The following is a 288,358-nucleotide window of genomic DNA, read 5'->3' as shown; positions in this document are numbered from 1 at the left end:
GGTTCTGCTGTTTTGCAGTCATGATGACTCTGGGTACTTGGCTATGATATCCCACGGTAGCCCTTTACACTCATACAGGTTTATGACTTGAACATGGCAGATTTGGACACTGATAAGCACCTAAATTGGAACGCCGTGGCTGTACACTAACATGCTATACATGACGTCAGAGCCGAGGGTCGCCGCTTCACCGCTCTGTATTTTTTTTGACTGACAGCTGGTCTGAACCTGAGCGCTGCATGTGCAACAAGAAGTTGCCCCCACCCCTGCTGGTAATTGGGCAACCGTTGCACATTTTTTTGTTTCCTAAGTGTGGGAAATGCTGTAAATTACGAGGACTCAGTGTATTTTGGAAGATGATCCAGTACATTGAGGATAATAATAAATACCGCTTTGACGTCATACAAGCCAAACACCTGTGAGTCCAAATGTGTCATTTACATTTCCATATCATAAAACTCATGTCATACAGTGTCAACATTTATGATCACAATGTTTGATGTACAGTTACAAGATGACATGGCTTATACCCTGGGTTATCCTGAACACAAGGAGCTGATGTTTGTTGTACTGTGGACACAGTTTGCAGTGAACCACGCAGCTGAATGCACTTGCCTTGTGAAAGCCTAACACTGTAAGATTGTATTTTGCTAGTGATTTTGGCAATAGAACAAGCTTTCAAATGACGCCCGCCTGACCCAGATTGCGATTTTATAATGTACCGTTTTTGGATTGTGTACCGTGATTGTGTAAAGGCGGGGAAGCTGGGTTGTGTTCCAATCAAAACGACTACAAGTGTGCTTGCTGTAGTTCCTCAACGGCACAGCTAGCAGAGCAACAAAAAAACACCTTATAGGTGAAGACTCTTCTTTGAGTCATAAAAGTGCATTGGAATTACTTAGGAACTGTGCACACTTTGGAGAGGTGCATGTCCACTTGGAGACACCGGTTAGACCTCTCACTCAAACCCTTGTAATTGTTTTGTCTTGTGTTGCTCCTACCCCATATTTTCCGATTCAGGTGAACTGTTGTCCTCACCTTTAGTCTAACCTTTTAATTGCTACCATGGTTATGCATGTACTTTCCATATTTATTTTGTAAGAAACATTTCAATTTAGCCCTATTCATATAGGCAAATTCCCACGAGTGTAAGAGGTTAAGTGAAGGTAAATTATTCGTCAACAGACACTCAAATATGTCCACCGCAAGTATGGTATTGCATTGGTAAAAGCAGTCCCAAGCTGATGTGCGATTAGGAGAAACAGCTGGAATCAGCTCAGACGTGGCGACTCGTGATGAACCAATGTGTGTAAGTTCCATTATTGATTAAGTTCCGTATGAAGCTGATTTGGTGTAAATAAATAATGTCCAGAAGCCCCTTGGCCCTCACCCAGCTCCTTCTCAGCCCTCTGCATGCTCCTGTAACATGACTACGTCCTCAGAAAACCCTCATCAATATTGCACTGTCTCGCGCCTCTGCACTCTGACCGCATACGCTCCATAACAATAGCCTGGACCATGTAAACCTGTTCTTCTCTATGGTTGGAGGCCAGGGGGGCGGCAGGGCAGAACAGACCAGGTCTCTACTGCTGCTAAGCGGACAACATTTGTGTTGATGGAGCGTGGACAATGTGAGGTGTGTCAGGGTGAAACTCATTAGACTGGCTCACTGGCAGACCGACCTGCAGGGGAGCTAATTCTCCTGACTGGCAATGCAGGGACATGCCATATCTACATTAGTGATTCCTATTTCCTTTCCGAATCGCATTCCATCTAAAGATGAAAGCAGCAAGTCTGGACCAAGGTGCTGCCGGTCTTTATTTAAAAAATGTTTTAAAAAACACACAAAATCATTTACAGTCTAGCAGGTGTTGGCAGCTTGTGTAGCAGCTGCGTGTCGGAGCATCTTTTATAGCGCCTGCGGGTGTAATGAGCCTATAAACACAGGCATATGGACCTGTGGAGTTGTACTGTTGACCTCGAGAAGCTGACACCAACACCGATATTATGTTGGATGAATATCCAAACCTATAGAGAATCAAATATTCTTCAGTTATACAGTCACTAGTGAAAATCTACACACCCCTTGCACAGTTATCACATTATGCTGCCTTAAAATGAAATCTAAAAAGGGAATAAATGTGTTTTTTCCTACAAATCTATAAAACCTATTCAACATTTCACTCTGCGGTCAAATATGGTCAAATCAAAGGATTTATTTCCAATAAACTTTGATTTGCTTTTCGACGTTAAATCATTTTTACAAATCCCCCTCCAATGCACATTTCAGATCTAGAATTTGAATGGTTTTCCTACTGATGTACACAACCTACTCCACATTTCCAGTGAAAGTGAAAGAATTAGATAGCATTTTCCAAATGAATATGAAAGAAAAAACCATGGTGCCTTGATTGGATATGTCTTTACACCCCAGAGTTAATAGTTACTGGAATCATTTTGAATAAGATTCTACCAAGTTTGCACAACTAATTCTTCTTTGGAAGTGTCGAGTAGGTTGTGTACTACATCTGTAGGGGGAAAAATCGAATGTAATAAATGTTTTGATGTCATTTTAAGACAGCAAAATGTGGAGACAGTGCAAGGGGTGTGTAGCCCCACTAGGCACTGTAATTGGAATTCACAAGATGTGTTTGTTTGGTTTTCTCTGAATCATTCACAGGAAGTGTAATGAAATTGGTTTGAAAAGAGATGAGCATAGATTATCAATTGGTATGCAACTCCAGGCTAGACCCTAATGACTGTTTATTACTGTAAAACTTTTATTCTACACGTTTTTGAGTTTGTGTAGTGAATTTAGTCTTGTGTTTGCTCATGGACAGAGGGCTTGATAGATGGGCAAACAACAATGGATTGTTTCAGGAAATTGCAGAGCTGCTGTCATCAAAGCTTTTCAACACTGACAGTTTTTTTCTTTCTTTTTTTTCCAATGTAAACTTTAAAAACACATGCATCACTAGGCTTTGTTCTGCGGAGCTGTAAGTGCTAAGGGGTGCTTTTGAAGGATGACCACTGAGACAGAGGGCTGAGGAGGCAGAAGCAGCTCCCTGTACAGCCAGCCTAAGGAGTCCACCAGGAGAAAGGGGATAACTAGTCAGTTGCACCACTGAATGCATTCAGCCAAAATGTGTCTTTCGCATTTAACCCAACCCCTCTTCAGGATTCTTAATATTCTCCACTGGTGTGCAGCAACAGCCCAGCACAGCCAGATTCTGCCAAAGTTACTGTTGCTGCCTGCCGCAGTGTATCCTGGGAAGGTCTCCAGACTTCAGTCTAAGCCTGATGGGATGTTTGAGAGCTCGGCTACGTGTAGGAATTTCACTCCCAACAGTTTAGCCTCATTGATCAGCCCCTACTATCTTTCTCTGCTCAAGTAAATGGTCCGCCCGCGTCTAATTGAGAAGCATTTCACATTTTTTGACATCGCTCTTGGTATAAGGGTGATAATTCATGCCTATTGCAGTGTAAAATTGTGTAGGCCAAATACTTTGAATGCAAATCCTGATATTATGTTCACTTATGCATAGAGCTGTAAGAGTGGTTGGTTGTTCTGTGCCAATTAGTGGAAAGATATTCTACCACTACTGTGCAGAATAGCTGTGCTAAATAGTTGGGTAGTCCTCTCAATCTTACCCTCTATTTTTCTACTGTCTACCAAGGTCTACTTTACTGTGTATTTTGATCTGTTACCTTCAGGCAGTAAGCGGTGTATAATTTATGGTAAAAACGCTGTCCCCTTGCCAATGTCAAAAAAAGGCATGTGGTGTTCAACAAGCGCAGGATCGGCCCAGAGATAATAGGCTCAGACCGGTAGTATAGTATCACCATTCATCCACACACCTGCGCGCACATACACGCGACACACACGTGCAACACACACACACACACACACACACACACACACACACACTCTTGCAAAGCAGCTGCTGGTTTAATTAGAGCACTCCCCTTCTCCTGAGACATCACAGTCCACAGCACCAACGAGGTCTCCTCCATCAAGCAGCTCTACCTGGCTGCCCTAGACGCTGTTTACTCAACAAAACCCACCTGCGCCTCCATGACTTCCCACCACTAATTGACAGCGAGAGGAGACACTCAAGGGTGGCAGGGTGTAAAGTGGGTGGGACTCACGGCTTCTAGATCTGTGAAGGTTTCAAGCAGGTTTGAACGCTGAAGAAATGTGCCCTTGACTGAAGTAGCTGCTTTACTTGAGTTGCTCCAGTGGGAAAGTAATTCTGTGTCCAATGTTAAATCTATTTATGCAGCAATATCGAAAGAGTTGCTCTTATTTGATCAGAGTCCAATTATTTTATTCGTGGCTGGCAAAGGCACATCATCTCTAAAGTAACATCCTCTTCTCGTTGTCTCCTTTCCTTCATCGCCACTAATCTGAAAACACAATGGGTGAAAGTGATATGGCCAAAGCCTATCAGGCATCATGAAAACTATAGCTCTTACACTGCCTTCATTTGTCTCATAACATCTGATTTAACAATGTTTATCTGCAATGTATTGCCCTCAAAAGTTCCAAAAATGTCAGTTGGGTTTTGAAACATTTTTGCATATTTATCACCCCAATGATCTTTCCAAAGTTAAGACTTGGATTAGAAAACATTTTGTGCATCGTTTTGAAAGAATAATAACTTTGAGGACAATGGGTAACACAGACCTTGCTTGTTTTTATTTGTACTTCTTAGAGGTAGACTTAGCGAAATGAAGTTGCCACAAGCAACACTGCCGATATTGAGATGAGCGAGATGCAACACTTCGCTCTCAGTCACACGCAGTATCTGGGCATGTGCCACGGGTTCGATTCACGCTGTTACAGCGTGGTATTCACGGAACCAAAATAGGGGAGGAGTTGAGCCTTGGGCTTCAAATCATATTTTATTTGTCACATACACATGGTTAGCAGGTGTTAATACGAGTGTAATGAAATGCTTGTGCTTCTAGTTCCGACAATGCAGTAATAACCAACGAGTAATCTAACCTAACAATTTCACAACAACTACCTTATACACACAAGTGTAAAGTAATGAAGAATATGTACATAAAACTATATGTATGAGTGATGGTACAGAACGGCATAGGCAAGATGCAGTAGATGGTATTGGGTACAGTATATACACATGAGATGAGTAATATAGGGTATGTAAACATATAAAAGTAGCATTGTTTAAAGTGGCTAGTGATACATGTATTACATCTGTAAAAGTTTGTGCTTTTGGTGACAATCCAAATTTCTTCAGCCTCTTGAGTTTGAAGAGGCGCTGCTGCGCCTTCTTCACCACACTGTCTGTGTGGGTGGACCAATTTTGTTGGTCCATGATGTGTATGCCGAGGAACTTAAAACTAGCTACCCTCTCCACTACTGTCCCGTCGATGTGGATAGGGGGGTGCTCACTCTGCTGTTTCCTGAAGTCTACGATCATCTCCTTTCTTTTGTTGACGTTGAGTGTGAGGTTATTTTCCTGACACCACACTCCGAGGGCCCTCATTTCCTCCCTGTAGGCCGTCTCGTCGTTGTTGGTAATCAAGCCACTGTAGTGTCGTCTGCAAACTTGATGATTGAGTTGGAGGCGTGCATGACCACGCAGTCGTGGGTGAACAGGGAGTACAGGAGAGGGCTCAGAACGCACCCTTGTGGGGCCCCAGTGTTGAGGATCAGCAGGGTAGAGATGTTGTTACCTACCCTCTCCACCTGGGGGCGGCCCGTCAGGAAGTCCAGTACCCAGTTACACAGGGCGGGGTCGAGACCCAGGGTCTCGAGCTTGATGACGAGTTTGAAGGGTACTATGGTGTTAAATGCTGAGCTGTAGTCGATGAACAGCATTCTCACATAGGTATTCCTCTTGTCCCGATGGCTTAGGGCAGTGTGGTTGCGATTGCATCGTCTGTGGACCTATTGGGGCGGTAAGCAAATTGGAGTGGGTCTAGGGTGTGCGTCGTTGTTTTGGTTCACAGGCTGGGTTCCGATCCATTGTCCTGGGTGGTGTGCAAAACAGAGGATCCGCTTCGGGAAAGTCGTATTCCTGATTGTAACGATGGTGAGGTGACATTGCTCTTATATATCCAATAGTTCCTCCCGACTGTATGTAATAAAACCTAAGATAACTTGGGGTACCAATGTAAGAAATAAAACGTAAAAAACACGTTCCTAGGAATGCGAAGTGAGGCGGCCATCTCTGTCGGCGCCGGAAGTCAAACTCTCTTAGTTGTGGCAAAAATGTACCCATTATACTGTTTACTTTCTGCATCTACGTCATGTCACTGAGACTACCTTTAAAGTTGTGGTTGAGAGTGAGAAATTAACACATGAAATCAATTTGAACCATCAGGAGGGGGTACTTGCTAGCAGTTAACGCTGTTGATGTTTAGGCCTGGATTAGCCAATACACTGTACTAATTGGATATGTTAACAGTTCCAGTAATTTATATTTTTTCACTTACAAAATGTGTTTATTCTGCATTTGTGTGATGAGCAGTAGAACAAACATTGTTTTGGCTTATGTCAGTGTGCTTGCTTGTCATTTTATAGGATTTTGTTTCTGCTTTGTTCCAAACTCAATGTTGAGTACCTGCCTTAGTGTCTTGCAAAAGTATATCGACCCCTTGTATTTCTTCACATTTTGTGTTAAAGTGGGATTAAAATGGATTTAAGTGTTTTCTACACAAAATACTATCGTTGCAGAAGTATTCAGCGACTCTATAGGCTCATGTTTTTAAACGGTTACAGAGTTCAATGTCTGTGATGGGAGAGAAATGCGGATTGATCAACAACATTGTAGAGCGGAAAGAATACAAATATTCCAAAACATGCAACAAGGTACTAAAGTAATACTTAAGTTTGGGTAAACACAACACATCACTGAGTAACTGGCTCCTTATTTTTAAGCATGGTGGTGGCTGCATTATGGTATGGGTATACTTGTCATCAGCAAATACTGGAGTTTTCCAGGAGAAAAAGAGATGAGAAGGAGCTAAGCACAGGCAAAATCCTAGAGCAGGGTTTCTTGAACGATGCTTTGGGACCCAAAGTGAGCCCTAAATATGTGAGAGGTGGGTCACGAGTTATGAGTAAACTTTCTGAAGGTGCTGGAGGAAATGTGTACAAAAGTATCTATATCCACAGTAAAACGAGTCCTATATCGACATAACTGGAAAGGCCGCTCAGCAAGGAAGAAGCAACTGCTCCAAAACCTCCATAAAAAAGCCAGACTATGGTTTGCAACTGCACGTGGGGACATAGATCGTACTCTTTGGAGAAATGTCCTTTGGTCTGATGAAGCCAATATAGAACTTTTTGGTCATAATTGCCATCATTATGTTTGGAGGAAAAGGGCGAGGCTTGCGAGCCGAAGAACACCATCCCAACCATGAAGCACAGGGGTAGCAGCATCATGTTGTGGGAGTGATTTGCTGCAGGAGGGACTGGTGCACTTCACAAAATAGATGGCATCATGAGGGAGGAAAATTTTGTGGATATAATGAAGCTACTTCTCAAGACATCAGTCAGGAAGTTAAAGCTTGGTCACAAATGGGTCTTCCAAATGGACAATGACCCCAAGCATACTTCCAAAGTTGTGGCAAAATGGCTTAAGGACAACAAAGTCAAGGTATTGGAGTGGCCATCACATCAATCCCATAGAAAATGTTTGGGCAGACCTGAAAAGGTGTGTGTGAGCAAGGAGGCCTAGAAACCTGACTCAGTTACACCAGTTCTGTCAGGAGGAATGGGCCAAAATTCACCCAACTTATTGTGGGAGGCTTGTGGAAGGTTACTCTAAATGATTGGCCCAAGTTAAACTATTTTTAAATGCAATGCTACCAAATACTAATTTAGTGTATGTAAACTTCTGACCCTCTGGGAATATGATGAAAGAAATAAAATGTTAAATAAATTATTCTCTACTATTATTCTGGAATTTCACATTCTTAAAATAAAGTGGTGATCCTAACTGACCTAAGACAGGGAATTTTTACTAGGATTAAATTTCAGGAATTGTGAAACTGAGTTTAAATGTATTTGGTTAAGGTGTATATAAACTTCCATCTTCAACTGTAAAAACAGTACCAGTTCAAAGTTTGGACACTCATTCAAGGTTTTATTCTTTATTTTTATGATTTTCTACATGTTTGAATAATAGTGAACTAACACATGGAATCATGTATTAACCAAAAGAAAGTGTTAAATAAATCAAAATATATATTTTATATTTGAGATTCTATAAAGTAGCCACCCTTTGCCTTTGACAGCTTGGCATTCTCTCAACCAGCTTCATGAGGAATGTGTTTCCACATATACTGTGCACTTGTTGGCTGCTTTTCCTTCACTCTGCGGTCCAACTCATCCCAAACCATCTCAATTGGCTTGAGGTCAGGTGATTGTGGAGGCCAGGTCATCTGATGCAGCACTCCATCACTCTCCTTGGTCAAATAGCCCTTACACAGCCTGGAGGTGTGTTGGGTCATTGTCCTGTTGAAAAACAAATGATAGTCCCAGTAAGTGTCCTTTGGTAGTGGTTTCTTTGCAGCAATTGGACCATGAAGGCCTGATTTCATGCAGTCTCTTCTGAACAATTGAGGTTGATGTTGATGTGTCTGTTACTTGAACTCTGAAGCATTTATTTGGTCTGCAAGCTGAGTTGCAGTTAACTCTAATAATTTTATCCTCTGCACCGGAGGTAACTCTGGGTCTTCCTTACCTGTGACGGGCCTCCTGAGAGCCAGTTTCATCATAGCGCTTGATGGTTTTTGCGACTGCACTTGAAACTTTCAAAGTTCTTAATGTTCCCGGATTTACTGACCTTCATATCTTAAAGTAATGATGGAATATTGTTTCTCTTTGCTTATTTGAGCTGTTCGTGCCATAATATGGACTTGGTCTTTTACCACAGGGCTATCTGCTGTCACAACATACCCCTACCTTGTCACAACACAACTGATTGGCTCAAACACATTAAGAAAGAAAGAAATTCCACAAATTAACTTTCAACAAGGCACACCTGTTAATTGAAATGCATTTTGAGGTGACTACCTCATGAAGTTGGTCGAGAGAATGGCAAGAGTTTGCAAAGCTGTCGTCAAGGCAAAGGTTTGCTACTTTGAAGAATCTCACATATAACATATATTTTGATTTAACACTTTATTGGTTACTACATGATTCCATATGTGTTATTTCATAGTTTTGATGTCTTCTACTCATCTACAATGTAGAAAATAGTAAGAATAAAGAAAAACCCTAGAATTAGTTGGTGTGTCCAAACTTTTTTAACTAGTTCTGTATACCCATGCATGACAGGTAGGCTATCCCGTTCAACTGGTGGCCCATAGTACATAAACGCTAGTGTTTGCTCAAATATAAATATGCTCGATCTTATGGTATTTAGATGTAGGTATTTGTTTATTTTCATTATCCTACACTGAGACCAGAAACTCCTATTCTAGCAGTTCTATTTGTTTTTCCCTTCACTCCTCCTCATGACTCGGTCCTCCATATAGCACTTAGTTTTTCTGTAGTTTAATAGTTTCTCATTCACTGCCCTTGATTGAAACCAGGTAATTAGGTAATTGACCCAGGAGCATTGAGTGTCTGGCGAATCTGTACGTGAGAGGCTGCATGCTAAACCCTTCCAAACTATTTAAATGCTCCTTGAAGGTGCTACAGGTTTTTATTATTCAAGTCACTCCCAGGATGTAATCTCTGTTTCCATCTAGTTCTATGCTTAATGCCTCTGCTGAAGCATTAGTCTTTGGAGCGCTCTCGCTTTTGCTGTCTGCTCTTGATACATTTCACACAGCCAGACAAAGGTGGAAGAGCTGTGCTCTGTTCGCACCCTGACACTGAAAGAAAAGGCTTTCTGTATTGGAAAAAACAAAGCTTCTGAACATACATGGCGATTGCTTAGACTTCTGCCGTAAAGTCCACTTATGGACTTGGACTCTCTGAAGAAACCTTTCTGAAGTTGGATTAAAATTGTATGGATTTTAAGAAGACTTTACATATTAATATATCCAATATACTCTGTGCTTTCCACCTAAATCCAGAGCCAGTCTATAGCCTACAGTTCCCAAAATGTTAGACTACATGTATTTGTCATCCATATAGGCAGGAAGTGCCTAACAATTATGTAGCATGTATGTAGCTTGTGTCCTCAAGCTATTTACCCAACCCACTAATATAATGGTCTCTGAAGGCTGCATGTTTCTTAACTGCAATAGCAGACAAACGTGCATTTTAGGAAGAGCCATGATGCATTGTGGAGTCCCTCATTTTCAATGTTGCCCTGAGTTTGCACCCTTTATTTGACACAGTGTTCTTAGTCATAAGGCTTGTAGTGGTGATTTAAAATGAAACCTGCTTTAATGGCATTACACATCAAATGGATTAGTCCTAGTGCCACATCAGTCACAATGGACTGTCTCTGAGGAGCCACGGCAAGGCTTGTGTACACACACACACCTCTTATCCTTTCTACTCTGACACCATTGCCAACGTGTGTTGGACTGGAGATGTTAGCAGGCTGTACAGTAGGCCCACAGGGCAGACACTGCATTATCCAACAGCCGTGTCAACATGCTTTACTTCCTCTCACTCTGGCTCCTTTCTGTAGTTTTCACACAGCCTCTTCCAAAACCCTCAGTAGAAATGAAGGCCTGTTTGGGGTTAAATGAAGCGGCTGCACGCTACTATGGCTTGTATGGTTTTTTTTCTTTCTCAATTTTTCCACATTGAAGACAACTTCTTAGGATCTGTTACCTCTTGGGACGTGTTTGATAAAGCTTTGAAGTGAGAGCTTCATCGTTTTCCTGCATGTTGCTTTTGTTGTTTTTGGTAGGTGTGCAAAACAGAATCTGCATGCTTTGAGGCATTTTTGGTATTGAAATAAATTATGAAATGGCAAAAGGTCTCCATTGTGATTCATTATTGGATTAGCCAGCTCTTCAGTTACGGGTTACAGTTTAGCGTCAGATATGCCTTACATCAATCTCACTTCAACTAGCCTACATATTGCTGTCAAACATTGGAAAGAATAGCAGCTCTCAGGTTTTGAAATGACATTCCGTAAGGGAGCACACACCGCACCGATTGTCGATCTGCCAGTTGTTCACCGTTCATTTGGCGCCACGTGTTTTTTAAATGTATATCATTTAGGGATCACCCACCTGTGGGTGTCTTACTGCCGAGATTTTCACGAGGTTGTACATGTAGAATCGGTTTGGACTCTGTTTGAGAATTACGTTTGGCACTCACCAGAGATGCAATTGCAAAGAAAAGAGCGTGCTGCCAATTTATTCCAGCTGGAATTTAAGATCAGTGATGGAAAAACAATGATCTTCCTCCAATGAGCATTTGCATACATTACTTTGGAAACAGTTGACATTAATACAGCAATTACTGTTATAAAAGAAGTGGGGTGCGCAGTGGCTCCGTGTGTGGCAGTCTTTCAGCGGAGCTCTGAATTGCTGGCACTTCTGACACTCAGTAGCTACGCCACTGTGTAATTAGACTGGCTTTATCTAACAAATGTCATTGTTGTCCTTGGAGCTCGGCTCCTTGTGAGTGGCTCTGACTGGATGGACCAGTAGGCATCCGGAAACAGTGGCCTTTCAAAGTTACCAACTTCACAGTTTGTGTGATTTCGTAGATATACTTGTCAAAAAAAGATGAAGTCCTTCCCTTAACTATCTGTTCTCGAGGTCCTAAGTTTTTAGTGTCAAACTCTCCGTGCTCACTGTCACTTATTAATATGCATGAATAGCAGTAACACAGGAAACTTTTACACAAATGTCAAAGCACCGACCAAAGCGCTCCTAGAACAATTTTAATACAGTAGGCTGTGATCTTTAAACTGGAAGTGGCTTCCTAAATCCTTAGGAGCACCATATAATTAATATATGATTGGTGAGTAGTTTTTATCGCTCCTGAGATTGCCACGATGCAGCTGGTCACCTTGTCAAGTCCAGGGGTTTTATTGCAACTGTAATGGATTATGATGAGTACCATCGTGATTAATGTTTTCTCACTCTCCCGCAGCCCTCTGTTGATTTTACCGTCAGGGGGAGGCCGTATTTCCCTTTTGAGCAGCTACAAGAGTACATATGATTGGTAAATTGAGTTCACCGCTGAGATTGAATGCAGTGACCCCCATCGAACGCAAACACTGTAATGGTTTCTTAAGCACATGCCGTATATTTTGGAGCAGGACAGCAGGCGGACCCTCTGAGGTGGCGGTATCGACAGTAGGTCTGTCTGCAGAGAGGGGGAGAGCTGTGGCTATGGAATGGAAAGATTCAGATGCTTTAGAGCAGGGTTTCTCAAACTCTGTCCTCGGGACCCCAAGGGGTGCACATTTTGGTTTTTGCCCTAACACTACACAGCTGATTCAAATCATCAACTAATCATCAAGCTTTGATTTGAATCAGCTGTGTAGTGTTAGGGCAAAAACCAAAACGTGCACCCCTTTGGGTCCCCAGGACTTAGTTTGTGAAACTCTGCTTCAGAGGTTCTGCTGTCACTGTTGAATGCTTCTTTTGATTTTCAGTGGATCAGCGGTTAGTTGGGTTTTCTTGAATTATTCAACTGGGTGAGTGTATGTATTCTATGTATTTTTGTCACACGGATTGATGGTTTTGATTGTACCATCCACAACAATGGGTCCACAATTCAATAGGAACTTTCCAATAACAGGTTGTCTGTAGTGTATGGGCCTGTAATGTGACTGTGTGATTGGCATTTTTACTGCTTTAAATCGGTCTCCTTATGTTAACGCCTTTCTGACAAATGATCACAGCATATATTTGAAGAGGTGTGCAGCCAGTAACAGGGAAGAGAGAGATTGAAGGGCGGTGGACACTACCCATAATCCAGTAACAGGGAAGAGAGAGATGGAGAGGGGGGGGGCACTACCCATAATCCAGTAACAGGGAAGAGAGAGATTGAAGGGCGGGGGACACTACCCATAATCCAGTAACAGGGAAGAGAGAGATGGAGAGGGGGGGGGGCACTACCCATAATCCAGTAACAGGGAAGAGAGAGATTGAAGGGCGGGGGACACTACCCATAATCCAGTAACAGGGAAGAGAGAGATGGAGAGGGGGGGGGCACTACCCTTAATCCAGTAACAGGGAAGAGAGAGATTGAAGGGCGGGGGACACTACCCATAATCCAGTAACAGGGAAGAGAGAGATGGAGAGGGGGGGGCACTACCCATAATCCAGTAACAGGGAAGAGAGAGATTGAAGGGCGGGGGACACTACCCATAATCCAGTAACAGGGAAGAGAGGGATGGAGAGGGGGGGGGGTCACTACTCATAATCCAATAACAGGGAAGAGAGAGATGGAGAGGGGGGGGGCACTACCCATAATCCAGTAACGGCTGTCTGGAGTTTGGAAACACCTCTGCAGCAGGTTCCCTTTAATAGCTCAATATTTCATGGTGGAAAACACCCTGCCGCCACCGACATGATGTACGACAACGTCTCTGTTTTCACCCGCACCCCCCATTCCTCCCTCCATTCCTCCCTCCATTCCCTTCGCCTCTTTCACTACAACCCCATGTCTCACCTCTCTTTTCTCTTGCTCTCTTTTTGCCTTGCAGTTTGACAAAGCATATGCCTACAGCATCCGCCACATGTTCGGGAAAGAAGGCAAGCGCACTGACTACACCCCTTACAGTTGCATGAAGGTTATTTTGTCAAACCCACCCAGCCAAGGCGACCAGCACGGTGAGTCATGGACCTGGAGAGATGCATGGTTATTGCACACGTGATGAGCCCTTTTTTGTTTAATCATTATTAGCATTTTAAGCCTTTAGCTTGATAGCAGTGATACCGGTGAGAATTTGCTCCATGAAAAGGGTTATGTATGGATGCAATTTTCCCTATGAACCCAGCCATAATAAATGCAAGGCAGTGTTTTGATTTCAATGTCTAATCGTTTGACCCATGCAAGAATGAAAAAAATCCTAGCAGAGCTACTATTGTGAATACCTGCCATTCTCTCATGCCTAATTTCTCTATGACCTGGTGGTTGCAGGGTGTCCATTCCGACACAGTGACCCAGAGCTGCTGAAGCAGAAGCTGCAGTCCTATAAGGTCTCCCCCAGCGGCATCAGTCAGGTGGGTAATGCCCAGAACACCCCTGAGGCTGTTCTGTTCTCTCAGATGCTCTGTTAACCCATGGAACGATGCAACATTAACTGACTGCAGTTGTCACTAATATGTTCAGGCAGTCTCATCTACATGATTTACTTTGTATGGATGAATGTAGTTTAACCTGGTGATCTATTGTAATGATCTTTTACTGACAATAAATAGTCCTAGATGGCAAGAAACAAACGCACATTACTGACGTAAAATGAACAGTACAGTGTCACCAACATTTTTACAAAAGTCAAACTGTCTTAGTCTGCCTTAACAGTCTGCCATAACAATACCAGAAATGGAATTTGAAAGGAAGAAAGTTTAATTCTCTAAAAGTTAAGTATAGATTAGAATATGTATTCAGTACAGCGCAAAATGTAGATTGTCATCACACTTTTGACAAGGTTGACAGATTATTATAACACTAAGAAAAGTGAGGAATTAATTGCTTTTTCACAGCTCTTAGTAAAACAATGCAGTTGACATTTTTATATACCAGAAACATGGACGTGTTTAGTTCATACAGGGTTAACCAATTTTCTCAAATCAAATTTTCTTCAGTTGACTTTAGATGCAATTTTCCTCAGAGATCATTAGCCTCGTCAGTAGTATTTGGTAGGTATGTGAGTATTTTTAGCATTGATATTCTGGGTGTAGTTTAAACCTGCAGTGCTCCAGCCTAGAGCCCAGGTTTTATATATGAGCAGCTCAGCTCAGTGAGTTTACAGCTTTGACCGCCTTAGCATCTGTGTCTTTTAAAATGAATCGGGGCATATTTTCAAGTGCTCTTTTTAAGCACTTTCAATGTGTTCTCTCAACACATTAAACTGGGTTCAATGGTGCAGGTAATGAAATGAAGTTGTAAGGTCTTGCTGTAGCGTTCTCTTGGAGTTATGGACCTTCAGGACGTTAATTTAATTCATGGTCCCCTTTTTAATTGGGCCATAAAGTTCACTGTTCAAAGTCTCATATGAAGAACATATACACGCAGCCTAACAGCCCACAGTATAATCTAGAAATATAATCTTCCAATGTCATTTGGAAGTGTCCTGATAGATGTAATTGCCTAACTAAGTTTAGGGAAAATAGACCCTTTTCCAGTACACGACACACTTATGTCCAATATTCCCTCAAAAAATGTTTAGCACTGAGCAGATTTCAGGTCTGCTGAGGGGCAAACTTCCAGAGTGCGTTTACTATGTACACTGAGGCTGTACCTGCTTTAAGTTAGTTTTAAGTGGTCAAAAAGGCCATGTTGGCTATTTTATCATAATGTAGGCCTACCAGAGTGGCCTACCTACAAAAACAATGTAGAAAATGCATCCCATAACATTTGAACATGGAAATAGTTGTTCTATCATTCAGCCTATAGTAGCAGCCAATGTGTGGTGTTCATTGTAGTCCTACATTCCATGAGACTTTTGACAAGAAATATGCAGGGCTTGACATTAACCTGTTTATCCAGTTGTCCTTCAGACAAGGTGACTGAAAATGTTGCGTTTGACGTAAGAAACCACCTTACACAATAAAATGCTTTTTTATTCCCATACCAGCTATAGGCCTAATACATTATCACCGCATATTGGCTTTGCTTGAATTGCCCTGCCAATGCATTGTTGTTCAGGCCATTTAAAAAATATATATATATTTCAGAATTTGAGGTAGGCTATATGATCCCACCGGTAATAGATCAATTTTGTTTTACTTGTGAGCAGCGTTGGGTAGGTTACTTTCTAAATGTAATCCGTTAGTTACTAGTTACCTGTCCAAAATTGTAAATAGTAATGTAACTTTTGGGTTACCCAAACTCGGTAACGTAATCTGATTACATTATGTTACTTTTAGATTACTTTAGACGAAGACATAAATGGATGTTACCAATTGAACGGCATCTATTGCAGGATAAATCAATGTTAAAGTTTATATAGCTGGCCATATATGGATGTAAACATTTTATAGGTTGGTTATTTAGGCTTCTTCTAACCCATCGCTTTCTACTACATAAGATAATATGATTAAATTATATCTTTACATTAAAACACAAAGAATTCTAGTCATTCCAATAAATGTTATACCCCTTGATCTTCAAGAATAGGACTTGGAAATATGGAAGTACAGATTAGCTAAATTGTTTTACCTGACAAGACCCCAAAACTAAGGACTTATTAGCCAGCCCTACTCTGTTTATGATTTTGTTGTCATGGAGGACTGATTGGGCGCAGTCAAAATAAATGCTGCGCTCATGGAATGGCATGCTTTGAGCTCTACTGAAATGTCCTATTTACATGTGAAAAATGAATGCCATATGCTGCATTTGAAACAATAACAGAACGGACGCCCCGCCTCGGTTTTGGTAAAAAGCTAAAGGATGGGCCTGGAGAAATGTCACCACTCTCAGATTAATGAACAGCTATCGATGCAAGGACTGACCATCCATGATATCAACATTGTTTAAACAATGTTATGAGGCTATACAGTGTTTGTTTATGATGATTACAAACATTGGAGAAAAACAAGCTTATATTTTGGGTTCTCGTGGAGTGTGACAGTTGAACTAAAGCTCATGAGGCATTTAAGTTACATTCTTTGTGTGTGTCCAAAAATAGATGTAGCAACTACAGATGGACTTAAAAGGGGCAATCAAATGTGTGAATTTGAGCATGTGTCCATTAGGCCTATGGATATTTATTTTTTTATCAGCATGAATTACATTGAGCAATAAAAGCCCCACTTTTATTCCATAGGCTGGGATCTGCACTGTGCAGCTGTTGTAAGAGCTCATTTTTCACTGGCTGTCAGCTGATTTAAAAAACAATCATTGATAGGCAGCTTAAACTTCTTGAATTCAACCATTATTGGTTTCAAATACACATCTACATTTGTGAACAGCTAACCACAACAACCACAATCCGTAAGGCGCAAATAGCTAAATGAGAGCAGCAGTGTGATTCACATCAATGCGCTATATAGATATCAATAATAAGTGATATCTGTATGGGCGTGGACTACACCACTGCTGTCATCCTTACCTCCAAGTGTTTATTCAAGTTGGATAATATTTGGGTTGCCGACATTAGTCCCACCATTGGAAGACATAGCTTGGACTGTAGCCTACAAAAGCCTATACCTGCTCTTTTCCCACGATCCATCACACATTTGGTGTGTCTTCACAGTGGTCTCTGACTTGTGGTCAGACTCGCTCAGGTGGAACAAACTTAAACTTGTGCCTCACTGAGAAAACAGAAATGTCAAAAACAGAAATCCGCAAACATCCTTTTTGAATTTAAAAGTAATCATCTAGTTTTCAAAAGTATCCGTTTTCGGATTACAATATTTTTTGCTGGTACTGTAACATTGAAATAATTACCATTTTTATTTTACTTGGCTGATAGTGCCTGCATCTGATGGTCAGTCTCAGCGAGGGAGAAAGCGGCAGACTGAGCGTCCGCCTCTCAACATCCCTCCGCTCTCCCTTTCCTCCACTGACACTGACCAAAAAAGGGACACCAGTCTTCCAGCTGTCCTTCATGCACAAATTCATGTTACTCCTATGAACAGAGAAATAAATATTTCTCAACATATAAAAAAGACCCAAGCTGCTAATAACAACGCACGCCCATAGATACACTTTCCTACTCATTCATTACTGCTGCAGTGCTTGTTGTAGCGCTGAGTGGAAATAGGAAGGGGAAAAAAAACATTTTATGTCTTATAAAAGTGTTGAATACAAAGTGTGGACAGTAATGAGTAAGAACTTAAACATGAACTCACTCATAAAAACAGAAGCTCTTAGATGTATTTGTTGACAGTCTCTCTCTAGTCATGGTTTTAAACGTTTTGAAATCTCACCGTATCTACTTCACTGTAGCTTTCTTGTATGCCTGCTACCTTACTGCGGACACGTTAATCTGAGCTGTCTGATTGGCCAGCGGTAGGCCTATAGTGCACTTGATTTGCTCTTTGGGCCTGCTGGGAAGGCCGAGTTTGTACCTTCAGACACATGAAATGGTTGAAAATGTCAATCGTTCGCCTACCCAGCGTGCAGGACAGCTGCACTTACCACCAACAGCCCGAGATGAAAAACATACCTAGTAGGAACACAAGGCTTTATCTTTGGGGTTTTTACAGAGATGTTTGGCGATCAACGAGGAACTCCTTGGAGATTGACCAGTCGATCTCGATTGACCGGTTGGTGACCACTGCAGAATAAATATCACCCGACGGAAGGGAAGCACGAGATTGAACTTCACTCAACTTTATAGTTTTCCCCTTCAGTTAACTCTATCAACTCCCTCTCTACTGTGGGAATTGCCAATATTGTCCATTTTCAATGTAACATACCGAAACAAATATGCAAGAGATTTTCTTGTGGACAGAACTCTACAGACCGGTGCGGCATAAGCGATCAGAGCTGCAGTATCCCTAAATGCAATTATAAACAGGGTGGTTCGAGCCCTGAATGCTGATTGGCTGACAGCCTTGGTATATCAGAGCGTATACCACAGGTATAACCTAACATGTATTTTTACTGCTCTAATTACGTTGGTAACCAGTTTATAATAGCAATAAGGCACCTCAGGGTTTGTGATATATGGCAAAAATACCATGGCTAAGGGCTGTATCCAGGGACTCCGTGTTGCGTTGTGTGTAAAAACAGCCCTTATGGCCATATACCACACCCCCCTGTGCCTCATATGGCCATTCACTTTGAACTGGATTGTGTTTACAGCATATGAATGGTCATAATTAGATGCCTTTGTTTTGAGATCAAAGTGAGAGCTGCATGTAGCCATGTGTGTGCATTTGTTCATATTCTTTGCTAGTTAGGGGGCAGAACGACAGATTTCTACCTTGTCGGCTCGGGGATTCGATCTTGCAACCTTTCGGTTACTAGTCCGACGCTCTAACAATTGATAGTGTGTACAGGTGCTCGACCAGTCGGCGAAAGACAACATCACCCACGACAGAGAGCAGTTGATTTTTAAGGGCAATGAATTCCATTATCTTGGCTTTGATGGATTTCGCCTTTGAGATGTCTCACTGAAATGTTATTACTCTTTCAAATGACTGTTCGACTTGTTGACTGCTTGATCCACACAGCAGACATTGGTGACTAGGTTAGGAATATGCTGTGCAGCACATGTATCGCAGAATTTGACGTGGCATCATTACGTCATGTACCTACGTTATATAGGTATGCACGGTAGCTTTGACATCGGCCAATACCGATGTTGGCATTTTTAGCTAATATCGTCCATCCCTACCTCATTACGACCAGGAATATGACTTTCCCGAAGCGGATCATGTGTTCTGCCTTCCACCCAGGACAATGGATCGGATCCCAGCCGGTGACCCAAAACAACGATGTCGTAAAAGAGGCAAACAAAGCGGTCTTCTGGTCAGGCTCCGGAGACGGTCACATCACGCACCACTCCCTAGCATACTACTCACCAATGTCCAGTCTCTTGACAACAAGGTTGATGAAATCCGAGCAAGGGTAGCATTCCAGAGAGACATCAGAGAGTGTTTTTTGCTTCACGGAAACATGGCTCACTTGAGAGACTCTATCGGAGTCGGTGCAGCCAGCTGGTTTCTTCACGCATCGCACCGACAGGAACAAGCATCTTTCTGGTAAGAAGAGGGGCGTTGGGGTATGCCTTATGATTAACGAGGCGTGGTGTGATCATAACAACATACAGGAACTCAAGTCCTTCTGTTAACCTGACTTAGAATTCCTCACAATCAAATATAGATCCCATTATCTACCAAGGGAATTCTATTCGATTATAATCACAGACGTATATATTTCCCCCCAAGCAGACACATCGATGGCCCTGAACTAACTTTATCTGACTCTATGTAAACTGGAAACCACATATCCTGCGGCTGCATTCATTGTAGCTGGGGATTTTAACAAGGCTAATCTGAAAACAAGACTCCATAAATTCTATCAGCATATCGATTGCGCAACCAGGGCTGGTAAAACCCTGGATCCTTGTTATTCTAACTTTCGCAACGCATATAAGGCCCTCCCCCGCCCTCCTTTAGGAAAAGCTGACCACGACTCCATTTTGTTGCTTCCAGCCTACAGACAAAGACTAAAACAAGAAGCTCCCGCGCTCAGGTCTGTTCAACACTGGTCCGACCAATCAGATTCCACGCTTCAAGACTGCTTCGATCATGTGGATTGGGATATGTTCCGCATTGTGTCCAACAACAACATTGACGAATATGCTGATTCGGTGAGCGAGTTCATTAGAAAGTGCATTGACGATGTTATACCCACAACAACGATTAAAACATTCCCAAACTAGAAACCGTGGATTGATGGCAGCAGTCGCGCAAACCACTGCTTTTAACCAGGGCAAGGTGACCGGAAACATGACCGAATAAAAACAGTGTAGCTATTCCCTCCGCAAGGCAATCAAGCTAAGTGTCGGTATAGAGACAAAGTAGAGTCGCAATTCAACGGAACAGACACGAGGTATGTGGCAGTCAATCACAGATTACAAAAAGAAAACCAGCCCGTCGCGGACCAGGATGTCTTGCTCCCAGACAGACTAAATAACTGTTTTGCTCGCTATGAGGACAATACAGTGCCACTGACACGGCCCCGCTACCAAAACCTGCATACTCTCCTTCACTGCAGCCGACGTGAGTAAAACATTTAAACGTGTTAACCCTCGCAAGGCTGCAGGCCCAGACTGCATCCCCAGCCGCGTCCTCAGAGCATGCGCAGACCAGTTGGCTGGTGTGTTTACGGACATATTCAATCAATCCTTATCCCAGTCTGCTGTTCCCACATGCTTCAAGAGGGCCGCCATTTTTCCTGTTCCCAAGAAAGCTACGGTAACTGAGCTAAACGACTACTGCCCCGTAGCACTCACTTCCGTGAGTGAAGTGCTTTTGAGAGACTAGTCAAGGACCATATCACCACCCTCCCTGACACCCTAGACCCACTCTAATTTGCTTACCGCCCCAATAGGTCCACAGACGACGCAATCGCAGCCACACTGCCCTAACCCATCTGGACAAGAGGAATACCTATGTGAGAATGCTGTTCATCGACTACAGCTCAGCATTTAACACCATAGTACCCTCCAAACCCGTCAACAAGCTCGAGATCCTGGGTCTCGACCCCGCCCTGTGCAACTGGGTACTGGACTTCCTGACTGGCCGCCCCCAGGTGGTGAGGGTAGGTAACAACATCTCCACCCTGCTGATCCTCAACACTTGGGCCCCACAAGGGTGCGTTCTGAGCCCTCTCCTGTACTCCCTGTTCACCCACGACTGCGTGGCCATGCACGCCTCCAACTTAATCATCAAGATTGCAGACGACACTACAGTGGTAGACTTGATTACCAACAACGACGAGACTGCCTACAGGGAGGAAGTGAGGGCCCTCGGAGTGTGGTGTCAGGAAAATAACCTCACACTCAACGTCAACAAAACAAAGGCGATGATTGTGGACTTCAGGAAACAGCAGAGGGAGCACCCCCCTATCCACATCGACGGGACAATAGTGGAGAGGGTAGTACGTTTTAAGTTCCTCGGCGTACACATCACGGACAAACTGAATTGGTCCACCCAAACAGACAGCATTGTGAAGAAGGCGCAGCAGCGCCTCTTCAACCTCAGGAGGCTGAAGAAATTTGGCTTGTCACCAAAGCACTCACAAACTTTTACAGATGCACAATCGAGAGCATCCTGTCGGGCTGTATCACTGCCTGGTACGGCAAGTGCTCAGCCCACAACCGTAAGGCTCTCCAGAGGGTAGTGAGGTCTGCACAACGCATCACCGGGGGCAAACTACCAGCTCTCCAGGTCACCTACACCACCCAATGTCACAGGAAGGCCATTAAGATCATCAAGGACAACAACCACCCGAGCCATTGCCTGTTCACCCCGCTGTCATCCAGAAGGCGGGGTCAGTACAGGTGCATCAAAGCAGGGACCGAGAGATTGAAAAACAGATTCTATCTCAAGCCATCAGACTGTTAAACAGCCACCACTAACATTGAGTGGCTGCTGCCAACATACCGACTCAACTCCAGCCACTTTAATAATGGAAATTGATGTAAAAAAAATGTATCACTCGCCACTTTAAACAATGCCACTTAATATAATGTTTACATACCCTACATGACCCATCTCATATGTATATGTATATACTGTACTCTATATCATCTACTGCATCTTTACGTAATACATGTATCACTAGCCACTTTAAACTATGCCACTTTGTTTACATACTCATCTCATATGTATATACTGTACTCGATACCATCTACTGCATTTTGCCTATGCCGTTCTGTACCATCACTCATTCATATATCTGTATGTACATATTCTTTATCCCTTTACACTTGTGTGTATAAGGTAGTAGTTGTGGAATTGGTAGTTTAGATTACGCGTTGGTTATTACTGCATTGTCGGAACTAGAAGCACAAGCATTTCGCTACACTCGCATTAACATCTGCTAACCATGTGTATGTGACAAATAAAAATGTATTTGATTTGTAAGCTATATTTAGAATTTGATACATTTCCACATTTATTTACTGAAAATGGGACTATGAAAACAAAGTCAATAAATAGAGCTGAAAGGTTTAAAAAATAATTTGAGTGAGTTACTTGCAGTAAAAAATTGTCAGCAGATCGCTTGTCATTGCAAACATTATGCTTGTATTTAACTTAAACATTCCACACAATGTTATTTCCCACAAAAAGAACAGTCTAGACATGAAATGGATGGTTGTATACAGCTCCTAGACATATCTCTAGTGCATATATATGAGATCAATTCAGCTTCTGTGAGTGTTTTAAGGTAGTTTATTAAAATGTTACTGTGTGCTGAAGCATTCACTGGTTAAAGTAGCCTATTCATACCCAGATATGTCTGTATTCAAATCTATAGAAATAGAATCTAAATTATATTTAAATGTACAAATCTGCAGAGTCAAGTCTAAAGACCACACACTAGTGAGAGGCTAATCAATATTTAAAATAATCTGTGTACTAAGCAATCCATTGAGGACTAGGGAAGGACTAGATGATAGCGTGCTAATTGAAGTGGACAGCCAACCCAAGGGGAGCTTATCCCTCTTCAAATTAAATGAGTCATTTCCTCCCTGTCCCCCTCAGCAACCCCTATAGTAGTACTCAGAGTTGAGTGGAGGACACACTGACACTGTGTGGGGTTTGGCCCAGGAGGCCAATGTAGGCTCCTGAGCAGGGAGACCGGTATGTACAGTGGTTCTTCCTTTAAAAGTTGCGTCATATTGCAGCACACCTTGCGGGCTGCCACAGAATTCTATGGCACGTTATTTAATTGTCAGGCATTGTTACCATTAGTGCTAGTTTGACCACGAGGGCATCTTTGAGAAGCATTTTATAGCCTTCAATATTGGCTGTACTAGAGAATGTAAAACCTTTTTTTTTAAGAACATAGTATATGGAATGAATTTGAACAAATTTAGCTTAATTTGATTAATATCATGGTGTTTCTATTCCAAGAAAAACTAAACCCTCAGTTACTGTTAGGATGAAACAGAAAATATGGTGCTGTACAATGTGACGGTCGGGAGTAGATAACAGTACTAAGAGCATAATATTTCCACACCCTAATTGTAGTCTAACCAATATTCAGTGAAAATACAAATCTAAATGATTTATCAAGACCAGTCCCCATGTTTTTCTCAGAGCAGTGTGAAACGGTGCTGAAATAGTTGACCACAGCGGGTAGGCTATTGCTACAAATCGTTTTGCTTCTAACTTCAATATGCTTTTTAAGTAAATAAGACCCACATCACTTTTAACAGCACATTACTCAACACGAGTGAGACTCATGTCGCCTACGGTAGACCTACAGTATATCTAAAAATATTTTTTCCAATGATGTGACTCTGCCAATAATTACATTTAGAGGGTTGGAATATTCTAAATTAATATCAAAGGGGCATTTTTCATTAGATATTCTCACAGACCATATTTGCCCTAAGGGGCTTTTATATAATTCTAAATTAATAATAATAATAATTGTGCGCCGCCCTATGGGACTACCAATCACGGTTGGATGTGATACAGCCTGGATTAGAACCAGGGACTGTAGTGATGCCTCTTGCACTGAGATGCAGTGCCTTAGACCACTGCGCCACTCAGGAGCCATGATCAATATGACAAAGTGCGGCAAAAAAGTATTTAGTCAGCCACCAATTGTGCAAGTTCTCCCACTTAAAAAAGATGAGAGGCCTGTAATTTTCATCATAGGTACACTTCAACTATGACAGACTAAATGAAAAGAAAACAAATCCAGAAAATCACATTGTAGGATTTTTAATTAATTAATTAGCAAATGTATTTGCACCGCCAGCATTCAAAAGTGACCAAAACATCAGCCAGGAAGCATAGGAACTGAGAAGTGGTCTGTGGTCACCACCTGCAGAACCACTCCCTTATTGGGGGTGTCTTGCTAATTGCCACCTGTTGTCTATTCTATTTGCACAACAGCATGTGAAATGTATTGTCAAACAGTGTTGCTTCCTAAGTGGACAGTTTGATTTCACAGAAGTGTGATTGACTTGGAGTTACATTGTGTTGTTTAAGTGTTCCCTTTATTTTTTTTGAGCAGTGTGTGTGTATATATATATATATATATATATGTGTGTGTATATATATATATATGTGTGTGTATATATATATATATGTGTGTGTGTATATATATATATATATATATATATATATATATATATATATATATATATATATATATATATATATAAAAAAAAATGAGTCGTGCTAATAGCCCATCCTAGAAACATTGTTTGCAGAATACACAGCCAAAAAAACACTGTGTAAAACAGGGTTAATAATAATATTACCATTTCCCCCTTCCACTTGTTCCAATTGATAGTTTTTTAAATTAATTAGTATATTAGAGTTTAACCACAATATTTGTTGGATTATTTGTTCTGTCTTTTCTGGTGGATTAAATTGAAATTGCAACCAATCACGGCCAGTTGTGATACAGCCTACCTAACTAAGAAATATATTTGACGATACAATTCTCTCCCTACCCTCCTTGATAAGTCTATTGTCCTGCTAAAAGCCCATAATGGCGCTGTACAACGTGACCGGTCGGGAGTAGGCTACAGTACTACAGTAAGAGCAAAATAATCCTAACATTTCCACATGCTAATTGTAATACTCACGAGTAGTAACAAAAACATAAGTGACAGAGGAATTGTAATTCTTACACTATTGTTCTAAGTTCAATCACCTTCATCCTCATCATACAATTAATTTATATTCAATTTTGAAGTCGTGCACAATTATCAGTTTCTATTTGGTTTATGTCGCCTATTCATTGTCAGACACAGTAGCGCCTTGGGACCCAAAAGCATAATCAGTGCTCGAACTACCCCTTGCACTGATCTGGAGCAATGAAGTAGTGACGCAGGTTACCGTACTAAACCACAAATTACCTCTAAGTCCCGCAGCATAATCGCAACACTTAGTTGAGCAACCACTGTAGGCAGCATTATTAAATGTTAGAGACTGAATCCAAAGTCAGAGAAATCAGTGGGAAGTGATTCATATGCATAACATCAGTCCTCACTCACCCAGTCTACCTGGGGTTTCCCCTCCTTAAAACTGACACTGCATGCCACAGAGGCCAGACACTGACATGTGACAATGCCCCCCTCTAAGAATGTGCGCTAACCTGTCTGTCATTCAGAAGGGCAGCCATTGGCAGTGCTTTCACCTTGGCTCTTGGAGCTGGAAAAGCTAGTCATGGGCACCATATATGGAAAGTCTGTCAATCTGTTGAATTTGTTCCCCCAATATATTGAGAAATATAGGAAATAAAAATATGTGCATGCACCCTGTGAATAATAGAAGAGGCACCATAAAGCTTTAAAGTCCTGCCTTAACTGGTGTAAAGGAACTCGGATGACACCCTTTGTGATTTAATGTGCCAGTCAATCCCCTCTGCGACTAGGGTACTTTATTGTCTGTTAGGAACCCCAGAAACCCATTTGACAAGTGGGAAGTGGAACATTGGCTTTTAATTTCTCCTTAAGGTTCATAGTGAATTTGTGCACCTGACGATATATTCACAACTCAGTGTATAGGATGGGAAGCGGTACTGACGCGCCAAGTCTATGTCCAAGAGGCTTCTAAACAGCTTCTACCTCCAAGCCATAAGACTCCTGAACATCTAATCAAATGGCTTCCCAGACTATTTGCATTGCCCCCTCTTTTATACCGCTGCTACTCTCTGTTGTTATCATCTATGCATAGTCAGCAAACCGCTCACCCACATGACGCCATACACATGGTCTGCGGTTGTGAGGCTGGTTGGACATACTGCCAAATTCTCTAAAATGACGTTGGAGGTGGCTTATGGTATAGAAATTAACATTCAATTTTCTGGTAACTGCTCTGGTGGACATTCCTGCAGTCAGCATGCCAATTGCATGCTCCCTCGTCAGTGGCATTGCGTTGTGACAGAACTGCACATTTTAGAGTGGCCTTTTATTGTCCCCAGCACAAGGTGCACCTGTGTAATGATAATCAGCTTCTTGATATGCCACACCTGTCACGTGGATGGATTATCTTGGCAAAGGATAAATGCTCACTAACAGGGATGTAAACAAATCTGTGGCAAAAAAAATAAGAGATGTTTTTTGTGCGTATGGAACATTTCTGGGATCTTTTATTTCAACTCATGAAACATGGGACCAACATGTTACGTTTATATTTGTGTTCAGTATATTTCCAGTAATACTTTGAGCCTAATTATAAAGCTGCACTATGATGTCGCTCCATAATTAGCACCCACAAAACACAAGGGCCTTAACACAAGCACTTCATCCATCGTGCAAAGTTGTTCCTTAAAATGCATAGAGACAGACGGGTTGTTCAGCAACAGAAATAACGAGTGTGCAACTATGGGGCAAAACATAAGGAATGGCCTAAATTGTTGACAACATGTAAGCTATGTATAGTCTCCAATGTTTATTGAAAACATCAATACATTTGCACAATGAGCACTTGTTTCTCAAATACATTGTTACAGTTGTTGGTTAGCTAACTTTGCCATATTAGCATTGACATGAAACCAGTCGAAACACCTCAAAACAGGACATGGTATCAAGAACAATATGAAACTATCTGCAACAAGCCACTTAAGATTCCCCACATGGCAGTTTCTTGTCATTCTTGCTAATAGTCTGGCCATTCACAATCACAACAACACGCTGACTTCTACCCTGTGGAAGAGCGCACATTTTCGTGATGTTGTCAGCTAACCCATCTATAACTGCTAGTCACCGTGGTTGGTTAACGTCAAATCCGCTCTTACACAACAACATTCCTGTTGTATGCTAATCATATTTCAAGATCTCTCTAACCCCAACACCTCTTTAATCTCTGTATTCCCCATGCTTTCTTTTCTTGTTTTCAGATCCTGGAGTTGGTCAAGGGAATGCACTATCAGCTGGCCTGCCAGAAGTACTTTGAACTGACGCACAGCGTAAGGACGGCTTTCATTTGGGGCCAGATGTAATTGGGGTGGCCTGCCTGCTATTGTGGGGACCGGAGGGAGGGCCCCGCAGGATATGCATGAAGCCTCTGGAGGGAGGGGCCTCCAGCTCTGGAAAACACATCCATCATTAGCTGTCATGTCCGTTTAACTTGTATGGGTTAATTATGGCATTTTAGATGAATTTAGCCCCTAATAAATGACATTTATTTGATCTAATACCGTTTTAGTGGAGAACCTTTTAGATCAGCAGTTTCAGTCACATTCGAGGCTTTTAATATTCAGGCCTTATTTAGGAGGGAGAACAAATGTATGGGAAATAATCAGGGTAGAACTTGTTCTTATTGCTGTTTGTCTTGTAAGGGGTTGCTGTTATGCACGTTGATCATAGCAATTGCTTACATACGTCTGTGTTATTTCCAGCAACCCATAAAAGTTTTTTTGGGGGTCAGTGCTATTGGGAAAAGCAAATGAGTGGAAGCGCGTCTCCGATACGTGTTGACAATTCTCGTGATTTTCCGTGCTGCACTGTTTATTGTATTTAAATTGGAAGCTCTACAGACTGACGGACTGGGGAGAGAGATGGCGGGGGGGTTTTCGGGGAGGGGTTTTCAGTGAGAAAGCAATAATCTAGAGATGTCAGTCAGGATTAGTTCTTTAACACGTGCCCCTGTCCCTCAGCGTTCAACGCAGCTGAAGTGACAGAATCCTGATGAGAATGTAGGCACGTAGCACCAAGATGTAAATGTTGACTATCTGCTATGTGACAGTTTAATTTGACTGAGTTGGGGAAGGAGAGATGGGAGCAGTCTTTGATGTGAATGTTGGAGGTAAACTTTTCAGAATGTTTGCCATCGCTCTGGTGCAAAGTTTATTCTGAGAAGCTAATATCCTCGGATCACATTTCAATCTGATAACCCAGGAAAAGTACATGTAAAGCACTTTATACCGTAATCCCAAAAATATTTTAAAGGACAGATTTATGATAAAAAAAAGATTGATTTAATAAGGTTTTAGATTACCTTTTTTGGGCACATTTATGATAGTTGTGTTCTTTTTTTAAAACTCCATTTCATCATTGCACATTGAAACTTTAGACCTCACAAGACCCATTTGTTGCCAGTTTCAGAGTTAGAGCCAAAATTCACTTTGAAAGTCAGTCTGATGAAAGTCACTTTGCTTCTTGACAAAAACACTTCCCCAGCCAAGCAAAGGACAATGTGTCTGCAGGGACCCAGCTACACCCTTGGGTGGGTGGGTCACATTGTTTCTGGTTACCAGCCTAAATTATCTTTATTGGTTGAGGTAATACTCCCATCAGAGCCTTCTAATGGCTTCAGCTCTACTCAACTTCTTTGCCTTACTTACAAGAACTACAGTTGAAGTCGGAAGTTTACATACACTTAGGTTGGAGTCATTAAAACTCATTTTTCAACCACTCCACAAATATCTTGTTAACAAACTATAGTTTTGGCAAGTCGGTTAGGACATCTACTTTGTGCACGACACAAGTAATTTTCCAACAATTGTTTACAGACAAATTATTTCACTTATAATTCACTGTATCACAATTTCATTGGGTCAGAAGTTTACATACGCTAAGTTGACTGTGCCTTTAAACAGCTTGGAAAATTCCAGAAAATTATGTCATGGCTTTAGAAGCTTCTGATAGGCTGATTGACATAATTTGAGTCACTTGGAGGTGTACCTGTGGATGTATATCAAGGCCTACCTTCAAACTCTGTGCCTCTTTGCTTGACATCATGGGACAATCAAAAGAAATCAGCCAAGACCTCAGAAAAAAATTGTGGACCTCCACAAGTCCGGTTCATCCTTGGGAGCAATTTCCAAACGCCTGAAAGTACCGCGTTCATCTGTACAAACAATAGTATACAAGTATAAACACCATGGGACCACGCAGCTGTCATGCCGCTCAGGAAGTAGACGCGTTCTGTCCCCTAGAGATGAAAGTACTTTCGTGCAAAATGTGCAAATTAATCCCAGAACAACAGCAAAGGACCTTGTGAAGATGCTGGAGGAAACAGGTACAAAAGTAGCTATATCGACAGTAAACGAGACCTATATCGACATAACCTGAAAGGTCGCTCAGCAAGGAAGAAGCCACTGCTCCAAAACCGCCATAAAAAAAAGCCAGACTACGGTTTGCAAATGCACATGGGGACAAAGATAGTACTTTTTGGAGAAATGCCCTCTGGTCTGATAAAACAGAACTGTTTTGCCATAATGACCATCATAACGATGGTCATTATGGCCAAACAGTTCTGTTTTATCAGACCAGAGGACATTTCTCCAAAAAGGGGGATGCTTGCAAGCAGAAGAACACCATCCCAACCGTGAAGCACGGGGGTGGCAGCATCATGTTGTGGGGGTGCTTTGCTGCAGGAGGGACTGGTGCACTTCACAAAATGGATGGCATCATGAGGGAGGAAAATTATGTGGATATATTGAAGCAACATCTCAAGACATCAGTCAGGAAGTTAAAGCTTGGTTGCAAATGGGTCTTCCAAATGGACAATGACCCCAAGCATACTTCCAAAGTTGTGGCAAAATGGCTTAAGGACAACAAAGTCAAGGTATTGGAGTGGCCATCACAAAGCCCTGACCTCAATCCCATAGAAAGTGTTTGGACAGAACTGAAAAAACGTGTGCGAGGAAGGAGGCCTACACACCTGACTTAGTTACACCGGCTCTGTCAGGAAGAATGGGCAGAACATTCACCCAACTTAATGTGGGAAGCTTGTGGAGGCTATCCAAAACGTTTTACCCAAGTTAACCAATTTAAAGGCAATGCTACCGAATACTAATTGAGTGCATGTAAACTTCTGACCCACTGGGAATGTGATGAAAGAAATAAAAGCTGAAATAAATCATTCTCTCTACTATTATTCTGACATTTCAAAATAAAGTGGTGATCCTAACTGACCTAAAACAGGGATTTTACTTATTAAATGTCAGGAAATGTGAAAAACTGAGTTGAAATGTATTTGGCTAAGGTGTATGTTAACTTCCGACCTCAACTGTATATGTCTAGACTGATAGTATCATAGATGTCCTTAATCTAGTCCACTATTGCAATTTATCCGTTTGGTAATTAACCTACGGGTTATGATTAATATTTGTGGAGCTTGTTTCTCCTTGTTGTAATATACTCACATTGTCACAGAGAACAATTTAAATGCCTCTAATGGTGTTTCAGTAAACTCTGTCATTGCTTTCCAAGATCATCATTCATTGGACCCTCTGGAGGAATGAAACGGTGCTCTGGGTCATAGGTGCTGACTAATAGCCTGGAGCTGTACAGTCAGAGGGTCCCAGGGATAATTCCCCTGGAATAAATAAGATGGCAGCTCTGATAAACAGTGTGCTCTAACAGCCTCTGAAAGATAAATGGAACCCCCCACCACTTCCGAAATGAAAAATCCACATTTATGACATTCAGGAGTCATATTTTAGTCCTGTCGTCCAAACTGCATGTTTGTGACATTAATACGCATTGTGAAAGAATAGTTATTTTGTGTGGAGGGTATGGGCAATCCCACCAATATACGACCCCTAATCTTTAAATGATTGTCGTCATGGGGCACAAAGACTACCAACTCGTTTCTCCCTTACCTGCCACTGGGAGAATAAAGTATCTGCCACGTCCTATGGTGATGGGGGTCAAAATTGATAGTCACATTTCGCAATGTTATTGATATTTACCTTCTTTTTTTTTGCTACTGCAGGTACAACCGACTAGCGCTAGTCCGTTGTACCTGCGCCAAAACGCCTGTATTTTTTTAAACCTATAGAATCGCAATACATATTGTATGACCGCCCTAATATCCTACCTGGTTCCAGATCTGTGGGTTTGTACAGATAGATCTGTTGTTCCTCCCTCCTTGGCAGCGTTTATTAAAGGTCAAAATATAATACTTCACTGATTAAATATTTACACAGGAGCAATAAATCAAACAATAGAAAGAGTAATGAAATGGCAAGCTCTGAGATGCTTCACCTCGGATTATGGGAGCAGGAGGGTGCTGCAGCAGCAAAATTATTCAAAGATTGATTTGTTTCTGATCTTGGGTTCGGATTGTTTCATGTTTATGCATTTGTCATTTGTCACATCCAGAAGGCCAAGTGCTATGTGGTAATGCTGAGACAGATCCGGGTGTAATGGATTGCGCAGTTCTGTACTCGTGAAACCTGTGGCTCAGAGATTTTTCCACTCTTTAATAAGTTTAATGCACAGACAGTGAGCAGAGACAGAACAGTTAACGAGATAAATTAGATGGTTTTTTTTCTTCTTAAATGAGTAGGGTACTTGTTTCTTTTGATGTTTGTGTAAGGAGTTTATTCCCATCAAGTACTGCTGAGATATGTAGGCGTACGTGTGGACCCACGCTGGTTCAAATACAGTCGAGCAGTCAGCTTGTATTTGCCTCGCTAGACAAAGGAATTGAACAATGATCTCAAGGTGATGGCAGGAGAGGGACTTAAATTACCCTCATGCTTCGGAGTCTAAACAGTTCGGAAGAGTTCGTACATATATTATGACGACATTTTGTGGCGTTTTTGTTCATCAGTGATTGGTCAGTAGGGAATCAATACTAGTTTAAATTTTTTAATTAAGAAATACTGCACCAAACATCTTAGTTAGATGTAAAATTGGCAGACTTAAGATCTCCTCGCCAAAAACGTCAAAATGAATGGAATTATCTTAGACTATTTAAAATATCTTCGACTATTTTAAGGTGTAAACTGGCTACGGCGTCTGAAAATGGACAAACAGTACTATTGCTGCTCTTTTTCTTGTTTCTCCAGCAAAGGTCTTTTAAGGGAGTATGCGAGCACACTTGTTCGGCAAGGCGCCAGCCGAATTGAAACATGCTGACACCTTATTCAGGGAGACTTGTTTTTAAAGCCGGTGTGTTCCCTCCCAATCACACTGTCTGGCTTGAAATAGGAGGGAGGAATTGCATCAGTTCAGAACACCAGAACAATGCCATTTAGTTAAATAACTGAAGCAGAGTTGTCTTTCTGACACTTCTGTCCAAGGTATTCTTTTTACCGTCTGACACCTAACAAAACTTGTTTCTGTTGTGTCCAGATTGAAGACTCTGGGTTTTCACTCAATCACCCCAACCAGTACTTCATGGAGAGCCAGAAGCTGCTTGGCGGTCCCGGGGCTGGGGTGAAGGTGGAAGTGAAGCGGGAAGACAACCCTGCCATCAAACCCCCCAACCCGTCCCCTCACCAAACACCAGGACCAGGGAACCTCCCTCAGGAGGTGGCAGCAGAAATAACAGAGGACCTGGATTCTTTCTTCCAAGATGCCTGATAACATTTCCTTACTATGTAGATTTGAATAAGCTCCCATCCAGTCAAATGTTTTTTTAGCAAGAATAATGATTTTCTATTCTTCTCAAATGTTCAACGCTGTCCTCTGTTTTACATGTACGTAGTAATAAAGTTGAATAATATGAAGATCTTCTCTTTGGTGCTTATTTGTTGGTTGACAAATGCAACACAATAACAAGCAAAAGATGAATCTTGACCTTAACCTCAATCTTGTGATTTACCAACAGTGGGACTACAATTCTCAAACCTGAACTTTGGAACAGTTGGATGCTCTTTCTAATTCAGTGCTGTGATGTTTCTACAGTTTCTCTCCCTGTTTGAAAGCTGACATTGGTGCAATTCTATTCATTTTGAAATAGTCTGTTCAGAAATGGTGTTACCTCCCTTTTTTCTCTTCTGCGAGGCCCATTGCGAGGCCCATTGCCTGCTCATTGGTTTATGACCAGAAAATTAAAAACACTGTCGGGGGAGTTTCGCTTCTGCACTGTTCAACCAATCCAGTAAATGTTTAGGAGGGATTAAGTTAGTGTTGCCTTGTAACGTCCAAAAGTGGAAGTTGTTACAGGCTCTCTTTCCATTTCCCTTGAAAACCAGAACAAGGGATGGATACAAGTAAACACAAAACACAGGTTGTATTGCACTGCCTTGGAATACGCTTGATGCAAGTTACCCAAAGCCCACCCTGTCTTGTAAGGCCTCTTGGCTAAATTACAGGTGAAAAATGTTAGTTGCCCATAACCAAAGTGGTGTGGAAATTGCTAATATTTCTTTCAAATCTTTATCACATACTTACTCTATTGGTTATTCAATTCACATCAGACCACAAACATATACAATATCAGTGAATTCTGCACAGTGTAACTTGTCAAATTTGATCAATTATGTTAGTTTCATGTTTAGAAATGTGCTCAATGTTGAGAGATTTGAATATACTATATGTAGTTCATGTTGAGCTTACGAGCTTCTATGCCTATTTCATGTAGCACTCCAGACAAACCTAGCATGACTATCTACTCTAAGTAGCCCAGAGATCTAGCATGACTGTCTACTCTCAGTAGCCCAGGGATCTAGCATGACTGTCTACTCTAAGTAGCCCAGAGATCTAGCATGACTGTCTACTCTCAGTAGCCCAGGGATCTAGCATGACTGTCTACTCTAAGTACCCCAGAGATCTATCATGACTATCTACTCTCAGTAGCCCAGGGATCTAGCATGACTGTCTACTCTCAGTAGCCCAGGGATCTAGCATGACTGTCTACTCTAAGTACCCCAGAGATCTATCATGACTATCTACTCTCAGTAGCCCAGAGATCTAGCATGACTGTCTACTCTCAGTAGCCCAGGGATCTAGCATGACTGTCTACTCTAAGTACCCCAGAGATCTAGCATGACTATCTACTCTAAGTAGCACAGAGATCTAGCATGACTATACTCTAAGTAGCCCAGAGATCTAGCATGACTGTCTACTCTCAGTAGCCCAGGGATCTATAGCATGACTGTCTACTCTAAGTAGCCCAGGGATCTAGCATGACTATCTACTCTAAGTAGCCCAGAGATCTAGCATGACTATCTACTCTAAGTAGCCCAGGGATCTAGCATGACTGTCTACTCTAAGTAGCCCAGGGATCTAGCATGACTGTCTACTCTCAGTAGCCCAGGGATCTAGCATGACTGTCTACTCTAAGTAGCCCAGGGATCTAGCATGACTATCTACTCTAAGTAGCCCAGAGATCTAGCATGACTATCTACTCTAAGTAGCCCAGAGATCTAGCATGACTGTCTACTCTCAGTAGCCCAGGGATCTAGCATGACTATCTACTCTAAGTAGCCCAGGGATCTAGCATGACTATCTACTCTAAGTAGCCCAGAGATCTAGCATGACTATCTACTCTAAGTAGCCCAGAGATCTAGCATGACTGTCTACTCTCAGTAGCCCAGGGATCTAGCATGACTATCTACTCTAAGTAGCCCATGGATCTTTACCAGTGTACAATTGCACTGCTTAGGCAAAACCCTGTCTTTATTTAAACCCTTGTGTGAAGTGGCATATACAAGGTTGTGTTCAAGGTCACTGGATGCAATTTTATTTCGGTTTTTCCTGTAGTTTTCCACAGCCTAAGCTGGTATATAATGTCAAGCATTTTCTCCTCCCAAAACATGTCCGCTTTTGGTTTGTAGATGGATATATTGGCTTGTAATTAATGTACAAACTAATCAAGATGGACTGTGTTTAATGCTTGATCAAATTGGATAATGGCTTATGGACCTGCATTATAATATAAATGCAGCACAATATTAATTATAACACTGCCTTGTGATTCTTTTCCTTTCGAATTTACTCCATGTCCACAATACCCTATCCCCCCCCCCCCTCTTAGATGTTTCAGTAATGGTGTTTGTGTTCTCCTCCATCCTTCTCACTGTGCCCTATACAATCTACCCTCTCACTCACTCTGCCCTCGCCTGTACAAGCTCATCACCCCTCTCTCCCAGTGCTCTGTAACAAGCTCTGCGGGCTAAATGTAGAGTCAATTAGAGACCCAGAGGAGAGGGACCTGCATTGTGAATTTAAATGGGTCCCCCTGGTAGGCCAAGGGAAAGTAATGGTGCCTTTTCTGCAGTCATTTTTTTTTCTGCAGTCAAATTCCCTAATGGCCTTATGGGTGGAATGTTATTAAGATTTTTCATAATGAATAAACACTTTTTTTATGCCAAACGTTCTGTGTTTCTATGTCAAACGGTTTTGTTATAGTTCAGTCTTCTGTGATGTGTATATAAAGTGTAATATTGGGATGCAAACTCAAAATAGAATACATTTCCTCTCTATATCTAACATGGTACAGGTGTATTGTTTTTAAGCCAGTATCCATGTGTGTGAGGTGTATACTTTTGTTTCAAAGTAGATTTGTTTAAGACTACCAAGAAACACTGTGACCCTGTTTTAGCCCACTGTAGTAAAAGGTTCAGGGACAAATTGAGCTATTAATACTTGCACCTTTATGTAACTGTATACTACTTTAACTTGTTTTTGTAACAAAGGCTGTCCAAGATTTAATGTAATTCAGTTGAAGTCATGGAAGGTTCGATCACTAATGGTTTATGGTAGCGTGATGGTACTTGAGTGACTTATTTTTGGTAGCGGATGCTGTGGCTCGGGTAAAAAGTGTACAGTTAGGTGCCATGGTTTTCCTGTGGTAGCTGTATGCAGAAAATAATTCCATATGTTCTTCAAATGGTATTGTGCACATATTCTGTCCGTATTCTAAAACATCTATAATTTAAATAACATTTTGCTTTTTTTATTGCTCTTGCAATTACTTGCCTAGTTAAATAAATAAAACATGTAAATTGCTCTTGCAATCTCGAAACTTGCCACTTAAATTTGCGCATAAGCTTAAAATCCCTCTTCACAGGTTACCACCGTTTTAAAAAGTGTTCGTCTACCTGGTTGTTTTATGAAACCACTTTTCAGACAAAGTGGCTTGAAGAGATCTGCAGAGTAGCTCATCAGGCTACATTGCATCGCAGTCTCACACATTTAATGCTAAAGCATTAACGCGTGGCTTGCTAGGTGCCTGCCTGCACCCTGCCACATAGCTAGAATTAAATTAGTTTTTGGAATCCGAGCATGACGCTTGGCAGAGAGGATTTACGCACAAATAATAAGGTGAGTGGATATGAACAGTGCACAGCTGCGCTACTGTCAGCAAGAGACCTTGATGTTTCATATTTGGTGGAGCTTGACTGCTTTTGACAAAGCTGTCCCTTCTCTAGCGGCTTGCATCAGTTCACCGGGGCAGTGTTCACCTCGACAAATGGATTTACAATCATTAGCCATATTATAAACTTCACTGGTTCACGGTGTGATTTGTTCTCTTCCATTAGTCAATACCTGGACTAGAAGCCTAGTGAGGATGGGTGCATTCACTACAAAAGGCTGATAGGAAATGTATAATGTATTCAGTAAAAGCAAGGCCCTGTGTTTCCTGAATGCCGAGGCACCTTTTTATTCAGCGACACAGGGATAATTCCGTTCCATGTGTCTTGTGGAGAGGGAGATAAATGTATTTACTTTGCTGTGTGTCTTGTGGAGAGTGAGATAAATGTATTTACTGTGCTGTGTGTCTTGTGGAGAGTGAGATAAATGTATTTACTGTGCTGTGTGTCTTGTGGGGAGTGAGATAAATGTATTTACTGTGCTGTGTGTCTTGTGGGGAGTGAGATAAATGTATTTACTGTGCTGTGTGTCTTGTGGAGAGTGAGATAAATGTATTTACTGTGCTGTGTGTCTTGTGGAGAGTGAGCTAAATGTATTTACTGTGCTGTGTGTCTTGTGGAGAGTGAGATAAATGTATTTACTGTGCTGTGTGTCTTGTGGAGAGTGAGATAAATGTATTTACTGTGCTGTGTGTTTTGTGGAGAGTGAGATAAATGTATTTACTGTGCTGTGTGTCTTGTGGAGAGTGAGGTAAATGTATTTACTGTGCTGTGTGTCTTGTGGAGAGTGAGATAAATGTATTTACTGTGCTGTGTGTCTTGTGGAGAGTGAGATAAATGTATTTACTGTGCTGTGTGTCTTGTGGAGAGTGAGATAAATGTTATTACTGTGCTGTGTGTCTTGTGGAGAGTGAGCTAAATGTATTTACTGTGCTGTGTGTCTTGTGGAGAGTGAGATAAATGTATTTACTGTGCTGTGTGTCTTGTGGAGAGTGAGATAAATGTATTTACTGTGCTGTGTGTCTTGTGGAGAGTGAGATACATGTATTTACTGTGCTGTGTGTCTTGTGGAGAGTGAGCTAAATGGAATTACTGTGCTGTGTGTCTTGTGGGGAGTGAGATAAATGTATTTACTGTGCTGTGTGTCTTGTGGAGAGTGAGATAAATGTATTTACTGTGCTGTGTGTCTTGTGGAGAGTGAGATAAATGTATTTACTGTGCTGTGTGTCTTGTGGAGAGTGAGATAAATGTATTTACTGTGCTGTGTGTCTTGTGGAGAGTGAGATAAATGTATTTACTGTGCTGTGTGTCTTGTGGAGAGTGAGATAAATGTATTTACTGTGCTGTGTGTCTTGTGGAGAGTGAGATAAATGTATTTACTGTGCTGTGTGTCTTGTGGAGAGTGAGATAAATGTATTTACTGTGCTGTGTGTCTTGTGGAGAGTGAGATAAATGTATTTACTGTGCTGTGTGTCTTGTGGAGAGTGAGCTAAATGTATTTACTGTGCTGTGTGTCTTGTGGAGAGTGAGATAAATGTATTTACTGTGCTGTGTGTCTTGTGGAGAGTGAGCTAAATGGAATTACTGTGCTGTGTGTCTTGTGGGGAGTGAGATAAATGTATTTACTGTGCTGTGTGTCTTGTGGAGAGTGAGATAAATGTATTTACTGTGCTGTGTGTCTTGTGGAGAGTGAGATAAATGTATTTACTGTGCTGCGTGTCTTGTGGAGAGTGAGATAAATGTATTTACTGTGCTGTGTGTCTTGTGGAGAGTGAGATAAATGTATTTACTGTGCTGTGTGTCTTGTGGAGAGTGAGATACATGTATTTACTGTGCTGTGTGTCTTGTGGAGAGTGAGCTAAATGGAATTACTGTGCTGTGTGTCTTGTGGAGAGTGAGCTAAATGGAATTACTGTGCTGTGTGTCTTGTGGGGAGTGAGATAAATGTATTTACTGTGCTGTGTGTCTTGTGGAGAGTGAGATAAATGTATTTACTGTGCTGTGTGTCTTGTGGAGAGTGAGATAAATGTATTTACTGTGCTGTGTGTCTTGTGGGGAGTGAGATAAATGTATTTACTGTGCTGTGTGTCTTGTGGAGAGTGAGATAAATGTATTTACTGTGCTGTGTGTCTTGTGGAGAGTGAGATAAATGTATTTACTGTGCTGTGTGTCTTGTGGAGAGTGAGATAAATGTATTTACTGTGCTGTGTGTCTTGTGGAGAGTGAGATAAATGTATTTACTGTGCTGTGTGTCTTGTGGAGAGTGAGATAAATGTATTTACTGTGCTGTGTGTCTTGTAGAGAGTGAGATAAATGTATTTACTGTGCTGTGTGTCTTGTGGAGAGTGAGCTAAATGGAATTACTGTGCTGTGTGTCTTGTGGGGAGTGAGATAAATGTATTTACTGTGCTGTGTGTCTTGTGGAGAGTGAGATAAATGTATTTACTGTGCTGTGTGTCTTGTGGAGAGTGAGATAAATGTATTTACTGTGCTGTGTGTCTTGTGGAGAGTGAGATAAATGTATTTACTGTGCTGTGTGTCTTGTGGAGAGTGAGCTAAATGTATTTACTGTGCTGTGTGTCTTGTGGAGAGTGAGATAAATGTATTTACTGTGCTGTGTGTCTTGTGGAGAGTGAGCTAAATGGAATTACTGTGCTGTGTGTCTTGTGGGGAGTGAGATAAATGTATTTACTGTGCTGTGTGTCTTGTGGAGAGTGAGATAAATGTATTTACTGTGCTGTGTGTCTTGTGGAGAGTGAGATAAATGTATTTACTGTGCTGCGTGTCTTGTGGAGAGTGAGATAAATGTATTTACTGTGCTGTGTGTCTTGTGGAGAGTGAGATAAATGTATTTACTGTGCTGTGTGTCTTGTGGAGAGTGAGATACATGTATTTACTGTGCTGTGTGTCTTGTGGAGAGTGAGCTAAATGGAATTACTGTGCTGTGTGTCTTGTGGAGAGTGAGCTAAATGGAATTACTGTGCTGTGTGTCTTGTGGGGAGTGAGATAAATGTATTTACTGTGCTGTGTGTCTTGTGGAGAGTGAGATAAATGTATTTACTGTGCTGTGTGTCTTGTGGAGAGTGAGATAAATGTATTTACTGTGCTGTGTGTCTTGTGGGGAGTGAGATAAATGTATTTACTGTGCTGTGTGTCTTGTGGAGAGTGAGATAAATGTATTTACTGTGCTGTGTGTCTTGTGGAGAGTGAGATAAATGTATTTACTGTGCTGTGTGTCTTGTGGAGAGTGAGATAAATGTATTTACTGTGCTGTGTGTCTTGTGGAGAGTGAGATAAATGTATTTACTGTGCTGTGTGTCTTGTGGAGAGTGAGATAAATGTATTTACTGTGCTGTGTGTCTTGTAGAGAGTGAGATAAATGTATTTACTGTGCTGTGTGTCTTGTGGAGAGTGAGCTAAATGGAATTACTGTGCTGTGTGTCTTGTGGGGAGTGAGATAAATGTATTTACTGTGCTGTGTGTCTTGTGGAGAGTGAGATAAATGTATTTACTGTGCTGTGTGTCTTGTGGAGAGTGAGATAAATGTATTTACTGTGCTGTGTGTCTTGTGGAGAGTGAGATAAATGTATTTACTGTGCTGTGTGTCTTGTGGAGAGTGAGATAAATGTATTTACTGCGCTGTGTGTCTTGTGGAGAGTGAGATAAATGTATTTACTGTGCTGTGTGTCTTGTGGAGAGTGAGATAAATGTATTTACTGTGCTGTGTGTCTTGTGGAGAGTGAGATAAATGTATTTACTGTGCTGTGTGTCTTGTGGAGAGTGAGATAAATGTATTTACTGTGCTGTGTGTCTTGGTGTACAAAATGAAATGATCCAAAGCTGATTTGATTTGGGACTTTTAGAGCATCTGGTTCCCCAGTAAATCCCATCGCTGATATTCTACGCCATTCAAAACCCATTTGCAATGTATATACTGGTACATACTGTACATGACCTTGTATAAGGGTGCTCTTGTAACAGGGTAGAGCTGCTGAACATACCCCTATGGCCTGTTGTTAGCTTTGAGGACCTCATCTCATGATGCTTAAATGTGGCATAGTATGGCTACAGTACATTAGATATACTGTATGGAATTTGGAATATTAATTGGTATGTGTTTGATTCTATATTCTGTTTATTTCTATGGAATGTTTAGGTCATTTTATGGATTCTGCTTGCATGTTAGTCTATCTTCTATGAAATGGTGGACTGAGCCTGGGCAGTACCAGGTTCAGTTATCTTGTGGATGCTTTTATTGACTCTTGGTTTAATTCCTCCTCCTCTGATATTTTAGATAGTACACTTGAAATGTCATAAATAAGCACCTTTTCAGTTGTTTTGGTTCCACAGGGAATAAGTTTGCACTTTGAACCACTTAACGTCGTAGTGTTGAATAGAGGGCTATATTCCTCACAGACACAAGCTTTGTGATCAGACATGATTTACAGAAAAGCAGTGTTTGTGTTGACAAAGGTGTGAGATTTTAGAATGATATATAAGAGTATACTGAAAAATGCATTTTCAAAAAAGACATTGCTCAATTGCTTCCATACTTTAAAATAAACTTATTTGCTGAGCATGTTGTTGAGTATGTGACCAAATGAACATCTTTCTCTGTCAACCTCTCCTGTCCTCTGCATCAAATGCTCCTTTTACCTGACACTGAAAGTCATAGTGATTGAACCCCATCCAGCCAGAGCGCAACACCCTCTACCTCTCTTAATGTGTCTTGACGTTGACTAATTAACAGGGGCTACCAGTGCACATGCTGGCCTGCAGAGGATTAAATTCATCTCACGTTGATGGCCGCTTTCTCCCCCTTTTTTTCTCTTCCACGCCTCTTCTCACAGCCTCCCCACCTAAGCTCAGATCTCATGCATAAGAATGAGCAAGGGAGAAGTCGGGAAGGCATCGATGTTGTTGACTGATGTGCAGGTCTTTGTTAGTGCATTTTGTTTGTGATGTGTTGAAGTGTGGAGGGGAAGTTCAAGGCTGCTGAGGAGGAGGAGGAGGGCGTCGAAATAGATTATATCGTGCAGCGCAGAACTGTTGACAGTGACAGCTGCACTCGCAGGGCGCTCATAGCTGGTGTGGAGAGAAGATGGAAAGGTTCCATTATCATATGATGGACATGGTCCTAAGAGGGTTTCCGATGCTCAGTCCTTGGGAGTAGAACCGGCCATATTTTTTGTCTCCCTTAAAAACCTGTGGTTTAGAGTAGCCAAACATGCTCCTCGGATGTTTTGCGATTGGGAGAATATGTTGTTTGTGTCTGTGGCTTTGAATTTCGACCAATGTGAGTGTTTGTTCATTTGGTTGTAATAGCAAGTTCAAATGAAGGATGATTCAGATTGCTTTCTTCTTGTGCTTGGAGATAGAATATCAGTTAAGTATCCAAGTGTAAACGGGCCTATTCCCTCTGAAATTTCAAGCAAATAACAGCATGGCCTACAACAACTTACCCATGGAAATTAATTTGTTCCTTGAAGCCCAGAATGTCTGATCTCCTCGCCCTCGAACCAAGGGAGAATAACAAAGGACTTGTGTCATGTTTACAGGCATAGAATGATTACAAAGGCATAATCACCCTGCTGCACAAAAGGATAGGAGAGATTTGAGGGATGCTACTGTATTGCTATGCACCCAAAATTCTTCATCAAAGAGCCTCTACCTACTAATTACTCAAGATTTTGGGGCGGGCGGGGGAGGCCTGGATATACCAAATTGTTGATTTTAAATAGCCCCAGCATCTTAATATCTTTGAATTTTCCAATCTCTTGGAAGCAGCTTAACTACACAGCCTGGTCTCATAGACTAGACGTAACATAGTAATTGTAAATCCGGGACTCTCAAACTAGTATAATAGGTTTGGTATGGTTATGTTTGGTATGGTTATATAAGACAGATGGTTACTTAAGGCAAAAACTAAAGTAGGGTGGTTCGGGTGGATGGGTGGGCATATAATGCAAATGCCTAGCAACACAAAGGTTGCGAGTTTGAATGTCTTCATGGACAACCTTAGCATTTTAGTTCATTTACATATTTTCATCTACCTACTACTTTTTAGAAACTTTGCAACGACTTAGCATGTTAGCTAACCCTAGCCTTAACCCTTTTAGGTAATCCTTCCCCTAACCTTCACCCTTTAACCTAACTCCTAAACTTAACTCTAACCCCTAGCCTAATTAGCGTTAGCTAGCTAGCTATCTTTAGCCACCTACCTAGAATTCATTACATATCATACATTTTACAAATTCATAACATCAAATCAAATGTATTTGTCACATACACATGGTTAGCAGATGTTAATGCGAGTGTAGCGAAATGCTTGTGCTTCTAGTTCCGACAATGCAGTAATAACTGTTACGGATACAGTTATCCTGTGTGTGTGTATCCTGTGTGTGTGTTTCTTTTCTCTCCTTCTCCCCTCACAGGTGAAAACCATCACTCCCCAATCAGTCAACAGTCAATCATCAATCAGAAGACACACCTCCTCCTATTTCCTGACCTATCACAGTTCCTTCCCCATGGTTTAAAAACCCCATTTGTTTGTTCTAGAGCTCTGCTCAGCTCAGCTCAATCTCTCTGTAAATGCCATGTCTGTAGGTCTCTGTGTTTCACTCTCGCTTTGTGTCTTAAACATCTCTTTTGTTTAAAGCACCTCCATAGCACTTTGTCATCACCTGTGAGTATTGTTTTTGGTTATGGTGTTTGTGTTTGATTGCTGGTGGGAAAAGGGGGAAACCAAGACAAGTCGCCCATGGGCATACACTACCCGTAGGTGAACTTTGTTAAATACACTAGTTAGAACTGGGCGGACCACCCACTGTATTTTGGTTAGTTAGTTAGCTGTTGTTAAAGTAGGCTAGTCTAGCTTAGGGGTGTTTTTGAATACTTATTGTTTCTTTCCTTGGGTCCAGCTCAGCCCCTTTTCCTGCTCCCCCCATTACCGTGTGTTTATAAATAAACCTGGAGTTTGACGGTAGATTTCTGTTGTCGTGGTTATTTCGTTCACACTTTTACTTTGTCACAATAATAATTTGCATGAGTTATGTTACGGGTCTCATTACCATCCCCCCTAGACTGTCGGGCCAAAAGGGATTCGTAACAAACCAACGAGTAACCTAACAATTCCAAAACTACTACCTTATACACACAAGTGTAAAGGGATAAAAAAAATGTACATAAAGATATATGAATGAGTGATGGTACAGAACGGCATAGGCAAGATGCAGTAGATGGTATAGAGTACAGTATATACATTAGAGATGAGTAATGTAGGGTATGTAAACAAAGTGGCATAGTTTAAAGTGGCTAGTGAGCTTAGTGGGACTATCATTTGTTTTTCAATAGGACAATGACCTAAAACACACCTTGACTGTGTAAGGGCTATTTGACCAAGTAGGAGAGTGATGGAGTGCTGCATCAGATGACCTGGCCTTCACAATCACCCGACCTCAACCCAATTGAGATGGTTTGGGATGAGTTGGACCACAGAGTGAAGAAAAAGCAGCCAACAAGTGCTCAGCACACCACATGGAGGTGCTAAAATGCCATTTCCTGAGGACATCAGAGTAGCCTATACTGTGGTGGTTTATTTTGTCATGTAATACTTAAAAAGGACTGTATGTTTGAAGGTAAGCCACAAATAAACCAACTGGCCCTCAAAGGCAAGGGACCTGCTCTTTTTCCACATTTCTCTTAACTCATAAAAGTCTAAACCCTGTCAAAGCCAGGGGTCTAAGCTGGACAGTGCGTACAGAATTTGGCACATCGGCTATGCTGACTTCAGACGAATCCTGAAACGTTTGTGGGAGAGAGTCTCATCTTTCCATAGAGGGGTCATAATAGTTTGTAGGCCAAGCCGCTCGAATGTTACAGATGATTTTGTGAATGAACTATAAATAAGCCTCAACATTATTTTAAAAAATATTTTGATATCATGGATGGTCGGTCCTTGCATCCATAGCTGTCTATTCATTTGAGAGTGGTTACATTCCTCCTGCCCAATCCCTCAGCTTTTTACGTTTAAGGGCCCTCAGCTGATTGCCCCTTTAAGGGCCTCAGAGACCGGCTCAAATATGGGAGAGAAGACGACAATAATAGTGGTGCAAGCAATAAGACTACCACAGTTAGATCCTTTTTAATTGGAGCATTATGTTTCATATGCATTTTTTTATTCTTATTTTACTTAGCTTTTGTCGGAACATAAACTTGTAATAAATTATGTAGATTATTCCTTTAGTAGCAAAGTCCCTTGTCACCAGCTGGTAAAACTCCATGGTGGATAAGGTGTCCAAATACTCAGGTGCCTCAATTAATTGCGCTAAGGTTGGGAACATTCCAACTCTTACCCACTAGAGCCCAATGGACAAACAACTGCCAAAGCGCTTACTACAAATATACAGTCTAAGATAATTAAAATGTTGACCTTGTCGTACAGTCTTTGACACTGGACTGAGAGACTTCTGAAAGTAGGGTACAGGCTTGTTTGGAAGGGCAAAGAGTAGCCTCCTTACATTTCCAAATTTAAACGCTTGCAGAAAATGTACGCAATACACAATAATTATGGGTCAAACACATTTCTAGTCTTCCAAAAAGTGGGTAAAGAAGCAGGTGTTACGTTGAGTTGATTCATGGGATGATAACTTTATTTTATCTTTCAGTCAGTCCCTTCAAGTGCTGAACATTTTCTATCGCCAGCGCAGCATAAGGGGCCAAATCACAGTATGTCTGTTCCTCTGCAAACCAGCCATTTCCCAAAGTACAGGAGAAGAAACGTGTAAATTCCTCAGCCCTTTACCGCACACCTGTTCAATGCAGTTGACTTCATGGCAGTCTTAGAGCTCATGAAGTGGGCCATCATGGCGGTTAGCATATTTTTGTGACAATGGGAGGCCAGAGGGAGTTGAAAGTCCTAATACATTGGAGGACTGGCACCTCTCTTGAAGTTTCTTACCTGGCCCCGAAATGCAAATTGCTCTCTGAGGTCAAAAGGAAGTTAACGGGCCTATTTATCCTCTTGCCGTTCAACTCTGAAAGGGACTATTTCTTCAACAAAAGTAAGTGTAAAACTTGTAACTTTTTGTCTGTTTCTATTACCAGAACATGTACTAGATTACACAATACCCAGGTGTAATTTTGCCATTGCGTTGTGCTAAATCTTCTGACAAAGTTAATGGCATGTTTGTCGCAAGGCTTTGTTAAGCAGAGTAATTGTCGAATGCCTCCTTACAATGTTAAATAGGCAAATGAGTTGACACTTGTCAATCAAGGGTGAACTCATTTGTCAATCAAGAAAGCAAATTGCCTAGTTATCCTCTGGGTCCATTAAAGAAAAATCACTGATTCTTAGCCCCCAGTAACATTCTAGTACTGTCCTCACATGCTATTTCTCCCGCTCAGCTTGTACCCTTAGCAAACAACATATAAACAATTGACAGTTTCAAATCACTGTCTTAGCTTGCTGCAGGGACAGATGGAAAATACTGTTATAATTTGTTCAGGGGCGTCAATTTGGTATGGCAGTTTCTATACCCTAGCTCCACTATTCCATTAGCTCTACTCCAGATGTTATTATGAGCCGTCTTCCTCTCAGCAGCCTCCACTGCTCCACACCAACAATTTAAAATAGGATACTAAAATCATTCCAATCCCAATTAAAGGCAAATGCAGTTTAGCGGTATTACTGGGATGAATTTAGGACCATGCGGACACCTGGGAGAGGGAGGGAAGGCTGGTTGTATGGATGGCTAGCTGGCTGTATGGATGGCTAGCTGGTTGTATGGATGGCTAGCTGGCTTTATGGAGAGTGCATAGGTGCAGCTGCAAGGAACAGCACAACTTCTTCTAAAAACAATACATAGCTAAAGATGGATGTGGTTGATGGCTTTGGCTATGTAACTGCTGTTTGACTTGCCAATCGAATAAACTAGAGTTTTAATCCTGGTGCAGAGCTAGTGCGTAGCAGCTAATTATTGTATGTACAGTACAGTACCAGTCAAAAGTTCGGACACCTACTCATTCAAGGGTTTTTCTTGAATTTGTACTATTTTCGATATTGTAGAATAATCGAGAAGACATCAAAACTATGAAATAACACGTGGATTTTTAAAATTTGTTTTTATTTTATTTAACCTTTATTTAACCAGGTAGGATAGTTGAGAACAAGTTATCATTTACAACTGCGACCTGGTCAAGATAAAGCATAGCAGTGTGAACAGACAACACAGAGTTACACATGGAGTAAACAATTAACAAGTCAATAACACAGTAGAATAAAAAGGGGAGTCTATATACATTGTGTGCAAAAGGCATGAGGAGGTAGGCAAATTACAATTTAGCAGATTAACACTAGAGTGATAAATTATCAGATGGTCATGTACAGGTAGAGATACTGGTGTGCAAAAGAGCAGAAAAGTAAATAAATATAAACAGTATGGGAATGAGGTAGGCAAATTGGGTGGGCTATTTACTGATAGAATCATGTAGTAACCAAAAAAGTGTTAAACAAATCAAAATATATTTTATATTTGAGGTTCTTCAAAGTAGCAACCATTTGCCTTGATGACAGCTTTGCACACTCTTGGCATTCTTTCAACCAGCTTCATGAGGAATACTTTTCCAACAGTCTTGAAGGAGTTCCCACATGTGCTGAGCACTTGTTGGCTGCTTTTCCTTCACTCTGTGGTCCAACTCATCCCAAACCATCTCAATTGGGTTGGGGTCGGGTCATCTGATGCAGCACTCCATCACTCTCCTACTTGGTCAAATAGCCCTTACACAGTCAAGGTGTGTTTTAGGTCATTGTCCTGTTGAAAAACAAATGATAGTCCCACTAAGCTCAAACCAGATGGGATGGCGTATCGCTGCAGAATGCTGTGGTAGCCATGCTGGTTAACCTTTTCACATGTCTCTACCGGTCGCCCCCAGCGTGAGTTGTTTTATGCATGTGATGTCAGAATGCACTCACTGTTTCAAAATGGTATTATTACGCAACGGGACAGTTAACATACGCTGCCTGCTTATTATCTATAGGCTATGTTTCAACTTGTCAATTTCAAATGATTTTCTAACAGTTTCAAATGAGGTGTGTTCCAACTCCTCATTAATTCACATAGAAGTAGTCCATTTCAGCATTGCGGACAATTTATGTTTGAGGCTTTTTTTTCACCTTTATTTAACCAGGTAGGCTAGTTGAGAACAAGTTCTCATTTGCAACTGCGACCTGGTCAAGATAAAGAAAAGCAGTTCGACACATACAGCAACACAGTTACACATGGAATAAACAAAACATACAATCAATAATACAGTAGAAGAAGTCTATATACAGTATGTGCAAATGAGGTAGGATAAGGGAGGTAAGGCAATAAATAGGCCATGGTGGTGAAGTAATTACAATATATATACACTGGAATGGTAGATGTGCAGAATATGTATATATGTACATGTGAATGTGCAAGTAGAGATACTGTATTTTAAATAAATAAATACAGTATGGGGATGAGGTAGTTGCATGGATTATTTACAGATGGGCTATGTACAGGTGCAGTGATCTGTGAGCTGCTCTGACAACTGGTGCTTAAAGCTAGTGAGGGAGATATGAGTCTCCAGCTTCAGTGATTTTGGCAGTTCGTTCCAGTCATTGGCAGCAGAGACCTGGAAGGAGAGGCGGCCAAAGGAAGCTTTGGGGGTGACCAGTGAGATATACCTGCTGGAGCGCGTGCTACGGGTGGGTGCTGCTACGGTGACCAGTGAGCTGAGATAAGGCGGGGCTTTACCTAGCAGAGAGTTGTAGATGACCTGGAGCCAGTGGGTTTGGCGACGAGTATGAAGCGAGGGCCAGCCAACAAGAGGGTACAGGTCGCAGTAGTGGGTAGTATATGGGGCTTTGGTGACAAAACGGATAGCACTGTGATAGAATGCATCCAATTTGTTGAGTAGAATGTTGGAGGCTATTTTGAAAATTACATCGCCGAAGTCAAGGATCGGCAGGATGGTCAGTTATACGAGGGTATGTTTGGCAGCATGATTGAAGGATGCTTCATTCTTATCAAAGTAAGTTTCTTATTTTCTGTATATCGTGTTTCCTGAAGGTGCATACAGTATGTATGTATTGAGCATAATGTATTTACAGTTTTGTTCCCGTTTTCAATTACTGGTGACAAATATTGCATTCCGATTATTGCATATATTGCAATGCAATACTTTTTGAAGTTTGTACTGATTATAATGAGCTAAGCTGTTTGCCAGCTATGTGTGGCGCCATGTTTGTTGACATTATACAACGCATTCTGGGTGTCACGTAATCTGTCAGACCAAAGATGTTATAATGAGGTGAAGGCATGGTTCACTCATCTTTTGGGTAAACTTCCGGAAGTGAATGAAGGGAAGTGGATGATCGTAGATGACACACCCCCTTCAACATGCATACTATAAACAGACCAAACTCATCTTGTCTCCTCTTATTATCTTTGGTTCATGCAACAAAAAAAAACTTGGCGGTAAGCACAAACTACTCATCATCGGATTACTTTTGATTTCTAGAAAGTGCTTTACTCTTTAGATCAATGGTGAGCTCACGCGTGATTTGATTAATTATAAATAGTAATTAGCTAATTAGCTTTATCATATTGTAGTTTCTGTCAGCCGAGAGTTATAAAAATATGACCGCTTGTGTTATGTCAATCTTTCCTCAGTTAGCGCTAGGACAAATGTAGTCTACATTTTTCCGGTTTGGATGATTGTGTTATTCTGTAGCTACTTCTGTGAACATTGGATCCAAAAATAAACTGCATTTGTGCAAATGTTTCTGGAAAAAAGTGTGCTCAAATGCTTATTGTTGCGTCATTCAAAACTGGACGTTGGTCACACTGGTTTGATCGTACGCTACATGGACCACTGTAGAATGATCACACCCGTGTGTTGGTATGTGTGAAAAGCTTGTGTGCCTTGAATTAGAAATAAATCAGACCGTCACCAGCAAAGCACCATCACACCACCTCCATGCTTCACTGTGGGAAACATACATGCAAAGATCGGTTCACCTACTCGAAGCAGGCACGAGAGGCAGCCCCCCCAAAAAATGGGGGGGGGTGTCAGGCTATAGACCTGAGCCAACTCCCCGTGCTTACCGGAAGCAGAGTGGTACTGGTCAGGCACTGTGTTATGCCCTCAACCAAAATCCAACAGTGTTGTGCCTGCATGGAGAGAGAGTCTCCTCCATGAATGGGGGAAAGGTGTGTCCCGGGACATGGAACAGGGAGCACGAGAGAACACGTCAGCAATGACATAAACAGTCCCCCTATTGTGCCGCACGAAGATGGAAGGTTTGTAAAAATAAATCTCATTTATTAAATAAAAAAATAAAAAAAAATCACATCTCATTATCCTCTGGAGCCCAAATCCACTCACTCCGAATAAGGGGCTCTACAAAGACACTTTTGTGAGTCAGAACATACTCATCCGCCAAAACCGCAGCTTCAGAGACAGTCTTCACTTTTCATTCATGTATGTGGCTATACAATCAAGGATTGTGTCCTTAAATTGCTCTAGCATAATCAGATCACAGCCACTAGAAAGTCATAACCGCAGAGGCGGAACACCAGCGATTAAACTGAGGATAACTCGAGAAAACTCAACATGAGTCTGTTTGTCAACCCTTTTTAAAGTCCTAAATCGTTGGTGGTAAACCTCAGGAACCAATTGGTAAATCTGTAACAGCCATTTTAACCTGATCATAACTGACACTGTCGGCTTCACCAAGAGATGAACATGCTTCCTGCTCTTTGCCAGTCACACTGCAACAAAGTGCGATCAGAATCATGCCAACTCCTTGCGTCATCACCATGCTCAAACAGCGAAAAGCAAACCAGGGTCCTTTTCATAAAATTTCGGTAACAACTAAGTTTCCAGCAATATCAAATGAGTCCTGGGCACGTCCGAGAGAGGAACGACCCCTAGGTAAATCTGGTGACCTTCTCAGAGCAAACTGCCCTGAGAGCTTTCTTTCCCTAACCAACTCTAGCCGCCTTGTTTTAGCTTGATTTTAGCACGCTCCAAATCCTGTTTAGATGCCAATTATTTTTCATCATTTACACGATCATGCTCTAGCTTAACACGATCCTTCTCACGATCATGCTCTAGCTTAACACGATCCTTCTCACGATCATGCTCTATCTTAACACGATCCTTCTCACGATCATGCTCTAGCTTAACACGATCCTTCTCACGATCATGCTCTAGCTTAACACGATCCTTCTCACGATCATGCTCTAGCTTAACACGATCCTTCTCGCGATCATGCTCTAGCGTAACACCATCCTTCTCACGATCATGCTCTAGCTTAACACGATCCTTCTCGCGATCATGCTCTAGCTTAACACGATCCTTCTCATGATCATGCTCTAGCTTAACACGATCCTTCTCACGATCATGCTCTAGCTTAACACGATCCTTCTCACGATCATGCTCTAGCTTAACACGATCCTTCTCGCGATCATGCTCTAGCTTAACACGATCCTTCTCGCGATCATGCTCTAGCTTAACACGATCCTTCTCGATCATGCTCTAGATCATGCTCATGCCTCTCTAGCTTAACACGATCCTTCTCGCGATCATGCTCTAGCTTAACACGATCCTTCTCGCGATCATGCTCTAGCTTAACACGATCCTATCATGCTCTAGCTTAACACGATCCTTCTCGATCATGCTCTAGATCATGCTCTAGCTTAACACGATCCTTCTCGCGATCATGCTCTAGCTTAACACGATCCTTCACGATCCTTCTTAACACGATCCTTCTCGCGATCATGCTCTAGCTTAACACGATCCTTCTCGCGATCATGCTCTAGCTTAACACGATCCTTCTCGCGATCATGCTCTAGCTTAACCTGATCCTTCTCACGATCATGCTCCAGTAGTAACAGAATCACTTCTTACTGTTGTTCAATAGAAAGACTACTAGGGCTAACAGACAGAGCGGCCATTGAAACGAAACGGGGAGACAGCTGGGGAGGTGGCGAGTCCTTGGCAGAGGCTGCTCCAGTGGGAACTTCAAGAATACCACTTTCCATCAGATTGGCCATCAATATCAACCTAACATAATTTTAGGCATTTATCACTAATGTCAACCTTGTAGTGTTCATCGATCTTCAACAGCTGTTTTTAGCACATAATTCTAACAGTTCCTCTGATGGAAAGCGAATAAACTCATCTACATTAGAAGCCGTAGTCAAGTAAATACTCAAAATTATTTTTTCTCTTCCCCTCTGCTGAGCACACCAGACTACAAGAGAAATGCCAATCACACTGGGCAACACAGGAGAGAGATGAGATATAAGGAGCTTCCCCAAATGTTACAATAACTCAACCCTGGTCTTCATGCAGATTCACAGTGGGTAATTACACACTGTAGACCGCTGACATGGGAGAAAAAAATTATACATGAAAAATGTAAAAACAGCAAGCTGGTGGATTCCCCCCAAGCCACGGATGTGCCCCCGAGACAACTGCTCAGTCCACGGACACCACACAAAAACAACAAAATAACCATGCTCAACGTATTCCAAAGTGAAACACGTCACTTAGCCTCTCTTTTACCCTGTTAGGCTATAGCTCCAGGTAGCAAATGGCACTACCTCAGCTGAATCTCACACTGAGGTACACAGCCGATTGTACTCACCTTGGACCAATGTCCCAACAGCGAGGTAGTTTCCAGCTTGGGAAGGGGCCTGGACACTAACTAATGATACTCTCTCCCACACAGCCAGCTATCCACCACAGTGGCACATTTACCAACCATAACAAAGGCAACCAACACTGGGCACCAAACATTACAACTCAAAAAAGCTGTGACAAAAGATGCAAACAAAGCACCGACAGAGTTTACAAACATTAACTCCACATTTTCTCCCAAATACAATACTCATACCAGTAAGCCCAACAACATTACTATTAGACCCACTGGCATACTCTAGCAGGCAACGCACTTGTTTAATGACATCACAGGACAACCAAAATCAAATCAAATGTATTTATATAGCCCTTCGTACATCAGCTGATATCTCAAAGTGCTGTACAGAAACCCAGCCTAAAACCCCAAACAGCAAACAGACCCACTGGCATGCTCTAGCAGGCAACGCACTTGTTTAATGACATCACAGGACAACCAAAATCACTGAAAAGCATCTAAAGCACTATACCAAACACTTATAAGAATATGCCATGAATACAAACCAAAGCACATTCCAATAAGCATTAACCCATCATAATGCAACAAAATACTACCTACCAAATGTCTAGGAACCAACTTTATGATCCTGGATAAGCCCCACACTTACCATCCTGAGACAAGGCCGAGTATAGCCCACAAAGAACCGGCAACCCAAGGGGTGGGGGGGAACGAAGCCCTTAACAAAAAGACAACGTAGAGATCTATTTATTAACTGAAGTAACATATATACCATTAACAATGGCCCATGTAGTCAGTAGTGTGAGTGGTTGCATGCAGAGATGTGATGAGGGGTGTTGAAAGGTGCCAAAGCAAACAAACAACCCCCCCCCCCCACATAGCTCAACCAATATCCAACAGTGTGTCTGCATAGAGAGAGTCTCCTCCATGAATGGGGGAAAAGTGTATTTATCCCGGGACACACCCGGAACCGGGTGTGTCCCATTTCGCTGACAACCCTCCCGGCTCTGCCCACCGACATCCTATTAAGGAAAGCAAGAGCAAAGATAAAGATTCGGCAGACAGAGTGGGAGGGTCGTCATACAAATCACATTTTAGAGTTTTTAAATTGTGTAGAAATGCAGTAAATGAGCTTCAAAGGTCACTTTGTGATACAATACCCAAGGTTTAACTGGAATGATTCCCCTGTGTGAGGGAGTTTTGGAGCTGGTTAAATTACAAAGACTCTAATTTGTCCCCCAGTCTACAAGTCCTCATCATTGATAGAAGCATCTCTAGCTACTTGATACCACATCTTCCTATAATTTCCCATGAACTTTTAACCCTCCAAATTAATGAATGAAGACAGCTGACTTAATAAAAAAATAATTTGCATAGCACTGACCTTTACACTGTTCTGCTTAAATTTCATAAGAAGAAAAACCCACGTGAAATTTGAGAGAATAAATAAAAAAGAGGAGAAACCCGATAATGCAGTTATATACAGGTCAGTGCCAGTACCATTAATGCAATGGGCATAGGCAGTGGTGGGAAAAGTACCCAATTGTGATACTTGAGTAAAAGGAAACATACCTCAATAGAAAATGACTCAAGTAAAAGTGAAAGTAACCCAGTAAAATAAAACTTCTAAATATAATATAATACGTCTAAACGTATTTGGTTTTAAATATACTTTACAGTGCATTTGCAAAGTATTCAGACCCCTTCTGTTCTTCCACATTTTGTTACGTTATAGCCTTATTCTAAAATGGATTAAATTATTTTTTTCCCTTCAGCAATCTACACACAATACCCCATAATGACAAAGCGAAAGAGGTTTAGACATTTTTGCTAATTCATTACAAATAAAAAACAGAAATACCTTATTCACATAAGTATGCAGACCCATTGCTATGAAACTCGGAATTGAGCTCAAGTACATCCTGTTTCCATTGATCATCCTTGAGATGTTTCTGCAACTTGACTGGAGTCCACATATTACATTTACATTTAAGTCATTTAGCAGACGTATGGTCAATTACATTGATTGGACATGATTTGGAGAGGCACACACCTGTTTATATAAGGCCCCCCAGTTAACAGTGCATGTCAGAGCAAAAACCAAGGTCTGAATATTTTCTGTAAGCACAGACGAATTGTTTGGACTGAGACTATATTGTTATGCACAAATAAGGCATGATAAGTTTGTGTGGTGAAGATGTTAGTGGGTGGAGCGACAGTGGGATAACAAGATGACTGGGAGGGAGGTGGCTTTAGCCTGCAGTCGGTCCCCAGTGGTTTCCTGCTGTGGAAACAGAGCGGGAAAACAAATTAGCTGCTCTCTTTCTCCTCATTCATCAGCAGGGAAGCTAGCGTACCTCTCTCCCACGAGGCCCGGCCCCTCTCCTGTCGTACAACCTCCCATCCTGTTCGGCTCTCTTCTCCTCATGGTGTTACCCCACCCCCAACCCCCTCTCCCATCTAAGAAAAATGAATACTTCTATTTCAAGTTCTTTGGAGGGTAAAATAAACAGTAGTGAGACATACAGGTAACTGCCAAAATAAAGGAAACACTTGTGTAAAAGAGGGATACAAAGTATAATGAAAGCAGGTGTTTCCTCACAGGTGTGGTCCTGAGTTAAGTAAGCAATCAAATCAAATTGTTTTGGCCACAATCACATGGTTATCAGATGTTATTGCGAGTGTAGTGAAATGCTTATTAATATCCCATCATGCTTAGGGTCATATATAAAAATGCCCAGTTAGCTATTCTGGCTAGAAGAAATCTCTGTGACTTTGAAACAGGGGTCTCAAATATTGGACATGTTCAGGTAGGCCCCTCCCTATTTCGTTCTGTTGGTGTCACGATCGTTAGAATGAGTGGACCAAGGTGCAGCGAGGTAGGTGTACATTTTCCTTTATTAAATGAACACCGAACAAAAACAACAAAATACCAAACGAACCGTGACGCTAAATAATAGTGCTAACAGGCAACTATCCATAGTCAAGATCCCACAAAGCACAATGGGGAAATGGCTGCCTAAATATGATCCCCAATCAGAGACAACGATAAACAGCTGTCTCTGATTGGGAACCATACCAGGCCAACATAAATCACTATTCACCTAGATGACCCACCCTTGTCACTATCACGCCCCAACCAACATAGAGAATAAACAGCTATCCATGGTCAGGGTGTGACAGTTGGCTTCCGCTTTCCACTACCGTCAACGGAACACCGAAGGATGGAATTTCTCATGGAAGAATGTTACTGCATTCCTCCAAATTATATAATTTTTTGGTACTTTTACCCCTTTTTTGTGATATCCTATTGGTAGTTACAGTCGTGTCACATCGCTGAGAGGCAAAGGTCGAGAACCATGCCTCCTCCGAAACACGATCCTGCCAAGTCACACTGCTCGCATAATCCAGAAGCCAGCCGCACCAATGTGTCGGAGGAGACACCGTCCAACTGGCAAACCGGAGTCTGCTTGCAGACGTCCGGCGTCAGCTTGCAGGCTCCCGGTCCGCCACAAGGAGTCGCTAGAGCGGGATGGGACAAGGATGTCCCGTCCGGCCAAACCCTGCCCTAACCCGGATTATTGTGCGCCGCCTCATGGTGTTTTGCGGGTGATATTTAATGAAGCTGTCAGTTGAGGATGTGAGGTGTCTGTTTCTCATACTAGACACTCTAATGTACTTGTCATCTTGCTCAGTTGTGCACCGGGGCCTCCCACTCCTCTTTCTATTCTGGTTATAAGACCATTTGCTCTGTTCTGTGAAGGGAGTAGTAGACAGCGTTGTATGAGATCTTCAGTTTCTTGGCAATTTCTCGCATGGAATAACCTTTATTTCTCAGAACAAGAATAGACTGACGAGTTTATGGCCATTTTGAGCCTGTAATCTACCCACATATGCTGATGCTCAACTAGTCTAAAGAAGGCAAGTTTAGTTGTATTGCTTCTTTAATCAGAACAAGTTTTCAGCGGTGCTACCATAATTACAAATGTTTTTTTAAATGATAAACTTGGATTAGCTAACACAATGTGCCATTGGAACACAGGAGTGATGGTTGTTGATAATGGACCTCTGTACGCCTATGTAGATATTCCATTAAAAATCTGCCATTTCCTGCTACAATGGTCATTGTAGCTGCCGCTTCCGCCTAGTGGTTAGAGCGTTAGTAACCGAAAGGTTGCAAGATCGAATCCCCGAGCTGACAAGGTACAAATCTGTCGTTCTGCCCCTGAACAAGGCAGTTAATCCACTGTTCCTAGGCCGTCATTGAAAATAAGAATTTGTTCTTAACTGACTTGCCTAGTTAAATAAAGGTAAAATATATATTTTTTACAACATTAACAATGTCTAAACTGTATTTCTGATCAATTTGATGTTATTTTAATGGACAAAAAATGTGCTTTTCTTTCAAAAACAAGAACATTGCTAAATGACCCCAAACTTTTGAATTGTAATGTATATTATATAATTAATGGATTATATTTCAAATGTCCATAAATGTGTGGTTAATGTGTGTACATTTAAAAATATATTGTTCAAAACAAGCTTTTCCGTTACCTACTACTCTGCCAACAGCAGCCCCGGGTGCTCGGCCTGCTCCCCAGCTCTTGGATGGCATTGCCAGATATTACATTGCTTGCTAATGGGGGGACGGCACCAATGAGATTGCAGGATTTTATCACAATTTTCACAGCCAAAAGTAAATGAACCATCCTTGGGCGTTGAAATGAACGCCCAGACCTTCTCTATCAGCTACTCAACAGATGGCGCAAATTGCAATGGACTTTTGAATAAATAATCATTGGGAGCCTCAGCCTGGGACCTGATAAACCAGACATCTACATCCATCAACAGTTGAAGGACAGAAGGCACACTAGCTAGAACCTTCTTGCAGACCTAGTAGGACAAAACAACCATGGCTCTGTGCCCAATTCGCAACAAAGTTTTTGGTTTCCCCTGCTGTTTATCAGATGCTAGCTAGTGGACACCAGCTGGCTCGCATGCCAATTTCAAGTCTAACTAAAGTTATCTGTTGAGCTCTTCTTGCTTTGTGACATTATGCTAGTTATCCCCAGTTAGATAATTTGTTTTTACTTGTCACATCTGTGCTTGATGCCTTTTCCCTGTGCTTGTTTCACCGATGCACTAAAATAGTTGGTCATCAAAACAGTGGCAGCATGTGCAGCTGGGTTGATTCTGTTTTTACATGCAAAAGGGAAATAGGTGTATTTATGCTGTTGTTCAAATGCACAGGTATCTTCCCAAAGAAACAACCGGTCATTTGAAAACTTGGCATAATATTTCTGTCATGCTGCTTTGTTGACAACTCTCCCTCACCTCGCAGCCCAGTATTCGCCCAATCAACGGCCACCACTGCATATTACTTCATGTACGTAAGACCATTTGGTGTAAATGAATGGGTGCTGGGAATATAATTAAAAAGAGGAATCTAAAACTGCACAAATAATAATCTGCAGCTTGATTCAAATCAACTCCTCTCAAATACCACATTGCTTAGCTATTCTTACCGCCTTCACGGCAAGGTTAATTAACTGCGCCCTAAATTTGATGCTTAAAAATGTACTCCTTTGTGGAGTTTGATTTGGGAATGATTGTGTATTTTGATACTCATCTCTCCTTGTCATTCAACACATAACTTGGAAGCTATGTTATGTTTGGATCTGTTTAACGTCAATAATAAAATGTTCACGATAGACTGCCAACCTGAACTGAACTGACATTCCATAGTAGGGGTGACTTTAGGACATTCTGACTGTTACAGTTTATCATTAAAGGTAAGAATCAATATGAAACATAATTGTCAACAGCATAGATCTCCCAAGCTGTCATCGGTGTAGTAGATCTCCCAAGCTGACATCAGTGTAGTAGATCTCCCAAGTTGTCATCAGTTTAGTAGACCTCCCAAGTTGTCATCAGTTTAGTAGATCTCCCAAGTTGTCATCAGTTTAGTAGACCTCCCAAGTTGTCATCAGTTTAGTAGATCTCCCAAGTTGTCATCAGTTTAGTAGACCTCCCAAGTTGTCATCAGTTTAGTAGATCTCCCAAGTTGTCATCAGTTTAGTAGACCTCCCAAGTTGTCATCAGTTTAGTAGATCTCCCAAGTTGTCATCAGTTTAGTAGATCTCCCAAGTTGTCATCAGTTTAGTAGACCTCCCAAGTTGTCATCAGTTTAGTAGATCTCCCAAGTTGTCATCAGTTTAGTAGACCTCCCAAGTTGTCATCAGTTTAGTAGATCTCCCAAGTTGTCATCAGTTTAGTAGATCTCCCAAGTTGTCATCAGTTTAGTAGATCTCCCAAGTTGTCATCAGTTTAGTAGATCTCCCAAGTTGTCATCAGTTTAGTAGATCTCCCAAGTTGTCATCAGTTTAGTAGATCTCCCAAGTTGTCATCAGTTTAGTAGATCTCCCAAGTTGTCATCAGTTTAGTAGATCTCCCAAGTTGTCATCAGTTTAGTAGATCTCCCAAGTTGTCATCAGTTTAGTAGATCTCCCAAGTTGTCATCAGTTTAGTAGATCTCCCAAGTTGTCATCAGTTTAGTAGACCTCCCAAGTTGTCATCAGTTTAGTAGATCTCCCAAGTTGTCATCAGTTTAGTAGACCTCCCAAGTTGTCATCAGTTTAGTAGATCTCCCAAGTTGTCATCAGTTTAGTAGATCTCCCAAGTTGTCATCAGTTTAGTAGATCTCCCAAGTTGTCATCAGTTTAGTAGATCTCCCAAGTTGTCATCAGTTTAGTAGACCTCCCAAGTTGTCATCAGTTTAGTAGATCTCCCAAGTTGTCATCAGTTTAGTAGATCTCCCAAGTTGTCATCAGTTTAGTAGATCTCCAAAGTTGTTTTACCTTCGTAAATATCTTGAAATAATGCAGAACTTTGTCATTACTCTATTTTTCATGCTAGTGTTCATTTGTTCTGGACAGTTACAGAGTAAGATCTAAACCATGCACAGAACACCATGTTTCTTTACCCTTGAACTGAAACTGTAGGGAATCTAATAAAAATACCTAACTTTTCCAAGACATTTTATTCCTTAATTGGCACAAACAAGGGTATTCTGGGTGCACATTTGTCAAAAATAATTACTTTGAATTGGAATGCCATAGTGAACAAGTACCTCGGAGTGAGTCTGACAACATGAACTCAAAAATTATGGAGACAGAGATGGCGCGGGTAAATTTGAAACCCATTCTCATGTTATTGTACCCACAACAGGATAAAGTGGAGTTATAGAAACTATATGTCACGACTTCTGCCGAAGTCGAAGCCTCTCCTTGTTCGGGCGGTGCTCGGCGGTCGACGTCTCCTGTCTTCTAGCCATCATTGATCCATTTTTCATTTCCATTGGTTTTGTCTTGTCTTCCTACACACCTGGTTTCAATCCCATTCATTACCTGTTGTGTATTTAACCCTCTGTTTCCCTTCATGTCTTTGTCAGAGATTGTTTGTTATTCAGTGTTGTGTTGTTTTTTATTGGTGCGCGACGGGTCTTGTACCCATTTTGTTTATTGTTACATTTAGTGTTTGGAGTATGTTTTGTTTATTGTTACATTTAGTGTTTGGAGTATGTTTTGTTTATTGTTACATTTAGTGTTTGGAGTATGTTTTGTTTATTGTTACATTTAGTGTTTGGAGTATGTTTTGTTTATTGTTACATTTAGTGTTTGGAGTATGTTTTGTTTATTGTTACATTTCGTGTTTGGAGTATGTTTTGTTTATTGTTACATTTAGTGTTTGGAATATGTTTTGTTTATTGTTACATTTAGTGTTTGGAGTATGTTTTGTTTATTGTTACATTTAGTGTTTGGAGTATGTTTTGTTTATTGTTACATTTCGTGTTTGGAGTATGTTTTGTTTATTGTTACATTTAGTGTTTGGAGTATGTTTTGTTTATTGTTACATTTCGTGTTTGGAGTATGTTTTGTTTATTGTTACATTTCGTGTTTGGAGTATGTTTTGTTTATTGTTACATTTAGTGTTTGGAGTATGTTTTGTTTATTGTTACATTTAGTGTTTGGAGTATGTTTTGTTTATTGTTACATTTAGTGTTTGGAGTATGTTTTGTTTATTGTTACATTTAGTGTTTGGAGTATGTTTTGTTTATTGCTATTAAATAACTTACACTCGGTTTGATTCTCCTGCGCCTGACTTCCTTGCCACCTACACACTCTGACACCATATCAATTTGTGTTAACCTTAGAATTGTTCCAGTTGGAAAAAACTGTAAAACAAGGATTTGTTGTTACAGAAGTGACCATGCATGTTGTGAAGTCACTGTAATTTTCACAGCCTTAATTTGTTTTCTTCTCAGTATCACAACTGGAAAAACGTCCAAGGGATATCTGCAATGACCATCAAATGAAGACTGTGAAAGCATATTCAGTATTGAGTTTCAAGGGGTGAATAGAGAGACACTCCTTGTTATTCACTCTGAACATCCCAAAGTACCTATAGTGTTTCAGGGTCTCAGATTTCCTGCAGGCTAACTGAAGAGTCTTGGTATGTACTGTTAGTCACAGCTACAAGTCTAAACTTCAAATACCAACCTTGACTCAAGGGTAGACGTAATAAATGTAAATCCGGGACAATTATGTTATGTTTCTTATGGTATGTGTTAATTTGTGGATATCCAGCATCCATTTCGTATGAAACAGTGCCTTCGGAAAGTATTCAGACCCTTTTTCCACATTTTGTTACGTTACAGCCTTATTCTAAAATTGATGAGGATTTTAAAAACGTAATCCATCTGCACACAATACCCCATAATGTTGATGCACAGATCTGGGGAAAGGTACCAACACATTTACGCAGCATTGGAGGTCCCCAAGAACACAGTGGTGTCCCATCATTCTTAAATGGAATAAGTTTGGAACCACCAAGACTCTTTCTAGAGCTGGCCGCCCGGCCAAACTGAGCAATCTGGGGAGAAGTGTCTGGGTCAGCGAGGTGTTCATTTATGATGATTACTTTGACATTATTCAAAGGATTTGAAATTGGGTAACCGTGCACATAAATGCATTTTACTGCTCTCAATTGTGTGTATGGATTTGTAATGATTGGTTAGAGGAGCGTCAACTTCACACATCCACGCCAGACGTTAAGCACAATAGAAGGACCTCTCTTCACTGGCCAGAGAACACAGGAAGAGGGGGGACCACTAACAGCAAGTTCCAAGCAGAAGTAGTCCTTCCTCCCTTTTATTAATTTCACACCTCCAGGATACTGTAGGACAATGCCCAGGACAATACTCAGACAGCTTATAGGAGACACAAACCCAGCAGGGTCCTGATGAAGAGTGATGATGACTGCGACTCAGCTAAGGAGATTCTCCATAGGAATTGATGGACCACACACAAAGTGCCTCAAAAACTCAAGAAACAGCATAAACGGACTGAAAATTACATGGTTGAGGTGTGTCTTGATTTAGCTGAAGGAGGTTGTGAGCCATCCAAATAATGTAAATCACTAATAGTCTAATAATATATCTGTGGAGCTAAAATCCTCTGGTGACAAAGAAATGTAAAGTTGTTTAATACATCTTTGTTTTATAAAGTATCTAATGTTCTCTGAGAATGTATTGCCTTGTCATTTAAATAACTTAATTACCTTCAGAGGATTTATTGGAGTTATAATTGTAACTATTTTATAGTTTCTTGCTGACTATGAACTATCCTGTTGCCCTAAATGAATGAGATGTTATCATATAGACCATACCTCTACAATTGCAACAGGATCATTCATATACAGTATGCTCTCATCACAATTCTAACCTTGTATTGGTCCTCACGTACAGTACCTCACCTAGTATAAATCTATTGATTCTCGTGGTGCCGAGTCAATTAAACCACTGTTCTATGTGCATAATCTCCAAGGGAGAAAGACGTTTTTGTCGTCTTCAAAATGAAAGAAAAATGGCATTTAGCATCAAAGTCCTTCCTCTTGGGACATAATTAGCCTGGGCTGTGTGATACATAAAACCCCCCTGCTGGGTCTAAAATTGGATGCAGACTTCCTGGGGCTGTAGGTAAACTTGTTGTTATTGTATCTGGTTTTACTTCATTAACCTGGCAGACTCGTGAAACTGCTGCACATTTGATTTACTCCGCTCCCTAACTCTTCACTAGTCTCTCTGTGAGCTCCACCTGCAGCCATGCTGTCACTTCTCATTACAGGGAGAGTTGGACACATCACAACCCCTGAAAGGGATATTTCAAACAGCGTCGACTAAATGTCTCTAATACCACCACCCCCACCACATCGTTTGAGAGGAAGTGTTCACTTTGATAAACATGTTTTAATTTGCTCAAACACCATCGTGCAAAGAGGGTTGCATTTTCAATCGTACTGTCTTTGGAAGCACTTTACAGCGCAGAATAAAAGGGTAATGACATGGTAATAAAGTGGAAACTAGTAGAACTGTGCTGTCATACTCTTTGTAATGTAGATAGACTTACAGCAGTTGGAGAAGGAAATAGTGAACTTCACTGTATCATTGAGATCTCTTTTTACACAGAGTGAGAGATTCAAGTACATTTGTTTCCCCAGAGAATTTCCCATAGAATGGGGGGAGAAGAAATAGCTTGCTCATCCACAAGGAATTTCCCATTAGAAACACTGTTGGGCATGTAATTAATTTTAATTGGGATATTAAGTGACAAAAACAGACCATAATAGAGGTGGAGGAGCTGTTAGTGGGTCGTGGCCCTGTCTGCTCGGGGTTCTCACCCACGTGTGACACGTGTATTGATAGATCATCCCTTCTGTTATTAAGATTTAGCTATAAACTCCATCTCCACTTTACTGCCTGAGATGCCTATTCTGGAACACACTTGAGAGAGGTAGGCCTCATCAAAAGTTGTCATTGGGGGAGGGGAGGAGGGAGTTCTATAACTCTGGGAAATAAGTCTATCCCGTTCTTTTGGCAGATAAGTGGATCCTGTCACACGTGTTAAAAACAAGTCCACATTAGAGTGTGACACATCAAAGAGGAAAATGGGAACCAAAACCCCTTGTTATTTGAGTGAATTGCGCGATCAGGGAGTCCTTGGATGATGTTAGGAGGACATAATGTTACTGACAATCAACCAGCTGAGAGAAGAATTCTTCTCTTTTTTTTCTATAGTGTGTGTATGTGTGTGTGTGTGCGAGTGCATGCGTGCGCATGCTATGTGTGTGTGCAGCCAGTCAGACAGAGCACCAGAGCTTGGTTATAGGCTCCCCATGCTGCTGCCGAAGAGTTGGAAGGCACCCTGAGTAGAATGGAGATAAGCACCAGAAAGATGTAAGGAGACACAGTTCACAGTAATCCTTCTGATGGCCTCTTTGACATTGATAGATTACAAAACATACTTCCTGGTTCTGTGTTGACAGTGTCATGGCTCTAAAGCTTTGCCAAGTTGAAGGCTTTGGAAAATCAATCTCATTGAGTTCCACGCCAATGTACTGGACATAAAAATAAAGAGTCTTCCAAGTTTTTCATCCTCTCAGACTCTCAAATTTGGATCTTTCACAAAGCAAACAGCAGAGAAAATGGTTTTCACATATTTCTGTACTGCCAATGATAAGCATAGCTATATGCCGTTTTAAGGATAAGCAATAACTTACAGAAGAATTCATAGTTTGGAAAGATAATGGTATTTATTTTTTAAATGTGGTCACATTTTTTTTAAAGAACTCTGGTCTCAGACTTCTCATGTTCTACAACCTTTCTTGCAACAACCAGAAAGTCTAACCCATTTATTCCATTATGGTCATTTGTATCAATGTAATAATGGTGGGCATGGGCAGTACACATTTGTATCAATGTAATAATGGTGGGCATGGTCAGTACACATTTGTATCAATGTAATAATGGTGGGCATGGGCAGTACACATTTGTATCAATGTAATAATGGTGGGCATGGTCAGTACACATTTGTATCAATGTAATAATGGTGGTCATGGTCAGTACTCATTTGTATCAATTTAATAATGGTGGTCATGGTCAGTACTCATTTGTATCAATGTAATAATGGTGGGCATGGTCAGTACTCATTTGTATCAATGTAATAATGGTGGGCATGGTCAGTACTCATTTGTATCAATGTAATAATGGTGGGCATGGTCAGTACTCATTTGTATCAATGTAATAATGGTGGGCATGGTCAGTACTCATTTGTATCAATGTAATAATGGTGGGCATGGTCAGTACTCATTTGTATCAATGTAATAATGGTGGGCATGGTCAGTACTCATTTGTATCAATGTAATAATGGTGGGCATGGTCAGTACTCATTTGTATCAATGTAATAATGGTGGGCATGGTCAGTACTCATTTGTATCAATGTAATAATGGTGGGCATGGTCAGTACTTGTGTGATGTGGTTACTGTTGATCCTGTTTCTCTGTGGAAATAGATATCAACATAAAATTGGTGTAAGAAATGGCTTGTAGCTTTTCCCATCAAGCTTTGAAGTTGCAAAAAAATAAACCATCCAGGGATGACTTCAGCTGTTTATTAGTAAAACCACTCATTCTGAGGCGCATGAAACTTAGACATGCTGAAAACTCTGTGTCAAGGAGTTCACTGTTTTCTGGTTAGTTATCAATAACATGCACATATTTAATCCCATATAGCACATGCTGTTGTGAAAAAGCAACAGAATCCCAGACATGCTCCGGTACTTTGGCGACTAAGAGAGTATTTTTAAACCTCCCACTTTGGGCTGGATGTATCAATGTGTAGTTCACATGCATAATTTGTGAACAGAATTACTGTTTTACCTCAATTAGCCACCAAATCCCTAGATTGAAGCTGTGTATTGACATTTTTCTTACATTTCACAACACGAGAGCCAGACCTCTAGCAATTTCAGTTCTAACAATGAGTTTCAGCCCCTCACATTTGAGTGCCAGCTAGCAAGAGGCCTTCCCAGTATTATCCAATGAGGTTGCAGGGCAGGTCCAATGGCTCAGGGGACACAGCAGAGCGAGAGAGCAATGACATGGTGCACTTATCTGCACCAGTGACGACCCGTCATTCAGGGCAGGTGGGGCCGAGCCTCAACAGTGTTGCCTGTTTGTTTTTTTTGCCTGTTATTTTGGCATTAATATGTGTCACATATCAGTTTGGAAACAATGTAAAAAATATATTTAAAAAATTATTGAGTTAATAAAGCTGCATGCAAACATGGTCTCTTTTTGTTTTCTTGAGTAAGTCAGCTCCAAAATGCAGGTGTTTCAGCCTAGCTCAGTGCTTTCTGTGGTGGTGGGGCAGTCAATGAAAAATACGGAGCGTAGGGGTTAGTAATGTTCTCTAGTTGCACCATGATTGGCTCAGTGTTCTGTCTCTCATTGGGACACTACGTCACTGCCAGATCTAAGGGTAGAGCTCGTACACATCAACCCCGGTGCTAACCAGCCGGAAGCGTGCCAACCTCAACAATAAACAATACCCTACACAGACATGGAGGGAACAGAGGGCTAAATACATATATATATATAGTAATTATGAGGAGACCTAAACCAGGTGTGCAGGAAAACAAGACAAAAAAAAAGGAAAATGAAAGGTGGAGCGGCGATGGCTAGAAGACCGGTGATGTCGACCGCCGAACGCCGAACGCCGCCCGAACAAGGAGAGGGACCGACTTTGGCGGAAGTCGTGACAGGTAGGCCATCATTGTAAATAAGAATTTGTTCTTAACTGACTTACCTAGTTAAATAAAGGTTAAATAAAATAAAAAACAGACCATCAAACGTCCCTGTCTTTGATGTATGATTACATGGGACAAGAGATTGGCTGTACTAATGCACTAATCACATTGCAACATATGATACAGATTTGAGCCTCAGATCCCTCAACTGGTAATTCATTACGGGGCCCAAGCAGTTTAGACACCAATTGCATTTCACCATAGCTAGTTGTTTCTACATTAGCAACAAGAAATGAGTTACCACTGGGCTTAATGACATTTGGGAAGCTGCTTGGGGGATTGCAACTTATCCAATCCTTCACGGAGTGCCAATAAATCCCTGCAACTCTCCCCATTCTACGTCCTTTGCTTCTGAACCTTTTTCCTATTAACAGCCATGGTATTGGCAGTCCCCAGCCCCAGTCCAGATATTACTGGATTATTACTTCCATTGCAGTGCTTTGTTTCTGGGCTAGAAATGCCCAGAGGGTTAGCGCTATAAGCTGTTAAAGTCGATTAGGCACTTACATTGACCTCACCTTATCAATGTGGCAACCCCTGGAGCTGCATGTGCTCTGCTTTGTCTAAAGTGAAAACACTGCACCTAATTTTCTTTGGAAAGAACAAAAGGGAAATGTGTGGGAACTGCAAAAAGAACAGCAGCACTTTGACATTTTCTAATCAGCCATTTTCTTTCCACAAGCATCCGTTCTCAGTCCTCAGACTTCAATTGTCAGACTGACCAATAGCTTCTACCCCCAGACCATTAGGCTGCTGAATAGCCACTAGGCAACCCCCCCCCCCCACACACACATTTGTTTTAAAATATGACCTATACATTTGGCGGTTAGGGGGGGGCTTGATTGGCCCTTTCGGGGGAGCCTCGTGAAACTGCGCTACAGGGCAGGTTTTTCTTAAGTCATGACCGGTATACACCCACACCATTTCAACACAGAAATCTGCTTTTTAACATATTTAATTTGCATTTTTTGGAAGGAAAACTATTTCACTCATATTGTAAGTAATTATAGGTCATATTTCATAGAAATCTGGAAACACTGTGCTGTTACTTTAAGCCATGGAAGCTCCTCATTGTAATTCTCTGTACTGAGTGCTGCTGGAGTCCCTGTACAGACAGGACAGAGAATGGCCTTCAGAAGTGATAAAGCCATGCTCCCTGAGGAGTGGCCGAGGGAGCTACTGTATGAACCACAGGATGGAAATTGACACTGCTGCTGTGTGAGAGGTGAGGGATGCGTCTACTTTTTAAGCCTTATCTGTTCCTAAACAGAAATATATATGTTGGAGGAGGAAAAACATGTTTCCCATCTAAACAGAGCTTAAAATATATTCTAGCCACAACCGGGACCCGCTGCAACTCAAGTCAGGTAAACAATAAACTATTATTATCTGTCGACTTAGCAACAGCCTTGCCGAAGACAGTCTCACTGGTCACAAACAACACTTGCATGGTTCATTCATGTTTCTCACTCACAATGTGTCACACCAGAGAGATGCTGAACAGACTCCTGAATAAAAACAAACAAAGGTAATGAGAAATGTTACCTATAAGACTAAAACAAAATCAAAACAATCTGCCTGCCTGCATGGGGTTTCCCATGGTAGCTAGCTTCGTTTTTACTATTATTCCACAGAAAATGTATGAAACAGATTCTGTGACATATGGTGAGGGGTGAAACCATACATCACAATCTCACAGATGACTTGCTGCCTCAAGGAAATGTGTGTACATGTGGTCTGAAACTAATCAAATCAAAATAAACACGGTAAAAAAAATCTTACACACATTATACATCCCTTCACACAATCAGAATCAAACTTAGAGATTCTCTGATACTTTTGCAGACTTTTTAGTCAGTAGTTCTGAAAGTAGCCAAAGGTGCTCCCCAATAATTGTGTACTACGTCACATACGTGCAGATCAGTGGCGATTTTAGCATGTACATTTTGGTGGGGCAAACAAACAAAAAATGTGGGGATGCATGGCAGCAAAGCCACTACACAACACAACACTAAACAATACATTAATTGCACTATAACGGCGACAAACCGTGCCCACAAACTGTTAAGGCCTGCATAAAGTCCAAACAGCAGCCCCAACACCTTACCACTGCTACACCTGGCTATCAGCGGAGCCTTGTTTGGCAGTGAAACAGTTCATTCAGCCTCATTTACTGCCTTTAAAAAAACATGGCTGACTTGCTTAAACAAATGTGGTCTCTACTGATAATTGATTTGTACAAACTATGGCATAAGGGGATGACAAGCGGATAAGAGGCAATCCTTAATTTCGATTAAGACATTAATGATTGAGCTAGGACGTACGTAGTCAATATAACTATTTATGCTGAACTTTTGAAATGTACAGCAACAAAATTCAGAACAAGGGCCATTCTTACAGTGTATGATAAATAAAGGGGGCATGTAAGCAGACAATGAAAGCTCTTATAATATTTGATGATTACATTTCTCTAAAACAGGTTATAGGCTACATGTGTACCACCAAGTCAGAACATTAAGCAAAATTAAGAGGGGAAAATAGACCAAATTATTATGGTGAAGCACATGGGCTACTAACAGCGTACTACATAACATACACATATTACTTTCTTAGCTACAGTAAACATATCTCCCTGGCATATTACATCATTTATGCAGCAGCATACAAGACATTTTTGGACTCATTTTGTTGTGCTGTGCTCACTTGAACAGGAACATGGCGCGGCGGTCCTTCGTGGGGAAATTTTGTCAGTAAAGTCTGGCATTCTCTGGATTTATGGTGCTTTCAAGACAAAAAAAACAAGGTTGAATCATGATGACATCAGTGATCTTCAGGTCAGCTTTAGAAAGAGGCCAGAGAACTTACAATTACGAGTTGGATGACTGTTCAAAACGTATTTTCCCAGTCTGAGCTTTTTTTCCTCGAGTTCCCAGTTGGCTTGAACTCACTGAATTCAGATTTCCCAGTTCCGAGTTAACAGTTGTTTTGAGCACGGCAGAAATCATGCTGGATTGACAGCAAGGCCAATGTTGAAAAGAGACCCTTAAACCCAGACTTGGGACTATACAGCCACTCCACTGAATAGTAGGCTAGTGATTGCTTTGCAATGCTTAGAGTTAGCCATTGATTCCTTCCAAACCATTCATTGTTGAATTTGCTATTTCCAACTTGTTGTGTAATGTTTATGTCCAACGGCCAATGAGCACCGATACGTTTCATCTATAATTTCTATTCATTATTTATCTTCATATGACAAGGATTAAACAGTATTTGCTAGTAGATTGATGACTTGATTCATAATGATGACTGCTAACTAAGATTTTCAAAGTAGGATGTTGACATGGGTAGCCCAATCAAAGCTACTATTAAAGCTACTATTATTCTGTGGCCAATGACCTTGAGCCTTCTTGGATGGACACTTACAATGTAACTCTATGGCAGCCGGTACTTTGTACTTAGTTTGTGGTACTTTGTGCTGCCTTACTTGTTTTTGGCATTTGTTTTTGTAACACTGTTGCGTTCTGGTCTTACAATTTGCCTCAATAAAGTGTTTCATGTCCACTTAACTCTGCTCTCCTGCGCCTGACTTCTATGCACCAGCTACACCCACCATATGACACTACCAAAAGGCAAAAGGCCTCCTGCGGGAACAAGGGCTGGGATTAAAAATAAAAAATAAATAAAATATAAATATAGGAATAAATACACATCACGACAAGAGAGACAACACTACATACAGAGAGACCTAAGACAACAACGTAGCATGGTAGCAACACAACATGACAACAACATGGTAGCAACACAACATGGTAGCAGCACAAACCATGGCACAAACATTATTGGGCACAGACAACAGCACAGAGTGCAAGAAGGTAGAGACAACAATACATCATGCAAAGCAGCCACAACTGTCAGTGTCCATGATTGAGTATTTGAATAAAGAGATTGAGATAAAACTGTCCAGTTTGAGTGTTTGTTGCAGCTCGTTCCAGTCGCTAGCTGCAGCGAACTGAAAAGAGGAGCAACCCAGGGATGTGTGCTTTGGAGACATTTAACAGAATGTGACTGGCAGAATGGGTGTTGTATGTGGAGGATGAGGGCTGCAGAAAATAGCTCAAATAGGGAGTGCGGCCTAAGAGGGCTTTATAAATAAGCATCAACCAGTGAGTCTTGTGACGGGTATACAGAGATTACCAGTTTACAGAGGAGTATAGAGTGCAGTGATGTGTCCTATAAGGAGCATTGGTGGCAAATCTAACCTGACGATCTATAAATTATGTCTCCATAATATAGCATGGGTAGGATGGTCATCTGAATCAGGGTTAGTTTGGCAGCTGGAGTAAAAGAGGAGCGATTACAATAGAGGAAACCAAGTCCAGATTTAACTTTAGCTCAAATGGAGATGATCCCATTTGGAAATGGGTCAATCACTAAATGAATGATGTCCTTCCTTATTGCCATGTTGAATTGGACAGGGTGGACAGGGTGTACAGATGACCCTAATGTAGCATGTTTACTGTAAGTAAAAGGAAGGAAATTACACTTCTGGCTATACTTATGTGTGTGTGTGAAGTGAGACTGTTAGGTTGCAATTGCCTCAACGGGTCAGTTGTAAAGAGCTACTGGAGATAACCATTACGTGCAAAACATGAGATCATCGCCTGATCATCTTCATTGCAGTTGAGCTCCTGACACCGGCGCAGAATGTTGCAACAAGGTTAGGCAAAGTCAAGAACCTAACAAACAGATCCACAATAGAGTAATTGCTAATGTACCTGTCTTGTCACCATAGATGTAGAGATACTTTCCCCCCTGGCTAGGGTTCTGTTTTGAAAGGTAGCCTGGTTTTAAAGACGTAACATAGTAAATGTAAATGTATACCCCTCCAATTAGTATGATATGTTACGTTAGTATGTTTATATAAGACAGAAGGTTATTTAAATAGATTGAAAAGGATGTTGAAAACAAACCCATAGCCTAGCTAACATTAGCCACCTAGCTAATGTTAATCAAATGCGTATTGCAAATCCATAACATATTGTATGAATTTGAGGACGTAAAATATACGAAATGGATGATGGACATAATACATATCATATGAAACTTAACATATCATACTAAATGGAGGGTTACAGCCTACATTTAAAATGGATTAAATTGATATGTTGTGTCCCTGGCCTACACACAATACTGCATAATGTTAAAGTGAATTATGTTTTTAGAAATCATTAATTAAAAATGAAAAGCTGGAATGTCTTGAGTCAATAAATATTCAACCTCCTTGTTATGGCAAGCTAAAATGAGTTCAGGAGTAACATTTGCATAATAAGTCACATGATGATTTGCATGGACTCACTCTATGTGCATTAATCGTAATGTGCACTCCATTTGTACAAAGACTCACAGCTGTAATGTCTGCTAAAGGTGATTCTAACATGTATTGATTCAGGTGTGAATACTTATATAAATTAGATATTTGTGGATTTAATTTCATCAATAAATTTGAAAAAAATTATAAAAACATGATTTCACGTTGTTATTATGGGATATTGTGTGTATGTGGGTGAGAGAAAAAAAATCTATATTTAATACAGTTTTAAATCAGGCTGTAACACAACAAAATGTGGAATAGGTCAAGGGGTATGAATACTTTCTGAAGGCACTGCTTATCACTATAGTCACCTGTGGGATGTTTCACCCATCCATCTTGGCATGACAGACTTGACACCTAGCTCAAATCCAACAATGGTACATCTTCCTTTAACTGTGACAGGGTTGAGCAAAAAATTTTTTCGCAGATGTCTTTGTCCTGGAATCTAGTCTTCCACACCAAGGTCTGACTGGTGAGAGAGCAATCTTGATCTGACCCAGTCTGATACTAAAAGGACAGGATTCAATCAGATCATCTGTAACCCGCGGTAGATGACAAAAGCATAGCTTATCATTGCTTTTGTTCAGGCAGTGTCTGAGGTCTGAGTTGGAGCTGTCAAATCAGTGAGCGGCTGCTCGTGTGGTCATTGTCACAAACCCACCCCTGTTACAAGCTCAGAACGAGATGTTTTTATATTATTTAGAAATAATGACACTCAAATTGAAAATCATTAAGCAAAATAATAAGGATTTATATCAGCCTAATCAATGTGTAGATTACATCACAGTTGTTGAACATGTAACACGGCTGTATAGGATTTCTACTAATGCGACTCGATGTGCATCCAATGGCAATGTCAGAGATAAGCATAATGCTGGAAGCCGCTTGTGGACTTGACAGCTCCAACACAGTTACACCTTCGGCTCTGCCTAAACAAGAGCAATGATAAGCGGGTTGCTGCTGACCTGATTGAATTCTGGCCTTAGTCATAGTTTAGTGCAATGACAAGTTGCCGAAGTACACACTGTGGAATTGGAAATCTCTTCATTGCTTCATGCATTGTACTCCATCAGCAATTGGCTCAATCACTGCCTCACAATACTTGTGTTGCTACTGTACTGTATCAAGGAGTGGTATATGTAGGGGTGGTATACTGTATCTGGGGGTGGTATATGTGGGGGTGGTATACTTTATCTGGGGGTGGTATATGTGAGGGTGGTATACTGTATCAGGGGGTGGTATATGTGGGGTGGAATACTGTATCTGGGGGTGGTATACTGTATGTGGTGGTGGTATACTGTATCAGGGAGTGGTATATGTAGGGGTGGTATACTGTATCTGGGGGTGGTATACTGTATCTGGGGGTGGTATACTGTATGTGGTGGTGGTATACTGTATCAGGGGTGGTATATGTAGGGGTGGTATACTGTATCTGGGGGTGGTATACTGTATCTGGGGGTGGTATACTGTATGTGGTGGTGGTATACTGTATCAGGGGGTGGTATATGTGGGGGTGGTATACTGTATCTGGGGGTGGTATATGTGGGGGTGGTATACTGTATCAGGGGGTGGTGTATGTGGGGGTGGTATACTGTATCTGGGGTGGTATATGTGGGGGTGGTATACTGTATCAGGGGTGGTATAATGTATCTGGGGGTGGTATACTGTATCAGGGGTGGTATATTTGGGGGTGGTATACTGTGTCAGGGGGTGGTATACTGTACCAGGGGGTGGTATACTGTATCAGCGGGTGATATACTGTATCAGGGGTGGTATACTGTATCAGGGGTGGTATATTTGGGGGTGGTATACTGTGTCAGGGGGTGGTATACTGTATCAGGGGTGGGATATTGTATCAGCCGGAGGTATAATGTATCTGGGGGTGGTATACTGTATCAGGGGTGGTATATTTGGGGGTGGTATACTGTGTCAGGGGGTGGTATACTGTACCAGGGGGTGTATACTGTATCAGCGGGTGGTATACTGTATCAGGGGGTGGTATACAGTATCAGACGGTGGTATACTGTACCAGGGGGTGTATACTGTATCAGCGGGTGGTATAATGTATCAGGGGGTGGTATACTGTACCAGGGGGTGGTATACAGTATCAGACGGTGGTATACTGTATCAGGGGGTGGTATACTGTATCAGGGGGTGGTTTATGTGGGGTGTTAGTTCCTCTTTTTTTTCTCCTTGTGGAACAATTCAGTTGAATCCATATCTTAATTTTTGGATAAACTGTGGAATGTGAGCTAAGGGTGACTGGACGTGCTGGAGCAGTGCTGTGGTGGGCAGCAGAGCATGGGATAGCAGCAGAGCATGGGATGTCAGCAGAGCATGGGATGGCAGCAGAGCATGGGACGTCAGCAGAGCATGGGATGGCAGCAGAGCATGGGACGGCAGCAGAGCATGGGACATCAGCAGAGCATGGGACTGCAGCAGAGCATGGGACGTCAGCAGAGCATGGGACTGCAGCAGAGCATGGGACGGCAGCAGAGCATGGGACATCAGCAGAGCATGGGACTGCAGCAGAGCATGGGACGTCAGCAGAGCATGGGACTGCAGCAGAGCATGGGACGGCAGCAGAGCATGGGACGGCAGCAGAGCATGGGACATCAGCAGAGCATGGGATGGCAGCAGAGCATGGGACGTTAGCAGAGCATGGGATGGCAGCAGAGCATGGGACGTCAGCAGAGCATGGGATGGCAGCAGAGCATGGGACGTCAGCAGAGCATGGGATGGCAGCAGAGCATGGGACGTCAGCAGATCATGGGATGGCAGCAGAGCATGGGACGTCAGCAGAGCATGGGACGTCAGCAGAGCATGGGACGTCAGCAGAGCATGGGATGGCAGCAGAGCATGGGACGTTAGCAGAGCACGGGACGTCAGCAGAGCATGGGACTGCAGCAGAGCATGGGATGGCAGCAGAGCATGGGACGGCAGCAGAGCATGGGACGTCAGCAGAGCATGGGATGGCAGCAGAGCATGGGACGTCAGCAGAGCATGGGACTGCAGCAGAGCATTGGGCGTCAGCAGAGCATGGGATGGCAGCAGAGCATGGGACGTCAGCAGAGCATGGGACTGCAGCAGAGCATGGGACGTCAGCAGAGTATGGGACGTCAGCAGAGCATGGGATGGCAGCAGAGCATGGGACGTCTGCAGAGCATGGGACGGCAGCAGAGCATGGGACGTCAGCAGAGCATGGGATGGCAGCAGAGCATGGGACTGCAGCAGAGCATGGGACGTCAGCAGAGTATGGGACGTCAGCAGAGCATGGGATGGCAGCAGAGCATGGGACATCAGCAGAGCATGGGATGGCAGCAGAGCATGGGACTGCAGCAGAGCATGGGACGTCAGCAGAGTATGGGACGTCAGCAGAGCATGGGATGGCAGCAGAGCATGGGACGTCTGCAGAGCATGGGACGGCAGCAGAGCATGGGACGTCAGCAGAGCATGGGATGGCAGCAGAGCATGGGACTGCAGCAGAGCATGGGACGTCAGCAGAGTATGGGACGTCAGCAGAGCATGGGATGGCAGCAGAGCATGGGACGTCAGCAGAGCATGGGATGGCAGCAGAGCATGAGACGTCGACAGTGCATACGAGAGGGAATTCCTAAGTTTGACCAGTTGGTGAGAGCCGTGGTGAATTTCATTAAAGAACTATTCTCCCTGCTCTGACGTGCCGCCATGGTGTAACGGCATGTGGAAGGAACCACGTGAACATTTACAGACTTATAATTTTCCTCTTTGGATTAGGAGTAACTGTGTTTGGCAGCTTTTGGTTTTGAAGATATGTGGTGTAAAATCATTGTTTTCAGCAAGCTCCTCTGACATTCCCGTGCTTGTGCTTACATATTTTAATGCAAGCACGGGCATGATAGCCCATCAATTTATTAATCTTTTGTGACCTATTTATTCCTATTCATGTCAGAAGTGTGAACTAGAGGCATGGTTCCTGAGGAATTTGACAATATCATGCTCTTGAATGCTCAAATCAAATCAACACATGATAAAACATACCGTTGGGTTTTTAAACACATTTACTACAGTCTACCCAGGTTGTGAAACTTGGGTGTACATCCATTAAATACTCGTCAGAAAATAAAATAGCAAATAGCTTGGGAATAACACGACTAAACAATGATAGCAACGCTGTTGTGGGGGCTATACAAACCCTGCCAACAAGATGAGTTGGTTTTGCACACATTTTTCTGTGGCTGAACATTGCTCTGGGCTGGAGTCTGTCTCTGTAAGAGTGTGTATTTTAGGATTCATTATATCTGTACCTGTGGCTGGCTGATGTGAACATCCCTGAGCATGTTTTGACCTGGTGTGTTAGAGATGGACGGTGCAGCGGCTGAAAAAGAGACAGCCCGGGGGAAATACCGCAGGGGCCATCTTGGCGAATGATGCAAGACTGAGCTGAGATACCAAAATCACCCAATTATCACAGTAATTGAAAGGTAGACCAGACCTGCACATACGCTATGTTCCACAGTAGCCTATGGTTGTTCTATATTAAAACACATACATCTTGTTCTTCAGATATGGCACTATACTCACTGTATTATGTCCAGCCTTAACATTTAATCCCGTGGTCACAATAGTGCCAGTGTAACTCTGTTCTACTTTACATTTATAGGCTCTAGAAAAGTTGTACGTATAAACTAATGTGTCATATATTATGCATAATCAAGGTGTCTGGCATCATTATAGAATTTTCATATGAGTTCTCAAAATGATTTCAATCATATTTCTGAAATGTGCACTTTTACAGACGGATTTGGCACCACAAGTCTACATTCAACAGCTTAAAGGACAAATACATTGTTTAACAATAATGTTTTGGTCAACATAATGTTTAATAGGTCTAGTTATTGTGATTTCATATTCAATACAGGGTAGACCTGTTTTATAGAGTATGAAGCTGTATGCCCATGAATTGACCTGGTTTATATGAGTAATGCAGTGTAGAGGCTCATCTTGCCTTTTCAAATCCTTATCATGTATCTTAAGTCATATACAGATTTTCTGCAATTGCCGTCACACCCTGATCTGGTTTAGCTGACCTCGTGATTGTCTCCACCCCCTTCAGGTGTCGTTTATTATCCCCGGTGTATACATATCTGTGTTTCCTGTCTCTCTGTGCCAGTTCATCTTGTTTGCCAAGTCAACCAGTGGTTTTCCTTGCTATTTTTTCCAGTCTATGTTTGTTTCTAGTCCTCCTGGTTTCGTCCCCAGTATGTCCTGACTCCGAAACCGCCTGCCTGACCACTCTGCCTGCTCTGACTACCAGCCTCCTATCCCCTTGTACTGTTTTGGACTCAAATCTGGTTTCTGACCCCTGCCTGGCATGACCTCGAGACTGCCTATCGTCTGGTACTGTTTGGACTCTGACCTGGCCTGTCCCCGACCTGCCTTTGCCTACTCCCTTTGTTATTATAAATATCGGAGCTCTACCATCTGCCTCCTGTGTCTGCATTTGGGTCTCTTATATTCCCTCTATAGATTTCCATAAGTAATGCAAGCGTATGTTGTATACTAGATAATCTCAGAAGAATCGCAATAAGAAGTTACCTTTTTTGACTTTCCTGTGTACTGTACCGCACAAATAGCCCACATGTCAACACTCTGCATCAATCAACTCTGTGAAATATAGACCTCATGAGCTGGAGAAGGGCAAGACCTGTGCAGAAGTCAACCTAAATCTGATACACAGAGCCAGAGTAGCACAGAACTTCCTTGAGCTGTCAGCTCACCCTTTAACGCCCAACATTTTGTCACCCTTGCCTGGATCCCAGCCAGCCTTCAAGAAAAGACGAAAAATCATCAAAACATGTCAAGGACTCTGCAAACTCTGCAAACCGGTTTCATGATAAATCCTCTATCGGGGAAGTGCCTTTTTAACTCTGGTGAGGATCAGCGCTCCCTTCCATTCTGGCTCATCAGTGTGAGAAACTGTTTAAGCAAAGCTGGGTTTTCTCAAGTACCTGTTGTCACGCCCTGATCTGTTTCACCTGTATTTGTGCTTGTCTCCACCCCCCTCCAGGTATCGTCTATCTTCCCTATTATCCCCTGTGTATTTATACCTGTGTTCTCTGTCTATTTGTTGCCAGTTCGTCTTGTTCGTTTAAGCTTTCTAGTGATTTTCCTGTCAGCGCCTATTGTTTCCCAGCCCCTCTTTGCTAGTCCTCCTGGTTTTGACCTTTGCCTGTCCTGACCCTGTACCTGTCCGCCTGACCACTCTTCTGCCTGAGCCTGCCTGCCATCCTGTACCTTTACTCCACCTCTGGATTACTGAATCCTGCCTGTCTCTAACCCTGAGTCCACCTGCCGTCCTGCCCGTTTGCTACAATAAACAGTGTTACTTTGACAGTCTGCATCTGGGTCTTACCTTGATTCCTGATAGTACAAACTGGCCATGACTGACCCAGCAGACTTGGACCAGCTCCGCTACGCCATCTCCTCGCAAGGTGCCACCATTGGTAGGCACAAAGAGGTGCTTCGCGGCATGATGGAGGGGTTCCAGGTCACTGCCGATCGTCACAACCAAGTAATGGGCTTGTTGCAGGAGCAAGTCCATGGGTTGCCTACTAGGTGGCCGACCTTCCAGCCCCTCTGTAACCCATCTGGTAGCAGCGCTGTCACCCCGGATTCCCGGGAACCTCACTTAACTCCCCCAGAGCGCTATGATGTAAATTCCAGAACCTGTCAGGCATTTCTCTCCCAGTACTCCCTCGTTTTTGAGCTGCAGCCTTCTTTATTCCCCTCGGACCGCTCGAAGATAGCGTATACAATTACGCTGATGTCCGTGAGGGCACTTACCCGAGCTCCGGCGGTTTGGGGGCAACAATCTGCCGTCTGCCTCAGTCTGGAGGTATTCATGGCGGGGGTGAGAAAGGTGTTTGAGGCTCCGCTGTCCGGGACAGAGGCTGTCCGAAAGTTACTCCAGCTTCGGCAGGATACCCTCAGTGTGGCAGACTATGTGGTGGAGTTCCGGCTGCTAGCAGCGAAGGGTACCTGGAACCCGGAAGCGCTGTTCGACACTTTCCTTGCATGGATTATCGGAGAAGGTAAAGGATGAGCTGGCAGTCCAAGAACGACCGATGGATCTCAACTCACTCATCGCTTTAACCGTTCGGATCGATGCTCGGCTATGGGAACGAAGGAGGGAGAAAAGGTTTGATTGCGGTCCCAATCGCTCACCCGGGGATCCCACCTTGCAGCTGATAAACTCCAGAAGTCCCCAGTGTCTACGTTCCCGAATGGATCCGTGCTTACTTGGAGTCCCTCCAAGAGCCCCCGGAGATTGCTGATTCACCCCGAGCCAATGTAGCAGGGCTGGGCTGTGTCCAGCCGAACGTGTACACATACTTGAGACCCAGAGTTATTTGTATTGCGGAACTGATGGTTAATTTGTGTCTACTTGTCCCTTCAAGAGAGGTAGCTCATTCATTGGAGTGAGTACACTGCTGGGTCTGAAAAATAATTGTTCTTCTCCCCCTACTCGCCCCCCTCTCTATGCCACTCTTCTGTGGGGCGACCAGTCCATGTCTCTCCAGGTACTCATTGACTCGGGGGCCGATGTAAGTCTCATGGACGTTACCCTGGCATCCGAGCTGGGCATCCCCACTCAACCCCTCTCCATTCCCATGGGTGTTAGAACGCTGGACGGGCGCTCTATAGGCCGGGTCACCCACCAGAACAGCCGTCAGCCTACGAGTGTCAGGGAAACCACAGCAAGGATATCCAATTCCTGCTGGTGGAGTCTCCGCAGGTCCCGTGGTATTGGGATTCCCTTGGCTCCAGCGACACAATCTCTCCATTGACTGGGCTACTGGTGCCATCGTGGGCTAGAGCCCATCCTGCCACACTCATTGCCTGAAGTCAGCTCTGCCTGCCCCGGGACGTCTTCCTGGAGGCTTGTAAATTGCCCATGACCTCTCTGCAAGCTCCGCAGAGTACCAGGACCTCCGGGAGGTGTTCAGTAAGATCCGGGCCACTTCGCTTCTGCAGCACCGACCGGTATCCAAGAAGGTCAAATCTGAGGCACCAGCACATCGCTACAGGGCCGTGTCTACACCCCCGGAGGCTGAGACCTGTCCTTCCCGCTCCAGAATCATTAGATCATTAGCCCCTCTGCTGTTCGTCCTCTGTTGCCCTGTACCTTCCATATTTTAACCTACATTTTTTGTGTCTAGAGTCAAAACCATGTCTGACTGCCGCTTCTGTTTCTATGCCCATCCCTCCCCCCGTGTCATCAAGTGGCAGCCAGCGTACACAGTGAGACGCCTCCTGAGGGTTCGACCACGTGGCACTGGTTTCCAGTACCTAGTTGACTGGGTGGGTTATGACCCGGAGGTGAGGTTCTGGGTTCCTGCTAAAGACATCTTGGACCCGGCCCTCATCGCCAAGTTTCACCGCCGGCACCCCAGTCAACCAGATGGAATGCCAGATGGCGTCCCTAGAGGTGGGGTACTGTCACACCCTGATCTGTTTCACCTGTCCTTGTGCTTGTCTCCCCCCTCCAGGTGTCGCTCATTTTCCCTATTTTCCACTGTGTATTTATACTTGTATTCTCTGTCTTGTTCATTCAAGCTTACCAACATTTTTCCTGTCAGTTCCTATCATTTCCCAGCCCCCCTTTGCTAGTCCTCCCGGTTTTAACCTTTGCCTGTCCTGACCCTTTACCCGCCCGCCTGACCTCTCTGCTTGACCCTGAGTCTGCCTGCCATCCTGTACCTTTGCCTTACCCTGGATTTTCCCCTGCATGCCTTGACCTGTCTTTGCCTGCCCCTGTTTGCTACAATAAACAGTGTTACTTCGACAGTCTGCATCTGGGTCTTACCTTGATTCCTGATACCTGTCTCTGCCAGGCAGGGTGAATTCACTGCTGCTGTGTGTTTCAAGTGTCGCCCTGCACTGTCTTGCATCATTGAACATTTATTCTGGATATCTGCCTGCTTCCTGACCCACTTTCTCTCCTTCGTATTTTCAATATTTAGATCAAGATATATGAAGGCAGATGAAATGTGGCGTCGGTGGAGTGAATCGCGTTTTGAGGGAATATATCAATATTACATAAAGGTTTGAATTATGAATGTCTTTATTTAAGATGTCCATGGGGCGAGTTTCTCTTTATAAAATGTATAGGCTAAGTGAAATGGGATTCTGTCCTCCAAGTTCTTATTCTAGTACATGTTGAATAGCATCAGTGTCACTTATCCACATGGCTCAAGGCTCACCTGGCAATCTTCATTAAAGATATATAGTCCTTGGCAAGGTTACTGTACATGTCGGTTGTTTTGCTCTAGGACACCCACAAGCCTCACAAGACTTGTCTGAAAGTTTAAACTGAATGGAATAATACACGGAAGTACTTAGTTCCAAAAAAAAGTGGTTGAATATGGATATAATTTATTTGACAATCTGATCTTTCTTATATCTCTCAGATATAAGAAAGACACTTCAAAACATACATTTTTGACTATCTGTTTTGCCATGTATGGATATGAATATGTTAGTTTTTATGGAATAATAGCAGTAAGGCCAAATTCAATGGTTCATCAAATATGTATTATTCATATCTGTTTTTATACTTACAGGGGTCCTTCAATTCTAAATCACTTGGCTAAATGATCCTCTGTATGACCATCTTAAAACAATCCTATATGTTAGCAACCCCTGGCCCTTAGACCTTAGGGGGTCCTCATTAAAATCCCGTAAATCACTTCATTATTCCCTTTTTGCTTACAAGGCTCTACTACAATAGCTTCTGAAACACCTAACTTCGCATTTAAAATATAAAAACATGAGATAACGAACCCGTTCACAAGGTTGGATAACTCTTGAGGTTCCTCGGGTCTCCACCAAACTAAGTAAATACGCTTTTAGTTTCAAAGCACCTCATTGCTGGAACCAACTACAAAATACATTACAATTGGATTTCATGGTGCCGCTCTGGGAATTTTAAATATTGATTGAGGACCTTCTTATTGAGGAATGTCAGTGTTTTTCTTGAATATTTGTGTTGCACTGAATTTTACAAGTTTTATATTGTATTAGATTTTTTATTTGACTTGTATGTGCAGGGCACCCTTGTGAAAGAGACCCTGGTCTTAATGGTGACTGCATGCTTACATGAAGGTCAAATAAAAGTTGCAGTACTATATAGTACAAAGGATTGCAAAACCCCTACGTACCATCTTTGTTATAGTACTATAGTACAGAGAATGGCAAAACAGAAATTGGCCCTGGCATTTCTAACACATCAGACCATTATTTTCCCTTGAGGCCCCCATTATTAGCCAAATAATGATGATTTTGCGCAAAAAAAAAGTTAGACGGGGCCACTGTGCTAAAATTGGACCAGCCCATCTGGCTCTTCTGGCCAGTCTGCCCCTATATACTATCTTCGTTATAGTACAGAGCATGACAAAAGCCCTATGTGCCAGCTGTACTGTCACCTTGCACTGTCTTGCTTGTGTAGTTAATCTCAAGTGTTAATCATGGCATACCATATGCAGACGTCCAGACAGCAGCATTCATTATCACAACCCCCCCCCCCTCCCCCCTCCCCCTTAGAATGGAGTCTGAGGAACACGCCATAGCTGGCCACTGTCATATGTTCAGTTTGCACTGACAGGCCACTGTATTAAAGTGTCTGTGACATCTGGTCTGGGTGCCAGCGGTAGGCTCGAGTTGCCTAATGAACTTACATGCTCATGTTGGCACTACCAAGCACACCATTTATTAGCAAGCCTGGCTGGAACACACACGGGGTGCACTCTCAGCCTGTGAGGCAGAAAGGGTCACAGTGCTGCGGACTTGGTCATGTGTTTTCTTTATGTTCGCTGCTGTTTGGCTTTAAAATGGGTTTTAAACCAGGATAATATATTTGATATTTTGTTGAAAATATAGTTGGGTTTTATCAGTGAGCTAAGAGGTCATGCCTATGGGATTTGAACAAGGATATCAGTTTCAACAATAATCATACATACATACTGTATAACAAAAAGGACTGTTCCTTGCTAAATAAACATACAGAGGCACATTTTGTTGGATTAAAAGGGATTTTAATGTAAATACATTAGCAAATTAGCTGCATTAAAATGTTTCACCTTTTATGTTGATGTCTTAAAATTGAAAAAATGGCACAGGACACTTTAAACTGCTTAGTTTACTTACAAACCTCATTACAACCCTGCATGTCAGCATTTGAGTGAAAGCAAAACACATTTCTTGTTTGTCCTCTGTCCCGTCTGTTTCCTTGTTCAGACACAGTAGAATCAAAGCAGAGGAAAGACTTAATACACAAACAGCATGTATACTTCACTGCCTGATGTGAGGGGAAATAGAAAGAAACGTCACAGACATCTGAGGTCGAACTACAGTTAAGTAAACATCTAGTTCTGCATGCCTGTATCACCGCCTGTAATACATTTTGGGGGGCTTTTGTGGAGAAAATAAAATGATACAGAATGCTTTAGTAACAGAGAAAATAACTGAAATGTATAAATAGGACATAGAAATAAAGACTCATCACTTCTTTTTGAATGGATTCTGAGTCAACAGTATATATAATACATGACAGATGACACTATTATCCTTAGTTTGTTTCAACAAGATAGTGTGCTTCCGCACTGTTAGCTTTAAAGGTATCTGTCGAGCATCATGGCTGGTACGCCTGCAGTCACTACCATATTCCCTTTGACCGTATCTCTCTACAACCCCTGGCTACTGTCAATGTGGGTTTGACATCATGGGTGCAGTCAGCCTGTGGGTGAGGGGCTTTGGGGCAGTGGGGCTGTGCTTTCCCCTAGGTAACCCATCATGTCTGTTGTAATGATCTGCTCTCTGGGATGGAAAAGGTGGGAAAGGTGATACTGGTGCAACTACAGTATGATTACTATGGTGAAACCAAGGTGAACTGGAAAACGTCTTCTTTTGCTTCAAGGGAAGAGTTTAAGTTCTGCAAAACTGTTCAGCATTAACAAAAGTATCAAATGCAAATGCAAATCCAATCAAATCTACTATATAAGCATGTCATTCATTGAAGGTTGTATGGAAGCACAACATGCTAGTATGATATGACTAACTTAATCAGAGTGATCAAACAGACTACATGCATTATATAGTCTATGCATTCACCTGGCCAGGTTGACTTGGACAGTGAAGATGCTACACATCCACAGAACCATCCGCATATCTGAAAAAACAGGCAAGAGACAAAGTTTGACAATCTTATTGTAGTTATTGTTGTTATTGTAGACTTTGGATCAGGTAGAGGAAACATCGCCTGGTGGCTATTCTTTGTGATTTGAATTTGAAACAGCCATTCATGAGCTGTAAGTGTACTTACTGAGTAAGTACACCCAAAAAAAGGTGTTATCTAGAGCCTAAAAGGGTTATTCGGCTGTCCCCATAGGATAACTTTTTGGGGTTTCAGGTATAACCATTTTGAAAATAGTTTTACCTGCAAAAAAAGGGTTCTACCTGAAACCAAAAAGGTTTCTCCTATGGGGACAGCCGAAGAACCCTTTTTTTCCTTGAAAAAATAGGAAAGTTGTGGTTGATGAGCAATGACTCACTGACGGCTCAGTCTAGTCCAGACATGATCGGCTATGAAAAGCCAACTGACATTTACTCCTGACCTGTTGCACCCTACAACCCTCTACAACCACTCTACAACCACTCTACAACCACTGTGATTATTATTATTTGACCATGCTGGTCATGTATGAACATTTGAACATCTTGACCATGTTCTGTTATAATCTCCACCTGGCACAGCCAGAAGAGGACTGGCCACCCCTCATAGCCTTTTCTAGGGAGTTTTTCCTAGCCACCGTGCTTCTAGAGCTCATCTCTTCAGTGGGTCATATGATTGAGTGTAGTCTGGCCCAGGAGTGGGAAGGTGAACGGAAAGGCTCTGGAGCAACGAACCGCCCTTGCTGTCTCTGCCTGGCCGGTTCCCCTTTTTCCACTGGGATTCTCTGCCTCTAACCCTGTTACGGGGGCTGAGTCACTGGCTTGCTGGGGCTCTCTCGTGCCGTCCCTGGGGGGGGGTGCGTCACCTGGGTGGGTTGATTCACTGTTGTGGTCGGCTTGTCTGGGTTCCCCCCCCTTGGGTTGTACCGTGTCGGAGATCTTTGTGGGCTATACTCGGCCTTGTCTCAGGATGGTAAGTTGGTGGTTGAAGATTTCCCTCTAGTGGTGTGGGGGCTGTGCTTTGGCAAAGTGGGTGGGGTTATATCCTTCCTGTTTGGCCCTGTCCGGGGGTGTCCTCGGATGGGGCCACAGTGTCTCCTGACCCCTCCTGTCTCAGCCTCCAGTATTTATGCTGCAGTAGTTTATGTGTCGGGGGGCTAGGGTCAGTTTGTTTATCTGGAGTACTTCTCCTGTCCTATTCGGTGTCCTGTGTAAATCTAAGTGTGCGTTCTCTAATTCTCTCCTTCTCTCTTTCTTTCTCTCTCTCGGAGGACCTGAGCCCTAGAACCATGCCCCAGGACTACCTGACATGATGACTCCTTGCTGTCCCCAGTCCACCTGGCCATGCTGCTGCTCCAGTTTCAACTGGCCTGGGCCCTAGGACCATGTCCCAGGACTACCTGACATGAGGACTCCTTGCTGTCCCCAGTCCACCTGGCCATGCTCCTGCTCCAGTTTCAACTGTTCTGCCTTACTATTATTCAACCATGCTGGTCATTTATGAACATTTGAACATCTTGGCCACGTTCTGTTATAATCTCCACCCGGCACAGCCAGAAGAGGACTGGCCACCCCACATATGCTCTCTCTAATTCTCTCTTTCTTTCTCTCTCTTGGAGGACCTGAGCCCTAGGACCGTGCCCCAGGACTACCTGACATGATGGCTCCTTGCTGTCCCCAGTCCACCTGACTGTGCTGCTGCTCCAGTTTCAACTGTTATGCCTTATTATTATTTGACCATGCTGGTCATTTATGAACATTTGAACATCTTGGTCATGTTCTGTTATAATCTCTACCCGGCACAGCCAGAAGAGGACTGGCCACCCCACATAGCCCGGTTCCTCTCTAGGTTTCTTCCTAGGTTTTGGCCTTTCTAGGGAGTTTTTCCTAGCCACCGTGCTTTTACACCTGCATTGTTTGCTGTTTGGGGTTTTAGGCTGGGTTTCTGTACAGCACTTTGAGATATCAGCTGATGTACGAAGGGCTATATAAATAAATTTGATTTGATTTGATTTGATTTAGAGCTGCATTACTTGCTGTTTGGGGGTTTAGACTGGGTTTCTGTACAGCACTTTTTGACATCAGCTGATGTAAGAAAGGCTTTATAAATAAATGTGACTGATAAGAAACTTCTTTGTGTGCTGAGGTGTGCAGACACCATCCTTGCTATGCAATCGACCCAGATGCCAAGCTAATTTGTGAACTGGCAGGACTGGGGGGCTGTACACCCCAATAGGTGCAACAACAGTAATTTAGTTGTCTTTCTCTATCTGTGAAATAATCGGGGAAAACAAACGATAATGGAAAATGAAATCTTTTCATGCATGGATAAGGCACTCAGCTGTAAACTCAACAAATTGTGTTGCTTATTAACTTGTGTGAGTGAATCTTTTCCCTGGTAATACACCTAGATCTGCTCCAACTAATCTCCCTCTGCATACCAATATTTCGATTTCTAGAGTGGAGAACATTCATGAGTATTTGTATAAAACAAGTGCTATCTGCAGTATTACTATGGTATATATACTGCTTCTTAACATAATCATGCAGAATATAACATGGGGTTACTCCTTTTATTGTCAATGGCTGGTATTGGATTGAAAGCCTTGTAAGCATATTCATTCCTTCCCAAATACCCAGGTTTACTCTGCCAAGCCAAGTGCATTGTGTCATGTTTGGCTTGTCGAACCTCAAACTCTTCATTGAGACAGTGCTGAAACATCAATCTATGGGCGAGTCACTGCCACATTTTAATTTGTGCCCAAATCAAAATTAAAGTAAAGTTATCTTGCAAATTCAGCAGGCTATGGTGTGAAATAGGCTTTTAGAAGTGGTGTCTTAATTTGACAATGTATCATTAATTCCGTCTTTGGCGTGCCATTCAATGCACCTATCACTCCTTCTTCTATCTGTGGAACAGCTTGTTGCATTGTGGCCATAGACATATAATCTATAGAAAGGATTTAGAACCTCTAACCCTGGCTTTGACTGTTAACCTCATGGCCAAGCTAGCAATGGCTGCCAGTCTTGACTTGAATGGGAACTGCCATCTATGGATTATATGTCTATGGTTGTTTGCAGCTGTCGGTTTATTTAGAAAATTAAAAAATACAATCGCGCGAAAAATGTACTGTTTGGAAAGCCAATGCTGTCATTACTAAATGTGTAATGTGATAGGTATTTTAAGATGACAATTTTTTTACACACAAAAAAACCTTGATTTAATAGAATATTTAATCAGTCGTCTTCCTCAAATGAAGGGATGACACAATCTTTGCCAGAGGGAGGGTATCTGATTTCATTGGTCCTGAACTCGTGGTTCAGACACTTCACTTCATTCAGGATAAATTAGTTAACCCTGAGTTAACCTGTCCTGGAGCAGGTTAGTTCTGATGGATTTGTTGCCATAGAAATGTCTAACCAAAATTCCCTCGTTAACTCCTCAAACTCCATATGTACTGTAGTATAGGGCTCTGGTGAATCAAATTGCATAGGACCACGTTACAATTATTCAACATGGGTCCATTTAACATAGTATTAATGAAATAGAGGTTTGCTCAGCTGTCATTTTTCTACAAAAAAAAAGAGTAATCTGAGAAGCCTTGAAGCACTTCGGTCTTTAACAATTGCTTACATCACATCTAACAGAACAATGACTAATGGAATTCTCTTTGGGAATCCAGCTTTGGTAATGACTCACTGGAAATCTGTATGTGGGAAGGTTCTGAACAATGGACCATACTTTAAGAAATGTACACCGACATTCAAAGCAGGCTTGGGGATTTGAGCTCTTGGCTTGTGTCAAGCTGGCGACACGCTTGTTATGAAAATGGATCTGAGAGTGTTTTTGGCAAAGGCTTAATGAATGGCACTGGCAGACGTCTTTTAGCCCAGCAACAGAAATCAGTCCTAGTCATAACGGCAAATAAACAGCCTCGCCACGCAAATCTGGTCTGGAGGCCTCCTAACGGGATGCACCTGCTGAGAGCCAAGTGCCTCATCTACAGGGAGAAGAAGATGGCTTTCAAAGTCAAGGGCAAAGAGGAGGACAGCTGTTCATAGAAAATAATGAATTGTGAAAAATAATACTTTTTGGGGAATTATTCAAAAGCCTTTGAAAGTAGGCCTATTGTCCTTCAGCAAATATTTTGATGTTACAAGAGTGTAGAACAATAGGAACTAGATCCCTCTCTTCAGGCTTAATGTAACGGTTTCAAAAGCTTTTCAAAATCAACAAAGAACCCCAAACAGATGAATCAGTAGCCTTTTTCTGAAAGCTAAATATTAATTTCTGAACCCTGAATATGAATTTAAAGGCAATGTTCCTGCGTTCTCAGACTGCATTCGCGGTACACGCTGCATATAGTATATGCTATAGCGCTGAACTTCTGCGATACGGATTGAAGTGAGCCCTCCAATGTACCTATTCAACTCCTAATTACTTGGAGACACCTAACTGCTGTGAAATAAACAGTATTTTATTTGTGTTGTAAAGATCTTTTGTAGTTCACATGGTTTTCACATTTTGGATTACAGCACAAATAGAAGTTATGGTTCAGAGATCTTCAATGGATCAACTTAACCATTCTTCCTCATGGCTTCCCACAAACTCACACATGTGAGGAGAGCAGAGAGCTACCACTTAAATAAGCACTGGCTTGCTCTCTGAATGGCTTATAGAGTTAATTAACAAAAGGCTGTGCCCCTTCTTTGTCAACCCAACCCCTATAGTTTTTGTAGAGTAAAAAAAAATAATGAGGACAAAATGAATTCATTTTACAGCAGGTGTGCAAGAAAGATTCCAGATACTTACCATGCTCATTTGCACCAAGCTAATTTATGATGGTGCCCAGCTCTTCTGGTAGGTTAAGGGACTCCACAGTCCCTTGGGAAGAGTTTACTGTGTGCTCCATACTGAGAGTTCAGAGCCTAGAACAGGAAAGAAAACAGAGTACACAATATGTAAATGGAAATACAAAAGGAAATAGAGAGAGGAGGACGGGACATACCCAAATAAATGTGGGAAACATACAGTGCTCAAGGCTATTGTAAACGCAGCTATTTGAGATCGACTACTGAATCTGCGACTCCAGAAAATCGCTATTCACTTATGAATGTAGCCAACCAAAGGCACAATTAATGGGCCATAGTGGCACCCTCCTCTTCCTTGAGAGCTGCTACAGTTCCTCATCAGCTAATTGTGCTGTTGTTATCCTCCTGAATTCAATTACAGAATCAGCAAGATACTTCTCTGGAACCGTGCTGTTCAACTAGAATCCTTTTAACACTCAATGAGGTGTGATATTTTCTATACAAAACAGTTTGATATCTTACATCTGTTTTATTGGAATCTGAGATGGATCACGACTATCTTTTATGAATTTAGCATCATACTGCAGATAATAAAGGCTGGATCTTAACTTACAGCTAGACATTTACAGCACAGTTTAAATGAGTTATGTTTCTTTATGGACTGTTTAAATGAAGAGAGTTTGTTTTCTGTGCCATGTTGGCCCACAACCACGTTATCTTGGCCAGAAAAAAAGGCAATTGTAAGTAATCCATTAAACAGGTTCTGTACCAGTTCTATGTGTAGCCACTTTCATTGACTACCATGACACTCCACAGAGAAGACAAATTAGATGCTCAGGAAATTGTTTTTCAAAGTGTGGCTGTGACAAGGCTTTACCAGAAGCGTGACTGCAAGATGGCAATCTTTCCACCTCTGTGACACTGATTTGAGCAGACTCAAAGCCCTCTGTACAGTACTGTACCTGTCTGGTCAAACATGTATGTCCTATCCCACTTTAGGATCAGTCCATTCGCAGCTTACAGGGAGTACAGACATACAGTACCACTCAAATGTTAGGATATACCTACTCATTCCAGGATTTTTCTTTATTTGTATCAAAATGATGAAATAACCAGTGGTGTAAAGTACTTCAGTAAAAATACTTTAAAGTACTACTTAAGTATATTTTTGTTGTATCCCTACTTTACTTTACTATTTATATTTTTGACAACTTTTACTTCACTACATTCCTAAGGAAAATAATGTACGTTTTTCTCCATACATTTTCCCTGACGCACAAAAGTACTCGTTATATTTCGAATGCTTAGCAGGACAGGAACATTGTCCAATTCACACACTTATCAAGAGTCATTTACCTGGTCATCCCTAATGCCTCTGATCTGATGGACTCACTGAACACAAATGTTTAGTTTGTAAAAGATGTCTGAGAGTTGGGGTGTGCGTTCCGTAAATTTAAAAAACAAGAAAATTGTGCCATCTGGTTTGTATAATATAAGGAATGTATATAAGGAATGTGAAATTATTTATACTTTTACTTTTGCTTTGGATACTTAAGTATATTTTAGAAATGACATTTCATTTTGATACTTATATATTTGATACTTATATTTAAAACCAAATACTTTTAGACTTTTACTCAAGTAATATTTTCCTGGGTGACTTTCACTTTTACTTGAGTCATTTTCTATTAAGGTATGTTAACTTTTACTCAAGTATGACTATTGGGTACCTTTTCCACCACTGGATATAACACATGGAATCATGTGGTAACCAAAAAAGTGTTCAACAAATCAAAATATATTTTATATTTGAGATTCTTCAAAGTAGCCACCCATTGCCTTGATGACAGCTTTGCACACTCTTGACATTCTCTCAACCAGCTTTATGCGGTAGTCATCTGGAATGGTGTGCCTTGTTAAAAGTACATTTGTGGAATTTATTTCCTTCTTAATGCATTTGAGCCAATCAGTTGTGTTGTAGGGGTGGTATACAGAATATATTTATATTTGGTAAAAAACCATGTCCACATTATGTCAAGAACAGCCCAAATAAGCAAAGAGAAACGACAGTCCATCATTACTTTAAGACATGCTCAGTCAATGCGGAAGATTTCATGAATTTGAACGTTTCTTCAAGTAAAGTCACAAAAACCATCAAGCTCTATGATGAAACTGGCTCGTATGAGGACCGCCACAGGAAAGGAAGAGTTACCTCTGCTGCAGAGGATAAGTTCAGTAGAGTTACCAGCCTCAGAAATTGCAGCACAGATAAATGCTTCATAGAATTCAAGTAACAAACACATCTCAACATCAACTGTTCAGAGGAAACTACGTGAATCCGGCCTTCATGGTCGAATTGCTGCAAAGAAACCACTACTAAAGGACACCAATAAGAAGAAGAGACTTGCTTTGGCCAAGAAACACGAGCAACGGACATTAGACTGGTGGAAATTTGTCCTTTGGTCTGATGAGTCCAAATTTGTGTTCCAACCACCGTGTCTTTGTGAGAAGCAGAGTAGGTGAACAGATGAGCTCTGCCTGTATGGTTCCCACCGTGAAGCATGGAGGAAGAGGTGGGATGGTGTGGAGGTGCTTTGCTGATGACGTTGTCTGTGATTTATTTAGAATTCATGGCACACTTAACCAGCATGGCAACCACAGCATTCTGCAGCGATACGCCATCCTATCTGGTTTGCGCTTAGTGGGACTATCACTTGTTTTTCAACAGGACAATGACCCAACACACCTCCAGGCTGTGTAAGGGCTATTTGACCAAGAAGAAGAGTGATGGAGTGCTGCATCAGATGACCTGGCCTCCACAATCACCCGACCTCAACCCAATTGAGATGGTTTGGGATGAGTTGGACTGCAGAGTGAAGGAAAAGCAGCCAACAAGTGCTCAGCATATGTGGAAACTCCTTCAAGACTGTTGGAAAAACATTCTAGGTGAAGCTGGTTGAGAGAATGCCAAGAGTGTGCACAGCTGCCATCAAGGCAAAGGGCGGATACTTTGAAGAATCTCAAATTTTAAATACATTTTGATTTGTTTAACACCTTTTTGGTTACTACATGATTCAAATGTGTTATTTCATAGTTTTGATATCTTCACTACTATTCTACAATGTAGAAAAGAGTAAAAATAAAGAAAAACCCTTGAATGAGTAGGTGTGTCAACTTTTGACTGGTACTGTAGTATACTTTGAATGTCCAACTCAGGGTTAAATGCTGCCATTAGTAAACTATAGTATGAGTCTAGTAATCTGATTCCATGGATGACAATCAATCTCTCTGTCTGTTACCTGCTACATTATTTATTAATACGGACTGACATTTCAATTGAAATCCACGTGTTGAAAGATAATATAGAGAATGGAGACCAAGGGTTTACTAATCAAAAGGGTCAAATTAAATCTTCTTACATGACATTTTTTCCATAATGATGAGAACTGATGTTTGAGGATTTAAGGTAATCTAATAACTTAATACGTAATTCCCTATATGATCCTACACCAAGCGTATGCCCCCAAGCTACTGCAACATGCTTTAACAAAGTCCATGTTAGAGTCAATTATTCATGATCCTTCACACCTGCAGAGCACCTGAAGTAATACGTGTTAAAACCAAATGCATGTTACATATTGAAGGATGTGTTTTTCAGAGCCGTAGCACCAGCTGGGTCACATCTTTATTATCAGCTCTGTAAATGAGATCTCCAGTATTGGCAAGTGCTTTTGCAATCAATACATCGAGGATGGTTTGCAGGAGGTTTATCTAATATCTAGTTCAGAATTAAATTAACTATCTATTTAATGTCACATCTCTCTACCAATGTTTGTTTATGTTTGTTGTCTAATATAGTTTGAAGGACCCTGTGTTAAAAATAGGGAACCAATTAGGCTACCACGAACAAGTAACCTCATACAGTAGATCTTCCACAAATAACATGCTTCATTAAGTGTTCTCTAACTAGATATTACTTTACCATTAGATTTGCCTTGCTAATAGTGCTGCATCATTTTTAATTGAACTTTTAATTACCCATATGTTAGAAGCATTGCAGTATAAGGGCACAATTCCACTAGAGCAAAGATACTCCCAAAAGACTGACATTCATGTGTGTAATTAATATGAATATTCTATCCAACAAGACTGCATCCTTCAGCACAGACTTTACCTTCGAGCAAACCCCATGTATCTGCTGCTATGTTGTTCTGCTAACTAGATTATTAATTGTATTGTGTTAACAGACTCCAACATGCAGTTATTTTAGTTGCTGTATTTGAAACCAAGGCTGTTACATTTGAACGAAAGGAAAATTATTTTCTCAGTTCATTTTCTCCATTGTCAAGGGAATTCTATAGTATGTAGCGAAATAAACTGCAAATGTCCAACAGCAAGCCATTCCTGTGTTTTCTAAGTAATCTTTTCTGTTACAGTAACATATCTATGCCATGTGTTTAGTCAAATTATAAAATGGTGTCGCTAAAAATGAACATTGTATATGAGGTGTCATTGCTATTTCAAAAGCAAGCATATGTATAGTGACGTTTATGGTAGCTGTACATTTGTTTTTTTGTGTTAATGTCATTTTTTAATGTGCTGGGTGGAGCAGTGTGTATATTTCTCTACATTTCCAAAGGTACACAATGCATTGAACAAATACATTAAGATGAAAATACTTGCAAAGCATTGAGCACATAACAACAAGCATGGACACAATCTGCTTTCCCCTCACATAATAGACAGATGGACCAGTCCCCTTCCAAGGAACAACAAGCTAGCTTTAGTATTCAGTACCGCTTACATTGCACTATTGGAAATGTATGCACATATTAATTGCTTTCTCATTTTGTTGTGGTGAAGTAGCACTACCTAGAATTCAATATCATGGTAGAATTTATCCTTTTAAAAACATCAGAGAGGCAACACAGAAGTTTCAGGTCTCTCAGGGCTGCTCTATGTTTTACTGTTGATTCTAGAGACATCTATCAGCTTCCCTCAGGCAAAGTGGGGACTGAAATAGGATGCTTGCCAAACAACTTCAAAGCTCTTTATCATGGTAAACTGCCAGATTACAATGTATGTTATTCATAACTGAGGGGTGCTATATTAAATAGTGTAGTAAAAGAGAAATATTGATTGTGATTGGTTGAGGCAAGACGATACAAAATAATAAATAGTTAAATGATAGTTTAGAAATGAATTCATGGATGAGGAATTAATAAATTTACCTCTCACACTCCCCTTATCGAACAGTTCACACAATATGTTACACCTGTTGGGGGAAAACAATGTGATTAAGACTGCACAAACCATTTCAAATAGTATCAAATATGAAGAAAAAAATTGTCAGACTATGGAAAATACCAATTATCTTAACTACTTCATGATCGCATGCAATGCAACATTATGGACTGTACACAGGATGAGAAGCCTAAAGTATGTTACTGTCAAAAAAGTAAACCAATTCAGGGCAGGACAAAAGCAATAGGAATATGACCATTTAATTTCAGAAAAACTATTTGGTCGTTTGTGTTCTGGTTATATAGCTAAAGTTTAGCTGGTAAGACATTCATTTTAGTTTTAGTGTCTTTAATTGATTGTTGTGTTATTTTCTTAATTTTGACGAGTCATTTTTTAAGTCTCTAGTTAACATGAATTAGTGGTTTTAGAGTGCCTCTTATTTGGGGGTTAGGAGGGACAGGTTTACTTTTTTAATTGTAAGTAACTTTTTTATAGTCATTTATAAATTGGCAAACGCAAAATTAGAGTTATTATTAGGGTTACCTGCTTAAGGTTTAGTCATCCTTTGAGTCCTGCGATCTACTGTGTTAATAAGCCTTCAGTCTTCATGTCTACTCGTCACAAAACAGAATTCAGATCTCTAAACGGCCATCGGCGGAGGTGATATATAAAAGCACTGGAGATTACAGAAGCTTTCTAAGGTAGAATAAGAAAAATGGAAAAGAGAAAGACAGCAGAGACACTGATGGGTTGCTGATAAAAGACACAGCAATCTAAGTCCATCCCATTCATTCACTCAGTGATGGCATACGAGTGTGAATGTCTACAATATTCACATACTGTTTGTCGAGAACTGTATACGAGCCAAGTCCAAAAGGTTGAAGGCATTTAGACAATATTATGGTAGTATAGGGGGACTTTCTTACCTCTTTTATCGCCATATCATTCTCAGAGACATGCTAGTGCAAACAAGTCAATCAGAATTTGTGTTTAATAAGGTCAAACTTAGAGAATAGCTTAAAAATCCATTTATTAGTCTAAACAGTTGCTTTCCATTAACATGTTAAACATTTAAAATTACTAACCAAGATTCAAGGAACAATTTGGCTCTTACTTTGAAAGTATTTAACAAAAGATTCTTTATCGTGGTTACTGCATGTTATCTACACAACAATTACGAAAGACAAGTCTCGAAAATTCATTATTTTTTTGTTGACTTTCTGTATCAAAAAAACATTTTAGCAATGACCTGAAACCAAGCAGGCATTTAGTGCTAGAAACAAGTACTTCAAATGTTTCTGTTTTACCAAAAAGGTTCAGCTTTATTAACAAATTATGGCAAAACAAATTTACCAATTTATGGCCACCTATTTAGAGAAGCGTACACATGGTGCTTTATGTTATTTTAATATATGTTTTATTTACAAATACAAGTTAAACACAGAACAGAGCACTTAGTAAGCTACATACATAGCTGAATGCTTTCAACCCAACACGAAAAAATGTTTAATTAGTTTTACAAGATCAAAATCTAACATCATAACAAATATAGAAAAAAATAAGTTATCACCTAGGTTAACTTTACTCAATAGTAGCAACCCATTTTCATCCTGAAATCAAAGTTCCCTAAGGGCTATCAAGAAGCATCAAGTTCTGTGACAACTTCATGCTTTTATTTTTCGAGGGACAGACAATCATTGACAACCAAGAACAACATTCCAATGTTTATTGAAACACAAGTGTCTTTCTTTTGTTTTCTCTACTAATTGTTCTAAAAAAAGAGTCCATGTTATAAAAAAATCTAACATTTCTGGGAGGAAATTAAACAATCATATGGTTGTCTTATGTCGGAGGTCACAGATGTGGAGCCCCTTCAATATCTACCATAGGGATGTTCTCTGTAGCCCACACGTGAGATCCTTGCTGCTGGGGCTTTGAGTGTTGGACGGGTTGTCGTCCACTCCTCTTCTGCAAGAGGTAGAGTTCAGACAACATTAAATACTGTAGTAAGATACTAACTCATATCAAGTTCAAAGTAAGGAACTACTGTAGTATTCTGTGGTAGACCAAAGACAAACTATAATAAGTCAAAGACAAACTAAACTTTGAATTCAATCCAACCTGTCTAAGCAATGCTTATGTTTTGTTTACTACTACATGTAAACATGTCTAATTGTGACATTTTTGATTGCCAAAGTTTATCTATAGGTGGGTAATAATGCAGCAAATACATTTTCCCTGTAGAAATTGGTCTTGGTCAATGACCAATTCAATGATTCCCTTCACAGACTTGCTTTTGCTTCACGCTGAGCTGTTCTTTCCACTTCAATGGTTGAGTATTCAATGGCACCCGAATTTAATGATCAACAAGCTTCATTCATAATATGTGCTTGGGATCAACGCTCTATGAACTTTACAGAACATACAATACAAAGTAGTGTGTCCCTAGCCACTCCTGTTAGCCCTCATACACATGTTATACCAAGTTATAAGACCAAGTCATTATATTGCTATGGGCAATACTGCATCACATGATACTATTATGGGTATAAGGCAATACCATGTAACTTGTTGTCACGTGAGATGGGACTATAGCTTCTGGGGGAGCTGCAAAAGGGTTACATTAATACAGGCTATTCAAAAAATAGAAAATCCTTGTCATATCTTGGGCATTAATCCTTCTTAACAAGGGCATGCATGTCCATGAGAGTATTCTCAGGTCCTTGTTTTCTGCTGCAGGTACCACTGGGGCTACTGCTCTCAGCACTGTAAATGAAGTACATGAGCGTCCTGTCCTCTGTCGGCCCAAAACTGAGCTCTGGCTCATTCAGGCTGTAGTTTCAAGTTTTAATGTCACATACACAAGTACAATGACATGCCTTTCTTGCAAACTCTAAACCCAACAATGCAGTAATCAATATCAATGCAGAGCTAAAAAATAACATAAGGTAGTGTGTGTGTGTGTGTGTGTGTGTGTGTGTGTGTGTGTGTGTGTGTGTGTGTGCGTGTGTGTGTGTGCATGCGCACATCCTTGTGTCTATGTGTGTGTACGTGAGTGTGTAGAGTCCTGTGAGTGTGCATAGAGACAGTGAAAAAAATGTAATAAAATAAAAGGGTCAACTCAGCCATTTTGTTACCAGTCTTATAGCTTGGGGGATAGAAGCTGTTCAGGAGGTTGTTGGTGTCAGACTTGATGCACCAGTACTGCTTGTCGTGTGGAAGCAGAGAGAACAGTCTGTGGCTTGGGTGGCTGGAGCTCATTTTTTGAGTCAAATTAGATAAAGAGCAAATTCCTTCACTGTGCAGAGCTCTGGTTCTATGTCGCAAAGTGTTTATGGAGCAGAAAATCAAATCATTGGTTTTTGTTGCATCCACACTTCATCGTGCTGAAAATGAATGACCGTGATGTAGCAGACCTACACTGGAAATCAGCTTCAGTGGAGAGCAGAGGGCTGAGAGCCAAGAGCAGAAGCATCCCTGATCTGGTATCCAATCTAATCCACAATGAGGGCACATGTTCAAAAGGCAGAACGCTGACGGAACACCCACCTCCACATTTTCAATAGGCATCAGTCAGGCCCCTGGGCCTTCACTGGCGTACATTGTGCTGTGCTGCATCTCTAATCAAATCCTGGCCTGTAGCTAGCTTGCTAGCCAAAGGGTATGATGGGCAATGCATACAGAAGCTGATCCTTGGACCTGAATGAAGCAGGTTGACCTTAGTCATGAATCTTGCACTGGAGGGAGAACTGAGCGATTTCCGCTAGATGGGCCAGCTACAAAGTCAAAATTGTCTATATTGTAAAAATTCATGATTTTTTTTATTTATTTGGGGTCTTAATTTAAGGTTAGGGATAGGCATTAGGGTTAGCAGTGTGGTTAACGTTAGGGTTAGGTTTAAAGTCAGATTTTATGACTTTGTGGCTGTGCAAGCTAGTAACCCCTCTGCAGAGCTAATTCATGACAATAAATGCCAACTTTCCTGAATGACCAGGCCTAGGCCAAAACTATGGGGCATCTTTCTTTATCTCTCAGCTGTGAAACATTACCTCCTCTATGGATCGTGATGGAAGAGCTGCCAGTATTGTCCAGTGAGAGCTGGGAGCCATGACTTTCGCATCAAAGCCTAGCAGGTAGTCCCATTTAAAGGAAGGAGAAGCCATTGAGGTTATATAATGGAGGTGGCTTGAGGAAATGATAGACTTGGTTTTAAAGAACTCTCATGAATATTCAACCATTGGTAATAACACAGGGATATTGTCCATTAAGGGAGTCGGTTTGTGGCCTTTATTTCAGGGCTTCGGAACAGTGTAAATAAAATAAGTAAATGCACTATGGTTTTACCGTAATTGTTGTAGGCTTCATCATTGGTTCCATGGCCATATTCGTAATATTCAGAAATGCTGAAAAACAAAAAAGGTTATTAAAAAACAATGTTGAGACAAAGAGGGGCGTAATAACTTCCATTAGTCAAGCTCTTTACAAAGGGCTTTGGGCCTCTCACTAATGCAGTACAGTATACAGGTGGAGGTCGGAGTCATTAAAACTTGTTTTTTAACCACACCACATATTTCTTGTTAACAAACTATAGTTTTGTCATGTCGGTTACGACATCTACTTTGTGCATGACACAAGTACATTTTCCAACAATCGTTTACAGACAGATTATTTCACTTATAATTCACTGTATCACAATTCCAGTGGGTCAGAAGTTTACACACACTAAGTTGACTGTGCCTTTAAACAGCTTGGAAAATTATAGAAAATTATGTCATGGCTTTAGAAGCTTCTGATAGGCTAATTGACACCATTTCAGTCAATTGGAGGTGTACCTGGGGATGTATTTCAAGGCCTACGTTCACACTTAGTGCCTCTTTGCTTGACATCATGGGATAATCAAAAGAAATCAGCCAATACCTCAGAAAAAAAATTGTAGACCTCCACAAGTCTGGTTCATCCTTGGGAGCAATTTCCAAATGCCTGAAGGTACCACGTTCATCCGTACAAACAATAGTACGCAAGTATAAACACCATGGGACCACGCAGCCGCCATACCACTCAGTAAGGAGACGCATCCTGTCCCCTAGAGATCAACGTACTTTGGTGCGAGAAGTGCAAATCAATCCCCGATCAACAGCAAAGGGCCGTGTGAAGATGCTGGAGGAAACAGGTACAAAAGTATCTATATCCACAGTAAACAAGGCCTATACCTGAAAGGCCGCTCAGCAAGGAAGAAGCCACTGCTCCAAAACCTCCAGAAAAGAGTGCACATTGGGACAAAGATCATACTTTTTGGAGAAATGTCCTCTAGTCTGATGTAACAAACAAAAAATGAACTGTTTGGCCATAATGACCATTATTTTCGAAGGAAAAATGGGGATGCTTGCAAGCCGAAGAACACCATCCCAACCATGAAGCACGGGGGTGGCAGCATCATGTTGTGGGGGTGATTTGCTGCAGGAGGGACTGCTGCACTTAACAAAATAGATGACATCATGAGGCAGGAAAATTATTTGGATATATTGAAGAAACATCTCAAGACATCATTCAGAAAGTTACAGTTTGGTCGTAAATGGGTCTTTCAAATGGACAATGACCCCAAGCATACTTCCAAAGTTGTGGCAAAATGGCATAAGGACAACAAAGTCAAGGTATTGGAGTGGCCATCACAAAGCCCTGACCTCAATCCTATAGAAGCCCGGCGGAGCGAAACTAAGATGTGGGGGACCGGGAGCTGTTGGCTGTTGTCAAGGCTCTGAAGGCGTGGAGACATTGGCTTGAGGGGGCTAGACACCCTTTTCTCATCTGGACTGACCACCGCAATCTGGAGTACATCCGGGCGGCGAGGGTTCAGACTGAACCCTCGCCAGGCAATGTGGGCCATGTTCTTTACCCGTTTTGTTTTGAATGCACTGTCCCGGATGTACGACACAGAGGAGCGGTTCATGGATCACACTCCCATACTTCCGGCCTCTTGCCTGGTGGCACCGGTGGTGTGGGAGCTGGACGCGGACACCGAGCTGGCGTTATGCACAGAGCCCACTCTCCCCAGTGTCCCGCTGGGCGTCTGTACGTTCCGTCTGCTGTCCGCGACCGTTTGATCTATTGGGCCCACATGTAACCCTCCTCTGATCATTCTGGCATCGGTCGGACAGTGTGTTGCCTTAGTGGGAAGTACTGGTGGTCCACCTTGGCCATTGACGTGAGGGTTTATGTTTCCTCCTGCTAGGTGTGCGCCCAGCGTAAAGCTCCCAGGCACCTGCCCAGAGGGAAGTTACAACCCCTACCAGTTCCACAACGGCCGTGGTCGCACCTGTCGGTGGACTTCCTGACTGATCTTCCTCCATCACAGGGCAACACCCTTTTTTAAAGTCCGGTTTTCTAAGTCCTGCCGTTTCTTCCCTTTGCCAGGTCTCCCTACGGCCCTACAGACTGCGGAGGCTCTGTTCACTCACGTATTCCGGCACTACGGGTGCCTGAGGACATAGTCTCTGATCGGGGTCCCCAGTTCGCATCCAGGGTCTGGAGGGCGTTTATGGAACGTCTGGGGGTCTCGTCAGCCTCACCTCAGGTTTTCACCCCGAGAGTAAAGGGCAGGTGGAGAGAGTAAACCAGGATGTGGGTATGTTTCTGCTGTCATGTTGCCAGGATCAGCCGGGGGAGTGGGCAGCGTTCATCCCCTGGGCAGAGATGGACCAAAACTCACTCCGCCACTCATCTACTAACCTCTCCCCCTTCCAGTGAGTACTGGGGTACTAGCTGGTTCTGGCACCTTGGCATCAGGGCCAGATCGAGGCTCCTGCGGTGGACGAATGGTTTAAGCACTTGGAGGAGACCTGGGACGCCGCCCATGTGCACCTGCAACGGGCCGTGAGGCGGCAGAAGGTGAGTGCCAACCGCCACCTCAGTGAGGCCCCAGTGTTCGCACCAGAGGACCGGGTCTGGCTCTCGACCCAAGATTGTGGAATCTTGAGTAAATACGTTTACTCATATCTGCTGTCCTGCGCCAGCTACACACAGGCTGGTTTACAATTTGGCTAAGATGTACGTAAACTTCCGAATTCAACTCTATATACATTTGGTATTTTATTTTGAACCTTCATTTAACTAGGCAAGTCAGTTAAGAAGAAATTCTTATTTACAATGACGTCCTACCCCGGTCAACGCTGGGCCAATTGTGCGCCGCCCTATGAGACTCCTGATCAAGGTTGGTTGTGATACAGCCCGGGATCGAACTAGGGTCTGTAGTGATGCCTCTAGCACTGTGATGCAGTGCCTGATTATGTTAGTCCAATATTTATAGATGAAATCGAAGTAGTAAAAAAATAAATATCCTCTCAATAAATATATGGTACATTGTGTTAGTTTTTTAATCCCCATTAATGATTTACACTGTACATTTAATTTGAAGTGATGTGTGAAGCACAGGTATAACTCTATTACTATGCAATAAGTTAAAAAGTGCTAACGAGCTTATCTGAAACGGCCAAACTTCACTAAAAACCTTTTGAATAAGTGCCCTCAGGAGAGGTTGTTTCACAGTAATATTGCAAATACTGCAGTTAAGAACAAAAATCTATATTGGGGAGGAAGACAAAGACTGAGAAATTGGCAATGTTCTAAACAAACGAGAATGTAGAATGGTCTGCCAATTATGTACATATGTATGCAAACAATTTTCATACTTCATCAAAATTAAGTTTACCTTGCAAAAAGAGGAACGCTTAAGTATGCAAAGCTGGCCTTCTGATGGCTAACTCACCTCTTTGACTGATTGCTGTAGTTCTCCTCATAGGCATCATAACTCTGGTCATCATATTCACCGTCATATCCATCATCATAGCCCTGCAGGTCAAAGAAAAAGCAAGAATAAGAAACCTCTGCCAATGTAAAAGCAGCTATGTTTCAAACCTAGCAGGAGTCTTAATTGTTTAGGGTTGGGACATTTAAAAAATCAATGCTTAATTCCATGGGCGAAAGATCTCTGTTACACATATAGTCCCTGAATGTCAGGGGTGACAACACTAAATCATGTCTAACACGGACTATTGATTAGGGTTTGCAGGGAAGCTGTCTTGCTAGCAGGGTGTATCAGACACTCTGTTCACCTCTGACCTTTAGCCAACACTAATACGGCCTTTACTCTTGATCAGTGACTATAGTAATGATCAACACAGAGAAAAAAGTAACTTCAATATAAACCTGCCGCTCATCAATGAAGTACACAATAATAATGTAGTAAAATACATATATACTGTGTATAAACATGATACTATAAGGTCTGTGTAACGCTCGTCAAAATGGGTAGACCAAGGCGCAGCGTGATTTGGGTTCATCATAATTTATTTGAATGAGAACCAGCAACAAAAACAATAAAGAGAAACAAACAAACAAACCTTGTAGGGCTCAAAAGCAACAATACAAAAACAAGATCCCACAAACAACAGGTGGGAAAGGCTACCTAAATATGATCCCCAATCAGAGACAACGATAGACAGCTGCCTCTGATTGGGAACCATACCAGGCCAACATAGAAATACAAAAACTAGACTACACATAGAAATAATAAACTAGAACACCCCCCAGTCACGCCCTGACCTACTCCGCCATAGAAAATAAAGGCTTTCTATGGTCAGGACGTGATAGTCGGACAACAAAGAATATCAAACCGGTTGTACATGATCTAATTATTGTAGACTGTACACTATTTTGTATCCAAGGAATGGGGAAAGCATATAAAAGGAGAAATGTACTGCTATTCGCTTCATTACTATTTAGCTAAAGTCCAAACTTGAACTAAATAGTTGTAGAAACAACACTTGCTATCCTCGTGTCATGATTGCGAAACACTTTCCCCAGACTTCACTGTCAAAAACACCCACAATTCCCAGAGAGCAATTGTTTCAGCGACGGTCTTCTTATTTTTAGTTCTAATACTTATATGATCATGTTTACTGTAATGTCTTCCCAGACACTGGAGAGAACAGGAAAATAGGCATACAGTATATCTTCCTTTAATGAGCCTGGCTGCACAGAGGCTGCAGACGGTCCGTGTTCATATTATGACAAGGCTGTTGCAGCAGACCCAGGCTCCAGGCTGAGCTACTCTTTTCAAAGTGTGCTACTGCTGTTTAATCCTCTCTGCTGTCATTGCCATGTTTATTTCTGGCCCTGCTATCTCCTCTGTCACATTTCTGAAGGTGAAGACACTTTCTAATCGTTGGATCTAGCTTATTTTAAGCGTTTTGGTTGGTTTTCAAAGTGCATACTTTCTGTCAATCATCATCATCCTGTAATCTCCTGGGGTCTTCTCATCCTTGTACTCACACAAAAAAAAATGTCTGCAATTGCAAATTACAGTCAAATTGTTTTCTCTTTCTTAATAGCTTCAATATCCATCAAAGTTGGAGGATCTTTTTGTTTAACCAGGCAAGACAGTTAAGAACAAATCCTTATTTACAATGACAGCCTACCCCGGCGACACTGGGCCAATTGTGCACCGCCCTATGGGACTCCCAATCATGGCCGGATGTGATTCAGCCTGGATTCAAACCAGGGACTGTAATTCACCTCTTGCACTGAGATGCAGTGCCTTAGACCACTGCCCCAATCGGGAGCCCCATTGATGCTATTGAACAAGCCAGTAGTACATTTACATTACATTTAAGTCATTTAGCAGATGCTCTTATCCAATAAATTAAGTGAACTAGTATACATAGAATCTTTGCATTCACAGTAAATGCTGATGTCACTGTCAGTACAAAGGAACTGGTGATGGTTCGCCTCAGAACACCTTAGCTGTGAAGAAGTTTCATCATAGAAAGTCATGATCATCATTTGACTGTTTTAAAATCCTACCAGAAAATACAAGGGTTTGGTGCTACAATAATAACCCTGCAATAGTCTTCTCCAAAGATATGAATATTATCCAACTACATGGATAGCTCTATTGCTATGAAAACCACTTCTGCCAAGACTTTCATGCGAGAATACTCATCAGCTGCCTTATGACAGACAGTCTTCATGTGACTTTAATAATTCCCTTCCCTCACAGCTACTTGGTATATATATGAAATAACAGTCTCTATTTTAATAACGCATGCTACAGTAGCGTCTCTACATAAAGTATGTTCAATAAAAAAAGGAATGGGAAAAGTTGTCAAATGAAGCTTTAGTCTATTGAGATATCCGCCTGTCTCTTTTGTTGGCTCAAGACTTTTTAGATTCTGCTGTGGGCTCTTGTGTGGCTTTATACAAGTATGAACATGGATTTGACTAAATTGAAGTTAGGGATTATGTCAGGGATTAAGTTGTTCAGGGGATCTAATTTCACTTCCTCTCTCTATGAGTATTTTTCCATAATGACAGGGTCAGAGGCCTACCTATCTCATTAACTGACCGTTTTGTTAGCATTCCCGGCTGACAGAACGCTCCACATCACCTCGGCACTGTTTGCCTCTGACATGTAAAACAGTCAGGGGAGAGACGGCCAGGATCATGTCAATATAGGACAATTCTGCAATTACATATTGCTTCAATTTCAAGGTTATCATGTACTTGCGTTGTAACAAAATGGAATGTAATTATCCCTACATTCTCCAGACATGTCCTAAAAATAAAAAAATGATTTGGTGATAGATTACTTCAACTCATTACGTATAATAAATGTACTGCTTTCCAATTTCCACTACCATGACAGCTAGTCTGAACGACTGTTGTTGACCCTTTTCAATGGAAAAAAAACATGAAACATTAAAAATTAAAATGTGACCTGACCTGTGAACTGTTCCGAACTACGTTGGATGTCAAAGGTGAGATGCGGTCTAGCAGCTTTTGATTGGCTACAGTATCACTATATCAATATCTTGCTTGTTTACAGAGCTGTGGATTTTCACCTCGCTGAACTTTACATGCTTTTGCAAGACGCAATGCATAACGGGTGCTGGGGTCGGCCAGGCCCTCTAGTTAATGAAGCATGATCCTTATATTTCAACGCTCATTTGAAAAACCAATTAACGCTGGTGCTATTGAACAAGCAAGGGGGAAATAAATCAAGTGTTAACACACGGGCTGGAGAGTCCTGGCTCACTGTAATTAGGACAGCGAGGAGCGCAAGGAGCTAAAGGCCGTCAGCTCTATGCTTCATTATCAATTGACAACCTGTACGTCCCGTGACAGTGACTGATCTGCACACAGGGCTGCCTCTGAATGCAGAGCCCCAAAATGAGAAAGGAGAGTAAATGAGTGGTGGGTTCCTTTGTCTTTCTGCTTCAATCCAGTTTTTGTGGCTGAACGGACTTGATTTTACTCCTCTGCATATTCAAGCGACACACTCTGCTTTATGCATTTCACATTTATTGCAGCATGTGAGAGACATGAAAAGAGTCCACAAAAAGGGAGTACTTCTCAAGCTGTTATTCAGTCTGGGAGTTTTCCTTCTATTTGAATCAAATGAGTAATATAAAGTAACATAATAAACATACAAATCCAAATAGTGAAGACCTTGGAGAGCACTGTTCTCCTGACCAAATAGGGTTATGGTCCTAACTGGTCTCATAGAGAAATAAGAATATGTTGTATTTGCCAAATGTATTTGTATCTTTCCTCTTCTAAGGCTGTCAGGAATCCCTTGGATTGCAACTGATACCAAGGCTTTTGCGTATTCCGCCTACTTCGGAGTCAGAGTATGAAATGATTAAACAATCTACTTGAGGTGTGTGTCTTACATGTGTTTTATTAAACAGGGGAGTTGTGCATGGAGAATTCCATTTCCATAATTAGTTCACAAATGGGAACTCAGCAGTGTAACCAAGCCTATTGTTAAAAAGCAATTACTCCAGACGTGCATGCCATCCTTAAAGGTAGCCCAAGAAAAGCAATTTTGTTCCATTTTATCATGCATGGTGTTCCTAGAATGCAAGCTTTCCCCATATGTAGAATAGTGAGCATAAAAAATAGGGTGCGTAAAAGAGCTACATCAATATTTTATCTGACACCACATTTGAGAAATACACACATTTATTCAACTATTAGAATTTCACTTATCTTTGGAGATCACATAGAGACAAGAGTGTTCCATTTCCACAGTGTGACGTTGGGTTATTATATCTATTCTGTTCGGGGATAAATATATATATTTCAAAGCCTCACCAAGCCCTGCATTTCATCACATTATGGCCTTCTCTGCGTAGCCTCTGTAGAGTTGGTGTGTTCAGGTTTATAACACTAAGAAATACAATACACATTCTTTAATTTTCCTTTTTCATGTGTATTGGCCTTAAGACTTATCAAGCACACATGAATCTGGTTTGGATCTTGGCCAATGATCTCGGACAAGAGTGTTGAGCTTAGTTTGTCTGGATCAAACCTGGGTTCAAATACTGTTTAAAATATTTCAATTACTTTCACACACATTTCCAAGTAAGGAATGTGGAATGTATGGAATGTATTTGGAAATACATTTGGAAAGTATTGTCATGTATTTTCAAATACAAAAATGTAAATGCTCCATGTATTTGAACCCAGGTGTGTTTGGTCCTTGTATATTAAGGCATGTATTTGAACCCAGGTGTGTTTGGTCCTTGTATATTAAGGCATGTATTTGAACCCAGGTGTGTTTGGTCCTTGTATATTAAGGCATGTATTTGAACCCAGGTGTGTTTGGTCCTTGTATATTAAGGCATGTATTTGAACCCAGGTGTGTTTGGTCCTTGTATATTAAGGCATGTATTTGAACCCAGGTGTGTTTGGTCCTTGTATATTAAGGCATGTATTTGAACCCAGGTGTGTTTGGTCCTTGTATATTAAGGCATGTATTTGAACCCAGGTGTGTTTGGTCCTTGTATATTAAGGCATGTATTTGAACCCAGGTGTGTTTGGTCCTTGTATATTAAGGCATGTATTTGAACCCAGGTGTGTTTGGTCCTTGTATATTAAGGCATGTATTTGAACCCAGGTGTGTTTGGTCCTTGTATATTAAGGCATGTATTTGAACCCAGGTGTGTTTGGTCCTTGTATATTAAGGCATGCATTTGAACCCAGGTGTGTTTGGTCATTGTATATTAATGTCACGACTTCTACTAACTCCCCTACCTGTTCGGTTGGCGATCCCTTTTTCTTTTTCTGGTTGTTTTGTCTGTGTTCCTTTTCACACCTGGTTTCCATTGCTTTTATTTCTGTGTGTATATAGGGCACCTGTTACCTGCCGTAATTCGTGCAGGATTAACCTTGTGAATATTAGCGGTCATTATTCTATGCTGTTTATTGATTTCACATTGACGTATGTGTAGGTAGTGTCGGAACTGTGGTTGTTCCTCTGTGTACTGACACGAGTTTGCATTCCTTCGAGCGCTTTGTTTGGACATTCATCTGGGGGCCAATTTTGTATTGGTGGACTATGTGTACAGATCTCTACATTAAACACGCTTCTCAAAAAAATCCCTGCTCTCCTGCGCCTGACTACTACACCTCTCACCGAGACGCACTTTATCACAATTAAGGCATGTATTTGAACCCAGGTCTGGTCAAGAGGTCTGCTCTAGATCTTGTGGTGTCTGTGTAAGTTCTTATAGTTCTCTCTCTCTCTCTCTCTCTCTCTCTCTCTCTCTCTCTCTCTCTCTCTCTCTCTCTCTCTCTCTCTCTCTCTCTCTCTCTCTCTCTCTCTCTCTCTCTCTCTCTCTCTCTCTCTCTGAGGGCAAAAAGGGTGCAACTCAATATTAGGAACGTTCATATTGTTTTGTACACTCAGTGCATATACAGCATGTCTTCACAACGACAAATAGAGGAAAGTAGCGACAGAAAAAAACAACCTTTTTGAAGCTTTAGTCTACTAAGATACTCGCCTGTCTGTTATGTTAGGGATTAAAATACTTTTGTTGATTTATCTTGACCACGACCATATTCTGCACCCCCATCAAGAAGGAGGTACTGGTTGAGAACAGTCGCTAAGGCATCACAGCATCCTGTATACTTCAGTGGGAAAAATACCTTGACCTTATAGAGAGAGAGGTCTGCATACGCTCTGGGAAAAACACTCTGAGAGAAATGAGTCCTGGCGTAGAGGATAGAGCAAGGTGAGATTCGTGGGGGGAAAATAAGAGGGGAAGAAATGTTCTGGACAAACTCCTTCATTCTTTAATCCCCTGGTATCTGTCTGTGCTCCCACCTTCACTCCAAACCCCCAATTACTGTGGAGAAAAATGTCCAGCTTTTTGCCTCTCAAGAAATACACAGGCTCTCGCTCAGAACTCAATTCGGCTTTGGTAATGAGACTGTGCTTGTGCATTTCCCCATGCAGACAGGCCAATCTACCAATTGCCAGCACACACAGAGACTTCGCATAGCGGGAAAGCTCGGTGGAAATTGACTAGTGAAAATATAGCTTTTTTCATTAGGTTACAATTGAATGTTCACCTTGTTCAACTCTTTTAACATGACTTTGAACGTCCCCGAAATCAGAGATAAAAAAAAATAATCTAAAATCTAAAATGGTTCTTTATCTGTAGGTCTATGTACTCTTATCATCATGTCTTCTAAATTAAATATTTTCCATTTAGTCTAGTGGCAATAAAAAAGAGCTGTTTAATTTTGTTTATGTGATTTCAGTTATATGGACTGAAAACAACTTGCACACAGCAAGGCTGGGATAGAAACGACTGTTTTTACAGTCACCCTTTCATGTTTCATTAATCATAGAGCAGCAACTGATGAGTATTTTGATACTTACCTCAGCAGATTTCATAAAGTCAACTGAGGTGAAACTTTTAATATCTTTCTGCTTGTCAGATATTCTCTGGCATTAACATTAACTACCTCATTATATACGTTATTTTAAAGTAGTATTTTCTATTTGTTTGCTGTTGCTGTGCAGAGGAAACTTTTTGCTACATAACATGACACTTTTGTCATGTTTTGTCTTATATCATCTTGTCATTTTGCTTTTCCTTCTGTTCGTTTCCCCCTGCTGGTCTTATTAGGTTCGTTCCCTTTTTCTATCCCTCTCTCTCCCCCTCCCTCTCTCTCCTCTCTCTATCGTTCCGTTCCTGCTCCCAGCTGTTCCTATTCCCCTAAATCATCATTTAGTCTTCCCACACCTGTTCCCGATCCTTTCCCCTGATTAGAGTCCCTATTTATTCCTTTGTGTTCCGTTCCTGTCCCGTCGGTTCCTTGTTTTGTATTCACCATGCTGTGATTGTGTTTCGCCCTGTCCTGTCGTGTTTTTTGCCTTCATCAGATGCTGCGTGTGAGCAGGTGTCTCTGTCTACTACGGCCTGCGCCTACCCGAAGCGACCTGCAGTCTGTGGCCGCTTCTCCAGTTATTCCCCTCTACAGACTAGAGGATTTCTGTTATTCCCTGTTTGGACTTAAATAAACTCTGTTTCTGTTAAGTCGCTCTTGGGTCCTCTTTCACCCGCATGACAGAAGTAACCGACCAAGTAATGGACCCAGCGACTTCAGACGCTCGTTACACTGCCGTCGAGATCCAAGGAGCCATGCTCGGCAGACACGAGCAGGAATTGTCTGCTGCTCGCCATGCCGTGGAGAACCTGGCCGCTCAGGTTTCCGACCTCTCTGGACAGTTCCAGAGTCTACGTCTCGTGCCACCTGTTACTTCCTGGCCTGCCGAGCCTCCAGAACCTAGGGTTAATAACCCACCTTGCTACTCCGGGCAGCCCACTGAGTGCCGCTCCTTTCTCACGCAGTGTGAGATTGTGTTCTCTCTCCAACCCAACACATACTCTAGAGAGAGCTCGGGTTGCTTACGTCATTTCACTCCTTACTGGCCGGGCTCGAGAATGGGGCACAGCTATCTGGGAGGCAAGGGCTGATTGCTCTAACAAGTTCCAGAACTTTAAAGAGGAGATGATTCGGGTTTTTGACCGTTCAGTTTTTGGTAGGGAGGCTTCTAGGGCCCTGGCTTCCTTATGCCAAGGTGAACGGTCCATAACGGATTATTCTATTGAGTTTCGCACTCTTGCTGCCTCTAGTGAGTGGAACGAGCCGGCGCTGCTCGCTCGTTTTCTGGAGGGACTCCACGCAGTGGTTAAGGATGAGATTCTCTCCCGGGAGGTTCCTTCAGATGTGGACTCTTTGATTGCTCTCGCCATCCGCATAGAACGACGGGTAGATCTTCGTCACCGGGCTCGTGGAAGAGAGCTCGCATCAACGGTGTTTCCCTGCTCCGCATCGCAACCATCTCCCTCCTCTGGCTTTGAGACTGAGCCCATGCAGCTGGGAGGGATTCGCATCTCGAGTAAGGAGAGGGAACGGAGGATCACCAACCGCCTGTGCCTCTATTGCGGAGTTGCTGGACATTTTGTTAATTCATGTCCAGTAAGAGGCCAGAGCCCATCAGTAAGCGGAGGGCTACTGGTGAGCGCTACTACTCTGGTCTCTTCATCTAGATCTTGTACTACTATGTCGGTCCATCTACGCTGGACCGGTTCGGGTGCTACATGCAGTGCCTTGATTGACTCTGGGGCTGAGGGTTGTTTCATGGACGAAGCATGGGTTCGGAAACATAACATTCCTTTCAGACCGTTAGACAAGCCTACGCCCATGTTTGCCTTAGATGGTAGTCATCTTCCCAGTATCAGATTTGAGACACTACCTTTAACCCTCACAGTATCTGGTAACCACAGTGAGACTATTTCTTTTTTGATTTTCCGTTCACCGTTTACACCTGTTGTTTTGGGTCATCCCTGGCTAGTATGTCATAATCCTTCTATTAATTGGTCTAGTAATTCTATCCTATCCTGGAACGTTTCTTGTCATGTGAAGTGTTTAATGTCTGCCATCCCTCCCGTTTCTTCTGTCCCTACTTCCCAGGAGGAACCTGGCGATTTGACAGGAGTGCCGGAGGAATATCATGATCTGCGCACGGTCTTCAGTCGGTCCCGAGCCAACTCCCTTCCTCCTCACCGGTCGTATGATTGTAGTATTGATCTCCTTCCGGGGACCACTCCTCCTCGAGGTAGACTATACTCTCTGTCGGCTCCCGAACGTAAGGCTCTCGAGGATTATTTGTCTGTGTCTCTTGACGCCGGTACCATAGTGCCTTCTTCTTCTCCGGCCGGGGCGGGGTTCTTTTTTGTTAAGAAGAAGGACGGTACTCTGCGCCCCTGCGTGGATTATCGAGGGCTGAATGACATAACGGTTAAGAATCGTTATCCGCTTCCCCTTATGTCATCAGCCTTCGAGATTCTGCAGGGAGCCAGGTGCTTTACTAAGTTGGACCTTCGTAACGCTTACCATCTCGTGCGCATCAGAGAGGGGGACGAGTGGAAAACGGCGTTTAACACTCCGTTAGGGCATTTTGAGTACCGGGTTCTGCCGTTCGGTCTCGCCAATGCGCCAGCTGTTTTTCAGGCATTAGTTAATGATGTTCTGAGAGACATGCTGAACATTTTTGTTTTTGTCTATCTTGACAATATCCTGATTTTTTCTCCGTCACTCGAGATTCATGTTCAGCACGTTCGACGTGTTCTACAGCGCCTTTTAGAGAATTGTCTCTACGTAAAGGCTGAGAAGTGCTCTTTTCATGTCTCCTCCGTTACTTTTCTCGGTTCCGTTATTTCCGCTGAAGGCATTCAGATGGATTCCGCTAAGGTCCAAGCTGTCAGTGATTGGCCCGTTCCAAGGTCACGTGTCGAGTTGCAGCGCTTTTAGGTTTCGCTAATTTCTATCGGCGTTTCATTCGTAATTTCGGTCAAGTTGCTGCCCCTCTCACAGCTCTTACTTCTGTCAAGACGTGTTTTAAGTGGTCCGGTTCCGCCCAGGAGCTTTTGATCTTCTAAAAGAACGTTTTACGTCCGCTCCTATCCTCGTTACTCCTGACGTCACTAGACAATTCATTGTCGAGGTTGACGCTTCAGAGGTAGGCGTGGGAGCCATTCTATCCCAGCGCTTCCAGTCTGACGATAAGGTTCATCCTTGCGCTTATTTTTCTCATCGCCTGTCGCCATCTGAGCGCAACTATGATGTGGGTAACCGTGAACTGCTCGCCATCCGCTTAGCCCTAGGCGAATGGCGACAGTGGTTGGAGGGGGCGACCGTTCCTTTTGTCGTTTGGACAGACCATAAGAACCTTGAGTACATCCGTTCTGCCAAACGACTTAATGCCCGTCAAGCTCGTTGGGCGTTGTTTTTCGCTCGTTTCGAGTTTGTGATTTCTTACCGTCCGGGTAGCAAGAACACCAAGCCTGATGCCTTATCCCGTCTGTTTAGTTCTTCTGTGGCTTCTACTGATCTCGAGGGGATTCTTCCTTATGGGCGTGTTGTCGGGTTGACAGTCTGGGGAATTGAAAGACAGGTTAAGCAAGCACTCACGCACACTGCGTCGCCGCGCGCTTGTCCTAGTAACCTCCTTTTCGTTCCTGTTTCCACTCGTCTGGCTGTTCTTCAGTGGGCTCACTCTGCCAAGTTAGCTGGTCATCCCGGTGTTCGAGGCACTCTTGCGTCTATTCGCCAGCGCTTTTGGTGGCCGACTCAGGAGCGTGACACGCGCCGTTTCGTGGCTGCGTGTTCAGACTGCGCGCAGAAGAAGTCTGGTAATTTTTTTCTGCTTCTGCTCCTGGTCTTGCTGGGTCTCAGTCTGTTCCCTGCCATCGCATCTCTCCTGTTCTTGTTCCTGCCCTTGCTGTGTCTCAGTCTGTCCCTAGTTCTCATTTTTTTTTTAGAGTAGTACCCTAGTTTCCCTTTTTATCGTTTTTCGTTACGGTCCTGAGGAGAGGAGTTGGGTTCTTTCTCGGGACGTGCTGGACCGTTTGATCTATGATTTCCTCCGTTGCCGCCAGTGTTCCTCCTCGAGAGCGCCAGGAGGCGCTCGGTGAGTGGGGGTACTGTCATGTTTTGTCTTATATCATCTTGTCATTTTGCTTTTCCTTCTGTTCGTTTCCCCCTGCTGGTCTTATTAGGTTCGTTCCCTTTTTCTATCCCTCTCTCTCCCCCTCCCTCTCTCTCCTCTCTCTATCGTTCCGTTCCTGCTCCCAGCTGTTCCTATTCCCCTAAATCATCATTTAGTCTTCCCACACCTGTTCCCGATCCTTTCCCCTGATTAGAGTCCCTATTTATTCCTTTGTGTTCCGTTCCTGTCCCGTCGGTTCCTTGTTTTGTATTCACCATGCTGTGATTGTGTTTCGCCCTGTCCTGTCGTGTTTTTTGCCTTCATCAGATGCTGCGTGTGAGCAGGTGTCTCTGTCTACTACGGCCTGCGCCTACCCGAAGCGACCTGCAGTCTGTGGCCGCTTCTCCAGTTATTCCCCTCTACAGACTAGAGGATTTCTGTTATTCCCTGTTTGGACTTAAATAAACTCTGTTTCTGTTAAGTCGCTCTTGGGTCCTCTTTCACCCGCATGACAACTTTGGCAATGGATCATCTCTTCCAGATGTGCACCTTTGTTCAACACAACATTCCATAAAGTACATACACAGTATGACCTGACTTTCAGTTTAAGATGGAAGGTAGTCAGTCCCCTGTCATAAATCACTTACAGTGCATTCGGAAAGTATTCAGACCCGTTAACTTGTTACACATTTTGTTACGTTATGGCCTTATTCTAAAATTGAGTAAATAAAAATGTTTCCTCATCAATCTACACACAATGTACCATAATGACCAAGCAAAAATAGTATTTAGACATTTTGTGCAAATGTATACATTTTTTAAAACTGAAATACCTTATTGACATACGTATTCAGACCCTTTGCAATGAGACTTGAAATTGAATTCAGGCGCATCCTGTTTCCATTGATCATCCTTGAGATGTTTCTAAAACTTGATTTCTAAAACTTGTGCGTCCTTTCCCCAAAACAAAACCCAAACAAGCCGCACTGCTTCTTGACACAATGCCCACTTAACTCAGAAGCACCAATGTGTCAGAGGAAACACTGTACACCTGGTGACCGTGTCAGTGTGCACTGCGCCTGGCCCGCCACAGGAATTGCTAGTGTGCGATGAGACAAGGACATCCCTGCCGGCCAATCCCTCCCCTAACCCAGACGACGCTGGGCCAATTGTGCGCCACCCCATGGGTCTCCCGGTCTAGGCCAGCTGCGACAGACCCTGGACGTGAACCAAGAATCTCTAATGGCACATGCAGTGCCTTAGACCACTGCGCCACTCGGGAGGAGTAAGGTCCCACAGTTGACAGTGCATGTCAGAGCAAAAACCAAGGCACAAGGTCCAAATACTTTTCCGTAGAGCTCCGGGACTCTGTGTCGAGGCACAGACCTGGGGAAGGATACAGCATTGAAGGTCCCCAACAACACAGTGGCCTCCATCATTCTTAAATGGAAGAAGTTTGGAACCACCAAGACTCTTCCTAGAGCTGGCCGCCCGGCCAAACTGAGCAATCAGGGAGGTGACCAAGAACTTGATGGTCACTCTGACAGAGCTCCAGAGGTTCTCTGTGGAGATGGGAGAACCTTCCAGAAGGACAACCATCTTTGCAGCACTCCACCAATCAGGCCTTTATGGTAGAGTGACCAGACGGAAGCCACTCCTCAGTAAAAGGCGCATAGGACAAAAGGCGCTTGGAGTTTGCCAAAAGGCACCTAAAGGACTCAGACCATGAGAAACAAGATTCTCTGGTCTGATGAAACCAAGACTGAACTCTTTGGCCTGAGTGCCAAGCGTCACATCTGGAGGAAACCTGGCATCATCTCTACAGTGAAGCATGGTGGTGGCAGCATCATGCTGTGGGGATGGAGACAGGATCGAGGCAAAGATGAACGGAGCAAAGTACAGAGATCCTTGAAGAAAACCTGCTCCAGAGAGATCAGGACATCAGACTGGGGCGAAGGTTCACCTTCCAACAGGACAACGACCCTAAGTACACAGCCAAGACAACACAGGGATGGCTTTGGGACAAGTCTCTGATTGTCCTCGAGTGTCCCAGCCAGAGCCCGGACTTGAATCCGATTGAACGTCTCTGGAAAGATCTGAAAATAGCTATGCATCCTCATCCATCCTGACAGAGCCTGAGAGGATCTGCAGAGAAGAATGGGAGAAACTCCCCAAATACAGGTGTGAAGCTTGTAGCGTCATACCCAAGAAGACTCAATGCTGTAATCACTGCCAAAGGTCCTTCAACAAAGTTCTGAGTAAAGCATCAGAATACTTATGAAAATGTGATACTCTTATTTTGTTTTTACAACAAAAAAATCAAAACCAGTTTTTGCTTTGTCATTATGAAGTATTTTATGTAGACTGATAAGGGGGGAAAAACGATTTAATACATTTTAGAATAAGGCTGCATCGTAATAGAATGCGAAAAAAGTCAAGGGGTCTGAACACTTTCTGAACGCTCTATATTCAACATCAAAATTTAGTGGGGAAAAGTGGGTCAGACTTACGTAGTCGTCATATGATTCGTGTGTTACGGGCAACAGTGGGGGTCTGTATCCCGGGTTCCCTGGTGTTCCCCTTGCCCTGGGAGTGGGTACTCCTCTCGCTAATGTGGCTTGTGGCATTGCACTCCGTGTACCCGCTGTCCCTCTGGGTGCAACTGCACCTCTGCCTCCCCGTCCCCTGTTTAAAAAACAAAACATCAACGAGAGATTAGATCACAACATTATATTACGTAGTCTGTTGATCTTGAACATTGACATTGTCCCTTGTGAATTAAGTATATTAAAAAAGAGCAAAATACCAATGTAGGATCTTAATATGATCACCCTACTGCAATGCAGGAAACGTAAAACTTATAGTGTATTTAAGGTTTAAAATGGCTTATGAAGTTTGTAACTTCCCTTTTCTCTTACGAAAGATGTATCAACCCTTGCACAAATTTCCATTAATTATAATCCACATAATAATTCACATTTCCTGTTGCTTTAGGATTATTTCCCCGCTGTGGCAAACTGGCTCAAATTAAGATCCTACATTTGTATACCAGAAACCACCACTATGGGTATTGATGGCATCTCAAAAATGTGTGGAAATGAAATGGTCCTCACTTGATTTCAAACAACTATGTGCAACAATGGAATGGAAATGCATCAATCAGAATACCAAGGCTGCAAGTGCTGACCTCAACACTTGTTTCTAATGTATGCAGATACAGTATTATACAGACTGCCTCAGTCAGAAGCTTGAGTGTTGTCAAGTGGAAGATAAGCATAACCTTTTCTGCTCAGACAGATGTAGTCATAATGATGTTTGAAGCAGAACAGTTATCATATCGCTTTTCTCCCAGACAAGCTATTCATTCAGAAGCTGCACTGTTATTCCAATGACCTGGATAATCAGCTCTACCTACATCTGTAAAGAATCCTTAAGCAGCCGTTCCGGGAAACATTCCCAGTACATTAGCTAACATTCCCATTACGTCATAGTTAGGGTTTGGTAACATTAGGATGATAACGTCCCACAAACATTCAAATAATGTTTTTAACTACTCCCCCCCCAAAAAATTGAATTTAAGTATCCTTTCAACATTCACCCAACATTCACTAAAATGTTGTTCACAACGTCTGTTAAAACTACCACAGAATATTCCCCATAATGTTCTCATTAGGTTGCCAGGGATTGTACACAATGTGTACACAATGTTCCGGTAATGTTCTGAGAACATACTGCCGCAAAAAAATGTGGGTGCAATAGAAGTGGTTCAGAGGAAACATTACAGGAATAAATGAACAAGACATTTTCATGTGATTTGCCATATATTTTTTGCTCCTCAACAGTAAGGCAACACTAACACATGAAAGAACAGAAATGGTTTAAAACAAAATTGTATCATTCTGGGCAAATAAGAATAACATTCTAAGAACACTGAAGGAATGTTTTGTGCTCCCTGATACAAACATTGTAAGAATGTCATAACAACTAGACAGATTTTGTGCTTTGGGAACCTATCTCTTGTGATGTACCCACACTGTTCCCACAACCTAATTAAATGTTCTCGTAACCTTTAAAGAACTCAAGATGGCTGTTTTGTCAATGTTCTTGCAACATCAAAGGAATGTTTTTTTTGCACTCTGAATGTATGGGGCGGCAGGGTAGCCTAGTGGTTAGAGCGTTGGACTAGTAACCAGAAGGTTGCAAGTTCAATTCCCCGAGCTAACAAGGTACAAATCTGTCGTTCTCCCCCTGAACAGGCAGTTAACCCATTGTTCCTAGGCTGTCATTGAAAATAAGAATTTGTTCTTAATTAACTGACTTGCCTAGTTAAATAAAGGTAAAAAAAAATAAATGTCAGTTTTGGGAACCTAACTCTTGACATATCCCCACAATGTTCCCAAAACCTAAGTAAATGTTGAACAAAATTGGAAAGAACTTATCAGGTGAATCTTTTTGGCACACTAAAATAAACATTATATAATCATCTGCACAACTGGATGGTTTTTGTGTTTTGGTTATGTCCCCTCAATGTCCCGCCAGACTGTTCCCCCAACTGAATGAAACATTCTGATAACCTTTAGAGAACAGACAAAATGTGTTCTGGGAATATTCTTGCAACATCAGGCGGATGTTTTTACAAACATTGTATAATCATCAGCACAACTGGACAGTTTGTGTGTCATGAAAAATATTTTCTGCAACCTAACGAATGTTCTGGGAACTTTCACAGAACACAGAAGCAATTTTGGTTTGCTGGGCTGGCAGAAAAATGATCCGGGTCCCACTGACTCCCTGTGCTTATCCCAGTGAGGGAGGCTATACTTTTCAGGGTGCATTGACAGTAATTTGACTGTGCACACAACTCGCACCGATAGTCACAGATCAAAAGGCAAATGGGCCCGGACACTGGTGTGTCTGCGCTGAAATTAGGGTGTTGGGAGGCAGATGCTGGGATGCTGTATTCGGTCCTGAGATTTTACTGCCTAGAAGAGCCAGAGGAGCACCACAGGGAGTGCAGGGTGGATTTAAGGTCATAAAGCTGTCTATATTTGGAGAACATCCAGACGTTTTAACACTAGCAAGATGGAGAAGGCTGAGATACACAGTCTTCTGGCACTGCAGATCCTTCACTAAAGCTAGCAGTCAATTATGATCCTTAAATACAAAGACTCCAAGGAGCATTACGGCCACATTACCGGTGCATATTTCTCATGGAGATTTACAGTAATAGCTTATCAGCGCAGCATAAGGAGCAAATCAGGGGAGGAATGTGGTGGTGATTCTAAATGAGCAGAATCAGAATCACGTGAGAATACGGGTGTGTTTATTTCCATTACCACCTGAGGTAGTATAGTGCAAGCTGTCACCGTACACTCAAAATCTTTCAGGGACTGTCACACTGAAGACATGGCCATGGCCGGTGAAGATTGTATGAAATATTAATTATTGAGGTATGTCATGTCGTCTGAGATATTAAATATATAAATGATGAACATGTTACATAATGAATAATTAACCATATGTGCTTAAAACTAAATATGAATCATTCATCAAACGCGGTGTGAGTATTAGAAGCAATAAAGCCAAGATCACATTTTGATTGTGATCGTTGAATTAAAGTTCACACAGATGCAAAACAAAACCACACACACACACACACACACACACACACACACACACACACACACACACACACACACACACACACACACACACACACACACACACACACACACACACACACACACACACACACACACACACACACACACACACACACACACACAATTAATGACCAGTAATGATTTGGGATGGAAACCAACAAGCTGGTCTTTGCAAATACATACCGCGTGGTTGTCGTGGAAGCCAGCCGCAAGCCCCGCCCCCTTACTGTCCTCCCTCGGTTGGTGTCCTCTGATCCTCCGTTCAAGTAGGAGAGCTCCCTCAGCTGCTCCTGTCTGATCTCATCATTGTAGTCCTGTGGGAAAGAATACAACAGGCATCAAAATAAATAAAAAATAAGATTTGTCATCTGAACGCAACAAAGTGCAAACTGCAACAAAGTTCTCCCAAATAAAGATTCTGAGGATATTCACAGAAAATGCATGATTTAGTTTAACACTGAATGTTCATTGAGAGAATGTTCTGGACAGAGTAGTTTAGGGGATCAAGTCTCAGTCTACTAAGAGTTAGAACAAAAGTCACCAAACAAAAAGGCATTGTTTCTTGCCTTAAACTGGGCATCATTCACAAGTGATAATATACTGTATAATTCACAAGTGATAGGCTAATATGGTCAACCATCACACTATTCTTGATTTAATCTTGTCTTTACATATACTAAATAACATCTGTGTGAAATTTGTTTTGATTTAGAATGGACCATTATCATGCACCTGTCCCGAAACAGGGACAGGGGGAAAAATACATGCCATCTATGTACTTAAATAGCGAATGGAGGTCGCGTTTCCCGTGGTTAATTTTCATGCCAGCCAGGTAGGTTATACTCTTGTTGTAAAGATAAGCAATGTGCTTAATATTAGTAAATTTGATGGGATCCTCCTCTTTTTAATAGAGGCCATCAGTCTGTTTTATTTAGGAGAACAAGTCTCAGTCTACTGAGAGTTGTTAGAACATTTTAGAACATTGAAATAGACGAGGGGAAATTCAAGGACATAAATTAAAATCTCAGCATTAATAGTGTCTCAAAGGATAATGCCAGACAGCATTCCAAAACACACACAAACACAGAGGCAAACAGGGTGAAAATTTGATAACACTTTCTTTATTGTAAGGCATAAACATATAGCTAATGCTTTATAAATGCATTTATCTGCACCATAAGTCATTCAAGGTCCATGACCTTGTCTAGCTACATCATGTCCAGCTTCTGTCCGTCCTCCCTCAATTAGGTCACAGAACTCAAAGGGCTGAATGGGTTAAAAAAAATTATTAGACACTCAGCCTCTGAGTTTCAAAACTCCGTTGGGCTTTCAGAGGGTGACGTGAGGAACCAGGGGAAACAACTTATAATTTTTGTCCTCATTTGCACTACGAGCGGGTTGGGAGGGCATTGGAGGCCATATTAAAAGCAGCTATTACATTGTTCTTGTGTGTGAATATTGGGCGGCAGGTAGCTTAGTGGTTAGAGTGTTGGGCCAGTAACCGAGCTGACAAGGTAAAAATCTGTCGTTCTGCTCTTGAACAAGGCAGTTAACCCACAGTTCCTAGGCTATCATTGTAAATAAGAATTTGTTCTTAACCGACTTGCCAAGTTAAATATAAAATAAAAAATATTCCATTGCTGCCTCTTGATTCATCAATGTTTCTCTCAGTCAGTCATTGAACATGAATATGATCTGAATCACAGGCTAGATAACAGAGTGGATGAAACATATGTTATTATCTTGTCAACAGGCTTTGACAGATAAACAGGTCTTATTTCCTCCAACCACTTATCCTCGTCCTGTTTGCAAAGACAGCTAGGCTAAAACAAATATGAGAGATGGCATTGTGGACAGCACTCAGCCTCTACGTAGTTTAACTGCCCTGTACCGTTTTGGACTCTGACCTGATTATGAACTCTTGCCTGTCCCCGACCTGACTTTTTCCTACCCCTTGGACTATAATAAATATCAGAGCTCAAACCATCTGCCTCCTGTGTCTGCAACTGGGTCTCGTCTTGTGTCGTTATAGTACGAACCCAGCAGATTTGGACCAGCTCCGTCACGCTGTCTCCCTGCAATGAGCTACCATTAAGAGACAGGAGGAGCTACTTCAGAACCTGATGGAGGGATTCAAGGCATTAATGGAGCAATTGCATGAATTAGCTCACAGGCAGCACGGCACATCTGAGACCTCCAAGCCACTCAGCAACTTACCGACTACTGGTGGGTTTGTTCAGCCTACCCTGGCTCACCGAGAATGCAGCTTATCTCCTCCGGAGAATATGCAGGTGATCCTGGAACCTGCCGGGCGTTTCTTTCCCAGTGCTCCCTTATTTTTGAGCTACAGCCATCTTCGTTCCTTTCGGATCAATCGAAGACAACGTATCCAATTACGCTAATGTCCGTAAGAGTGCTCTCTTGGGCGACGGCTGTTTGGGAGCAACAATCCACCGTTTGCCATAACCTGGACGATTTCATAGCGGAGGTGAGGAAGGTACTTTCCGGTGCCTGGGAGAGAGGCGGCCCGAAAACTACTGAAGGTACATCAGAACTCCCGTAGTGTGGCAGACTACGTGGTAGATTGTTGCACATTGGTCACTGAGAGTGCCTGGAATCTGGAAGCTCTGTTCGATACCTTCCTTCACAGACTCTCGGAGGAAATAAAAGCCGAGCTCGCAGCTTGGAGTTGCCATTGGACTACTGGACCTTTATTCCCTCATCGCTGTTACGATTAGGCTGTGTGGTGCCAGGACAACAACCTCTCCCTCAATGTGATCAAGAGATGATTCTCATTCTCATTGATGGGGCTGCAGTGGAGCAGGTTGAGAGCTTCAAGTTCCTTGGTGTCCACATCACCAACAAACTAACATGGTCCAAGCACACCAAGACAGTCGTGAAGTGAGTACGACAAAACCTATTCTCCCTCAGGAGACTGAAAAGATTTTGCATGGGTCCTCAGATCCGTTCTACAGCTGCAACATCGAGAGCATCACTGCCTGGTTGCATCACTGCTTGGTTGCATCATTGCCTGGTATGGCAACTGCTCGGCCTCCGAACGCAAGGCACTACAAAGGGTAGTGCGAACGGTCCAGTACATCACTGGAGCCAAGCTTCCTGCCATCCAGGACCTCTATACCAGGCTGTGTCAGAGAAAGGCCCTAAAAATTGTCAAAGACTCCAGCCACCCTAGTCATAGACTGTTCTCTCTGCTTCTGCATGGCAAGCGGTACCGGAGTGCCAAGTCTAGGTCCAAGAGGCTTCTAAACAGCTCCTACCCCAAGCCATAAGAATCCTAAACATCTAGTCAAATGGCTACCCAGACTATTTGCATTGCCCCCCCTCCCCTCTCCACTCCACTGCCACTCTCTGTTGTCATCTCTGCATAGTCACTTTAATAACTCTACCTACATGTACATACTACCTCAACTAACCAGTGCCCCCGGACATTGACTCTGTACCGGCACCCCCCTGTATATATTGTTATTGTTTTTACTGCTGCTCTTTAATTACTTGTTACTTTTGTATTTATTAGGGATCTCCATTAGCTGCGGCCAAGGCAGCAGCTACTCTTCCAAGTGTCCAAACACATTAAGACACTTACATCAAACATAAAACATAAGATAAAACAGTACAACATTATTACACCACTACATATCTACAGTACAATATGTATGATACCACCATACAACAATATTACAATGTATGTGTGTGTAGAGTGCGTGTTCTAGCGTTTGTCTGTACCTGACTCTTCACAGTCCCTGCTTTTCCATAAGGTATATTTTTCTCTGTATTTAAATCTGATTCTACTGCTTGCATCAGTTACTGTGAAGAGACCTCAGGTGGCATGTCTTGTGGAGTATGCATGGGTGTCCTAGTAGTTCAAACAGACAGCTAGGTGCATTCAGATTGTCAACACTTCATACAAAAACAAGTAGTGATGAAGTCAATCTCTCCTCCACTTTGAACCATGAGAGATTGACATGCAAATCATTCATGTTAGCTCTCTGTGTATATGTAAGGGCCAACCAAAGGTCGTCTTGAGTCATCCGCATACATAGACACACTTGCTTTACTCAAAGCCAGTGACATGTCATTAATAAATATTCAAAAAGTAAGGGGCCTAGACAGCTGCCCTTGGGAATTCCTGATTCTTCCTGAATTATGTTGGAGAGGCTTCCATTAAAGCACACGCTCTGTGTTCTGTTAGACAGGTAACTCTTTATCCACAATATAGCAGCAGGTGTAAAGCCATAACAAAGTTTTTCCAGCATCAGACTATGATCGATAATGTCAAAAGTCAGACTGGTCTAACAAAACAGCCCCTACAATCTTTTTATCATACATTTCTCTCAGCCAATCATCAGTAATTTGTTAAAATGTGCTGTGCTTGTTGAATGTCCTTCCCTATAAGCATGCTGAAGTCTGTTTGTTTACTGTAAAATAGCATTGTACCTGGACAAACACAACTTTCTCCAAAAGTTTACTAAGGGCTGGTAACAGGTTGATTTGTCAGCTAGTTCAGCCAGTAAAGGGGGCTTTACTAGTCTTATGTAGCGGAATGACTTTTGCTTCCCTCCAGGCCTGAGGGCACACACTTTCTAGTAGGCTTAACTGCTTGACTGAGGGACCTGAGCCATGACTGGCCTTTCAAAGTATTTCATGGCTACAGATGTGAGTGCTACATGAGGATAGTCATTTAGACAGGTTACATTGGCACAGGGACTTTGGTGGTCTGCTTGAAACATATAGGCATTACAGACTGGGTCAGGGAGAGATTGAAAATGTCAGTGAAGCCTCTTGCCAGCTGATCGGCGCATGCTCTGAGTACGCGTCCTGGTAATCCATCTAGCCCTACGGCCTTGTGATTGTTAACCTGTTTAAAGGCATCGCTCACAAGCACGCCCATTGATTCATAGTATATATAAACAGATGGCCTTAAGAAACTATAAGCTTCAATATGAAGTCATAAACCTAGCATGAAAGTGCATCCTTGTATCTGTGTGGGTTAATATAGTCAAAATGTTTGAGTTGACCCAATGGTTGAGTCAATGGCAAGTTGAGCAAATATAAGTGTTTTCCTCCCAGGTGTAATGCCTGTGATGTAAAAAGTACATCATTGTCATACTTCAGTAAAAGTTAAGACAGATAACTTGTTTTGGTCACTTGATTGTGAACAGTACAGACGTCATGCCATGTAACACCTGGCTACACTTAAGGACACTGAAAATGAAAGGCTAACATCACCCCAATGATGTCAACAATATTCACTCACTTATGCCTTTCCCTTTCCATCAGTGATTCATTTTGCATTTTGTGTATAATGTCCAAAACATATTGACTAGTGACTGGAGGACATCCAGACGTGATCAAAATGGCTGTTTTCCAACAAGTGAATGAAGTAAATACAATCAAGCCTTTTCCTAAATAATTTGCTCTGCGAAAAGGAAGCAATGCCTTGAATTGCTTCAAATGAAATCACTTGATTGCGCCAAGTTTCCCCATAGTCAAAACTTGATGGGCTCAAATTGGATCGCAAAATAAATGCATTCCGAGATGAATAGATGTAATGGCTAGCCTGATGAGATCATTATGGAGGCCGTTGGGTGGCCAGGCTAGGCTAATTAGCCTCTGAATGAAAACTGAGTGGTGAAATGCTTGTGACTGAACCAGGAGGCAACAACTTGGAGACAAAACACAGTGATTGAGCTTCGGTTGTGAACTATTTCCAGAGAAGATAATGAAACACTGGCAGAAAGAAAGAGAGGTTAAATGTGCCCTTATAATAAGATGACCAAAATACCTGATATACAATATCATCAAAACACTTTTCAGAAGATTTCACTTTAATTGTTTCCCTTTTAGACAATAGTGGTGGTAATATTATTGTATACTGTAAGGGGAGCCAGATATCGCAGTGAAATACATAACTAGAGCGTTCTTACAGTACATTGGGGGATATGTGGGTTGTGGCGTACAGCACCCTCATTGGGTCTGCGTTAGCAAGTGAGAGCCTGTCTACTGTCAGTCTCCTCCCTAACAACGCCTCTGTGGTCCATACTGCTGATGAATGAGATATAGTACAAACACACCTTTATTAAGTATTAATGCTGCACATTGTGCTGCATGAATCACTACTCTTCTGGTACCAAGTGACAGTACGTGATGCAAGTCCCAACTCCTCACATACAATTTGAGCCCATCATAAACGCTGTGTCTCCCGCAGGCTAGCGTAGTAACGACTACCCGCGGCTTCCCTGTTCCGTCTATTGCTGTTCACTGGACCCTATGATCACTTGGCTACATAGCTGATGCCTGCTGGACTGTTTATTAATCACGGTACTCTATTTTACTTTTTGTTTATCTGTCGGCCCCAACTCAGGCCCTGTGTGTAGTTAACCGACCCTCTCTACCCATTCATAGATATTCTACCTGTTGTTGTTGTCTTAGATGATTAGCTGTTGTTGTCTTACCCGTTGTTGCCTTAGCTAGCTCTCCCAATCAACACCTGTGATTGCTTTTTGCCATATGTCAATATGCCTTGTACATTGTTGATAAGGATAGTTTTGTCTTAGTTTACTGCGGAGCCCTTAGTCCCACTCAACATGCCTCAGATACTTGCTTTGTCCCACCTCCCACACATGTGGTGACCTCACCCAGCATAACTAGCCCGTCCAGAGATGCAACCTCTCTTTTCATCACTCGGTGCCTGGGTTTACCTCCATTGTACACGCACCCCACCATAACCCTGTCTGTGCATTATGCCCTGAATCTATTCTACCATGCCCTGAAATCTGCTCCTTTTATTCTTTGTCCCCAACGCACTAGACGACCAGTTTTGATAGCTTTTAGCCGTACCCTCATCCTACTCCTCCTCTGTTCCCCGGGTGATGTGGAGGTTAACCCAGGCCCTGCGTGTCCCCAGGCACTCTCATTTGTTGACTTCTGTAACGGAAAAAGTATTGGTTTCATGCATGTTAACGTCAGAAGCCTCCTTCCTAGGTTTGTTTTACTCACTGCTTTAGCACACTCCGCCAACCCTGATGTCCTTGCCGTGTCTGAATCCTGGCTAAGGAAGGCCACTAAAAAGTCTGAGATTTCCATACCCAACTACAACGTTTTCCGTCCAGATAGAACTACCAAAGGAGGAGGAGTTGCAATATACTGCAGAGATAGCCTGCAAAGTTCTGTCATACTTTCCAGGTCTATGCCCAAACAGTTCGAGCTTCTAATTTAAAAAATGAATCTCTCCAGAAATAAGTCTCTCACTGTTGCCACCTGTTACAGACCCCCATCAGCTCCCAGCTGTGCCCTGGACACCATATGTGAATTGATTGCCCCCATCTATCTTCAGAGTTTGTTCTGTTAGGTGACCTAAACTGGGGATTGCTTAACACCCTAGGCAGTCCTACAATCTTAGCCAGATGCCCTCAATCTCCCACAATTTATCAAGGAACCCACCAGGTACAATCCTAAATCCGTAAACATGGGCACCCTCATAGATGTCATCCTGACCAACTTTCCCTCCAAATACACATGTCACCACCAATAAATCCACGATAATTGAGAATTTCAAAAAGCATTTCTCTACGGCTGGCCATGCTTTCCTCCTGGCTACCCCAACCCAGACAACAGCTCTGCACCCCCCACAGATACTTGCCCAAGCCTCCCCAGCTTCTCCTTCACCCAAATCCAGACAGCAGATGTTCTGAAAGAGCTGCAAAACCTGGACCCATACAAATCAGCTGGGCTAGACAATCTGGATCCTCTCTTTCTAAAATTATCTGCCGCCATTGTTACAACCCCTATTACCAGTCTGTTCAACCTCTCTTTTGTATCGTCCGAGATCCCTAAAGATTGGAAAGCTGCCAGGGTCATCCCCAACTTCAAAGGGGGTGACACTCTAGACCCAAACTGTTATAGACCTATATCCATCCTGCCCTGCCTTTCTAAAGTCTTTGAAAGCCAAGTTAATAGACAGATCACTGACCATTTCGAATCCCACCATACCTTCTCCGCTGTGCAATCCGGTTTCTGAGCTGGTCACGGGTGCACCTCAGCCACGCTCAGGGTACTAAACAATATCATAACCGCCATCGATGAAAGACAGTACTGTGCAGCCCTCTTCATCGACCTGGCCAAGGATTTCGACTCGGTCAATCACAGTATTCTTATCTGCAGACTCAACAGCCTTGGTTTCTCAAATGACTGCCTAGTCTGGTTCACCAACTACTTTTCAGACAGAGTTCAGTGTGTCAAATCGGAGGGCCTGTTGTCTGGACCTCTGGCAGTCTCTATGGGGGTACCACAGAGTTCAATTTTCGGGCCGACTCTTTTCTCTGTATATATCAACGATGTTGTTCTTGCTGCAGGTGATTCCCTGATCCACCTCTATGCAGACAACACCATTCTGTATACATCTGGACCTTCTTTGGACACTGTGTTAACTAACCTCCAAATGAGCTTCAATGCCATACAACACTCCTTCCGTGGCCTCTAACTGCTCTTAAACGCTAGTAAAACCAAATGCATGCTTTTCAACCGTTCGCTGCCCACACCCACCTGCCAGACTAGCATCACTACTCTGGACGGTTCTGAATAAGAATATGTGGACAACTACAAATATCTAGGTGTCTGGTTAGACTGTAAACTCTCCTTGCAGACTCATATTAAATATCGATCCAAAATTAAATCTACAATCAGCTTCCTATTTCACAACAAAGCATCCTTCACTCATGCTGCCTAACATACCCTCGTAAAACTGACTATCCTACCGATCCTCGACTTCGGCGACGTCATTTACAAAATAGCTTCCAAAACTCTACACAGGAAACTGGATGCAGTCTATCATAGTGTCATCCGTTTTGTCACCAAAGCCTCTTATACCACCCACCACTGCGACCTGTACGCTCTAGTTGGCTGGCCCTCACTACATATTCGTCACCAGACCCACTGGCTCCAGGTCATCTATAAGTCTATGTTAGGTAAAGCTCCGCCATATCTCAGCTCACTGGTCACGATAACAACACCCACCCGTAGCACACGCTCCAGCAGTTATACCTCACTGGTCATCCCCAAAGCCAACACCTCATTTGAATGCCTTTCCTTTCAGTTCTCTGCTGCCAATGACTGAATTGCAAAAATCACTGAAGCTGGAGACTTATAATTCCCTCACTAACTTTAAACATCAACTATCTGAGCAGCTAACAGATCGCTGCAGCTGTACATAGCCCTTCTGTAAATAGCCCACCCAATCTACCTACCTCATCCCCATATTGTTTTTATTTACTTTTCTGCTCTTTTGCAAACCAATATTTCTACTTGCACATCATCATCTGCTCATCTATCACTCCAGTGTTAATTTTCTAAACTGTAATTACTTCGCTACTATGGCCTATTTATTGCCTTACCTCCTCACGCCATTTGCACACACTGTATATAGACATTTATTTTCTTCTATTGTGTTATTGGCTTGTTTATTCCATGTGCAACTCTGTGTTGTTGTTTGTGTCACACTGCTTGGCTTTATCTTAGCCAGGTCGCAGTTGTGAATGAGAACTTGTTCTCAACTAGCTTACCTGGTTAAATGAAGGTGAAATAAAATAAATAAAAAATACAGTGTATTGGGAAAGTGTTCAGACCCCTTGACCTCTTCCACATTTTGTTAAGTTTCAGCCTTATTCTGAAATGTATTTCATTTTTTATTATCCCATTCCTCTCTGCAGATCCTCTCAAGCTCTGTCAGGTTTGATGGGGAGCGTTGCTGCACAGCTTTTTTCAGGTCTCTTGGGTTCAAGTCTGGGCTCTAGCTGGGCCACTTAGGGACATTCAGAGACTTGTCCCGAAGTGTCTGCTGCATTTTTTTGGGTGTGTACTTAGGGTCATTGGCCTGTTGGAAGGTGAACCTTCGCCCCAGTCTGAGGTCCTAAGCGCTCTGGAGCAGGTTTTCATCAAGGATCTCTCTAGATTTTGCTCCATTCATCTTTGCCTCGATCCTGACTAGTCTCCCAATCCCTGCCGCTGAAAAACATCCCCACAGCATGATGCTGTCACCACCATGCGTCACCGTAGGGATGGTGCAAGGTTTCCTTCAGACCTGACGCTTGGCATTCAGGCCAAAGTCTTCATCTTAGTTTCATCAGACCAGAGAATCTTGTTTCTCATGATTTAAGAGTCTTTAGGTGTCTTTTGGCAAACTCCAAGTGGGCTGTCATGTGCCTTTTCCTGAGGAGGGGCTTCTGTCTAGCAACTCTACCATAACGGCTTGATTGGTGGAGGGCTACAGAGATGGTTGTCCTTCTGGAAGTTTCTTCCATCTCCACAGAGGAACTCGGGTTCTTGGTCACCTCCCTGACCAAGTCCCTTCTCCCCCGATTGCTCAGTTTGGCCGGGCGGCCAGCTCTAGGAAGAGTCTTGGTGGTTCATAACTTCTTCCATTTAAGAATGATGGAGGCCACTGTGTTCTTGGGGACCTTCAATGCTGCAGACATTTTTTGGTACCCTTCCGCAGATCTGTGTCTCGACACAATCCTGTCAATTCCTTCGACCTCATGGCTTGGTTTTTGTTCTGATATGCATTGTCAACTCTAGGACTTTATATAGACACGTGTGTGCCTTTCCAAATCAAGTCCAATCAATTGAATTTACCAACAGATGGACTCCAATCAAGTTGTAGAAACATCTCAAGGATGATCAATGGAAACAGGATGCACCTGAGCTCAATATCGAGTCTCATAACCAAGGGTCATAATACTTATGTAAATCAGGTATTTCTGTTTTTTATTTTTCATACATTTGGAAACATTTCTCAAAACTTGTTTTTGCTTTGTCATTATGTGGTATTGTGTGGAGATTGATGAGGAAGGCTGTAACATGACAAAATGTGGAAAAACTCTGAGGGGTCTGAATACTTTCTGAATGCACTGTACCTAATGAATGGTCTTTTCACAAATGTCACCTGCCCCTTTTAGGGAAAACCCTCTGAACCAGATTACACATTGTCTGACTACCATGGCATTTTGTTTGCTTGCAAGGTGAGTTTTGGAAGAAGTCCATTGATTCTAAACTGAGAGATGAATATAGAGACTAACAGGATCTCATGCTTTGGTAGGCTGTAGTGGGTGGGCATGCCAAGGAAAATGCCAAGCGTTGGATTGGCTACTTTGGTCCTCCTCCATACTTAATTTGAAAGAAAGATAAATACTTCAAACAAAAAATCATCCTCCTCCAACTCAGTTGCATTTAGGTGAAATTATCATCAGGCTCTGGAAATGAGTCTCCATGAAATGAGACAAACGGCATGGCGGGGAAAAACGAATCCCAAAAGTAGAAGTACATCCAAACCTTACCAACGCCATAATACTTGAGGGGTACACACAGGTGTCCTTCTACTTGACATTCTAGTCTGGTGGCGACTATGAACAAAGTGGAGATATTAAATATATATTGTCTGGACTGAGCTGGGGGGGTACAATGACCTGATCAGTGCAGCTGCCGAAGCTGAAGCATACCTCTGGCCCTCCAACAAAGCTAAGATTCTGTAATGTAAACCCCAAGGAAAAGAGGGGAAGCACAAGAAATGCCATAAGGAAACTCTCATCCAGCCCTACTACCAGAGGGATTGGCAGACACTGCAAAGATGTATTAATATTTACAGCCTCAGCTGAGCATGCCTACACAGTACGCACATTAATTACCGTTAACTGCTGTAGGCTCAAAGTCGACAGAGCCTTGCAAGTGGCTCCATACTGAACTTGTTAATTGTGGAATAAATTAACTAACTTGTTAGCTAGATGGGAACGGGTGGAGGGAGGTGGGGGGGGGGGGACAGAACAAAGGGAAGCTTTTTTATGTTGTAATATAAAAAAACATTACTATAGCTACCTGCCAGAAAATATAGCAAGTTATATGAAAAAACGACTTAATTTTCATTGTTGAGATATTTCATTTGGAGTTGTGCCAAAACTTGTCAATGTCCAACATCCAACCTCAGTATGTCTGGAGCTGTTTTAATCACTTTCTTAGCCCTGTAAACGTTCAATTACATCTGAGAGTGCAAAAAAAGCAGAAGTGCACAGACCCATCTGAATGTACAACTCACAATTACCCTGGAGGAATTTGAGTAAATGAAATGGTTTAAACAAACTTACTGGAACTAGGAATTTCTTAATCTCCTCCAAGGCATGGCTCATGCGGGAATAGGCCTCTCCAGGTGGAGCGAAGACTTCAATTAAAACATGGAGATCGTTACTCAAATGGGCATACTTGGCCTCTCCACTTTTCCTCAACTCTTCTTCCTGAGGAAAAAAATTGAACAAAAAAAATCAGGTCAAATATTATTGTGGGGTCTGAAAGGAGAAAGTGAAAGCGATAATTACAAATAGTACAGTGGGTATGATGGAGATATCAAGTGAAGCATGTGAGGTTTACAAGAATCATTTGTAGCCCACAGCTGCCTGTTGATAAATTCAATCTCATCAGCATGTTTGCATTGACTTCCTCCCTCAAGCATTTGGGAGGTTGGGAGGGAGATATCCCTGTTCCATGCCAGCCAGCCTATCAGACTGCATCCACCCACTGGGATTTACACCATGAAGCTGTGGCTGAATCATATTGCTGGTTTTGGTTTACATTATAAATAAGATACTACAAATTTGAATGATGTGTGAACCGTATTTGTGGTCTTCATTGACATACAGGGGTTGCATCCTAACTTGGAATGTATGTATGATATAGTGTGTGACATGACTGTGATGTTAATCAATCATTACGCAACAATGCAAACACACCAGGTAGGATTCTGGTTTATGAAGGTATGACCATCAAAAATGTGAGCTAAACCTCCTCACAGTGTGGTTGACAAAGCATTTGGACATTTAGTAGTGTGTGATATTGAATTTGTGAATGACTAAGAGATCCTATCTTTATCAGACAAACTACACTACCTCCCACTCTGAAGGACCAGTCACCGTTCCAAAGTGTCCTGATTGCTGAAGGTCGCCACTACAAACTGTTCTTCAGAAAGCCGGTAATTACTTCAGCCAGCATTACCTTCTTATGTTGATTACCTTGGGCTCTGGCACACATTCAAAGACTGGAGGTGCTATGATGTGGGAATTCTCCCTGATGCTTGATCAGTGGTGTGGTGCACTCCCTCATCCCATCAGACCTCTTGTCCATTTCTTAATAAACACTTCTTGATTCCCAGAGCGTACAACATGACAGGCTATGATGACCTAAGAATATGTTGTATAGATAACCTCATTTGGTTCCAAGGTGAAAGAGGCACTTGAGCAAATGTATTCTTGAAACCCATAGCTACCCTAAAGGGAGGCAACCTATTTTATTTTTTTATTTTTTAAATTTCACCTTTATTTAACCAGGTAGGCTAGTTGAGAACAACTTCTCATTTGCAACTGCGACCTGGCCAAGATAAAGCATAGCAGTGTGAACAGACAACACAGAGTTACACATGGAGTAAACAATTAACAAGTCAATAACACAGTAGAAAAAAGGGGAGTCTATATACAATGAGTGCAAAAGGCATGAGGAGGTAGGGGAATAATTACAATATTGCAGATTAACACTGGAGTGATAAATGATCAGATGATCATGTACAGGTAGAGATATTGGTGTGCAAAAGAGCAGAAAAGTAAATAAATAAAAACTGTGGGGATGAGGTAGGTGAAAATGGGTGGGCTATTTACCAATAGATTATGTACAGCTGCAGCGATCGGTTAGTTGCTCAGATAGCTGATGTTTGAAGTTGGTGAGGGAGATAAAAGTCTCCAACTTCAGCGATTTTTGCAATTCGTTCCAGTCACAGGCAGCAGAGTACTGGAACGAAAGGCGGCCGAATGAGGTGTTGGCTTTAGGGATGATCAGTGAGATACACCTGCTGGAGTGCGTGCTACGGATGGGTGTTGCCATCGTGACCAGTGAACTGAGATAAGGCGGAGCTTTACCTAGCATGGCCTTGTAGATGACCTGGAGCCAGTGGGTCTGGCGACGAATATGTAGCGAGGGCCAGCCGACTAGAGCATACAAGTCGCAGTGGTGGGTAGTATAAGGTGCTTTAGTGACAAAATGGATGGCACTGTGATAAACTGCATCCAGTTTGCTGAGTAGAGTGTTGGAAGCGATTTTGTAGATGACATCGCCGAAGTCGAGGATCGGTAGGATAGTCAGTTTTACTAGGGTAAACTTGGCAGCGTGAGTGAAGGAGGCTTTGTTGCGGAATAGAAAGCCGACTCTTGATTTGATTTTCGATTGGAGATGTTTGATATGGGTCTGGAAGGAGAGTTTGCAGTCTAGCCAGACACCTATGTACTTATAGGTGTCCACATATTCAAGGTCGGAACCATCCAGTGTGGTGATGCTAGTAGGGCATGCGGGTGCAGGCAGCGATCGGTTGAAAAGCATGCATTTGGTTTTACTAGCGTTTAAGAGCAGTTGGAGGCCACGGAAGGAGTGTTGTATGGCATTGAAGCTCATTTGGAGGTTAGATAGCACAGTGTCCAATGACGGGCCGAAAGTGTATACAATGGTGTCGTCTGCGTAGAGGTGGATCAGGGAATCGCCCGCAGCAAGAGCAACATCATTGATATATACAGAGAAAAGAGTCGGCCCGAGAATTGAACCCAGACTGCCAGAGGACCGGACAGCATGCCCTCCGATTTGACACACTGAACTCTGTCTGCAAAGTAATTGGTGAACCAGGCAAGGCAGTCATCCGAAAAACCGAGGCTACTGAGTCTGCCATCGAATGGTGTCGGTCTAAACATTCTCAAATTGCCAGAGTTTTTAAGGATATTTTTGTCTTCAAAATAATCCCGAGTGGCACAGCAGTCTAAGGCCCTGCATCACAGTGCTTGAGGCATCACTACAGACCCGGGTTCGATCCCAGGCTGTGTCGTGACTGAGAGTCCCATATGGAGAAGCAGAATAGTCCAAGTTAGGGGAGGGTTTGGCCAGGGGGGCTTTACTTGGCTCATCGCTCTCTTACGACTCCTTGTGGTCGGCTGGGTGCCTGTAAGGTGACTTCGGTCGTCAATTGAATAGTGTTACCACTAACACATTGGTGTAGCTGGCTTCTGGGTTAAGCTGGCGGGTGTTTAAGGAGCGAGTTTTGGCGGGTCATGTTTCAAGGCAAGGCACATGTTTCAAGGCAAGGCACACATCAAAATATGTTAATGAGCCAGAGATTCTTTCCAAACCCAGTTCCAAACCCAAACCACAGCACCCCCCATGACACATCGACACCGGTCTCAGGGACGACCCGGAGGGCGAGGCGCAGGGTGATCTGGACGAAGACGGTGGAACTCCTGCAGCATAGATGGGTCCAACACGTCCTCGACCAGAACCCAGCACCTCTCCTCCGGACCGTACCCCTCCCACTCCACGAGATACTGAAGGCCCCTTGCCCGGCACCTCGAATCCAGTATGGAGCGAACAGAGTACTGGTTTGACCCTGATGCCATGGTGCCAGAACCGGCTGGTACCCCAGTACGCACTGGAAGGGAGAGAAGTTAGCGGAGGAGTGGCGGAGCGAGTTCTGTGCCATCTCGGCCCAGGGCACGAACTCCTCCCACTCCCTTGGCCGGTCCTGGCAATAGGACCGTACAAACCTACCCATCCTGGTTCACATAAACCCTCATATCCTTAGCCAAGGTAGGCCACCATTACCTCCCGCTCAAACAGCGCACTGTCTGACCGATCCCAGGATGACCAGAGGAGGGTGATGTGTGGGCCCAATAGATCAACCGGTCACGGACAGCAGACGGGACGTACAGACGCCCAGTGGGACACTGGACAGGAGCGGGCTCTGCACGTAACGCCTGCTCAATGTTCATGTCTAGCTCCCACACTACTGGTGCCACCAGGCAAGAGGCGAGGAGTATGGGAGTGGGATCCATGGGCCGTTCCTCTGTGTCATACAGCCGGGACAATGCGTCTGCCTTCGCGTTCTGGGAGCCTGGTCTGTAAGAAAGGGTAAACACAAAACGGGTGAAAAACAGGCCCACCTTGCCTGGCGAGGGTTCAGTCTCCTCGCTGCCCGGATGTACACCAGATTGCGGTGGTCAGTCCAGATGAGAAAAGGGTGTCTAGCCCCCTTAAGCCAATGTCTCCACACCTTCAAAGCCTTGACGAACCCCAACAACTCCCGGTCCCCCACGTCATAGTTTCGCTCCGCCGGGCTGAGCTTTTTCGAGAGGAAGGCACAGGGGCGGAGTTTTGGTGGCATACCCGAGCGCTAAGAGAGCACAGCTCCTATCCCAGCCTCGGACGGGTCCACCTCCACTATGAACGCTGGATGGGCCAGCACGGGAGCCGAGGTAAACAGAGCCCTCAGGTGACTAAAAGCCCTGTCCGCCTCAGCTGTCCACTGCAAGCACACCAGGCCCCCCTTCAGCAGTGAGGTAATTGGAGCCACTACCTGACCAAAACCCATGATAGTAGTTGGCAAACCCCTAAGAACCACTGCACCTCCTTTACCGTGGTGGGAGTCTGCCAATTTCGCACGGCTGCAATGCGGTCACTCTCCATCTCCACCCTTGAGGTGGAAATACCCTAGGAAGGAGATGGACTGTTGGAAGAACAGGCATTTCTCAGCCTTGACGTACAGGTCATGCTCCAACAGGCGACCAAGCACTCTGTGCATCAGGAACACATGCTCGGCGCGTGTAGCGGAGTATATCAAAATGTCATTAATATACATTGGGGGAAAAAGTATTTAGTCAGCCACCAATTGTGCAATTTCTCCCACTTAAAAAGATGAGAGAGGCCTGTAATTTCCATCATAGGTACACTTCAACTATGACAGACAAAATTAGAAAAAAAATCCAGGAAATCACATTGTAGGATTTTTAATGAATATATTTGCAAATGATCTTATTCAGACCCCAGGAGTCAATACACGGGCGCAGACCTCCCTCCTTCTTCACAAAAAAAGAAAATCGAGGAGGCAGGTGAAGTAAAGGACCGAATGTACCCCTGACGCAGGGATTCGGAGACATATGTTTCCATACCCTCCATCTCCACCTGTGAGAGGGAATACACGTGACTCCTGGGAAGTGTAGAGTCTACCAGGAGATCTATCGCACAATCGCCCCGTCGATGAGGTGGTAATTGAGGTGCCTTCTTTTTGGAGAAGGCAAGAGCCAAATCGGCATATTCAGAGGGAATGCGCACGGTGGAGACCTGGTCTGGACTCTCCACCGTAGTAGCACCAACGGAAACCCCTAAACACCTACCTGAGCCCTCTCGTGACCACCCTGTGAGAGCCCTCTGTGGCCAAGAAACAGTGGGGTTATGACAAGCTAACCAGGGTAGGCCTAGCACCACGGGAAATGCAGGAGAGTCAATAAGGAAGCGACTAATTCTCTCCGTATGACCCCCCTGCGTCACTATGCCCAGAGGAACGGCGGCCCCCCTAATCAACCCTGATCCTAATGGTAGACTTTCTAAGGCGTGAACGGGGAAAGGCACATCCACGGGAACGATGGGGATCCCTAAACTATGGGCTAAAGCTCTATCAAAAAAATTCCCAGCCGCGTCTGAATCGAAGAGCGCCTTATGCTGGGAATGCGGGGAAAAATCCGGGAAAATGAAAGACACAAACATATGTGCAACAGAGGGCTTTGGGTGAGAATGGTGCCGGCTCACCTGGGGTGATGCCAGAGCACCCTGCCTGCTGCCTTGATACCTAGAGTGGCCAGGTATAGCTCCAGCTGAAGCAGGAACCCCCCGGCAGCCTGCAGCCTCTCCGTCGTACTCCTGGGGCAGGTAGAGACGAATCCCACTGGAACCAGGTGGAAAAGGGGCGCTCAGAGAAGACCCCGGTTGTGCTGGTGGAGGCGCTGGAAGAACTTCCTGTCTCTCCCAGTGGTCCATAGTCCGGACAACGCGGTCCACGATGGTGAATCATTGCTGTGTGCTCCCGGACGCGCTCCTCCACCCGTATAACCGGGGCACCTGCTCCTGCTGACTCCATAGTTGGGTCGGTGATTCTGTAAGGGTGCTTGCTGGTGGCAGGGAAGTCGGTGCAGGAGAACGAACTTGGTATAAACGATGCAGTTTAATAAGTGCTCAAAAACTCAGAAAACCAAAATATACAAAATAAAACAAGTGGGTACAAAACCCGTCGCACACCAGAACATAACTTGCACAATGCTTACAAACAAACAATCACCGACAATGACAATGAGGGGGAACAGAGGGTTAAATACACAACATGTAATGAATGGGATTGAAACCCGGTGTGATACAAGACAAGACAAAACCAAAGGAAAATGAAAAGAAGATCAGAGATGGCTAGAAGGTCTGAATGCCGCCCGAACAAAGAGAGGGACCAACTTCGGCGGAAGTCGTGACATGTGTCTGAAAACTTTGTTCCCTTTTATGCCAATCTGAATAGCAAAATGCTCTGTTGTTTTGAAAGCTGGGCTTGTCTTCCAACATGAATGTAATTTCTTTATTTCTTTATTAGTTCAATATGAGTACAGCAGGTCGTGAGTGCAGCAGAAGTTGAAGATAGTTGAAGGCAATATGAATAGGTCTCATAGATAGACAATGGCACAAACAAATATGACTGTATGAAATGGATGATTGGTAATCTGATATGCAACATTACAGGAATGTAATGTAATCTAATGAATAACACTGGTCTACTATCTAGTTAAAGTAATTATTAGAACAGATTAAAGACACCACTTATTAATTACAATTACACACTGATTACAAAATAATCAACTTCCACAAGTTAGTAACAAATAATGAATAATCGATAGGTAGGTTATTAGCTGGATTTATGCTACTGTGGAAGAGTGTCATAGCACTGGTATGACAGGTCTGTTAAAAAGCACACTGACAATAAACGTTAAGGAAAACACAGAGTCAAAGTATATCTGAGAACTGTTCAAATCATATTGCATTTGGAAGTTCTCCTCTGACAGCCAGGGACTTTATTGATCACAAAAAGACACAGGTCTCTGGCGTGTTTTCTGAGGAATACGGAGAAATACAATGATGCTGCCTGCTGTACTGTACTGTATAGAAACACATATCAAAGGAGTGAAAACCACTTCACCCTGACACTTTTACTTAGTTTAATAGAATCTTATGACCCAGTTTCAGCAGAAGTTAGTCAAGTGCCACATGCCAAATATCCCTTTATTTCAGGATTCCCAACTGCCACTGAGGTTGTTCTCATTAATATGAGAGAACATCGTGTGACTACTTGTATGTAGGACTAGTTATGAAACCCTGGAATCACTGCCCTACACAATACTCAATAGCTTCAGTAGAGTTGAAATGCATTCAAATCTGAAAACCGTTGCGTATCTTGGGAAACAAGAAAATAAAATGCATAAACCAGAATGATCAACTAAACAATTATTTGATATCGTAATAAGATTATTTGCATTTGTTCCTTCATTAAAGGAAATGGCTGTCCATCCCAATGAAAGTATTCACACCACTTTACTTTTTGTGGGATTAAAACTGATTTAATTGTCATTACATTTGTAAAAAAGAATAATAATAAAATAAAACACTAGATAAGTATTCAATATATGTTTGAATCGCCTTTGGCAGAGAATACAGCTATGAGTCTTTCTGGGTAAATCTTATTTCTTTATTTATTTCTACCCCTTTTTCTCCCAAATTTCATGGTATCCAATTGGTAGTTACAGTCTTGTCTCATCGCTGCAACTCCCGTACGGACTCGGGAGAGGTGACGGTCAAGAGCCGTGCATCCTCCGAAACACAACCCAACCAAGCCAGCAGCTTCAATAAAGAGTACCCGCAAAAGGGTTTTCTAATGATCAATTAGGCTTTTAAAATTATAAACTTGGATTTGTAATGAACATGATGGGAGACAGAGAGCTGGTTTCAAGCACATGGCACAGCAGGTGTTTATTGCAAAGGACCACAGGAGGAGGTATGTAGCTGGGTCCAGGGGCAGGCAGAAGGTCATGTACAGGGGGTCCAAAAGGGCAACAGTACAGGCAGCGAAAAGGCTAGTAAAGTAGTCCGGGAGATCAGGCAATAGGTAGATAACAGGAGATAACAGGAAATCCGATAGGCAGGGAATAGGCAAAAGGTGTCTTTAGTGAGGCAGGCAAAGACTATCATACACGGGAGGAGTAACTCACGGGAAACCCAGCGCTCAGACAGACGTGTCACAAAACAAACAATACTTCACAGTGAAGGGGTGCAAAGAACTGAACTAAATAGTGTGGGATAATGACGTACAGGTGTGTGAACAGGTGATTAGAATTCAGATGATTGGGATCTGGAGAGTAAGCTGGGTTCAGGGGATCTAAAGTGTCTGAGGGTGTGAGTTGGAAGCAGGCGTTACAGGATTAGCTAACACAATGTGCCATTGGAACACAGGAGTGATGGTTGCTGATAATGGGCCTCTATATGCCTATGTAGATATTCCATAAAGATCAGCCATTTCCAGCTACAATAGTCAATTACAACATTAACAATGTCTGCACTGTATTTCTGGTAAATTTGATGTTATTTTAATGGCCAAAAATATGTGCTTATCTTTCAAAAACCGTGCCATTTCTAACTGAACCCAAACCTTTGAATGGTTGTGTACATTATTTACCTTCAGAGGTGCATGTATCACACCAGTTGCCATGATACATTTTTTGTTGCTGTTGTGCACTCTACTCAAGCAATAGCATGGCACATTTTCACTGTAATAGCTACTGTAAATTGGACAGTACAGTTAGATGAACAATACTTGTTGTTTTCTGCTCATATAAAGCATGTCTATGTCCTGGAAAGTTTGCTGTTACTTACAACGTCATTCTAGTCACATTAGCACGTTAGCAACAACCGTCCCCGTATAGGGACACTGATCCTGTTGATCCTTAAGAGTTTTTAACATTAGTCATCTAAAAATATATATTTTAAGGAATATTTTTAAATATATTTTTCCATGTTTTATGTGTATGTTTAGCGCACACTATATCATTTAAAAGTATGCATTTAGGTGTCTGTAATGGAATAAATGTGGCAAAAACTAATCTAGGCATTTATGTCCCCACTAAGACAAAAAAAATACTTTTGTCCTTGAAACATTTAATTTAAATACGGTAGAATTCCATGAATCCCTATGGAGGACTGCTCCTACTGGGGAGTGCCAATATGGCCGAGCGATGGCTTCAAAGCCTCTCAATAGCCAATTCATAGCATCAACAATCCAGGGTTTGTATGCATCATTGGCCCCACCACTATAAACATTCCTTAAACACTAAATGGGAGAGAGGAGTTTACTGGAAAGTATGACATGGAGGAAAAATAGCAAGACTTCATACATACATATACACATATACACATGTGGGCTGACAGCTGACCTCTAATATATCTATGCTACACGCATCCAATGCATAGCAAATGAGTCAGCCTCGGAGAGTAGCGTTTGGAAATGCTTCCCTAAGACTTAAAGCATCAATTATGCAGCTTGTGTGGAATGAAAAATTGCTTTCATTGCAGAATATTCCTCGAAAATCAAACAAGACACCCTAGAATCCACTGCCTTGTAGTCATCATTATTATTAGCATAAAGTCTAAAAAGCTGTTTGTGAGACTGCCCGTAGGTTATGATACAGTAGGCTACAGTAGAAAGGGCAGGACATGTTTTTATTCCCTCCCTGTAGAATAAGCATAGGAATGTCTCATGTTACCAGAGAAGTACTAGAAATAGAGCTAGATACTGAAGAGACAAGATACAGTATCACAGCAGTAAGTGGTATTTACCCCCAGAGAAAAAAACAAGAGAGCAGAAGATGTCATCATTATGAACTGTATCTGCAGGGTATTGCAGATCTACAATGAATCAATCAAAACAGTGTGCTCACGTTTCTACTTGAGCACTGTTAGATTTACTTTGAATGAGAATGTTGTGTAACATTCAAGAAAGATATTGAAGCTCCTATTTTCAAGTTTTCTGTATCCATTTGAAAATCATTGCTCACTCAGGATACATATTCAGCCGACATAACAACACTATCTGAAATCAAAATAATTTCTTGACATTACTCAAACAAGGGTCAGTTGGATTGTCTGAAATCCCCAAGAGAAGTGCGGCAGGTAGCCTATCGGTTAGAGCGTTGGGCCAGTAACCAAAAGTTTGAATCCATCAAGCTGACTTGGGGAAAAATCTGTTGATTTGCCCTTGAGCAAGGCACTTAACCCTAATTGCTCCAGGGTCAATGTCAATCATAGTTGATCCCTGGCTGTGAACCCACACTTCGAGGGTGTCTCAGGGGAATGGAATATTCAGAAAAAATATATATATTTTACACCACACATTTGTACATTTGTGAAACAGGACAAATATAAGCATCACCTATTTGACCTTTTGAGATAATTATTTATGCAAATATATGCATGCTCAAATATTCAACCTGAGAATCAGTACACAAAAATATGCATGTACCACCTGAATAATCAAATTAGATGTGAAATACAAATGTCTGTGAAGTTCTGTTGCGGAGCTGAACTGCTCTAAGAGGCTAGCAAAACCAACATGTTTATACACACGGACTGAGGAGGGTGGAGATGTTATGCCTTGATGTCTTACGGATGTTTTTCACAATCTACTCTTGGCACGTCATCAACGCAGATGGGATTCAGGAGAGATGTCAAACTGCGCAGTAGGAAGGCAAGAAGCATCATCTCCTTCGAATACATAAATCAGTGTTCAAATCGAGGCTAAAGAATAGTAAACATTGTGCATGTTGACTTTTTAGGGTGACCTACAGCATGGCAAGTGTTCCTGAGCCCTGCCACGAAAAAACACCAGAACAAGTGTTCCTGAGCCCTGCCACGAAAAAACACCAGAACAAGTGTTCCTGAGCCCTGCCACGAAAAAACACCAGAACAAGTGTTCCTGAGCCCTGCCACGAAAAAACACCAGAACAAGTGTTCCTGAGCCCTGCCACGAAAAAACACCAGAACAAGTGTTCCTGAGCCCTGCCACGAAAAAAACACCAGAACAAGTGTTCCTGAGCCCTGCCACGAAAAAACACCAGAACAAGTGTTCCTGAGCCCTGCCACGAAAAAACACCAGAACAAGTGTTCCTGAGCCCTGCCACGAAAAAACACCAGAACAAGTGTTCCTGAGCCCTGCCACGAAAAACACCAGAACAAGTGTTCCTGAGCCCTGCCACGAAAAAACACCAGAACAAGTGTTCCTGAGCCCTGCCACGAAAAAACACCAGAACAAGTGTGTTGATTTAATTGTAGTCAATACAATGGATCAAGTCCAATATAATATTCAGGGTATTCATACACCATCTTATTGTTACAGTTGAGGTGAAAAATAATGATGTCGCAAGGATGTTTACTTTGCAATATGAGCATATGAGCTTTTCGCAATCCCATTCACCCATTTATATTCATGCTCATTTCATATAAAGTCAATTGTAAATGTGTCTGCAATTTATTGCAATGTTGTGCTCATAAAGAAGGGACATTTGATTTGGTTCCACAAAGAGCAAATCATTTTTACTCTAAGGCATCTTCATTGCCTTGCTACACTGTCACTTGTTCACCACTGAAAATAGTCATTGGAGGTGTATTGTTTGTAGGCATGTTTACTGTGTATATCCATGGTAATACAGTAAGGTTGTCTACACAAGATGTAAGAAAAGGTGAAATGTAACAAATATAGAAGACAACTTCATGAGATGCTTGTACTGTATGTCACAAATAATGGACAATCTAAACGATGGCTGAAAAAGCAACCTCTCATTGACAACTTGCAGGCTTGTTTTCGAGTTGCTGTGCGTTTTGTTGCCAACCTATTTTGCTACCTGACAACTTTACGGTTTTCACTTTTTAATTACCGTTCATATATTTATTTATTTTTTCCTCAACTTTTTCACTCCGGATGCTTTATCTGGACACGATTCGTCAGGACCTCCAACAGCCGAAGCTAAGTAGTAACATTAACATGATGCCTTCTAATTGTAGTCGCTGTACTCGCCTTACGGCGAGGATAGCTGTGCTGCAAGCCCAGCTTCAGACGCAATCGTTAGGCAAGGGTAATTTCAGTGTAGGAAAGGATGAAACAGCGTCTGTGCCACCAGTAAGTACAGATAGTAGTATAAATCCCCTGGCACAGTCCCCGCAGCCGGACACCTTTCTCACGGTTTCTGGAAGGAATTGCTGTAGGAAAGCTCAACCAGTGTCGCTCATTCAGCCGACAGAAACCTTCAACCGGTTTTCCCCATTAAGCAGCGGGTCGGAGTCAGAGGCCGAGTCTTCTCTGGCCTCTACTCCTCCCGTTACGGGGTCTGAGACGCCGAAGCTTCCCACCATTAGCTCTGACAAATGGAAAACTCTAGTCATTGGCGACTCCATTACCCGCAGTATTAGACTTCCAAAGAATCATCCAGCGATCATACACTGTTTACCAGGGGGCAGGGCTACCGACGTTAAGGCTAATCTGAAGATGGTGCTGGCTAAAGCTAAAAATGGCGAGTGTAGAGAGTATAGAGATATTGTTATCCACGTCGGCACCAACGATGTTAGGATGAAACAGTCAGAGATCACCAAGCGCAATATAGCTTCTGCGTGCATATCAGCTAGAAAGATGTGTCGGCATCGAGTAATTGTCTCTGGCCCCCTGCCAATTAGGGGGAGTGATGAGCTCTACAGCAGAGTCTCACAACTCAATCGCTGGTTGAAAACTGTTTTCTGCCCCTCCCAAAAGATTTGTAGATAACTGGCCCTCTTTCTGGGACTCGCCCACAAACAGGACCAAGCCTGACCTGCTGAGGAGTGACGGACTCCATCCTAGCTGGAGGGGTGCTCTCATCTTATCTACCAACATAGACAGGGCTCTAACTCCTCTAGCTCCACAATGAAATAGGGTGCAGGCCAGGCAGCAGGCTGTTAGCCAGCCTGCCAGCATAGTGGAGTCTGCCACTAGCACAGTCAGTGTAGTCAGCTCAGCTATCACCATTGAGACCGTGTCTGTGCCTCGACCTAGGTTGGGCAAAACTAAACATGGCGGTGTTCGCCTTAGCAATCTCATTAGGATAAAGACCACCTCCATTCCTGTCATTACTGAAAGAGATCATGATAACTCACATCTCAAAATAGGGCTACTTAATGTTAGATCCCTTACTTCAAAGGCAATTATAGTTAATGAACTAATCACTGATCATAATCTTGATGTGATTGGCCTGACTGAAACATGGCTTAAGCCTGATGAATTTACTGTTTTAAATGAGGCCTCACCTCCTGGCTACACTAGTGACCATATCCCCCGTGCATCCCGCAAAGGCGGAGGTGTTGCTAATATTTACGATAGCAAATTTCAATTTCCCCCAAAAAATGACGTTTTCGTCTTTTGAGCTTCTAATCATGAAATCTATGCAGCCGACTCAATCACTTTTTATAGCTACTGTTTACAGGCCTCCTGGGCCATATACAGCGTTTCTCACTGAGTTCCCTGAATTCCTATCGGACCTTGTAGTCATAGCAGGTAATATTCTAATCTTTGGTGACTTTAATATTCACATGGAAAAGTCCACAGACCCACTCCAAAAGGCTTTCGGAGCCATCATCGACTCAGTGGGTTTTGTCCAACATGTCTCTGGACCCACTCACTGTCACAGTCATACGCTGGACCTAGTTTTGTCCCATGGAATAAATGTTGTCGATCTTAATGTTAACCTGACATGATGGCTCCTCGCTGTCCCCAGTCCACCTGGCCATGCTGCTGCTCCAGTTTCAACTGACCTGAGCCCTAGGACCATGCCCCAGGACTACCTGACATGATGACTCCTTGCTGTCCTCAGTCCACCTGGCCATGCTGCTGCTCCAGTTTCAACTGTTCTGCCTTACTATTATTTGACCATGCTGGTCATTTATGAACATTTGAACATCTTGGCCATGTTCTGTTATAATCTCCACCCGGCACAGCCAGAAGAGGACTGGCCACCCCACATATGCTCTCTCTAATTCTCTCTTTCTTTCTCTCTCTCTCTGAGGACCTGAGCCCAAGGACCGTGCCCCAGGACGACCTGACATGATGACTCCTTGCTGTCCCCAGTCCACCTGACTGTGCTGCTGCTCCAGTTTCAACTGTTCTGCCTTGTTATTATTCGACCATGCTGGTCATTTATGAACATTTGAACATCTTGGCCATGTTCTGTTATAATCTCCACCCGGCACAGCCAGAAGAGGACTGGCCACCCCACATAGCCTGGTTCCTCTCAAGGTTTCTTCCTAGGTTTTGGCCTTTCTAGGGAGTTTTTCCTAGCCACCGTGCTTCTACACCTGCATTGCTTGCTGTTTGGGGTTTTAGGCTGGGTTTCTGTACAGCACTTTGAGATATCAGCTGATGTACGAAGGGCTATATAAATAAAATTTGATTGATTGATTGATCATAAAATGCATTGACTATTGTAAATTCTCTAAATACCAAATGTATAAAGGGAACAACATTCACTAAATGTAGAACATTTTAGAGGTTCAATACTGGGTAGAAAGAAACTATTGCCCAATCTGACCTCATAAAACCCTAACGATGCTGGTACTAAGACCGTACTCAACGAGCTGTATATGGCCATGAGCAAACAAGAAAATGCTCATCCAGAGGCGGCGCTCCTATTGTCCGGGGACTTCAAAAATTAAAATCCGTTTTACCTCATTTCTACCATATGCAACCAGAGGGGGAAAAAACTCTACACCACCTTTCCTCCACACACAGAGACGTGTACAAATATCTCCCTCGCCCTCCATTTTTAAAAATCTGACCATAATTCTATCCTCCTGATTCCTGCTTACATGCAAAAACTAAAGCAGGAAGTACCAGTGACTCGCTCAATATGGAAGTGGTCAGACTACATAGGGAATCCCAGCCGCGAGCTACCCATTTACATGAGCCTACCAGATGAGATAAATTACTTCTATGAGCGCATTGAGGCAAGCAACACTGAAGCATACATGAGACCACCAGCTGTTGCGGACAACTGTGTGATCACATTCTCTATAGCCGATGTAAGTAAGACCTTTAAATAAGTCAACACTCAAAAGGCCGCAGGGCCAGATGGACTACCAGGACATGCACTGACCAACTGCCAAGTGTCTTCACCGACATTTTCAAGTCTGTAATACCTACATGTTTCAAGCAGACCACCATAGTCCCTGTGCCCAAGAACGCAAAGTAACCTCCCTAAATGACTACCAACCAGTAGCACTCACGTCTGTAGCCATGAATTGCTTTGAAATGCTGGTAATGGCTCACATCAAAACCATCATCCCAGAAACCCTAGATCCACTCCAATTCGCATACCGTCCCAACAGATCCACAGATGACGCCATCTCTGTTGCATTCCACACCACCCTTTCCCACCTGGACAAATGGAACACCTACGTAATAATGCTGTCCATAGTGCCCTCAAAGCTTATCACTAAACTAAGGACTCTGGGACTAAACTCTGCAACTGGATCCTGCACTTCCTTATGGGCCGCCCCCAGGTGGTAAGGGTATGCAACAACACATCTGCCACGCTGATCCTCAACACGGGGGTCCCTCAAAGGTGCGTGCTTAGTCCCCTCCTATAATCCCTGTTCACCCACGACTGTGTGGCCAAGCACGGCACCATCATTAAGTTTGCAGACGACACAATGGTGGTAGGCCTGATCAAAGACTAAACAATGATACGGCATATAGGGAGGAGGTCAGAGACCTGGCAGTGTGGGGCCAGGACAACAACCTCTCCCTCAATGTGATCAAGACAAAGGAGATGATCGTGGACTACAGAAAAAGGAGGGCCGAGCACGCCCCCATTCACATTGACGGGGCTGTAGTAGAGCAGGCGATACAGAGGGTAGTGCGTACAGCCCAGTAATTCGCTGGGGCCAAGCTTCCTGCCATCCAGGACCTCTATACCAGGCGGTGTTAGAGGAAGGTCCTAAAAATTGTCAAAGACTCCATTGTCAAAGACTATTTCCATTGACCCCCCCCCCCCCCCCCCCCGTTTTTTTACACTGCTGCTACTCTTGGTTGATTATATATGCATAGTCACTTTAACCCTACCTACATATACATATTACCTCAATTACCTCAACTAACGCATCACCGGGGGCAAACTACCTGCCCTCCAGGACACCTACAGGACCCGATGTCACAGGCAGACCAAAAAGATAATCAAAGACAACAACCACCCGAGCCACTGCTTGTTCACCCCGCTATCATCCAGAAGGCGAGGTCAGAACAGATGCATCAAAGCTGAGACCAAGAGACTGAAAAACAGCTTCTATCTCAAGGCCATTAGACTGTTAAATAGCCATCACTAGGCAGCTTCCACCCAGTTACGTAACACTGCACCTTAGAGGCTGCTGCCCTACATAGATTTGAAATCACTGGCCACTTTAATAATGGAACACTAGTCACTTTAATAATGTTTACATATTTTTGCTTTACTCATCTCATATGTACAGTATATACTGCTTTCTATTTTGCTGTATTTTAGTCTATGCCACTCCAACATTGCTCATCATAATATTTATATATTCCTTAATTTCATTGTTTTACTTTTAGGTTTGTGTGTATTGTGTGTATTGTGTGTATTGTGTGTATTGTTGTGAATTGTTCGATATTACTGCACTGTTGGAGCAACAAACACAAGCATTTCGATACACCTGCAATAACATCTGCTAAACATGTATATGTCACCAATAAAATTAGAATTTTTTAATTTTTTTAACCTGTACCCCTACACATTGACTTGGTACCGGTACCCCCTGTATATAGCCTCATTAATGTTATATTATTTTACTTTTTAAAACTTTAGTTTATTTAGTAAATATTTTCTTAACTCTTCCTTTTTCTTAAAACTGCATTATTGGTTAAGGGTTTGTAAGTAAGCATTTCACAGTAAGGTCTAAACTTGTTGTATTTGGTGCACATGACAAATAACATTTGATTGGATTTGATTTAACAGCAGGCAGAATTGAAGTGTTTACTGTGTGAGGTGTTAGAGAACATAGTTGTCCCTTACCATCACTGAGGTTGTACTGCAGGTCTTTTATCATCCTGTATAGATGTGTGTATTAATGTGTCCAGGTCGAACATTAGCTGTATAATTATATACAGCAGAACTAGGACCTACTGAAGCTCCTGTAATGACCTGAGCTACTTGGACCACCAGCCCTTTGTTCTCTGGGCCGGTGTTGATCCTCAGATAAGGCTGGTTTCAGGGGACCACGAGTCACTGAGAATGAATAGCCTGGCTGAGAAGCAAAATGCTATCTATACTTAAAACCCTATTATATTTATATTGGCTATAGTAGTGCTAACATAAGGATATTGTGGCGCATCCCTAAACCTCTTTTAGCTTACATGAATCTTTTTTTGTATTCGAATGCATTTCAGTTAGACTTTTCACAGAAATATTTTGTGCTATCAAGCTATCACTTGTCACAATACATGGGTATATGTAATGAATGTCATTGTACATAACTCAACATATGCATAATTCAACATATGCATAATTCAAATAATTTGAGAGATGTTCGTTCCTACCCTTTTTGACCATGAGTAAATAGCAGAAATGTAATTGCTTCATCTATGATTATGAATCTGTTTGTGTTCTATGATCATGTTTTGTATTTTGTTTTCTTTGTATTCGTTGATTGCATTTCGTATTCGTATTTGATGTGTGTATTTTTTATTCTGCAAGGCTCGTTTGAAAAAAGAGCCCTTGGTCTTTATGTTAGCTACATGGGACTGTAAGTATTCCATTGAAGGTAAATGAAACTAAGACAGTCAAAGAGCACATTCTAAGGAGGTGTTGTCATCATACCTTTACTTTGTCCCTCATGGAGCCTTTTCCGAGAATGGACATCTTTGCTCCGGTTTCTTCTTGTAATCTTTTCATGGAATTGCCACGTGGTCCCAACAGCTTCCCAACAAAATTAAACTGCAACAGAGGAGAGGAAAAGCAATGTTTCTCAAACAGATTCCTTGACTGTTTTCAATTATATACCTTAGAAGTAAATGGAAATGAGGTTATATGTTGCAAGGGAAAAAAATATTAGATAAAAATATAGATTACAGTTGGCTAACAATAAACCTTTTAAAATAAATCTTATCATTTTATTCAGAATGTCTGAATTGAAAAAAGACCTGGGAAAAAACTGTACAACAAATCAATAACGCTGAGCCATGTGTGTTGCATTACCCAGGTGAATGGGTCTCAGTCTCATCTGAGGTAGAACAGGGTCTGAGTCCCAAATTGCAACCTATTCATTTTATAGTGCACTACTTTTGACCAGGACCCAAAAGGTAGTGCACTATACAGTATATGGAATAGTGTGCCATTTGAGACTCAGCCACGGTCTTCAGTTATCAGCTCCATCCCTTTGTTGGACCACTGAGGTCTAGTCAGTCCCCACTGGGCAAAAACTGGTTGACTCAACATTGTTTTCAGGTCATTTCAACCCCCCAAAAATCTGTGATGACATTGAATCAACGTGGAAAACTGATTGGATTTGCAAAAAGTCATCAATGTAAGGGCTTTTCGTCTTTTTGTTTGAAACAACTTTAACCTAAACCCAAAGATATGGTGCCATTCTTTGTTTGACACAACTTTAACCTAACTCCAAAGATATGGTGCCATTCTTTGTTTGACACAACTTTAACCTAACTCCAAAGATATGGTGCCATTCTTTGTTTGACACAACTTTAACCTAACTCCAAATATATGGTGCCATTTTTTGTTTGACACAACTTTAACCTAACTCCAAAGATATGGTGCCATTCTTTGTTTGACACAACTTTAACCTAAACCCAAAGATATGGTGCCATTCTTTGTTTGACACAACTTTAACCTAACTCCAAAGATATTGTGCCATTCTTTGTTTGACACAACTTTAACCTAACTCCAAAGATATGGTGCCATTTTTTGTTTGACACAACTTTAACCTAACTCCAAATATATGGTGCCATTCTTTGTTTGACACAACTTTAACCTAACTCCAAAGATATGGTGCCATTTTTTGTTTGACACAACTTTAACCTAACTCCAAATATATGGTGCCATTTTTTGTTTGACACAACTTTAACCTAACTCCAAATATATGGTGCCATTCTTTGTTTGACACAACTTTAACCTAACTCCAAAGATATGGTGCCATTTTTTGTTTGACACAACTTTAACCTAACTCCAAAGATATGGTGCCATTTTTTGTTTTACACAACTTTAACCTAACTCCAAAGATATGGTGCCATTTTTGGTTTGACACAACTTTAACCTAACTCCAAAGATATGGTGCCATTCTTTGTTGATTTCATGTTGAATTCACCAAATGTAAATCAAAACTAGACATTGAACTGATGTCTGTGCACAGTGGGTCATGTGTCTTGTTAAGGCAGCACGGTCATCAATGTTGTATGGAGAGGAAATCAAACTTGTGCACCAGCCAATAATGTCCCTGGTAAAGATCGAGAGGTCAGAGCTGGGAGAGTGAGAAATAATGAGTTTCTTCCCAATGGGAAATCAAGGAATACTATCCAGATGAGGAACTATCAAACACCTGCCTTCAGCACTGGCCAACATAACATCTCACTGACCGTGGACTTGTTGTTGGTCATAAAACTTAGCCCTTTGGGTTATTACTGTTACTGTGTTTTTTCTTTATCACTGTTGGAGATCAGCACTGACCACAATGGTGACCATCAGCATCATAATAGCAGTCAGTTAGTTGAGTCATTTGCTAATTGAAAATGTATTATTCTAGGTCTATTCATGCATTAAAACCACCATCAGAACACCAATTTGAAACACCCCATGTGTTAATAAGTCATTTAGATTTCCAACTACCACTCCCACATCCTGCTGAGGTCTCTTGTTCTCATTTCTCGACCACCCCAACAATATTTTCAAATGAATGACTTGACCTTCAAATGTTTGGTGTGACCAGCTGAAAACTCAACCTCCTCCAGAGCTGAACAGCTGTCAGCTGGTCAACCACCCATTTCAACATCACCTGCCTTGGCCTCAAAAATGACTATAACCTATTCACAACACTACTCAAGCCCCCCCACTGAGGCTGAGCATACAACTCAGCCAATAAGAGCCATGGCCAACTGTGTTCTGTATTGCAGCAGCAGTCTGACAAATACCAAAGAGGCACATGACTGCATACTCAGCGTATCTTATCTCTGACATCATGAAGGAGCACTGCATCCCAGGTCTGCATGAAAAGCAAAAGGATACGGTTGGGTGCCGAACAAAGCACCTCTCTACCTCCATCCCTTCATCCATCCATCCCTCCTTTCTGAGGTGATTGAGTTGAGGACCCTGGTGGGTTATTCTGTCTTCTCTGGGGCTGCTTTAACAGGAATATCCTACAGCTGGCTGGGAGCCCTTGAGCAGATGGCCGCCACGGCTACAGTAAGAAGTAGCTCGCTGGGCGGCAGCAGAAGAGTGTCCTGTTCTCATTACACTAATGAATGTCTGGAGCCGCTCTGAGGCTCCGTGGTGGGCAATTTGGGCTTTTAAGGGGGCACGGTTCAGAGTTAAATTAGGTTTGAAATGATGCAAGGCCCCCCCTGCCGCCCCAACACCGGTAGGCCTGAGGATGTTAGAAACTGGGTGTGTTACTAATTCAGCAAGTATGTGGAAATACTGCATGCATTACTATAAAAAACTATTGTGTTTATATGAAGAGTATGATTATGATTGTATGCACATAGGATATCAAGTTTGTTGATACTGAAAAGCAAAAGGAAATATTATTTCTGTTACACTTTATTTTAAGGTACACATATTTTCCACTGGTTTGTAGTTTATAAGAGGCTTTATATTCACAGGAGGCCTTTTGCCTTTTGGTAGGCTATCATTAATAAGTCAATACGAATTTGTTCTTAAACTGACTTGCCTAGTTAAATAAAGGTTAAATGTAAAAAATAAGGCCTTTATTATGTCTTATTAGACCTGTAGTATGCCTTAATTAAGTGTTTTCTTATTCAAACATTATACTTCATGTATTACTGGCCACTCCTTAATAACACAAGGCAAGATGCAGTAGATGGTATAGAGTACAGTATATACATATGAGATGAGTAATGTAGGGTATGAAAACATTATATAACGCGGCATTGTTTAAAGTGACTAGTGATACATTTATTACATCAAACTTTTTATTATTAAAGTGACTAGAGATGAGTCGGTATGTTGGCAGCAGCCACCAAATGTTAGTGATGGCTGTTTAACAGTCTGATGGCCTTGAGATAGAAGCTATTTTTCAGTCTCTCGGTCCTTGCGTTGATGCACTCGTACTGACCTAGACTTCTGGATGATAGCGGGGTGAACAGGCAGTGGCTCGGTGGTTGTTGTCCTTGATGATCTTTATGGCCTTCCTGTGACATCGGGTGGTGTAGGTGTCCTGGAGGGCTGGTAGTTTCCCCCCGTGATGCATTGTGCAGACCTCACTACCCTCTGGAGAGCCTTACGGTTGTGGGCAGAGCAGTTGCCGTACCAGGCGATGATACAGCCCAACAGGATGCTCTCGAAGCCTACTGAGGTTGAAGAGGCGCTGTTGTGCCTTCTTCACCACACGGTCTATGTGAGTGGACTATTTCAGTTTGTCCATGATGTGTACTCTGAGGAACATAAAACTTTCCACCTTCTCCACTATGGTCCCGTCGATGTGGATAGGGGGGTGTTCCCTCTGCTGTTTCCTGGAGTCCACAATCATCTCCTTTGTTTTGTTGACATTGAGTATGAGGTTATTTTCCTCACACCACACTCCGAGGGCCCTCACCTCCTCTCTGTAGGCCGTCTCGTCGTTGTTGGTAATCAAGCCTACCACTGTAGTGTCGTCTGCAAACTTGATGATTAAGTTGGAGGCATGCATGGCCACGCAGTCATGGGTGAACAGGGAGTACAGGAGAGGGCTGAGAACGCACCCTTGTGGGGCTCCAGTGCTGAGGATGAGCGGGGGGGGGAGATGTTGTTACCTACCCTCACCACCTGGGGGCGACCCGTCAGAAAGTCCAGGGCGGGGTCGAGACCCAGGGTCTCAAGCTTAATGACGTGTTTGGAGGGTACTATGGTGTTAAATGCTGAGCTGTAATCGATGAACAGCATTCTTCCATAGGTATTCCTCTTGTCCAGATGGGATGGGGCAATGTGCAGTGTGATTGCGATTGCATCGTCTGTGGACCTATTGGGGCGGTAAGCAAATTGGAGTGGGTCTAGGGTGTCAGGTAGGGTGGAGGTGATATGATTCTTGACTAGTCTCAAAGCACTTCATTATGACAGAAGTGAGTGCTACGGGGCGATAGACGTTTAGCTCAGTTACCTTAGCTTTCTTGGGAACAGGAACAATGGTGGCCCTCTTGAAGCATGTGGGAACAGCATACTGCGATAGGGATTGATTGAATATGTCCGTAAACACACCAGCCAGCTGGTCTGCATATGTCGTTTTTTGTATCATATTTGTATCATATTGAACAACAGTTGATGAAACTAACAGTGTAAAAGTGTGAAACAATGTAATCAGTGTTGTTTCCTGGTAGTTGCAATTTCCTGAAATATAATCTCCACAGAACCTTCTAATCAGCAGGTGTTGCATGGGTGGGAGTTTCATCTTTCCATGCTGACATCACCAGGCAAAATCAGTGCTTTCAGCCCCTCTTTAAACCTCCTGTAAGACTGTAAATGTGTTGCATCTACAGCTCGTCAATCATGCTTCTGTGAATCTGAGGACCTGTGAGGCCCTGGTGAGCAACAAGTTTTTACACGGGTCTCTGTGACGGAGACCTGCTTCGTGGGCAGATGTTTTTTTGAAGTAGATGGCATTGATTTTTCTAAATGTTTCCACAGACTGTACACTGCAAGCCACTTTTACCATTCAACTCAAATATTGCATGTTTTGAGCTCGAATCAGGATAGTTATCTGACAAATCTATTGCAATCCATTTACAAAATGGTTAAGCATAATCTGTTTGGAGATGTTTCCTGTGACTAATATGTTTCACATCCCACAGTGTCCCCAGTACGCCCTGCTCTACAAATCACGTAGATAGAGATGTGCTCTGTACCCATGTGAAGTGACACACCGTTGATGAATCATTGGCTTACCTATTTCAAAACATACAGTACTTTGAAAGAGCAACTTCTAAACCCTTGTTTCATCAGGTTTTGTGAAATTTCTTTGATAGATGATTATCTTACTAAATGCAAGTAGCCCATTCAGAATGCTTGCAAAAACTTCATTGAAAATCCAGTGTGTACTGGCTAGTACACAACTTTACAATTTGGGCAATTTAATCGATGGAATGTCTGCATCTAACAAGTAAGTGAATCTTTCAAGCGTAAACTAAAGTCACAGGTTTAGATCCCGGATTGAAATGAATGTTCTTACGTCAACAGCTTCTCTTTGTGATAAGTGACTGATGTGGCCTTTAAACAGACTCCCAGACACTTGCAATGTAAGGGCAAAGACTCACATCTCCTTAGAGATGAGCCCTGAGATTTCAATAAAACAACAAGGTGAAGCATCTTCAATAAACACTGTGGCAGCATTCCCACTGAACGTCACACTGGAGGAGAATTGGCTACAAATGACTGTCTTGTCATGCAGCTCACAAAGGAAGTTAACATGGCTGTAATCTATTTAGCCTCTCCTCACAGCACATTTGTCTTCTGACTTCAGCGCTTCACACTTGGACAATTTGAAATGCATTATTCTCCATCTACATTTAACTGCCGTCTTTGGTTGTATTGCGTTTTCTGCTGAATAGCTGTCTATTTTGTTCTTCGTTGCCCTTGTTTACAACTGTATTAATGGAAATTCAGCATTTTATGCTTAAAAACTGATCCATCTCCATCTCACCTGTTAATGGACCAATGTTTAAAATGGCATTATCATGAAATTAGCAGAACGATAGAGCTGTTTACCTCTGTATTACAACTATGTAGTGGTTAATCCTACAGTAGTGTTGTGAAACAGTGGATTCACTACAATGCCGATGGTAATATCACCAAGGAGCCTTTGTCATTGACATTCAGAATCCTCTTTGCCTATTCCAGGGGGATAGGCCTCATCTCCAATGCAGACGTATTTTAAAACTCAAAATCAAATCATTTCTGGGTAACAATTGTTTTCAAATAAAATGGTAAAAAATAAACAAAAATAGCTTCTTAGCGAAGGGCAATTTCTCAAGTAAGAATTTTGCCGGGAGTGTCTGTACGTGGTCTGAGTGGGGAGGGGAAACAAAACCAGGCCTATTAACTATTAACTAATTCACTGTATGTTGATGTCTTCATGGAAGGCCAAAACTCCATCCCACCAAAACAGGCTGAAATTGCAGGCAGTCTTGTCAAACAGCTCTTACCCTAAAAGGGCATTATCATAATTTCACAGTATTATTCCAACCTCATAGTGTTGATTTATAAAACTGCACTGGGCCTTTAAGAAACAACTGAAATTGGAAACCTTACAGGTGAAGAATCTTATTTTGATCACCTTTATTGATGATCATTTTCACACTCAATCATCAAGTTTGCAGATGACACTACAGTGGTAGGCTTGATTACCAACAAAGATGAGACGGCCTACAGGGAGGAGGTGAGGGCCCTCGGAGTGTGGTGTCAGGAAAATAACCTCACACTCAACGTCAACAAAACAAAGGAGATGATTGTGGACTTCAGGAAACAGCAGAGGGAGCACCCCCCTATCCACATCGACGGGACAGTAGTGGAGAAGGTAGTATAAGTTTTAAGTTCATCGGCGTACACATCACGGACAAACTGAATTGGTCCACCCACACAGACAGTGTGGTGAAGAAGGCGCAGCAGCGCCTCTTCAACCTCAGGAGGCTGAAGAAACTTGGCTTGTCACCAAAAGCACTCACAAACTTTTACAGGTGCACAATCGAGAGCATCCTGTCGGGCTGTATCACTGCCTGGTACAGCAACTGCTCCGCCCACAACCTTAAGGCTCTCCAGTGGGTAGTGAGGTCTGCACATCGCATCACCGGGGGCAAACTACCTGCCCTCCAGGACACCTACACCACCCGATGTCACAGGAAGGCCATAAAGATCATCAAGGACAACAACCACCTGAGCACTGCCTGTTCACCCCGCTATCATCCAGAAGGTGAGGTCAGTACAGGTGCATCAAAGTAGGGACTGCGAGACTGAAAAACAGCTTCTATCTCAAGGCCATCAGACTGTTAAACAGCCACCACTAACATTGAGTGGCTGCTGCCAACATACTTACTCAACTCCAGCCACTTTAATAATGGAAAAATGTATGTAAAAAATGTATCACTAGCCACTTTAAACAATGCCACTTAATACACTGCTCAAAAAAATAAAGGGAACACTAAAATAACACATCCTAGATCTGAATGAATGAAATATTCTTGTTAAATACTTTTTTCTTTACATAGTTGAATGTGCTGACAACAAAATCACACAAAAATTATCAATTGAAATCATAATTATCAACCCATGGAGGTCTGGATTTGGAGTCACACTCAAAATGAATGTGGAAAACCACACTACAGGCTGATCCAACTTTGATGTAATGTCCTTAAAACAAGTCACAATGAGGCTCAGTAGTGTGTGTGGCCTCCACGTGCCTGTATGACCTCCCTACAATGCCTGGGCATGCTCCTGATGAGGTGGCGGATGGTCTCTTGAGGGATCTCCTCCCAGACCTGGACTAAAGCATCCGCCAACTCCTGGACAGTCTGTGGTGCAACGTGGCGTTGGTGGATGGAGCGAGACATGATGTCCCAGATGTGCTCAATTGGATTCAGGTCTGGGGAACGGGTGGGCCAGTCCATAGCATCAATGCCTTCCTCTTGCAGGAACTGCTGACACATTCCAGCCACATGAGGTCTAGCATTGTCTTGCATTAGGAGGAACCCAGGGCCAACCGCACCAGCATATGGTCTCACAAGGGGTCTGAGTATCTCATCTCGGTACCTAAAGGCAGTCAGGCTACCTCTGGCGAGCACATGGAGGGCTGTGCGGCCCCCCAAAGAAATGCCACCCACACCATGACTGACCCACCGCCAAACCGGTCATGCTGGAGGATGTTGCAGGCAGCAGAACGTTCTCCACGGCGTCTCCAGACTCTGTCACATCTGTCACATATGCTCAGTGTGAATCTGCTTTCATCTGTGAAGAGCACAGGGCGCAAGTGGCGAATTTGCTAAGCTTGGTGTTCTCTGGCAAATGCCAAACGTCCTGCACGGTGTTGGGCTGTAAGCACAACCCCCACCTGTGGAAGTTGGGCCCTCATACCACCCTCATGGAGTCTGTTTCTGACCGTTTGAGCAGACACATGCACATTTGTGGCCTGCTGGAGGTCATTTTGCAGGGCTCTGGCAGTGCTCCTCCTGCTCCTCCTTGCACAAAGGCAGAGGTAGCGGTCCTGCTGCTGGGTTGTTGCCCTCCTACGGCCTCCTCCACGTCTCCTGATGTACTGGCCTGTCTCCTGGTAGCGCCTCCATGCTCTGGACACTACGCTGACAGACACAGCAAAACTTCTTGCCACAGCTCGCATTGATGTACCATCCTGGATGAGCTGCACTACCTGAGCCACTTGTGTGGGTTGTAGACTCTGTCTCATGCTACCACTAGAGTGAAAGCACCGCCAGCATTCAAAAGTGACCAAAACATCAGCTAGGAAGTATAGGAACTGAGAAGTGATCTGGTCACCACCTGCAGAGCCACTCCTTTATTGGGGGTATCTTGCTAAATGCCTATAATATATACCATTTGCACAACAGCATGTGAAATGTATTGTCAATCAGTGTTTCTTCCTAAGTGGACAGTTTGATTTCACATAAGTGTGATTGACTTGGAGTTACATTGTGTTGTTTAAGTGTTCCCTTTATTTTTTTGAGTAGTGTATAATGTTTACATACGCTACATTACTCATCTGATATGTATATACTGTACTCTATACCATCTACTGCATCTTGCCATCTTTATGTAATACATGTATCACTAGCCACTTTAAACAATGCCACTTTTATGTTTACATACCCTACATTACTCATCTCATATGTATATACTGTACTCTATAACATCTACTGCATCTTGCCTATGCCGTTCTGTAACAAATCAAATCAAATCAAATTTTATTTGTCACATACACATGGTTAGCAGATGTTAATGCGAGTGTAGCGAAATGCTTGTGCTTCTAGTTCCGACAATGCAGTGATAACCAACAAGTAATCTAACTAACAATTCCAAAACTACTGTCTTATACACAGTGTAAGGGGATAAGGAACATGTACATAAGGATATATGAATGAGTGATGGTACAGAGCAGCATACAGTAGATGGTATCGAGTACAGTATATACATATGAGATGAGTGTGTAGACAAAGTAAACAAAGTGGCATAGTTAAAGTGGCTAGTGATACATGTGTTACATAAGGATGCAGTCGATGTTGTAGAGTACAGTATATACATATGCATATGAGATGAATAATGTAGGGTAAGTAACATTATATAAGGTAGCATTGTTTAAAGTGGCTAGTGATATATTTACATCATTTCCATCAATTCCCATTATTAAAATGGCTGGAGTTGGGTCAGTGTCAGTGTGTTGGCTGCAGCCACTCAATGTTAGTGGTGGCTATTTAACAGTCTGATGGCCTTGAGATAGAAGCTGTTTTTCAGTCTCTCGGTCCCAGCTTTGATGCACCTGTACTGACCTCGCCTTCTGGATGATAGCGGGGTGAACAGGCAGTGGTTCGGGTGGTTGATGTCCTTGATGATCTTTATGGCCTTCCTGTAACAACGGGTGGTGTAGGTGTCCTGGAGGGCAGGTAGTTTGCCCCCGGTGATGCGTTGTGCAGTCCTCACTACCCTCTGGAGAGCCTTACGGTTGAGGGCGGAGCAGTTGCCGTACCAGGCGGTGATACAGCCCGCCAGGATGCTCTCGATTGTGCATCTGTAGAAGTTTGTGAGTGCTTTTGGTGACAAGCCGAATTTTTTCAGCCTCCTGAGGTTGAATAGGCGCTGCTGCGCCTTCTTCACGACGCTGTCAGTGTGAGTGGACCAATTCAGTTTGTCTGTGATGTGTATGCCGAGGAACTTAAAACTAGCTACCCTCTCCACTACTGTTCCATCGATGTGGATAGGGGGTGTTCCCTCTGCTGTTTCCTGAAGTCCACAATCATCTCCTTAGTTTTGTTGACGTTGAGTGTGAGGTTATTTTCCTGACACCACACTCCAAGGGCCCTCACCTCCTCCCTGTAGGCCGTCTCGTCGTTGTTGGTAATCAAGCCTACCACTGTTGTGTCGTCCGCAAACTTGATGATTGAGTTGGAGGCGTGCGTGGCCACGCAGTCGTGGGTGAACAGGGAGTACAGGAGAGGGCTCAGAACGCACCCTTGTGGGGCCCCCGTGTTGAGGATCAGCGGGGAGGAGATGTTGTTGCCTACCCTCACCACCTGGGGGCGGCCCGTCAGGAAGTCCAGTACCCAGTTGCACAGGGCGGGGTCGAGACCCAGGGTCTCGAGCTTGATGACGAGCTTGGAGGGTACTATGGTGTTGAATGCCGAGCTGTAGTCGATGAACAGCATTCTCACATAGGTATTCCTCTTGTCCAGGTGGGTTAGGGCAGTGTGCAGTGTGGTTGAGATTGCATCGTCTGTGGACCTATTTGGGCGGTAAGCAAATTGGAGTGGGTCTAGGGTGTCAGGTAGGGTGGAGGTGATATGGTCCTTGACTAGTCTCTCAAAGCACTTCATGATGACGGAAGTGAGTGCTACGGGGCGGTAGTCGTTTAGCTCAGTTACCTTAGCTTTCTTGGGAACAGGAACAATGGTGGCCCTCTTGAAGCATGTGGGAACAGCAGACTGGTATAGGGATTGATTGAATATGTCCGTAAACACACCGGCCAGCTGGTCTGCGCATGCTCGGAGGGCGCGGCTGGGGATGCCGTCTGGGCCTGCAGCCTTGCGAGGGTTAACACGTTTAAATGTCTTACTCACCTCGGCTGCAGTGAAGGAGAGACTGCATGTTTCCGTTGCAGGCCGTGTCAGTGGCACTGTATTGTCCTCAAAGCGGGCAAAAAGTTATTTAGTCTGCCTGGGAGCAAGACATCCTGGTCCGTGACTGGGCTGGATTTCATCTTGTAGTCCGTGATTGACTGTAGACCCTGCCACATGCCTCTTGTGTCTGAGCCATTGAATTGAGATTCCACTTTGTCTCTGTACTGACGCTTAGCTTGTTTGATAGCCTTACGGAGGGAATAGCTGCACTGTTTGTATTCAGTCATGTTGCCAGACACCTTGCCCTGATTAAAAGCAGTGGTTCGCGCTTTCAGTTTCACGCGAATGCTGCCATCAATCCACGGTTTCTGGTTAGGGAATGTTTTTATCGTTGCTATGGGAACGACATCTTCGACGCACGTTCTAATGAACTCGCACACCGAATCAGCGTATTCGTCAATATTCCCATCTGACGCAATACGAAACATGTCCCAGTCCACGTGATGGAAGCAGTCTTGGAGTGTAGAGTCAGCTTGTTCTGACCAGCGTTGGACAGACCTCAGCGTGGGAGCCTCTTGTTTTAATTTCTGTCTGTAGGCAGGGATCAGCAAAATGGAGTCGTGGTCAGCTTTTCCGAAAGGGGGCGGGGCAGGGCCTTATATGCGTCGCGGAAGTTAGAGTAACAATGATCCAAGGTTTTACCACCCCTGGTTGCGCAATCGATATGCTGATAAAATTTAGGGAGTCTTGTTTTCAGATTGGCTTTGTTAAAATCCCCAGCTACAATGAATGCAGCCTCCGGATAAATGTTTTCCAGTTTGCAAAGAGTTAAATAAAGTTCGTTCAGAGCCATCGATGTGTCTGCTTGGGGGGGATATATATGGCTGTGATTATAATCGAAGAGAATTCTCTTGGAAGATAATGCGGTCTACATTTGATTGTGAGGAATTCTAAATCAGGTGAACAGAAGGATTTGAGTTCCTGTATGTTTTCTTCATCACACCATGTCCCGTTAGTCATGAGGCATACGCCCCCTCCACTCTTCTTACCAGAGAGATGTTTGTTTCTGTCGGCGCGATGCGTGGAGAAACCCGTTGGCTGCACCGCCCTGGATAGCGTTTTCCCAGTAAGCCATGTCTCCGTAAAGCAGAGAACGTTGCAGTCTCTGATGTCCCTCTGGAATGCCACCCTTGCTCGGATTTCATCAACCTTGTTGTCGAGAGACTGGACATTGGCAAGAAGAATACTGGGAAGTGGTGCGCGATGTGCCCTTTTCCGGAGTCTGACCAGAACACCGCCGCGTTTCCCTCTTTTTCGGAGTCGTTTCCTTGGGTCGCTGCATGCGATCCATTCCGTTGTCCTGTTTGTAAGGCAGAACACAGGATCCGCGTCGCGGAAAACATATTCTTGGTCGTACTGATGGTGAGTTGACGCTGATCTTATATTCAGTAGTTCTTCTCGACTGTATGTAATGAAACCTAAGATGACCTGGGGTACTAATGTAAGAAATAACACGTAAAAAAACAAAAAAACTGCATAGTTTCCTAGGAACGCGAAGCGAGGCGGCCATCTCAGTCGGCGCCGGAAGTACAAAAGCACTTTACACTCTAGCCACCACTCATTGGTGTATCACTCATTCATATATTTTTATGTGCATTTGTGTGTTTAAGGTAGTTGTTGTGGAATTTTTAGGTTAGATTACTCGTTGGTTATTACTGCATTGTCGGAACTAGAAGCACAAGCATTTCGCTACACTCGCATCTGCTAACCATGTGTATAAATACAGTTTGATTTGATTTGAAATGCATGAGCTTTATGATTGACAAGAATTCACTGAAAACCCGCACTAACCAACGTTATATTAACAGAATTGCACTTTTAATGTAACCTCATTTTGGCCAGATAAGGCTGTATTAACAATATGATACTGTCCATATAACCGTGGGTTAGTGTGGGTTTTCAGTGAATTTATGTAAAGCAACATTATGGACTAAACGTTCAAATCCTGCTGCTACTGCAGGATTATTTTGCTGCAACAAAACTGGTCAAATGAAGAGTCAACACCTGTATGACAACTTGACAGATCAAAGCAACAGAGTAACATTAGAGAGTAATGTCCTTGCAGGATGCTCTTTTAAAGACAGCTAAATATGTCATTACGCTCAGTCGCAAGAGAAAAGACTAGAGCCACAGATGAGAAAATACTTAGGCCACAGTAGGTACAAGAAAATAAACCATAAACATAAACAATACAATTTCACACAGAACACCAGAAGATCATTTTTTAACACCATCCGACGGTCTGGTCTCCCCCAGACTTGTTACATGGTCCACATGGTTATGTATGATTAGACCTAAAAAATGGGGTCCCTCGTGGTTGGATTTCAGGTGGGTGGTTGTGCACTACACCCTAGCTACCAACCCCAGTTATGTACAGCTAGATGAGATTCGCAGATGGTCTGAGACAGTCAGACTGTCCCTGCCAGTTTAGCCAGCTGTGCTGCTGTGCTATTTGGTAAACCCAGTTCTGGCCTGATAGGGGGATTATAGCCTGAGGCGGAGGTCTGCCTCCCTGCCTGCCTGCGCTTTAATGGCTGAGGGATGACTGGGCGTCAGTGTATCAGAGGACAGCAGCATTAGTTGCACATATTTTAGACAGTGGCAAAGAGAGAGAGAGAGAGAGAGAGAGTGAGAGAGAGAGAGAGAGAGAGAGAGGGAGAGCAGCACTCTGCTAAGTGGTGTCTAGGGGCTAATGAGCCCACAGGAAGAGAACTGGGATAAGGAGCTATGATAAACTCCAGGAAGTAATGTCTGCACAGACACTAGAACATGTCTTGGGTTTAAGGAATGGGTGAAATGTAATTGTTTAGAGAAATGTTGCTGACAGTTTTGTAATGGTTCTGTTTAGTTCTTGTTTTGTTTTAGCTAGTCTGATGAGCTTTTTATCCACTAATTCAGTAATGCTCCTATTGATTCAATACAACATGCACTCCAAAAAGGTAGTAAGTAATGCTGTAGACCAGGGGTATTCAACTCCTGACCCCATGGGGTCCGGAGCCGGATGTTTTTTTGTTCTACCTGATAATTAATTGCACCCACCTTGTGTCCCAAGTCTAAATCAGTCCCTGATTATAGATGAAGAATAAAAAACGCAGTGGAACTGGCTTGGAGGTTGAGAGTTGAGTGTGAGGGCGTAGAGAGTGGAGTCAAGATTGCAAGTTTACTCCAAGAAAGATGCAGTAGAGTCAATGGCTGCTTCTTCAGTCTACTCGGAGGCACTAGAGTCAATGGCATCTTCTTCAGTCTACTCGGAGGCAGTAGAGTTAATGGCTGCTTCTTCAGTCTACTCGGAGGCAGTAGAGTCAATGGCTGCTTCTTCAGTCTACTCTAAGGCACTAGTGTCAGTAACTGTCTTGAGCTCAAGACTCTTGACAGTGTAAATACTTGATCTCATCCCGAATATGAGTAGAATTTTAAAAGAAGATGCTACAATATGATCTTTGAAATCTATGCTTGTAATTCAATTGGAAAGGAAAGTTGTAGGCTAAATTATATCAACAGAACCGCTTGCAGACAACTAAGGAAAGCCAACTGGAAATGCCTCAAATAATGATCAGTTCAAGTAATCATGAGAATCAATGCCTTCATCCTGACCTCAGCAAATACAAAATATGGAAAACATTTGGAAAAGACAAAACAATCCTGGGGATCGTGTGTGTGTGTGTGTGTGTGTGTGTGTGTGTGTGTGTGTGTGTGTGTGTGTGTGTGTGTGTGTGTGTGTGTGTGTGTGTGTGTGTGTGTGTGTGTGTGTGTGTGTGTGTGTGTGTGTGTGTGTGCATGCGTGCGTGCGTGAGTGAGTACAGTATTTAGGGGATATACTGCATTTTCTCACATTGATCCCCTATGAAACAGCGATGAAAGACGCAGAATGCAAAGCAACAGCAGGAAAAAGCTTGTGATGAATCTGGTGTATTAATATACACATTGAGCCTTGGCACAGGGGGCCAGCAGCACAGATGTTGTGTAAACAAACAGGACATTAGAACTCCTTCCTGTGAAGGGGAAAAGCTGACAGGTTACTAAAGCCATTATCCATACAGATGAGGCTCACCAACCCCACAGTGAACGCTGCTGCCTCCCAGTCTGAGTGGCCAAAACGATTTTGGACCATGAAACAGAGAAAAGCGTGACAGTCTTACGCTCTCCAAGATCAGCAGTCAGCCACACAGTTTTCTGGAGGAGAAATAAACATGATGAAATAATGTATCTATAAATTGTTGTTGTATCTCAATGTATTTATGCTTGCTAGCTCTTTGACAAGCTTTTAGTGTCCAGAAAGAACTGTCTGGGTATTACTAATGATTCATCCTACGCAGTGTCAAAAGATGACAATCTAGAATACAAACGTTTCTCCACAGATCAGAATGTTTGGGGGCGTACAAGTTTTCCGCCGGAAGCAGATGGTCAACTGAACTATTTACAAACGGGGAGGAAGGACCAAACACTCAAGACCTCTGCTTTGCTCTCTGAGGAAAACAGTTTATGCCTGAAGCCTCTCTGCAGCAATCAAAACAACTTTTTATCACCACTTTTGTATACTATCTCATAAACAGCTTTGTGTAAAACAAAGAGACCAACAGAAGTGTCTCAGCAGGTTTCCAAAGCAGAACCGAAGATACCGTCTTACATCCACTTAACTTTTCCTACAATGTGCTGTAAGGTCCTATTGAGGTGCTTATCTATGATAAACACCTTTCAACAAGGTAGGTCCTCGTTTGGGACAACGGATTTCTTTGGCAAGACAACAATGGGATTATTCTATGTGCAAAGTGCAGATACACTGCTATGTAAAGGTCACAATAACTGAAGACTGATAAGAAACCTGAATCGGTGAGGCCCACAGGACCAAATGTCATTGTATGTGTACCTGGAGGAAGAATTTTCATGTGGAAAAGATCTTAATGCCCTTAAAGGCTCTTAAAACCCAAACACATGACTGGGTATACTTCAAGCTTAAGGAGCTGGGGTTTTGTTTATCAGGGCACACAGGTATAGATGCAGGTATAGACGGAGGAAATGCAGATGAATTTTGTAAATGACATAAATTGACTGAAAACCCATACTAATACATGGTTATATTAACAGTATTTCCCTTTTAATGTGGACTACTTTTGGCCAGCTAATAGCCTAACCACCTATCAAGCAACATGTATTAAACGTTCAAATACTGTTGCTGCTGTAACGTCGTTTGTCTGTTGAATGAAGAGAGTCAGACCGAAATGCAGCGTGTAGGTTATTCATGACTTTAATGAAGGAATAATCGCGGTACATGAAATAACTGAATAAATACAAAAACAACAAACGGAACGTGAAACCTATTACAGCCTATCTGGTGAACAACACAGAGACAGGAACAAACACCCACAAATACTACACGAAAGTCAGGCTGTCTAAATACGGTTCTCAATCAGAGACAACGACAAGCACCTGACTCTGATTGAGAATCGCCCCAGGCAGCCAAGCCTAACTAGACACACCCCTAATCATACACAATCTCAATTACTACAAACCCCAATACGAAACACAACATATAAACCCATGTCACACCCTGGCTACCCAAACCTATACCAAAAACACAAAATACAATGACCAAGGTGTGACAGCTGCAGGATTATTTTGTTGTGACAATATAGGTCAAATTAAGATCCTACACCTGTAAGCAATTTTGAGAAGAAAAAAACATGTTATATTTGTATCAGTACGAGCATGGTTTGTTTATATTGTAGGTATTACATATTTTAATGTTTTAATCTACAGTATATATATATTGACACGGTTAGTCTTTTTGTCATACACATGTCAAGGACACATACATATATATGCATATATATATATATATATATATATATATATATATATATATATATGCATATGTGTGTGTCCTTGACATGTGTATGACAAAAAGACTAACAGTGTAAATGTCTTAAGTGTTTGCAGCGATACAGTAAGTAAGCAGACTGAGTAGCAGACCAGGGTAGTTGGAATAGTGCAGGTAAGATGTGATTGTATTGGTAGCAGTAGGACACAGTAAGGGTATTTAAAGGACACAGTCTGCAGCATTGTGTATGTGCAGAGTTTGTTTACTGTTTAGGATGCAGTTATCCAGGCGTGATGAGGTGAATGCATTCATTCATTTACATGGATGAATCTTAACAGACTGTAGGTGAGTATAATTATGTTGCTGTGATGTACAAGCTGCGTACAGGATGACAGTAAAAGTCCACAAGTTTATTACAACTTTGAATCCAAGATTAAATAAAACGTATGTTATCAGTTGTTTTACTGTATTTAATCCACATTTGATTAATACATCCTAAAGGCTTTTAAAATAAAATCATATTTCTTTCATGCATATTATGTCAGACAAGGTTTGACGTACAAGGTTTGTATGTTCTTCCAAACCAAAACCCTGTCTGCAGAAAATAATAAAGAATCAAGTGTTTCTTGGAGATCAGAGCCCCTGAAAATCTATTCCAAGCCATGGAGGTATTTGATGTGAATCAATTAAATGTCATTAAGAGAGAGGAGGGAAATACAAACAAGCTCAATTGAAGCAATGGCATAAATAAAATATCAGCATTCAAAATGTGATTTATCCCTGTCACGCCTGCTCCAGCTCTCTCCCCATTGTGCTCGTGGGTGCCAGGCTGCGCACTCCTGCCACCATCATTACACAAACCTGTTTCCCTCATCAGCAAATTGTTGGACTCACCTGGATTCAATCACCTGTTTTTTTTTACTCCCCTATACTTGTCAGTTCCCCGCTGCTGCATTAATTGTCGTTATGTCACCCGGTGCTGACGCTGGTCCTGTCCTGTGTCAAATTAAATGTTGACCCCCATACCTACTTCTCATCTCCAGCATCGGTCCTTACAATGCCAGTGAGTTGTTAATTATCATGGCAAAGGTATGATGTGTAGATAGATGTACAGACAGACAACTCTGAGCTTCTGTGTTTGGTGACTATTTGTTGCATCCACATTTTTTATTTTATTAACTAGGCAAGTCAGTTAAGAACAAATTCTTATTTTCAATGACAGCCTTGGAACAGTGGGTTAACTGCCTGTTCAGGGGCAGAACGACAGATTTGCACCTTGTCAGCTCGGGGATTTGAACTTGCAACCTTTCGGCTGCAAGTCCAACTCTCTAACCACTAGGCTACCCTGCCTCAGCTTCCTCCTCTCATCTGTGCTGGCTGTAAAAATGACAGGACGACTGCCAGCAGGGAGGATTCAAGGGTGGACAGAAAAGACAAATAAAAAGTACTTCCCTACGGGGCCGGATTGCCTCTTGGGGACCTGTTAAAAGACTGCACGCTCTGGAAAACAATGTAATGAGAAAGTTAGGTGGTGCAGCTTTATTCAGGGCCGGACTGGGAACAGAAATCAGCTCTGGTGTTTCTAACACAGCGGCCCATTTTTCCCCCCCTTGAGGCCCCACACGGCCCATTTAAAAAAGAAAACTATGCCCCAACAACAGCCCTTTTATTTGACTGTGGTCTCCATTAGCCCAATAATTATCATTTGGTGCAAAAAATAGAAAGATAACTAGTATGACAGGCCCACGGGGCTAATAATAGACCAACCCATCTGGCATTTGCCCAAAATGCCAGATTGTCAATCCACCGCGGTTTTATTAGCGGAACGTGCAGCATCAGCAAAGGTGTCAAACAAGCCTGTTATGCCTGACGCAGCTTGTAAAATTGTGCCTTTTTTTATCATCTTCAGGGAGTGCTGTCCATGGGATTATAGATAGGCTTTCAGTAAATCAATCAAGGGTAGCTAACATGGTACGTTATTTCTCTCAACAACCCAGACTCACATCACTCGCAGAACAGAAAAGTGTTTCATTTGACTAAAGATTGACTGTCAAACACTGACATAATGGTTTTCTCGCTGTTGTGTGGCATGGTTGTGGAAAGAAATAACATACCAAGTTAGCTACAGGCTTTGGGTGGGTCAAGCAGTCTATCTGACACCTTGGCCAATCATGTGGAAGGCCTGTGAAAACATTGGGTTTGATGGTGATGCAACGAAGGTCAATACAACACAAGCTAAATCTCTCTTTCCACAGTTATTGATTGCTTTCAAAACATTCACAGTCATCTGAGAAGTGATGAGATACGAACAATCTCAAACTATGACATCAAGGATAAAATGTTTAACGTGCTGCAGTACAGCAAGTAAGGGACTTCATATGCTGACTAGGCTATTTTTCTGCAGTACAGTAATTGTTGTTAGACAACTCTTGTATGTAATGATCAGTCCCTGTGGATTGCTCCATGCTTGCTGACTTTGCAGTGCACGCCAGAGGGGCAGTAACTTTTCCTGCTTAGTCTTAGATATAAATTAAGATGGTATTTACAAGATTTATGCTACTATATCCATCTATGATGGTTGAGTTTGTATTCTAACATTAACAAACTAATGAATGGGGAATCTTTTAACAAATCTTTCAACAGGACACAGCTGATGAGACATTGATAGATGGTACCCAGTCATCTGTGATGCCACTATTCCTGCCAAAGATAACATGTTCTAAAATCTCTTTCAATTTTCTTTAGTGGTGTCTTCAAGTATCATAATAATCTTTATAAACTCACTTGACCAATCAGGGCACAGATAACAGTATCGCAATAAGGTAATACAATTAGATTCCCACATTCTCTCACAGAAAATATCTGACAATTTACTGTAACCAAAGGATTTACTGTAACCAAAGGATTTACTGTAACCAAAGGGTTTACTGTAACCAAAGGATTTACTGTAACCAAAGGATTGACTGTAACCAAAGGATTTACTGTAACCAATATGGGATTGAGATAATCACGATTCAATAAAACAATTTGGCTAAAATACTGAAATATCCATTGATTGATAGATTCTCCCCCACAAACCCCCTACACACTCCTAAATCTCCAAGTGTAATATGGGTGTTTCCATGGAAACCCCATCTGCTGACATTACTAGTTAGTAATGTTGGTGAGCCCCATTCGTTTCTTCGCCCCTGTTTCAATCTACAGTCCTTGACTTATATCGCTGCTGTATGGCATCCAAGGCCTCGGGAGCCTGTGTCAGCAGGGACTGTATCTTTCAGTGGTAGCTGGCACAGTGTGGTAGTGGCATACCAAAACGGTTAGGGATTCTTAGAGAAGATAGACAGCTGCAAAAAAAAATGGAGCCTTACACTAGCTGCTGCTAAAGAGTGATGTTACACAAATATACTGTATAGAGCTGAGTTGCTTGTCATTTTGGGGTTTCTGTTCAGATAACATTACCAGGGAGGTAAAGACAGATAATTCATTCTGTATTATCTAATTGTAATTCAAGATTATTGGAATACTTAACTCTCAAAATTATTTCATTTCCCACTGTAACTCTATGGTGGCACATAATGATGAGTTTGGTTAAAGTCTGGAATTAAGTGTATCGCAGGCATTGCCTATCTGACCCCACCTTATTCCAAGGTACAGCTACAGTATAATATGGGTTATGAAGAGAATAAAAGCTTGGAGTTAAAGCTGTGTTTTTCACCTTTATTTCATAATATCAATGAAAGGACACAACATAAGAGCTGACTATAATTAGTCAAGATGTCTCAGTGGACACAGCTGTCCAGAAATATAGTACAGTACTGGGAGGGCTGATCAGTTTGGCACATCTCAGATGGGGACCGAACAAAAACAGCCTGCACTACTTTATGCAAATGCCAAAATTAAAATCAACCTACTTTAATGAGAACATCAAAGTGGCGCCATGCAACTGGAGCTCTGCCTAAGTCACTGACTGCAGAACAAGAGAGATTCTGCTCCAGTGCTCCAGAGCCCCCTCTATTATACACTTCTGAACACACTCCGGCTCTTAAATCAAATCAAAGTTTATTTGTCAAGTGCGCCGAATAGAACAGGTGGAGACTTTACAGTGAAATGCTTACTTACAGGCCCTAACCAACAGTGCAATTTTTAAGTAAAAAATAGGTATTACAGTGCCTTGCAAAAGTATTCATTCCCCCCCCCTGGCATTTTTCCTATTTTGTTGCATTACAACCTGTCATTTAAATTGATTTCATGTAATGGACATACACAAAATAGTCCAAATTGCTGAAGTGGTAAATTGGTAGATTAAAAAAACAAACATAAAAGTGGTGTGTGCATATGTATTCACCCCCTTTGCTATAAAGCCCCTAAATAAGAACTACTGCCACCAATTACCTTCAGTCACATAATTAGTTGAATAAAGTCCACGTGTGTGAAATCTAAGTCTCACATGATCTGTCACATGATCTCAGTATATATACACCTGTTCTGAAAGTCTGCAACACCACTAAGCAAGGGGCAACACCAAGAAAGCGGCACCATGAAGACCAAGGAGCTCTCCAAACAGATCAGGGACAAAGTTTTATAGAAGCACAGATCAGGGTTTGGTTATAAAAAAATATCTGAAACTTTGAACATCCCACGGAGCACCATTAAATCCATTCTAAAAAATGTGAAAGAATATGGCACCACAACAAACCTGGCAAGGGAGGGCCGACCACCAAAACTCACGGACCAGGCAAGGAGGGCATTAATCAGAGGCAACAAAGAGACCGAAGATAAAATAGGAAAAATGCCAATACATTTACATTTACATTTAAGTCATTTAGCAGACGCTCTTATCCAGAGCGACTTACAAATTGGTGCATTCACCTTATGAATAGGGTGAATACCTTCGCAAGCCACTGTAGGTTAACAATAGATTAGTAAGGAAATAAAATACAACAGTAAAAAGACAGTGAATAATAACAATAGCGGGGCTATATACAGTAGTGAGGCTATATACAGTAGTGAGGCTATATACAGTAGTGAGGCTATATACAGTAGTGAGGCTATATACAGTAGCGAGGCTATAACAGTAGCGAGGCTATAGACAGTAGTGAGGCTATATACAGGCACCGGTTAGTTGGGCTAATTGAGGTAGTATCTACGTACATGTAGGTATGGTTAAAGTGACTATGCATATACTGTATGATAAACAGAGAGTAGCAGTAGCGTAAAAGAGGGGTTGGCGGGTGGTGGGTGGTGGGTGGTGGGTGGCGGGACACAAGAGATTTGAGATCTTAGAGATTTGAGACTTGTTTAAACACAGAGAGATCCTGATGAAGACAAAAATAACTTTCTCACAGATGATCAACCTGAAAATGAGAAACATTGGACCTATACTAAGTCATGATTGTTTTACTGTAAGGTTTCACACCAAGCAAATCAACCCATTGTGTAAAAGGCCATTCAAACAGTATGTTTGTTGCATACATTGACCAAAAGATAAATGCAGCCTTTTTTAAAGTAACTTGGAAAAGGCCCCTTAACCATCTACGGTATACGCATTATGTTTAAATGGATCACCCATAATATTATTTAATAACAGTATTCACTGTCAAGCCTCACCTTAAAGTTTTGAAGCACTACTCAAGTGCTATCACAAGGATGGAAGCAAGAAGGCTCATTATTACAGTAACCAGTAGCTGTTGAGTGTGTCAAAGGTTGACACTTGCAATGCAGCAGCAACTCACCTTAGCGTGCATTTGTATGTGTGCCTGCCTGCCTACCTGTGTGTGCGTGTTTGATGGTCACTTGGCTGTCTCTGGATCTAGCCCTCACCCTCTTCACCTCTGCACCTGTCTCTGTCTCATGGCACCAATTATTTAGAAGAGAGCAAGACCCACGCAGCAGCACTGAGCCAGGTCAGTTCTACAGAGTTACCTCTTCTCTGCAGGAGTCACCCTGTCAAAATAGCATACAGCTCTGCTAGTAAGCTGCCCCAACTGTCAACTCTACAGAGCTGATTGAACAGATTCCATCATTTATACCCTGCACGTTTTCAAGTTATTCAAACCCTAACCCACAAATTCTAATATTTCACCACTAGCTTTAATTGTCAATCATATCAATAGGCCTACAGCCCCTCTTTTCCTCCAGTACGTGTTGTATTACTGCATGATATTTCCAGTTTTTGACTGATCGGTTTTCCCATATTAGAGAGATGAACTGTGTGGTAATTGAATAGCTGGAGTTGTTCCAGTGCTTTGGATAGCAGAACAGCGTATCTAATACAGATGAGCCAGATGACACCACTACTTTTATCCAGAGGCGTCCAGATAGTGTTACAATATTAAATGAGATACATTATGTCGTTTTGGCGTCAAAGAGCCAATGTTTTTGGAATTACATTTTTGGCTCCAGTTAGTCCGTATAATTTAGCATCAATCACCAGGTGCATACCCTTAGGGCAACAGATTGTACAATGACTTCTGGATGGTATGTGATTTTTTGTTGTTGTAAGACATGCGTTGATAAATACAACTTGATAAAGGACACGTAGCAATTTATTCCTGCTTAATAGCCATGCAGACTTAATTTAACTTAGACAAAAGTCTTGCAAACAGTGCTGAATACTGGCATTTCGAATGGATTTTCTTATTGCATTCTAAATACAGTTATCGGACAACCCACAATGCATCCTCTAAATCTCATTTCAGTCAGTCACAATCTTGCTTGCCAGCAGCTACAGAGCCTTCAGAAAGTATTTACACCTCTTGACTTTTTCCACATTTTGTTGTGTTACAAAGTGGGATTCAAATGGATTTAATTGTAAAAAAAAATTCAACGATCTACACAAAAAGAAATCGAAAGTGGAAGAAATATTTTGACTTTTTTTAACACTAATATGTTCAACCCACTGAGTCAATACATGTTAGAATCACCCTTGGTTAAGTCTCTAAGAGCTTTGCACACCCGGATAGTACAATATTTGCCCATTATACTTTTTTCAACGTTTCAAGCTTTGTCAAGTTGGTTTGTTCATCATTGCTAGACAGCCATTTTCAAGTATTGTCATAGATTCTCAAGCCAATTTAAGTCAAAACTGTAACTTGGCCACTCAGGAACATTCAATATCATCTTGGTAAGCAACTCCAGTGCATACTTGTCCTTGAGTTTTAGGTTATTGTCCTGCTAAAAGTTGAATTTGTATCCCAGTGTCTGTTGGAAAGCAGAATGAACAAGGTTTTCCTCTAAGATTTTGCCTGTGCTTACTGTAGGTCTATTCTGTTCATTTTATCCACCCCCCCAAAATGCCCTACTACTTGCAGATGGCAAGCATACCGATAACATGATGCAGCCACCATCATGCTTGAAAAGATGAAGAGTGGTAAACAGTGATGTGTTTTATTGGATTATGTAATCAGGACAAAAAGTTATTTTCTTTGCCATATTTTTTGCAGTATTACTTTAGTGCCTTATTGCAAACAGGGTGCATGTTTAGGAATATTTGTATTCTGTACAGACTTCCTTCTTTTCACTCTGTCATTTACGTTAGTACTGTGGAGTAACTACCATGTTGGTGATCCATCCTCAGTTTTCTCCTATCACAGCCATTAAACTCTGTAACTGTTTTAAAATCACCATTGGCCTCATCGTTAAATCCCTGAGCGGTTTCCTTCCTCTCCGCCAACTGAGTTAGGATGGACGCCTGTATCTTTGTAGTTGTATTGATAGACCTGTATTGATAGGCCTGTATTGATAGACCATCCAAAGCATAATTAATAACTTAATTAATAACACCTATGCTTTTTTATCTACCAATAGGTGCTCTTCTTTGCGAGGCATTGGAAAGCTTCCCTGGTCTTTGTGGTTGAATCTGTGTTTGAAATTCACTGCTCGACAGAGGGACGGCTCTTGCAGATAATTGTATTTGTGGGGTACAGAGATGTGGTAGTCATTCAAAAAATTATGTCAACCACTATTATTGCACACAGAGTGAGTTTATGCAACTTATTATTTGACTTGTTAAGCACATTCTTTTTACCCCTGAATGTATTTAGACTTGCCATAACAAAGGGGTTGAATACTTATTGACTCTATACATTTCAGCTTTAAATTTTGTATTAATTTGTGAACATTTCTCAGAGCAAAATTCCACTTTGACATTGTGTGTAGTAGATCAGCTGCAAAAAAATATTAATTTAATCCATTTTAAATGCAGGCTGTAACACAACAAAATGTGGAAAAAGTCAAGGGGTGTGAATACTTTCTGAAGACACAATACAATAATAGTAGTTCCTAGAAGTTGGTTGAATTAGGGCCCCTTAGCCACAGGTAACAGGTGGCAGACAAAGAAAAGTATGAAAGGAAAGATTCACTCATGTGAACTAGTGTCCTTGAAATATATGGTCAAAATATTTCATAGCATGAATGTATTTTCCCATGTGTGACCATTGAGCACCTCTAGCTTTCATTCTATATTGGAAGAGTAACATAAAGGCATGTATGAAGGTTGGCAAACTAATTAACTATAATAAGTACTATTTTCAACTGTAAGAAAAGTACAGCTTATTATCTGTAGAGAGTGCATTAACGTAGGCTAGAGCAGGGGTGGTCAAACATTCGGCCCGAGAAGGGGAACGACCTTAATATAAATCAAATCAAATGTTATTGCTCACATACACATGGTTAGCAGATGTTAATGCAAGTGTAGCGAAATGCTTGTGCTTCTAGTTCAGACAGTGCAGTACTATCTAACAAGTAATCTAACCATTTCCCCAACAGTTACCTAATACACACAAATCTAAAGGGGTGAATGATAATATGTACATGTAAATATATGGATGAGCGATGGCCGAGCGGCATATGCAAGGTGCAATAGATGGTATAAAATGAAGTATATTCATGTGATATGAGTAATGTAAGATATGTAAACATTATTAAAGTGGCATTATTTAAAGTGCCATTGTTTAAAGTGACTTGTGATCCATTTATTAAAGTGGCCAGGGGTTGGGTCTCAATGTAGACAGTAGCCTCTCTGAGTTAATGATTGCTGTTTAGCAGTCTGATGGACTTGAGATAGAAGTTGTTTCTCAATCTCTCGGTCCCTGCTTTGATGCACCTCTATTGACCTCGCCTTCTGGATGGTAGATGTGTGAACAGGCAGTGGCTCGGGTGGTTGTTGTCCTTGATTATCTTTTTGGCCTTCCTGTTACTTTGGGTGAGGAAGGTGTCATGGAGGGCAGGTAGTTTGGCCCCGGTGATGCATTGTGCAGACCGCACCACTCTCTGGAGAGCCAGTGCACCATCCTCTGGAGAGCCTTGCAGTTGCCGTACCAGACTGTGATACAGCCCGACAGGATGCTCTCGATTGAGCATCTGCAAAGGTTTGTTCTTCACCTTCCTGAGGTTGAAGAGGCACTGTTGCGCCTTCTTCACCACACTGTCTGTGTGGGTTGTCCATTTCAGTTTGTCTGTGATGTATACGCCAAGAATATTAAAACATTCCACCTTCTCCACTACTGTTCCATCGATGTGGATAGGGGGCTGCTCCCTCTGCTGTTTCCTGAAGTCCACAATCATCTACTTTGTTTTGTTGACGTTGTGTGAGAGGTTGTTTTCATGACACCACATTCCGAGGGCCCTCAACTCCTCCCTGTAGGCTGTCTTGTCGTTGTTTGTAATCAGCCGTGCGAGGGTTAACACAGCAGCCCTGCGAGGGTTAACACATTTAAATGTTTTACTCACATCGGCAACAGAGAAGGAGAGTGGTGGTGGGAAGGTAGCAGTCCTTGCTAGATGGCCGCGACCGTGGCAGTGTATTGTCCTCAATGCGGTCAAAGAAGGCGTTTAGTTTGTCTGGAAGGGTGACGTTGGTGTCCGTGACGTGGCTGGTTTTCTTTTTGTGGTCCGTGATTTCCTGTAGACCCTGCCACATACGTCTCGTGTCTGAGCCGTTGAATTGTGAATCCACTTCGTCCCTGTACCGGCATTTTGCTTGTTTGATTGCCTTGCAGAGGGAATAACTACACTGTTGATATTCAGCCATATTCCCAGACCTCTTTCTATGGTTAAATGTGGTGGTTCGCCCTTTCAGTTTTGTGCCAATGCCACCATCCATCCACGGTTTCTGATTAGGGTTGGTTTTAATAGTCACAGTGGGTACAACATCTCCAATACATACTTACTCACCGAGTCAGTGTATAGGTCGATTTTGTTCTCTGAGGCTGACCGGAACATATCCCAGCCCGTGTGATCAAAACAATCTTGAAGCGTGGGTTCCGATTGGTCAGAACAGTGTTGAATGGTTCTAGTCACTGGTACATCCTGTTTGAGTTTCTGCCTATAAGACGGAAGGAGCAAGAAGGCGTCTTGGTCGGATTTTCCGAAGGGAGGGCGGGGGGTATGCATAGCAGAAGTTAGAATAGCAGTGGTCGAGTGCATTAATCAACATGCAGATATAATTTAGATAGCCTTGTTCTCAAATTTGCTTTGTTAAAATCCCCAGCTACAATAAATCTATCGGGCATCTCCGGCGCGGCCCACGCTTGGATTGCGTCCTACCTGACAGGTCGCTCCTACCAGGTGGCGTGGCGAGAATCTGTCTCCTCACCACGCGCTCTCACCACTGGTGTCCCCCAGGGCTCTGTTCTAGGCCCTCTCCTATTCTCGCTATACACCAAGTCACTTGGCTCTGTCATAACCTCACATGGTCTCTCCTATCATTGCTATGCAGACGACACACAATTAATCTTCTCCTTTCCCCCTTCTGATGACCAGGTGGCGAATCGCATCTCTGCATGTCTGGCAGACATATCAGTGTGGATGACGGATCACCACCTCAAGCTGAACTTCGGCAAGACGGAGCTGCTCTTCCTCCCGGGGAAGGACTGCCCGTTCCATGATCTCGGCCTCACGGTTGACAACTCCATTGTGTCCTCCTCCCAGAGCGCTAAGAACCTTGGCGTGATCCTGGACAACACCCTGTCGTTCTCAACTAACATCAAGGCGGTGGCCCGTTCCTGTAGGTTCATGCTCTACAACATCCGCAGAGTACGACCTTGCCTCACACAGGAAGCGGCGCAGGTCCTAATCCAGGCACTTGTCATCTCCCGTCTGGATTACTGCAACTCGCTGTTGGCTGGGCTCCCTGCCTGTGCCATTAAACCCCTACAACTCATCCAGAACGCCGCAGCCCGTCTAGTGTTCAACCTTCCCAAGTTCTCTCACGTCACCCCGCTCCTCCGCTCTCTTCACTGGCTTCCAGTTGAAGCTCGCATCCGCTACAAGACCATGGTGTTTGCCTACGGAGCTGTGAGGGGAACGGCACCTCAGTACCTCCAGGCTCTGATCAGGCCCTACACCCAAATAAGGGCACTGCGTTCATCCACCTCTGGCCTGCTCGCCTCCCTACCACTGAGGAAGTACAGTTCCCGCTCAGCCCAGTCAAAACTGTTCGCTGCTCTGGCTCCCCAATGGTGGAACAAACTCCCTCACGACGCCAGGACAGCGGAGTCAATCACCACCTTCTGGAGACACCAGAAACCCCACCTCTTTAAGGAATACCTAGGATAGGATAAAGTAATCCTTCTCACCCGCCCCTCCCCCCCTTAAAATATTTAGATGCACTATTGTAAAGTGGTTGTTCCACTGGATGTCATAAGGTGAATGCACCAATTTGTAAGTCGCTCTGGATAAGAGCGTCTGCTAAATGACTTAAATGTAAATGTAAATGTAAATGTAAATGCAGCCTCAGAATATATGGTTTCCAGTTTACATCGAGGCCAGTGAAGTCCCCTGAGGGTCATCTTGGTGTCTGCTTGAGGAGGAATGTACACAGCTGTGACTATACAGTGCCTTGCAAAAGTATTCATCCCCCCTGGCGTTTATCCTATTTTGTTGAATTACAACCTGTAATTTAAATGTATTTTTATTTGGATTTCATGTAATGAACTTACGCAAAATAGTCCAAATTGTTGAAGTGAAAAAACTTACTTGTTTCAAAGAATTCTCTAAAGTAAAACACTTAAAAATGATGAGTGCATATGTATTCACCACCTTAGCTATAAAGCCCCTAAATAACATTTTTTAATTAAAAAAAAAAGTTTTATTTCACCTTTATTTAACCAAATAGGCTAGTTGAGTATAAGTTCTCATTTACAACTGTGACCTGGCCAAGATAAAGCATAGCAGTGTGAACAGACAACAACACAGAGTTACACATGGAGTAAACAATAAACAAGTAAATAACACAGTAGAAAGAAAAAAAGAGTCTATATACATTGTGTGCAAAAGGCATGAGGAGGTAGGTGGATAATTACAATTTTGCAGATTAACACTGGAGTGATAAATGATCAGATGGTAAATGTGCAGGTAGAGACACAGGTGTGCAAAAGAGTGGAAAAGTAAATAAATATAAACAGTATGGGGATGAGGTAGGTAAATTGGGTGGGCTATTTACCGATGGACTATGTACAGCTGCAGCGATCGGTTAGCTGCTCAGATAGCAGATGTTTGAAGTTGGTGAGGGAAATAAAAGTCTCCAACTTCAGAGATATTTGCAATTCGTTCTGGTGCCACCAATTACCTTCAGAAGTCACATAATTACTTAAATAAAGTCCACCTGTGTGCAATCTAAGTCTCACATGATCTGTCACATAATCTCAGTATATATACACCTGTTCTGAAAGTCTGCAACACCACTAAACAAGGGGCACCACCAAGCAAGCGGCACCATGAAGACCAAGGAGCTCTCCAAACAGATCAGGGATAAAGTTGTGGAGAAGTACCCCTCAACACCACTCACCACCCCGAAAATACCATCCCCACATTGAAGCATGTTGGTGGCAGCCTCATGCTGTGGGGATATTTTTCCATCGGCAAGGACTGGGAAACTGGTCAGAATTGAAGGAATGATGGATGGCGCTAAGTACAGGGATATTCTTGAGGGAAACCTGTTTCAGTCTTCCAGAGATTTGAGACTGGGACAGAGGTTCACCCTCCAGCAGGACAATGACCCTAAGCATACAACTAAAGCAACACTCGAGAGGTTTAAGGGGAAACATTTAAATGTTTTGGAATGGCCTAGTCTGTCATGTTTTGTCTTATATCATCTTGTCATTTTGCTTTTCCTTCTGTTCGTTTCCCCCTGCTGGTCTTATTAGGTTCGTTCCCTTTTTCTATCCCTCTCTCTCCCCCTCCCTCTCTCTCCTCTCTCTGTCGTTCCGTTCCTGCTCCCGGCTGTTCCTATTCCCCTAATCATCATTTAGTCTTCCCACACCTGTTCCCGATCCTTTCCCCTGATTAGAGTCCCTATTTATTCCTTTGTGTTCCGTTCCTGTCCCGTCGGTTCCTTGTTTAGTATTCACCATGCTGTGATTGCGTTTCTGTCCTGTCGTGTTTTTGCTGTGATTGTGTATCGCCCTGTCCTGTCGTGTTTTTTGCCTTCATCAGATGCTGCGTGTGAGCAGGTGTCTCTGTCTACTACGGCCTGCGCCTAACGACCTGCAGTCTGTGGCAGTTATTCCCCTCTACAGACTAGAGGATTTCTGTTATTCCCTGTTTGGACTTAAATAAACTCTGTTTCTGTTAAGTCGCTTTGGGTCCTCTTTCACCTGCATGACAGAAGGAACCGACCAAGGAATGGACCCAGCGACTTCAGACGCTCGTTACACTGCCGTCGAGATCCAGGAGCCATGCTCGGCAGACACGAGCAGGAATTGTCTGCTGCTCGCCATGCCGTGGAGAGCCTGGCCGCTCAGGTTTCCGACCTCTCTGGACAGTTCCAGAGTCTACGTCTCGTGCCACCTGTTACTTCCTGGCCTGCCGAGCCTCCAGAACCTAGGGTTAATAACCCACCTTGCTACTCCGGGCAGCCCACTGAGTGCCGCTCCTTTCTCACGCAGTGTGAGATTGTGTTCTCTCTCCAACCCAACACATACTCTAGAAGAGAGCTCGGGTTGCTTACGTCATTTCACTACTTACTGGCCGGGCTCGAGAATGGGGCACAGCTATCTGGGAGGCAAGGGCTGATTGCTCTAACAAGTTCCAGAACTTTAAAGAGGAGATGATTCGGGTTTTTGACCGTTCAGTTTTTGGTAGGGAGGCTTCTAGGGCCCTGGCTTCCTTATGCCAAGGTGAACGGTCCATAACGGATTATTCTATTGAGTTTCGCACTCTTGCTGTCTCTAGTGAGTGGAACGAGCCGAAGGGACTCCACGCAGTGGTTAAGGATGAGATTCTCTCCCGGGAGGTTCCTTCAGATGTGGACTCTTTGATTGCTCTCGCCATCCGCATAGAACGACGGGTAGATCTTCGTCACCGGGCTCGTGGAAGAGAGCTCGCATCAACGGTGTTTCCCTGCTCCGCATCGCAACCATCTCCCTCCTCTGGCTTTGAGACTGAGCCCATGCAGCTGGGAGGGATTCGCATCTCGACTAAGGAGAGGGAACGGAGGATCACCAACCGCCTGTGCCTCTATTGCGGAGTTGCTGGACATTTTGTTAATTCATGTCCAGTAAGAGGCCAGAGCCCATCAGTATGGAGGGCTACTGGTGAGCGCTAAGATCTTGTACTACTATGTCGGTCCATCTACGCTGGACCGGTTCGGGTGCTACATGCAGTGCCTTGATTGACTCTGGGGCTGAGGGTTGTTTCATGGACGAATGGGTTCAACATAACATTCCTTTCAGACCGTTAACAAGCCTACGCCCATGTTTGCCTTAGATGGTAGTCATCTTCCCAGTATCAGATTTGAGACACTACCTTTAACCCTCACAGTATCTGGTAACCACAGTGAGACTATTTCTTTTTTGATTTTCCGTTCACCGTTTACACCTGTTGTTTTGGGTCATCCCTGGCTAGTATGTCATAATCCTTCTATTAATTGGTCTAGTAATTCTATCCTATCCTGGAACGTTTCTTGTCATGTGAAGTGTTTAATGTCTGCCATCCCTCCCGTTTCTTCTGTCCCTACTTCCCAGGAGGAACCTGGCGAACAGGAGTGCCGGAGGAATATCATGATCTGCGCACGGTCTTCAGTCGGTCCCGAAACTCCCTTCCTCCTCACCGGTCGTATGATTGTAGTATTGATCTCCTTCCGGGGACCACTCCTCCTCGAGGTAGACTATACTCTCTGTCGGCTCCCGAACGTAAGGCTCTCGAGGATTATTTGTCTGTGTCTCTTGACGCCGGTACCATAGTGCCTTCTTCTTCTCCGGCCGGGGCGGGGTTCTTTTTGTTAAGAAAAGGACGGTGCGCCCCTGCGTGGAATCAGGGCTGAATGACATAACGGTTAAGAATCGTTATCCGCTTCCCTTGTGTCATCAGCCTTCGAGATTCTGCAGGGAGCCAGGTGCTTTACTAAGTTGGACCTTCGTAACGCTTACCATCTCGTGCGCATCAGAGAGGGGGACGAGTGGAAAACGGCGTTTAACACTCCGTTAGGGCATTTTGAGTATTCTGCCGTTCGGTCTCGCCAATGCGCCAGCTGTTTTTCAGGCATTAGTTAATGATGTTCTGAGAGACATGCTGAACATTTTTGTTTTTGTCTATCTTGACGATATCCTGATTTTTTCTCCGTCACTCGAGATTCATGTTCAGCACGTGTGTTCTACAGCGCCTTTTAGAGAATTGTCTCTACGTAAAGGCTGAGAAGTGCTCTTTTCATGTCTCCTCCGTTACTTTTCTCGGTTCCGTTATTTCCGCTGAAGGCATTCAGATGGATTCCGCTAAGGTCCAAGCTGTCAGTGATTGGCCCGTTCCAAGGTCACGTGTCGAAGCGCTTTTTAGGTTTCGCTAATTTCTATCGGCGTTTCATTCGTAATTTCGGTCAAGTTGCTGCCCCTCTCACAGCTCTTACTTCTGTCAAGACGTGTTTTAAGTGGTCCGGTTCCGCCCAGGGAGCTTTTGATCTTCTAAAAGAACGTTTTACGTCCGCTCCTATCCTCGTTACTCCTGACGTCACTAGACAATTCATTGTCGAGGTTGACGCTTCAGAGGTAGGCGTGGGAGCCATTCTATCCCAGCGCTTCCAGTCTGAAAAGGTTCATCCTTGCGCTTATTTTTCTCATCGCCTGTCGCCATCTGAGCGCAACTATGATGTGGGTAACCGTGAACTGCTCGCCATCCGCTTAGCCCTAGGCGAATGGCGACAGTGGTTGGAGGGGGCGACCGTTCCTTTTGTCGTTTGGACAGACCATAAGAACCTTGAGTACATCCGTTCTGCCAAACGACTTAATGCCCGTCAAGCTCGTTGGGCGTTGTTTTTCGCTCGTTTCGAGTTTGTGATTTCTTACCGTCCGGGTAGCAAGAACACCAAGCCTGATGCCTTATCCCGTCTGTTTAGTTCTTCTGTGGCTTCTACTGATCTCGAGGGGATTCTTCCTTATGGGCGTGTTGTCGGGTTGACAGTCTGGGGAATTGAAAGACAGGTTAAGCAAGCACTCACGCACACTGCGTCGCCGCGCGCTTGTCCTAGTAACCTCCTTTTCGTTCCTGTTTCCACTCGTCTGGCTGTTCTTCAGTGGGCTCACTCTGCCAAGTTAGCTGGTCATCCCGGTGTTCGAGGCACTCTTGCGTCTATTCGCCAGCGCTTTTGGTGGCCGACTCAGGAGCGTGACACGCGCCGTTTCGTGGCTGCGTGTTCAGACTGCGCGCAGAAGAAGTCTGGTAATTTTTTTCTGCTTCTGCTCCTGGTCTTGCTGGGTCTCAGTCTGTTCCCTGCCATCGCATCTCTCCTGTTCTTGTTCCTGCCCTTGCTGTGTCTCAGTCTGTCCCTAGTTCTCATTTTTTTTTAGAGTAGTACCCTAGTTTCCCTTTTTATCGTTTTTCGTTACGGTCCTGAGGAGAGGAGTTGGGTTCTTTCTCGGGACGTGCTGGACCGTTTGATCTATGATTTCCTCCGTTGCCGCCAGTGTTCCTCCTCGAGAGCGCCAGGAGGCGCTCGGTGAGTGGGGGGGTACTGTCATGTTTTGTCTTATATCATCTTGTCATTTTGCTTTTCCTTCTGTTCGTTTCCCCCTGCTGGTCTTATTAGGTTCGTTCCCTTTTTCTATCCCTCTCTCTCCCCCTCCCTCTCTCTCCTCTCTCTGTCGTTCCGTTCCTGCTCCCGGCTGTTCCTATTCCCCTAATCATCATTTAGTCTTCCCACACCTGTTCCCGATCCTTTCCCCTGATTAGAGTCCCTATTTATTCCTTTGTGTTCCGTTCCTGTCCCGTCGGTTCCTTGTTTAGTATTCACCATGCTGTGATTGCGTTTCGCCCTGTCCTGTCGTGTTTTTGCTGTGATTGTGTATCGCCCTGTCCTGTCGTGTTTTTTGCCTTCATCAGATGCTGCGTGTGAGCAGGTGTCTCTGTCTACTACGGCCTGCGCCTACCCGAAGCGACCTGCAGTCTGTGGCCGCTTCTCCAGTTATTCCCCTCTACAGACTAGAGGATTTCTGTTATTCCCTGTTTGGACTTAAATAAACTCTGTTTCTGTTAAGTCGCTTTTGGGTCCTCTTTCACCTGCATGACATAGTCAAAGCACAGACCTCAATCCAATTGAGAATCTGTGGTATGACTTAAAGATTGCTGTACACCAGCGGAACCCATCCATCTTGATGGAGCTGGAACAGTTTTGCCTTGAAGAACGGGCAAAAATCCCAGTGGCTAGATGTGCCAAGCATATAGAGACATACCCCAAGAGACTTGCAGATGTAATTCCTGCAAAAGGTGGCTCTACAAAGTATTGACTTTGGGGGTGGTGAATAGTTATGCACGCTCAAGTTCTTCTTCTTTTGGTCATATTTCTTGTTTGTTTCACAAGAAAAAATATTTTGCATCTTCAGGGCGGTAGGCATGTTGTGTAAATCAAATGATACAAACCTTTCCAAAAATCCTTTTTAATTCCAGGTTGTAAGGCAACAAAATAGGAAAAATGCCAAGGTGGTGAATACTTTTGCAAGCCACTGTAACTGACGAGAATTCTATTGGGAGGTAAAATGGCCGGCATTTAATTGTAAGGAATTCTAGGTCAGGTGAGTTCCTGTATGTTGTTATGATTACACCATGAGATGTTAATCATGAAGCATACACTCCCTGTTGTGTTCATTTCATGTTAATTCATTCTGTGTTCCTGGTCCAAAATGACTGCACCATTATAGCTGATTATAAATCCATAATAATACATATATTTGTTATGTATGGTACGACGTGCTGTTTGTCATTATGATTTGAGATAGTGTGTTGTTTTAGAGATGAATGGGTTGTCAGAATGAGTGCCACATGTCATTAAACGAGAGAGTGATGTGCAATGTGAAACTGTGCGGATGTGCGTTCTTTCATAAGTTTGTTTTTAAATTTTTTAACATTTTCAATTAACACAGTGCCATCCAAACCGGAAGCCAGCCTCACCAATGTGTCTGAGGAAACACTGTGCACCTGGCAACACGCACTGTGCCCGGCCGGCCACAGGAGTCGCTGGTGCGCGATGAGGCAAGGATTTCCCTACCGGCCAAACCCTTCCTAACCCGGACGACGCTAGGCCAATTGTGCGTCGCTCCACGGACCTCCCGGTTGCGGCCGGTTATGACAGAGCCTGGGCGCGAACCCAGAGTCTCTGGTGGCGCAGCTGGCACTGCAGTACAGCGCCCTTAACCACTGCACCACCCAGGGGGCCCCGGATGTGCGTTCTTTGACAGCTAAGCTAGATATAACATTGGCGACGAAGATGGCTGAATTCAGCTTACCACCACCAGAACCATTCCTCCCTGTGGAATAACTGACTTGAAAGTTTTAACACTTATCTTGAAGCTATGGACTTTTCTACAATCTCCGACAAGCGGAGGACAGCACTGATCCGTTACTGCCTCAGTACAGAGGGACAGAGGATTTTCAGAGCGCTTGGATCGGCTCCCACATTCACACCTGCAGTCAGCCTCCTACGGAACCACTTCGTTGGGAAAGAGTGAGTGCTCCTCCAACGCTACCGGTTACGGAAAAGACACCAATGCCTGGGTGAGTCCATTCAAAGCTGTGTGGCTAGATCATCAGGGATCAGCTGATAGAGGGGACATTATGTGAAAAGACAAGAGAGACACTGCTTTTGGAATCAGATATTTTACAACTTGATGGAGCTATTAAAATAGCACTCCAGGAATCAGCTTTAGAATGCTCTACTATGCTAACAGACAGCTCTGCAGGATACACTTGGCCCCCAGCCATTCTCACACAGCAGCTTCAGCCCGAGCATGTGCACTACAACGATCACACGCTGCACACGCCCTCCCACGTCAATAGATGCATGGACACAGACACCAGCATGCCCGTGCAGCAGTCACACAGACAAACAAACCGAAGTAGCAGTGGCAACTGTGGCGCTAGCTCTCAGAATTCAATGGCTTCAAACTGCCCAGCCCGTGGGAAAATATGCAAGAACTGTTCAAAATACAATCACTTTGCTAAAGTGTGTCGTTCTGCCCCAACTGCTAGTTCCACCCAGAACAGGCCCTTATTTTCATCTCGCTCTCACCATGAACACACTGAAATCCGAACTGTTTCCACTATCCATGTGTCCTTCAAGACATGCACTGTGCAGCTGGGCGAGGTGAGTTTGCCTTTGCTACTGGATACTGGTGCTGCGGTGTGGTTGCCCAACCTTGCAACTTACAACAAGTTTTTCAGTCACCTACCACTTCAACAGACCTCAACTGCACTTTGTGGGTATGGTAGATCCAAGATAGACATTTCAGGCACCCTCCAGGTCCCAGTGCACTACAGCGCCAAGCACCTGCCATCATTCACATTTCACGTTGCAAAGTGGGGTACCAAGCTCCTGAGCCTCGACCTCTTCTTAAGCTTAGGTTTCACACTGAGAGATGACAGTGGGTCAGCTATCCACCAAGTTACTGGCACATGGCAACAGAACTGGCCAACTCTGTTTGATGGACTGGGCTGCCTCACAACTTTTACACACAGGTCCCTAGTGAACCCGGACGTGACCGCAGTCATGCAGTCCCTGCGGCACATTCCTTTTGCACTGCGTGATGACGTTACAAAAGCTCTCCAGTCACATTTGGAGGCAGGTGTCATTGAGCCAGTCAACGCTGCCCCTTGGATTTCAACCTTGGTCATCACAACCAAAAAGTCAGGTGGAATCCGGACTTGTGTGGATCTCTGTGCTGTGTACAAGACTGTTGTCCCGGATAACTACCTCTTGCCTACAGCTGAGGAGCTGACCTCACACTTTCATTGCTCCAAGGTCTTCACGAAGCTCGACCTGCGTCAGGGTTAACTTTAGGTGCCCCTCCACCCAACCAGCAGAGACCTCACAGCCTTTGTCACACATGCTGGTGTGTTCAGATATACACGCATGGCTTTTGAACTTAGCTCTGCCCCCAGCTGCCTCCAGATGGAGATGAGCACGATCCTCACTGGAATTCCCAGGGTGGCAGTCTATCTGGATGACATTATGGAATACCCAGGGTGACCTCCACATCCATGACCATTGACTCCAAAGAGTATTCAGTGCTCTACTGCGGAACAACCTGACCCTGAATGGTGGAAAGTGCACCTTTTGCAGCTTCAGCCGTCGAGTTTGTGAGTTTCCGCCTGTCGGCCAAAGGCATTGCCCCACTCATGTCGAACATTGAAGCCATCCTCCGCATCCCGGAACTGACCTCAGCCTCTCAGGTGGCCTCATTCTTGGGCATGACAGCCTACTACCTCCGGTTTCTGCCCCACTACTCTCAGGCCACAGCGCCCCTGCACCAGCTCCTCAAGAAGGACGAGCCTGGACGGAAGCCTGCTCAGACTCAATGAAGCGCAAGTTTTGGCTCACGTTAACCACGTCTGCCCCACTATTGTCACCTGTGACGCCTCAGCTGGTGCACTAGGAGCTGTCCTCTCATAGCTGCACAATGGCATTGGGAGGCCGTCGCCTTCGCCTCATGGGTCCTGAGCCCCACTGAACAACGGAAAGGTGGCACCTCTGCCTATACTGCCAGCTGTTCACGCTCCGAACTAACCACCAGTCCCTCAAAGCGCTACTGTCAGCATCAGGAACTGGCCACAAGCCACTTCGGCTGCACAGATGGGCCGACCACCTCAGACAGTATGACTATCAGCTGAAGTCCACTCCGGGGAGGGATAACGTGGTGGCAGACCTCCTCTCCCGATCCTTTGACGCTCCTACTCCGACTGTCTTGCCAGACGACAATGAAACAGAGCTCGGTCAAATGCTCTACACTCCCCTTCAGTCAGCCGTCTCACTGGAGGAGCTGAAGTAAGCATCAGAACAGGATCCCACACTGTCTACCCTGCGCACCTACATATGCACTGGATGGCCAGCACGTGTGCCAGAAGAGCTGTCGATTTTCGCCAGGGTGAAGCACAAACTTTCTTGCTGGGAAGAAGTCTGTGTCTCTCAAGGGTTTTGCACTGTGGTCCTGAGTGGCCTGCGTGCATATGTTCTATCAATGGAGCACGAGGGTCACTTGGGCATAGGTCAAGCCCTGGTCAGGGATTGTGCTGCATGCCTCCTCAGTGGGAAAACAGGAAAGTCCCCCCAACCCCCCCTGCAGCCTCTCGCATGGCCGTCCCGCCCCTGGGTGCCCATCCAGCTGCACATCTGTGGCGAGATCCATGGGCACGCAGTCCCTCACCATCAGCACTTCCTGGTGGTGGCACATGACCTCCACTCTAAGCGGCCAGAAGTGGTCAACACAGGCCATCGTGGACATCCTAGACAGCCTGTTCACTAGGTGGGGCCTACCCCTCACCCTCACCACGGACAATTGGCCCCCGATGACCTCGAGTTCTCCTCCTATCTCATCAACAAGGGAATCAAACACATCCGCACGGCCTACTACAACCCACAAGCTAATGGAAGCGTGGAACGCTTCAACCAAATGCTGAAGAACGGCATCAGAGCACACCTGGTCCAGGGATGCACGTCCAAACTGCTTTGAACCAAATGCTAATTCACTACAGAGCAAGAAAACACACAACAACACAGGTCTCCCCAGCATCTCAGACTCATAACACAGACAGTAGCGGAACCTATTTGCTATTTATGGCCTGTAAGCCTCATTGACCTGAGATCATACAACTCGGTTTTGAAGGAAAAAAGCATAATGTATGGATTATTTTGACTATAACAAATACTCAGATGAAACATATTGTGCTATTTATCACAGACTACTTTGTGTCAAAGTTTAACAAGGACTCTCTCCTCCTCACCAGTGTCATGAGCCTCAAAGAGCCTCACATACAGTATATAGTTTGGTCATTGTGCTGCCACAGAATGAATTGTGAGCAAGGCCTCAAAAAAGCTTTATATACAAGAGCTGCAAGAAAAGTTCTATATATTATTGAAACAATGTTGCAATTGTTTGTGAGAATGCCAACAGCAGAGGTTCCATGGGGGAAAGATTCTATTGAGGTACCCGTGGGGGTTGCCATGGAAGCCAAGAAGGGGAGTGAGGTGTGTGTGGGTGTGTGTGTGTGTGTGCGTGCGTGCGTGCGTGTGTGCGTGCGTGCGTGTGTGTGTGTGTGTGTGTGTGTGTGTGTGTGTGTGTGTGCGTGCGTGTGTGTGTGTGTGTGTGTGTGTGTGCTCAAACACATATGTATATGGGGATCTGGGAGAGGAGGGTGTCCATCTGATGAATGGACATGTGCCTGAATTCAATTTTATACACTAATTGTAGTCTCACCCATTCATTTCTAATGACCGGCCATTTTAGACCGGGAACACCACAGGTGTACAAATGTTAAATAAAACATCCAAATGTAATCAAAATGTATGACAATCAGACAATCAGATTAAATTAACTACATTTTTCAGAGAGAGAATTTGTAAATCGGTCCAATTCGACCGGAACACAGCAGGAGGATTAAAATTACTAAAACCAATTCAAAACAGTTTTTTGACTGTGTCCAGCTCGCTAATAATCAACTAAATGAAAGCTAGACAGCCAGGGAGCATAGAAAATTCCCCAAAACGATGGATAAAGGACACATTTTTGCACATTTTGACAGCGAAGAAATATAATCAATTGAGACAGTATGGCCCTACGGACTTCGTTGAAGACCGAATGCGCCCCCCTGGGAAAAATTAGTTTGCCCCCCCGTGGGCTTGAGTATTGATATTGTGCAGCATGTACAGTTGCCATGGTACAAATCTATGAATTTCACAAAAGAAGATGGCCTAATTTATACACATTCCACTGAGCTGAGCTACAGATGAAAAGTAGGGCAGGATTGGAAAGTCTGGTTAATCACAGTGGCGCAATATAACTACACTGATAACTCTTTGTCAGAAACTCACAGGGGCACAAAATAACAAAATAAATCAAAAATCAAAATCCCAACTTACTTTCTGATGGCAATCACAGTTTTCAGGTTTTTACTTTAATTATTCTATGTTTCTATAGACCATAGCATGAATAAGACATTATTCTACCCAGAGGCCTCCCTAATAATAATAATAAATATAGGGGAGAATGGGGTAAGATTTTTTATTTTTCACTCCATCAAGAGAAATATAGCATTCTTGCAAACAAAGATATCTACATATATTTCAGGATTAATCCAAATTAATGTAAACATTACAGTTTTGAGAACATACCTTGTCCAACAAAAGTTGTCTCATGGCACAACATTTTGACTATATTAGCCCACACAGCAACAAAGATGCACTTTCATGCTAGGTTTAGGACCTCATGTTGAAGGTTATAGAGACCTCAACTGGTGTATAGAACAATCTTAAAATGATCTACTTTGGTTTAGATCCAAGTGTCATGAAACCTCTAACACAATCAGTGGCGAACCATCATTCAGGGCAGGTGGGGCAGAGCTGTTTTGAGCCCCACATTTTTGTTTTTGTTGGGGCTTGCCTGTTTTGAGCCCCACATTTCTGGTTTTGTTGGGGCTTGCCTGTTTTGCTTGTTATTTTGGGATTAATACGTGTCACATACCAGTTGCAAACAATGTAATAAAATATATACAGTCTCTGTTTTGCTTTCTTGAGTTAGGCAGCTCCAAAATGCAGGTGTTTTAAGCCTAGCTCAGTGCTTTCTATGGTGGTGGGGCAAACCAGCAGAACATATGGGGAGTGTTGCACCGTGATTGGCTCAGTGTTCTGTCACTCATCGGGACACTACGTCACCGCCAAGTCTTATGGGTAGAGCTCAATCATTTTTGCCCCTTGGGTGCTGCAATAGATTTACATTAGAAGTGTCCATCCAAGAATGCTCAAGGTCATTGGCCACAGATAGAATGACATCAAATCACATTATATCTACAGTACCATTGATTGGACAACATCATACTTTCAAAATCGTAGCTAGCAAGCTAGCAGTCAGCTAGCAGTCATCATCATGAATCTAGTTGGCAATCTACTGACAAATCCTTTTCAATCCTTGTCAAATGAAGAGAAATTAAAGCTAAAACCTGGACATAAAGATTACCCAACAAGTCGGAAATCGCAAATTCAACAATCAGTGGTTTGGAAGGAAGCAGTGACTAACTGCAAGCATCTCAAAGAAATCACTATTTTGCTTCCCCTGCCTGTTATTCAATGGAGAGGGTGTGTGGTCCAAGTCTGGGTTTAAGGATTTAAAACATCTGTCTGAAAGGGTTTCAAAACATGAGAATTGTGTATCACATAGACAAAGCTGTTTAACTTGGATTACTGGGGAAATCAAACGTTGTGGCTCAACTACACACCGCATATAGACGGGCCAACGACCTTCACAACCAACAAGGAGAATAGGTACGTGGTTGACATAGCATGCATTCAATTGTGCAGAAATTGTGAGACAGCACTGAGGGGCCATGACTAGTCGGCCGACTCCTTGAACACAGGCGTTTCATGTGTATTTTTGAGACAATGCTTGAAGGAGATTACAGGCTAGAAAGGCATTATGACGACCAACCAATGTTTAAGGGTACATCAAGCACGATCCAAAACAAACTTTTGGATTGTATGTATGAAGTGCACAGAGAAGCTAAGGAGGTGTCTGAGACTCCTTTTGCATCTGTACAGGCAGAGGAGACCACTGATGTCTAGTGTAAATCACAGATGGTAATAGTGCTGCACTACATGCTACCAGACAGCAGTGTGTGTGAGAGGTTTTGGAGTTTGTAGAGGTGAAGGATAAAATTGGTGTTTGCCTCTCTAACATTATCAAACAAGTCCTAGTGCCACTGAATGTCAAGGAGAAGCTGGTTGCACAAACCTACGACAGGGCAGCGGTGATGAGTGGTAACTGGCACCACCCTTTGAGTTGTGCCGTGGGGGAGATCTTTGTTGGCTATACTCAGCCTTGTCTCAGGATGGTAAGTTGGTGGTTAGAGATATCCCTCTAGTGGTGTGGGGGCTGTGCTTTGGCAAAATGGGTGGGGTTATATCCTGCCTGTTTGGCCCTGTCTGGGGTTACCATAGGATGGGGCCACAGTGTCTCCCGACTCCTCCTGTCTCAGCCTCCAGTATTTACACTGCAATAGTTTATGTGTCGGGTGGCTAGGGTCAGTCTGTTATATCTGGAGTATTTCTCCTGTCTGATTCGATGTCCTGTGTGAATTTAAGTATGCTCTCTCTAATTCTCTCTCTCTTTTTTTCTTTCTTTCTTTCTTTCTTTCTTTCTTTCTTTCTTTCTTTCTTTCTTTCTTTCTTTCCTCTTTCTTTCCTTCTTTCTTTCTTTCTTTCTTTCTTTCTCAGAAGACCTGAGCCCTAGGACCATGCATCAGGACTACCTGGCCTGATGTCTCCTTGCTGTCCCCAGTCCACCTGGTCATGCTGCTGCTCCAGTTTGAACTGTTCTGCCTGCGGCTATGGAACCCTGACCTGTTCACCGGACATGCTACCTGCTGTTTTCAACTCTCTGGGAACAGCAGGAGTGGTAGAGATACTTTGAATGATCGGCTATGAAAAGCCAACTGACATTTACTCCTGAGGTGCTGACCTGTTGCACCCTCTACAACCACTGTGAGTATTATTATTATTTGACCCATTTTTCCCCAGTATGTACATTCCTTTCCGACCGCAGAACTCCAGTGTGCTACCAAGCTAGGGCCTGTGGGCAACCAGGAGAAGATGAAAACAGAGCTGTCCACTCTCTACTGGCATCCTGAGCTGCACACTGGAATGACAGCACTTTCTTTATTGAAATCCATCTACGAGAACAACCTGCAGGAGGCCTTGTCGGAGATGGTCTCTCTTCAACCACAATGTTTAAAGAGAAACTTTTCTACCCTTAAAAGGATAAAAACACATGTAACTCCATGGGCCAGAAAGGGTTAAATGCATTGGCCATGCTGTCAATCCAGCATGACTTCATCCAGAGAATGCCAGACTTTGATGACAAAGTAATTTAGAAGTTTGCCCACAAAAAGGACCACCGTGCCAACTTCCTGTTCAAGTGAGCACAGCACAACAAGGCTGAGTCCATAAATATGTCTAGTATGCTGCTGCATAAGTGATGTAATATGCATACTATAGCTAAGAAAGTAATATTAAGTGTATGTTGTGTAGTAAGCAGTTAGTAGCCTATGGGGCGACAGGTAGCCTAGTGGCTAGAGCGTTGGCCTTGTAACCAAAAGGTTGCAAGATCAAATCCCAGAGCTGACAAGGTAAAAATCTGTCGTTCTGCCCCTGAACAAGCCAGTTAACCCACTGTTCCTAGGCCATTATTGAAAATAAGAATTTGTTCTTAACTGACTTGCCTAGTTTAAAAAAATGTGTCTCATCCTAATAATTTCGTATATTTTCCCCTCCTAATTTTGCCTACTGTTCTGACTTAGTGGTGCATATGTAGCCTATAGCTTGTTTTAGAGAAATGTAATCATCAAATATTGTAACAGCTTTCATTGCCTGCTTATGTTCCCCTGTTAATTTAGCCTACTGTTCGGACATGGTGTAAAGGGAGAATACTGTAAGAACGGCTCATGTTCTGAATTATGCCGATGTTCATTTTAAAAGTGCTGAACAAATATGTATATAGCCTACTGTTCTGAATTGGTAGTGCACATGTAGCCTATAGCCTGTTTTAGAGAAATGTAATTATTGTATATTGTAAGAGCTTTCATTGTCTGCTTATGCGACCCCGTTATTTATCTAGCGGTTCGGACTTGGTGTACAGGGAGAAAACTGTAAGAACTGAATTATGTCGCTGTCACTCTCGGGACAGCTTTATGTAGACCCTAAACGTTTGTGGGCACCATTTGCCAGTTATAGTGCAATGAATGTATTTTTTCGAGTTGTGTAGTGACTTTGTTGGCATGCATCTAAAAAAATGGTTGTTTTCCCCAACAAGATTGACATGCTAAAATCTCCACCGAACACAATTCATTAATTTGACTTGGTGAAAATCTGTTTTTTTGGACCTAACTTGCTTACAACTTTTTCCTTCACAAACCCCATGAAATGATGACCTCATCCTAACTATTTTGTCAAATTATACATTTTGTGTATGGTTTCCTTGAAACATGGGTGGCTTATTTTACCCCTTTGGCTCAAGTTACCCCACTCTCCCCTACAGCTGAATACACAATAAATGCATGTCAATGGATTAAAACTATAACGTGCTTACATCAATTCTCAACATTATCTATAAAAGAGAGGCCCTTTCAGCAGCACACTGATAATGACTGTGTGTGAGCATACAATAAGCGACAAACAAATATGATGATGACTAATGAATTAATAGCCCTAACTAGCTTTAACATGCCTCCCAGTCAATTAGCTCTATTTTTTCTGCATCAGATAGCGGGGAGGGAGGCAGGCAGGAACCACCCTGATCCCATATGAGTCAGATGCAATCATATGCTCCCCTCGCCATGCCTAACACACCCACCATCTGGGGCTAGAGAAGGTTGATCAAACCCTGGAGCTTTCCCCACACTGTCCCACTCCCCCAAACAGAGGGCTCCAATGTGATCATCAACACACACACACACATGCACACACAAACTGGCCAGTCATTCTCACAGTACAGTCAGATGTATTGACCACAACATGGGGTGAAGAGGTCCGCACTCTTGGCATCAGAAATGATTTACTCTTAGCCCCCAAGATGGCCAATATGTTCCCAACTCCATCTGTGTCTTCATCCACTGTCAAGACTCAGTATGTTGATGTTGTATAGAGTTTCTAACAAATGAGCATTTAGTCTTTTTTATTTGTTTGTGGTTTTAATGGAATAATAAAAAGAGATCAAACATAACGGTGTTGGGTTGTCTTACCTTTGGGTACTGTTGAACTGGGATTAGTACTCTTTCCAAGAGCTTGATGTTTTTGTTACTGATGACATCAAGGTATTTCTTCACGTCACCGTCTTTTCTCAACTCATCCCCCTCATACTTTGTGATTTCTGTAGGAAAAGGTATTTAAGAATAAATGATTAGGTATACAAACAGAACTTCAACAGAAAGGTTAAACAATGTTCCTCGACATCCTTATCATTGACAGAGAAGACCTGGGTTCAAATGGTAGCCTATTTGTTTTCTTTATTGGACGCCCATAGTGTCTCTTTGGTTCTCCTTGGTTCTCACTGTGCCATCAAATGCACCTTATTTATTTGTATTAGAATGTGAACCGAGATCTGTGACAGCGTAATCAGGATAATTCCATTCCTAAACATACCTTCCGACTGGTCATCATAATCAAAGTTTTTCTAGTGTCTAAATGGTGAGAGGAGTAGTTGACATGAGCTGTCAGGTCAAGCATACATAACCTGTTTGAGTGAGACAGTCATGAGTTGGGAACCCACTGCACCGAGCAGTGATTTCTTGCTTGATAAATTTTATAGCACTTAAGAGAGTTGAGTAGAAGGCGTACAGCCACCAAACAGGAGATGGAAATGAAGCTGTCACCTGTCCTCTCTGGGGATACCACTCTGTCACTGGCAAATTAATGCTCAGCAGAAATATGCATTATCAACCCACGCCCTGCGCCACTCTTGTATAACAATACTAGGGAGACCTGGGAAAGGGAAAGATAGGAAAACAGGCAGCAGGGGTGGGGTGATCTCTCACTAGGACAGCCACCCCCTCTACTCGTCCTCAGCAGTTCTGATCTAGAGCAATGTAAGCTCCATCTATTTCTACACTTCTATGACAAACAAAAGGTGTGAGGAAAAACGGGGGTAAAGTGCATCCTGTTGGCAGAGCTTCCTGGCAGGAGGCTTTAGAGGGTGGGGGATGGCATGGTTGTGTAAGGTGCTACTGCATTTCTCTCAGTTGCAGATGAACCTGAAAGGCTTTGTTCCTTCTAAAACTCCAGAAATTCGACAACAGAATGATGCTTCTATTCTACATTCCATTCAGGCCTTAAGCCGCTGTGTAGGATGATAGTTATAATACCAAGGCAAAAAATGAATAGTGAAAGCAAAGTAAAGCAACTCAAACTGAGCCGATAGCATACAGCTTGTAAGGGTAAAACAATGTTCATGAGAGGAATTCTGGACATACTGGAGCACGTACTGTATAACCTGAGCAGGGTTGAATTCACAGCTTCCCAGGCTTTGCCTCTTCTCTGCTTTCCCCCTGAAAACCGAAAGCTTCTGGTTTCTCTGGCCCCGCTGTATGACAGTATGACTCTTTGGGCTGGATTCAATCAATGCCTCTGTCATACTATGCAGTATACGTTTTTACAAACTACCTGTGTCCACAGAACACACACAAAGTAGAAGCACCTGTGAGGGGAATCTACTGTACCGAGTTGTGTAGCCAAAATGTAATTTTGTTTAACCATTGGGGACGACACACCATAAATGCTGCAAATCGCGTTTGATTGAAATGCACCGCTTGTGGCCCTAACTGTTAGTGTGTGTAATGATATTTTGGGGAGAACTGTACATTGTGTCTCCACAAAGAAAGCCAAGCTTACAAAGTCTGGAATGTTGGCTCCGGTTCAGGCTATGCAGTTCCCTGTGTGAAGAAGGAACCACGTGGCATTTCAAGAGTCTGGCTGTAAAGTAATCAACTCATTATGGTCTGATTTATGTTTCCAGCTACTGTAGTTGGGTTTCCTTGATGTCTTTCCTGCATATTAAACATCTTGGCTTAATGATTCCTCAATTTTGCGTCAGTCCTTTATCCTTTACAGTCATCAATGCCCGCAGAAAAACACTGATGTTGCTTATGTCAAGGTACCAGGAGATAAATTCAGTGTGGATTTAATTTCGGTAATACTTAGGTTTCAGTCGAATGCATTTATCAGACATTGCTGATTGTGCATTTCTCAGACTGACAGGACAGTCCCAGTAATGTGGTTGATTCAGAGAGGTTTTCATCAGATTGAACTACATGGCTCTTTCCAACATGACAGAATCTGTTTGATTGTATCACATGTGCTAAGGAGATTCTTTGGATTGGAACACACTGCCAGTGCTGTCTTGTTCCCACAAACTCACTCGTTTCAACAGTCTCACGTAAAGGAGCTCAACTGAGCTCCTAATGAGACATTTCCAGTGTGTGCCGCTTTGAAAATGTCATGATGTTGTGAATTTGATTCAGCAAAGCTAGTGTCTGGTTATAGGAGTGTTGAGGCTGTAGCAAATACCACAATTTTAAACTGCCTTTATGTACCAAACTGAATAGGGTTTAGAGAGGTTTCCTACTTTGGAGTGATACTTATGCATATAATTATTTCTAAACACTGTGACAATTTTATTGTGCCAGGGATTCACATAAGATCATTTGAACAAAAATGAAATGATGCTAAGGTACCGAGAAAAACATTTTTAACTTAATCACCTCCTCTCCACGTACACACACTTACAGAGGCCAAGCTGAGAAGCGTTGAACATGGAGAATTGTGAACTCCTCGCCCTGCTCACCAACCTTTCTGACTCTGAAAGGAGCAACCCACTGCTAAGTGAAATCAGAATTCTTACTCATACTCTCCAACACCTGCTGACACTAGCCACTATGTACCCTTTAATCCCTAACATCTGCTGATTCCATATGCTCTGGCTGGCTTGGTGACACCTGCGTTCTCCAGGGGATGTAGTAAAGTAGGCAGGTGACCCCAGGCCGCATTGCAGGCAAGTCTCACACAGATATCTAACTTTTTAAATATTTAAAAGAGCCAGCTGAGATGGTACGAGCAAGAAGGCCCTTTGTGAATACAACATTTTGAAAGGATTGATTAGTTATTCTCTTGAAAAAAATACTGATTTTAACTGCCTATGAGCTGCAGATTTGGAAAACCATTGAATATGAGCCATTAATTTAACAACAATAAACACAAGGACATCCATCCTCTTGTCATATTGGTTCTATAGAAAACAATGTTACCAACAACCATTGAAATACTGAAAGTTATTTAATATATTGTGCAAACCTAACATGGATACGTTCTGAATGAACAGTAACGGCCTTCTGTTTTTAAAGCACAAATGTGGAGGCAGCAAACTGTTACTGTCACTAATAAGCCTTGCACTGTTATGTCTGTAAAAACCAGGGTAATAAGTAGCATCTACATAGCATGGCTCTTGCAATGCCAGGCCAGTGGGTTTGAGTCCTCGGGCCCACCAATATGTGAAAAATGTATGCATGCTCGACAGTAAGTCACTTTGGATAAAAGCGTCTGCTAAATTGCCTACATTATTACATGTCAAATGTGAAAATGTCTCTGGGTTGACAGCAGCATTTCTTTCTTTCTGGTCCTGACGAGAAGAAAAAAACTGTTGGGGGAGGTTCTCTTCTGCACTGTTCAACCAATCCAGTAAATGTGGAGGAGAGGTTAAGATCGAGCGTTGCTCTGTTAAGTCCAAAAGCGGCAGCAGCAAATCGGATGCATCCGGGTTGTTATCATCCCTGCTGAGGGTAGTGCTTGAGAAACAAGTACTTAAAAGCTCTTCGGGCTGGTATTTCGGGGTGGTATTTTCACATCCGGATGAAAAGCGTGCCCAAAGCAAACTGCCTGCTACTCAGGCCCAGAAGCTAGGATATACATATATATTGGTAGATTTGGATAGAAAACCCCCTAGAGTTTCTAAAACTGTTAAAAGTATGTCTGTGAGTATAACATAACTTATTTTGCAGGCGAAACCCCGAGGACAAACCATCCAGGAAAAACATTTTTTGAGGTGACTGTTTTCAATTGTTTTTTATGTGAATCTAGATTTCTGAGGCATCTGGTTACAGTTCCCATGGCTTCCACTAGATGTCAACAGTATTTAGAAATTGTTTGATGTTTTTCCTCTGATAAATGAAGAAGTAGCCCTTTCCTTTCTGGGTGAATAGCCAAGTGGACTGTTTTGTTTGGGGCGCGTGACTTGGTGCTCACTCCACTTTCATTTTATCCGCTATTGAACACAGTTTATCCCGTCTTAAATTTGATTTATTATTTACATTTTAAAATACCTAAAGTTGGATTTGGAAAGTTGTTTGAAATGTTTGGACAAAGTTTACAGGTAATTTATTAGATAATCTGTAGTCATGTTGGGCGAGTTGGAACTGGTGTTTTTGTGAATCAAACGCGCCAAATAATTTTGGTATATATAACGGCGGAATTTATCGAACAAAAGGACCATTTGTGATGTTTATGGGACATATTGGAGGGCCAAAAGAAGAAGCTCTTCAAAGGTACGGCATTAATTATATCGTTATTTCTGAGTTTTTTGTCGTGCCTGGGGGGTTGAAATATGATTGTAATGTGTTTGTATGATGGGGTGCTGTCCTCGGATAATCGCATGGTTTGCTTTCGCCATAAAGCCTTTTTGAAATCTGACACGGTGGCTTGATTAACAAGAAGTTAAGCTTTAATTCGATCTATTGCACTTGTGATTGTATGAGTTAAATGTTTCAAATATAATTTTTTAAATTCCGCGCTCTGCAATTTCACCCGGATGTTGTTGAAACATTCCGCTAGCGGAACCCCTAGCCGTAACTGGTTTTAACAGTTGGGCACACTATGCCATAAACAGTCGAACAATTTAAGGGATGCCTATAGCGTGTTTGACATTTGTTCTCGCTTGAAGAATCCTAACTATGTTTATTTGGCATGTATGTGAGTGTATCAAAGCATCTCTTTCCCCAGTCATGAATATGTATAATCTAATATATTCCAGATGACAGGGAGAGTTAGAGTTCACCTTACTATGTTCCACTGGGTTGCATATTAAAGTGTTATATCTTCCTTGGATCTCTCCTACCTATTGGAGGTAATTTCTTATTATGGTGCTACATCTTCATGCACATTACTAAATCTGTCTGTCTGTCTGTCTGTCTGTCTGTCTGTCTGTCTGTCTGTCTGTCTGTCTGTCTGTCTGTCTGTCTGTCTGTCTGTCTGTCTGTCTGTCTGTCTGTCTGTCTGTCTGTCTGTCTGTCTGTCTGTCTGTCTGTCTGTCTGTCTGTCTGTCTGTCTGTCTGTCTGTCTGTCTCTCTGTCTGTCTGTCTGTCTGTCTGTCTGTCTCTCTGTCTGTCTCTCTGTCTGTCTGTCAAAAAGAGATCCAGTGAATCTTAAAGTGTGTTGGTAGAAAGATGCCAGCACATGTCCTTGAGCTATCAAGGAAAAGCTGGAATCTGACAGACATGAATTAAGTCGGAATAGAGACTGACAGAGTTCTAGAATGTACTTAGTTTTGACCATAGAGATCCTATTAAATTACTAGAAGGGCTATGTCATAAACCTCAAAGTTCCAGAATGGGGTGTAAATGGCAGCCATATCGTGCAGGGAGAAATGCAAAACATTCTCATTGGAATGAATGGCAGTAGAGGCATAATCCTGATTTGACTAACGCAGGAACATCAAAGAAAGGCATGTGATATATCAGAAATGGTGTAATAGAACTATTGTCAACTTAAAATATTGCCATATAATTACAGTGTATATTGAATGGGGTAGATATTCAGTACCATTAGGACACGATTATCTACGGCTGCGATTCCATTCAAGGTGTATGAAACAGTCTTGCATAAATTTGGCAAAAGGAGCTTTTGGTGACAAAAACCTTTTATGGTCCTGTATGGCTCAGTTGGTAGAGCATGGCACTTGTAACACCAGGATGGTGGCTTCAATTCCCAGGGCAAACCATATGAAAAAATGCATGTACGCATGACTGCAAGTAGCTTTGGATAAAAGTGTCTGCTAAATCCCATATATTATTATTAAACAATCTTATCTGCATCGCAATTAGCTCCACGAGGGGGATATACCGGTGTTTCATCAACACATCATTCAAGTGTTTCATCAACACCATTTGCGGCAATTAATTAGGTTATTCATTAGGACAACATGATCTATGGTTCCTTCTTGAATTGCGTGGCATTTTAGCATGGCATTTTGGAAAAATTACTTAATTTGTCTTTTTATTTCAAATGTATTTGGGTACATACATAAATCAACTGGCAGCTTAATGACTTTAAATCATTTGTACTATTATGATAACATTGTGCCACCAGGAGTGGTAAAACCAATGACTGAAATAACAATGACACATTTTTAGGTAATTGAGGATATACTTAAATGAAGGCCACAGGTGCTCAAATCACAGATCCTTAAACCATACATAACGTTTTGCAGAATAAAGGACTTTCGTTTGATCATTTAATAAAGGTTCAATATAAACCAAAACATGTATGACGTGTAACTACAGTATTTGTCATTTTAGTGTTTTTCATGGTTGCAAAGGCAAGTGATGCAAATTCCACCGCAATTCAAAAACGACCCCTACAGCTGTGATCACACTCTGGGCGTATTAAACAGCCTTGCATACATTTGGCAAAGGGAGCTGTTGATGACAAATCATCTAATCTGCATCGCAATTAGCTCCATGAGTTGGATATTCACTCTTCAGCACTTGTTAACCCAAACCTTGATGCACAATAGTTAGATTGTTCAAACTTTATGTTTCTCATTGTTTTTGAGAGGACAATTAGAATGGGAATTGTTGTCTCCTGTTTATTAGTTTACCAGAAGATCAAGAATCTCTCAAAATTCATAATTATCTCAATTGTGCAGTCTGAACACTCAGTCACTGCTTTCAGCAAACACCATTTTAAAATGATCCTTAAACCCCTCCTCCACCTACTAATTCATTTGCTGTGAATTTACTTTTCACATTTTGATCATATAAAATGTTCTACATCTTTTTTTTAAATATCTATTTTACCTTTATTTTCTTTTTTTTAAATATCTATTTTACCTTTATTTTACCCGGTTAGTCTCATTGAGATAAAAATATATTTTGCAAGAGACACCTGGACAGAAATGGAGCACACAAAGTTTCATACATTTACAACATAAAACACAGAGCACCATGGTTTAAAAACATCAGTTTACACATTGAACAGGCACATTGGTTTTGGGAGGAGTGTTTCAACAAGGGATCAAAACATTGATAGCCCCTAAATCATTTTCCACCATACTTTGTAATGTATCGGCCTTAGCATTTCAATGTATAAAATATATTCCTCCCCTCTACATATTTTAAAAGTTTGGGTTAGATAGAGGCACAATAAAAAAGTAAATTTGACTTACGAAAAATTGACTACAAACACATCCACAAACGAAGACTGACATGCTGCCATTATGGATAGACAACTCTACTGTATGACTGCATGATAAAGATAGCCTTTGAGGCATAATCAATGTATTGAATTATTTCAGGAATTATGGTTGGCTTGGGGATTTTGGTCTAAGTATCACTGTTCTGAACAATTAGAGAGGCAGCATTATCTCATGTACCTCCCATACATTCCTATCATCCAGTACATGTATTTTATAACAAAAGAAACAGTGAATCGATCATAATGTTCTTTGCTTTCTGTAGGATAGACATCCAGGGAGTTTGTCATCATCATTGATCATATTTCCTGTGTGATTTCAATGTGCCGCTTCTAACATAACGGCTGAATAATTTATTTAACAGCGCAGGACCACATCCTAAGAGCTGTCTTCCTGGCCTGATTAATATCTGGTACAACCATTATCATGAAGCAGAAGAGAAAGCAACAGAAACATATATCACCTCCAATATTCAGCTCTGAAGAGAAAATAATTTCCTCTCAACAATAGGCTATACACGTCAACATGAGACATGCGTCAATGGACCATATCTACTCAGATACTATATTTTCAGGTATGAAAGTATAGCGGAGGTGGTTCGATAAACTACACTTGTGTGACGAGTAACCTTACCGAAGACCGGAACACTTGTGCTAGCTCCCAGTGGGATAACAGTCAGATAACAGGGTTTTGAGTGAATGACCTGGCTCGATACGTGGTTGGCCAAATACGCAAGATTAAAATAAAAGCAGCCAACTGAAATGCCCTTAAACGTGTGCCATTGGAGGCTGGTGGGGGGAGCTTTTGGTGAATGGGTATCATTGTAATGACTGGAATGGAATTAATGGAACGGAATCAAACATGTGGTTTCAATATGTTTGATGTGTTTGATACCGTTCCATTGATTTCATTCCAGCCATTACAATGAACCCATCCTCCCATAGCCCCTCCCACCAGCCTCCTCTGGTTTGGGTGGGCTTTTAGAGAGGCAGGTATTTGTGGTCGGGCAAATGCGAATATCATGAGACATGCACTTTTAGATACTATAACTACTGACGATTCATATTCATCTAATTTTCATCTCTTGAGAAAATATAACCTATAGTTGCAAATGAAACTCATGAGCCACAGCAGGCAGAGCAGAGTACAGCAGAGCCACTTGAGTTCCCCTGGAGTGTTTGACTGGAGCCTGACATAGACCCCAGGGGAGAATTAGGTCTCCGGTTCAACAGGATTACACATCCCTGTACATGATCATAGGGAACATTCTGCTCTGACAACACTAAGCCTAGCTCTCGTTGTGATCTGGATCATACTGTGTAGTGCTCCTTTGAGATCTAGATTCTACTGTGTAGTATGAACAGTTAATATCTTTGAGGTCTTTGCTCTACATAAGGACTATGCAGTATGAGTATGGGATTGAGACAGAGAACAAAGATACAAAAAGATTAAGATGAGAAAAGCTTGTCATGGTCATTTCGACAATTATGTAGATCATTTAAATGTAAAGTTTTATATTTATATGTATCAGTTCCGACCAATCATTTTGCTTATAAATCGTTATGTGGACACCGTAGATCGAAATGGCTTGAATTGAGTGGTAGTGCTGATTCTCGTGGACACAGGAATATGTATTTTTCTGCCTGTGTGAAGCAAGATATGAAATCTGACTCCACTTGAAGCTGGGATGGCCCTCCTTCCGTTTCATTCGCTCTTCCGTCTGTCCATCAACTCCTGGCTGAACCTATATGTCACGGCCACTAACCACGCATATGCCTGGAATCCTTACATCGTAATGATTTATAGCCAGCAATCTAAAATAATAATAACTTTTAAACAAAAAACACTTTATGTTTGTCCTAACGAGTTCAGGAAGCCAAGCTAGAGTTCTGTGAGACGTTCACAGCAACGGAGGCAGATGTTTTGTTCAAGAGAGACCTTAAATATACAAATATGTATGCTTAAAACCAAAATATAAAAAACAACTTTCTGTTGATGGATTTGAACATGCAATCTTTGGAACCAGAGATAGAGACAAACCGGTTCACAACCTTGTTGCAAAACCTAAGCCTACTTGAAGGTAACAGCGCTCACTGTTGCCCATAGTGGCCAGGTTCCATGTAATCTCACAATGTCCTCAGACATGGATGGACATCAAATACTGACTTGTAATCACAGGTGACCTGTCTGGGTTTTTAACATGTTTGCTGAAAGTTACCAACCACATTTTTGCTCTGTTTTTTGGGGGTGTGACTGTAATGCTATTACTGATTCATTATGTGCAATCATGGACCTGAAAGTGAATTTGGCCAAAATATGATCATTATTCTGTATGGATTGTTAAAATATGCTGTATTACAAAATGACTGGAATATATCGCTGGAGCATTAGTGATTAACCTTCACAGCACATATAGACTACATTTAAAGGCTCAGTACAGTCAACAATGTGATGTTCCTGTGTTTTTTATGTATTCACACTATGAGGTTGGAAAAATACTGTGAAATTGTGAAAATTATGATAATGCCCTTTTAGTATAAGAGCTGTTTGAAAAGACTGCCTGAAATTTCAGCCTGTTTTGGTGGGATGGAGTTTTGGCCTGCCTGGTGACATCAGCGGGCGGGAAATTCGTTAATCAACCAATAAGAAAGAGAATTCCAAACTAGAGGTCTGCATGGGACTGATTTCTTCATCCCGCTCCCACCTGCCCACACCCACAGCTTTTCACACCCGGCAGCACCCGCTGGCTGTCTGACTCCCACACGCTAGAACTGGTACCAGAACCCAACAGCAGTCCCGCAATCATATTTCAGGCGTGACGCAGCTCACTTACCAGCCATGGTCTCAGCTATGTTGTTCAGATAGAGAAATATGGGTGATCAATATTTTATGTAGTAAATCATAGCCTAATCACATTTCGGAAGTACAATTCCTTGGAAAGACAACTTCCCCATGCTTCTCCGTCCATGCATAGGCTATAAATGACTATTTCATTGAGACCACACGTGCACCTGATCTCGCATGTATGGCTACAGAAATTGAAGCAGTAAGAATTATGACAGTGACACTTGTTACGTTTTACATGTAGGCTGTGGCCTACCTTTTAAGAGGACGAATTGCAGGCAGAGACAAATAATTGGCTAATCAATACTTATTGAAAATGAAAAGGTGCAACGCTCACCATAGTCTAACCTATGTGCACGTTGTGCCTTTTCAATGATGATTAAATGTTTTGATTGCACCTCGACTCACGTTGGTTCAGCACCCTCCACTTCTTTCCATTATCAACATTTATTTACAAACACTGTTGTAAACTACAGTCTAATCCTATTTCAATTAATTTCGTATGTAAGTTCACTGCTACGGGATTCCCCACCCATGCAGGCAGCCTACTCTATTTCAATGAGACCACACATACTAGGCTCACTTGAACTCGCACACCCAACTAATTAGGTGAGGAGAGGGAGGCTACTGAAGTTCAGTGTCTGAATAATGCATATAAAAATATGTGCTTTTAATACAATTGGTATTCTAACGCATACAAAGCAAAAAGACGAATGTTTACAAATAATCTGAGGGACAACAGCATGAAAAATGCAGACCGCACTGCAATGATCTCTGTCGGGAGAGAGAACACCATCTATTATTCCAAACCTCTTTGCCAATAACAGATGGTTTTCAGTTTTCCCCTCCCCACTCAGACCACTCCCAGACAATTCTAGTACAATTCTTGCTTGAGAAGTTGCTCTTCGCTAAGAAATGTAGTTTATTTTTCTTAATTGTTGCCCGGAAATGACTTGCTATTGAGATAAAAATGGCTGTATTGGACCTTTAACAAAATACAGAATATTAGTACAAGGACATGAGTCTATGTTTAAAACCCATTATGCGTCTTTGTTTGTTAATGTAAAGATGATGTGTGCATTAAAGATCATTATTGATAATTCCTTGGGTATCACTATGACTGGGGATAATATTACAGCACATTATTCAGCTAATGCCTCAGCTGATGCAAATGTTGTCCTGTAATTACTGGCTTCTGGTAAACTGCTCCTTCATTTTCCCTGCAATAATATAATAGTCTTCTAGAAACGCTGATTACTTACACTCAAATGACAGCATGCCAATGATCTTTGGCTAATATGCCTAATCCTGAGGAATGAACATCCAAAATTAGCAACAATATCCATCACCTTCAGAGCGCTCTCTGTTTTTTTCTGAATGTGCAGTTCTCTATTTCTCTCTGCCATTATAACACACTATTAGAATCAAACCTCAACAGCTGTGACGTCATGAGACATGAAAGATCAAATTGTTTATAATGACATATTTTACAATGATCCTGACTCATGGTGGTAGTTATTATAAGGCCTTCGTTATAGTTAGACCTATGTACCGTACTACAGTGAGTGTACAAAACATTAAGAACACCTGCTCTTTCCATGACAGACTGATCAGGTGAATCCAGGTGAATGCTATGATCCCTTATTGATGTCACTTGCTAAATCCACTTCAATCAGTGTAGATGAAGGGCAGGAGACAGGTTAACCTCTAAAAGTCTAAAGTCTGATTTTGAATTTTAGGACTCTTTTAGGTATATTGAAAGAATATAATTTGATAAAATATTGAATTTGGCTTAAATTACTTACTACTATAGCCCATAGAAACGCATTGGGAAAACATATTCATAATTGTCAGGAAAGACAGTCAAAAAATAAATCATAAGGATTAAGGTTTTTTAGTGTCTGTCCTATATCTATATTTTTTTTACACATTTAACCCCTTATTTTTGTTGGCACAAAATTACCTCCATATATCCATTAATTTGTATGGGTTACGTTCAAACGAGTCCCGTGACACGTATGGGGGTTGTAGCGCAAAACGGAGAATACCATCATTTTCTCACCTTTCCATAAAGTCGTCACATTAGTAGGCCAAGCCGTTCAGACGCAACACAGGTTTTCATGAGAAGACCCATTTTCGAGCTGTCTCATGGTCTAACAAACACCGCTGTAGCTCGGCCATCTTCCATCACAGATGCGGAAGGCCAACATAGGGGGATGTTATGGATTGAGACACAGCCAATAAAAAGAAGACTGTACGTACATACCCCAATCAGAAGTCATGGATTAATGGCAACATCCACAATGATCTAAAGGGTAGAGCTGATGCTTTAACCAGTTGAACGTGCCCGTTTTAAGCGCAATATTTTGTCACAAAAAGATGCTCAACTATGCATATAATTGCCTGCTTTGGAAAGACTGAAAAGATATTATCTGTGGGTGCCCCAGAACTGATCTTACAGGCGAAACCAAGATGCAACTTCAAACAGGAAATGAGCAGGATTTTTTAGGCTCTGTTTTCCATTGTCTCCTTATATGGCTGTGAAAGCGCCACGAATTAGCCTGCCCTTTCTATCGTTTCTCCAAGTTGTCTGCAGCATTGTGACGTATTTGTAGGGATATCATTGGAAGATTGGCCATAAGAGACTACATTTACCAGGGGTCCGCCCGGTGTCCTTTGTTGAAATTGTTGCGTAATCTCCAAGCTGCTCACATTCATCCATGTGATTGAGACAGAGATGAGACTTCAAGGAATGATATATCATGAAGAGATATGTGAAAGACACCTTGAGGATTGATTCTAAACAACGTTTACCATGTTTCAGTCGATATTATGGAGTTAATGTGGAAGAAAGTTTGGCGTTTGGATGAATGAATTTTTTTTTTTTTTTGGTAGCCAAACATGACGCAGAAAACGGACCGATTTCTCCTGCACAACTAATCTTTCAGGAAAACTGAACATTTGCTATCTAACTGAGAGTCTCCTCATTGAAAACATCCGAAGTTCTTCAAAGGTAAATTATTTATTGAATGTTTTTGCTGGTTTTTGTAAAAATGTTGCCTGCTAATGCTAATGCTAAATGCTAATGCTAAATGCTAACGCTAAATGCTAAATGCTAGTTTGCTATGGTTGAGAAGCATATTTTTGAAAATCTGAGATGACAGTGTTGTTAACAAAAGGCTAAGCTTGAGAGCTAGCATATTGATTTCATTTCATTTGCGATTTTCATGAATAGTTAACGTTGCGTTATGGTAATGGTTTTGAGGCTGTAGTCATGATCCCGGATCCGGGTTGGCTCGACGCAAGAAGTTAAAGGAGTAGGACTCTAACCCAGACTTTTATAAGAAAGCCCGCAATGCCCTCCAACGAGCCATTAAACAGGCAAAGATTCAATACAGGGCTTGCAAACTATTACGGACTACAAAGGGAAGCCCAGCCGTGAGCTGCCCAGTGACCTGAGCCTACCAGACAAACTAAAAAACATATATGCGTGCTTCAAGGCAAAAAAACAGTGAAGCATGGATGAGAGCACCAGCTGTTCCGGACAACTGTGTGATGAAGCTCTCTGTAGACGATGTGAATAAGACCTTTAACCTGTTAGTCCTACCCACACCGTATTCGGTAGCGTAATCATAGCCTCAAGCTCATTACCATAACGCAACGTTAGCGATTTCTAAAAATCGCAAATGAAATGAAATAAATATGCCTATCCTCAAGCTTATCCTTTTCTTAACAATCCTGTCGTCTCAGATTTTCAAAATATGCTTTAGAACCAGAGAAAATCAATAATTTGTGTAAGAGTGGTGATAGCTAGCTTAGCATTTAGCGTTAGCATTTAGCACGCAACATATTCACAAAAACCAGCAAAGGGATCAAATAAAATAATTTACCTTTGAAGAACTTCAGATGTTTCAATGAGGAGACTCTCAGTTACATAGCAGATGTCCAGTTTCTCCTGAAAGATGCTTGTGTAGGACACAACGTTCCGTTTTGTTACTATGCATTTGGCTACCGAAACTAACCGAAAATTCAGTCACCTACACGTCAAACTTTTTTCCGAATTAACTCCATAATATCGACTGAAACATGGAAAACGTTGTTTGAATCCATCCTCAAGGTGTTTTGTCATATATCTCTTCATTGAAATGCCATTCCTGGAAGCCTGCATTGTTCTCAGATTCGGATGGAAAAATACTGGTAGGCGACTTTTGCGCACCAATTTCCACACAGACACCGTGCGGGACCCCTGGTAAATGTAGTCTCTTATGGTCAATCTTCCAATGATATGCCTACAAATACGTCACAATGCTGCAGACACCTTGGGGAAACGATAGGAAGTGTCCGTTCATTCCTGTCGCATTCACAGCCATATAAGGCGATCATGGAAAACGTGCCATCAGAAATCCTGTTGATTTCCTGGTCGCTCAAACATCTTGGTTTTGCCTGTAGGTTTGCCTAAGGCACTCACAGTGAAAATCTTTGCAGTTCTGGAATCGTCAGAGTGTCTTCTTTCCAAAACTATCAATTCCAAGCATAGTCGAGCATCTTTTCGTGACAAAATATTGCGCTAAAAACGGGCACGTCTTTTTATCCAAAAATGAAATACTGCCCCTAGAGTCTTAACCGGTTAAACAGGTCAGCATTCACAAGGCCAGACGGATTATCAGGACGTGTAGTCATAGTATGCAATGACCAACTGGCAAGTGGCTTTTCAACCTGTCCCTGACCGAGTCTGTAATACCTACATGTTTCAAGCAGACCACCATAGTGCCTGTGCCCAGAACGCCAAGGTAACCTGCCTAAATGACTAACGACTCGTAGCACTCATGTCTGTAGTGATGAAGTGCTTTGAAAGGCTGGTCATCCCAGAGACCCATTCCAATTCGCATCCAACCCCAACAGATTCACAGATGATGCAATCTCTGTTGCACTCCACACTGCCCTTTCCCACCTGGACAAAAGGAACACCTATGTGAGAATGCTCTTCATTGACTAATGCTCAGCGTTCAACACCATAGTGCCCTCAAAGCTCATCACTAAGCTAAGGACCCTGGGACTAAACACCTACCTCTGCAACTGGATCCTGGACTTCCTGATGGGCTGCCCCAGGTGGTAAGGGTAAGCAACAACACATATGTCATGCTGATCCTCAACACAGGGGCCCCTCAGGGGTGCGTGCTTAGTACCCTCCTGTACTCCCATCAACACCATCATTAAGTTTGCAGACGACATAACGGTATTAGACCTATTCACTGACAACGATGAGACAGCCAATAGGGAGGAGGTCAGAGACCTGGCAGTGTGGTGCTAGGACACAAACCTCTCCCTTGATGTGATCAAGACAAAGGAGATGATTGTGGACTACAGGAAAAGGAGGACCGAGCACACCCTCATTCTCATCGACAGGGCTGTACTGGAGCTTCAAGTTCCTTGGTGTCCACATCCCCAACAAACTATCATGGTCCAAACAAACCAAGACAGTTGTGAAGAGGGCACAACAATGCCTATTCCCCCTCAGGACACTGAAAAGATTTGGCATGGGTCCTCAGATCCTCAAAAAGTTCTACAGCTGCACCATCGAGAGCATCCTGACTGGTTGCATCACCGCCTGGTATGGCAACTGCTCGGTATCCGACCGCAAGGCGCTACAGAGGGTAGTGCGGATGGCCCAGTACATGACGGGGGCCAAGCTTCTTGTCATCCAGGACCTCTATACCAGGCGGTATCAGAGGAAGGCCCAAAAACTTGTCAAAGACTCCAGCCACCCCTGTCATAGACTGTTCTCTCCTCTACCGCACGGCAAGCGGTACCGGAGCACCAAGTCTAGGTCCAAAAGGCTCCTTCACAGCGTCTACCACCAAGCCATAAGACTGCTGAACAGTTAATCAAATGGCTACCCGGACTATTTGCATTGACTCCCCTCCCCCCTTTTTCAAAGCTGCTGCTACTTGCTGTTTATTATTTATGCATAGTCAGTTCACCCACACCTACATGTAGTTTAGTAAATATTTTCTTAACTCTGCATTGTTGGTTAAGGGCTTGTAAGTAAGCATTTCAAGGTAAGTTTTACACCTGTTGTATTCGGCGCATGTGACAAAAGCCTTGAGACAATTGAGAAATGAATTGCGTATGTGTACCATTCAGAGGGTGAATGGGCAAGAGTAACACAGAATACTTTCCTGAGCAGCGGTCACCAACCTGTCGATCGTGATTGACTGGTCGATCTCCAGTGCATTCCTAGTCAATCGCCAAACATTTCTGTAAATATCCCAACGATTAAGCCTTGTGTTCCTATTGTGTTTTTTAATTTTTTATTCATCTCAGGTTGCGCGCCGGGAAGGCGAACTGTTGCCATTTTGAACATTTAATGTGTCTGAAGGTACAAACTCTGCCTTCCCGGCGGGCCCTTAAAGCAAATCAAGTGCATTATAGGCCTACCGCTGGCCAATCAGTTGGCTCAGATTACTGTGTCTGGAGTAACGTAGCAGGCATAAAAGAAAGCTACAGCAAAGTTTATACTGTGAGATTTCAAATCTTTTAAAACCATGACTAGAGAGAGACTGTCAACGAATATGTCAAAGAGTTGCTGTTTTTATGACTGAGTTCATGTTTAAGATTTACTCAGCACTGTCAACACTTTGTATTCAACACTTAAACAAGCCATAAAATTTGTGTTCTTCCTATTTCCACTCAGCACTACAACAAGCACTGCAGCAGTAATGAATGAGTAGGAATGTGTATATATAGGCTTGCGTTGTTGTTATTATTAGCAGCTTGGGTATTTTTTAATGTCAAGGAATATTTCACTTTCTCTGTTTGTAGGAGTAACAACATTAATTTGTGCATGAGGCAGAAATAATGCGGTTCAATTCGTGTTTTTCGCCATCATAAATCACACCACATAGCCCTTGGCATGTATGGATCTGTGCCATTTACTTTGATCTGGATTGTGTTTACAGCATGAGCGGTCGTGAGTAGATGCACTTGTTTTGAGATCAAAGCGAGAGCTGCATGTAGCCACATGTGCACATTTTGTTCATATCTTTGCTAGTTAGTTATAGAGCAAAAAGCTCAGGTAAAATAGCTTTTTGTCTTAATGGGGCAGTTTGAACAAGCTAAGTAGCCAATAGGCAGAGGGTAGCATAATTTGTATGATTCTTTGTAATAATGGTACGACAATAATAGTGCTTTTTATATAAGTGGTTTCTTGCATCAAACAACACAACAGCATTTTCAGTCACCTCCTCGTCTGAAGGACAAGTGGATAAACAACTTAATGTCAAGCCCTGTATGTTTTTTTTCTAGTCTCATTGAATGTAGATCTACATTGAACACCACACATTGGCTGCTACTGTAGGCTGAATGATAGAACAGCTATTTATTTATGTGTTAAAATGTTATGGGATGCATTTTCTCAGTTGTTATTGATGGTAGGCCACTCTGGTAGGCCTACATTATGATCAAATAGCCACAGTAGCCTACATGGTCACTTTTAAAACTGTAACTTGTGGGTACAGCCTCAGTGTTAACAGTAAACGCGCGTTGGAAGTTGCACAGGATTTTCACAATGTTCAAGTCTGTGCTCAGCAGACCTGAAATTGTCTCAGTGGTGGAAAAAATTTGAGGGAACATCGGTAGTAGGTGCCAGGCGCACCGGTTTGTGTCAAGAACTGCATCGCTTCTGGGTTTTTCACACTCAACAGTTTCTCTTGTGTATCAAGAATGGTCCACCACCCAAAAGACATCCAGCCAACTTGATACAACTGTGGGAAACATTGAAGTCAACATGGGCCAGAATCCGTGGAACGCTTTCGACACTTTGTAGAGTCCATGCCCTGGAAATTGAGGCTGTTCCGAGGGCAAAAGGTAGGAAATGCAACTCAATATTAGAAAGGTGTTCCTAATGTTTGGTGCACTCAGTGTATAATTCCATGATACCTTTTACCACCTCTTTGACACATTGACCACCAAAGTAGAGGGAACGGTATCTCCTAGCATGATGAATATAACTTCCAACATATATAATAGTGCAGTACTACGCACAGTACACAATAATGTGCAATAATGAAAACTAACTCTGCAATTATCAATTCATGTAAATGCACATGCCGTGAGCCATAACAAGCTCCAATTTTGACCACCACAGTGTTATTCATATCATTACTTTCCTATCCTATATTTAAGCAATAAGGCCCGAGCGGGTGTGGTATGTGGCCTATAGTGTACCTGAATACTTATTGTCTGAAACCCATGTTATATGAGACTGTAAACCATGGGTATGACAAAAATACATTTATTTTTCCTGTTCTAATTACATTTGTAACCAGTTTATAATAGCAATAAGGCACCTTTGGGGTTTGTGGTATATGGCCAATATAGCACGGCTAAGGGATTTATCCAGACACTCCATGTTACGTAGTGCATAAGAACAGCCCTTAGCCATGGTATATTGGCCATATACCACACCCACTTATGCCGTATTGCTTATACCACAGCTTTCAGCCAATCAGCATTCAGGGCTCGAACCACCCCAGTTTATAATACACCTGAAGCAATTGAGGTTCACTATGTTTGGCATCATCTATGGGGGCACAAAGGGTTGAATGCCACAGGCCAGCCAACCACTATAAATGTATTGAATGCACTATAACTCATCACACCATCCACAGGTCCTCTGCTAAGCACATTCCCCAGGTCCTCTGCTAAGCACATTCCCCAGGTCCTCTGCTAAGCACATTCCCCAGGTCCTCTGCTAAGCACATTCCCCAGGTCCTCTGCTAAGCACTTTCCCCGGGTCCTCTGCTAAGCACATTCCTCAGGTCCTCTGCTAAGCACATTCCTCATGTCATCTGCTAAGCACATAGAAACACTTGCTTCAGTGAGAGGTAGGCTACCTCTTGTCTGAGAAGGTGAAATTGAATGTGCACACTGGCTCTCTCAAGGTGAGTGCATTACAGATAGAAGCACACCACACAAGATCTATAACTATAATGAAGAACACTGGTGAGCATTGACACAGAATGAGTCCAGGTGAATGGCAGTCTCACATCGCAGGTAACCAATAGCTTTTTGTCTCTGGGACTTCCCATCTCATCTGTAGGACACTACTATTTACCACTTCCTGACAAGCACAACAAAACAAATATGCACAGCCCCTTTAAGGTGCTCTGTGCAACTCCACCAGCAAATAGCCCTACATGTCTACATCCCTGTGAGTAAACCTTTAAAATCTTATGATGTGATACACTCGTATCACATGCAGTGGCTCCTTAAGACAAATGCCCACTGCCAATTAAATTGTCTCCATGCAAATGACTGATTAGAACCTTTGTGGAATTCCTTACAGAATCGCAATGTGGGAAGAGAGACCCTGATCAACCCAGTAGATTATCACCTGCTAATTATTTCTACCAGTTAATGTGAAGGAGCAATTTACACACACATGGACTATTTTCTCCCCTTCAGACATTAGTAATAGCTGGTCTAATCTTAAAATCCAGATAGGCTATTCTGATTTTTACATGCAATGATTTACATTCATTTATACTCATAATACATAGATTATGTAAGCAAAACCTATACAGTGCTTTCGGAATGTATTCAGACCCCTTGACTTTTTCCACATTTTATTACATTACAGATTTGTTCTCAAATTTTCCACGGCAGTGGAAAAGGTGGAAAGTTTTAAGATTCTCGGTGTACATATCACCGACAAACTGAAATGGTCCACGCACACAGACAGTGTGGTGAAGAAGGCGCAACAGCGCCTCTTCAACCTCAAGAGGCTGATTTTTTTTTGTTGCTGATAGTGTGGTAGCAGCGGAGGCAATAGCACGTTTGTACCAAGGGTAATAGAGGCACACCTTTTTTAAAGACAGTATTGACACATGGCTTAGAGGTCTAGTTGTCAGCTTCTGAATTACAACTCTTTTTGTCTTATTAAATTGCTGAACAAGCTGACTCTTACGGTAAGAACACATGAATTTCATGTGATCACATGTGAAGCCACATGTGATAACATAATCCCATGTTAAATGAATTTGAAATAAATGTGACAACACTGGGATGCAAAATTTCAACATGTGAGAACATGAAATTACATGTGAAAGCCCAGATGTCAAATGTCATTTAATTGACATACATTCAATTTAAATGATCATGGTCCCCCTGCAGGTTTTGTCTAGTTCAATGTTTGTTCCATGGACATCCCCAAAAATGTTTTTAGGATATTCTCAGAATGTTGTGTCATGGTCCCCTGGAGGTTTTCATCAAGTTGCTGTGAAAATACATTAAAAGGTGTTAATGTTAAAGGACAGTATGATGATTATTTGGGACTAAACCTCACTTGGGATTTGAACTCCCTCTTGGTTGCTAGCTTCCTGAAGATCCTGCTGAAGCACCAGATCTATGGACATAATGGAGATTGGCTATATATTGGCTATGTATTGGCTATGTATTGGCTATATATTGGCTATATATTGGCTATGTATTGCCAATAATACATTTCTGCACTTTGCCTAAAGTTGCAATAAAAATAAAGTAACCGTATACAACAACTTGAAGCTGTTTATTTCTTTAAAATAACAGTATGCTGCTGTATTCTTCTGTCAATTACTATAACAACTTGTACTTTAAACACAATTGGGACTCATCCTTAAATTGAATTTGAGTTAATAACCTCTTGGTCACGAGCAAACTAAAATGTCCTGCTACAGTGAAACGACACCACAAGATCTTTGAGTGTGAAAGAGATATGGCCAGAGACTTATTGGCAAGACTGCATTTCTGCACTTTGCTAAAAGCTGCCCAGAGTAAATAAGTAAATAATTGTACAATTATCCCCAGCAACATAACATCATTATAAAACTATCAGGACTCAAGGGCATTCTTTGGGGATTTGAACTTGCAATGTCTTGAGTAGGAGTGCATTGATGTTTCTACAGTGCCACCAGGTTCCTCCTTAATGCTTGGAACACACTCTCAAAAAATAAGGGTATGGTTAGGGTACATTGTTGTACACTGGGTTACAAAAAGGTCAAAGGTACACTTCACAGGTACACATATACACTCAAATGGTACAGTTCGGTACCTTGTAGGTATGGGAGATTTTCCTACCCAATATTTTAAATATACTGTTAGTTACGAACATCACTGCACTTTCCATTAAAGGTGGGGGCAATGTACTGGTTTGGTCTCATTAGCATGTTTGGGGGAGTGGTCAAATATTAATGTCAACCATCAGTGGAAGTGTTGTATCAGTTTAAGGGTTTGATGGTTATGCCAATGCAAGTTGAGTACCTCCTTGGTCAGAGAATTTGTCAGTAATGAACTGCACTGTAATGAGACTATTATGCTGTTTCCAGTAACGGCAGCTTGTTACTGTGAATTTGATATTTCTTAACTGGAAACATCTTGTCAGTAAGTTACTGTAAAAGTCACAATAACGTACTGACATTTCTCCTGACAACATGCACATCACTTGCTGATTGGCAGCAACAGTGGCAACCTATCTTTTGGTCTCCCGTGAAAGGGAATGTCATTCCAGTTAATGTGTTCCAGGGTATTCATAAACATACATTTTGTACACTGTCAGTTCTGCCACCTTGTTAAAGGCTGACATAAGTCCATGTGATACCAAAGAACCATATGATATTAAATGTATTGCTAATCACCATGTAACTGTGATGCTCCCTTACCTGCCAAACGGTCAAGTCAGTGATGATGGATTAGCTACAATAGGATACTCTGAATTTTACAATAACCGACTTATAACTATGAACTTCCTCTGAACCAGCAGCCATTGAAGTTGTTGAAAATGCACAGTACCCATTTAACGGCGCAGCGCTTGAGCATCACATGTTCTTACAAAGATTGCAAAACCAACAGTGTCACAAGAAGTGCTTTAACTTCATCAACATAACGATAAAACCACTTAAACTGGTTCAACACATCCACTGATTGTTGGAACAAATATAATATATTTTAGACCTTACCCCCAAATATGCTAATGAGCCACTGCCAGCACATTGCCCCCACCTACATTTCAAAGCACAGTAATGAGTGTACCTAATGCTATGTTCGTAACCAAGTACTAGTGGGAACTTCTCCCACATGCTAACCTCTTCCACATGCTGATCACCTACTAAGGAAATGACCTTGATAACAGCAATTTTCGGCAGTTAAATCTAACAACAAAACATTATATATAAAAAGCTATCTATTAATATGGTTTTTGAACTCTACATTTTCTTTACAAGCATGATAGCTGTACTTTAAGTTAATGGTTGACACAGCTTGTAGCCATTAGCCAATTGGCGTTTCTCAATGAATTCAAAGCACATGAATGCATTGAACTGGTATTCACAAAGTCACAATTGGTGAATTCCCACCTCCCACATGGTTACGAACGCAGCATTATATTGACTATATCGGGTAGAAAATTGTAAAATTATGCTAGATTGCCCCCACATGTACCCTAAAATGTATTGACCAGTACCGTGTGAGTTCCTATGTGTACCTCTGAAGGTACCTTATGTATCTTCCCCCCTCCCCCTTTTCTCCCCAATTGGTAGTTAAAGTCTTGTCTCATCGCTGCAACTCCCGTACGGACTCGGGAGAGGCGAAGGTCGAGAGCCATGCGTCCTCCGAAACACAACCCAACCAAGCCGCACTGCGTCTTAACATAATGCACATCCAACCCGTAAGCCAGCCGCACCAATGTGTCGGAGGAGACACCGTCCACCTGGCGACCGTGTCAGCGTGCACTGCGCCCGGACTGCCACAGGAGTCACTAGTGCGCGATGGGACAAGGTTATCCCTGCCAGCCAAACCCTCCCTAACCCGGATGACGCTGGGCCAATTGTGCACCGCCCTGTGGGCCTCCCGGTCGTGGCCAGCTGCGACAGAGCCTGGGCTCGAAACCAGAATCTCTAGTGGCACAGCCACTGCACCACCCAGGAGGTCCCTCTTTGGCCTTTTTGTACATCAGGGAACAACACTCTACTGCAACCGTACACATATTAAAGAGTGTGTGGATATATGTCCTTGTTAACAAATAACCATCTGGTGGCATTGCTGAGAAATTAATGCGCTCCGGACCAGAAGGTTTCGATTTCAAATCCCGAGAGCATTTATGCACATTTCGGGCTAGATTCTATCAGCTCTGCGCTAACGGACACCTACATTGTGGTTGGGACCACCCATACGTAGAATGTATGCACACATGACTGTAAGTCGCTTTGGATAAAAGCGTCTGCTAAATGGCATATATTATTATTATATATTATTGTTTTGGTGGCGCCGGTTAGAGCTGTCAAATCCACAAGTGACTCCCTGGCATGAAACCTAAAGCGGACATTGCAATTGGCTGCACAGAGCTGTACTAAGACTAATTCCATGCAGCCTTGTTTAGAAGTTGGAACACTGTGATATGTAATCTACATCTCGATTAGGCTGATAGAAATCCTCATTTTCTTTAATGATTTAAAATTTACGTGTCATTATTTCTATATAGCCTACACTTCCTCATTCTAGAATTCTAGAATTCTAACCCGAGGAGGACAGGTGTAGCTTTGTGACAATGACCACACGAGCAGCTGCTCACCAGTTTAACAGGTCTAACGCAGTTACACCTCTGACACCGCCAAAACAACAGCTATGCAGGTGTCAGCAATCGCGTGCTTGATCTGATTAAATCTAGCCCTAATGTCAAGTGTCCCTGAGCACTGTTACTTTTTAGTTGGTGTTGTCAGATAATCGCGTGATGATTAACTTAATTCCAGACAATGTTTAGCTTGAAATCATGATGTGATAACATGAAACAACACTGTTAGCCATTGCTGTTATTTTTGACATTGTGACGTTTCACATGTAAAATCATGTGAAAATGAGTTTGCAAATGTGAAATGTCACATGTGAATGATTCAAAACCATGTTTTCACATGTGAAATGTTTTGGAACACTTCACATTTGATATTTCACTGAGGTCAAAACCACTCTGTAAAATACAGTCCTGAAGATCTCCTGATGCCAAAGTCACCCATCAGCACCACTGAAGCATAAAATCTCTGCTTCTATGGATTGGTCCATTGGGGGCAATAGTTAGGCTACTTCTCAGGGATGGGAATGTATAGGATGGCAAAGCCCCACTATAAAGGAATCACCAAGGTCAAATGTTCTGTAGGAACACACCGCTCACCCCGTTTTAAAAGTGTAAGAACACTTAACCCGACTTGCCATTCAAACAGTCAAGTCTCTATTTAAATATTGTTTGTGTGTGTGTGGGTGTGTGTGTCTTAGCTTCATCTGAGCGTCTGTGACGATAGTCTGACATGAAGTGACAAGCTGTCATATATTCGGGGGAAAATAATACTATTTAGTAAGACGGAATTGAGGTCGACATTGAATTTAACTTGGGGAAAGTTTCTCTGACGATCTGTCTCCCTTACAAATCCAGTAAAATGTCATGTATTCTCTCTCGGATGGCACTGCCAACACCGATGAATAAATACGTTATAATAGCTTGGCTACCTAATTAATTTTAACACACCTTAGGTTACATTAGTCTGGTTCATTATTACAGATAAATCCACTATTTACAGTATTGTGCTCAACAAATACGCAGTAGCTAATCAGTACAGGTATCCACCCCTTCATCTCCACAAATACAGTGTGGCTGATGCCTGTGAACACAATGGACTAGTAGACAAAAACCCGTGAAATCATCTACAACACATTGATTGATAATTGACATTCAGAACCAGCCAACATAATGACCCGTTACCTTCGGCAAGCAAACGCATCGCATGAACAAACGAGGAGTCCAGCGTATCTTTTTCGGCCATCAGCTCCGGTAAGTATTTCTCCTGATCCATGGCAAGTGCCTCTCCTGTTCACCGCTTGTGCAGGTGAGTCGACAAAAGTGATGAGCTTCGGAATGCGCGTCTCTCTTCCACTTGGTAATTGTCTTTATAGGTACCGCAAGAAAAGCCGTAAGGAATCTCTCAAATTTCTTGACTGAGAATTGAAAGGAATTCAGAGCTATAAACACATCTCCCCAAATCCCGCTCAATCGCTACTCCCTCCTGAAGAACCACCCACCTTAGCTACAGAGGGACTGCGTGGTGATTCCCGCCCCTCTGAAACATGATTGGCCATATCACAGGACAGACTATTCGCAAACAACAAATCTCTACACTGTTATGATAATACGATGTTGTAGTAGGCAACACCGAAAATGTTCCTCCCTCCCCCACTGTCCATGGTGCTGAAAATGTCTCATTTGGAAGCAAGCAGTTGGGTGAAGATAGGCAACACAATGCACCTCTTTTATATGAATGAAATGCCATTTCTTAGGCTATACATGTGTTGTGTCCTTGTCTTGTCATTAGTATTCTATTTATTTTACTATACATATTTTGACAACACGTGTGGCAGGTGAGAACTGCATGGCCAGTCTGGAATTCGGTTGAATGTATGTAAAGCAAGAGACGTCTTACACGAATCAAACACCTCAAGGCATTCCTGATATTACAGTTTTTCTCAATCCTACAAGCATTTATTGGAACAATGTGGTCGATTTTCAAAACAGAGTCCAGGAGACATTTTGCCAAACAGTAAATGTGTTTTCAAAATGCAATTGTCTTCTCAAAACATAAATAAATTCATCAAACTATATTATACATATGTAGGATTTTTATTTGATTACCCTGTTGCAGGATAACTTTCCTATAATGCAGGACACTTAAAAAGGCTTCAAAAGTTTGCCATTTCCACTTTGAAATTTCAGACTTGATATTTCCTTATGAAAAATGTATCAACAGCTTTTATTGGTGCACATAAACATAATCCACAATATAAATAAGGAAAGGTGAATGCAATGAAGAAACAATTGATATGAATGTATTGGCCTCAATACACAAAGCTTTATAACGGAAGGTCACAATATCAAAAACAATGACTCGGGGCTCTATTCAATCAGATCCGCTTTAGCCGACATGCACATAGCGGTTGTTTTGGCGATGTCGAAGGTGGAACTACGTTAGAGCTGTCACATCCAGAAGATGCTCCTGCCATTATACCTAAAGCGGGCATTGACATTGGCTGCACTGGAGTCACATTCAGAGAAATCTCATGCAACCTTGTTCACAAGATCGAACACTGGAATGTGAGATGTACAGTAATCTACACCTCGATTAGGCTGATAGAAATCATCATTATTTTGTCAATATAGCCTAAAATTAAATGTTCTGAACATCTAAAGCAAGCGAGATGGGTGAGACTTCATGACAATGATCAAGAGCAGCTGCTCACCGATTTGACAGCTCTAACGCAGTTACACCTCTGACACCGCCAAAACATCAGCAATGCGATTGTCAACTATTGCCAGAACCAGATTACAGCATTTAGGACCCCGGGCACTGATCTCCGGCTACACATTTTGTCATGAGGCTAAGAGAAAATGTTGCCGTTTTAAAGCAAATTTCCTCTAATTCTGCAGTTTTTGCCATGGGGCAGGGGAAAACATCTGCTGTTTTATAACTCATCTCATGCTTTTGTTCACATTTTGCCATGAGGCTGTAGCAGGTTAACTCGATCTGATTGAATCCAAGCCGTAGGAGTAAACCAAAGTTACTTAGAAGCAACCTAACTTCATTCTCTGCATCTCTGCATGTCCGCAATATTGAAAAAATCGGAACAACGGTCCCCATTGCCTAGAGATCTTTCCATATATTGTACATGGTATGACACTGATGTGGTGAATTAGCGTGTCGTGCAGTAGTATTTACTGATTGCTGGAAACAGTGAACACAGTTACACACATTTCTCTTCTGATTGAAACAATGTGTTAATATTTTGTGAACAAAACACTTAACCATGAATTTTGTATTCACTGATAACATTTGTATTTAACGTTTTGTAAAAGGTATAAAATTTGCAAATCAGGTACTAAGGCAAGAAATGTATTTGAGCATTTGATCATTGCTGTTCTGCTACCGCTATGATTCAACACAGACCCCAAAATTGCTTGTACATGATTGAGAAAAACTGTATCTACACAACATCCTTTACCCATGACAGTTGTCACAATAGACCTCCAACAAAAGGCAGAAATATTCAACGTCAATCTCCGTTCTATTTGTGAAAATCATAAATACTTGGGACATGCCGGCCATATACTGCACACGTACGTTTATTTTGTTAATCCATAGGAAGGAAATGTGAAAATATGTTATTATGTAGATGTTCCCTCAAGCCTGCTCATGGTTTGAGTCATCTTATTTGGGTATGACTATGAATACTAATCAATGGATTTGTTGTCAGCTTCTACTTGTTGGATTAGAATGTGTTGACAACCAATCTAAACAATATGATCAGCAGAATCACGCACACACACACACACATTGAATATAGTAGCCTATAATGGTGTACAATAGAAGATGGGGTAAGTCATAATGGATTAGGTTTCTTGCGGTGAAGTGCTCTCTCTGGGAGGCTGAGGAAGAGAGAAAGTTCCAAAATCCAAGGACAAAGACATCCCCACTAAACTCAAAGGCTCTGTGATCTCATAGTTTAGGGAGAGCATACCACAAAGCATAAGGCTACACAGAGCAACCCTTTACATATACAGCAGATTCTCTTTGAGTCTGAAATTTGAATGACAAGACTAAGTATATTTGTTATGTAGCTATGTATGTTCCTTGGAGAAGTAAAATAAATACTGTCGTAACCTGCATTGGAAGTGTAACCAGTATTTCAATGCACTGACAAAATACTATAAACTGTATGCTTTCTGAACCAAAATGCGAAATGTATTTCTTTGAGAAATACATGAAAAATATATGTTTTAACTAAAAAGATATAATAGATATAATTTTGCTCTGTGTTTGGCAGATAGGATAATCAAAGGAGGGAGACAAATAGCCCATTTGGTGATTTCTAAGAATTCTCCACAAGTGGGATTGAGGGAATTAACATTCTCCAGATGTTAGGAATAATGGTCAGCATTTTCAAAAAGGAATATTTTGTGAAATGATTGCTGATATAGTATTGATCCCTCTCAGTCTCTCTCACATTAAAGTTGACCAAAATGAAGCTTTACTTTGGAATGCTATATCGCTGTCATATACTGTTCGTTGTTCTGCTCGGTGATGTTAGGAGGGACGTAAAGTCCACCATAATGCATGTATGATAGCAGCACAAACATTAGGAACGCATAGACTAAAGGAAGGGATGAGTATTGCAAAAGGGACCAAAACAATCCCTGAGAAGATAAAATCACTCATTTATAAATAATTTATTTGAACTTTGATCAGACAGTATCTTGAATGCTCTTCTTTCAAAGCATGACTTGAAAGGGTCTGCTGTGGTGTAACTTTCACGAGCTATAACAATGATCTTAGAATTCCAGTCATGTCCTCATAAGGCAGGTTGCAACTTAATGTAGGCATATTGCAAATACTTTACTAAAGTTCAGCCTTTTCTTTTAAAATCACTTTTATTGGATGTTATTCCAATAATAAGATCATGAAAGACAGTATGGTACAAATCACTCACACTGCCACAGTCCCAAATACATTTATGTTAATTTTGAGTTTGCCACCTGATATGAAATGGATGGATTCTTGCAGCTCTCTAGTGGCCAAAATGTAAAACTGCATATTCAGAGCAGTCCAAGCATGTTAGACAATCCACATTGATTGATGATTTGCACTTACACTGAGTATACGGAACATTAAGGACACCTGCTCTTTCCATGACATAGACTGATCAGGTAAATCCAGGTGAAAGCTATGATCTGTTACTGATGTCAGTCAGTGTAGACGAAGGGGAGGACAGGTTAAAGAAGGATTTTTAAAAAGCCATGAGACAATTGAGACATGGATTGTGTATGTGTGCCATTCAGAGGGTAAATGGGCAAGACAAAATATTTCAGTGCCTTTTGAACAGGGCATGGTAGTAGGTTCCAGGCGCACCGGTTAGTGTCAAGAACTGCAATGCTGCTTGGTTTTTCCATGCCCATCAGTTTCCCGTGTGGATCAAGAATGGTCCACCATCCAGAAGACATCCAGCCAACTTGACACAACTGTGGGAAGCATTGGAGTCAACATGGGCCAGCATCCCTGTGGAATGCCTTCGACACCTTGTAGAGTCCATCCCCTGTCAAATTTAATCTGTTCTGAGGGCAAACGAGGGGGTGCAACTCAATATTAGGAAGGTGTTCCTAATGTTTGGTATAGTCAGTGTATATTGTCCTTAAGATTCGGAGAGAAACAATTCACACCATTTGTGGCCAAAAATTACAGAACAGCTCTGAACCATGTCAGCAGCGCATTTTAGAAATCATGTGTGGTCCTCCATGTTTATGAAAATGGTCATGTTCATTTTGTCCTACTACATACTGTATTGCATGTGTTACAAAATAAATAGTAATTTTCAAATAGCTGGTTTAACGCAACGTTGACAAACACCACCTGAATAGATTTTACTATCAGCTGAACATCCTGAACTGATTTAACATCTGGTATTTTCATTCAATTATATAAAAACCCCACAAGTTAAAGTCCACTGTTATTGCAAATACAAAATGGCACAAATTCCTGATTTTCAAATGATTACAAGCACTACAAAATTACATCTTATAATGAGATCTGGCAGTATAACAATTATACTGCAAGGAGGGTAAAAGTATTTCTTGACAGTAAACCTATGTAATGTATTGAAAATCTATAATGCTCTCACTAGGTAGGTGCAACCGGGTGTGTATCAAAACCCAGTGTGAATGTAACAGACACGGGGATGATGGATGTGGAAATGCAATATCCCTGTGTGTGAATTATTAACTAGCATGGGTTAGTGAAGGAAAGGGGATATTAAAGCTAGAATCCTTTGTTGAAAATATAACAAAGCTGTCACCCCTGCTTTGTTTTGGTAAAAAGCTGAAGTATGGGCCTGGATAATTGTAACCACTCTCAAATTCATAGACAGAGCTATGGATGCAAGGACTGACCATCCATGATATCACAATTACAGTTCTACTCATGTTTTTGAGGCTATACTGTGTATGTTTACATTTACATTGTTTACAAACATTGGAGTAAATCAAGTATATATTTTTGGTATTACAGTTGAACTAAGCTCATGAGGCATTTATAAGTTATATTATTCAAGAATCAATTAGTATCATTAAATTATAAGAAAAAAATGTACAGTGCATTCGGAAAGTATTCAGACCCCTTGACTTCTTCAACATTTTGTTACGTTACAGCCTTATTCTAAAATGTATACAATTATTTTATTTTCTCTCATCAGTCTACACACAATATCCCATAATGTCAAAGCAAAAACAGGTTTAGAAATGTTTGCAAATGTATAAAAAAACAACAGAAATATCACATTTACATAAGTATTCAGACCCTTTGCTCAGTACTATGTTGAAGCACATTTTGCAACGATTACACCTTCGAGTCTTCTTGCGTATGACGCTACAAGCTTGACACACCTGTATTTGGGGAGTTTCTCCCATTCTTCTGTGCAGATCCTCTCAGGCTCTGTCAGGTTGGATGGGGAGCGTCACTGCACAACTATTTTCAGGTCTCTCCAGTGTTGTTCGATCGGGTTCAAGTCCAGGCTCTGGCTGGGCCACTCAAGGACATTCAGAGACTTGTCCCGAAGCCACTCCCTCGTTGTCTTGGCTGTGTGCTTCGGGTCGTTGTCCTGTTGGAAGGTGAACCTTCGCCCCGTCTGAGGTCCTGAGCGCTCAGGAGCAGGTTTTCATCAAGGATTTCTCTGTACTTTGCTCCGTTCATCTTTCCCTCGATCCCAGTCCATGCCACTGAAAAACATCCCCACAGCATGATGCTGCCACCACCATACTTCACTGTAGCGTTGGTGCCAGGTTTCCTCCAGACGTAATGCTTGGCATTCAGGCCGAGGAGTTCAATTTTGGTTTCATCAGACCAGAGAATCTTGTTTCCTTTCAATTCCAAGCTGTCATGTACCTTTTTTCTGAGGAGTGGCCTCAGTCTGGCCACTCATCCATAAAGGCCTGATTGGTGCAGTGCTGCAGAGATGGTTGAGATTCTGGAAGGTTCTCCCATCTCCACAGAGAAACTCTGGAGCTCTGTCAGAGTCACTATTGGATTCTTGGTCACCTCCCTGACCAAGGCCCTCCTCCCGCAATTGCTCAGCTTGGCCGGGCAGCCAGCTCTAGGAAGAGTCTTGGTGGTTCCAAACTTCTTCCATTTAAGAATGATGGAGGCCACTATGTTTGTGAGGACCTTCAATGCTGCAGGAATGTTTTGGTACCCTTCCCCATATCTGTGCCTCGACACAATCCTGTCTTGGAGCTCTAATTCCTTCGACCTCAAGGCTTGGTTTTTCCTCTGACATGCACTGTCAACTGTGGAACCTTATATAGATGATGTGTGCCTTTCCAAATCATATCCAATCAATTTAATTTACCACAGATGGACTCCAATGAAGTTGTAGAAACATCTCAAGGATGATCAATGGAACCAGGACACACCTGAGCTCAATTTCGAGTCGCATAGCAAAGGGTCTGAATACTTCTGTAAATAAGGTATTTCTGTCTTTATTTGTATATATGTGAAATTTTTATTTATTTGTCATTGTCATTATGGGGTATTGTGTGTTGATTGATGAGGAAATTGTTTTTATTTCATCCATTTTAGAATAAGGCTGTTTCATAAAAAATGTGGAAAAAGTCAAGGGGTCTGAATGGTTTCTGAATGTGCTGTATGTAGCAACTAAGGATTCTAACTTTAAGGTGTGGTCAATTTGGAACAAAATGGTTCTCCTAGGGTTATTTTTCAACAGCCCCACAATCTCTTTAACCTTCTTTGTTAATTTGTGGTTTCTCTTTCTTTCTCACACTTGCAGGAGAAATGCCCTCTAGTTTCAACAAACACAACCTAGCAAAGTACAGTACTGATTAAATCACTGAGGTGGTTTCTGGAGTGAACCAAGGTTTTGTATCAACATAATTGTACTATAAGTATCCAGGGTAAACTACCAATGGTTCATGTTTTGCAACTCAACCATAGCTTTAAAATAATGTCTTTGCCACACTGAGTGATATGAATGTGACAAAGGTCAGTATACCGATCAAGCGCCTCTGTCTCTGCTGGTGTTTTTACAGGAGTAGCCTACATTGGTATAGTGCTGTGTTAACAGCAACATGGAGAGGGGCCAGGGCTATACCTCTGAATCTACAGTAGGCTGGTTCAGAGTATAGCCTTGGGCTAATAATCCCTGCTATTTCTCCTGGCTAAAAGTGTCAACATCACCAGCGCTAGTTGGAATGCAGCCTTTCAGGATTCAGACAAGCCAATGCCATTTGTCATCCGCAATTATGTCCAGTGTTAGCTTCCTGGTAAAAGTGAGTTTAATAATTGCCTCTGGTAAGAAAGAAAAATGTGGATATTAGACCTCACAGAGGTAATTGAAATTCCTATTTTTAGTACTTCAGAGGGCTGCAATACTTATCAGCAATTATTATGGACCATGGTCCTTTCACACATGTTTTTTGAAACAGCTCCCATATTCTATTTCCTCATTCAAAGACTATTCTGTTTTGTGTTAAATTGTTTTCTCATTTGAAGCAAATAAACAGCTATGAGAATGAAATGTAACGCATTGCCTTGCGAGGGAATTTGACGACGCATTTTTTCCTAAAGTACATATTTGTTTCACATTTTCTGTGTGTAAACCAGTTACTGATATAAACCCTCTGTTTAAAGCCCAACCTATATAATGTCTAAATATAACTGACAGATTAATGGGAGGTGGAAAGGGTCAGTGGATTACCCAGTTTATTGTTGGATCAGGGGATAAAATGTAAATGTATTTTGTCAGTAAACAAAATCAAACTGTGTCTCCCTTCAGGAGCAGTATATTAATGCATCTCTTATAATGTGATTTGTGAAACTCTAAAGTACATTTTTAAAGTATTAACTCAATAATGTGTTGTTAGTGCTGCCAGGAAATCAGGTATGACAGGTTCTTTTAAGGCTGTTCTGTGCTGTTCATAAGGGTTAAGGGAGATACAGATGAGACCTGTATTGAAAGCTAATGTACAGTATCTGAGCAGTTTGTTCCCTGGAATGTATGATCCTCTCCAGAGATGGTGTTTATAATGACGAGATGGTCTTGTCAGCTTCTGCCCTAACAATGGGAGTCGTTGTCCCAAAGCCGGGAAGACAGGTGGTCTGCTTATCAGTCTGCTTATCACTGTATTCTCACGTGGACAGATTTTGATGGGGTGGACCCTCGAGCTTCACCTCTTCCTCTCTGTCCTGATTGAGTTCTATAGAGTGAAGAGTCATAGGAATCAGTGTCATAGTTCATTCACTATATGTCCTTCAAGGGTACGAAGGTCAAACATCTTTGCTCGTACCCACATGAAGCATACGTGTTTAGAAAAAGTGGGAAAAATAGTGGTAAGGCCCTTTCAAAAAGTTTGTGTTTGTGATGACTCATAATTGAAGAGCTGAAGAACAAGGTTCAAATGTTCATGTATTATTTGAACACTTCTGTGTGTTCATCAAACAAATCCTGTGGAATATAACAGCATAGAAGAAAGGTACCCTTCATGTATCCAATTTCTACTTCACATATTTCATATTAGCCTGGAAACAGATGATGTGAATTGAAGGTTCACATTTTGTCCATAATGACTGTGCTGCCTGTAGCCGATCTCTCACTTGCAGTTCCTTTGGATTTTTCATCTTGACACGATTTATGAGTCTTTTTCACTTTCTGACACAATGATTACAATGAAACGCCATGGTGAGCCTGAGCCATTATAACCTCATCATGCATGATTAAAGAATGGAAAACTAAGGGAGGGGAAGTTAGCCTTTAACACGAGCAACATCAACACAGCATAGATCAATAGCATCAGCAAATCCCATTTTCTATTGTGGTTTGCCATAATAATTCAATAGAATATGTGCAGTTGATTCTGAGGTACAAATGGTTTTGAAGTGTAAATGAATTGGAAGGAGCAGCTAGAACCATATATCTACTCATACATCACATTGTGTTTGGATACAACAGCAAATCACTGGGAGAAACTTCCTGTAATAATGTGTCTAGTGTCATTCTCTGGGAACCACACTGGCCAGATTGTGTTACCCAACACATTACGGCAGAACCACATCTAAATAAATAATCCATACCTTAAGTGTTTGATCCCCCAGATGGCTTCTTTAATGCACAAGAACTGTTTAGATCAATAAGTAAGGTCTACCAGGAGAAATATGAGGCCTTTATTCATCATATCCCACTGAGATTGTGCAGCCACACGCGTACACACGCGGAACACCAGGACACTTTACTCTTTAAAATGCACTTCCTTGCACTTTCCTTCCCTCACACAGTCCCAGGTATGCTCTCAAAACTGCAAACTCAAAGAGCCATGGCACCATTTTAAAAGGAAAGAAAACCATTGTAAGTTCTGTATATACTTTTTAATAGGGGCATTTTATATATCATAATTTTCAGCATTTTAAACAAACATTTAGGAATATCCTATGTAGGCCTTTTTCCATAATTATTTGTTTATAACCTACACATTATCTTGGGGCACAAACCAATCTGTTAGCCTGAAGTCAGTGTGATTGTGTGAACTCCGGCCTGTCGATGCGTCATGCGAACTAAATCACACGCAAACACTTTTCTTCTCACGTTGTGAAAATGCGGCGTGGACTTCCGATTGAAAAGTTGTCATTCTGGAGCTATTGAAGTGAGTGCTAGGCTACATCCCGAGTTTTTCTGCTTCTATGTGTAATACTTTTTAAACGAAATTGTAGTGATTTGAAAATCACGTCATATAAAGTAGGCTACTGAGAGAAGTTTGAATTTTTAACACCTCTCATAAATATGCGTTGATTGGATTGCGAGTTTCCTGTAGCGCCGGTTGTTATTTTGCCTAGCTAACGTTACTTGATTACGTTTTTCTGCTGACGGAAAAACAATTTGACAGCTAGCCTAATAGGTATATTGCTCTCTTGTGAAAGTGACGTTTAAGCTACAAATAGGCCTATGCACTAATTTGTTGAAGGGTGCCTTCAAACAGATTAAATGTGCATTTCATTGTGAAGACAGTAGGCAATATAACAATATATGCCATACCAGTGCATTCTGATGGAAATATTGTAGGTGCAGTCTAAACCTAAAAGATGTGGCGCTGAAAATAGCCATAGGCTATATATATATCAACCAAAGTAATGTAATCAATAGACACGCACAACTTGGAGCAGAAATATGTAATTTTATAGTAGCCTATACTGTAGGTGAAAATACACAAGTATTAATCCTGTACTCAGGGCATTCTTCTGACATTTTTGTCAAGTGTGATTTGTTTTTGTAGGCTTTGTGAGACCTGAAGATGAAGCCAGTAATAGTTGTGCATGGGCCATCCCGGATGATATGGCTAAGGCATCAGTGGATGGGGTGAAGTCTACAGCTACTGCAGCCTTTCTGGCTATGAAGAGAGGAGGCAGTGCATTGGATGCTGTTGAGCTGTCTGTTAGGGCCTTAGAAGATAACCCAACCTTTGATGCAGGTACTTTCCCTGTGCTGCTGGTGTGGTGATTTGAATTGTACAGTATCTCCAATGGTGATAGTTCTCTATTGAAACATATCATAGATATTTTCATATTTTTTGCAGATTGAAATGAGTTCAAATTTCATTCAAATTAAATGTAAATGTTTTACAATTGGTTCAACATAAACGTTTACTTTAATCTTCAATTATATAGCTTGTAAACTCCATTTGCGATAGTGAATTCTCTCTGGTCTCATATTCAGATGCTTTTTAGTGAGAGCTGCTCTGGGCTCATGATTTTTTTTCAAATCAATAATTCAATTAAGTTCGATTTCAGCTCATGCCACATTTAAAACACTACCCACTGACCCTATTTAACTTTATAATCTTAAGCATTTTTCACAGTGGGCCTGAATATTTTCCCATTTTCTGACGTAATTTCCAAAGGTAGAATATGGTAGTATTCAAATGAGAAGGGTATCATGACAGGTGATAAGTTCCGTGTAACACATGTCATCTCTCTCACATGCCACTGTATTTCCTTTTCTACTTCTGACACCTCGATCACTCTGACAGCGTCGTTACATTTTGGTACACCAGAAGAACATTCATTTCCAATGGAATGCTGTGTTTTCCTTGCAGCATTGTGTTGCCGAGGCAGTTGCAGTGCGTTCTGTGTGGTGGACACGTTGGATTTATCGAACGTATGTGTAGACGGCTATGATAGAAATGGCAGCAGACGGTGAATGATGCATTTTTGTTGCATGCCTATCCAGATGATGCTGCGTACTATTTTGCGCTATGATCTGTGGGATCAAGGCGTAAGGAGTCTACTTAACGATCAGTCTAATGGCATTGAATGGTTTGGAGCAATCATCGGATTACACCAAACCATAGGGAAGCACAAGACACTTCATTAACTCACTCAGCTTATCGGGACCCATCTAGTTTGTGATGGCTAACTGCCACATTAGGTGAAATGCCAGATCCTCTTTAAGGCATTGTAGCGAAATCAGCACTTCATCACAGGATAATTGTATACACTGAAGCAGTTGGCACTCAGGAGCAAGGTCTAATCAATAGGCCACTAATGCAATCTCACTTTGGTGGGAAAGACTGCAAGTTACAATGACCTCTGGGTGTAGTGAAGAGACCTGATATTGTGTTATTACACAGCAATAGGCAGCTCTTTGTACTCCATTGACATCGATCAACTTTTCTATCAACACACCGTTAGGAAGAAGAAAGTGTTTCAAAATATACAACTTCGCTGCCACAAATATCAATAGATTTTAAATTTGTCTGAAGTAAGAAATGGCAACAAAAAAAAACTATTTATTTTGGTGTTGAATGACAAACTCTTGACCAACTCTTTCCTTTAGTCATGGTCTGAGAGAACCTGACCCCTGATGAATGTGGCCCACCATTTCATTTCAGGTCATGGAGCAGTACTGAATACTAATGGAGAAGTGGAGCTGGACTCCATCATTATGGATGGAAGGACTCTAGCTGCTGGAGCTGTGTCTTCGGTGAAGAACATCGCCAACCCTGTGTCACTGGCCCGCGCTGTGATGGAAAAGGTTATCTTTCTCTTTGTCCAATCATTTCTTATTTCCTCTTTCTTATCTCAGCTAAACAATGCATGCTGGTTACGTCTCCAGGAAGAGAAGAAACGCTGGGTACAGTATTGATCAGGCTGTAGCCCGGGTCAATCATCCTTTTTGGTTTGGAAGAATACTATGAAATGGTGGATTTTGTTCCCTCTTCGTCCGGTTCGATTTTGAAAATGTAAAAAAATCACTGTTTTCCATTTCGGGTTTTATTTTTTATTTTTTGCAATATTTTTTGCACTATGCATTATGTGGTTTGAATGCTGTAACACAGAATACAACAATTAATAAGAATCTCATAATGGCAGTGACTGCCCATTACTGCTGATACCTTATTGTCCTTCATTTATTCACGTTACTTTACTTTAGTAAAATATTTCAGTTGTTGTGTATATTACAATTGTTATATTTGATGACTTTATTATTTAATTCCAAGTCATCATCTCTCTATAAAGCTGCTGCATATACTGTCTGATAAATAGCTTCCTCAAAGCTTGGCGGACAGGAGTTTGGGCCTGTAACCGAAAGGTTGCTGGATTGAATCCCCGAACTGACGAGGTAAAAATCTGTTGTTCTGCACCTGAGCAAGGCAGTTAACCCACTGTTCCCCTGGCGCCGATGTGGATTAAGGCAGCCCTCCGCACCTCTCTGATTCAGAGGGTTTGGGTTAAATGCTGAAGACACATTTCAGTTGAATGTAGGTATCACCTTTTCCATTTCCCTAAATAATGCATACTTTTACGACACCTGAATACCAACTATCAATCACTTAGATTATGTACAGTCAGAAGAATAGCAGAGAGAATGATCTATTTCAGCTTTATTTATTTCATCACATTCCCAGTGGGTCAGAAGTTTACATACTCTCAATTAGTATTTGATAGAATTGCCATTAAATTGTTTAACTTGGGTCAAACGTTTCGGGTAGCTTTGCACAAGCTTCCCACAATAAGTTGGGTGAATTTTGTCCCATTCCTCCTGACAGAGCTGGTGTAACTGAGTCAGGTTTGTAGGCCACCTTGCTCTCACACAATTCTTCAGTTCTGCCCACAAATTTTCTATAAGATTAAGGTCAGGGCTTTGTGATGGCCACTCCAATACCTTGTCTATGTTGTCCTTAAGCCATTTTGCCACAACTTTGGAAGTATGCTTGGGGTCATTGTCCAATTGGAAGATCCATTTTATTTATTTGTTATTTTACCAGGTAAGTTGACTGAGAGAACATTCCAATTTGCAACCAAACTTTAACATCCTGACTGTCTTGAGATGTTGCTTCAATATATCCACATATATAATTGTCCTCCCTCATGATACCATCTATTTTGTGAAGTGCATCAGTCCCTCCTGCAGCAAAGCACACCCATAACATGATGTTGCCACCCCCATGCTTCAAGGTTGGGATGGTGTTCTTCAGCTTGCAAGCATCCCCCTTTTTCCTCCAAACATAACGATGGTCATTATGACCAAACAGTTCTTCTATTTTTGTTTCATCAGACCAGAGGACATTTCCCCAAAAAGTACGATCTTTGTCCCCATGTGCAGTTGCAAACCATAGTCTGGCTTTTTTTTATGGCGGTTTGGAGCAGTGGCTTCTTCCTTGCTGAGCGGCCTTTCAGGTTATGTCGATATAGGACTTGTTTTACTGTGGATATAGATACTTTTGTACCTGTTTCCTCCAGCATCTTCACAATGTGCTTTGTTGTTGTTCTGGGATTGATTTGCACTTTTCAAACCAATGTTCATCTCTAGGAGACAGAACGTGTCTCCTTCCTGAGCGGTAAGATGGCTACGTGGTCCCATGGTGTTAATACTTGCGTACTATTGTTTGAACAGATGAACGTGGTACCTTCAGGCGTTTGGAAATTGCTCCGAAGGATGAACCAGACTTGTGGTGGTCTACAATTTTTTTTCTGAAATCTTGGCTGACTTCTTTTGAGTTTCCCATGATGTCAAGCAAAGAGGCACTGAGTTTTAAGGTAGGCCTTGAAATTCATCCACAGGCACACCTCCAATTGACTCAAATTATATCAATTAGCCTATCAGAAACTTCTAAAGCCATGACATAATTTCTGGAATTTTCCAAGCTGTTTAAAGGCACGGTCAACTTAGTATATGTAAACTTCTGACCCACTGGAATTGTGATACAGTGAATTAGAAGTATAATAATTGTAATGATATTCGTCTGTTGTTTGAAGAGAGTCAGACCGAAATGCAGCGTGTAGGTTACTCATGACTTTTAATGAAGCTAATACGGTACATGAAATAACGGAAGAAGAAAACAACAAACGAATGAAACTAATACAGCCTATCTGGTGACTAACACTAAGACAGGTACAATCGCCCACGAAATACAACGCGCACTCAAGCTACCTAAATACGGTTCCCAATCCGAGACAACTAGAATCAGCTGACTCCAATTAGGAATCGCCTCAGGCAGCCAAGCCTAACTAGACACACCCCTACTAATACACACTCCCAATTAATACAAACCCCAATACGAAATACAACATATAAACCCATGTCACACCCTGGCCTACCCAAACATATAACAAAAACACAAGATACAATGACCAAGGCGTGACAAAACCCCCCCTAAGGTGCGGACTCCGGGACGCACCTCAAGAGCATAGGGAGGGTCCGGGTGGGCGTCTGTCCATGGTGGCGGTTCTGGCTCGGGACGTGGACCCCACTCCATAAATGTCCTAGTTCCTCCCCTTCGCGTCCTAGGATAATCCACCTTCTCCGCCGACCATGGCCTAATAGTCCTCACCCTGATCCCCACATAACTGAGGGACAGCTCGGGACCGAGGGGCAGCTCGGGACCGAGGGGCAGCTCGGGACAGAGGGGCAGCTCGGGACAGAGGGGCAGCTCGGGACAGAGGGGCAGCTCGGGACAGAGGGGCAACTCAGGATAGAGGGGCATCTCAGGACAGCGGGGCAGCCCGGGACAGAGGGGCAGCTCGGGACAGAGGGGCAGCTCGGGACAGAGGAGCAGCTCGGGACAGAGGAGCAGCTCGGGACAGAGGGGCAGCTCGGGACAGAGGGGCAGCTCAGGACAGAGGGGCAGCTCAGGACAGAGGGGCAGCTCAGGACAGAGGGGCAGCTCAGGACAGAGGGGCATCTCGGGACAGAGGGTCAGCCCGGGACCGAAGCAGCCCAGTACTGAGGGGAAGCCCGGTACTGAGAGGGAGCCCAGTACTGAGAGGAAGCTCAGTACTGAGAGGAAGCTCGGTACTGAGAGGGAGCCCAGTACAGAGAGGGAGCCTAGTACTGAGAGGAAGCTCAGTACTGAGAGGAAGCTCAGGCAGGTAGTAGGCTCCGGTAAATCCTGGCTGGCTGGTGGACCTGGATGATTAAGGTTGTCTGGCCGATCTAGAAGATCTTGGCAGACTGGCACTTCTGGCGGATCCTGGCAGACTGGCACTTCTGGTGGATCCTGGCAGACTGGTGACGCTGGGCCGACTGGCGGCGCTGGGCAGACAGGAGACTCCGGCAGCGCAGGAGAGGAGAAAGGCTCTGGCTGCGCTGAACAGGCGGGAGACTCCAACAGTGCAGGAGAGGAGAAAAGCTCTGGCTGCGCTGAACAGGCGAGGCGCACTGGACGCGCTGGGCCGACTGGGAGCACTGGCGGCGCTGGGCAGACAGGAGACTCCGGCAGCGCAGGAGAGGAGAAAGGCTCTGGCTGCGCTAAACAGGCTGGAGACTCCGATAGCACAGGAGAAGAGAACAGCTCTGGTTGCGCTAAACAAGCGGGAGACTCCGGCAGCGCAGGAGGGGAGAAAAGCACTGGCTGCGCTGAACAGGCGAGGCGCACTGGAGGCCTGGTGCGTGGTGCTGGAACTGGTGGTACTGGCGCGAGGACACGCACAGGAAGCCTGGTGCGGGGAGCTGCTACCGGAGGACTGGTGTGTAGAGGTGGCTCTGGATAGACCGGACCGTGCAGGCGCACTGGAGCTCTAGAGCACCGAGCCTGCCCAAGCTTACCTGGCTCAATGCCCACTCTAGCCCGGCCAATAGGAAGGGCTGGTATGTGTCGCAGCTGGCTCTGCACCCGCACTGGAAACACCGTGCGCTCCATAGCATAACACGGTGCCTGCCCGGTCTCTCTAGCCCAACGGTGAGCACAGGGAGTATGCGCAGGTCTCCTACCTGGCATAACTATTCTCCCTTTTAGCCCCCCCCAATATTTTTTTTGGGGTGACTTTCCGGTTTCCAACCGCGTCGCCGTGCTGCCTCCTCATACATACGCCTCTCCGCTTTAGCTGCCTCTATTTCCTCCTTGGGACGGCGATATTCTCCCGGCTGCTCCCAGGGTCCTTGACCATCTAATTCCTCCTCCCATGTCCAAATCTCCAAATGATGCATTCTCTCCCATTGCAACTGCTCTTCACAATTAACAGGGAGAGTAGGCTCAGGTCTGTTTCCTGACTCAGCCACTCTCTCTCTGCGCTTTCCCCTGTTACCTTCAGTTTTCGCTCTGTATAGCAATGCTTTCCTTCTCGATTCCATACGTGTATAGCCCTCTTCGCATTGCTGTAGGGAATCCCAGGCGGGCTCCTGCACTGGGTCGGGGTCGGCCGCCCACCTGTCGATTTCTTCCCACGTTGTATAATCCCTGCTTCTGCCGTCCATAACGTCCTCCTTTAGATCCTGCCAGTTCACACGCTGCTCGGTCTGTGAAGCCCGAAATGCAGCGTGTAGGTTACTCATGACTTTTAATGAAGCTAATACGGTACATGAAATAACGGAAGAAGAAAACAACAAACGAATTAAACTAATACAGCCTATCTGGTGACTAACACTAAGACAGGTACAATCGCCCACGAAATACAACGCGCACTCAAGCTACCTAAATACGGTTCCCAATCCGAGACAACTAGAATCAGCTGACTCCAATTAGGAATCGCCTCAGGCAGCCAAGCCTAACTAGACACACCCCTACTAATACACACTCCCAATTAATACAAACCCCAATACGAAATACAACATATAAACCCATGTCACACCCTGGCCTACCCAAACATATAACAAAAACACAAGATACAATGACCAAGGCGTGACAAAACCCCCCCCTAAGGTGCGGACTCCGGGACGCACCTCAAGAGCATAGGGAGGGTCCGGGTGGGCGTCTGTCCATGGTGGCGGTTCTGGCTCGGGACGTGGACCCCACTCCATAAATGTCCTAGTTCCTCCCCTTCGCGTCCTAGGATAATCCACCTTCTCCGCCGACCATGGCCTAATAGTCCTCACCCTGATCCCCACATAACTGAGGGACAGCTCGGGACCGAGGGGCAGCTCGGGACCGAGGGGCAGCTCGGGACAGAGGGGCAGCTCGGGACAGAGGGGCAGCTCGGGACAGAGGGGCAGCTCGGGACAGAGGGGCAGCTCGGGACAGAGGGGCAACTCAGGATAGAGGGGCATCTCAGGACAGCGGGGCAGCCCGGGACAGAGGGGCAGCTCGGGACAGAGGGGCAGCTCGGGACAGAGGAGCAGCTCGGGACAGAGGAGCAGCTCGGGACAGAGGGGCAGCTCGGGACAGAGGGGCAGCTCAGGACAGAGGGGCAGCTCAGGACAGAGGGGCAGCTCAGGACAGAGGGGCAGCTCAGGACAGAGGGGCATCTCGGGACAGAGGGTCAGCCCGGGACCGAAGCAGCCCAGTACTGAGGGGAAGCCCGGTACTGAGAGGGAGCCCAGTACTGAGAGGAAGCTCAGTACTGAGAGGAAGCTCGGTACTGAGAGGGAGCCCAGTACAGAGAGGGAGCCTAGTACTGAGAGGAAGCTCAGTACTGAGAGGAAGCTCAGGCAGGTAGTAGGCTCCGGTAAATCCTGGCTGGCTGGTGGACCTGGATGATTAAGGTTGTCTGGCCGATCTAGAAGATCTTGGCAGACTGGCACTTCTGGCGGATCCTGGCAGACTGGCACTTCTGGTGGATCCTGGCAGACTGGTGACGCTGGGCCGACTGGCGGCGCTGGGCAGGAGACCCAATACGAAATACAACATATAAACCCATGTCACACCCTGGCCTACCCAAATATATAACAAAAACACAAGATACAATGACCAAGGCGTGACAATAATCTGTCTGTAAGCAAGTGAAATAATCTGTCTGTAAGCAATTTTTGGAAAAGTTACTTGTGTCAAGCACAAAGTGGATGTCCTAACTGACTTACCAAGACTATAGTCTGTTAACAAGAAATTTGTGGAGTGGTTGAAAAACGAGTTTTAATGACTCCAACCTAAGTGTATGTAAACTTTCAACCTAATATTCAGGTAGAGATACCTCGTGAAGCAACTTCTCTCATCCCTCTCATCGTGCATTCTTCTGTCTTTTCTCGTTTTCTCCTTGTCTTCCCCACACTAACCTAATGTAACAGGCGTAAAAGAAACACACAGACCGGACAAGTAGGCGCACAATGGATTATGGTCATTGTAGTTAGCCATGTTTTCTGCCCTAAACTATGTGGAATATTGGCCTGTTGGAAACTACAGTTCCCTATGATTTATCTCAACAGAAACTGCACAATGTGCTCATTGAGTTCAAATTAGTTAACCAATGTTGGCCAATTAGTTGTTTAAGAATGAAAAATGGAATGAAAATGTTGGTTAAATTGCTCAGGACTAGGTGCCAGGTTAATTAACCGTCTTTAGAAATATCCCACCTTTGTTTGTGTCACCCTTTTACTACCTTTTGTGCTTCTTTTCCAGTACTAAAGGGCTTTTATTCTGCTAACCGAATATAGCACTTCACTCCTCTGAGCTGCTGAAAGTGCAAAGTGTAGGAAAGTATTCAGAACACATGACTTTTTCAACATTTTGTTACGTTACAGCCTTATTCTGAAAAAAATGTTTTAAAATCCTCAGCAATCTACACACAATACCCCATAATGATGAAGTGATAACAGGTTTTTAGAAATGTTTGCTAATTTATTAACATTTTAAAACTGAAATATTACATTTACATAAGTTTTCAGACCCTTTGCTATGCGACTTGAAATTGAGCTCAGTTGAATCTTATTTCCATTGATCATCCTTGTGATATTTCTACAAGGCCACTTGTGGTAGATTCAATTGATTGGAAAGTGATACACCTGTCTTTATAAGGTCTCACAGTTGACAGTGCATGTCAGAGCATAAACAAAGCCATGAGGCCGAAGGAATTGTTCATAGAGCTCCTAGACAGGATTGTGTCGAGGCACAGATCTGGGGAAGGGTACCAAAAAATGTCTGCAGCATTGAAGGTCCCCAAGAACACAGTGGCCTCCATCATTCTTAAATGGAAGAAGTTTGGAACCACCAAGACTCCTAGAGCTGGCCCGCTTGGCACTCTGCCAATCAGGCCTTTATGGTAGAATGGCCAGACCGAAGACACTCCTCAGGAAAAGGCACATCCCGCTTGCCACCGGCAGTCTTGGTGACTCTCAGCCCAGAAACAAGATTCTCTGATCTGATGGAACAAAAAGTCAACTCTTTGGCCTGAATGCCAAGCATCACGTCTGGAGGATACCTGGCACCATCATGCAGTGGGGGTGTTTTTCAGTTGCAGGGACTGGGAGACTAGTCAGGATTGAAGCAAAGATGAACAAAGCAAAGTGCAGAGAGAGATCCTTTTTTTAACCCCTTTTTCTCCCCAATTGGTAGTTACAGTCTTGTCTCATCGTTGCATCTCCCGCACAGACTCAGGGGAGGCAAAGGTTGAGAGCCATGCATTCTTTGAAACACAACCCAACTGCTTCTTCACACAATGCACATCCAATCCAGAAGCCAGCCACACCAATGTGTCAGTGGAAACACCGTACACCTAGCAACCTGATCAGCGTGCACTGCACCCATCCCACCACAGGTGTACGCAATGAGACAAGGATATCCCTGCCGGCCTAACCCGGACAACGGTTGCGATAGAGCCCAGGCTCGAACCCAGAATCTCTGGTGGCACAGCTAGCACTGCGATGCAGTGCCTGAGACCACTGCGCCACCCGGGAGGCCACAGAGAGACCCTTGATGAAAACCTGCTCCAGAGAGCTCAGGACCTCAGACTGGGGCGAAGAGTTACCTTCCAACAGGACAATGATCCTAATCACACAGCCAAGACAATGCAGGAGTGGCTTCGGGATAACTCTCTGAATGTCATTGAGTGGCCCAGCCAGAGCCCAGACTAGAGGTCGACCGATTTATGATTTTTCAACGCCGATACCAATATCAATTATTGGTGGACCAAAAAAAGCCAATACTGAATGAACAATGAACACTTTTATTTTAACTTAATATAATACATCAGTAAAAATCAATTTAATCTCAAATAAATAATGAAACATGTTCATTTTGGTTTAAATAATACAAAAACAAAGTGTTGGAGAAGAACATAAAAAGGCAATATGTGCCATGTAAGAACGCTAACGTTTAAGTTCCTTGCTCAGAACATGAGAACATATGAAAGCTGGTGGTTCCTTTTAACATGAGTCTTCAATATTCCCAGGTAAGAAGTTTTAGGTTGTAGTTATTATAGGACTATTTCTCTGTATACCATTTGTATTTCATATACCTTTGACTATTGGATGTTCTAATAGGTACTTTAGTATTGCCAGCCTAATCTCTGGAGTTGATAGGCTTGAAGTCATAAACAGCACTGTGCTTGAAGCATTGCGAAGAGCTGCTGGCAAACGCAGTCAAGTGCTGTTTGAATGAATGCTTACAAACCTGCTGCTGCCTAGCACCGCTCAGTCAGACTGCTCTATCAAATCATAGACTTAATTATAATATAATAACACACAGAAATACGAGCCATAGGTCATTAATATGGTCAAATCCGGAAACTATCATTTCGAAAACAAGGTTTATTCTTTCAGTGAAATACGGAACCGTTCCATATTTTATCTAACGGATGGCATCCCTAAGTCTAAATATTGCTGTTACATTGCACAATCTTCAATGTTACGTCATAATTACGTACAATTCTGGCAAATTAGTTCGCAACGAGCCAGGCGGCCCAAACCTTTGGATATACCCTGACTCTGCCTGCAATGAACGCAAGAGAAGTGACACAATTTCCCTAGTTAATATTGCCTGCTAACATGAATTTCCTTTAACTAAATATGCAGGTTTAAAAAAATATATACTTCTGTGTATTGATTTTAAGAAAGGCATTGATGTTTAGGGTTAGGTACACATTGGTGACAGTGCTTTTTTCGCAAATGCGCTTGTTAAATCACCCGTTTGGCGAAGTAGGCCGTGATTCAATGATAAATTAACAGGCACCGCATCGATTATATGCAACGCAGGACAAGCTAGATAAACTAATAATATCATCAACCATGTGTAGTTAACTAGTGATTATGTTAAGATTGATTGTTTTTATAAGATATGTTTAATGCTAGCTAGCACCTTACCATGGCTCCTTGCTGCATTCGCATAACAGGTAGTCAGCCTGCCATGCAGTCTCCTCGTGGAGTGCAATATAATCAACCATGATCGGTGTCCAAAAATGCTGATTACCGATTGTTATGAAAACTTGAAATCGGCCCTAATTAATCGGCCATTCCGATTAATCGGTCGACCTCTAGCCCACACCCGATCAAACATCTCTGGAGAGACCTGAAAGTAGCTGTGCAGCAACGCTCCCCATCCAAGTTGACAGAGCTTGAGAGGATCTTCAGAGAAGAATGGGAGAAACTCCCCAAATACAGGTGTGCCAAGCTTGTAGCGTAAATTTTAGGCTGTAATGTAACAACAGGTGGAAAAAGTCAAGGGGTCTGAATACCGAAGGCACTGTATAACATATGAAGAGCTATAATACCAGGCAATTATTTTCTGAAAACATTTGCAAAGGTGTGTAGATATATTTTACTAGGCAAATCAGTTAAGAACAAATTCTTATTTTCAATGATGGCCTAGGAACAGTGGGTTAACTGTCTTGTTCAGGGGCAGAAGGACAGATTTTTACCTTGTCGGCTTGGGGATTTGATCTTGCAACCTTTCGGTTACTAGTCCAACGCGCTAACCACTAGGCTACCTAGTTCTAACCACCACCTGCCGCTCCAGATGAATCACATTGATCAGGCACACAGATTTACCAGAGCTAGACATTGTGAATAATTGATCAATCACATGATAAAACAGCTTACTGAAAGGTGATGAGTTTGGATAGTAACTGATATGGTTGTCATTGATACAATTTTGAGTGTGAGTTCTGTTAGCTCTCCTGTTTTACGGTTGCAATTCAACTGAGTACTTTGCTATAAAAGTCAAGTCCCTGAAAATTATAACTTGAAGGCTGATTATTTACGAAGGAATTTGGTTTGAATGCAATGATAAAGATAGCTATAGGTGGCTATACAGAATCTACTGTGTATCTGGGCTCTTGTGTTAGAGATGTCATTGAATTGACTTCTCTACACATGGTTATTGCCATCCTTCAAAACTTGACCATTTCCTTTTAGCAGAAATCAAAGGATAATCAATGGAGGCTGGTTTTTGAATGATTTTAATCTCGATCCTTTCAGGTGATGAGAATTATAGTTTGATTGTATAATTTACTCACATGGGACATTAAGGAGTAACTCATTGAAACATGCAGATCTATTATATGATGTAGCACTGAAAGTGATGAGATTATGGAGTGACGCTGTCCGTTTCAGATGTCACAGAACAGAATGAACAGAACTATTTGATCTAACAGCTAGGAGGTTATTAACAGGTAGAATGTGTAGGGCGGGAGGCATCTCTGTTCTCACTTGGCTACTTGGTAATCTTGTAATGCTGTCAACTAATACCTCACTCCAGATGCTATCTGAAAATGGATGGGAAACACCACTAAGATGAAGGCCTGTTGCAAAAGACTGACAGCGTATCGTATTAACATAACATCTTCCATGATTTATTAATTTGCCTGACACCTTCCATCAAAATAACTGACAGGGTTTATAATGAATTGTTTGGGATACAGATTCTTCTCATTTCCTCTGGTGAAGTCTGCTCAGCTCCAGCGGAGATACATATTTGAAGTCATGAATCCCCTTCTAGACTCTTTGAAACATATCCACACAGCGATATTGCTACAATTTTGTTTTCTGAATAGCCATTGTAAAGAATACAGTCTTCGGAGTCTCTGAAGTTAGGCAAACCCAGACAAAAATAACAGGCTTTTTGTCTCCTAGTTTTGTCCAACAAATCAGTGCATTATTAGCTAGCCTGACAATTCAAAGAACTATGTGTTTATACCGGTGAGATTCCAACCATCCTAATTTACCCCTTTTTTCTGCATGGATTTATATTCTCAGTGTGCTGGTTGTCTACTGCATTACCCTACCAATTTATAGATTAGATACTAACAAATCTTTCATCATGGAAGCTAAAAAACATGGTGAAACTTCACCTTGTCACTCAGGGAACACAAAATAGTGCCAAATGTCTGAGAGAATGGATGATCTTGGGCTCCTGTCACCACCCTGAAAGACCATAGTCCTGCTCTGATCTGTTTAACAGCTTGGTATTAAAAATTCATCAGGGCATGATCAATGCAGCGATCAAGCTTCACTGGCCCTGTGTTCCTTCCTGTTATCTAGAGTGCACCTGGCCTGACAGAGAGAAATGACATGAATAACCATTTTAATATTTAAAAGTTTCTAATGGTGTTCTCCTGTCTCCCATTACAGTACACACAGGACAAAACAGAACATTAAGACCATTCTACATTTGGAAGAGTTGAGAATGTACAGGTAACTGCCAAAATTAAGGATGAAATGTGTTAAATGTGTCTTAAAAGGGTATTGGGCCAGAACAGCTTCAATGCGTCTTGGCATAGATTCTACAAGTGTCTTTCTATTGGAGGGATGTGACACCATTCTTCCAAGAGAAATTCCATCATTTTGTGTTTTGTTGATGGTGGTGGAAAACACGGCATCCCTCCCGCTCCAGAATCTCCCATAAGTGTTCAATTAGGTTGAGATCTGGTGACTGAGACGGCCATGACATATGGTTTACATCGTTTCCATGCTCATCAAACCATTCAGTGACCACTTGGTGCCCTGTGGATGGGGGCATTGTCATCCTATGGGGGCATAGCCATGGTACTCAAAATAATGGCCTGCCCAGCATTTTTATATTTGACTGTAAGCATGAAGGGATGTTAATTGCTTAATTAACCCAGGAAACACACCTGTGTGAAAGCACATGCTTTCAAAATACATTGTATCCCTCATTTACTCAGGTGTTTCCATTATTTTGTCAGTTAACTATGTATTTTTGATTTGAATTATTTCACCTTTATTTAGCCAGGCTAGTTGAGAACCAGTTCTCATTTAAAACTGCGACCTGGCCAAGAATAAAGCAAAGCAGTTCGACACAAACAACAACACAGAGTTACACATGGAATAAACAAAACATACAGTCAATAATAGAGTTGAAGAAAATCTATATACAGTGTGTGCGAATGAGGTAAGAAAAGGGAGGTAAAGCCAATAAATAGGCCATGGTGGCGAAGTAATTACAGTATAGCTATTAAACACTGGAGTGATAGATCTGCAGAAGATGAATGTGCAAGTAGAAATACAGGGGTGCAAAGGAGCAAGATGAATAAATAAATACAGTATGGGGATGAGGTAGTTGGATGGGCTATTTACAAATGGGCTATGTAAAAGCTTAGAAAAACTTTAGCAGTTTTAGTTGCTCTCTAGAAACGTGTGACATTCACATTCCCTCCATTGCCGGAAATGAAAAGAGTGGTAGTGGGAGAAAAAGGAGAGGTGCAGGAAGAAATAGAGTGATTACAGCACAGAGACCTTTTGGCCTCTTTGGTTAGAAGTGTGGCTCCAGAAACATGCACATCTTTTCATAATTTCAATAGAACGTAAAGAGTAAATCACACTCTTTTGGTAGGTGCAGCAAGTGACTAAACACTGAAGACAGATATCCCTAATTTCCTGGCTAAAGATGAAAATATTAAAATAGTATCAGTATTACAACCAATTCCATCCCCCCAGAAGTGTATCAACATCCTCCTCCCCATTATCACAAAGAAATTAACTGTATCGCGTTCCTCCTTGTTGTCCATAGAAATCTCATGTCAGCTATATAGGTGGAAATACCATGATAAAGGCTGATTGAACAAGACGGAATTGCACTTTGGATGAATGAAGGCCCATCACGGTTTTGTTTCAGGGGAAGGCGTGAGACTCATGGCATTCACACAACAGGTATGGATTTAAGATCAGATATGGCTCAGATGTTATGGATAGTGTTACAGGACATAACAGGCAGGTCAAGGTTACCTGCCAGTCTTGTGAGCCAGGCTTGCTGATAGGCTTAAATGGGCCGTGATGCTACATAACCAGGGGCTAATAGATTTGCTCTGAGGGAAATGTCGATTTAGCATAATGGATGACAGGATGTGTCTAAGGCAACTAACTCACTGCTATATAGTGCCTGGGATTACTAATTTCTTCAGAAGAGGGGAAAAATTCCCAGTTAGATTATTACCATTTATTTTCATTTTTTTGCACACAATTCAATACTGGTATCACATGTAACATTATTACGGTCTAATGTTCAAAACACAAACCTAAACTGCATCGATTTAAATTTTCTGTTTTTCTTTTTTATCCCCTATGCTTGCTGTCATCGGGATGCACTCAGACCGACCACATCATGTTGACAGACAGAGGTGCAAACATGTTTGCTGAAAGCGTTGGCATACCTGCAGTCCCTACAAATGCCCTGGTGACAGAATGTGAGAGAACGGAGAGGGAGAAGGCCAAGAATTATGCTGTTGAAGTGAAGGAGCTCTTCAACTCTCAATGGTAAGAAGAATCTCCATTCATTTGTTATACCTTGGCTTGGACATATAGTTTGCAACTATTCTGTAACACCAACGTAAGAAATACCATAAAGTCAGACTAAATTATAACCTGCCTTTCTGACAAGTTATATTCACATTACAGTATGTTAAATAGGCTTTTCATCCTCCTGAAGACCGCAAAGTCATTACAGTAAATGAAAACGACATCACTGAGGCATTAAGCCTGCCATGCAGCGCAGCGCTGGAGAGATGTGCAACAACCACCCAGAAATCCTATGAAATGAATTCTCCCTCTATAGAGACAGCTGTTCCATCGCTGCACACTGCCAAGGAACGAGACAAGTTGACACAGTAGGGGAAGCAATCTGTGAGGCAGGTTGAATGTGAGAGAAGCAGAGGCAGGCTGTGTGATAGATGATCTGACAGTTACGGTGTGGTAATTCTGGAGAAGGCTTCTATTCCCATTGAGTGACATGTCAGAGCTAAGAAACTCAGCAACACTGCAAAGTGGTGTCATTGTTGAACAACCCCAAATGATAAGCTTTTTGCTGTATGAGAGATAGGAGAACAAAGAGAGGGGAGAGAAAGAAAGACGAAGCTGGGAACGTAATGGCCTTAAGCTAGTCTGCAAGTAGAAAGCCGAGATATTGATCAATTCAAAGCTGACAAAGTTAGATAAAGTAATTGTGCAGTGTTTTCTGTGGTGTGTGTGTGTGTGTGTGTGTAAATGTGTCTGAATAGAAGGATAAGAATACACCTGCAACACAGCCTTCTCATCTCCCCAAAGGAGATTGTCTGGTCAGACACTCACTACTTCGCAAATGTTCCCTTTATCACCATTTCTCAAGGTCTGTAGTTATCTGTAGAGTAACTCTGGCAGCCCAGCAATTTCTGATCTGCATGACATGGTGGAAGCACTAGACTCTATTGGGAAATTGTGAGTGTGTTGAGAGGCTGGAGATAGGGGACACATAGCCTGGCGTTTGCCGTGAACCCACTCTCCGAGGGTGTCTCAGGCGGAGTTGGGATATGCAAAAAAACACATTTCCAATTCACACGTTCATAATAATACACGCTTGTACATCTGTTTTGGATGGGAAGCATGTGGACACCTTAACTCCAACAACCCCAAGCCCGGTGGGAAGAAGTAGAACAAATAGTAGGCTGTCTGGAAGTGCTGAGTGACAGTTGGCTAAGCTACAGCCTTTCCTCTCTCTGCCTCACCCTCTGCTTCCTAATTCACGGTGTCCTGGTGTTCAAGTCCAATGCATTGGCTCTTTATGTGTTTTAATACAGAGCCCTTGGAACGAATTTACTCTCGGACTTCATTTAAGGCGATTATGCCGAGACCCTTTGCCCAGTCGAATTGACCCTGGTCAGTATATAACATCAGTAGCGTGGAGATGGCAGCGCACAGCTAGGTGTGTGCTGCTGACAGAAGTTGGCGAGGTTATTCGTATGCTCCACGGCTGTATTCAACTACAATGGTAATTAGCTGTGTCTTTTAGGGCCCACAGGGACATTATATTAGTTACATTTACACCTCAGCTGGCTATATGGCCCCTGAGGATCAGATTTCACTTTGTATAAATTATTCTTGCACATTTCACTGAGGTCACAAGACATTGCATGTCTTAGATTATTCAAGTTTTATATCTCCTAAGGTACTACCAGAATAATGGTTTGGTGGTGATTTAAAAAGTAGAATTAATCCCATAGAGTAACATATTAGATAAAGACATCAATCTTCCCTGAGGATTCCCAGAATATATATACATTTAAAGATTCACCACAAAACTGCTCTTCACTTACAGGAGTTTGAGAATAGAGACAAACACTTTCTGTTTTCACCTGAAACCTTGAGCCAGATCCAGCTATCAGTAGTGATGTAATGGCGCAATCAGCCACCTGTCAAATGTGATTGATGTCTGCCATCAGGAATCCTCCCAAACTGGTTCTCACAAATATTCCTTTTAAAGTGGTAGTAAACCACTTTACTAGCTAAAACATTAGTTTGGATGTTATTTGTTTTGCCCTTGACCTATATCACTTACCCATATACCTGCATGTCTTCCATACAATGCTGTCTGTGTTGAGTATTTTCGTTTTTTGAAACATTGAATTGAAACAAAGAAAGAGAAAACCCTGAAGTAATTGTATTTAGTTCAAGGTGTTGATTTTGCCAGGAACTAGTATCCAGAACAAGTATAAAAACTAAAAACTAGTAAACGACGTCCTTGACTTCAATATAGTTGTCACGACTTCCACCGAAGTCGGCTCCTCTCATTGTTCTGGCGGCGTTCGGCGATCGACGTCACAGGCTTTCTAGCCATCTACGCTCCATTTGTCATGTATCCATTAGTCTTGTCTTGTTCCCATACACACCTGGTTTACATTCCCCCAAGCAATCTACTTGTATTTAACCCTCTGTTTCCCATCATGCTTAGTGTGTAATTGTTTCATGTTATGTGGTGTTAGTTTACGCACTTTACTTTTATGTTCCGTTTTTCTGAGGGCGTTTGATTTATGTAGTGCTCTCGTTTATGGAACTTTATTAAAAGTGCGCCTGTTCATTATACTCTGCTCTCCTGCACCTGACTTCGCCTCCAATACTGTCATGAAGGTGAAAGAGGACCCAAAAGCGACTTGGCGAAAACAGAGTCTTTAATCCAGTAAAGTAAATACAAACAAAAAAACACAACTTTCACTCGATATGACGAGGACAAACTGGAGACTCGAACTTGAACAGCAGGTGAACAGCAGGTTGCCTCGGGAAGGCACTTGAACCAGACAGACTCAGACACCTGCTCACCACGCAGCATCTGAGGAAAACACGACACGACAGGGCGATACACAAACACAGCACGGTGAATACTAAACAAGGAACCGACAGGACAGGAACGGAACACAAAGGAAGAAATAGGGACTCTAATCAGGGGAAAGGATCGGGAACAGGTGTGGGAAGACTAAATGATTGATTAGGGGAATAGGAACAGCTGGGAGCAGGAAGGCGGAACGATAGAGAGAAGAGAGAGCGAGAGAGTGAGAGAGGGAGGGGGAGAGAGAGGGATAGAAAGAGGGAAAGAACCTAATAAGACCAGCAGAGGGAAACGAATAGAATGGGAAGCACAGGGACAAGACAAGATAATAAATGACAAAACATGACAGTACCCCCCACTCACCGAGCGCCTCCTGGCGCACTCGAGGAGGAATCCTGGCGGCAACGGAGGAAATCATTGATGAGTGAACGGTCCAGCACGTCCCGAGACGGAACCCAACTCCTCTCCTCAGGACCGTAACCCTCCCAATCCACTAAGTATTGGTGACCCCGTCCCGAGAACGCATGTCCATGATCTTATGTACCTTGTAAATAGGTGCGCTCTCGACAAGGACGGGAGGGGGAGGGAAGACGAACGGGGTGCGAAGAAAGGGCTTGACACAGGAGACATGGAAGACAGGATGGACGCGACGAAGATGTCGCGGAAGAAGCAGTCGCACAGCGACAGGATTGACGACCTGGGAGACACGGAACGGACCAATGAACCGCGGAGTCAACTTACGAGAAGCTGTCGTAAGAGGAAGGTTGCGAGTGGAAAGCCACACTCTCTGGCCGCAACAATACCTTGGACTCTTAATCCTGCGTTTATTGGCGGCTCTCACAGTCTGTGCCCTGTAACGGCAAAGTGCAGACCTCACCCTCCTCCAGGTGCGCTCACAACGTTGGACAAACGCTTGAGCGGAGGGAACGCTGGACTCGGCAAGCTGGGATGAGAACAGAGGAGGCTGGTAACCCAGACTACTCTGAAACGGAGATAACCCGGTAGCAGACGAAGGAAGCGAATTGTGATTATTCTGCCCAGGGGAGCTGTTCTGCCCAAGACGCAGGGTTTCTGAAAGAAAGGCTGCGTAGTATGCGACCAATCGTCTGATTGGCCCTCTCTGCTTGACCGTTAGACTGGGGATGAAACCCGGAAGAGAGACTGACGGACGCACCAATCAAACGACAGAACTCCCTCCAAAACTGTGACGTGAATTGCGGGCCTCTGTCTGAAACGGCGTCTAACGGGAGGCCATGAATTCTGAATACATTCTCGATAATGATTTGTGCCGTCTCCTTAGCGGAAGGAAGTTTAGCGAGGGAATGAAATGTGCCGCCTTAGAGAACCTATCGACAACCGTAAGAATCACAGTCTTCCCCGCAGACAAAGGCAGACCGGTAATGAAGTCTAGGGCGATGTGAGACCATGGTCGAGAAGGAATGGGGAGCGGTCTGAGACGACCGGCAGGAGGAGAGTTACCCGACTTAGTCTGCGCGCAGTCCGAACAAGCAGCCACGAAACGGCGCGTGTCACGCTCCTGAGTCGGCCACCAAAAGCGCTGGCGAATAGACGCAAGAGTGCCTCGAACACCGGGATGACCAGCTAACTTGGCAGAGTGAGCCCACTGAAGAACAGCCAGACGAGTGGAAACAGGAACGAAAAGGAGGTTACTAGGACAAGCGCGGCGACGCAGTGTGCGTGAGTGCTTGCTTAACCTGTCTTTCAATTCCCCAGACTGTTAACCCGACAACACGCCCATAAGGAAGGATCCCCTCGGGATCAGTAGAAGCCACAGAAGAACTAAACAGACGGGATAAGGCATCAGGCTTGGTGTTCTTGCTACCCGGACGGTAAGAAATCACAAACTCGAAACGAGCGAAAAACAACGCCCAACGAGCTTGACGGGCATTAAGTCGTTTGGCAGAACGGATGTACTCAAGGTTCTTATGGTCTGTCCAAACGACAAAAGGAACGGTCGCCCCCTCCAACCACTGTCGCCATTCGCCTAGGGCTAAGCGGATGGCGAGCAGTTCACGGTTACCCACATCATAGTTGCGCTCAGATGGCGACAGGCGATGAGAAAAATAAGCGCAAGGATGAACCTTATCGTCAGACTGGAAGCGCTGGGATAGAATGGCTCCCACGCCTACCTCTGAAGCGTCAACCTCGACAATGAATTGTCTAGTGACGTCAGGAGTAACGAGGATAGGAGCGGACGTAAAACGTTCTTTTAGAAGATCAAAAGCTCCCTGGGCGGAACCGGACCACTTAAAACACGTCTTGACAGAAGTAAGAGCTGTGAGAGGGGCAGCAACTTGACCGAAATTACGAATGAAACGCCGATAGAAATTAGCGAAACCTAAAAAGCGCTGCAACTCGACACGTGACCTTGGAACGGGCCAATCACTGACAGCTTGGACCTTAGCGGAATCCATCTGAATGCCTTCAGCGGAAATAACGGAACCGAGAAAAGTAACGGAGGAGACATGAAAAGAGCACTTCTCAGACTTTACGTAGAGACAATTCTCTAAAAGGCGCTGTAGAACACGTCGAACGTGCTGAACATGAATCTCGAGTGACGGAGAAAAAATCAGGATATCGTCAAGATAGACAAAAACAAAGATGTTCAGCATGTCTCTCAGAACATCATTAACTAATGCCTGAAAAACAGCTGGCGCATTGGCGAGACCAAACGGCAGAACCCGGTACTCAAAATGCCCTAACGGAGTGTTAAACGCCGTTTTCCACTCGTCCCCCTCTCTGATGCGCACGAGATGGTAAGCGTTACGAAGGTCCAACTTAGTAAAGCACCTGGCTCCCTGCAGAATCTCGAAGGCTGATGACATAAGGGGAAGCGGATAACGATTCTTAACCGTTATGTCATTCAGCCCTCGATAATCCACGCAGGGGCGCAGAGTACCGTCCTTCTTCTTAACAAAAAGAACCCCGCCCCGGCCGGAGAGGAAGAAGGCACTATGGTACCGGCGTCAAGAGACACAGACAAATAATCCTCGAGAGCCTTACGTTCGGGAGCCGACAGAGAGTATAGTCTACCCCGAGGAGGAGTGGTCCCCGGAAGGAGATCAATACTACAATCATACGACCGGTGAGGAGGAAGGGAGTTGGCTCGGGACCGACTGAAGACCGTGCGCAGATCATGATATTCCTCCGGCACTCCTGTCAAATCGCCAGGTTCCTCCTAAGAAGTAGGGACAGAAGAAACGGGAGGGATGGCAGACATTAAACACTTCACATGACAAGAAACGTTCCAGGATAGGATAGAATTACTAGACCAATTAATAGAAGGATTATGACATACTAGCCAGGGATGACCCAAAACAACAGGTGTAAACGGTGAACGAAAAATCAAAAAAGAAATAGTCTCACTGTGGTTACCAGATACTGTGAGGGTTAAAGGTAGTGTCTCAAATCTGATACTGGGAAGATGACTACCATCTAAGGCGAACATGGGCGTAGGCTTATCTAACTCTCTGAAAGGAATGTCATGTTTCCGAACCCATGCTTCGTCCATGAAACAACCCTCAGCCCCAGAGTCTATCAAGGCACTACATGTAGCACCCGAACCGGTCCAGCGTAGATGGACCGACAAAGTAGTACAGGATTTTGATGGAGAGACTTGAGTAGTTGCGCTCACCTGTAGCCCTCCGCTTACAGATGAGCTCTGGCTTTACTGGACATGAATTAACAAAATGTCCAGCAACTCCGCAATAGAGGCACAGGCGGTTGGTGATCCTCCGTTCCCTCTCCTTAGTCGAGATGCGAATCCCTCCCAGCTGCATGGGCTCAGACTCTGAGCCAGAGGAGGGAGATGGTTGCGATGCGGAGCAGGGAAACACCGTTGATGCGAGCTCTCTTCCACGAGCCCGGTGACGAAGATCTACCCGTCGTTCTATGCGGATGGCGAGAGCAATCAAAGAGTCCACATCTGAAGGAACCTCCCGGGAGAGAATCTCATCCTTAACCACTGCGTGGAGTCCCTCCAGAAAACGAGCGAGCAGCGCCGGCTCGTTCCACTCACTAGATGCAGCAAGAGTGCGAAACTCAATAGAATAATCCGTTATGGACCGTTCACCTTGGCATAAGGAAGCCAGGGCCCTAGAAGCCTCCCTACCAAAAACTGAACGGTCAAAAACCCGAATCATCTCCTCTTTAAAGTTCTGGAACTTGTTAGAGCAATCAGCCCTTGCCTCCCAGATAGCTGTGCCCCATTCTCGAGCCCGGCCAGTAAGGAGTGAAATGACGTAAGCAACCCGAGCTCTCTCTCTAGAGTATGTGTTGGGTTGGAGAGAGAACACAATCTCACACTGCGTGAGAAAGGAGCGGCACTCAGTGGGCTGCCCGGAGTAGCAAGGTGGGTTATTAACCCTAGGTTCTGGAGGCTCGGCAGGCCAGGAAGTAACAGGTGGCACGAGACGTAGACTCTGGAACTGTCCAGAGAGGTCGGAAACCTGAGCGGCCAGGTTCTCCACGGCATGGCGAGCAGCAGACAATTCCTGCTCGTGTCTGCCGAGCATGGCTCCTTGGATCTCGACGGCAGTGTAACGAGCGTCTGAAGTCGCTGGGTCCATTCCTTGGTCGGTTCCTTCTGTCATGAAGGTGAAAGAGGACCCAAAAGCGACTTGGCGAAAACAGAGTCTTTAATCCAGTAAAGTAAATACAAACAAAAACACAACTTTCACTCGATATGACGAGGACAAACTGGAGACTCGAACTTGAACAGCAGGTGAACAGCAGGTTGCCTCGGGAAGGCACTTGAACCAGACAGACTCAGACACCTGCTCACCACGCAGCATCTGAGGAAAACACGACACGACAGGGCGATACACAAACACAGCACGGTGAATACTAAACAAGGAACCGACAGGACAGGAACGGAACACAAAGGAAGAAATAGGGACTCTAATCAGGGGAAAGGATCGGGAACAGGTGTGGGAAGACTAAATGATTGATTAGGGGAATAGGAACAGCTGGGAGCAGGAACGGAACGATAGAGAGAAGAGAGAGCGAGAGAGTGAGAGAGGGAGGGGGAGAGAGAGGGATAGAAAGAGGGAAAGAACCTAATAAGACCAGCAGAGGGAAACGAATAGAATGGGAAGCACAGGGACAAGACAAGATAATAAATGACAAAACATGACAAATACACCATGGACAATAGTTCTTATTTATCATTTCAAGGTGCACGGACGATCAACACGTTCAATCTACACAGGAAACACGGTGTTCATTTATGCACCTTGCAATGAAAAATCTAGAATAAATTGTCAAGTCAAGGTCAGTCACCTACTAGTGTGTGGTTTATACACTTGTTTTGGATACTCACTTGTATCATTGTTGTCACAAAATGTGTTTATCAACAAGCGTTTCAACATTTATTCCCCAGAAATCATCTTAATGTATTCCAGTATATTTCTGGATATGCAGCACGAATACAGTAGGCAAGATACAGGACCACTTTGAATGTTTATCTTCTCTTTCCTCTTTCATTGTATACAGGCAGTTGATGATAGGACATAGGCAGGAAGGCTTTCTGAAGGGCAGTTTTTCGAAGGAAGTATTTATGTAAATGCTCCCTCTGTCACAGCGAGCATTTACCTTGTCAAAACTGAAATTGCACCGCACATTTGTAGGAAAAAAAACGGACTATTGCTGTTCCCTCTGCGTGTACAGAACCATCCATGTTCTTTCTCATTTTGTGAAAGGACATTGTGAGGTTTGGAGAAATTGAGGTACAAACTAAATTGACCATAATGTCAACCCTATTGTTTATCTGTTTTGATAGATTCTCAGATTTTTTGGGAGAGTTTCCACAAATAGCTTTGTACTATGTGCTCTGTTATCACCTGCAGAATATGCTGTAGCTCTTTCTCCATGTAGGGGCCACGATACTGTTGGAGCTGTTGCTGTAGACTGTTCTGGTAATGTTGCATGTGCAACTTCCACTGGAGGAATAAGAAACAAAATGGTGGGCAGAGTATGAGATCATAGGTAATAGGTAAGTAGATGTTTATTAACATATCCTCTTTCATGCCGTAATTGAACTGGATTAATCTGAACAGTTTATGTATGTTGATTTGAAGTTTTATTTGACCTTCTCTTGTCTCTGGTAAATAAGGGTCTGGTGGGTATGCAGACAACCTGAGTTGGGCAGTATCCTGTACTTGCCATGGAGAGTTCATCCTGAAAGTCACCCTAGCCAGACTCATCCTCTTCCACGTAGAGCAAGGTAATGTAAGCCTAATCGGAATCACTTTGTAATCATTCACAAAGTCACTTGGGTATCATAGTCACAGTTATCTTATTATTGAATGTAATATATCTACAATTTGATATGTGAAAGTAGGCGTTTGATAAATTGCCCATATTGATGATTGTTTTGATTTCCAATAAGGATAATCCTGAGTCTGGAATATCAACCTCTTAATTGTTGGGTCTGGTTAATGAAAGGCCTGGTGGATCGGATCGATTATGTGCCAAAATATTTTCCACCAACATAATTGCCCCACTTAACTTTGGCAATTTAATTAGCAAAGTGTCAGACAATCTGGTTGTCTTCCCCAGGCCAGACAGTATGTCATGATGGATGTGCCAGGTCTTTGCGTTAGGAAATCAAATGATTCTATAACCAAAAACTCAGATGCAAACACAGTTCAGTGTCAGATTTGATATAGAGAGGTGTTTGAAACTAATGCACTGTCAAATACAGACATGATACAATAGGAATTGTTAAATTAATAGTTAATGAGACTGGGTTACATTCTCCTCTCTGTAATAGCTTCCGTTAATTAAAGTAATTTTGTCATTTAAATATCTAATTAGCATCTCCTCTTGGAGAAACAGAATGTTCAGAGGCCCTGGGAAACTTTAGAACAATTAGATCTAACGATACAAGAGACAACTTGATGTATCATTGTATGTATGGTTCCTACTGCTACCTGACAGCTCTAAGATTTCAGATAAAATCTCTAAAATAGACTAACAGTATTCAATCTATGCTAAAAGTGACTAATAACAGCCTATTCGCTCACACGGCTGAAACCCTGTTTGAATTTGAATCAGAACAACAGAGTCCCATCTGGATTGGATCCTGCAAGTGACTTTGCCTCTTTTTGCCTCTCATCCCCTTTTTCACCCCCTTTCTTTTTTTACACACCCATTTTCCACATCCCCCTTTGCCTCTCATCCCCATTTTCCACATCCCCCTTTGCCTCTCATCCCCTTTTTCACCCCCTTTCTTTTTTTACACACCCATTTTCCACATCCCCCTTTTTCACATCCTTTTACACCAATTCTGGTATGTAGCAAAACTATTCTCCATGATGTTTTGTTTTCAAGCAGTGCTCATTCTTTCCTTAATGACATTGGTTGTTGTGCATAGCCACAGTAGCATTACATAGATCACTTTTTGTTTTGTTGCTCACAGGTAGTTGCACATTTACACTAACATCAGCTTACGCGTGGCCATGCTCAGTGGATGCAAACATTGTGAGGTTCTGACATTGCCACTGCCAATCATTTTTAATTGGCAAGCAGTAGAAAGAGGTGACTGAGCAGAGTGGCGCTGCAGTGGGCTGATAATGAGGCAACGTCTGTAGAAGGGTCAGCGGGGCCAGTGTTGGTTACATTGTCCTCTGGTAATGACACAGGGAAATGGGAAGAACGGCTGCTCTGTCTGCTCTGTCTTTGTGAGAGGTTTCTTCTGCTTCGTTAAATGGCTGCACTGCCCACAGCTACCGTGCCATTCCTTTCTTTAGGCTTTGAATTAGAAAATGTTTTCTTGGTTGCTTTAGAAGTAGCCAAGATCCTAAAAATGATTTCCCCCCCACTGACAAATGACCTCGCACCTTTTATTATCATTGCAGTGACTTGTTTATAATAACAATGTGTTTTAACAAGAGTTGTCAGGCTGGCTTATGTTTCATTTCAATTGATGTGAATGTTAAATATGACTGGGCCCACAATGGCCTATGGTTTTGATAGGTCCCTACAGTAGTAATTCAGTCTGTATGCATGTGGGACCAACCCTCACTTTGTTTCCTATTTAATCAGGTACAGTGCCGTGCGAAAGTATTCGGCCCCCTTGACTTTGCGACCTTTTGCCACATTTCAGGCTTCAAACATAAAGATATAAAACTGTATTTTTTTGTGAAGAATCAACAACAAGTGGGACACAATCATGAAGTGGAACGACATTTATTGAATATTTCAAACTTTTTTAACAAATCAAAAACTGAAAAATTGGGCGTGTAACCTGTGAAGTTTAGCCAAATACAATTTAAACTCAGTTTTTCAGAATTCCTGACATTTAATTCTAGCAAAAATTCCATGTCTTAGGTCTGTTAGGATCATCACTTTATTTTAAGAATGTGTGATGTCAGAATAATATTAGAGAATGATTTATTTCAGCTTTCATTTCTTTAATCACACTCCCAGTGGGTCAGAAGTTTACATACACTCAATCAGTATTTGGTAGAATTGCCTTTAAATTGTTTATCTTGGGTCAAACATTTTGGGTAGCCTTCCACAAGCTTCCCACAATAAGTTGGGTGAATTTTGGCCCATTCCTCCTGACAGAGCTGGTGTAACTGAGTCAGGTTTGTAGGCCTTCTTGCTCACACATGTTTTTCAGTTCTGCCCACAACCTTTCTATAGGATTGTGGTCAGGGCTTTGGGATAGCCACTCCAATGATGCCATCTATTTTGTGAAGTGCATCAGTCCCTCCTGCAGCAAAGCACCCCCATAACATGATGCTCCCAACCCCGTGCTTCACAGTTGGGATGGTGTTCTTCGGCTTGTAAGCCTCCCCCTTTGTCCATCAAACATAACGATGGTCATTATGGCCAAACAGTTCTATTTTTGTTTCATCAGACTAGAGGAATATTTCTCCAAAAAGTACAATCTTTGTCCCCATGTGCAGTTGCAAACCGTAGTCTGGCTTTTTTTATGGCGGTTTTAGAGCAGTGGCTTCTTTCTCGCTGACCGGCCTTTCAGGTTATGTCGATATAGGACTTGTTTTACTGTGGATATAAATACTTTTGTACCTGTTTCCTCCAGCATCTTCACGAAGTCTTTTGCTGTTGTTCTGGGATTGATTTGCACTTTTCACACCAAAGTACGTTAATCTCTAGGAGAGAGAACACGTCTCCTTCCTGAGCGGTATGACGGCTGCGTGGTCCCATTATTGTTTGTACAGATGAACGTGGTATCTTCAGGCATTTGGAAATTGCTCCCAAGGATGAACCAGACTTGTGGAGGTCCACAATTTATTTTCTGAGGTCTTGGCTGATTTCTTTTGATTTTCCAATGATGTCAAGCGAAGAGGCACTGAGTTTGAAGGTAGACCTTGAAATTCATCCACAGGTACACCTCCAATTGACTCAAATTATTTCAATTAGCCTATCAGAAGCTTCTAAAGCCATGACATCATTTTCTGGAATTTTCCAAGCTGTTTAAAGGCACAGTAAATTTAGTGTATGTTAACCTCTGACCTACTGGAATTGTGATACAGTGAATTATAAGTGAAATAATATGTTTGTAAACAATTGTTGGAAACATTCCTTGTGCCATTGTCATGCATAGGTGTAATAGGTGTCAGGGAAGTCAGGCGCAGGAGAGTCAAATGGAGTGTAAAATGGAGTCTTTTAATAAAGTCCACGGAGTGTGCTCCATAACACTAAATGTACATAAACAAACAAACATGGGTACGAAGACCCTGTCGCGCACCTATACAACAATCACACTACACTGACAATAAAACAATCTCTGACAAAGACATGAGGGGAAACAGAGGGTTAGATACACAACAGGTAATGAATGGGATTGAAAACAGGTGTGTGGGAAGACAAGACAAAACCAATGGAAAATGAAAAAAGCTTCAATGATGGCTAGAAGACCGGTGACGTCGAACGCCGAGCACCGCCCGAACAAGGAGAGGCAACGACTTCGGCAGAAGTCGTGACAGCCATGCACAAAGTAGATGTCATAACCGGCTTGCCAAAACTATAGTTTGTTAACAAGAAAGAAAATTGTGGAGTGGTTGATCGAGTTTTAATGACTCCAACCTAAGTGTGTATAAACCTCATTCCTCTCAATGACCACTAGGAAATGGGATTGGGTCCACATTTTATTCTACTGTCTGCCCATAAGTGATAAGCAGTGTTTTCCCCTTTCAGAAATGGTTGTCTTGACCTCTTTATGACTAATTGGTTGATATTGCTCTACACAGCAACCAGCTTGGTCAGATCCTTTCTCTCTCAAAGCCATTGGCCTTCTCTCTGTTCAAATTGATCCTCTCCCTATCCAATGACATCAGACTATTTTGTTTTCATGAAGGCAGTGCTAAACCTGAGCAACTCCACAATGCCATTTGGATGATTTGGGGTTAGCAAGGCAACACATTTCACTTAATTTATTCAGTAGTCAACAACCTTTGGTTCTTCACCGCTTGAGTGTTGTTGTTGTGGGTTTCCTTTTTTTAGTTGACCAGTACCTGCTCTTGTATGCAATATATTAAGTAGTTTTATTTGTTGTTTTACAAAATGTGAGTCCTTTAACATCAATCAAACATCAGGGTTTGATTCGTGGATGGGGACACTGAATATGTAGGTTTCTTTGAATGGAAGTGTCTGCTAAGTTATCATATTACTGTATTATTTGTTAGAGTACTGTGTAGACCCACTGGGCACAGATGTCACACATCTCATTTTGATTTACATTTGGTTGAGTTGTCAACTAACATGATGTCACGAACATCGTCAGGGAAAGGACCAAGGTGCAGAGTGGTGAGCGTACATTTCTTTTTATATAGAATGTCACCAACAAAACCGACCGTGACGCTTACTAGGGCTTTACAGGCTACTAACAAAGTCAACTACCCACCACTAAGGTGGCAAAACATGCTGCCTAAGGATGACTCCCAATCAGAGACAACGATAGACAGCTCTCCCTGATTGAGAACCATACCCGGCCAAAACATAGAAACAGAAAACATAGAAATAAAGAAACTAGAATGGCCACCAATGTCACACCCTGGCCAAACCAAAATGACACATGAATTCAACATGAAATCAACATGAAATCAACATGAAATCAACATGAAATCAACATGAAATCAACAAAACAATTTCAGTGTGTCATTGGATGAAAAAATGACAAAAAGCCCGTACGTTGATGACTTCTTGCGAATCCAATTAGTGTTCCACATTGATTCAACATCATCACATAGATTTTTTGGGTTGAAATGATGTGGAAACAATATTGATTCAACCAGTTGTTGCCCATTAACTGACTAGTGTGCATCACTATCACTGGAGATCATCTTGCCGAGTGTTATTCTTGTTTCTCCACTCAGACAGTCTTTTATCAGCTAATGCTGGGAATATTTTGTGATGATGGAGCAGAAATACTGTCTCTTTCGCAGAAAAAAAGCTTTGCACTCAGAATTTTGCTCATAACATATCACATCGGAATGAGACCTTTCTTCAGATATACTTTATTCATAAGTTGGGAATATAGTGGAAATATGGTACCCCAGATACTGTATGTAGCCTCTATATTCGTTGCAAAAAGTGTCACCACTGGAAATGGGCACTTTAAAGACCCAACTTTGAGAACATTTTGATGAGGTTTCATCTTAAAGTTAGCAAAGACAGTTAGATACTCTGAACAAATCTAATTTCCTCAACTGTTCTGACATTGCAATTATTATTCTCTACCCATTCACTTCAAAGACCAAATTTGGAAGAAAAATAGGCCCACAATAGAATAGGCCTACAACAAACGTTGTGTGTTGCTGTCTGCCTCCCCTGTCGACCAACCATCCCCGCACCCCTAGTGACTGATGCCTATCTCTCCCAATGGCTACTGTCTCCAAGGCACTTGGCCACCGTTCTCCCGACTGTGATATCAACCACTACTGTTACTGCTCCCCAGGGCAGCTGTGCAGAGCCAGTAAATAAATAAATAAATAAAGGCTTTCATTGTTCCAATTGGCCAAATGATGGGGAAAATAAAGGTACAGATGTAAGCAGAAAGAGGAGGTCCCAGACTACTGTAGGCTTATCAGTAATCTCACCGAGAGCCTGGCCTGAGGTTGTGGAAGAGCTAAGCATAGTGTTTGTGTGATAACGTACCTATCTTTATCCCTCTAGGGGCTGCCATATCATAACCATCATCTCTTCCTGACTTACTGTTTATGGCTTGCCAAGGAAGGCTGAGAGCTGTTGTGAGTCTCTGTTCACGTCCCAACTTGAAACTGTTCAATTGTAGGTTACTAAGAACAACTATTGCAATGGATTGAAAGCATGTGCATTATACATTAATGTTAGCATTTTCTGTGTATGGTGATATACACTGAGTTTACAAAAAATTAAGAACACCTGCTCTTTCCATGACATAGACTGACCAGGTGAAAGCTATCATCCCTTATTGATGTCACTTGTTAAATCCACTTCAGTCAGTGTAGATGAAGGTGAGGAGACCGGTTAGAGAAAGATTTTTAAGCCTTGAAAAAGTTGAGACATGGATTGTGTATGTGTGCCATTCAGATGGTGAATGGGCAAGACATAACATGGCCCAGCATCCCTGTGGAATGCTTTTGAGGATTCCCACTCTGGGCACAAATGATGTCTGTGCCCAGAGAGGGAATCCTCGAAATGAAAGTTTCTTTCATGTCTAGCATGTCTTCTTTGCTTCTGATCAAAACGGATACATTGTATTACAAATCATCAATTTGATTAAAAGTTTTTTTGTTTTTTGAAATGACAAGTTTTTTTCCCAGTGAGTTGTTATTCATTGTTTCACGCCACTGTCTCTTTTTATGGCATAAAATCCATTTGCAAGGATTGTTTTTTTCTATCTCCAATATGATGAATGCTTCAAGGCAGTATTTTTAAGACTATTGTCATCTCATATGGCTTTTGATCAAATATACACTGAACAAAAATATAAACGCAACATGTAAAATGCTGGTTTCATGTTTCATGAGCTGAAATAAAAGATTCCAGAAATGTTCCATACGTACAAAAAGCTTATTTCTCTCAAATGTTGTGCACTTTTTTTTTATATCCCTGTTAGTAAGTATTTTATGCTTTGTCACGATAATTCATCCACTTGACAGGTGTGACATATTAAGAAGCGGATTAAGTAGGATGATCTTTACATAGGTGCATCTTGTGCTGGGGACCACTCTAAAATGTGCAGTTTAGTCACACAACACAATGCCATAGGTGCATCTTGTGCTGAGGACCACTCTAAAATGTGCAGTTTAGTCACACAACACAATGCCATAGGTGCATCTTGTGCTGGGGACCACTCTAAAATGTGCAGTTTAGTCACATAACACAATGCCATAGGTGCATCTTGTGCTGAGGACCACTCTAAAATGTGCAGTTTAGTCACACAACACAATGCCATAGGTGCATCTTGTGCTGGGGACCACTCTAAAATGTGCAGTTTAGTCACACAACACAATGCCATAGGTGCATCTTGTGCTGGGGACCACTCTAAAATGTGCAGTTTAGTCACACAACACAATGCCATAGGTGCATCTTGTGCTGGGGACCACTCTGAAATGTGCAGTTTAGTCACACAACACAATGCCATAGGTGCATCTTGTGCTGAGGACCACTCTAAAATGTGCAGTTTAGTCACACAACACAATGCCATAGGTGCATCTTGTGCTGGGGACCACTCTAAAATGTGCAGTTTAGTCACACAACACAATGCCACAGGTGTATCTAGTTTTGAAGGAGCGTACCAGTGGCATGCTGACTGCAGGAATGTCCACCAGAGCTGTTTCCAGAGGATTTCATTTCAATTTCTCTACCAATGTTGTTTTCGAGAATTTGGCAGTACATCCAACTGGCCTCACCACCGCAGGCCACGTGTAACCACGCCAGCCCAGGACCTCCACATCTGACTTCTTCACCTGCCGGATTGTCAAAGAGGGAAGGTGGGGTGCTGAGGAGTATTTCCATCTTTAATAAAGCCCTTTTGTGGGTAAAAACTCATTCTGATTGGCTGGGACTGGCTCCCCAGTGGGTGGGCCTTTGCTTGGCTGCACCCCTGCCCAGTCATGTGAAATCCATAGATCAGGGTCTAATGAATTTATTTCAATCGACTGATTTCCTTCTATGAACTGTAACTCAGTAAAATCTTTTAAATTGTTGCATGTTGCATTTATATTTTTGTTCACTATACATTCATCTCAGATCCATCATTTCTCATTCGATCCAGTAAGAGATTTACATTGAAATACCCCTAATCATTGCCATTTTTTTTATTGGACTCTTATTGCAGTAGTACCGCCAGAAAATGTAAATAGATTATGATCACAACCTCTGGAAATGAACATCAGTTCTGCTTACATGACATCTACAGAACTCTCAAGTAAACTTTTTATTGGATAGATCAATTGTCGTACCTTGGAATACTTTTATTGGCCAACAGTAACTGCAACTGTGATAAGAATGTATTACTTTGATGGCCCCATAAGAAAGTCGTGTCTGGTTAATGTAAATGCTTTAAAAAATAGATTTTTTTGTTGTTGTTGCATAAAGGCACAACACCTGTAGGGGGCAAAAGTATGATAGAAAACAATTATTATAATTTGTAAACAAAGCTATTTTCCCTCCACGTCTGTCTCCATGGTGTCTTATGAACTCACCCCCAAGGAACATGTTGTACTGTTTGATCTGGAGGCATTGAATCAGACTAGTTTAAGCCTTAACTTGGGAACAGAACATCCTCTAAGATCAGCAAACACATCTGATAGGACACATGGATCAAAGCAAGAACCTAACAAATAATAATTATGCATTTGTAGGCATAAAAAGAGAGAACAAAGTCAGACATAAACATATTGTACATTATTAAACGAAGAACAGCGAGAATCCACTGCAGGATTCATAAGAAAGAGTTGTTCACCCTCCTTTTTAAAGCCCTTTTCAGCATTGGACCCGATCGATGATCCCAGAGAATCATTTGTTACTGGTGTTTTTTCTTACACTCTTTTTAGTGCTGTAGGCCTAAATACACACTGCCAAATCCACATCTACTGTAGAAAATGGTTTGCTTAGGTTTCTTAGAGATTTAGGATTTTATGTTCTCCTATTTTTTTTTAAATACAATGAAAATAGGCCACACATTGACGTGCAAAGTAGGCCTACAATGTTTGACGGAGAGAGGGGGACTGTTTAGTATAGATCACGAGGCATTCCTTTCAAGCTTTTGCTAATGCCATGTTATTCAATTTGTTTTTACTGAAGCATCTAAAATGTTAATGGAAAATTACATGATGAATATTCAATATTAAGTCTGTCACTCAGTGTTCAATTCTTAAGCTACTGGTAGATAGATTGAAATAGGAAATTAAACATAGCTTACCCACCTCAAAATTACCCACCTGCTGCGCCAGGAAATTGCATTTAATTTAGATTGTCTTTAAATTGGGTTATTTTTTGTATTTTTTCATGATTTACTGAATCCAATGATGGCCAGCCCTACACGGCTTTGCTTCACCCATACCATTTCCTTGCCTATGTCGCCCTCCAGTGGCCGGATACTGTATATTATGTAGGTATACCTTGTCAAACTGGTCTCCGAGCATTTAATATTATTCTGAATGTAAATAGGAAACCCTCCTTTTAGTATGATATGTTACGTTTTGTATGGCATGTATTAATTTGTGGATGTCCATCATCCATTTAGTATGATATGTTACGAGTTGCAATTTATACAAATGTTACATATTTGCAAAACGTACAGTATATTACACATTTCCTAAATGTAGGATATGTTACAAATTCCAATTTGTTGTTGCTAACATTAGCTAGGTGGCTAACGCTAACGTTAGCTAGGCTAGGGGTAAGGGTTTAAGGTTATGGTTAAGGTTAGGAGATAGGTTAAGTTTGGGGGAAGGGTTAGGAGACAGGTTAAGGTTAAGGGCACTGCGTTCATCCACCTCTGGCCTGCTCGCCTCCCTACCACTGAGGAAGTACAGTTCCCGCTCAGCCCAGTCAAAACTGTTCGCTGCTCTGGCTCCCCAATGGTGGAACAAACTCCCTCACGACGCCAGGACAGCGGAGTCAATCACCACCTTCCGGAGACACCTGAAACCCCACCTCTTTAAGGAATACCTAGGATAGGATAAAGTAATCCTTCTCACCCCCCTTAAAATATGTAGATGCACTATTGTAAAGTGGCTGTTCCACTGGATGTCATAAGGTGAATGCACCAATTTGTAAGTCGCTCTGGATAAGAGCGTCTGCTAAATGACTTAAATGTAAAATGTTAAATGTAGGTTAGCTATCATGCTAAGTGCAAAGTAGCTAAAAAGTAGTAAGTAGTTGCAAACAAACTTATTTAACTAGGCAAGTCAGTTAAGAACAAATTCTTATTTTCAATGACGGCCTAGGAACAGTGGATTAACTATTTGCAAAGTTGCTAATGAGCTGAAATTATAAAGTTGTTTATGTAGAGATTTGAACACACAACTTTAGGTTGCTAGACGTTCACTTTCTACGCCCGACCAACCACCCTCCTTTTGATTTTGTCTTAAGTATACTTCTGTCTTATTATGTAACCAACCAAATCGAACATCATACCAATTTGAATGTCCCAACTTTTTGCTTACTAAATTACATCTAGTCTATGAGACCAGGCAGACTATGTGTAAGTCGCTCTGGATAAGAGCGTCTGCTAAATGACTTAAATGTAAATATAGGTGAGTAAAGCAATTCATCTATCCATCAATAAAGTGACCAAAAACAGTTGCAAACAAACTTCTGAATGAAAGACAAAACATAGCTGCATGTACGAAATAACATCACTTGGCTGAACGCGGTGTGCAACATCCTATGTTGTCCAAAAAAATCATAAAATGGTGGTGGTAAATTGTGTTTTATTAAGACAGTGCACATATTTTTCCAGTATCTTTCCGACGATACACCATTGAAGCTAGTTAAGGAGGGAAATGATGACTTTGCAGCCTGAATGGAAGATGTGAGCCAGTCCACGGTCAACACAAGTGTATTCAAGGCTGGCTATGTCAATTAATCCTAGATTTAGCACCCACTATTGGCTGCCTTGTCTCGCGAGAATCGACACTGGCCCGAAAGTCACATTTAAAAAGTCACGTCTTCGACCAAATCTGTGTGCTGACACAATCCTTTGATTTAAATTAATTATTTTCATGTTTATCGGAAATGTTTGAGTTTCCTATAGTTCCGACTAACACATAAACGCGGCATTAAGCCTCCTCTGGCAGTAGCCTTGACCACCAACAGCGTCATTACCTTTGGTACACCATAAGTACACTCCTTTCCAATGGAACACTGCGTATGCAGAGGCAGCTGCTGTGCAGTGCATACATTGGATTTATGTGTAGACGGCTTGACAGAAATGGTAGCAGGATTTTTATTTTATCTTTATTTAACTAGGCAAGTCAGTTAAGACAGATTTGTACCTTGTCAGCTCAGGGGTTTGAACTTGCAACCTTCTGGTTACTAGGTTACAACACTCTAACCACTGGGCTACCCTGCCGCCCCAGGTGAACAACACGAGCGAAAGTTGTAGTAGAAGACAAGGACCGGTCCAATAATGCAATTCTTATTGGACTGCGTTTTCTGGACAACGAGATTAATTTGGGCAGTGGGAAAGGAGGATTCAATCAAGGTGTCTAGAAGCGGCCTTGTTTTGTACTGGGGTAGCAGTAAATGTAAAAGTTGACCGACTAAATGGGAAGATTCCTGGTGTTTGTGATGCTCGTGGTTTGGTGCGACGCAGAGAGGGTGGTGTGAGTGGTGAAACAGAAGAGTCATTGTCTGTTCTTTTGAGTTTTGATGTTGAGTCTTTGCCTGACCAAGTGATATTAGGATATGTAAGTTATCCTGTACAAGCTTTTGTGCCGAATAGATTACGTTGTTACAGGTGTCAAGTTTTTGGGCATGTGGCAGCAGTGTGTCGGAGGGAGGTTCCTAGGTGGGAGAAGTGTGCAGAAGGGCATGAGACAAAGGAATGTGTAGCATTGGAGAAAGTAGTGGAATATGTTAATAAAATGTCCCGTGCGAGAGATGCAGGTGGAGATTTCCAGGATTAGAGTAGTGCAGAAGTTGTCATATGCAGAGGCATCAAAGAAAGTAGAGGAAGATGGGTCAAGGGGGAGGGATCCTGAGAAGAGTGGCGTGAGTAGTGTATCTGTACCAGTACAGAGGGATAAGCCAACAAGTGATATGTGTTTCAGTAAGATTAGATTTTTAGCATTTATAGCAATGACTGTACTGCAGGGATGGAATGTAAATCACACAAATTTGAGGTTGTGATGGCAATTATATATTTTATTATATTATATGTGATTTATTTAGGTGTGTGAGACTTGACATCAGAAGAGTTACAATGTGTGTTAAGTGGTGGTGTCCCATCCTTTCAGGTTGTTGGCCTGAGGTAGGAGTAAAATAGATTTAATTAGTTGAGTAGGGTGGTGTTATTTTTAATTATTTGATCATTATTCTTTTCTGAGTCTTGTGTTAGATGTTAGAGTATTTCTTTATTTATTCAAGCAAAGTATAAGGGAGTACTCCAGTCTAGTAGGGGGCGGTAATGCAACATTTATTGGATGCCAACCGCCGTTAAACCTGAAGAAGAAGTAGTTTCGCTACTTTCGAACACGGCCGATACCTATGGTTACGCCTGTGTAGCTAGCTACATGCTAATTCTCAAAGCGCGCTCAGTTGACTTATTTTGCAGGTGTTTTACATGGTGCGTTACCGCTAGCTTTCATCTCATTTTTTGAAGACGCTACTCAATATGATGGGTGAACCGGTGGCTGATATGTGTGATCAGCTTGTTAAAGCTGTGAACGTGATGATGGACGCGGAATCTAGCCAAATATATCGCTTGGAGGCCCTAAAGGTATCTTGATGGCTAGATGCTAGCTTGCTAATGTTAGCTGGTAAGGTAGCCCAAAGGCCGGCAGATGGATAACTAGCTCGCTTTCCTATTTGCGATGTGATGCGATTGCTTGACTGAAAATGTGCATAGATGCATAGCTATAACTTCACATTATAGTTAACATGTCCATTGCATGTGGCTCCCGAGTTGCGCGGCGTTCTAAGGCACTGCCTCAGTGAAAGAGGCGTCACTACAGTCCCAGGCTCGAATCCAGGCTGTATCACATCCGGCCGTGATTGGGAGTCCCATAGGGCGGCGCACAATTGGCCCATCGTCGTCCGGGTTTCGCCGGGGTAGGCCGGCAGCAGCGACTCAAATAAGAATTTGTTCTTAAATGACTTGACTTATGAAATTAAATCATCAATGGGCGTAGCTAGATAGGTAACGTCAGATGGCTAGCATCATAACGTTACCGCTTCCAGCTGCGGATTTCATTCATTGCACGTCGCTAGTTAGCTAGAGCCATTGCTGCTGACTGATGCCCTCAAACTGAATGAAAGATAAGCTAACGTTATGTCAACCATTTAGCCTAGTTATATTGATTGCGTTAAATCAACTGAGTTATGCATTGTTTCGAGATATTAATTCACTTCTCTCTGTAAAGCTCCATAAACTACATTGATAGCTATGACGGATATATATCATTGCAAGTTCACAGTTTCATGTTTTATTCATCCATTCAAATCAAATTGTATTTGTCACACATACACATGGTTAGCAGATGTTAATAATGCGAGTGGAGCGAAATGCTTGTGCTTCTAGTTCCGACAATGCAGTAATAACCAACAAGTAATCTAACCTAACAATTCCACAACAGCTACCTTATACACACACACACAAGTGTAAAGGGATGAAGAATATGTACATAAAAATATATGAATGAGTGATGGTACAGAATGGCATAGGCAAGATGCAGTAGATGGTACAGTATATACATATGAGATGATTAATGTAGGGTATGTAAACATTATATTAAGTGGCATTGTTTAAAGTGGCCAGTGATACATTTTTACACACATTTTTCCATTAAAGTGGCTGAAGTTGAGTCAGTATGTTGGCAGCAGACACTCAATGTTAGTGTTGGCTGTTTAACAGTCTGATGGCCTTGAGATAGAAGCTGTTTTTCAGTCTCTCGGTCCCTGCTTTGATGCACCTGTACTGACCTCGCCTTCTGGATGATAGCGGGGTGAACAGGCAGTGGCTCGGGTGGTTGTTGTCCTTGATAATCTTTATGGCTTTCCTGTGTCATCGGATGGTGTAGGTGTCCTGGCGGGCAGGTAGTTTGCCCCCGGTGATGCGTTGTGCAGACCTCACTACCCTCTGGAGAGCCTTACGGCTGTGGGCGGAGCAGTTGCCGTACCAGGCGGTGATACAGCCCGACAGGATGCTCTCGATTGTGCATCTGTAAAAGTTTGAGTGCTACCCTCTCCACTACGGTCCCGTCGATTTGGATAGGGGGGTGCTCCCTCTGCTGTTTCCTGAAGTCCACGATCATCTCCTTTCTTTTGTTGACGTTGATTGAGTGTGAGGTTATTTTCCTGACACCACACTCTGAGGTCCCCCACCTCCTCCCTGTAGGCCGTCTCGTCGTTGTTGGTAATCAAGCCTACCGTCACACAGTCGTGGGTGAACAGGGAGTACAGGAGAGGGCTCAGAACGCACCCTTGTGGGGCCCCAGTGTTGAGGATCAGTGGGGTGGAGATGTTGTTACCCACCCTCACCACCTGGGGGTGGCCCATAAGGTAGTCCAGTACCCAGTTGCACAGGGCGGGGTCGAGACCCAGGGTTTGGAGGGTACTATGGTGTTAAATGCTGAGCTGTAGTCGGTGATCAGCATTCTCACATGGGTATTCCTCTTGTCCAGATGGGTTAGGGCAGTGTGGTTGCAATTGCGTCGTCTGTGATTGGGGCGGTAGGCAAATTGAAGTGGGTCTAGGGTGTCAGGTAGGGTGGAGGTGATATGGTCCTTGACTAGTCTCTCAAAGCACTTCATGATGACGGAAGTGAGTGAGATTGTCCTACACGTAGCTGGCTAGGTATATACAGTAGCTAACTGATTGAGTGCATGTTATTAACTTGTCCATGTCGCTCTTTTACTTTTAGTTTTGTGAAGAATTCAAAGAGAAGTGTTCCTTCTGTGTCCCATGTGGGCTACAGTTGGCAGATAAAACTCAAACAGCAGTGGTGAGGCACTTTGGTCTACAGATACTGGAGCACGTCATCAAGTGAGTTATTGAGTATATTGTACAGTCTATAATTCACATGGTTATCCTCAATGATATCAAGACATCCCCCTACACATGTGCCAATGTGTTCCCCAAAACCTTGTTGTTTTTCTTCATGTTGAGAATAGGTTCAGATGGAACAACATGCCACAGCAAGAGAAAGTCCAGCTGAAGAACTGTGCTATGGGGCTTTTGTCAACTGTGAGTCTGTTTGGGTGATAAACACCCTGTTAGTGTCTTCATTTTTCTATTCCTCTAGAAAAGAGTATGTGGCAGATAAGATGACGGGTGGAATTACTGGTGGTCTGTCGACCCAATTACAAGTATACTTTCAAAAATTCAAACAAATTCCACATTGTTGTGCGGTCAGTTAGATGTACATTAATGAATATGCTGACTCTAGTCTGTTCCATGACTGGCACACTGCCTCCCTCTGCAGGGCACATATCCTATCCTGGAGGAGGAGAGCCACATCAAGGACGTTCTCTCGCGGATCATAGTGGAGATGATCAAGAGAGAATGGCCTCAGCACTGGCCTGACATGCTGAAGGAGATGGAGGCACTCACCAGTGTAGGGGTGAGTCGGCACGTTCCCGTTCAGTGTTTCCCCTGGGGTTTTATGCTGGTGCGGTGCCATGGCCCCTGGAGCAACTTTCAGGGCTGAAAACATCAGTGTCCCCCCCCCCCAGGAGGCTCAGACAGAGCTGGTGATGTTGATCCTGCTGCGGCTGGCGGAGGACGTGATCACCTTCCGGACCTTGCCCACCCAGCGCCGCCGGGACATCCAGCAGACTCTCACCCAGAACATGGAGAGTATCTTTAGCTTCCTGCTCGCCATCCTGCAGCTTCACGTCGACGAGTACCGCAAACTGGTAAACAGACAATGGTTATAACGGTCTTGTTAAAAAATAATAATAATATGCGGAAGTGTTTTTGACCTCTTTTTTAAAAAATTGATATTCTCTTTTTGTACCTCTTCCAGAAAAGAATACCTGGCCAAGAATTGCAGGTAGGAAAGTGTTTCTGATGTACAATATCCACTTTCTGATGTTATATTTAGATATTATATTCACATTTAGACACCCAGCTAGAGTCTTTTCTGTTTTGTGCACATTACCCCCTCCCCCCTCTCTCTCATCTCTTCCCCCCCTCTTCTTCTCTCCCCCTGGTCAGGCCAAGGCCCACTGTCGGGTAGGCGTGGCCACTCTAAACACCCTGGCAGGCTACATAGACTGGGTTGCCCTGGCAAACATCACCAATGACAACTGTCGCCTGCTGGAAATGCTGTGTCTGTTGCTCAGTGAGACAGAGCTGCAGCTGGAGGCTGCAGAGTGCCTGCTCATCGCCATTAGCCGCAAGGTTAGTACAAACCACACAGTACCAGACACTCCCCTTTCTGCAGTCAGGCCTTTTAGGACATGGCACGCCCCGTTCTGTTCGGACACACCCCTTTCTGCAGACTACTCTGTAGGACCGGACCAGATATTTTTTCAAGACATTGGAATGAATAATGCAATTACTGTATTATTAGTCAGGTACATCACAGGGCAGAGAACTGTTATGTTAACATGCTTGGTGTGTCTCCGTAGGGGAAGCTGGAGGACAGGAAACCACTCATGGTGCTGTTTGATGACGTTGCCATGCACTACATCCTCTCTGCTGCACAGTGAGTACATTCCCCTCATCACCCACAAGGCCTGGGTTTACACAGCCCTCTCTGCTGCACAGTGATTACATTCCCCTCATCACCCACAAGGCCTGGGTTTACACAGCCCTCTCTGCTGCACAGTGAGTACATTCCCCTCATCACCCACAAGGCCTGGGTTTACACAGCCCTCTGCTGCACAGTGAGTACATTCCCCTCATCACCCACAAGGCCTGGGTTTACACAGCAGCATTACTAGCTCATTCTGGCTTCTAATTCTCATTGGTTTGTGGCTACAGGTCTGCAGATGGAGCAGCAATATGCAACAAATCCTCTCCAACACAGTGAGTAGCCTACACATTTTGGTATTCAGCGTCAACGTTCTTGTCCAGCGTTGTTATTTAGCATTTGAGTTCATGGGGCTTGGTACTTTTTCTTTCAGTGAAGTGTGCTGCGATGCTTAAAAATGCACTTTAAGTAAAGTTTGATTTGATTTCCCCCCAGGCCAGTGGGGGCGGGGGTGGTGGAGAGACACTACACCTTCCTGAAGAGGCTATGTCAGGTCCTGTGTGCCCTGGGCAGCCAACTCTGCTCATTAGTGGTGAGTCTGGCTCAGGGTTTCCATTAGGAAAATGTGATGCCGGACAACTTGACTGGGAAGATATACATTTTCCTGCCATTTGAGAAATTTAGCCCGTATGTATTGGGTGCATAATGCATTAGGGCGTCCAGCCACAGTGCTCAGAATGACACATTTAGATGATTTTAATTGATCTTAACAGAACATGCAACTCATGTAATGAAGCAGTCAATGAAACACATTTTCAAACACTTACCAAAATGCAATTCTTAGGAAAACACCATTCTGAACAGAGCACCTGTTAACGGTTCCATATGTGACAGAGATAAATCTCTGTTAGAAACTTAGAAAGAGGAGGATCTAAAGAGGCAATAACAAGAATGGGTTGCTAATATGACTAGGATTATTGATATGAAGCATGACTTAGCCACAGAGGAATCAAGAGTCTTAATTTGTTTGTTGCTGTGGATTGTTTCCAATCACAAGATGATAGGCCTATGCTTATTTGGAAAGCCCGCAGTTTGGGCAGCGCGCGTGGAGCTATAGTTCTGGCTGATTGAGTTGTGGCTGTCGGTGAAAAGCAGCTAAACTATGTGTAAAGATAATGTGTCTTGAGTATAATTTAAACTGTTGAGACAAGAAGGGGAGGGGTGTGTGGCGAAGTCTCTCCAGAATGGCTCAGCTATCTCCTGCCAATACTTGTATATTCATTGTGTGAATTGTTTGCCCTTAGATTTCATTTTTTTTTAAATCAATTCCCCATCACATACAGTGCCTTGCAAAAGTATTCGGCCCCCTTGAACTTTGCGACCTTTTGCCACATTTCAGGCTTCAAACATAAAGATATAAAACTGTATATTTTTGTGAAGAATCAACAACAAGTGGGACACAATCATGAAGTGGAACGACATTTATTGGATATTTCAAACTTTTTTAACAAATCAAAAACTGAAAAATTGGGCGTGCAAAATTATTCAGCCCCCTTAAGTTAATACTTTGTAGCGCCACCTTTTGCTGTGATTAGCTGTAAGTCGCTTGGGGTATGTATCAGTTTTGCACATCGAGAGACTGACATTTTTTCCCATTACTCCTTGCAAAACAGCTCGAGCTCAGTGAGGTTGGATGGAGAGCATTTGTGAACAGCAGTTTTCAGTTCTTTCCACAGATTCTCAATTGGATTCAGGTCTGAACTTTGACTTGGTCATTCTAACACCTGGATATGTTTATTTGAGCCATTCCATTGTAGATTTTGCTTTATGTTTTGGATCATTGTCTTGTTGGAAGACAAATCTCTGTCCCAGTCTCAGGTCTTTTGCAGACTCCATCAGGTTTTCTTCCGGAATGGTCCTGTATTTGGCTCCATCCATCTTCCCATAAATTTTAACCATCTTCCCTGTCCCTGCTGAAGAAAAGCAGGCCCAAACCATGATGCTGCCAACACCATGTTTGACAGTGGGGATGGTGTGTTCAGGGTGTTGCTTTTACGCCAAACATAACGTTTTGCATTGTTGCCAAAAAGTTCAATTTTGGTTTCATCTGACCAGAGCACCTTCTTCCACATGTTTGGTGTGTCTCCCAGGTGGCTTGTGGCAAACTTTAAACAACACTTTTTATGGATATCTTTAAGAAATGGCTTTCTTCTTGCCACTCTTCCATAAAGGCCAGATTTGTGCAATATATTGTTGTCCTATGGACAGAGTCTCCCACCTCAGCTGTAGATCTCTGCAGTTCATCCAGAGTGATCATGGGCCTCTTGGCTGCATCTCTGATCAGTCTTCTCCTTGTATGAGCTGAAAGTTTAGAAGGACGGCCAGTTCTTGGTAGATTTGCAGTGGTCTGATTCTCCTTCCATTTCAATATTATCGCTTGCACAGTGCTCCTTGGGATGTTTAAAGCTTGGGAAATCTTTTTGTATCCAAATCCGGCTTTAAACTTCTTCACAACAGTATCTCGGACCTGCCTGGTGTGTTCCTTGTTCTTCATGATGCTCTCTGCGCTTTTAACGGACCTCTGAGACTATCACAGTGCAGGTGCATTTATACGGAGACTTGATTACACACAGGTGGATTGTATTTATCATCATTAGTCATTTAGGTCAACATTGGATCATTCAGAGATCCTCACTGAACTTCTGGAGAGAGTTTGCTGCACTGAAAGTAAAGGGGCTGAATAATTTTGCACGCCCAATTTTTCAGTTTTTGATTTGTTAAGAGTTTGAAATATCCAATAAATGTCATTCCACTTCATGATTGTGTCCCACTTGTTGTTGATTCTTCACAAAAATATACAGTTTTATATCTTTATGTTTGAAGCCTGAAATGTGGCAAAAGGTCGCAAAGTTCAAGGGGGCCGAATACTTTTGCAAGGCACTGTATGTCACCAGTAGGAAACGTGACGTTAATCCCGTCATTTTTACATTTCTGTTCATTCATGTGTTAATTACAGTAATTTACCGTTCTCATTCTCGTGGATCGTTGCTTTCAGAGTTCACAACCTGCTACACTTGTGAGAGACAAGTTTTGGTTTATTTCATAACCATTTATGAGATTTGTACATTTTATTCATTGTCTTTTGTTTGAAGTTTTCCACGTGAGCAATGAGCATGTGTTTGGTTTCTCTGTCCTGTTAACTTTGAGGTTTCAGAAGAAAGTTATTTATTTCTAGCCATTTTGAGCCTGTAATCCCTCTCTATTTAATGAAGCTGCCAGTTGAGGACTTGTGAGGCATCTGTTTCTCAAACTAGATACTCTAATGTACTTGTCCTCTTGCTCAGTTGTGCACCGGGGCCCCCCACTCTTCTTTCTATTCTGGTTAGAGACCGTTTTTGCTGTTCTGTGAAGAGAGTAGTCAACAGTGTTGTACAAGATCTTCAGTTTATTGGCAAGTTCTCACATGGACTAGCCTTCATTTCTCAGATCAAGAATAGACTGACGAGTTTCAGAAGAAAGTTCTTTGTTTCTGGCCATTTTGAGTCTGTAATCGAACCAACAAATGCTGATGCTCCAGATACTCAACTAGTCTAAAGAAGGCCAGTTTTATTGCTTTAAACAGAACAGTAGTTTTCATCTGTGCTAACATAATTTTAAAAGGGCTTTCTAATGAACAATTAGCCTCTTTGAAATGATAAGCTTGGATTAGCTAACACAACGTGCAATTGGAACACAGGAGTGATGGTTGCTGATAATGGGCCTCTGTACACCTATGTAGATATTCCATAAAGAATCAGCCTTTTCCAGCTACAATAGTCATTTACAACATTAACAAATTCTACAGTGTATTTCTGATCAATTTGATGTTATTTTAATGGACAAGAAATGTGCTTTTCTTTCAAAACAAGGACATTTCTAGGTGACCCAAAATGTTTGAATGGTAGTTTACATTGACTGTTATTTCCATTACTGAATAAAAAAACATTATTTTGTAATTTTGGCCAGCAAGTTTTCTGCTTTTCGTTTGTTTTAGCAGCCAAAAGCTGTACAAAGAAAGTGCACGTGGGGTGTCTTGATTGTGTCGTTTGTGCTTCTAATGCAGGGTTCAGATGTGGAGGTAGAGGTACCAGCAAACCTTAGCAAGTACACAGAAGCGTTCCTGGCCTTCACGACACACCCAAGCCAGGCGAGTTACCTACTGTTAAAATAAAGTACTAGCCAGGTAGCTAACACTACTGTTTCTCCATATCCCACTTTGTCAGATCTGGTCCTCGAGCACTGAACATTGAGACATGGTATTCTTACATTTTTTTGATCTGTTCTGATTAACTACCCTACTCTGAACTAAAGTATTTGTCTTTTCCCACCAGTTCCTTAGGTCTTCCACCCAGATCACATGGGGAACTTTGTTCAGACATGAGATACTCTCCAAGGATCCTGTCATCATCCAGATGACCATCAAGTACTTTAGAGCCACCATGACCAACCTAGTCAAGGTGAGACAGGCTACAATGTACATGCATCCAAGACTTTGTGCAGTTGCACATTAAAGCATCAAAATGTTAATTAGAAAAAAAAGTGAGCATGTAAACGACTCACAAATTGATCTACACACGAAGGCACAAATTATACATCTAAAATATAACTACACGGAAATCCAAAATATAACAACTACACGGAAATCCAAAATACGTGTAACAACTACACGGAAATCCAAAATACGTGTAACAACTACACGGAAATCCAAAATACGTGTAACAACTACACGGAAAGGTTTAGCTCTTCCACTATGTATACTTTGTCTCTACATGCAAGGTTCTTTTAATTGTATGAATTGCTGTTCTATATTGTTGTGTTCCTCCTGCTAGACTGGTTTCCCTTCCAGCAACGACAGTCCCAGCTGTGAGTACTCCCGTCATGACTTCGACAGTGATGAAGACTTCAACTCCTTCTTCAACTGTAAGCAATGTGACTCCTATTGTGTTTGAATACGTTTGACTTAAACAATATTAATATAATGCATTTTTCTTGCCATTTAAAGAATATTTTCTCCAGTTCGTTCCTACGGATCGCGACCCTGATGCTTGTGTCCGTGTTTCCGATGTCTTCCAGCGTTCCGAGCGCAGCAGGGGGAGGTGGTCCGGAATGCGTGTCGTATTGTCCCCTTGGAGGCCTTCCAGATTGCAGCAGAGTGGCTGCAGTATCAGATCAGTGCCCCCATCGATATCGGAACCACTGTGTGTACGTGCTGCTTCTCAACTGTGGCTCATAGTGGCGATCTGGGGAGGGGGCTCTCCTGTGTGGGGGGGGGGTCACTGATGGTGAATATGTGAGGAGTCCATTTGATGGCTCAAATCAAGAGTTTCTCATATGAGTTTGAGGAGGTTTTTAAAAAGGAAATGCTTCTTTATTTGTATGAGATGAGTTCTCACGATTAACAAAAAATACATTAATTCTCGTAATCACTCTGAAAGGGCGTCGAGTGACAGGAAATGATGGGTCGAGAGATACTGTTGATGCATGTTAACTACTTTTTACTCCTCCTGACTCGTTTTTTTTTCTCTCTTTTCGGTCTTTCTGTCTTCCTCCTTTTCTTTCCAGCTAAGACTGCTGAGGGGCTGTGTTCTATCCTGTCTCCGTCAGTGGTCCAGTGGGATGCTATGACCTTCTTTACAGAGAGTGTTGTGGGAAAGATCTTTAAGAACGTGGAGGATGAGGTACAAGCTGCCAAATGAGAATAGCTACCCACAGCAGATAGTATTTTACAGAGGGGGGTAAGAGGGGTAGAGAGGGCAAAGTGTAAACTCTACCAGGGGGGTGCCCTAGATAGCAACAAAATGTGTAGGGATTTTTGAAACGCATAACTATTGATTCATATTTTTTTCTCCCTATCGTCAAAAACAAACTAGTGTTGGTGTAACTTTATATGAAGAGTCCGTAATAAGTTATTTATAAGGTAGTCACAAACTGATCACCATTTTATTAATTACTACTACATTTGTAAATGTTAGTAAGGTAGTCATTCAGAACAACAAAATGGATATATACTGAACATAAATCGAGGGATTGGCTGAACAGATCGTTGGTTCTGTCTTTGTCTCCCTCGACAACGTGCCTGACCACAGACTCCGCTCCATATCCTTCTGTCCCATTTAGCTGCCAATCACATACAGTGGGGCAAAAAAGTATTTAGTCAGCCACCAATTGTGGAAGTTCTCCCACTTAAAAAGATGAGGCCTGTAATTTTCATCATAGGTACACTTCAACTATGACCGACAAAATGAGGGAAGAAAATCACATTGTAGGATTTTTAGTGAATTTATTTGAAAATTATGGTGGAAAATAAGTATTTGGTAACCTACAAACAAGCAAGATTTCTGGCTCTCACAGACCTGTAACTTCTTCTTTAAGAGGCTCCTCTGTCCTCCACTCGTTACCTGTATTAATGGCACCTGTTTGAACTTGTTATCAGTATAAAAGACACCTGTCCACAACCTCAAACAGTCACACTCCAAACTCCACTATGGCCAAGACCAAAGAGCTGTCAAAGGACACCAGAAACAAAATTGTAGACCTGCACCAGGCTGGGAAGACTGAATCTGCAATAGGGAAGCAACTTGGTTTGAAGAAATCAACTGTGGGAGCAATTATTAGGAAATGGAAGACATACAAGACCACTGATAATCTCCCTCGATCTGGATCTCATCCCGTGGGGTCAAAATGATCACAAGAACGGTGAGCAAAAATCCCAGAACCACACGGTGGGACCTAGTGAATGACCTGCAGAGAGCTGGGACCAAAGTAACAAGGCCTACCATCAGTAACACACTACGCCGCCAGGGACTCAAATCCTGCAGTGCCAGAGGTGTCCCCCTGCTTAAGCCAGTACATGTCCAGGCCCGGCTGAAGTTGGCTAGAGAGCATTTGGATGATCCAGAAGAAGATTGGGAGAATGTCATATGGTCAAAATATAACTTTTTGGTAAAAACAACTCGTCGTGTTTGGAGGACAAAGAATGCTGAGTTGCATCCAAAGAACACCATACCTACTGTGAAGCATTTCTGCAAAGGGACCAGGACGACTGATTCATGTATCGTGAGATTTTGAGTGAAAACCTCCTTCCATCAGCAAGGGCATTGAAGATGAAACGTGGCTGGGTCTTTCAGCATGACAATGATCCCAAACACACCGCCCGGGCAAAAAAGGAGTGGCTTCGTAAGAAGCATTTCAAGGTCCTGGAGTGGCCTCGCCAGTCTCCAGATTCTCAACCCCATAGAAAATCTTTGGAGGGAGTTGAAAGTCCGTGTTGCCCAGCAACAGCCCCAAAACATCACTGCTCTAGAGGAGATCTGCATGGAGGAATGGGCCAAAATACCAGCAACGGTGTGTGAAAACCTTGTGAAGACTTACAGAAAACTTTGACCTCTGTCATTGCCAACAAAGGGTATATAACAAAGTATTGAGAAACTTTTGTTATTGACCATATACTTATTTATCACCATCATTTGCAAATAAATTCATTAACAGTTTCCTACAATGTGATTTTCATTTTGTCTGTCATAGTTGAAGTGTACCTATGATGAAAATTACAGGCCTCTCTCTTTTTTAAGTGGGAGAACTTTTGGTGGCTGACTAAATACTTTTTTGCCCCACTGTATGAACGCAACATGCAACAATTTCAACGATTTTACAGTTCATATGAGTAAATCAGTTCATTGAAATTAATTCAATAGGACCTAATCTATGGATTTCACGTGACTGGGCGCAGCCATTGGTGGGCCTGCAAGGGCATAGGCCCACCCACTTGGGAGCTAGGACTTCTACACCATTGAGGGATTGGCTGAACAGATCGTTGGTTCTGTCTTTGTCTCCCTCGACAACGTGCCTGACCACAGACTCCGCACCATGCTCCATATCCTTCTGTCCCATTAGCTGCCAATCACATGTGAATGCAACGTGCAACAATTTCAACGATTTTACTGAGTTACAGTTCATATAAGGAAATCAGTCAATTTATATTAATTCATTAGGCCCTAATTTATGGATTTCACATGACTGGGCAGGGGTGCAGCCATGGGTGGGCTTGGGAGGGCATGGCCCCACCAACTTGGGAGTCAGGCCCACACACTGGGGAGCCAGGCCCAGCCAATCAGAATGAGTTTTTCCCCACAAAGGGCTTTATTACAGACAGAAATACTCCTCAGTTTCATCAGCTGTCCGGGTGGCTGGTCTCAGATGATTCCGCAGGTGAAGAAGCTGGATGTGGAGGTCCTGGGCTGGCGTGGTTACACGTGGTCTGTGGTTGTGAGGCCTTTTGGAAATAGTGCCAAATTCTCTAAAACGACATGGTAGAGAAATTAACATTAAATTCTCTGGCAACAGCTCTGGTGGACAGTCCTGCAGTCAGCATGCCAATTGCACACTCCCTCTAAACTTGAGACATCAGTGGCGTTGTGTGACAAAACTGCACATTTTAAAGTGGACTATTATTGTAAAGATCATGCTGTTTAATCAGCTTATTGATATGTCACACCTGTCTGGTGGATGGATTATCTTGGCAAAGGAGAAATGCTCACTAACAGGGATTTAAACAAATTTGTGCACAACATTTGAGAGAAATAAGCTTTTTGTACGTATGGAACATTTCCGTGATCTTTCATTTCAGAGCACTGAACATGGGACCAACACTTTCCATGTTGCAGTTATAGTTTTTGTTCAGTGTGTATATATTAATTTTGTTCAGACACAAAGGGATTATAATGTCATTGTTAGTGATCAAATACATTGATAATAGCATTGACTTTACATGTACAGTATCCATTCAGTCCAACTGTGTTCCTTAATGTGTGTGTGTGAACGGGTGTTCCTGAAGCAGCTGGTGGTGTCATGTCCTCAGGAGTGCTACAACAGTCTGCTCTGCCCCCTGCTGGGGCCTCTGTTCGCCTGCATGCTGCAGGTCTGAACTCTCACGCTTTTCCCCCTTGTGCCTGTGAAGCAATATACCAAAAAAGGAGAGTTTCTTTGCATGTAAAAAAATAAATACATGAATAAGAAAACCCACACAAAACAAAGTACTCACAAAACAAAGTACTCACAAAACAAAGTACTCACAAAACAAAGTACTCACAAAACAAAGTACTCACAAAACAAAGTACTCACAAAACAAAGTACTCACAAAACAAAGTACTCACAAAACAAAGTACTCACAAAACAAAGTACTCACAAAACAAAGTACTCACAAAACAAAGTACTCACAACAAAAAAGGTTAACTGTGGTACAACTACCAAACTAACAGAAATCAGAGGCTGATCAAACACTCCGAGCTTATTGTCACGTGCACTAGTAATCAGTCACTATTAATAAGAAATGGGACAACCTATCATGTGACGTGTTGACTCTGTTTATTTATACAGAGACTCAATCTCAGGTGGCAGATCATCAACCAGAGGAGTACTGTCAGGTAAGATCTGTCCACTGTGGGTCCTTATGAAGGCATGTGGTCTCTTTCAATGCGTAGGTTTTCTTGTGCTAGTGGTATGTTGACAATCTCTTTCCCTCTGTGTGTAGTGGGGAGGGGGAGGAGGAGGACGAGTCGTGTGAGGAGAATCGGGAGATGCTGGAGGAGCAGCTAGTTCGGCTGCTCACCAGAGAGGTTCTAGACCTGCTCAGTAAGTCCACACTTTTGGGAGAAAGGTCAGATTATTGGGATGCAGGGAGCGATTAACTAGCACTTTCAATAAGAGACTTTCAAGGGTCCAAATAAATAACTCCATTCAGAACATTAAGTAGCAGCATACCGGTTGGCTGTTGGTCATTGTAGCCTGTCCTTCTCCTTGAACTTTTAATTCCATCTTCCATTGATTATATGTCTCCTAACTTTTGCCCCACACACAGCGGCTCTGACTGTTAGCCTATTGCCACTTTGATGACTTGTGATTGGCCAGCAACAAGCTACATGCACCACGCTCGTGAAAAGCAAGAGCAGCAGCATAAATGATCAAATTTCTCTCTTTCAGCATTCAAATCTGTACGTGTCCTTGCAGTCAGTCAGTTAAAATTAGACTTGACAATCAGATCAGACCCGTGACATTATTTAGAATTGTTGATCCAGACCCTCTTGGGTATTTGGCTACAGGTGAATCCGTGAAGACTTTCAGTTCAGCTTCTCCACTGAGCATGTATCTATCTATGTATTTATTGTCCAGGAGAAGGATTCATCTAAGTCTGGGAAACTGGACCTATGAATTTAGCTCTGCTGCGTATCCATATTTGATAGATTTGGGGTATATCAAAAATCTAAGTCAAATGTATTTATAAAGCCCTTCGTACATCAGCTGATATCTCAGTGCTGTACAGAGACCCAGCCTAAAACCCCAAACAGCAAGCAATGCAGGTGTAGAAGCACGTTGGCTAGGAAAAACTCCCTAGAAAGGCCAAAACCTAGGAAGAAACCTAGAGAGGAACCAGGCTATGTGGGGTGGCCAGTCCTCTTCTGGCTGTGCCGGGTGGAGATTATAACAGAACATGACCGAGATGTTCAAATGTTCATAAATGACCAGCATGGTCAAATAATAGGTCTGGGACAGGTAGCACATCCGGTGAACAGGTCAGGGTTCCATAGCCGCAGGCAGAACAGTTGAAACTGGAGCAGCAGCTCCAGTTGGGGTTTATGGAGTTTATTTCAGTCTAGTCATGTGTCCTAACATTGATCCTTTCCCACCAGCTCACGCCTGCATAATGAAAAAGGTGTCTGCGCCAGCAGGAAACAAGGAAGATGTGGATGGTAAGTTCACTTGTTTTCTAGGGAGGAAAAGTATTACTCAGGTCCACCCCCTTCTCACTCTTCCCCTTCCTTTTTATGTCCTATCCTGTGTGTGTAGAGGAGGAGATGATGTCCACTGAGTCCCAGGCAGTCGCTGTCTCCCCTGCCCAGCCAACAGGCGAACTGACGGAGCTGGGGAAGTGTTTTCTCAAACGCGAGGTCAGCACAACACACACACATACACACACACCGGAGCATCTACCCATGGCAGTGTGATGGGACTATTTCTCTCTCCCTCTGCAGGACATCTATATGACCTTGTTGACCATCTCATTCACCTCTCTGTCCTGGAAGGACACCAGTAACTGTCACCGCAGCGCCTCCATGGTGTGCTGGACCCTGCTACGACAGGTAGGCTACACACAGGACAGACTGACAGCAACTTTCCACTCTGAGCACTCCCTATCCATTTAGCTTCCTTTTCCTCTCGCTCCCTCCTTACTCAGTGTCTGTCTGACCGTGTTTGTGCTTCACTCCTGTGATTTTGAAGATTCCTCCCTCCACTCTGCTGTCTCTCCCTCTCTCTCTTCACTGTGCCTGTCTCTCCCCCTCTCTCGTCACTGTGCCTGTCTCTCCTCCTCTTCACTGTGCCTGTCTCTCCTCCTCTTCACTGTGCCTGTCTCTCCTCCTCTTCACTGTGCCTGTCTCTCCTCCTCTTCACTGTGCCTGTCTCTCCTCCTCTTCACTGTGCCTGTCTCTCCTCCTCTCTCTTCGCTGTGTCTCCCCCCCTCTCTCCTCCTCTCTTCACTGTGCCTGTCTCTCCCCCTCTCTCCTCCTCTCTCGTCACTGTGCCTGTCTCTCCCCCTCTCTTCACTGTGCCTGTCTCTCCTCCTCTCTCTTCACTGTGTCCCCCTCTCTCTTTCCTCCTCTCTTCACTGTGCCTGTCCCCCTCTCTCTTCACTGTGCCTCTCCCCCTCTCTCCCCTGTCTCTCTCTTCACTGTGCCTCTCCCCCTCTCTTCCTCCTGTCTCTCTTCACTGTGCCTGTCTCCCCCTCTCTCCACTCCTGTCTCTCTCTCTTCACTGTGCCTCTCCCCCTCTCTCTTCACTGTGCCTGTCTCCCCTCTCTCTTCACTGTGCCTGTCCCCCTCTCTCTTCACTGTGCCTCTCCCTCTCTCTCTTCACTGTTCCTCTCCCCTCTCTCTCGTCACTGTGCCTGTCTCTCCCTCTTTCTCGTCACTGTGCCTGTCTCTCCCTCTTTCTCGTCACTGTGCCTGTCTCTCCCTCTTTCTCGTCACTGTGCCTGTCTCTCCCTCTTTCTCGTCACTGTGCCTGTCTCTCCCCTCTCTCCTCCTCTTTTCACTGTGCCTGTCTCTCCCTCTCTCTCGTCACTGTGCCTGTCTCTCCCTCTCTCTCTTCACTGTGCCTGTCTCTCCCTCTCTCTCGTCACTGTGCCTGTCTCTCCCTCTCTCTTCACTGTGCCTGTCTCCCCCTCCTTCACTGTGCCTCTCCCCCTCGTTCACTGTGCCTGTCTCTCCCTCTCTCTGCCTGTCACTGTGCCTGTCTCTCCCTCTCTCTCGTCACTGTGCCTGTCTCTCCCTCTCTCTCGTCACTGTGCCTGTCTCTCCCTCTCTCTCGTCACTGTGCCTGTCTCTCCCTCTCTCTCGTCACTGTGCCTGTCTCTCCCTCTCTCTCGTCACTGTGCCTGTCTCTCCCTCTCTCTCTCACTGTGCCTGTCTCTCCCTCTCTCGTCACTGTGCCTGTCTCTCCCTCTCTCGTCACTGTGCCTGTCTCTCCCTCTCTCGTCACTGTGCCTGTCTCTGCCTGTCTCTCCCTCTCTCTCGTCACTGTGCCTGTCTCTCCCTCTCTCTCTTCACTGTGCCTTTCTCTCCCTCTCTCTCTTCACTGTGCCTGTCTCTCCCTCTCTCTCTTCACTGTGCCTGTCTCCCCCTCTCTCTCTTCACTGTGCCTGTCTCTCCCTCTCTCTCACTGTGCCTGTCTCCCCCTCTCTCTCTCACTGTGCCTGTCTCCCCCTCTCTCTCTTCACTGTGCCTGTCTCCCCTCTCTCTCGTCACTGTGCCTGTCTCTCCCTCTCTCTCGTCACTGTGCCTGTCTCTGCCTGTCTCTCCCTCTCTCTTCACTGTGCCTGTCTCTGCCTGTCTCTCCCTCTCTCTTCACTGTGCCTGTCTCCCCCTCTCTTCACTGTGCCTGTCTCCCCCTCTCTTCACTGTGCCTGTCTCCCTCTCTCTTCACTGTGCCTGTCTCCCCCTCTCTTCACTGTGCCTGTCTCCCCCTCTCTCTCTTCACTGTGCCTGTCTCCCCTCTCTCTTCACTGTGCCTGTCTCCCCCTCTCTTCACTGTGCCTGTCTCCCCCTCTCTCTCACTGTGCCTGTCTCCCCCTCTCTTCTTCACTGTGCCTGTCTCCCCCTCTCTTCACTGTGCCTGTCTCCCCCTCTCTTCACTGTGCCTGTCTCCCCCTCTCTTCACTGTGCCTGTCTCCCCCTCTCTTCACTGTGCCTGTCTCCCCCTCTCTTCACTGTGCCTGTCTCCCCCTCTCTCTCACTGTGCCTGTCTCCCCCTCTCTCTCTCACTGTGCCTGTCTCCCCCTCTCTCTCACTGTGCCTGTCTCCCCCTCTCTTCACTGTGCCTGTCTCCCCCTCTCTTCACTGTGCCTGTCTCCCCCTCTCTTCACTGTGCCTGTCTCCCCCTCTCTTCACTGTGCCTGTCTCCCCCTCTCTCCACTGTGCCTGTCTCCCCCTCTCTCTTCACTGTGCCTGTCTCCCCCTCTCTCTTCACTGTGCCTGTCTCCCCCTCTCTCTTCACTGTGCCTGTCTCCCCCTCTCTTCACTGTGCCTGTCTCCCCCTCTCTTCACTGTGCCTGTCTCCCCCTCTCTTCACTGTGCCTGTCTCCCCCTCTCTCCACTGTGCCTGTCTCCTCCTCTCTCTCCACTGTGTCTCTCTCCCCCTCTCCTCCTCTCTCTCCACTGTGCCTGTCTCTCCTCCTCTCTCTCTTCACTGTGCCTGTCTCTCCTCCTCTCCTCCTCTCTCTCCACTGTGCCTGTCTCTCCTCCTCTCTCCTCCTCTCTGACTCTGTTGTGTTCAGGTTGTAGGTGGGAACCTTTTGCCAGAGGCGGTCACATGGTTCTATACCAGTGTTCTGAAGGGACTGCAGATGCATGGGCAGCATGAGATCTGCAACTCAGCCCTCACACAACTGGCCCTGCTTATGTACGAGAACCTGGTGAGAGTCACATTCTCTCCCTCCTAACTCTTCCTCGCCTCCCTGGGTCAGCGGCCGCGGTACATGGAGCTGAGGGCTGTGATGACTCAGATCCCCAACATCACTCACTCTTCTGTCTCCTGTCCTGCTCCTCCCTTCCTCGACAACTAAACCTTTCCTCTCTTCCCTCCCTCCCTGGGACAGCGGCCGCGGTACATGGAGCTAAGAGACGTGATGACTCAGATCCCCGACATCAATCTGGAGGCTCTAGACCAGTACGACCAGCGGTTGCTGGAGCCCAGCTCCGCTCAGAGGTTGGGAGAGAAGAAGAGGAAAGACCAGTTCAAGAAGCTCATTGCTGGCGCTGTGGGGGTAATAACACCACCTGCCACCAGGGGGGGCTCTATTTATTTTTTTCTGTAAAATGACCTGCAGCAAAGACCTAGAATTATTTCATTGAAAATAATGTCTGAAATGTGTCCATTGTGACTTTTGAAATGGATTTGAATTAAAGGATGTAAGTTGCACTGTATTGGCGAGTGCTGTCAGTATTTTAATGAGTTTAATTGAATAGGGCCTGCACGCTCCTATGTAAGACCACCATTCAATCCAAACCGATTCTAAATTGTTCCTGATCTCTCCTACCCACAGAAAGCTCTGGCCCAGCAGTTCAAAAAGGAGGTACATATCCGAAATCTTCCGTCTCTTTTTAAGAAGCCGAAGCCTGAGAAAAGGGACATTCTGGAGACCAGTGAGAGTGGAGCACTAGCAGCACTCTTCTCCCCAGTGCTGGACGACATCTAGGAGCACTAGCAGCACTCTTCTCCCCAGTGCTGGACGACATCTAGGAGCACTAGCAGCACTCTTCTCCCCAGTGTTGGATGACATCTAGGAGCACTAGCAGCACTCTTCTCCCCAATGCTGGATGACATCTAGGAGCACTAGCAGCACTCTTCTCCCCAGTGTTGGATGACATCTAGGAGCACTAGCAGCACTCTTCTCCCCAGTGCTGGATGACATCTAGGAGCACAGAGCAGCACTCTTCTCCCCAGTGCTGGACGACATCTAGGAGCACAGAGCAGCACTCTTCTCCCCAGTGCTGGATGACATCTAGGAGCACTAGCAGCACTCTTCTCCCCAGTGTTGGATGACATCTAGGAGCACTAGCAGCACTCTTCTCCCCAGTGTTGGATGACATCTAGGAGCACTAGCAGCACTCTTCTCCCCAGTGCTGGATGACATCTAGGAGCACTAGCAGCACTCTTCTCCCCAGTGCTGGATGACATCTAGGAGCACTAGCAGCACTCTTCTCCCCAGTTCTGGATGACATCTAGGAGCACAGAGGCTCTCAGTCTGGCCTAACACACACACACTACAATCAGCTGTTACAGGACTTCGGCTGGACTAACACACACACAAACATGCATACACTTTCTATCCTCCCGGGGACTTTTACTCCTGAAGGATTGGCACAACAATTGTTCGACATTTCTACCCTATCGATCGACAGTTGGATGAATGGACTCTACAATTTGTGGCAGCCTCCCCATTTAGGACAAAGGTAATCAGAATATTCTGTCATGGACTGAATCCTGCTAACTGCTTGATAATATTTATCCAAATAATGTGAGTGTCTGTCTGCCTTGATCAGAAATATAGAACAGTATGATGATGGTGATTGTCCTTCAACAGGAGGACAAACTTTTCATAAACCCTGCAGGTTGTAAATGTAACAATGAATTGCGTTTATATAGCACATTTCCTCACTAGCACAACACATTTAGCTTTAATAGTGTTTTAGTAGATCCGCAAACATGGACCATCCACCTGGGTGCTCAACAACTGCAGCCATTTTGTGCCAGAAGAACTTGAATGGGATCCAGTGAGCATGTCTGAGGTGTTAGACTTCAAAGTGGTCTGCTGTATTTGGAGAGCTATTTTCAAACCAATGTTTTGTATAGAATCATTCCTCTGTTGAAGTAGAATTGTCATTGACATTTTTTGCACTGGTTGTGAACGTATGAGAAGCCAGCACTGCATTCCACCTATGTTAATGGAAATAGTTTGCCGCAACATCGACTTTTGTTCGGCGGTAATTGTTTGTGAAAACTGATCCAATGTGGTCGAGATCCCATATTTTATGCCACCTGTTTTGTAGGTACTATTTGTGTGCATTTGGAAGAAGCTGCAGGCCTGAATCTCAAATCAATATGAAAAATAGGCACCAATTGCTGTGAGGTTTATATGTTGCCAGTCTGTCTTTCCCATTAATATGGGACCAAAGCTGATTTATCCAAATACATACAGAATGATCATAGTTTTTTGATGGCATAAAATATAATAGTCAGGGGACTTTGTTACATCATTTTGGGAGGAATCTTAGATTTTTGGGATGAACTACCCCTTTAAATCTCCCAACCCTGTCAATGATTGATTGTTCACGTGGCCAACTGTTTTCCAAATGAATGTAATAAATAAAAAACTTGTACAGGGGGCAAACTAGTAGTGCTGTTTTTATATTATGCTGTTTTTAAATAAAGGTAGACTCGAGTCATTTTAAATGTTACTTTTTTAAATATTTAAGGTTATTCGTTAGTAATCCGTCCCTCCCATTGGTTCATCTTCTAGAGTCAGTGGCCGATTATGGAGTGATTTCAGTGCCAACAGATTGTATTTGAATTTTAACATTTTGAATTTGGTTTAGGAACTCTTTTCTGCTATAAAAGCCTCCACTCTTCTGGGAAGACTTTCCACTAGATGTTAGAACATTGCTGCGGGGACTTGCTTCCATTCAGCCACAAGAGCATTAGTGAGGTTGGGTGATTAGGCCTGGCTCGCAGTCCGTGTTCCAATTCATCCCAAAGGTGTTCGATGAGATTGAGGTTAGGGCTTTGTAGTCCAGTCAAGTTCTTCCACCCTGATCTCCACAAACAATTTATCTATGGACCTCGCTTTGTGCACTGGGGCATTGTCATGGGGCGGCAGCGTAGCCTAGTGGTTAGAGCGTTGGACTAATAACCGGAAGGTTGCGAGTTCAAACCCCCGAGCTGACAAGGTACAAATCTGTCGTTCTGCCCCTGAACAGGCAGTTAACCCACTGTTCCCAGGCCGTCATTGAAAATAAGAATATGTTCTTAACTGACTTGCCTGGTTAAATAAAGGTAAAAAAAATGCTGAAGAACAAAAGGGCCTTCCCCAAACTGTTGCCAAAAAGTTGGAAGCACAGAATTATCTAGAATGTCATTGTATGCTGTAGTGTTAAGATTTCCCTTCACTGGAACTAAGAGACATGAAAAAAACAGCCCCAGGCCAATATTCTACCTCCACCAAACTTTATAGTTGGCACTATGCATTCGGGTAGGTAGCGTACTCCTGTCATCCGCCAAACCTAGATTCTTCTGTCGTACTGCCAGATGGTGAATTAGGGATCTAGTTGATACTTTCTTACCTTCTTTTTTCCTGACTGCATTGTTGGTTAAAGGTTTGTAGAATTTCACTGTAAGGTTGTTGTATTCTGCGCATGTGACAAATACAATTCATTTGGTTTGTATTTTGATTTGGAAGTGTGATTCATCACTCCAGAGAATGTGTTTCCACTGCTCCAGAGTCCAATGGCGTTGAGCTTTACGTCGCTCCAGCTTGTGTGTGGCTGCTCGGCCATGGAAACCCATTTCATGAAGCTCCCGACGAACAGTTGTTGTGCTGATTTTGGTTCCAGTAGTGAGTGTTGCAACCAAGGACAGACTATTTTTATTTTACCCCTTTTTCCCCCAATTGGCAGTTAGTCTTGTCTGATCGTTGCAACTCCCGTACGGAGAGCCTCGTGTCCCCCGAAACACAACCCAGCCAAGCCGTACTGCTTCTTCACACAATGCCCGCTTAACCATGAAGCCAGCCACACCAATGTGTCGGAGGAAACACCTGGCAACCATGTCCGTGTGCACTGCGCCTGGCCCGTCACAGGAGTTGCTAGAGCGCGATGGGACAAGGACATCACTGCCGGCCAAACCCTCCCCTCTCTGTGGTAAACGAAGCTTCTGGCAGTTATTGAAGCCAATGTGCCATGTTGAATATATTTTCTTCCAATGAATTTCGCTCTAGCATTTGAACAGTTTTGGTTATAAGCTATTATGACCCTATTTCTGAAACCTAAGACTCTCTTGAGCATGGATGTGCATCATCGGCCGTGTTAGAAGGGAAT

General features: G+C 42.9%; 5 protein-coding genes across 7 annotated transcripts in view; 4 read left to right on the top strand and 1 right to left on the bottom strand.

The window, feature by feature from the left end:
• prim2 (DNA primase subunit 2) overlaps window positions 1–33,199 on the top strand; it is a 111,862-nt gene extending 78,663 nt beyond the window's left edge. Inside the window, exons 11-14 of the mRNA XM_046354237.1 lie at window positions 13,620–13,746; window positions 14,057–14,139; window positions 27,632–27,700; window positions 32,823–33,199. Of these exons, the coding sequence (XP_046210193.1) occupies window positions 13,620–13,746; window positions 14,057–14,139; window positions 27,632–27,700; window positions 32,823–33,053 (510 nt within the window). The 3' untranslated portion in view covers window positions 33,054–33,199. The remainder of the gene's footprint in view (window positions 1–13,619; window positions 13,747–14,056; window positions 14,140–27,631; window positions 27,701–32,822) is intronic.
• A 40,680-nt stretch (window positions 33,200–73,879) lies between these two features.
• LOC124038745 (cold-shock protein CS120-like) lies at window positions 73,880–75,172 on the top strand. Its single transcript, XM_046354819.1, has one exon. The coding sequence runs from the start codon at window positions 73,880–73,882 to the stop codon at window positions 75,170–75,172; it is 1,293 nt and encodes a 430-aa protein (XP_046210775.1).
• Window positions 75,173–88,588: 13,416 nt separating this feature from the next.
• Window positions 88,589–218,641, bottom strand: LOC124037270 (KH domain-containing, RNA-binding, signal transduction-associated protein 2-like). 3 transcript variants are annotated; one of them, XM_046351961.1, is made up of 11 exons: window positions 218,324–218,641; window positions 193,424–193,551; window positions 148,172–148,288; window positions 130,478–130,624; window positions 118,512–118,642; window positions 115,176–115,350; window positions 101,584–101,666; window positions 98,166–98,224; window positions 95,706–95,789; window positions 93,809–93,852; window positions 88,589–88,694 (listed from the first exon to the last, which is right to left on the bottom strand). In XM_046351961.1, the coding sequence occupies exons 1-10, from the start codon at window positions 218,412–218,414 to the stop codon at window positions 93,812–93,814; spliced, it is 1,056 nt and encodes a 351-aa protein (XP_046207917.1). In that variant the 5' UTR covers window positions 218,415–218,641; the 3' UTR covers window positions 88,589–88,694; window positions 93,809–93,811. The 3 variants fall into 3 exon arrangements, with proteins under 3 accessions (XP_046207917.1, XP_046207916.1, XP_046207918.1); XM_046351960.1 differs by lacking the exons at window positions 88,589–88,694; window positions 93,809–93,852 and adding an exon at window positions 97,871–97,947 and having other exon boundaries at window positions 94,846–95,789; XM_046351962.1 differs by lacking the exons at window positions 88,589–88,694; window positions 93,809–93,852 and having other exon boundaries at window positions 94,846–95,789.
• Window positions 218,642–228,952: 10,311 nt separating this feature from the next.
• si:dkey-103j14.5 (isoaspartyl peptidase/L-asparaginase) lies at window positions 228,953–259,515 on the top strand. The gene is given in 7 exon segments (XM_046354818.1): window positions 228,953–228,977; window positions 228,980–229,129; window positions 230,549–230,691; window positions 244,349–244,512; window positions 253,226–253,357; window positions 253,462–253,574; window positions 259,499–259,515. Coding segments are annotated over 7 exon segments (744 nt in total).
• Window positions 259,516–265,995: 6,480 nt separating this feature from the next.
• On the top strand, window positions 265,996–286,713 carry LOC124038743 (exportin-5-like). The gene is made up of 25 exons (XM_046354817.1): window positions 265,996–266,258; window positions 268,401–268,522; window positions 268,651–268,723; window positions 268,962–269,099; window positions 269,212–269,394; window positions 269,505–269,531; window positions 269,696–269,881; window positions 270,112–270,188; window positions 270,467–270,511; window positions 270,672–270,768; window positions 274,279–274,362; window positions 274,547–274,672; window positions 275,045–275,135; window positions 275,289–275,417; window positions 275,778–275,899; window positions 277,992–278,088; window positions 279,035–279,132; window positions 279,591–279,637; window positions 279,745–279,845; window positions 280,901–280,960; window positions 281,058–281,158; window positions 281,243–281,350; window positions 284,041–284,178; window positions 284,362–284,529; window positions 284,809–286,713. The coding sequence occupies exons 1-25, from the start codon at window positions 266,154–266,156 to the stop codon at window positions 284,959–284,961; spliced, it is 2,676 nt and encodes an 891-aa protein (XP_046210773.1). The 5' UTR covers window positions 265,996–266,153; the 3' UTR covers window positions 284,962–286,713.
• The last annotated feature ends 1,645 nt before the right edge of the window (window positions 286,714–288,358 follow it).

Source organism: Oncorhynchus gorbuscha, linkage group LG06 (assembly GCF_021184085.1).
Source record: "Oncorhynchus gorbuscha isolate QuinsamMale2020 ecotype Even-year linkage group LG06, OgorEven_v1.0, whole genome shotgun sequence".
NCBI classification, from domain to species: Eukaryota; Metazoa; Chordata; class Actinopteri; order Salmoniformes; family Salmonidae; genus Oncorhynchus; species Oncorhynchus gorbuscha.
The sequence above is the reverse complement of the archived record's forward strand: the minus strand, read 5'-3'. Positions and strand labels throughout refer to the sequence as shown.

Coding starts and splice junctions, on each gene's coding strand:
- LOC124037270 (XM_046351960.1), bottom strand. CDS start 218,414: ATGGATCAGGAGAAATACTTACCGGAGCTGATGGCCGAAAAAGATACG. Junction 118,643..130,477: donor TTAAGAAATTCCTAGTTCCA/GTAAGTTTGTTT, acceptor TCTTTCCCACAG/GACTACAATGATGAGATCAG. Junction 101,667..115,175: donor ACGAATCATATGACGACTAC/GTAAGTCTGACC, acceptor TTTGACCTGCAG/GGCTATGATGATGGATATGA.
- LOC124038745 (XM_046354819.1), top strand. CDS start 73,880: ATGTCAGCAGAGCATGGGATGGCAGCAGAGCATGGGACGTCAGCAGAG.
- LOC124038743 (XM_046354817.1), top strand. CDS start 266,154: ATGATGGGTGAACCGGTGGCTGATATGTGTGATCAGCTTGTTAAAGCT. Junction 275,418..275,777: donor CGATATCGGAACCACTGTGT/GTACGTGCTGCT, acceptor TTTTCTTTCCAG/CTAAGACTGCTGAGGGGCTG. Junction 280,961..281,057: donor AAACAAGGAAGATGTGGATG/GTAAGTTCACTT, acceptor CTGTGTGTGTAG/AGGAGGAGATGATGTCCACT.